Below are 288358 nucleotides of genomic sequence, written 5' to 3' on the forward strand. Positions count from 1 at the left end.
TATACTGTGCTTTATAATGTGCATTGGTGGGGAATGAAGGAATAGCATTTCCGCCTTGAAAATAAAGCCTTGTGTGTTGCTGGACTTGTTCCTGTGTCTGTCTGTTTCGGGTTTGAGGAGCTGGTGCGCCCCCTGGTGACCACACCAGCAAAACTTATTTTTGTTCCATTATTTTCTCCTGCCTTTATTTTTGCAATTCTTTTGAATCATTCAATAAATCTCTAAATGTAAAGGGCATTGGTGACTGTTTCAAAACATTACATGAAGGACATGTACTAAATCCGCATTAGTACAGCAGTGGATACAAGACCTGTAATTATGCTGACATTTTGACATTTACACGTTTCTGTTACATGTCATAACATTTTTTCCTGTTGGAAAAAAATGTAAAATTTTTGGCTATTTTTTTCCAGGGGTCATTTGCGGCCACAGTTACCTGAGAGGTCTATTCAATCACCTTCTGGACACTCGCTATTACTGTGGCATTAGTGAACTTAACTTCTTTTCTTGTTTGGTTAAGTACTGAAGTATTTAGCTCTTATTTTGTTTGTTACATATTGAGCAGAAACAAGAATTTGTTTTCTTGATTTACTTCTTCTTTCATTTATTTATTTATTTATGCTAATAAATCAATTAAACATGAAAGGTAACTTTTTTCTCTTCCGTTTTTTGAGTAACTCATGTCACCAATGGAGTGGCCATACCTGATTTGGAAATAAATTTCAGGGCATTTACCTTGAGAACTGTTTGGTGCTGGCTGGAATCTCCTGAAAGCTCCTCATCCTGGTTTTCAAGTGAGTCTAACCTGATCTGCCTCAGATTTCTCTCACTTCTCCCCTTTACTTCTGTGAATATAAAACAGCAATCCTTTAAATTAGGTCTGGTGAAAAGTAGTAAGGTGGGGTGAGTGCCATGGGATTGGCGTTTTTATATTGTATTAATGTGTTCATGGTTATGTTTGATATACCATAATAATAATAATAATAATTCTTTGCATTTATATAGCATAACTTGTATTTGCAGATTTACAGTATGTAATAAAAACTTTGTAACAAAAAATCATGTCACCAGTTAACCTAATCAATATCAGGAAAAAAATATACCAGTGGAAAACCTATGAGAATGTTGATGAGGACATGCAGATCTAGTGACTGGGCCAGTGTTTGAACCCAGGACTGTGAGGTTGTAAGATATAAGGACTAATCATAATGTTTCCTGAAAGATACTATATACAGTAGTTCACAAAGTTATTGTCAATTGAGATGGACTATCAAAGGGCAGCTTTAATCCATTTCAGTGAAGAAGTTGACTCATCATTGCTCTGAAGTCTTTTTCTTGAAGTGACTCAGTTCACAGATAACATTACATGAATGTTTGTGTAGGAAGATGCTTCTTGTTGGAATGCATCTGTCGATTGCTTCTTGTAAGCAGGGCAGCATAGTGATGAAGGGTAAACAGCAAATGCTGCACTCCTCAGCAGATGTACTGCTACACATCTGTAGGTGTTGAGTCATTTGAGTGGGCAAACAAAATATTTCAGGACCTGTGACATACACATTAACAGAAAATGATAATTCTCAGACTTTACTCCTTACCTAAAAATGAAGAATGACGAGAGACTGGGGTAACTATTGCTCAGCCCAGTGCCAAACTCCCAGATGTCATTCTCAATATGTGGTGTCAACCTATGATTCACCAAGTTCTGAAGCATAACATTTATGGCTACCATAAATGACTTGAGCTCTACAACCAGGGTGTTGCCCTTCTCTGCGTGATAGGCTTGAATGAGTGTGTGTGTACAGTAGGTTGTCATTATGTGAAATCTGGGTGTGACTTATTATTCACATTTGAGCACCTGCCCAAGCAATCTCTGAGTAGACCTGGAGTAGAAACCAATAAAAATAACTACACCAGAGACCATTATATGGGATTTATTTTACATAATAAAATAATTTAACTGTAGATAGGCTGAATTAAAAGGATTTTCTTGGATTTGCTTTAGTTCTTTTGTATCGACATTTCTATTTATTTTTACATTTTAATTATTAACCAATAGATGTCATGCCTATAACCCCCCCCACCAACTCCCTTTTTTACTTTATGGTACATGACCTCTGTAAATATTTTTTGACTAATCTAGTTTTCTCTTTATTTTTTTCTATAACTTTCTCTGAGAGCATTCTGGTACATTTGTTAGAGCTGAGGCCAGATTTTCATATCTCACTGCTTGCATATTCCATCCATGTCCTCATGGATCAGGTACACCAGTTTAAACCAATTCAGTTCAAACAGACTAAAACATTTTCAGTAACTCTTAAAGGTAAGACTCTAATGTTTATGCATCTCACCATTTCCAGATAACATTTATGAATTTTGGTAGTACTGGTGTTGACTAACCAAAGTCAAGAAGAGTGAACAGAGGGTGAGCTTGATGTGACGAGTCTCATAAGATCATACATTGCATTCCTTTACATGTCCTTTGCTTAATTAACTATATATATATATATATATATATATATTATATATATATATATATAATGTATATAATGTATATATATATATATATATATATAAACATATATATATGTATGAACAGTATACACAGTATATATACAGTATATGCACACACACAAACACACATGTACTGTAAATATTCAGTTACAACAGTCTTGACTTACAAGAAACCACACATATAAACAAGCACATAAAATCCAATAATTTTTCTTTTGAAAGGAATTTCAATTAATTTTAAACTAGTGACATACATTTCTTTGCCAATACTAGTTTTGCCATGGATAAATAAGTAGCATCTGTCAATAATGATGAAGCATAGTACAGCAAAATTCATACTTAGTCACCACTTTCAATGATTTTGTGCTTTTCTACAGATTTGTTTCACTATTATCAGTTAGTGCTGTATTTACACACCATTAGTACTGCTGCAAAGTTTGTAATATTGCTTGGCTGTTTTAAATTTTATGTTTTAAACATTTATCAGTAAAAATAAGTAATAAAGCATTACACCTGTTTGCCAGTTTTCCATTAATTAAATTTTTCAATGCAAGGTCTGACTTTAACAAACACCTGAGTCATGTTTGCAATTTCTATGCTTTAATCAGCTGTAGTGTTTTTTTTCATTTGTACATTTAAACAACATATGTTTTCTCTGAAATTTGATTTACTTAGTGTGTACTTCACATATGATTTTTAAATCAGTGGATTAAAACTGTTAAATAAATACATTTTAATATAAATGACAAGTAATTCCTTCCACTATAGTCAGTCAGTCAGTCAGTCATTCATTCCCCAACCCGCTATATCCAAACACAGGTTCACGGGGGTCTGCTGGAGCCAAACCCAGCCAACACAGGGTGTAAGGGAGGAACAAATCCCTGGGCAGGGCGCCAGCCCACCGCAGTCTTCCATTATAGTCTGGTAGCTAATTTATTCATTTATTTATTAAGTATTAGTATGAGTGAAGTCAATATAATTATAGGTTGCAGTTACGGTGTGGCATAGTGGCTAAGGTTTACCAGTCCAGCCGTCACCTATGACTCACCGTGTGACCCTCAGCAAATCTTATAACCAGACTTTGATTCAATTTAAGAAAAAATACGAAATAAAGAACTTTAAAGCATCTTCATTGTGTAAGTCAACGTAGATAGTAATGTTGGCCACAATAATTAGCCTTATACAGGTCTGCTGTTCCAGTATACTTTATTAATTGAAGGCTGCTTCATAGATCCAGACACCTAGAACTGGACAGTTTTACACTCAGTTTCTCATGCTCTGTGTACTGCTGCTCTCCTCTACCTAATTGGAGGTCTTGCTCTTTGTCGCTGTCTTTAGAGTGCCTATCATTGCTTTCTAGGACCTTTTGCAACGTACAACATTAAGATACATGTATTCATCCTCCTGTAGAGCACAGGGCTATTAATAGGGATATGGTTGCACAAAAATGTAGAAGTTGTCATTTAATAAATACAAAATATGTTCAAATCATGTGAACAAGACAAAAGTGAAACAGTAAGAAAAACTTTAGGTTATTTCTGCTAAATCAATATTTATGAAGAAAAAGTGTTATATTCATCTACCATCACAACAGAAAATCCACCAAGTATCTGCATTTTGAAAATCCAAGAGTCAGCATAAAGGTTTAGAATAATTTTGTACTTCTTAACAGCATAATTTAATGATAGGAAATATGTTAATATCCTAAGTTACTTTAATCAATATGTACAGAATAATAACAAAACAACATTCAAGGTTAATTAAAACCAATACAGTAGTACATAGAATTTTCTCTATAATAGAAAATGATTCCTTTACTTTGTAGCCCCATACACAAGAAAGTCAAACTTAAATTGAGACACACAGATTTCAGCCATTGTTTACTTTGTTAGTGGGGCTTCTCACCTTGATTACCAACTCAGAATACTTACTAAAGCCAAATATCATAAGATACGCATGTTGGCCATTGTGTAGAACATTTTCTTCTGGGAGATGAAAACAATTGTTTCTAAGACAAAATAGGCATAACATGTGAGCAGAGATTTATAGGCAATTAACGTAACATTACATTCTAAAAGCCACTTAATCCATTTTTAGGTCATGGGGGCCTGAAGCATATCCCAGAAACCCTGGGTTCAGGGCAGGAACCAACTCATGCTTTAAACTACAGTTTAGAATCCTCTATCAATCTAAGCAGAATGTCTTTGGGGATGCAGGACAAAATCTAGAGTTTCTGAAGTAAAACCCACACAGATAAGAGAAGAATGTACAAACATTAGATCAGCAATGAGTGGGTTTGAGAGCTAAATCCAGGATGTTGGATCAGTGAGACAGCAAAGCTAACCACTGCACCACTGTGCCATGCTCTAGACCCATCAGTGTTTGATTAATGATGAAAGTGAAGGTTCTGTTCAGGGTTCTAGAAGGAGAGTTTAAAAAAAACAAAACTCTCATTCACACTGCCTCTCTATAAATGTCTATGCTCTAGTAAGTTGAGAATTTGGAATCCAGCTGGATTCCAGAAGTGTGGAAATTGTGGGTTGTAACCATGAATGCTGTCACTTCTGACTTGTCCTCTTAGTTCAAGGGGGACAGTTTGTAGTGCTTAAATTATGAAGAAAAGCCAACAAAGCAGGAGTTAAACAACAGCCCTTTGATTCTTCTTTATGTTGTGCTGCACTTTCAGTCTCAATCAAGACTCATCCAACACCCCCCCTGCAAAATCACATTGATACTACTTATTATATTACAGTAGATAGAAGCAGCATGCAGTGTTACTTGGGTAAGTAACATTAAGCTCTGGTTATTTTGTCTGCTAGTCTGGCTTCAGTCTGTTTCAGTTTCTCTAAGCCAGCAGGTGATACTGGTATGCAAACCGTAGCACACTGGGGAAAAAAAAAAACTGAGACTCCTCCTGGGTCAAAATTTGAGGTTCCAAAGGAGTCTATCTTGTCCGTATGATCCTAGAAAGTAATAATGCAAAATTTGATCCAGATTGGTCAAAGGGTGTTGGATTGTATAGGAAACAGACAGACATTTTATATTATATATGTATATAATGATATAAGCACTTCCAGGTGAGACGGAAGCCCAACAAAATAGGGCTCTGCAGTCCCCGCAGCACTCCCTGGCGGCACTCACAGAACCCATTAGAGCTGAGTCTGCAAACCCCAAGTCCCAGTGTGCCCTGTGGGAACCTGAGACTCTGCTGCAATCCGGGGGAGATAATGCACTGTGCACATGCTCTACCCCAGTCCTTCCATTATGAAGGTGTCCTGGCCATCTGCACCACTATATATATATATATATATATATATATATATATATATATATATATATATATATATATATATATATATATATGGAAGAGAAGCTCTGTGATATGGTTTGCATATTTGCAGCTGGAGATCCACAAAGGGAGAAAAAATGAATCACGTATCATAAAGTACTTTTTATTCCTGAGCTTTCAACCCCTGCCCGGGGTCTTCATCAGAGGATAATGCTTAGACTTACAAGAATCAAAGGCAATATATAGCAAAACATTATGTAGAGGAGGTTGGGGGGGGGGGGGGGGTAGCTAAGTCAGTGTGATGGGGGGGGGTATTGGGTGTACAAAAAGAATCGCAACACGTATACAGGAACATCGCAACGCCGTCAGAAGAAAGGACTCACTTTCATTGATCTACACGCATACTAAATCAACAGGACATACATTTAACTGGGACAATGTACAAGTAAAATTTAAGGCCAGTACTAAAAGTGCCAGAGAGCTGGCCGAATCTTGGCTATCAAATGAGAACACCATCAACAGACACTTGGACATAAATCCAGCATATGCAAACTTAAGAAGAATATGTTCATAATAAATAAATTGTACACCCAACCCGATCATTAACTGACTTAGCCATATATATATATATATATAATATATATGTTTGGTAACAGGTGAAATAGTTTTACAACTTCTCCTTTTTTTAAAGGTCAAGTGGTGTCTTAGTGATGGGACAGGGATGTGTCCAACCAGAAGAGATCTGGTGAACTGGTGAAACTGTAAATGTTATTTCGGAATTTTCCAAGGCAGATAAAGTGTTCTCATGTCTTAAGGGTGAAAAGACAGGAAAGCACAAGATGGTAAGTGGAATGAATTACTGACTGGGTTGTGCGAAAGACAGTCTGTCTGTGTTCTGGTTGAAGGAAACAGCTGGGTTGTTTCTGTAAAAGATAGTAATTAGGTGTTCACAATTAAAGGTGCTATATAAAATGAAGATGTTATTTCTTGTTGCTACAAAATCGTGACATGAACTCCTATTACCCACTGTTCTTTTAATTACATGAGGAATTTTACAGCTGTATTAAGTTACAATATTTCTCAACCTATTCATTATTGTTGTTACATTTTGCTCAAAACAGTCCTTACATATTGCCAATAAAGTATTCTGATTTCAATATAAGGCAAAGGAATGTATACAGTAGAAGTTCATGTTAAACAATTAAATATATATTTACAAAATCAAACATTATTTTAGGTTATATTGATACATTATGGCAAGAACATGAATGCAGATAATTATAAAAATAAAATATAACACAATTTCTAAATAAAAAATTAATGTCAATGTCATCTTCTGTCAATTACAGATTAAATAAAAATATAAATAAAGTTACAGATAGTAGTTTAATCTCCCCATTCCACCCAAATAACAACAACAATGATCATAGCGATGATAATAATTTCAAATTAGTGTTAAAAAGGAACTCATCTAAAATTACAAAAATTTGCAATACATATAGTTGAAAATTAAAATTGAACTTTAAGACCCTTATGCAAGAATTTAGAAGTTATATATATAAAAAAAAAAACATTATTTTCAAAAGCAAATGAAAACTTCCCTGTTTCAATGAAGAAAGACTTTCAAGCTGTGTCCTGGAAAAAAAAACTGTACTGGACAAGGCAAAATGTATTTTGTCAAGTGAAAAATCTGTGACACATGGCACGCTTGTTTATTAAAAAATTATCAGGGGGAATAAAGCAGATAATCATTTCTCTTTGGCAGCTGTCTTTTATATAAAGTGTTTATCATAATAGACCATCAGGCCATGGAAAATAGTCTTTAGCTTGATAATTTGTAAACTGAAGATAAAGAAATGATGGAGGAAGATCGATTAAGCTAGACGGCATCTAGCACTTCCTTTTCACTTTCTATGCAGGACTGTAAGGCATCTCACAACAAACACAGAAATGACCGTTTTATATGAAATTTGTACTTGAGATTTTATCTGTTGCATTATTTGAAATTGCTTTGGAATTCTAGCTTTCAATTCTAATCACTTTTATAAAGAACCTTTTCCCAATCAAAAATTTCTTCTACTATATACCACCCTCAACAGCTTTTCTGAAGCCTTTGAAGTGATCCAATAAATTTCACAAAGTGTTTCCTAGTATTTTAATAGATTTGTGGTAACAAAGGCCATCATTTACGCCTTATATGAGTGCAACTTTAAAGCACACATAGGAGCATAAAAAAGAAAGCCTGACATCAGTTATTTTGGTTTAAAGGGGTAAACATGATTGCACACCAGACACTGATAAAACTGTGTAAAATCTCATAGTTTAGGTTTTCTGTTTGCAAAGGGGATGAATGTGGAAAATTGAACATTCTATTTAATATTATTGCACTGTAGTGAACACAATCATTGGCTGACAAGATATGCTTGGCAAAAACATGATCTCTACATTTTGAAAACAGCATTAATCTAACTATCATGAGAGTCTACATCAATGCATGCACTGTTCACAAGCAATCTCATGCACACGTCTCTTAATATAACATTATCAGAAGTTTGCTTAATGCAGCATGAATTGCATCTTGTGCAACAAAATTATTAAATGATGTGTATACAGCATTATTGTGAGAACTTACAAATAGCTGCACATATAACCATACTGTAAATATCAATATTTCAGAATGAATAAAGGCTTATAACATATAAAACCATCTGACCACCCGATGAAATATTTTATGGCATCAGTTGTTCTATGGCTTCTTACGTGACAGTTGCAAACAGGAAGATCTGAAGTAGAGGAATAACCTTCAGAGTTGAAAGGTCAGCAAGTACAGCCTGTTTCAGGGAATAAAATATTATATTACATAGTATAAGCCTTATGGTTACTCCACATAGGAGGAAAGATTACTTTTTATTTTAACAAAATAAACATTTTTGTGTATTCAGTAAGACACATAATGGTTCTATTTGTGTTTTTTTAAGAATGTTCCCCAATTCAAAGTGGCCTAATGTAAATATATTACCAGAGCCTAGTGGCTCTTTATACATTCATTTTATAAATGTACTGTACCCCTTCTTGGCCTTCTGGTTTAGATTAAATTTAGTGACCTATCATGTTTACAGAAAGAGTCTAATATTTCACCCTGCCCAAGCTAAAAATAAAGGTATGTTATGACACCTTTTCCAGTGAACTTGATGGTACATGAGCAAGCAAATAATGTCTGACTAGGGTTTAAAACCAATTAAATCTGACGCCAGCAAGCAAGTCTGGATTAACCAGTACTGAGGGTTCCTCCTACTGTCAATCTTTGTGAAATTTACTTTTATTATAACATCTGAATCTGTTTAATTATGCCTATTATTTCTTCAATCATTTGCCGGATGTACCAAGAGATATCTTTTTTTTTCCCTAAATCTACAAAGATATATGTGATATTATGCTCTTATTTTGCTACCACTTTTGGTAGACTGCACATTATGTTTTAGGCTTTGATATGGTATGTGCAGTTTAACAAATTGACTAAATAACTTCTCTTTGGAATACTTTAGATAAGATATGAAACACATTACTTATACTACTTAGCCAAACATTTTTAAGTTTAGAAAAATGAAGCAGGTTTACCAAAGGAATGTGTTATGGGGTATCCATACCTAAAAATAAACTGTATATCATGATATGTACTCAGAACACTACAAATAATTTAATTACTCCCTTAATTATAAAACGTTGTTTTTTCTTGAATAAAGTATGTATCAATTAGATTAACTTTGAAAGTCTTAAACTTTCAAGACATGCATATGAAGGCATAAGAAGATTAAATTTCTCAGGCTGGCAAATTGACAGACACTATTTCAATCTGCACTTGACTGTAACAAATACTTACTTCAGCTGCAGCCAGTGATGTCACCTCCATCAGATTCTCTGCTCGGAAAGCAAACACGGCAGCTGCTAGTACTGAAAAATACCACACAAAACCTTAACTGCTGACCTACTAACCACAGCTAAGTAGAACCATAGAGCTACAAAATCATGAGTGCAGATTCTTACAAACTATATTAGCATTAAAAAATAAAACAATTTTTACTTCCCAAACTGTTTTCTGAGTCACACTTTATTTAAAGTAAAACTAAACACATACAACAGACTCATTAAAACAGTCTTTGATCCAGCAAATTAAGGCAAAACATTTTGTTTAATAGTCCAGCCTGAGTACAGATTACAAGATGACTTTCTAAAATGGAATATACGTTGTTAATTGAAAAATAAAAATGATATTAGTTCAAAGGTTTTGCATACGCAGTATAATATATAATTTTACATTGCAATTAAGTTGCATATAAACCAATCATTCATAACATTAAAAGAAGTGAAGTGAATAACATTGATTATCTTGTTACAATGGCACCTGTCATTGGGTGGGATATTATTAGGCAGCAAGTGAACAGTCAGTTCTTGAAGGTGATGAATTGGAAGTAGGAAAAATGGGCAAGCGCAAGGATCTGAGCGACTTGACAAGGGCCAAATTATGATGGCTAGACTACTGGGTCAAAGCATCTCCAAAATAGTAGGTCTTGTGGGGCGTTAATATGCCTTGCCAAACCACATATTTTTCAGGAATGGTTTGAGGAATGTGACAAAAGGTTCAGGGTGTTGACTTGACCTACCAGTTCCCTAGATTGCAATCCAATTAAGCAACTATGAGATGTTCTGGAAAAACAAGTCTGATCCATTCAGGTATAACATCACAACTTATAGGACTTAAAGGATCTAATGCAAACGTCTTGGTGCCAGATACCACAGGACATCTTCACAGATCTTATGGAGTCCATGTCTTAAAGGGACAGATCTATTTTGGCAGCATGGGGGTGACCTACACAATATTAGGCAGGTAGATTTAATGTTGTTATATATGTAAGCAAGTTAGCAAAATGTACACATAGAATTCAGGTATGTTCAGGGACTTGGTTAAGAAATTTGGAGAATTTTTGTTTATTTACTTCATTAAAGATGTATATATCACTTTTTATTAAATATTTGAGTAGTTATATTAAAAATATATTGATAATATAAAAATATGATGATAATAAAATGTAATTACATGTATAAGCAGAGTCGGTAAAGTATATGTTTTTTAATATAATTTAACAATATCCTGTAGTTAAAAAAAAAAAGCCTCAATAGGCTTGTGATGGCTGAAACAGCTTTCATAAATACCATACTAAAACTCATCCATCCATTCATTATCCAACCCGCTACATCCCAACCACAGGGTCACGGGGGTCCGCCGGAGTCAAACCCAGCCAACACAGGGCGCAAGGCAGGAAACAAACCCCGGGCAGGGCGCTAGCCCACCGCAGATACTAGAACTCAAGTCATGTAAAAATTGCATAGATTGGCATACTATTGTTAGTTGCTAAGACGATGTCTAACTGTTGTCCTTTCTTAAATATAAACTTTTTTTTAAAGAAGTATCCATGGGACAGCTCAAATTTCCAGCCACCTGCTTACAGGTGACAATGAGCTCCTGGCCGCGCTCACAACTCTGCTGGTTTTTCAGTAACTTCCACAGGAAATTTGTTTTGATGTTGGAAAAGGTTATTGGTCAAGTAAAAGAGGAATCTATACAAGCTGTAATAACTTCACTCAAAGTAAATTTGAAGCAGAAAACATTTTTGATGTCAAATATAGCCTTTCTCTGTTTGAAGATATACTATTTAGAAAATTTGCCAATGCTTTTTAAATGGAGGTACAGCTTGAAAATAAAAATGGAACTCTCCCAACATACTGTATGTCCCTGAAGAATCAGTGAACCAAATTTCAACAAAACTGGTCAACTGAGAGTCAGACAGACAGACTGGAAAACAGATACTGTATAACAATGGCCACGGGTGCTTTAGTATTTTATTTGTTTCACCTAAAAATGGTTGCAGAGGGATTTACCAAAGTATAAGTCCCAGAATCATGCTGCTGGAGGACGGACGTGTAACCAAAGGGTTAAAGAGCCAGGGCAATCAATGTATAAAATAATTATTGCCAACCTCAGCAAGAACACTGCCCAAATGCTGTTTGCATGATTATACGTTTTGGGAGATATACCCAAAACAAAGTTATAACTGGTGTCATGAGGATGCTCTATTGAACAATGAGTTTGTTTCTTTAAGGGTAACCCATGACCTCCAGATATCTGTAAATGTGATAGTTTAACGAACTGAGTAGAAAACTTAAGAGGGAACGATATAAAACACCCAATGTCCAAAGTAATGCCACAGACAGATCTAGACACGTTACCCTGAAAGGGTTTATATGTCATACATACCTGAGAATTACATTTGGTACCTAAGAGAAACTGTAATATCACTAACTGGTAAAATAAATAAAGTACAGCTCCTTCACACCTTGTGGAAGATAGCACTCTTTTGCATCAACAGAACAACTTTTTAAAAACTTGGGGTTGTATAAGACCAAGTTTAAAACTACAAAACTAAAACAAGCTCCCATAAAGACAGGAGGGTGACAGAATATATGTGGTTTTGTTTTACTGGTTCACAGTTAGCTGGTAAAATACATGCCTTTTAGATATGGCCCAACATGAGTATTTCATACTTTAACTATAACCTCTCTATAACCTGCACATCTCTCATCAAATTATAAATCAACGCATCAAAAGTGTTGCTCCTAGATGCTTCCACGTCCCAATAATAGCACTTGCAATTGGCCGGGGCAGATATAGCTGAGCAGAAATTTCACATACTTAATTGTGGCAAAGTTGGTATAATAAGACAAGTCACTGAACTCTTCAGTGTGATCCATTCTACTGCTAATGTTTGTTAAAGGAGATTGCATGGCTATGTGCTTGATTTTATACACCTATTAGCAATGGGTACGACTGAAACACAGGAGCTCAGTAATTTACAGAGGTTTCCACATATAGTGCATTTGACCATATAGTGTATGTTAAAAAAGAGAAAAGGCGTTTCATGAGATATATTTACTTTTTCACATGACTGTATGAATTCGGTGTTTTATGTATTTTTTTTTTTAGAAATAAAACATCTCGTGAAGAACATATGTCATTCTAGTTATGTCCGAAAAACTGACTCGTTTTTTATTTCTTTTTTTAACACCACAACATTTTTTGGAATGGTACATGGGTATAAAGCCAGTGACTGTGTGATTCCTACAACAGTTTTAGAAAAACCAAATGAGGTCCATTATAATTTTCTCATTATGGTGAATTTGTGTTCACCCTTTTAAACAGAGATGCAGGCCTAGGTCAATTAATTTAAAACACTTTTAGAAATAGGCACACAATTTCCCCTTGAATTTAATTTAACTTAATGTGAATTTCCCCTCGGGATTAATAAAGTATCTATCTATCTAATAGAATTTAGTGAGGATTCAGAGATACATTGACCTTTTAAGCCTCCTCACAAAAAAGTCAAATGCTGCTGAGCCTTCTTAACAAGAAAACTGGGGTTGAAACACTGTGAGAAATCCTTGTCATATGGATCCCTAATACCTTAAAGCTAAACACTAGTTCCACAATTGTGGCAATCATCAAAGGACCCTCCAAGACTCCTAAAGCTCACATTCAGCTCCTTAGTCTGTTTCTTAGTTTTCACCTTCTAATCAAGGTAAACTCTAATTAGCAGTGTCCTTCACTAAAATTAACATTAAAAGTTCTTAATCACAGACTTTATTGTTAGTGTGTGGGGAAAAAAAAGTCCAAACTGTAGGTCAAAAGTAATAGCCTCCCATTAATTATGAGATTTTTAAACTGTTGTGGTAAATCATTATACTGTGTATATTTATACTGAATACAGGCACACACCATACATACTGAGGTTTAATCAAGAAATACATATTACCGGCAATAATTTCAAGAGAATTGTATCCAAGTATTCGGTCCCACAGCAGCAAAAGCTGATCAGTAGCTAGATAACCTGAAAACACTCGCACCATCCATTTGAATGCAATACGCAATCTGAAATAAACACAAGAGAATACCAGATTAGGCAATTATTAGAAAATCCAACATTCAACGAAAATACTACACATGCTAGGACTGTGCCAGAATTACCCAGAAATATCACTTGCTTTGTTTTGCATTAAGTGAAGAATGTTGAAAAATACTAGTTTGATACACTTCAAAAGTTTTTTTCCTTCAGTTTTATAATTTCATCATAATAAAATTGAGTTTAAAGACACAATTTACAGGCCAAGTAAGAACTCATACCATTTGAAACTGCTGATGGCCTATATGACAATAGTCCAAACAACATGAAAGTGTTTATTTGATTTTATTTGGGGGTTTTCAGTTAATCTCAATTTATAGTTACAATTGTGATGTCTCTTTCAAATTTGCCTTGGGAAAGGTGGATATACACAGTAAATACACATCAGACAGCTGGAACTTAATATTGTATTCCATATCAATATTTGCCAAATGGTAAACAATGTAATTAACTGAATTTGATGATGTTTGCACAATTGTGCCACAGCAACAAATTAGATGGAATACACCCTTGATTCCAGTAGCTTATAAAATATGAGACCGCTAAAGAGAGGACTGCTGCACTGGAGGATTCAAATTTGAATATCTATGATTTATAATAAATTGTTTTCTTAGAGTGAGAGAAAATATGGGTTATAGCCATAACTGGTTAGGTTCCTAATGTAAATTTCTCATAATCATGTATGCCCATTTCTACTTTTCTCTTTAGCATTGCTAAACTGCCCTCTGTGTTAAGTGTCTGTGTGTTAGATCATACTAACAATGTATGACCTGAATAATTGCTATCCTTCTCAAGATCTTTAATGTCGTATATGCCTGCTATTTTTATTTATTTGTGCATAGTTTTATTTATTTCTGCATACATATTATCCTAATAAGCAAACATTTAGCTAAAACATCTCTTTATAAAAATGCATTTAAGTTTGGCATAATGAGTCTGAGAGAGAGAAACAACTTGACCTTTTAATATGTCGGTCCAATCCCTGGCAGCATAATATATGACAGCAACACTTTTCAAAAATGACAGACAGACAGACAGACAGACAGACAGACAGACAGACAGACAGACAGACAGACAGACAGACAGACAGATAGATAGATAGATAGATAGATAGATAGATAGATAGATAGATAGATAGATAGATAGATAGATAGATAGATAGATAGATAGATAGATAGATAGATAGATAGACAGGCAGGCAGGCAGGCAGGCAGGCAGGCAGGCAAAGCTTTATTTGTTCCAATGGGTAAATTTAGCTTTAGAGAATGTCAATAAATAAATATTATAACAGGCAACAACAACCTCCCTCTAAAACATACCAGAATTCCAAACAGAAAAAAAAATTCTAATTTGACTAAAGGTAAGTGAGGAAGTACAAAGGTGTATTGCTGTTGGTACAAAGGAGCCCTAGTAGAGTTTGCTGAATGGTTAGCTAGCTGAAAATACTCCATGTTGGTGTGTCAGAGAGAGGGCGTGTAGCATTGTTCATAATGGCACTCAGTTTTGTTTTGTTCTGTTCTCTCCTTTGCTACAAGCTCCAGGGGCTCCAGAGTGCTTCCCATAACTGAGCCTGCCCCTTTAATTAGTTTGTCGATTCAGTGGGCTTCTCTTGAAGTGATGTTACCTTCCCATCACACCACATCCCACGGCGGCGGAGCTCCAGAGCTTACCAGTTGTGGTTAAAACACTAAAAGAATTAATAACTAAAACAAACATAAAACAAAAAAAATCTGCAAATAAAGTCTTAACTGTGTTATTCATGAACAGATTATCACCTTTCTAGTTTGGACAGGAACCTCAAATGCTATAGCTATAACTGACATAACAGATAGTGATATGGAAATGCATGAGATTAGACCTTTTTTATGTCCAAATATTAATAGGACAGTTATTGTATCACATTTATGGTACACTGACATGCTATCGCTTGATGATGTCTTATAACTGGTTCTGAGTCCCATTTTGTACACATTTTGCTCAGAAAAATAGCTGGTTAACAGAATTCTTAAAACCATATACAACAGTTGTCTGTCTCTACAGTGCTGAAGTAATGAAAAAGCCATGACTGCAATCAATGGGCTAATCTATTAATAGCCAAACAGAATTCGGTGGTGGTGTTGGGTTTGCTTGGACTTCAGATGAAAATAGCAATAGGCAAGAAAAGTGAAAGGGCCCATAAAAACAGTGCACCATATAGTTGTTCCCAAATGGAGAAGATGCCCCATTTTGCTTCTCTAATGTCCCATTAGAGGTACAAGTGGGGAATGTGTTGAAACACTAGAAGTGACTGAGCCACTGAGGAACAAGCTGACTGTCATTCCTTTAACATATATTTCTTTTCCAATATGCATTTGGTTTACATCATTTGCATTAATTGCAAAATAGTACCACTAGAGCACATCTCTCCATTCCCTGTTCTCTCAACCTATCAGTCAAGGAGAGCATTGTCATTGCTTGTAGACTTACAAATACGTTTTCAAGATGTGATGGATTAAGTTTTACATTTTGTAAAAGGCCTGTGTTTTTTAAGTTTGAGACTTGAGTGGTGATTTTTTTTAAACATTATTGTTGATGACTCAAGATGAATATTATACTTGAAGCAGAACATTGTAGGCTCATCTGTGAAAAGTTGTAGGTTTGGAAATTGATTCAAAACCAACCTTTTTGTTAGTTAATCATTTTGCCTTGTTAAGTTATGAAGAATGAATGCATGTCCAACTAACTGCAAATGTTATCAGTATTTAAATGAAAGAGATGTTTGAATTAAGTTTAGCAAATTCAGTCTTGAATTTAAAGATGTCTATAATAATGATCACCTGTGATGTGGCAAATGCTAATGTGTTGATAAATTTCTATACTTTTAAAAGTACAGTGCTCCCATGAAATTTGTCATTGCAGCTAAGGCACTGGATTGTAAACCACAAGGTCAATGGTTTAATTCCCATCTCCCATTCACTTTGTTATTCTGATAAACTCACTAACCTGTTACCCCATTCAAATAATACCTCATTCATGTGCAATATACATATATTGTCAGACACGCAAGTCTGCAAACTGTTTTTAAGTGTTCTCTTAAAGTAAGAATCCAAGAGAAGGAAAAAAGAGTGAAACAACTGTGGACTAATTTTCCCTCTTTGCTTTTATAGTGGAGGAGGACACCACTGATGGTCACTAACATCATTTTCGTTCAAGCTCACAGGAGTACTACCCCTGGCATTTATACAAAGAACTGAAACACTGGAAGCCAGCGTTCATTTGAGGACCACCTTCAAAGACGGGCAGAATATATATATATATATTGTCTCACACACACTTGATTAGGGGACAACCAACAGGCCTGCTGGTGTGCAAAAGAACAAAAGATGGGGATATGGCATGAAGTACTAATGCCTCTCTCCCTTTCTTACCAGGAAAACAGAGAAATAAGAATCAAGTCTTTCGGAAGTCCACCAGTGCTTCATAGAAGAGTTCGCTTCCCCATTTACACCACTGACTTCACCTCTGGTCCCACTTTGATGACCTCATTTCAGGCCCCTGATGATGACGTCATCTCCGTAGCCTCCTCTGCACGTCAGCCATTTCCTCCGTCAATGTACTTCCTGCCACTACCTCATAAAAAGCCTGTATGAAGATTGTCTTGTTGTCTTTTGTATGCCTATGCACCATTTCACCGCATTATCAGTCGCAATTGATAGCTCAAGAGCCAGAAATATTATATGGGGAATTCCTCCAACCTTAATCTGTTTTTTGTGTCTCTCATTTCTTCACTATACATATACATACTCACACACACACACTCACTGTCCACTTTATTAGGTTCACCTTGATAGAACTGGGTTGGACCCCTTTTGCCTTCAGAACTGCCATTAGTCTTTGTGGCATAGATTCAACAAGATGCTAGAAACATTCCTCAGGGATTTTGGTCCATTTTAACATGATAGCATCACACAGTTGCTGCAGATTTGTCAGCTGCACATCCATGATGCGAATCTCCTGTTCCACCACATCCTAAAGGTGCTCTATTGGATTGAGATCTGGTGACTGTGGAGGCAATTTGTGTACATTGCACTCATTGTCATGTTCAACAAACCAGTTTGTGATGATTTCATCTTTGTGATATGGTACGTTATCCTGCTGGAAGTAGCCATCGGAAGATGGGTACACTGCGGTCATAAAGTGATAGACATGGTCAGCAACAATACTAAGGTAGGCTGTAGCATTTAAACAATGCTCAGTTGGCACTAAGAGGTCCACAGTATGCAAAGAAAATACCCCACACCATTACACCATCACCATCAACCTGAACTGTTTCTACAGTTGCCAGTTTGAATCCTATTACTGCCAGAAGGAACTCTACTCCGTTGGGCCCTTGAGCAACACCCTTAACCTGCAATTGCTCCAGGGGAGCTGTACAATAGCTGACCCTGTGCTCTGACCCCAAGGGGTATGCGATAAATACATTTTGTTGTACCTGTACAATGACGATAACGTTGAATCATTTCATTTTTTATTTGTTTTTATACAAGTCAGGATAGGTCCATGCTTTCATGTTATTGACATCAAATTCTGCCCTACTTTCCGTATGTCGCAGCAGAAATCAAGATTCATAGAGTGGAAGAGGAGCTGTCGCAAGATGACTGACATACTGACATCACTTCTGAGACTACTGCCACAAGTCATATCACTTCCTGTCTCTGGAGTACTTAATCAACACAACACCCGGAAGCCGGTGTTCAATTATGGAATAACTTATTGACAAATGGTTCTTCTACATAAAGTAAAACTAAACATTATGATTGTGAAGCGTCACCTTATGCAGATTGCCCCAACAACCCTTTTTTACCAACTTAGATGGGACCATCATTGAGACTTTTTTCATTGTCCTCTTGTGTCTTCACATTTTTGTGTTCATGCTATATTTGGAGTGATGCAATATATGCATGTTTAACTTTTCACAATACCTATAAGTCAAAGTTTTTTACCACATGGAGGAGCAAATCAAAAGTAATCTCATATTTATCACATAAAATCTGAAATTTATACAAACATGATGGAGTGGTATTGTGAACATCACACGTGGTAATTCTGAAAATTTCCATAGCATATAAATGTAGCATATGTTGTTATCTGTTGATTGTTCCAGCATTACAGCAGTTGTGGGTTGTGTATCTTACTAATGTTTTTAGATAGATAGATAGATAGATAGATAGATAGATAGATAGATAGATAGATAGATAGATAGATAGATAGATAGATAGATAGATAGATAGATAGATAGATAGATAGATAGATAGATACTTTATTAATCCCAATGGGAAATTCACAACTGTTAATTCACAAATGAGAATTAAACTGTAAAAGCAAAATTTCAGAATTCTTATTTGCTATAATAGCATTGGTTTTATTGATGAATAATACAGTATAATCCATCTCCACATCAACAAACTCACTTAACCCAATTTTATGGCCTTGGGAGTGCAAGGCAAGAACCAGCTATAGACAGGACAACTGCCCGTCACAGGACCAAATCACATTGGTCGTGTTCCTGAATAAAAAGAGATCTCCTGTCTTTTAAGTATTCTTATCACTTTATTGTTTCATTCTCTGCCCACAATTTCCACCTTCTTGTCTATCATCCCACTTTTGGTTTCCTCCTCTCGTGATGTCTATATGCTATACTACAACATTTACTAATAAAGGGCAATTAGGAATTGTCAGTTAACTTACAGCATGTACATCTTTGGAATGTGGGATGAAATGCTAAGAATTTTAAGTTCTTTCTTTTCAAGGGATGGGCTCTGTTTACAGAATTTGAAATACTCTCTAAAGCTGGTGAGAAATGCAATGGCCAACTAACTCAGATAAACTCTAATAGCCTTTCCAGGTGCCAAATCTCAACTACAGGTACAATTCCGTTACAACGAAGTGCCAGGGATTTAAAAATTTTTTGTTATAATGAAAATTTTGTTGTAATGAGATTCTGTATTTGTTGCTATAGTACTTTCTTTAACTTGTGTCCAGGAGTTTGCAACCATTTCAATAGCTTATTTCGTGTTAATTTTAATCTCCTCCTGTCTACAAGTTATGCTGACGAAAATTTTTCTCAGCATTTCCTTGTGATAATACATTTTCAGGGTGCGAATGATGCCCAAAATCAATGGCTGAAGCAATTCTGTGCAATTGGGTGGGAGGAATTCAACGCGAACATTATCTAAATGTGGAAGCATGTTGTGGGCAACACAGTTATCAATCAGAAGCTGAATCATCCTTTTGTTCTTCTTCATATCCCCTGCCCTCCGCCCCACAACACCAAATGGGAACATCATGCTGAAGTGCGTCCTAAAACGTAATTGTTGCGTCTGTGAAAGATTGTTTGTCTGGTGCCGAGGCATGGCAACAGCAGGCTCAAATTGCTGCAGTGAAGATCCACAGAAGCGAATCCTAAAAGATCGTGGTCGCATTATAAGTCTCAGTTTTACACCCCAAAACACAAGGCTGAGTCTCAGTACTTTAGCAAAACCAGCTTTATTCCGCTTGAAACAGGAATAGCACGGTTATTTATTGTAGCGGGATGTGCAATTCTCCTATAAACAGACACAGCAATCAAACAGGGTTGTGACCAGGTTAGTGGCCAAGTAATACTGTTCCCTGAATTTACAATGTTCCTTGCATCAACCATCGAGATCTTTTCAGTTTGCTTCAGTGCAGAGCCGCATCAGAGCTGTGAGCCTGCTGTTGCCCTGGCAACAGATAAACAGTCTTCCACAGACGTGGTGATCGTACTTCGGGACGCTCTTCGGTGTGTTGTCCAGTTGGGGAAGGTCCCAAACCTCACATTTTCTTGAATGAGTGCCGCATTAATAGTTTCTTGAACGAGCATCACTGAACCACATAAAAACTGCTTTTTCGGCACCTTCAATTGCAGCAGTTCGCATACATTTGCAACTTGAGATTTTTTTTCTTTTTTTGCTCTGTCTTTCAAGAAAGTTGACAGTTTTAATGGTGAAATTCCGAATTCACTGGCAACATCTTTTTTCTTCTTGTCGCAATTGAGAGTTGCAAAAATTTAAAGTTTTTTTTTTCTAATATGAACTGTTATCGTTTTTTCGTGTCTGCTGTTTCTATAAGAGGGTGACAATGAGATAAATTCCAATGGATGTTTTTCAAATGTTGATGAGCAATAAGCAAAAGGTGTAACTGAAAACCACCAAAAACAAAATAGCAAAAAAACTGTACGAGGAAAGTCAGAAGAAAGTAATTTTTTTTACAATGTTTCTGTTTGGGGATCGTTGTGCTCAAATGAGCTGCGACCACAGAACTAACTGCTCTGTGGATGATTCATTCAAACATTTCAAGGTCACCTTATTGTAATGAAAGCATCTGCTGAATGTACTTCGTAGTAACGAGATTTCTATAGAGTCGTGTCATATGGGGAAAACTGTCGGGACCATAAAAATGCTTTGTTGTAATGAAACTTCGTTGTAAAGATATTCGTTGTAACAGAATTTTACCTGTATTTTGAATGTATTTTGAATGAGGTGGAAATGTATGTTTCACAGGATGAACATGTGGCCAAAAAAATAAAATAAAATTGCAGGAATTGTGTGATGGTAATAAAGTCAGTATGAATCAAAACCTGTAAAGAATGTTTCCAGCACTATGTTGAATCAAGGCTGCTCTGATAGGCAAAGTGGCTCCTATCAGATACTAGGCAGATGTACCTAATAAAGTGGCCATCAAGTGAACTTTAAACAGTTAGAAGATTAGATTAAGACTGAGAGTTTAACACAGCAGTGGAGAAATATTGACTAATTCCTAAATGACCACTTAGTGTCATTTAGTATTACATCAATTTCCCACCATTTTTCTATTCATAATGAAATATGAAACTACATTATAGCATTTAAAAAACTTCTGAAAATTGGTGATGTAGACCTTCAAGAGAGACCAAACAACATATAATTAATAAAACTGCTGATAACCCTTTATATTAGGTACTGCGAAAATGCATCTATTACTTATTTACTCTTATGTAACAAGACCTTAACAAAGTCTTCTTTGGGTCTTCATAACACATACAAAGCATCAGTAAAGTGTTCAATTATCTCTGCAACGTGACCTGGTAACAAAATTTCATTTTGGGGAGGCCTGAGGTGGCTTAACTCAGACACATTTCTCTTGATATTACATACTGTACTTAGTATAAAAAAAACATTGAATCCTTCATATTAAGAAGCAATTTTACCATCATGCCAATATGCCACACTGCACAGAGATGAATAACCTATCTATTGATATTTGAGTGTTACAAAGACCAAAAGAAGCCTTTGTTAAGGTCTTGTTACATTTGAGTAAATGAGTAATAGATGTATTTTTGCAGTACCTAAATTAAAGTCTAACCAAAATGTTTCACTTAAAGAATTAAAATACAGTATATATGGGTGGAGCAATAAACAATGCATCCAAAACTCAATATCGTGTTACATGAAACAGAGAAGCTTTTAGTTGGATTCACTACATTTTTTTCTGCCTCTTCTTATCTAAGTAATACAAGATCCTTTGGGAAAATATGAAGCTGCTTATCATTCACTTAAAGGATTTAAAATCACCCATGGTTTTAATAAGCGCTAAAGAATAATACAGTTTTACAGAGCACATATGAGGCCTCACTTTAGATGGTCATCAGCAAGCAAAGTTATTAAATATACTACAGTTCAAAAGGTTCCAATTCCGGGGAAATTTTTGTGTTTTTGATAGAAATGAATACTTTTTTTATTAAGATACCATTAAATTAATTAAAAAATAGCCTAGGCACTACTAGTGTTTATAATAGCTATTGCTACTTGAATTGACAAATGTATTCATTTATTATTCACATAGACAGCAAAGCCCCATTTTCAGCAGTCAATACTGCAGTGCCCTAATAGTTAACTCTCCTAGCTCTTCCTTAATTAATTATGTTTAAAAGCTAAATGGTTATTAGAGAAGCCTTTATAAGCACAACTGAAACCTGTAATTCTGTTCAAAAAACGAAGTACAATTCTGAGTTTTGAAAATGGCCAAAACAAAACAACTTTCTCAAAATGAGCTTCAGGCTATTATTGTTTTGCAAAGTGAAGATTATTCCATGTGACAGATCTCCAAGAAATGGAAGATTTCACACAAAGGTGTCTACTTCTGCCTTGAGAGAGGAGGACAAACTGGAGCTAACCAGGATAGAAAAAGAAGGTAAAATGAGATCAACATGACAGAGTACATAATTCACCTTTACATTTATATACTGTAAATTTAAAAACAAACAAAACTCAGCAGGCTCATCATAAGTATAGATACAGTATATCTATTGTGAGTGCCATAGCAGATGTACAGGCATTCCAGCTATCATATAGGGCAACTGCATACCCGACCAGGACACCATGAGGAAAGAAAATGGATATTCTAGCCGGGTTGGTTATTAGTACCTTTTCTATCGGGAGATCATAGTGGAAAGACAGAGGTTGTCTGCTTCCTGGGGTCATAAATTCCCTTGATACATGGGGTGGCAGTATTCATTTGGTGAAGCTCCCATTTGTACACCTGCAGAGCATGGTGGAAGTTGTAGCTTGAATGGTCAGCCCTTTTGGGATACTTGGATACCGCCAGGAGGCGGTGCAGGGGAATGTTGTCCATAGTTTGAGGGGCTTCCACCTGGCCCAGATGTACTTCCAAAGTGTAATGTTGTGGCACTAGAAATGCTCCCGGGTCCGGGATAATAGAAGCCACCTTGTCTTTGTCAGGGAGTCAGAGTCAGGAAGAAGAGGACAGCACTCACTGTGGAGGTGGATGGATGCATTTGACTTATTAGATTATACTGTGTGGACTGACCTAAAAGCCTGTCAAGGTACTGTTATAAAATCATTTTAACTTGGAACTGTGTCTTTGGCAGTTGTGTCGGGTGATTGGGGCTTACTGGCTTCACCTAGAGTCCACGCTATATATGAAATAGTGCCATTCATGTCTCTCTCTGTCTCTCTCTCTTCTGGTTATGGTTGTATAAAGTTAATTTACCGTGATGTGCACATAAAAATTATAACCACTAGATGGCAAAAGAGTACATATTATCATTTTATTTAGTGGTATAAGTTGATATTGTTAAAACAGTGTAAAATTGTTATCTTAGTATCTATGTTTAACTTTTTATTTATTGCAGCAGGAAACATATATTTACATGTTATGTTTTCATTTGGATATTTCAACTGAAAAATTAGGTAATTGGATACTCTAAACTCGCCCAGTGTGAGTTAGTTTATGTGCATAAGCCAGTATAGGCACTATTATCGTCACCATCTGGATGGACTGATGAATGAAAGCACTCTTATATCTAATGGGATTATAACAAATAGAGGTCAGAAATTATGTTGTATAAAAGATGTATGCTTTACAATTATAGTTTATCATTTAAAACATTCCATTCCTGGACAAGTGTTTGCTCTCCATAACGTCAAATTTTGAATTAAAATGTCATGTAATGGATGTCTTCAGAATCTCCAGTACAAGGTGTGCTCAATTCTACTACTGAATTCTGAGACTCTTTATGTACTGCAGTGAGCCTGAACTTTAATTATTATCTCTTAGTTTTTCAATACTCATTCTCAGTCATGGAGAGCCAAAGTACAACGCATGTTTTATTTAAAGGTCAATTACTCTTTACAACTGAACTCTTACGCTTAATTAGAGTGCTTGTTTGAAGATGCAGAATGATTGAATTTTATCACAATGTGAACACTTACTGTCTTTTTATTTAGCCTCTGTGCTCATGTATGGCTTTTATCAAAATAATGGGTTAAGAAAATCAGTGGGTGGCTTGTAAGAAGGAAAAACCAGGCAGAGTTGTGACAGATAAGTGACAGACATCGGGGAAATAAAAAAAACGGCTAAATTGAGTCTTTAAATTACTTAACTGTTTTCAGCAACTGTTCAAATGGAATGCAATTCTTAAAGTATTATCAAGAAGATGTCATACATTTTCCAGTTTTTTTTTTATTATTATGGGAAATTGAAACTTAATGCAGGGGCATTTTCAATTCACCTAACAAGTGCAGGAACTACTTAATTCCAGCTGCCATGTAATAAAAGACAGGTAGGATGCTGGCACAGTGGTTGGCCTCATGTATCCGGTTCAGAAGCCAAGCCCTGTCTGCTCATTCTCTCAGTGTGTGTGTGTATGTGAGAGTTTTCCTTCAGACAATCCATTTTTTTTCTTCTATATTCCCAAGAACATGCTGGTTAGATGATTTGCAGACTCTTAACTTGCCCAGTGTGAGTGTATACATGAGTGAGCCCAGCAATGGACTGCTGCCTCATCAAGGACTCTTTTATGCCTAATGTTATTGGGACAGGAACTGGCAGCCTGTGAACCTAAGTTGAACTCAGCAGGACTCAAAATGTTATGCAATAGGAAGCAAAAATCTTTATTTAAAAGGATAGTGAGAATGAAAACCTTTAACTACCTCACCATCGAGGATTATGCGTAAGGAATCTCCTCCTGTACATTTTACATGGTTTCAACATTATGAAAAACATAAAAAAAATGATATATCTGGGATATCACTTACGGTTGTGCTGAAATTTCATGCAGGTGATAGAAGAGCTGGGGAAGATGAGTCTGAAGGAGGGTTTCAAACTGCAGGCACAAAGACACAATTCCCTGAAAAACAGCACAAGAGAATACTTTTTATCTATAATCTCCATAAATTCATGTTTCTACTGGTATACTTTGAGTACATTAATAAATGCTACAATGATAAATGAGCACACAGTAATCACTTTTACTCTGATCACTGAGGCATGGCATCAACATGATGGGTTCATTTCCATTATCATGTTAATGGAATTGGAAATCCAGTTTTATTAATGGTCAATTTCTACAGTGTTTGGCCTTGTGGGAATTTGAGTTTTGGTGTGTCTAGGAAGGGGCCCTCCCAATGCTGCAACAATTGGCTCCATCAAATGACCCTGAATTCGTTTAAGCCGATATGTATAATTAAAAGGAACTGAAAGTGAATTTAGGAAAACCAGGCAGTTAACAAAAATACATCTTTTTGAGTTGCAGTGTGGCCTGTCTGTAAATATTCTTAAGAAAATACAGCTCTTTGACTAATGATATCTTCACAAAATTGAGATATGAGATTTTCTGAACTCATTTATTCTAATGTAGGGTCATTGAAGGATCAAACAGAAGGTAGTGTCCAGCCATGGATAGAATGCCAGTCCATCACACATGCTCACACACATAGCCTCCTCACACATGCTCATTCATATTACCAGGCAAATTTACAGTCATTGCTACACCTAATCAGCATGCTTTTGTGAAATGGGTGGAAATGGGAGTACCTGTAGGTAACTCTCCTAATCTGGGGATACTGTGTGTCAGCTCAACATAAACAGGAACTACCATCAATTGTTTATTGATTTAAAAATATGAAAAACATATTAGTAAAGTATATTACAGAAGAGCAACCAATAGTCACTTACTGAAGACGATGATGAAATGGAGTGTAGCCTGAAGAAGTAACGCATGTACATTTCCCGGAAAACACTATATAATCTGGGAGGTTCATTGTAGAGAAAACATAGTGGAGCAACTGTAATAAAATAAAAAAAAAAGACATTGGTAGAGTGAATTTGCAAAAATAAAAACAAAATATAGCCAAACTTGTTTAATCCATTTCAGTGTCACAGGGTGCTGAAGCCAATCCTGGCAGCAGGAAACAACACTGGATGGGGCACCACTTTATTATACATACAAACTCACACACCAATTCATATTCGCACAGGGACAATTTAGGAATCAACAATAAACCTAAATGTTGAAAGAATTACTTACTGTACTTGACAATTATTAACTTATATTAAAAAGAAAATCATCTTTATTCTTTCCTAATAAAACTGATGAACATGCAAAAAATTACTGAATCCTGCCTTCTGCCCTATACAATCAGGATAAACTCTGCAACACAAACACACTGCATTGGAATAAGTGGGCTTGAAAACGAATTAACCTGCAGCTGTCTGTCATAGGGTCCTGTGAAAGCAGAGTATATCCTGGCACAAGGCAGGGACCCCTTCTGGATAGGATGCCAGTCCATTACAGGTCACACTCATGCACACCAGCATGCACCAATTTGAAAGATAGAACAAATCTAGACTACACAAGCCATGAGACAAAAGCAATGTTGAGAAAGGTCACTTGAACACAAAGCACTGTGCCACCATAAATCATTGTATTATCTATCAAAATAATGCCTGATTTTGCATTCTTTTATAGAAAAGGCATGTCATATTAAACTTAAGATGAAAAATGGGTACTGCAATTATTTTATGTTATTCTATTATAACATGATTTGGAGCAAAATGTAATTCTTTTAGAGGATGGCTGTTACATTACAACATAACCAAAGCATCTAGTTCGTATAAGCAATCAAGAATACTAAAAGAAAGTGATGTCTGCCAAATGAAAAAGAGCAGGAATTATTTTTTTATTTTTGTAGACCCAAGTAACTGTGCATTTCTAAGCTGCTGCAGTTGCATACAGAATAACAGACAAGGTAAAAACTTGAAGAAACTACACAATTTAAATACCCTACCATCAAAAAAGATAAAACAATTTTCCTGTCCTTGTTTGTGTGTCTCCCTCCGTTTAAAAAGTCACATCCAAACTGAAAATCAATAATTCTTTAGTAAATTGAAAAATATGCTAGTACCGGTATTTAATTTCCAGTGATCTCTGGTAGTAGGCCATTTTGTGTTAGTTTACTCAATTTGTACCTAAATACGCGTGGTACTTACTATATCTTTAACTGGTGACCTCGAATTGTATTAAGTGAGTTTGAGAACATATAAATATATGTACTTTTTATGTAGGAGCCACATTAGTGTTAAGTTTATCCCTTGAAAAAATAAGCCAAATGCATTCAATGCTTTTTAACAACAAAAAATGTTATTACGTGTAACAGAAGCATGAAAGTACCAAAATGTCAACATAATCACAGTAGGAAAGGTATGTCTAGTGTTCACTGGTGTAGCGGTGCAGATTTAGTGTATGTGCTTCGTGTTATATGCTTTAAAACAACCACCAACACAAATAGCTGATGTTGAGACATTTTTTTGTAATATTTTTTCTGTTCTTTGTGCATGACCTACATGATCAACAAAAAAGATTCTACCACAGTGCAAGACGTAGTGACTTCCACAATTTCCCTGTTATGAACATTGACAGTTGGTGTATTATGAACATTATTAAGTGGCATATGTGTTTCTTGTCCATTCCACTTGACTGCAGTCATTTTACCTTTCTGCCACACAACTACTGCACTATGCTGCAGCTTGATAAGTTCACATGACCACAGTCACCAAGCATATTATGGTCATACAGTGAGTGCCACATGCATCTGTTTTCCTGAATTAAAATCTCATGCAAATCAAGTGAGATATAGAAACTGTCCTGCGTTATACAGGTCAAGCAAATTGTTTGCCAGTGACAGCAGTGATGATGTATCAACGCCAAAATGACTATACTTGTCATCCCACTTGGTCCCACAACCAGTCTAAAGTATCGAGTTTCAGATTCACCCACAGCTTGCTTCGCATAGCATGTAGAACATGATACCAAGTCATTCCCAATTGGATGGGATGTACTGTACAGCCTTCCCTTTTAACCCATGAGACTTTCATCTGTATTTATGCCACGATCATGAACGTACACGCCATCTGCATTTTTTTGACGATCGCCAGATACCCTTCCCACAGTTGGAACAGTTTCAGTGCTAGGTTTCATCATATTAGCAATTTGTTATTAATGAAGTGCAAGTATTTCATAATGAGTGTAACAGCCATTTCATAGTTACATAAAATTCATAAATATTTTACTAGATGACAATGCATATGGGAGGTTCCTATAACCCCCCATAAGTAGAATTGAATTGGTATATTCTTGCCATTTCTAAAAGCTCTGACTAAACTTTATTCTCAGTTAGTTACCAGCCTTGCCATGTGTAAGGTGTAGAGGGCACAAGGTTTTAAACTGTGCTCGTGCCTATGGGCCTACGGGCCTTCTGAGTGTGTGAAGTAATTCGTAAGATTACGTGCTTATTTAAGTGCAGAACCGTATGCTTAAAGCGTACAGAAGAAGAAGTTAAGGATCTTTAAGTATAGAATAAGAAGTAAATAACTTTTAAGTACAGAAATAATTAAAGTTTCTCAAGAAAAGCCAAGTTTAGAGAAGATACATTTTTCCTTTTTTTTGCCTTTTATTCTACGTGTGTAACTACTTTTTTCTTTATTCTTGTGTGGATTATTTGCTTTTAATTTTCACAAAATATTGTTAAAACAAACTTTTGGACTGAGAGATTTCTTTCAGCATGCATTTTACCCGTGCTTGATCTCACCTTGTACTTCGGCGGCTACAATGAGTACAAAATGACATGCACTGAAAACTTAATTGAAAATGGATGTCTGCAACAAACAGTATGTGGACCAGTACCATCTCTGGACTGGTTTACCCACTATGCCCTGCAGTATCCTGAGACTGAAAAACACTCACATGCTGCCAGCAAATGTGACAAACAAAAGGTTTACTGTGACTTTTGTGGCACTGCTCAGCAAAGTGTTTTGTTTCAACAACTATTTTCTCCACCTGATTTTCCTGTAAAAACTGTATATACTGTAGTCCAGATAATATGACCAACAGACATCTTTAGACAAGGGAGGTAGGCAGAAACTGGAGTGCTGGAGAAAATGTACAATGCCTTCAGAAAGTATTCAGACTCCAAATAGCCTTATGCTAAAATCTTTTAAATTATTATTTTTTTACCACATTAAGCAACACTCAGTACCCGAGAGTGACAAAGCGTAAACAGCACTTTAGTAATGTTTACAAATTTATTAAAAATAAAAAACTGAAATATCTCACTGACGCAAGTATTCTGATCTTTTACTCAGTACTTAGTTGAAGCACCTTTGGCAGCAATTCCAGCCTAGAATTTTCTAGGGCATGACACAACAAGCTTGACATACCTGGATTTGGGGATTCTTCCCTGTAGATCCTTTCAAACTTTCTCACGATGGATGGAGACCATCAGTGGACAGCTGCTTTCAGGTGTCTCTAGAAAAGTTTAAATGGGTTTCATATGTGGGCTATGGGTGGGCCACTCAAGGACATTCACAAAGTTGTCCCTAAGCCACTCCTGTGTTGTCTTTACTTTGTGCTTGTTGGAAGGTCAGCCCTCAGCCTAAAGCACTCTGGAGCAGGTTTCAATTAAGGGTATCTCCGTACTTTGATTCCATTCAGTTTTTTTCCCTCCTGGACTAGTCTCCCAGTCCCTTCTGTTGAAAATCAACCTATTCGCACGATGTTGCTACCACCATGCTTCATCGCTGGAAAGGCACTGAGCAGGTGGTTGACTCCAGACATGATATTTAGACCAGGAAGAGTTGTGGTTATTATAAACTTCTTCCGTTTCAGGATTTTGGAGAGCACTGTGCTCTTGGGAACCTTGAATGCTGCAGAAAGTTTTTAGCAGCCTTTCCCAGATCTGTGCTTCAATACAATCCTGTCTCTAAGCTTTGATTAACATTGCCAACTGTGAGATCTCTTAGACAAGTGTGGGCCTTTCCTAATCTGTCCTATTGATTGAATTGACCACTGGTGGACTCCAGACAAGGCACAGAAACATATCAGTGAAGAGTAATTGATTGGGATGCTCCTGAGCTAGTGTCATAGCAAAGGTCTGAATACTTCAGTAGATGTGAGATTTCAGTTTTTTATTTTTAATAAATTTGCAAAAAATTCTAACATCCTGTTTTCAGATTGTCATTGTGGGGAACTGAGTGTTGCTTAATGAGAGAAAAAATATATTTTAAAGATTTTAACGTAAAGCGGCAACATAGCAAAATGAGACAAAAGTGAAGGGTATGAATATTCTCTAAAGCCACTGTGGTGAGAGACCGTGAGTGCATTTGACCCCAAAAAAGATGTCCTATCCACTGTACCACCAATAAACAAATAACCTCCAAAACATATTTTGAGGCACATTTCATAAGTTTGCATCACAAAATGAGGCCAGTGTAAGATGACATCTCACATCTTGCATTCTCAGTGCATTCTCCCCGATTATAGTTGACTGATAAATAGTATTTTATAATTCATACAAAAAAGTAGCTCCATGAACAGGAAAATGCAATTCCCCCCAGTTTTAGCAATAGTAAATGTAGTCAAGTGAAGCTAGATGGAAGTCTCCATGAAGGTTTTATTTTGTTTTGTTTTGTTCTGTTGTCTGTGTGCATATTGGAGAGAAACCATGCTGCATTCATTGGCATTGTATATTTTGATTGTGGAACATTATGTTCGTACAGCTAGTTCAAGCTGACATTTGAAGGACTCATGAACATTATCCCATTGCATAAAATAGTGCAAAATGTACAACTGAGAAACTGGAAACAAAGTGACTTAATATTAGTTCTGTGAGCAATGCACTGAAACTATGAAACGTTTTCATCCATAACCCAAGGGTTCTTGTCATCCCCGCAGATTATATGGAAAGAATTCCACATAAGTCAACTTAGTGATTAGAAACAGATTAGCAGACAGATGTGTCACAAAGGGTCACATTAGCGTGTATCCTATTATTTGCCAGCTATTTGTCAGGTATCGTTCACTATTTAATTTTTAATGATTACAATGATTGTAACATTGATTATGCTGCTTGTTCTTGCTGCCTAAGGAGGAGGGCTCACTCAGTATTCAGCAGCGATTCTGAACATGCACTAGCTGGCTACAAAAACTGGTATTGTGAATAATAAGATGGTCTTTACTGCCAAGAACAGCTGGATGCTTTTGGACTCCCTGGTTAAAGGAACTTTTATAACTAAACCTGGCAGCAAATTAGGCAACTTCTAGTCAGAGGGGAGGTGAAATGTAACCAGTGCAATTGTTGGATTCCGCTGCCTTGATAATGACAAATTACATGACTCATTGCAGACATTTTAGCAGAGTTTCATATTTCCAAATATCAAAAATTTGCTGCATTTTGACAGCCAATAAACATGCTGCCTGACCAAGCTGGTGCCTGTATGAAGGTTTTCCCAGTATGGTGAGTTAAGTTGCAATCTCGACCCATTTATTTTCCTTTGCCAGTTCTTTAGTGGCACAACAAATATTAGATATCAAACAGATAAGTCTCTCTTCTGTTTGCACACATCGAAACACCCATGTTCCTTCTTTCCCCAGGACCACTTCTGAGTAATTGTCAGCTCACACACACAAACACACATAAAAGCTTTCCCCTTCAACTTAAGACAAAAATCAAACCTGTTTAATTTTCTTAAGGTGAGTTGCAGGCCAAGTCTGACCGAGTCACAAAGGATTTCAAATTACTTGACCCTGGTGGTCATAGGAGTATGCTGCAATTGCCTCGACCCCTTAAGAATTACGTAAGTGAAGAATGCAACTGAAAATCAATGGCAAAGTTGTGTAGTGCGATAGGGGCTTAAGTTTCTGACTCTTCTGGACCTTGCCTGAGATCACTGTTGAAGGATTGCTAAATAATTTAGTATTACTAATTAATGTACTCTTTTTGTATATGTGTTTTTATCTACTTTACTGAGGGCAAGTAAGAAAAACATTTCCATGAATCTGAATTTGTGCCATATGCTATTAAAGTAACTAACTAACTAAACCTACTGAAAAAATATTTTATGCTTAACACAAAGATTTGTAATCCAAAACATTTTTATTTTTGACTTTAAACAGAATAAATGTTCATATTGTAACATAAAAGACTGGGATCAAGTGCCAAGAAAGTGCAAGGCAAATGGTAAACAATATCTGCTGATATACATAGTACATGTAGTGTATATTATATATTAATCAGCTAGATCATCTTACTTACTGAAATGTTTATAGCTGGCCAGACTCCTATTATTCCAGCTTCATGTTAATTATCTTAGATGACATCTTTGTTGCATATTTTGCAAGTTACATCTACACATTTCAAATGCAGGAAAACTACAGTAAGCAACACATAACACAAATCATGATTTTAAACCAAAATAAATTATACAGAGATTCAATATAGCCTTATTTAACATTAAAACAAACACATGCTTCCAAAAATTACAATTCTTCCCCATATAACTTTTATTTTATGGTAAATCGGCATGCCTGTATATGTTAGCTGACCTTCACTCTACCATGATTAGATTGTATGTTTTATTCTAAAGAGTAAGTACCTTCTAAACTGTGACTTTGGACAACCTGTGGCTGAGTGTATGTTTTTATTTAACTAAACTCTTTCTCTTAACTGCATTTTTTTCTTAATTTATTATGCAATAATTTCCCAATTTCTACATTTATTGTACTAGTCATAATTATATTTAATTTTTTTTCTTTCTGTTTATGTACTGTATACATAACTGGGCCCTGAAATTCACTAGCACCATGTCCAAGGGAATGGTTCTTGTGTCACTAAAACTGATCGTAATTTGCATTAAACAAGCTTGAGAACGTTACGTATATACAGTATCTATAGATACAGTAAGGAGGGGGGGGGGGGGGGGGGACTGGACTCTGGTAATTAAAACATGTCAGACTCAATCTTGTTTTTGTTGTATTCTCAGGTCTTTACTTCAACATGAAAATAATCTCAATGGAGTTAAAAATGTCTTTCTTCATCAATTTTATTGATCATGTTGTCAAATACAACTGGCATAACTGCAAGTTTATTCCACAGCAATATCGCTTGAGCAAAAAGAACAGTCAATAGAATTCAAAAAACAGTTTAAAAAGAAGGGGGCTGTCTATTAAAGGTTTTATTTCTTTCATGAAACTGGAAATTTCAACTCAGTAAATATGTGGTTTCCCTTCCCGCTTGAGTAACGCTTCTGTTATATTCTCTTTTGCTTTGCTTGGTGTTAGGAGCTGTAAGTCTGTGTTAGCTAAGCTGTATTAGTTAGATGAGGATCATGTGCTACACTTTTGAACTCCTTCAAGCCAATCAGCCAAAATGTTCACTGTTTTGTTCACATATTAAAAATTCCCATTGATATCAGATCTTTCTTTTCAGAATTCATTTTAATTTATCACCAAATGTTTGCTTTCTCCAACTTTAAGCTGAGATACTTTATATTTAAAGCTTCGTGCATGTATATGTATAAGCTGGATTTCTTACTCTACTGCACTCCTTTCAGGTATTTTAAATTCACTACATCAGTTTTTATTAAGTTCCCTGCCATTTACGTCTGTAACTAACATATTATTCGTATTTTTATTCTCTAAAGTTTCTTCATGCTGGCAAGGCATGCAGAGTCACGGAGACCTTTAGCAAGAAGATTGATTGCCTTGACTTGTGGAGCTTCCAAAGTAAAGCTCTTGGAAAACAAGGCCAGTTTGGCTAACAGTGCTTGGACATTCTAAGATTAATGGGGTCTTCCGGTATCAAACACTTTATATTTTAGCAGTGCAAAAATCTGGAGACGGGTTCCCAATGTTTTATTTTTAACCCTTGTATGTAAAGAATGTATTTTTTCAAACATATAATAATAATAATAATACTAATAATAATAATAATGCATTTAACAGCGCCTTTCTAGACACTCAAGCACATATTACAAGATAATATCTTACATAAAAAATAAAATAAAACACACATATAATAATCAATAAAAAAATAGAATAAAACATATAATCAGAACAATTTAAAAGTATCTATGAAACTGAGAAGGCCGTTTTGAAAAAGTGAGATTTAACGTGTTTTTTAAGTAGAGATAAAGAATAAAGAGTCTGGATATAACGAGGAAGGGAGATCCAGAGCTGGAGAGCAGCATAACTGACCTCCCACGAAAAACAGGCAGCCTGAAGGGATAACAAGAAAGCCAGAAGTAGAAAAGCACAGTGACCGGGTCAGTATATAATCTTTAAGAAGATCTTTAAAATAAGTGGGAGCCAGATCATGGACTACTTACTTTGTAAGTAAGAACAAGAACCTTAAAGTCAATAAGGTACATTTCTGGAAGTTGATGAAGTTTGTAAAGATTAGGTGTAATGTGACTATGAGCCCTAGTTTGGCTCCATAGGCATGCAGCAGAATTTTGAATGAACTGCAGCTTGTTTACAAGTTTAGCTGGAATAAAAGACAATAAAGCATTACAATAGTCTAGCCTTGATGTGACAAACACATGAATCAGCGTCTCCGCTGCATGACTTGGACAATGAGAGACAAAGTTTTGATCTATTATGAAGGTAATAAAATGCAGCATGGGATATAATGTTAAAGTGAGACTGAAAAGAGAGAGTGCTTTCAAAAACAATACCAAGGCTCCTGACTTGAGGGCGTAAAGGAATAGGGGTGTCATTGATACAGATGTTAACATTTAAGAGGTACTTTAAGAGCCCACAAGGTGAATTTCAGACTTGGCACTATTAAGCTCAAGCTGATGATGCACCATCCAAAATTTAATATCAAGGATTGAACTAACAAAAGAGGATACATCATCTGGAACAGAGCCTAAGGAGGATCACAGAAGGATAGTCCAGCAAGACATTAACAGACCACCCACAAGGTATGCTGTCAGCCTAGAAATACATGAACAAAAACAGTTGAAAAGTGTTTATAGCTGGCTGGATGTGGGCTACACACAAAATGGAAGTTAGCAAAAATGGATGGTGCCTCACTGCACATAAAGCTATACTTCAGAGAACAGAGTACTACCTGATCATGAAAGTTTTCTAGTTCACTCATACTTCATTAAACCCATAAACATGTTTACACGCATACTTACAAAGAGATTATAAGTTATGGTTGTTAGTATAGCTAAAATAACAAGATCTACAAACTGCAGAGGGAAATGGTCCATTAACATCAGGATCTCATGGTCAGCCTCCATGCACATGGTGCGGGTGTGTTGCATATTCATCAGACATGGAAGACATGTGATGATAAACCAAATTTGAAGATCAGTTTTACATGGGCAGAGAATATTTATCATTATAGTAAACAGTACTCTTGATAATGTTGTTGTCTAGTGCCTTATTTTTCAATATATAACAATATCACAGTCCAGTATAATGTCATACCTGCCAACTGATATTATACTCTTACTGTCATTATTGTCTGCACAGCCATGACACTTAAAGACAATTTTACCAATCACCAAGCAATCTTAATTTTTTTGCAAATGGCTAAAGGGTTTCACCGTGGAACTCCAGCAGGGCTGGGCCACAATGCAGAAGCCACTCTGCACAATACTCCATCAGACTTGGATCTCAGAATGCCTAAGTAGCTCTATTTTTCAAGAGCTTTGATTATTCCAGGATCAAGCAATCCTCAGAGAATTTATATTCTCTAGGTTTGCTTCTCACTACAGTAGATATTTTTTCTTGCCTTCACTGCAGCTTCATTTGTAAGATATAAGCAGTTAATTTGGATACGCCTGAAAGATAGCATTTCATTGTTGATTAGAATGCGTATTTAAATTAATTATGCCTGTAACACTCCAGTGCTAAAATAATCATGCACAAGCTAAACAATAAAGAATAAGATAAATATGCCTGTTCAAAAATATGCCTTTGCTAATTCCGTACAATTGCAAAAAATAAAATTTCACATTTTTAGATTTATGGTGTAATATTCATCCATTGCACTTTTGTACTTGTCCATATTAAACAGCTCAAATGATAGAAATCATTACTCATTTTGAATATATTGCTTTTTCTGGTAATGGTTTTTTTAATCAGTAAACACATACTGAAATATGACATTTACATGTATTTTCTCATCCTGGAAACTGCACTTTCTTGGCAGTAACAATAGGAAAAACTTGAGATGTGGTAATCATGACATAAATTCTTCATATATCAAAAGTAAAGCCATGTGCTTTGTTTATTTCTATTACTGTTTGTACAGTATTTGAATGCATGGCAACAGAATATTTATAACCCTAGATAAAATGGAAACAAAAAATAATAACAAATAAAGGAAGCATTTTAGATATCGGGTGGCACGGTGGCGCAGTGGTAGCACTGCTGCCTCGCAGTTAGGAGACCTGGGTTCACTTCCCGGGTCCTCCCTGCATGGAGTTTGCATGTTCTCCCTGTCCTTGCGTGGAATTCCTCCGGGTGCTCCGGTTTCCTCCCACAGTCCAAAGGCATGCAGGTTAGGTGCATTGGCAATCCTAAATTATCCCTAGTGTGTGCTTGGCGTGTGTGTTCTGCGGTGGACTGGCACCCTGCCTGGGATTTGTTCCCTGGCACCCTGTGTTGGCTGGGATTGGCTCCAGCAGACCCCCGTGACCCTGTAGTTAGGATATAGTAGGTTGGATAATGGATGGATTTTAGATATCTTTATAGTAACAGTAGAATACTTACCATACATGGAAAAACCATGAAATGGAATAACACCTAAAAAGCGGAGAAGACAATAGTAAAAAAATATATAAATATATATATATATATATATATATAATAAAAAAATATAAATAAATAGTAAAACTTCCTAAAGTATATCAAAAATATTTGCTTTTAGAAACATCACTTAATAAATCTAAAAGCAAGCAAAATACTGAGCAATTTCTTTTCACTAAATGCTTTAACTATAATTTTTATAACCAGCCATACTGTAATGTATCAACAGAGGGTGCACAGGCATCATTTATTACCATTAGGTGGGTAAACAACAGCAAACTCTTCTATTCCAAGGTTACCTGGTAATAAAGTACATAAGGTAAATTCCAAATAAAATCAGAAACATCGTTATATTCAATACCTTCATGTAAGTGCAAAAAACATAAAAGTATAATGAAAAAGCATCAATATGTGAAGACATGACTTACTCAACAATTGAAGTTTGCTTTATCAAGTCTATTTAGGAATGAAACAAGAGACAGGAGATGCCAGGAGATAACACAACAAACCAGATCTGTGGGCCTTAAGGCTTAAGAGTCTCCTTAATTCACAACTAATGAGCAGCCAATAAGGTAAAGACACATTTTGTAAGCAAGGAAGTTTTCCATTTCCCAGGACTTGTATAGTACAGTAGTATATATAGTACTGTTAGTGCTCTGAGACATCCACGTGGAGCCTCCAAGCAGTCTATTTCTTTGGAGCAACAGTTAGCAAGAAGAATAAATTCAATGTGTATTTATGCAGGTGTTATGCATTAGGGATTCCAAGGTGGAGAAATCACAAAAAACACTTCCAAAACTGTCCACTAGAGGCAGATAGACCACCAAACCTAGGCTATATATAAGGCCATACACAAAATCTTTATAAAAAAAAGAGGTTTATTTTCACAAAATGCTCTGTTGCACAATGAAACTACTTAGAACCCAAAATACATAAAGGATCTGACTGAAACACAAGGCAATCTAAGTGAACAAGTCCCACAGCAAAATGCTAAGAGTTATTGAAATACAGAGTGACAGGTCAAAAGATATAATAGATCACAAAACGCACAAGGCAAAGCAAAAACACAGAACTCAACAAAACTCCCAAGCATATTCAAATGAAACCATCAAGAACTATGGAAGACCCTCTGAATTTATAGGATGGAGGGCAGCTCCTGACAGTGATTGGTTGGTGGCTCAACTTCTTGAGGAGCCACCCACAAAACACACGGAACATAACCTAGGCAGCTTACATATATAGGCACAATCAAAAACAAAGAATAATGCAAATAATCAACAAAAGTAACATTAACCTAAATAAAAGAATCAAAAATTAACAAAACAAACCTAAAACATGAATTTGAACACCAGCCATGGGGGAACCTTGGCTGAAACACAACAGCAGGGGCTCCTTGAAAAATGCATACATGCAATACTTAAAACATACTGTTTGCTGCATGGGGTGTACTTACTTTTTCACAAGAATGTATGCTGCTAGCTCTGCATTCATTCTATTTAACGGTGAAAATAATAGCATATTCAATAAAGACTTAATTTTTTTCGTTTTGAGGTAATGCTTAATTGACTATAACAATGCCCTGCGGTGATGTCCAATATTTATAGGGGTCATATTACACTGAATAAGAAGATCTCACTTTGAGTAAGAATGTAAATATTTACAAAAGGAAAATATTTCAAGGTGTGGATAGCATTTCTGCATATTAAAATTTAATCAGACTTTTCACTACCAAAAAAAAATCATAGCCTTTTTTGCATTCCTGGTTCATGTGGCAGAAATCAACACCAGAAGGGATGGCAGTTCACTATAGTAACCCACTCACCCATAAAGAGCCACTTTAGAAATGGTAAACTTAGAAGCAGGAAACAAGAATACCCACACAGACACAGAGCAACATGCAAAGTGGCAGCGAAAGGCAAGTAATAAACCCTGGGTCAATGGGACAATGAGAGAGCGTCCCTAAACTACTGTGCCACCGGAGCAGCACATAATTATAAAATCCAATACGCCATCAATCTGTTAATTATAAAACCCAATTCACCACAAATCAGTAACATAAAATCTAGTTTCTCCAGTAAAATTAAGCAGGGCTATATATTAAAAATTGCAACTATTTTTGTGAGAACACCCCTTCTTTAAAAAATGTGAAATATCCTTAGTATATTGTATGCACCTCTGGCACAAGATGCCTTCACATCAAAAAGAATAATCTGTCAGTGGCCTAGGTTCAAGTGTTCAGAGTCAAAGTGAAAAAAACTGAATGTGTACAATATATAAAGAATTGCAAGGTCAGACCTACAATAGTAGAAGTGTATCTACTACCTAAAAGGTATAAAAAATAAGTTGCATTGCCCAAAGTGCTTTGTTTATATCATCAGTTATACTTTAATGGTCATGACCTGTGTACACCTACACATATGTCCAAAGTAGACAGGTGTCTACTGCTTCACAGTTTGAACATTTTTGATTCTAATTTGTTTGTTTGTGTGTCATTTGCAAAGCATGCACTGTCAATGCAGACATACTGTATCTACAATGGCAGTTCTCCAGGCAAGTGTTTTTCTTTGCATCAGCTTCTGAATGATGTAAGTTTATTGTGCAGAGTGTGGATATACATAGTGTACATTAAAATTATAGTTTGGTCTTTAGAGGATGTATGAGTAGCAATGTGGTGAAGTAGAGAAATAACAGGAAAGGCATGGTAGAATTTAATTAAGTTCAGTCAATTATTAACACCTTGAACTTTCATAAAAGGAAATACTGTGAGACGGGGTATATGGTCTGGAGTGGAGAACTTCTTCTTTGTTAAGTAACCTTTTATAGTTTCTTTTCCTCTACAGGCACTGCATTGCTCATTTTTCTGGCATGTTCTTACAATGAGGTTGTATAACCATTATGATATAATGAATTTATAACAGAGAAAACTTATTTGATCTCAATAGCCATCTTGTTACTAAATGTATGATCTTTCATAAATGCAGATTTAAGAATCAAATGTGTTTAGACCATATTTATATTGAAAAAAAAATCAGTGTTTACCTCTAATGTAGGATTTTGGGGGAGTAGCACTGTTATACTTGAAATGTTCCAATACTGTTGTGTCCCGAGAAAAGCAAAGTAATACCTAAAAAATAAACAAATTTATGAACAAAGAAACACTCTTTAACTTACTATACTTATAATACAGTAGAACTTTAAGCAGAAATTGCTCAGTTAGTCAGGAATATTTTCTGTCATAACCATTTCCTATATCCACTTTCTTCAACTTGCAGTTACATGCAGTCGCAGTCAGCCATGTCCATTGCAAAGCACATTAACATATTTGCCTACCTGCACCTACGCACAGTTAATGTGGCTGATCCACATAATTGCATGTCACAACCACTCGCTGCAACATCAGGCTACTTCTGGCATCCCCCAGAAGGCTAAGGCCAAAAGTTAAGTGTCAAAAATCTGATTTAAAGAGAAACAGTCTTGAGCAAGTTGCAATGGAGATGTAATGGCAGCAGATTGCACTTCTGATCCCAAATTGCAATAACAAACTCTGGTGACAATGCACCACCACCCAGACCAGCTTGGGGGCACAACATCAACAGTATATATACATATATATTACGGTGATTCATTTTCTAAGGCAAAAAATAAAATGTAAAATTTTTGCAGGCTTTGCTTACGCCCCGAGTCTCAGTGATATAAAAGATATATATGCCAAATTTCAAGAAGATTGGATAATATTTAGAGGTTGCACACTTTGATCAGTTTTGTAAAAGTAGGCAAAAATACGATTTTTCAATGTTAATTACTTTTATTGGGAAAACTAGAAATCACAAACTTAAAATAATATTAAAACTAGACACTAAGATTAATAGGTAGTATGCAAAACATATGTTATATTAATCAACTTTGAACGATGCAATCCCTTCTTTTGTTCGCTTGGTGACGACTTTTCTGTGATGCTTGACTACCCTCAACAAGAATTGTTTTTGTTGTTCATGTCTGACCGATTCGTTAAACTTTTTTATCAGAGCAATTCCTCTTTCTGCGGTATCATTGACCACCTTAAGAGCGTTCACATGGCTTCTTAGAGAATCACTGCAGTATTCTGTCACATCGTGGATTCCAAACAATTCAAAAAACGTCTTTGTTTTATTAGTAACGAAATGGCTCAGGTCTTTTCATTCAAAAACTAGGTTTTTACCCTCTAATCGTTTCATTTCCTTTTTCTTTGCAGGTTTGGTTTCTAAATTTTTAGTCATATTTTCCTTTTCAGCCTGAGTAATACGTTCGTCCAAAAAAGCCAATCCTACGTTTGTTTCTGACAGATACCAAAGGTTTCTCTTAGCAACTGTGAGAGCACTTTTTTTGACGTCTGCATCTGGGTAAGTGCTCAGAAGCTGTAGCATATCCAAATCATTCTTTGGAGCCCATCGACTTACAATTGCCTCATGCCAAAAGCGAACATATATGAGGCTGACAAAATGTGCAACCCGTTTCATTCCTTTCAATTCTCGTTGAGGAATATTCAACTGTTTAGTGAAGAAGACAATTTTAAGTGCATATATTGCCTTTGCCATCCACCTTCCTTGATGCAGAGCCCCTGGGATCCTGAAACTGAATATTATAAATTTTACTAGTTTGAAATAAAAGTGATCAATGTGTGCAACCCCTAAATATTATCCAATCTTCTTGAAATCTGGCATATATATCTTTTACATCACTGAGACTCGTGGCGTAAGCAAAGTCATATGAAAATCTCATCTTTGGAAAAATGAAACACCCTAATATATATATATATATATATATATATATATATATATATATATATATATATATATATATATATATATATATATATACTGTGGCAGATGACCGGGGAACTTGCCCCACCAGGACGCCATCCTGTGATGGAAGGACCGGGGGAAGCGATATATTGGGGACAAAACCTCCCCCGGAACACAGGAGGGCAAAGCCCCTGGAGCACATCGGGGCTATGGACTTGGAACTTGGAAGCTCAGCCCTGTTGGGGCTTGTGGTCACCGCCAGGGGGTGCCAGGACAATCCCGTAACCCTGGACGGCAACACTACCACCACAGCAGGAAGTGCTGCCGGAAGAGAATCAAGGCATACCTGGAGTACTTCTGGGTGCCCATGCAGCACTTCCGCCACACCAGGAAGTGCTGCAGGAAGACCATCAACGAGCACCTGGACCACATCTGGGAACAATATAAAATCTATTCAAGGAGTTGGAGTCGAGAGTTAGAGGACAAAGCTTGGGGGAGAGGAGTGAAGGCGGCAGGAAAAGAGCAAGAAGATAGAGAATGAAGAAAGGCATTGTTGAGCACTGTTGAGATTTGTGCACTGTGAGTGTGCTGTAGAAGAGAAAGGAGCAAAATAAATGTGTGTGTTTTGGGACATTGTGAGTCTGTGTCTGTCTGTAGCTGGGCAGATTGTTCACAACACATACACATACACACATATAACATATTACATATAGCCTGAGTAATATGACATCACATAAGGAGAAATATGACATGGAAAAACCATCCTTGCACTTTTTACCTGTTGATTATAATTTAAATTGTGTTGCTAGAGACATTGAGTAGGATTCTGAATAGCACCAATATATAAAACTGAATTTTTGAAAGCAATCCTATAGACAGTAACAATTTTGTATAATAATCATGCACATCAATGATAGTGATATATGGGTGAATAATTTATTTAAATAGCAAAATCAATCTAATAAGTAGGTAAGATAACACCAAAGTAAACATGATATTAAATGCAAAACAATTTGTGCTTCTGTTTAGTGGCATTATCTAAAAACTATATATTAATATTGAACATGCCAAAAGTGGAATCAATAAAAGGTCCAATGCACCCTGCATTGAACATTAAATACAAAAATCACTTAAATACAACTTTAATGTCATGTTATTTATCATGTCGTCACAAATTCTTTACATCAGGTGCTATTTCCTTATATTTAAATGAATGGTATATACTAGCTCAGGAAGATTAAACTAAATACTTAGTGAGTTTGAAAACATGCCACCCTGGGTGTTATCTAATGAAAACACTGATAAGAAAAGAAATACACATCATAACAGATTAGGTTTATTTTTTAATAAGATGTGCATTTGCACTGCTGAAAACCCACTGCCTCAATTAGCAGTGACCAAATATGATGTGAACATTGGGTTTGTATCTATGGGTTTTATACACGACATATACCAGTATCACTATATTTTTTAATGTTTAAAAAAGCTGCTTCAGTTGTCATGGCAGTATAAGAGTCCAAGGCTACAGAGACACTCAGAATCCATGGCTACAGTCAGCTTTAAAACCATGATTACATTTGATCCACAGTAGTCTGAACAGGAAGAATAAATCAGCTATAAATAATGTACTATAAATGACAAAGGGCACTCAATACACAAAGTAATTTCTATACTTATGGCTTTATTATAAACAAATATTTTAAGCATTCATATATAAGCTGTTTTAAGATGGCATTTCATTTTAGAGGATCAAAATGATCAGAGAATTAATGAATGAATGGCAGAGGTGTGGTTAAAGGAAGTTTGGGACACCAAGTAATAATGTATGAAGAAATGCAACTTACTGGTGTATAGACTGTCCTCTTAGATGATGCATATGTGTAAATGGAGGCCACTTTTTGTTATGTGATCACTGAGATTTGAGTGAAAATTATTACAACATATTTCTTAATTAGTTTGGTTTGATCTTTCTGCAAGTTTTTTGTTATTATGTTTGATTGACTTGATATACTTTTCTGTGAGTTAAAGTGCATTACAACCACTAACCTTGGCAAAACAAAGCAGAGACTTTATACTGATATACATATTGGCCTATGGCAACTATGTCAATATTTTATTTGTTCTGTGTAAACCAATGGTGCTTTGCCTCTTGGACAGGGTGCCTTATATCTGTGCAGTCTACAATAAAATCAATAGACTATGAGGGCATTTTGTCAGGAAAGATGGCTCTCAGTTGCAGGTCATGGGTTGTTCAACAGAATAATGACCCCTAAACCTCACAAAAAACACCCAAAAGGAAGGAAAAGTAAACACTAAACTATATTGAATTGGCCTGCAATTAGATACAATCCGATTTCCACTGAATATCTGTGGAAACAACTGATACTTTCAGTTGGGAGAAGGAAGCCATCAAAGAAAACTGGCACAGTTTGGTCAAAAAGAATGGGCATATATACCAGTTGGACAGTGTAGAAATCTCTTTCAAAGGTATGGAAACAAAACAGTGGGGAGGACCCTGTCCGGCTCCCTACTCCTGACGTCACACTTCCCCCTCCCCTCAGCCGGCAGCCTCTCTCTCGGATTAGCACGAATATATCGCTCCTGCAAGCGAACTATGATTCTTAGAGCAATGAGGTAAGTTGCAAAATTAACCGGAATTTTCAAGCAAATTAAAGAAAAAAACCTGATCTAAATCTGTTAAGTAGTTCTCTCGTTCGCTAGCTAAGCAGAGGTAAGGAACGCCCCGAGGCTGGTGCATGAGTGAGGAGGGCCCCACCCTTCTCCCCTCAGCCCACTGTGTATCTCTCAGATTCGCGCAAACAAATTGGTACTGCAAGTGAACTATTATACATAGCGCAATTAGAAGAGTCGTTAAATCAACTGGAATGTTCAAGCAAATTACAGAAAAAAACCTGATCTAAATTTGTTAAGTAGTTCTCTCATGAAAAGCGGACAGACATACAGACAGATAAACATTAGATTTTATATATAGGGAGATATATACAGTACATATATATATTTTTTTTTTCCTGAGATAAAGAAACAACTACATATTTGCCATTGTGACACAGATGATGTCACTGATGAGGTGGTACAGTGGTCTGACTCAGAAGAAGTTTCGTTTTTTTTCTAAGGCCATCCAGAGGTTGGAATATTGGTGGAAGAAGTATGTTCAGCTTCAGGGAGACTACCTTGAAGAATCCTAATATGCCATTGTGTTGTACCACTGCCTTCCCCAGTAGGCTTACTTCCCACCAGACACCAACTGTATATACATATACATATACAATACAAACAGACAATATATATAATGACCTATAGATGGCACTGTCCATTGCCTTGAACCCAAACAAAGATCAGGAAAAGACTAGGGAAGATGAGACCGGGTGCTTTTATTGTAAAGAAAAAGGACACACACTACAGTAGGTAGTAAGAAAATAGAATCCTAAAAGCAACACTAGGTTTCCTAGACAGTTCAGTACTATAACTAATCAGAAGGCATGCCTACCGAAATTTCCAAATATGTATCACTGCACACACTCAATCAAAATACTTTTCATACCTGCTCTTAGCACCTTTGGCCTTCAATCCTCCGACCCTTCAAACTCTTACCAAACAGAACCTCTAAGACTCCAAGCTCTGATCTTATTATAAGTACAGCCATTTAAACCTCAGCCTGTTAGCATTTTCCAGGGGCACCTCTAGACCACTCAGAATTACTTTCAGGTCAAGAAAGTGTTTCCCTTCAGATCAGGGACACTAGGATTGGGTTCATCCTAGACTTAATATAAGACTTAAAGGGCCAGAGCACCCCTTGATGGAGTAAACTTTTACAATGCATTTGTATCTACTGTATATGGTCTGGGTCTATATTATACTGCACTTTTGTGTTTTAGTACAACTATTTTCGATTTTCACTGAATGTTACTTTGGGTTTTATTATAACTACATTTCTATAATATGTATAGTGCTCTGAATTGGAAAAGCATGCAATGTGAAATATTTATTCTGAAATTATAATTATTTTACTTTGTGTGCAGTCTGGATAAGGCCCCATCTTTTTGCCCTTGAAGTAAATAACACATCTATAGTCTAAAATTAACAAAAAGCATTCAACTTGGCTGTTAGTTCTGTTGTCATGCCAATTTTTAGCATTAAGCTGCACCTGGGTCTAATACTAGAAGCTGGCTGCATCCCATTTGCTGATCTTCAAATGATAACCACAACCAGACTAGGCCATTAAGTCCCTGAAAACCTTTCAACCAAGTATATGTATAATTAAGTTCCAGTTTCAGTTCCTCCCCTAATACTAAGCAAGAGTTTTAGCAGCCTACTGTGTCTGTCGGTTTTTAATACAACTTAATCACAGATTAATATTCTTAATTAAAATATTCCTTTGAATTCCATGTACTGTACATCCTTACACCTGTGTATTCTAGCTGTATTAGCAGTTGGAATCAGACCCAATGTGTACATCAGAGACTAAATAGCACAGAGTAGGTTCTGTATTTAATTAGAAGCCTGAGCAAAGTAGAAAACAAATTTGTTATTGAGAACGTTGTGTGAGCAGATTCAAATAAGACGTCATGCCACTGGTTTTCAAATGAGTCATTTCCAAGAAAAGAGTGGTTTGCTCTTTGCAGGTGAAATAAAGCAGCTACCCCAAGTCAAAAAGTTTAAGTACACTGGGGTGTTATTCATGAGTAAATGAAGAGGAGATTGTGATTGACCAACAAATTGGTACAATGGCATCAGTATTGTAGGTATTGCACAAAACAGTGATTGTAGAGTGGGAATCAAATTCTAAGGCTACGTCCACACTATTGACTTTTTAAACAAAAATTATCTCTATCCACACTGGTGGTTTCATGTTGTTTTCAGAAGAATTCCTATTCATACTGAAATGTCCGAAAACACATATGATATAGACTTTCAGCTCAACTGGGTATGCACGCATCGGCAGCAACTCCACAAAGACACTGTGTAGTGAAAAAGTCAGAGGTCCGTGAAAATCAGATTCCCATGTCCTTTATGCTCTTTCAAAATTATCAGTGCACACAGGACTTTGATTGAGCGTTCATAGCATAGAAAAAGAAAAATTCTTTAAGGAGTTGGATCAAACTGCCCCTATGTCACTTTAATGCCCTGATTACAGTTGAAAGTAGCAGTCTTCAGAACTGGCAGCAGATGCCTCGTCATTAAATGAAAACACCACATAAATTAAAGTGACAATTAAACAAAAAAAGTGTTTAGCTCTATGTGCTTGACAGGATTGATTATAAGCAGCCCATAGCAATTGGAGCACATCTTGTACCAAAATTAACTCAGTAAGGAAATATAGATAAGTACATACAGTACATAAAAAAACCATATGGTAATGCGCCTGTGTCTATATCATTACTTTACTGTACTGTACATTTGTGTGTCTCTCTCTGTCCTGTAATTTTGTGAGCTTGGCTGAATTCTACACTCAACCACTTTATTAAATGGTTCGTTATTCATTTTGCTTTGGTATGCACTCCTCCTTACTGAACAGATTAAGATTAAGTAATAAATATTTATTACAGGCAGTCAACTATTTACAATCTGATTTTCACTGGGCTCTGAATTTTACACTACAACAGTAACTCAGACGGCCACAGAATTTACTGCAAAACTGTACCTATCAGTAAATAATTTGCTTTTTATGCATGTATACAGCATTCAAACTCTATCAAATGCTATTTAGATGTACAGTCAGGTCCATAAATATTTGGACAGAGACAACTTTTTTCTAATTTTGGTTCTGCACATTACCACACTGAATTTTAAGTGAAACAACTCAGATGCAGTTGAAGTGCAGACCTTCAGCTTTAATTCAGTGGGGTGAACAAAACAATTGCATAAAAATGTGAGGCAACTAAAGCATTTTTTAACACAATCCCTTCATTTCAGGGGCTCAAAAGTAATTGGACAATTGACTCAAAGGCTATTTCATGGGCAGGTGTGGGCAAGTCCGTCGTTATGTCATTATCAGTTAAGCAGATAAAAGGCCTGGAGTTGATTTGAGGTGTGGTGCTTGCATGTGGAAGATTTTGCTGTGAACAGACAACATGCAGTCAAAGGAGCTCACCATGCAGGTGAAAGATGCCGTCCTTAAGCTGCGAAAACAGAAAAAACCCATCTGAGAAATTGCTACAATATTACGAATGGCAAAATCTACAGTTTGGTACATCCTGAGAAAGAAAGCAAGCACTGGTGAACTCAGCAACGCAAAAAGACCTGGATGTCCATGGAAGACAACAATGGTGGATGATCGCAGAATCATTTCCATGGTGAAGAGAAACCTCTTCACAACAGCCAACCAAGTGAACAACACTCTCCAGGGGGTAGACGTATCGATATCCAAGTCTACCATAAAGAGAAGACTGCAGGAAAGTAAATACAGAGGGTGCACTGCAAGGTGCAAGCCACTCATAAGCCTCAAGAATAGAAAGGCTAGATTGGACTTTGCTAAAGAACATCTAAAAAAGCCAGCACAGTTCTGGAAAAACATTCTTTGGACAGATGAAACCAAGATCAACCTCTACCAGAATGATGGCCAGAAAAAAGTATGGAGAAGGCTTGGAACAGCTCATTATCCAAAGCATACCACATCATCTGTAAAACACGGTGGATGCATTGTGATGGCTTGGGCATGCATGGCTGCCAGTGGCACTGGGACACTAATGTTTATCGATGATGTGACACAGGACAGAAGCAGCCGAATGAATTCTGAGGTGTTCAGAGACACACTGTCTGCTCAAATCCAGCTAAATGCAGTCAAATTGATTGGGCGGCATTTCATGATACAGATGGACAATGACCCAAAACATACAGCCAAAGCAACCCAGGAGTTTATTAAAGCAAAGAAGTGGAAAATTCTTGAATGACCAAGTCAGTCACCTGATCTTAACCCAATTGAGCATGCATTTCACTTGTTGAAGACTAAACTTCAGACAAAAAGGCCCACAAACAAACAGCAACTGAACGCTGCTGAAGTAATAATAATAATAATTCATTACATTTATATAGCGCTTTTCTCAGTACTCAAAGCGCTATCCACAAGGCCTGGCAGAGCATTAAAAAGGAGGACACCCAGCATCTGGTGATGTCCATGAGTTCAAGACTTCAGGCTGTCATTGCCAGCAAAGGGTTTGCAACCAAGTATTAGAAATGAACATTTTATTTCCAGTTATTTAATTTGTCCAATTACTTTTGAGCCCCTGAAATGAAGGGATTGTGTTAAAAAAATGCTTTAGTTGCCTCACATTTTTATGCAATCGTTTTGTTCACCCCACTGTATTAAAGCTGAAAGTCTGCACTTCAACTGCATCTGAGTTGTTTCATTTAAAATTCATTGTGGTAATGTACAGAACCAAAATTAGAAAAAAGTTGTCTCTGTCCAAATATTTATGAACCTAACTGTATATAGGTCAGCAGCACAAAAAGCACCATGGAAAGCAATTCTCTCTTCAATGCCTGCTAATATTGGAAAATGATTTTGTTTTTTTCTATGAAGCGTGACCAATCAGTGAATGAGATGATGTTATGAGTAGAGAATCCAATCAGGGATGAGCCACAAAATAGGCAAGAACCAATCAGAGTATGATTAGAATACCCTTTTTGCTTGTTCACACCAAACCGCTGACACTACGTTTACGAAAGTATTCTGCTTTGATGACCACTTTTAAGTCTTTTTTTTCAGGCATCAAAAACAATGGGGTAGTGAGGATGAAAGGCAAAAATGTAGACAAATGTATGCATTTTTAAAATAAAATGTAGTAGTGTGGCTGGGAACTAAGACAAAGCAAAAGTCACTAATCACGCTAATAACACATCCTTATCGATGGTGTAAGTAGGGTTCATGTAGCATGTCAGGAGTGTGTGAATTAACAGTACCATACGTAAAATACTCATTGAACTTATGTTATGTCAGGATAGTGATCTATCAGAATCAGGCATATTCTTCAATGCCTAATAGACAGATCTAAAATTAGCATTGACAAAATGTGTTTTACCTTACACGGGCAATGTGTGGACAGAGTACGTTCCTGGCCCTGATTTTATTAATATAGGTAAAGGAAAGGATGGGTTCAGGGAAAGCTTTCTTCAATCAATGCTGGAGAAATACCACTATTATTATTTTACTGAATAAAAAAACTTTTAAATATAGGAATCAGCCTGAGATGCATCAACACAGACACTGTGCTGTTGAAAACGACATTTTTAAGTTGTGAAATTCCTAATTAAAGCTGCCTGTACAGTATGTTCCCGTATCTGTTACTATACTGATAAGGAAAGAAGACTTTAAAACCTGAGGAGAGAAATGCTCATGTCCATTCTGCATCATCAGAAGGCAGAAAATATAATTAGCCAATGAACAAGAATTCTGCTGTCAATTACCCTACTAAACCAGATGAATTACATTCATATATGAACTGAACCTTGACCTGATCTTTCCAGTGTTGAACTGCTGCTTTACTCAACTTCTTACTCTCCTCTGGTCTATTTGCGATTGGATCTGTGTATCCATGCTTCTTTTGTTTTGAAGTTTACTGCAACTGCTTTGCTCCCATCTGCTTGCCCACTGAAAGCCCCCTCTCTTTTTATTTTTTGCACCTGCTTGCTCACCCTTAGTGTGCAAGTTTCTACCTCTATGCTAAACTGTTGATAACTAATTGCTTGTTTTCTAAAGTGGCTGGTACCCACTTTATCTCTTAGATTTAATTGTATTTTAATACATTATTTATCATGCCATCAGAAGGTGCCAGAGAATGTTACTTTTAAAAGTAACTTAGTCTCATTACTCAATAAAGTAAAAAAGTAACCAAATATGTTATATAGTTACTTATTATAAAATGTAATGTGTTACAAACTGTATGTTACTTTTGCATTACTTTTTTTACTTTATATGAAAAACTGCATATTTCAATGCCCAGCATTTGTTATTAAATTCTAAGCCCATATATGAACCTTCATGAAGCTGAGCAGAAACAAAGCCACATTTAATAATTTTCTTGTGTTTTACAACTACATTTAGTTCTTCATGTGCTGTGAAGTAAATAACATCCATCCCCATTTTCCATCCACAAGATGAGTTGCTGTGCCACCTGCTCACACTGTACTTGTCAATATCAACAGCAAATATCTGGATCAAAACTAAATAGACAGTTATTTATAAGTTTCTGTTACTGTTGCATACAACGTTTCTGAATGGTTATGTAATTGAGAAATGCAAATGACCAGCATACAATGTTTGGACACTACACACATGCTTAACCTCTCCCTTAATAGCTGTCCTTAAATGTTGTAGCATGCGGTTGGCCACGCTGGAAGGACCGGGGAGCAAGTGTGTCCAGAACATTACCTCCCCCAGAGTTTTAGGTGGCAGCCCCACTGGGTTGTAGCGATGCCTCTGACTCCCTCAGGGCTCTTTGGGAGTTGGAGTTTGGTGCAGCCTTGTTGGGTATCTGTGTGTGCCACCAGGGGGTGCTGCAGCAGGATCTGCTAAGACTTAATGGGCAGTTCTTCCACCACACCTGGAAATACTGCCGGAAACTAGGCCATCAAGCACCTGGGGTACTTCTGGGTGTGTTATGAAAGGAGCCAGCAGCCACTATTCAGAGGACCAGAGTCAGAAGGAGGAAGACAAAGCCTGCCGGGAGGAGTGGAGGAGAAAAAGAAAAGAAGAAGAGCATTGTGTTGATTTGTGCTTGTGTTATTAGACTGTGCTAGGCTTGTGGGAGATGGGGAAGGAGTTTCCCACGAGGAAAAAGAAAAAAAAATCGTTTGCACCTTGAACTTGTGTCTGTCTGTGTCTGGTCTGTGCGGTGGTTTCCCCTCTGAAGGCCACAATGTCCAGAACACACGTGTGAATGATGTCGCACTGACAAGCAGCAGGCAATGTTTTTGTGAAAAAAAGGCCATCCTTCCTTGAAATTATTCAGCAATTTTTTTATATTTTGGAGCGGTGGGAATAAGCTTCCACTGTAATGCAGGTTTTTTTGTAACACAGGTATTTTTACTTCAATAAAATAAGTATTGTGTTAGGCGATTCTTTACTTTATGAAGTAATTTGACTAAGTAATGCATGTTACCCCCAAAACTAGTTATGTTGCATGTTGTTGGACATTCAAGTAAGAATTTCACTGTACTTTGTACACTTGGCAATAAGGCTACTACCACTGCTGCTATTACTACTACTACCACTACAACCTCTGCCATGTGCAAAAGTTCGCTGATGACACTGCTATCGTGGGCTGCATCAGGAATGGGCTGGAGGATGAGTATAGGGACCTAATCAATGACTTTGTTAAATGGTGCGACTCAAACCACCTACAACTGAACACCAGCAAAACCAAGGAGTTGGTGGTGGATTTTAGGAGGCCCAGACCCCTCATAGACCCCGTGATCATCAAAGGTGACTGTGTGCAGATGGTGCAGACCTATAAATATCTGGGAGTGCAGCTGGATGATAAATTAGACTGGACTGCCAATACTGATGCGCTGTGCAAGAAACGACAGAGCCGACTATACTTCCTTAGAAGGCTGGCGTCCTTCAACATCTGCAATAAGATGCTGCAGATGTTCTATCAGACAGTTGTGGCGAGCGCCCTCTTCTACGCAGTGGTGTGCTGGGGAGGCAGCATTAAGAGGAAAGACGCCTCACGCCTGGACAAACTGGTGAGGAAGGCAGGCTCTATTGTTGGCATGGAGCTGGACAGCTTAACATCTGTGGCAGAGCGAAGGGCGCTCAGCAGGCTCCTATCAATTATGGAGAATCCACTGCATCCACTAAATAGTATCATCTCCAGACAGAAGAGCAGCTTCAGCGACAGACTGCTATCAATGTCCTGCTCCACTGACAGATTGAGGAGATCGTTCCTCCCCCAAACTATGCAACTCTTCAATTCCACCCGGGGGTGTAAACGTTAACATTTAACATTATACAAAGTTATTGTCTGTTTTTCACTTGCATTATTATCATTTTTTAATTTAATATTATTTATTGTATCATTATGCTGCTCCTGGAGAATGTGAATTTCCCATTGGGATTAATAAATTATCTATCTATCTATCTATCTATCTATCTATCTATCTATCTATCTATCTATCTATCTATCTATCTATCTATCTATCTATCTATCTATCTATCTATCTATCTATCTATCTATCTATCTATCTATCTATCTATCTATCTATCTACTAAGGGCAAGGTGATGTGTCTAATGATGTTTGCTGAATATATTTTACCTTAAGGTTAGTTGTGTCAGTGAATTTCCAATGAGTCACCGATTTTTACTGGATTTCTATTTTAGATCCATGCTTTTAAGAGATTGTTTTGTCATATTTTGAAATGACTGTGCTCCCCTTTCATTTTATGGTATTCTATTAAATTTCTATATATTGTTATCCTTCCTCTTCTAAAAATTGAACTCTCTGTATCTTTCTGTATAGAAAAATCACTCAGTCCAAGGATCGCATAGAGCTACAAGGAACCCGGACGTGAGCTGGACCCATTCTTTCTTTGGTTAAATTGAAATCTTAATGTTCTCATATTTTTAATTTTGTTTTTGTTATTGCTCAATGATGATGTCATCATTCCACTTACTTGGTTTTGACTACTACAGTATGTGCTGCTAAGAGTCATGGCTTGGCCATGGTGATGCACAAGTAATTGCATGGTGGCCATCTGATTTAAGATCAAGCTGTATGCTCTATCATTGTCCAAACTTTGCTTCAAAGAACAGAACCTTTGTTAGTTTGAGAAAAGTAGTTCTTTATAAATTTATTTAAGAGACTGTTTTTGGTTTTGCCTTATTTTGTTCACAACTTTGAGCTCATCTACTCAAATTTTGGTTGCTAAAATCTTAAACCTCTTGTAAATTAAAGTCTGCTCCTTCTAGAAACTGTACTGACCTTAGTGGTCTACAACTTCTCATCACAATGACAAAGTCACGCTACTAGACTGCTCTTTCTTAATCAATAAAACACTTTTAACTCAGTGACATTAATCAGATAAAAATGAAAATGTTAGACCTTCTTCAGCTTACCTCAACCTGGAAACAATTTAATGATAGCATTCTGTACTGCACATCACAACCTGTGAACACATCATACCTGCAAAGATCCATCTAAACTACATCTCAGTGGTCATAATAATGATTTGGTTGTGGTACGTCATGGTATTTTGATAACATATGATATTTCTTCTAAAATCTCTTAAATATCTGTGTTATCTTTCTGTATAGATGTACATCCTACAACAGCATTCCTGCTGTCACGCACGTGCGAGTAGGAGGGCGTTGTATGGACCAAGCAAAGGTATTTCCATGCCAGGCCAGGGGATGACGGTGTGCACTAAACCTTCTCCTGCTATTTCCACAGACCAGCCACGGGAAAACCTTTCTGACTTATCAATGAAGACATCACTTCAGGTTCTGGTGCCTAGGACGACATCAGAAGAAGGTCACTTCCAGTTCTTCTATGTCACATCCGGTCTTTCCATTTAAAACCAACATCTTCTCCAAACTCAATCAGTTCATATCTGGACTTCATCAAAGACACTTCTGTCTTAAAAACAAAACCCATTGCAGCCAGAGATAATACACGGGTTGCTGCCCCAAACCTTTATAAGTGTGTCAAGTCTGATCTTTTTACACTGCTTAATACACTACTCACATTTCTCTGTTCTAAGTGTCTTCCTTTGTTCCTGTGTTGTCATTTTGTAAGTAATTCCAACAGTATTAATTTTATAATATTTTTAAAATATACACACACAAAATAATTTACTGCTCTATCATCAGACTTGCACACTTAAGTTACCAGTCACTTCTTCAGACAATAGCCATATCATTTAAAGAAAAAATGGTGTTAGTATAAAAAGGAAAGATGAGCATATGTAAAGGAGAAGTGTTTGGCTTGGAAGAAGGTAACCAGTGCCAGAACTATTATCCCTAACTCTTTACCTTAATTTTGATTTTCTTTTTTATGTAGCAAGACAACCCTGTTTTGTGTAATTGTGTATACTTGAGCCTGTGTTTATGATAGCAAACTGTACAGAAATATTGCCATTAGCTTTCACTTGGGTAAAAACGGAACATAAGAACTCTATATTATTTCCATGACCCAAGTCACACTTCTCTGCAGAGGGTGTCACCTCAGCAGGGGGAGAGAACGTAACAAAGACAGAAAGTCTCATGTTACTTCCCTGCAGTTCTGACTATTAGCAGCCATTTGGGCCAAAGTAAAGCTGCTTTCACTTGTTTGCGGAACTACTGTACTTTAATTTGCCTACCTTAGCAGGCTAGATCTGAAAAAAAGCCAAGGATATGCACCCCCTTTTCTATTACTGTACACGTATAAGTCTTAAAAAAGAGTACAATTTTATATAAGCTTTATGATTTAAGAGTGCTTAAGTTATTAATTAGCTATGAAATCCAGATGGTACTTACTAGCATTAGTATTGTCAAATGTGCATAAAATGTTCAGGGATTACCTAAGAGAGAGATTACTCTGTAGGCAATCATTACATATGACTTATTTTTTAACAGTTGTGATTTTGTCTATTGATTTAAAGCTGGAAGTTTACTATCGCATGAGTAACTCTCTAGGAGCACAGACATACCCATTTAGTTCTGGTACACAGCAAGGGGAAAAACACATTTAATGTACTTAATCTTTTCTTATCCTGTCACACCAGACATTCTATATTAAAGCTAAAGATAACAAAACCCTGACATTGTAATCTTTTAATGGATATTTCTGTAGAAGAAAATGATCCTGTTTTAGCTACTGGACATTTTATAATCGTTCTAATATTTGACATTTGTTCAATATTCTATGTTTTTTTAATGCATTTAAACTTGTTTTTTGTACAAAACCTGTATTTGTCATTTACTTCAAAGATTAATTAAATGATTAATTCCAACAGAAGAGAGCACTATGTCATAAAGTTGACAGGAATCAAATATGCACTGAAAGTGAAATAGTGTTACGTTATAAAACTCTAGAAATGTAATGGAGGTTATATGATAAAGAGACAAATGTTTATTAACACACAACACAAGTACAGTACAAATAAAAAAAAACTATCAGATTCATATCAGATTTTGAACAGTTAAACATTAAGGACAAGTGTTAATGAGACCTTTGGTTCTTTGAAAATTGGCAAGTCAGTTTGTATAACATATTTAGCAAATAAAAATCCTATACAATGACAGGTTTCAGGCTAGTGCTTTCAATAATGTTGTTAAAGTGAATAATTACTGAAGGATTTCAAAAAGAAGAAATTGTTTACTTTGTCAATGACATGCATTTGTTTTATATAATTTTTAAATGCACAAAACGTGGGTGTATAACTATTGGAATTACTTCTGTGCAGACATTTACAAATATATTTTCTTCAGCTTACCTTCCTTTTCTTCAGGGGCATTTAACACTTTTTGAAAGGTGATGTACAATAAGGACACAGCTGTAAAGGAATGCACTTATCGTAGGGAAAAGGTAATTGTTTAGTCTAACTTTACATTTATAGTTAGATAAGAGTTTAAAATATCACAGAGGTGCAAGACCATACTTATCAACCACCTTAAACATTTATAAAATTGTTAGTCCTGGTATATGTCATTAGTCGAGCTATTTTTTTAACTTGCTTTCTTCCATGTATTTCATTTCATCGTAACCAAAGAGGTAATGCAGTGCAACAATTATCCCTTCAATTATTCCTCCATTGATCCATTATTTTTTAAAATTCTCTAAATTCATTTCAAAGTTGAGGTGAAGCCTAGTAGATACGTTTAGTGTCTACACAGCAGCACTGGGCACAAGGCAGGCGCCTAGCTGGAACATGACCATTTGGTGCATGACTAGAATCACTGGTGCAATTTACAGTAAATCCAAAATGCAATGGACATGGCCCTTACAAATACTTTTCAAACTCTGCATATTGGAGCTAACCATCAATCCATCTATTTTCTAAACTTGCTCACCCAGAGTAAGGTCAAAGGGAAGCTGGATCCCATACCAGCATGCACTGAAGCACTAATTACTCAAGAAACTCTATTGTTCTAAGCCGCTAATAGCCAGTTTCTGGTTAATAAATTTGACTCAGAAATATTAACAATAATAACAATGTCTGTTGAAAGTAATCACATCTCCACCTTACATCACTTGTCAGTATAAAAAGAAAATGAAACACAGGAAAACAAAAGTCAGAAATGAAAACGTTCAGTGCTCTGAATTTTACCATTAATAGTTAATTAATGTCCCTCATAGACTGGAATAAGTGCTCCTTACGAAATTAACCTGTTGTTGGAACAGGTTCAGGAATGAAAAATTTTTGTTTGAAAAAGTGGTTAAATGTACATTGTTTGTTTTCTCAAAAACAGCTTTTCCATGGATTTTCATGATTTCCTCCATTTTCAATTCTTTGTATAATAATAATTCTTTGCATTTATATAGCGCTTTTCTCACTACTCAAAGTGCTCAGCAATTGCAGGTTAAGGGCCTTGCTCAAGGGCCCAACAGAGCAGAGTCCCTATTGGCATTTTACGGGATTCGAACTGGCAACCTTCCGATTGCCAGTGCAGATCCCTGCCTCAGAGCCACCACTCTGCCTTTTTTTTTTTTTTTTTTTTTTGTATGTTTATCTTAACCGTAAACCTTCATCATTTATTATCCATCCATCCATCCATTTTCCAACCCGCTGAATCTGAACACAGGGTCACGGGGGTCCGCTGGAGCCAATCCCAGCCAACACAGGGCACAAGGCAGGAAACAATCCCGGGCAGGGTGCCAACCCACCGCATTTATTATTCATATTAAACTAAAAATTAGAAAAGAACATTTTTTTCTTTCACATCCCAATGATATGAATGCTAGACTGATCAGCATCTCTAAATTGACCCTGTGTCAGTGAGTTTGGATGTGTGAGTGAATCTTTTACATAATGGTCTTTTGTCGTGTCCAAAGATGGTTCATTTCTTGCTGCTGCAGTAGCCTACGTACTACTCTCTGTGACATTGACATTACTACGTGAGTTACTGGTTTGCAACAGGTCCGCCAGATGTTGCGTCCTATCACATTGAATTGAAAATGGAAATAAAATTTAAGAAAATTTTGGGAACCACTGCCATATATATTTTATCAATTTTCATTTTCTGTGCAGCCTACATGATAAAGGTTAAAAGTAGATGGCAGATATTTAATAATTAATTTTAATGGCAAACAGTTTTTGCAAGAGTGTGTATATAAATCCCATATCTTAAATTATCCTTTCATTTAGAACAACAAAAACTTCATATTTGTGCATATTTCTAAATCTCATTTATTGATTCATTAAACTAGAAACAGAAACCAAAAACAAGCAAGGGTTGATCAATCAGAAAATTTCTTTAATACAAAACAAAAATAATAGCTAGAAAGGCATAATTTAGGAAGCTGAAATTCTTGGGGTATGAGTAAGGGCATAAGTTTTACTTCTTAAACAATAGTCAGTCTTTCCTTCACTTTCATTTAAAGTTCATATCAGAAACTTCTGCAACCACCTGCCCTTAAATAAAATGGCATCTATCACATTTCCAACTGGCACATATGCAGTGCCACAACAGGAAGGCATCCTTTGCAGCCTGTGAGACATTAACAAAGGGCATCATCATAAAGAACACAAAGAAATATGAAGAAAAAGAAAATTTAATGAAAAAAAACATTACAAAATTGTCATACATGTTCCACAATAATCTTAAAAAGGAGATGATCCTGACAACTTTATTACAGCACTTTTTAATATTTCTCAAATATAGCTCATTGTGGTAAATAGTAGCAAATCTACAGAAAATTAATTTTAAAATGTTGCTGTCAACCTGTAGCTTGAAATTAAAACCTCATCATTAACTGAATATGAAACTGATGAACAAAAACACTGAACATCAGTTTCTTCCATGTATCCATTTTGAGTTTCTTATTATTTAAAAAAATAAAATATGCATCAATTAAAGATGTTTTACATTTTTGAATCTGAACAATTTTGTCGCCTCAGAAATGTGCTCAATTAAGTGAAGCATTATTTATAAATTTAAAAAAAATATAAAAACAACACTCTCTCAGTGTGATGCTAAGGTTGCTCACAGCCAGCATACTCCTTCCTAAACCTGGGATATTAATAGTCATGACTGAGGATGGACCAGAGCAAGTGAGCAGAAAAGTGAGACTCTTTAGTCAAAAGAATAGCAGACTTTATTTAGTACAGATACTAAAGTGCTCAGGTTAATAACCTGAAAAAAACAGATTTTTAAGTCAGAAATCTGGTTTCTTAAAAATCCACGTTTACACAGGCAATTGTGCAAACAGTGCAATTCAAATCTCCAATAAATAAGACAATAAATAATTCCATAAAATCATACCATAAAATAAAAAGCGTCTTTGAGTATCCAATAAACAAGGCCAATAAAACTAAATAATTCTTTAAAGTCATCCAACCTGTGGAGTGGTAACCCTATTCTATTCCCTCCCTTTATCCTCGTCAAGACACAAATCCCTGTTCAATCCCATGTTGACCCAAACTGCTGATGGCTTCCGCAATTCCAAGGGTGCCTTTCCATTCATGGATACAGTGCATCTTGCTCATTCCACATGTTCCAGTACACTCCACCCCCCTCCTCTCAAACATGCTTCACAACTCTTCAGAGCTGCCAACAGGTAGCCCTCTCACGGAACTACCATATAGCCCTTGGAGTTGCTCTCTACAGACTGTCAGCACATCGAAGTTGCCCATCCCGTCCTCTTATCCAGTTTCTTCCCCCATAAATGAGCATGATTCTCTCTTTCTCATTTTTCGAACCAAGACTTCTTCCCTCTATCCCTAACCTTCTTTCCCTTTACCCAGGCAAAAAACCCCTGCCAATTACTATGCCACTCAATCAGTGATTATCTAATAAACTAGCACTCCTGCTCATGTGCACATCTTGCCTCATCACGAGTCAGCCAACAGACTGTACTATAACCATTAAATGAACAATTAAAAACAACCCACTGTATTACCACACCTAAGAACTTACAATGGTAGTCCATGTGGCACTACAACAACGGTGTAACAGAAGCCATAAAGATTCCTTTTTAAACAATTAATTTTTACCAAAAATTCTTGCCACTATCTTTCCCAAGGGAAAAATACTCATGTATTTGCTTCATTCTCAGCAACTGTCATTGAAAACAGCAGCCACTGTGATAGACACTAAGGTTCAAAATAGGAGCACTGGAGCTAAACATGACAAAGCATTTTTCTGTAGTTGTTTAGAATGACATTTCTTTCAGTTGATAAGGTTTTAAAATATAAACGTCCAGGATGCAAAGATAAAATGAAAAGTACTAGTGTGTATAGTTTCCATTACAACCCTTACATTATGTTTAGATTTGAAGAAAAGTCGAAACATTGACAGTACTTGTACACTACACACTGTCACTTGGAGCTTTAAGCAATATGCTGGAGCAGCTAACAAAATCAATAAACCTGCTTTAACAAAAGATGGTCATTTGATTACTCTATTTTTAATCACTTCTAGTTTAATTTAGAAAAAATAGAAAAACATCTCTAGAACTCCATGATTGGTCAGGGCTGGAAAATGGTGCCCATCAACAGCACAAATTGCAGCCTTGCTAGACAGGTCTATGTTTGCCAGCTCTTCCCACACTCTGCAGCAAAGAGAGAGTCTTTTAAGTGCTCCAGATGTGTACCACTATTCACCAGTAGTCCAAAGCCCTGCCGTTGTGCCAGGCAGTATGCTTTCTTTTTGTCTCTACACGTCTGCCTTTTCTCTCATATCGAGTCTGTTGCAGCTCCTCATCAGTGTATTTTGACTCATACAGATTAGGTTCAGCTAAAAGACTAAATACTTCCTCTTCTTCATGATAAAACATAAACATTGAGAATAAATGAATGAGAACGTATTTGTGTAAATCCTAGCTTATGTATGTCTGCTGAGAGCTGATTAGTTAACAGCTAAATAAACGTTCTGCTTTTACATACAAATGTTCCTGCTTGAGTTCCCTGTTGGACTAGACCAAATGCAGCACCCACATTCAATTCTAGTTTGAACTGTATACTCTAGGACTGGCCTTAGATTTGCAATAAAAAGTCACTTGAGTTTTTCTCTTGGCCACACTCTAGGGAGCAGAGGGTTTGCTAAATCAAATCAGATAGTGATGACATTGGGTTATAATGCAGCTAGTTCATATGCCCACAAAAAAACAGGAAAAGGTTAATAACCCTGTTAAGGCAGAAATCTGGTTTCTTAAAAATCTGCGTTTACATGGGCAAGAACACTGCTGGAGTTCCTTATTTTCCTTCAACATCATTAAACTGCGTGAAAAAGAATTAAACATCATCATCAGCCGGCCTGAATCTGAAAATCAGCATGAAATCTGTTATAATCTGCTTGTATTTCATAAATTTGTTTACTTCAGTACATTTGCTCCTAGCCTTAAGCTCAGTGCTTCTGAGTTAACAATATTGCAGTTAGTTTTACTTCAATAAAAAACATGTAGTGTTCAGTTACTGGAGAAGGAATGATACACCCACCTGCATATTTGCCTCAGGAAATTTACAGTATCTTGTGGATGCTTCTACTTATGGCTGCTGAAAGCAGGTGTGACACTCACACGTGTACCGATGAACAGAGTGCAATGGACATGTGCAGACTACAAAATCCTTAAATGTATCACAGTTAAGGGTTTACATGGTCAAATAACCGGGTTACTCGCTTGAGAAATCTACATTGGTTAACCTAAGTGGAACAAGGGTTTAAACAGCATTTTAGAAACCAGGTTTCTGTTAATAACTGGGTGTGGTATAGCGGGTCCACGGGTCAGATAAAAAGGCCAGCTTTTAAATAAATAATCACCGCACTCGTGGCTTATAGAGGTGGCATGGTAGTGTGGCCAGAGCAGTTCTCAGATGCTACGTGATGAGGTTGTTTCCTCGCTTAAGTGCACAGGTGGAGAATCATCTGTATCCATAGCTGATGCTGAGAACTGCTAATCACCACACCTGTGCCACGTCCCCATAATAAATAGGAGAAGTGCGAGTGCGGAGAGCGAAAAAAGATCGGAAAGAGAGAACGAAGGTTAAAGAAGGAAGAAAGGGAGGCAGGAATTCGAAGGAGCCGGTGGAGCGAGTGAGCAAGCAAGAGAGAGCAGGCTCACTAAAAGAACAGGCAGCTGGGAAAAGTGAGCCCTAGCGGGGCATTTGGCCAGAACCCCGGGGGCAGTTTGATTGGGTCACTCCTGCTGAGCAGTTGAGAGGAGCAGGAGTGAGTGGAAGGCGGTTGGCTTGCCGCATAAGGCCGAGGAAGGCAGCGGGAGTCAGATTTGGGATCGGAACCCCAGCATGAGTGCCCTGGCCGTTGTTGGAACCCAAGTCTCAATTCAGGTAGTGGTGCCGTACGGAGCCAGAGGACGGAAGGCAACCGGACGTGGAGAAGGTCAGCCAAAGGTAGGGCGACTCCCCTGGTGCATAACCCAGATGGGAGAAATAGGGGAGCCGCCAGTAGAAGAGGCACAAGGTTTTGTTTTTAAAGGACTGCTTCCAGCCATTGTTTTAACCTCGTTTTTAAAGGATTTATTTATTGGATTTTAACCTCCACATTCTTCACTGTTTTAATGGATTATTTATTTATTTGACATATTGAAACACTGCACAATTTATCTGAACACTGTTTGGAATTGTTTTTAATAAAAGCACTTTTGCACCTTTTTGTACCATCCCCTTTCTTCGTTGGTGTCCTCACTGTCCAGCTCATCCAGTTTTCGAGAGGCTCCTTACAGGGAAGAGGGAGCCATGGAGAAGAACCCGCATCGTCACATTGGGTTATTAAAGCACATGTAAATACACTGAAGAAAAGTAAATGTTTCACCATTTTATTCTTGGGTTCAAATAGGCTGGACTTTTTGTTTGATAATTGGTGTGCAGGTTTGTCCATCAATGTTGGCAAGTTAAGTTCTAGCCATTTCAAACACTGACCATGGTGCCTTAAAGTGTTATTGGTTTTGCAAGAGTTTCATTCAGCTGTAATTGATACTGCCTTATCGGAAAGGGAGAAGCAGGCTGAGGTGGGGGATTGATTTCAAATTTCACTCAACAGAATCGGTTATGGGTAATACTTTATAATAAAGTTTAAAACAGTCAATTTCCACAGAACAGTTTTTAAAAAACACAGGTAAAAAAATACTGAACTCAAACTTATCCACTGACCTGATATAAGAAGTCTTCAAAAACAAAATAATAATCATCATTGCTTGCTGTCAGCTTCACATCCTGGAACAAAATAATAAAAGGTAAAATTAAAATAATATATTTTGTGTCATCTTTGAAATGTATTATACACTAGTTACATGTATTGTGTCTCAAATCGGTTCAGTCCAATTCAACAGCATTAAGCACCAAGCAAGTACTAGCCCTGGACAGACACACACCAACACTTGTAATCACAAAGAGATGCCAATTAACCTAACCTGCACGTCTTTAGGGATGATTGAATACAACCAGAGTGCCCACAGCAAAACCCATGTAGACACAGGAAAATGTGCAAACAGTACTTGGACAGCAAATGGGTTTGAGACTCAAGCCTAGCATGTTGGATGTGTGAGGCACCACCACACCCAATGCACTACTGTGCCAACCAAAATGAATATACTGTATATATACACTATGTATATACACACACACACACATGCATACACTGCTCAAAAAAAATTAGTGAACACTTAATCATCACAGTCTCACACCAAGTCAATTAATTAAGGATATCAATCTGTCCAGTTAGGAAGCATAAGCGATTGTGAATCAACAGGCAAAAGAAAGACGACCCCCTAAAAAGGGAATGGTTTTGCAGGCAGTGTTAAATGAATCTATCATTTTTAAATCTTTTTTAACAATATTGCAAATAGGTTGGCATTGTAATTTAATGTTTGCTGTATGACTTCTGTATGGAGTTGTCTGCCCCTGTATTCACACTGCCTTCTACCAGGTATTCTGGTTTCCACAATTCATTGATCTGTCTTGTTCTTGATTAGTAACTTTATCTTAATTCAGTGTGATTGTGTGCCCTTCTTCCCTATTCAATGCTAGATTCTGTCTTATGCCTTATACAATTGGGAGAAGTTGTGCCTCTGTGATCCCACACTAGAAAGACTGAATGGAGTGATCATTTTTAAACAGTAGATCTTATTTTATAAAACAGGAACATTTTGGCCCTGTTTGACACAACAATCTAAAATGATCCAGAAATATAGAAAGCTGTGGAAAAGAAAGAGGCAAGAGGTCATTATCAAATATAGCTAGGTTCTATGGGTAATAAGGCGACCAGGGGAGAGAACATCCATCCATCCATTTTCCAACCCGCGGAATCCGACCACAGGGTCACGGGGGTCTGCTGGAGTCAATCCCAGCCAACACAGGGCACAAGGCAGGAACCAATCCTGGGCAGGGTGCCAACCCACCGCAGGACACACACAAACACACCCAGCACGCACTAGGGCCAATTTAGAATCGCCAATCCACCTAACCTGCATGTCTTTGGACTGTGGGAGGAAACCCACGCAGACACGGGGAGAACATGCAAACTCCACGCAGGGAGGACCCGGGAAGCGAACCCAGGTCCCCAGGTCTCCCAACTGCGAGGCAGCAGCGCTACCCACTGTGCCACCGTGCCGCCCAGGGAGAGAACATCCACAAGGCATTACCTTCCCTGGGATGCTACAGGATAGCCCCCCTGGGTGGCTGTGGCACCACAGATTCCCACATGGTATGCTGGGAATTGGAGTTTGATGCAGCCCTGTTAGATTCTGTGAGGGTCGCTAGGGGGAGCTGCAGAGACAGCTGAGCCCTGCTATGTTGGGCTTTCACCTCACCTGGGAGTGATTCCAGACCTTGCTAACGAGCCACATGGAGCACTCCCAGGTGCAGCATAAAAGGAGCCACCCGCCATCATTTAGGGCCAGAGTTGGGAGGAAGAGGATGAAGCTCGCTAGGGAGGACTGGAGTTGGAAAGAGAGAGAGAGAGAGGGAAGAAGAAAAAAAAGGCAAAGTGCTGCATTGCACACTGTGCTTAATGTTGTACTATGCTGTGTCATGGGGCACCAGCAAAAACCATTTCCGACTGGAATAAACATGCGCTCCCACAGGAACTTGGGGGTCTGCCTGTCTGTGTCGGGTTGGTCCAGTAGTAGCGCCCCACGATGGTTCAAACTCTTTTACCATGATTTTGCAGCTACAAATATTTCAAAACAAAATAAAATCATATATTGACTATTTATTTTATATATTTATTTATCCAGGGATACATTTGAATTTTACTTTTATTCATTTAGCTGATATTTCAAAGTATCATTTCCAACAGTTATAAATTTGTAAAACTGTCAAGCAAAACATTCTCCAAGGCTAGTGCAGACAGCACTGTGGACTGAAATGCAAACCAGGTGGCTTATAAAGGTGTAGATAATTAAATATTGTTTCTTTATCTCCCATGCTCACAAGATGGAGTATTTCATAGTCAAATTTAGTTGAAAGGTTTAATCATTTTTGTTATTTATCATAAGACTGTTGTGTGCAATCAAAAATGTCTCGTACAGAAATGTCAAACAATACCCTACTAGCTTCTACAAAAAATATGATTATAAACCACATTGCTTAAAATATACATTTAATATTGTTATATTAGAATTTGTACATGAATATTATCATGCTCCTCATAAAATATTTTCATATTTATCGAAAGTTTGTATATAAATGTATATTTTCGAACTATAAAAAAAAAAAAAAAGATAAATCAGCCTACCTTATAGAATAGGTTGTCCACCAACAGATCATGTTGAATAACACTAGTTGTTAATTGCTCATAATACATTATGTCCTGTAATAGATATTTTTAAAATTAAAGAGGAAAAATACATTAAAAGCATGTTTTTTCTTTTCTTAATTTGCTCCAAACAGTAAATGCATCTTTTATAATTATGAAAATAGAAAAAGCATGCAAAAGCAAGAACATTTCAGTGGAACAGAAACAGCACAGTTTGAGAAGGCTCTAATCATTTTTGAACAAACATTTCATTAGAGGTGGCACTGTGGCGCAGCTGCCATTCGTCTCCTTTGTAAGACTCAGGAAAAGATGTAAATTTATGGTAGAGGGATCAATCCAGTTTTCAATACTACATATTACTAAGCCGAACATAATACCAATAATATATAATCACAAGAGCAAGCACAAAATGCCATGAGGGATGACCCTTTCAGTTTCTGAATTACATTTTTGATGAAGTATAGTCAACATGCGGTCTACCCTGGGAATTTTTATAGTGGTTTTCTTGACTGCACACCTTTCAGCATTTTGAGATGTGGAGTACAGGCACTGCTACTGAGCAGTGGCCTCTGGACAATACATACAGTAAACTTTCATAGAGAAATTAGATGTGTGATGAATATTAGGAGCTTCTAACAATTACAGTACAGTAAGTAGCTTACAAATCACAGAATAAAATGTATCCATCCTCTTTGTAACCAATTTATGCAGTTCATGATCATGAGGAGACAATGCCTATCCAGCTGCAATGAGCTCAAGAAACCAATCCTGGATCGGGGTACCAGTCCACTGTAGTGAACAATGACACACATATCCACCCACATTCATACCAGACCAATTTAAATTCTCCAGTTGATTTAAATCACATATCTTTGAGATAAGCAAGGAAACCAGTATAACCAAAGAACATCTACATAAAACATGGAGGATGTATCAGTAACCAATGTGCCAAAGTGTCACTCCCAGTTTTTCTTGTTCTGCCAAGATGAAACATAGGGAAGCGACCAAGGCTTTAGTTGAAAAAAGAACAAGGAGATAAGAGAAAAAAAAAGTCAAAGTTAAACAACTAACAGGGGTCAGAGCCAAAAAGACAAGAAAGTGCCAACAGCACTAAAACCAAAAATCATCAGATAAAACGTGTACTGAAAAAATATACAAAGTCATAATTTCCTAAAGAATATTTGCAACAGCTAAATATGCTGTATAATATTTCAAAACAATTTCAAAAACTAGAAAGACAGGACTATTGTGAAATCATAGATCACTAGTAAGGAGACTATGAACGGGGGTCATTTTTCTAAACAACATGGAGGCAACCATGTGATCTGAATTCACAAAATAGCAATGCAGCAGTGTAAATAAATAATGACAAATCATAGCAGCAACGATCCCAAAGATGAAAATAAAGATACACGAGAGGTTAAGCAGTTTTTTTTCTTTTTTAACTGATTTTATATCAATGAATTACAATAAAGCAATCAGATACATTTTTCAAATTAGATCTGAGAACTCCTCCCCATCCATCTATAAAAGAATAAGATTCAATGTGAGGTAATCATTATCATAGAACTATAATTCTTAACTAGCCCAGTACTACCTAAAAGGTCACCTTTGACAAACCTGAGTTCTGGAGCCAGACGTGCAGCAATCAAAGTTTCATCCTTATGATACTTCTTTTAAAACAAGCATGAACCTTACTCAGATCAAAAATACCAAGACCTACCTTATACCTAGCTATACGGAAATCTTGTTCAAAATCCTCTCCGCATGCATTGGTCGTTGCTCCAGTCAACACTAACTCCTGTTCATTTACTAGCAATGCAGTGGTACATAATTTACTAGTGATAAGAAAGGGATCATTCAATTAAAATTTTAGAAAATAAATGGAATTCATCTGTTCACAAAATGCAATCTACTTCAAAATGTGCCAAGCGTGCCATAATTTAACTAAAAAGTGCTCATTATTCAAACACATCTAAAATTGTCTAAAATGTGATTAGAACAGGATCCAGTCTCTAAGTGACTTCAACAACCACTCACAATATTAGTCCACATGTTTTGGGATGTTCTGCACTCCGAAAAGTTTTGAGAAATGTTTCTATATCTCTTGAATAACCCAGGATCTAATATCACTCCTAATGATATAACATTTATTATTTGGAATTATACCAGATGGTATAATGTTGTTCTATGAACAAGCTGTTGTAATATCCTATACCACAGTTCTTGCAAGAAGATTGATTATGCTCAACTCAATCCTAATCCACACTCTAAAACTCTATGGGAAGAAGATGTTCTGTATTATCTTAATTGGAGAAGATCTAATATTCAGTAGTTGTTGTAGTAGCAGCAGCACAGTATTTTCACATGTACTGAGTACTTAGACATTTGAGGATCTGTTCAAATTTTTTTCAGAATTTGACAAAAACTCATGAATGCAATTTTAAATTAAGAACACTAGTTTTGTCCTGAGCCCTTCTATTTTATTTACTCACTAGCTGAAATACCCAGCGTTGCCCTGGAGGAAAATAAAGTGATTTTTTTTTAAATTGTTTGATAAAAATATAATAAAAAAAAACACACTTTAAAAATAAAAATAAATTAACAAACAATGAAGACTCACTAATGTGCTTGTCTTGCGGTCTTGTATGTATGTTATCATCCAGTTGACGCTTGGAACCGGCCAGCTCTATTTAATTTCAAAAGCAACAGGGGCGCGGTGGTGCTCAAACATAAAGAATGCTGGCAGCCACCTCCAGTTCACCCGCTGGTGGTCGTTCCGAGTGTCAACTGGTCGACAACATGCATACAAGACCGCAAGATCACACTCCACCCTACCCGGAAGGGCAAGGGTTAGGGTTGATTTCATCCTACAGCATTTTTAGTCGACCAATGAGAAACATGTGTACCAAGTTTCATGAAAATCGATCCAGCCATTTGGAAGTGATGCTGAAACATACATGCATATACACACACACATACATTGACTTTTATATATATAAATTTACTTTGTATGAAGAACCACTTTAGATGGGGCTCATTGGTCAGCACCAGTTTTCTGTGGGGATGATGTCTCTAAATTCTGATATAACTCCCAGATGCAAGACTGGCCTTGTGCTGTAGGTTGGCTGGAATTTGGTCCAGATTTGAGAGTGATGCCTTAATGCAAATATGTTACTATTATTTCATCTGTGAGTGTCTAGCAACTACAACAAATTCATATACAGTAAATGGTGGTTTCTTTGGTCAACAGGATGTCAGGTAATGATTCTGCAATACTAGTAGGAGATTTTAATGCTTTTGCTGGAAATGACAGAGACACCTGACTTGTTGCGATTGAGATAAATGGTCTTCTATGCTTGTCATACATCCATCCATTATCCAACCCGCTATATCCTAACTACATTTCCATAAAAAATGCATTTCCTATGCATTTCTTTAATTTTCTTCAGTAGGTGACTGACTGTTTAGCTGAAAGAATTCTGCTCAATCAACTTTACTGGTACTTTTGACAATATTGAAGACCTGAAGTATCACCTGCCCATCCTTATTCAAAATTAAACAGGTTTAATATTCTTAGCCTGTCAGAGTGGAACACATCATTTAGTTCAGGGATGCACTTGATTCCTCTTCTCTGCACAGATTCAAGTCTTTTTTGTAATGTGGTGACTAGAACTGCACTCATCACTCCAGTTGTGGTCTCATAAGGGTTTTGTAACTTCCCTTGACTAGACAAGTAAAAGATGAAAGTCTTTCAAACATTGCTTGTTGGTAGACCTCCAGTTCTGAATGAAAGGTGTCGGTTGGCTATAACAGCTGCCTCTATAAAATGTAATGATGGAAACCCCCAGGTTAGGAGGTTGGTAAGGCAATGGAAAATGGCAGGCTACCTCAAAAAGGTCATAGCAAGCCATCTGTAAATTCTAAAGGAGCAGAAGCAACACTGCCAAAGCAATTGTTTGAAAATCTCAACTAAGTAGATGACTGAAAAGTCTAATAATATTGCATAAAGTCTGTGCATTTTTGCTTTTATTACATAGTATGTTTATGATAGCTTTAATTTTTGTTATATACAGTATTTCCAACCATCTGAGCTATTGAAAAGAATGTTTAACAAGGTTTCAAAAGAATTGTACATTTGGCTTAATGTTAACTTTTAATCTCCATCTAATGCCATGCAATTGAAAAACATTTAAATGAATTACATTTTAAGCACCTTCAGGCTAATCATACATTTCAACAAGCCAACATTCAACTTCACTGACTTACTTATTGACTTACTATGTGTCTACAGAAAAGGTTTTGGTTTTTTATATAGATTTTAGCATATGATTGGATACGAAAAAAACAAAAGGAAAGATATAAGGATATTTACCTTTTAGAATTCTGTCTAAGCCGCAGGCACACCCATAATATACATCATGTACTGTATATGAGATGATAAATCTACAAACACTGACATGAAGCAAGAAATGCAGGGATGCCAAAGAAATAAACAAGTAAAGCCATACTGTACTCATCAATAACAAACACATTGTTTAATTCATTATAATTCCTTTCCAATTACTAAGTCACTGAGTCAGTTCAGTAAATAATATTTTAGGTGGTGATGTTTGCATTATTACACAGCTTAGAGTGCAATATTGGTTACCAAATTCTAAAGAATTTTTCATACTTGTAACAAAAAATGGACACAAGTGTAGTGAGCTGCTATATGGAAAATATATTAAATCACAGAAATTGGATTGAGAATGTTTAATTTTTTTTCTTTGGTTTTGAATATACATACATTTTTCAGCACTACAGTGAACTTTTTCTGTAATTAACTTGAAGAAGAAACTCCTTCCATGTACACTGGTATCTTTGTACAATGTATCTTGTTTTTCAGATAAGGTTTTATAGATGTCAGCTGTAAATATGTAATTGTTTATGAACACCATCTATTTTATTTGCATGCAGAAGAGAATGTTTTCCTAAATAGATAATCTCTATTTTCTAGCATGCCATTTTAAGAAGATTGAAAGGTTTTACTTCCTGCTGACCTAATCTGTTTTATTCCTGCCTCAATTTCCAGACAGAATCTGTATTATGTAGATAAACTGTACAGATTTTGGAATATCCATGTGCTTTTGAATGGAATTGTGGAGACTTTATTGACTTTGTTTCTTATGCTTATTTTTTATCTGAATTATTATCTATATACATGTGAGCGATCTATGTATTAACTTTTCAACAAAATTTTTTCCCTACTGTTCTTTTTCCTGTGTATTCCTGGCACAAGTATGACATTTTTATATTTTTAGTTTAATATTTTATGCTTATCTTATGATGCTTTTGTTAAATTATATATGAACTACAAATGAACCATGCGTTGCTTCTTAAGTTTATGCTGTTGTTTGTTAAGGCATTAACACGGTATATTTATGGGGAAAGTCTGCTGCCTTTCAGAGACTAAAGCCCGTAACTATGCCAATATTATCAAATCAACATTAGCTGGTCACTGGTTGTTCACTTGCATATGTAAATAAACTAAACCTTTCTTGAAATTTACTGTTATTTTCAAACAATACCAACCTTCTCAAGGTCAGTTTTTGTATCTGCCCATAGTAAGCACATAACCTTCTGGTAGTTTCAGTGATCTGTATTTTTCAATCACTGTTCATCCATCTGTGATTATTTTAGGAACAAGCCAAAGGAGATACTTAGCTAAGTTGTATAGAAACTGATATGACTAAAAGTCCATTTTTTCCATTTCTAAAATCTTACTTCACTGTGCACACAAGTTTCATCCCAAGAATGAGAATAATACATAATTGAGACTTGCATACAAATGCTGATCTCAATTCACATATAAATCAATAAAGAAAATGATCTGTGACAAATATAAAACATAATGGAAATAGATTAAATAAACCTGACAGCTAAAATGGGGACTATTTGGCAGCATCAGATAAATCACAGGGCAGCACAGTGACTTGATGTAGTGATTGCATGTTCACTCTGTGGCTATTTTTTTTTTTTTTGTGAGGAATCCTGTTTTCATCCCACATCCCTGCTACATGTAGGTTACATTGAATGGCAGTTTTAAATTGATCAGTTATGAGTAAGTGAAAGTACTTCATTGCACTCAGCACTTCAATAGCACCCAATTCAGAGCTGCATTCTGCCTTTGTGCTCTAAGATGCCAATACAACTCCCAGTTCTTTTTGATCCTAAAATCTGACTAAGCAGACTTCATAAATAAATGTGTAGAAAAAAAGTAATTGCAGGAAGACCCAATTAACAATGCTAAATTTACAAGCCAATAAAACTGTTCATACTATTAAAGGTATCTCTCCATTATAATAAAAAAAATCCTAGGACGAGACAAGACTTTTTAGTTTGTGACGAGACGTGACTATTTCAGAGAGACACTTTCATGTCCCGCGAGACAAGACATTGTGCCAAGAGATTTAACCACACCTGGGTTTGGAAATAAAAGACAAAGAGTAGATGACAAAGTAGAACGTCGTAAAGAATTCAAAAATGTTGGCATGATACACATGCAGACCAGGTTAGAGATAATGAAGGTACTAAAATTTGAAAGTCTCAAAAAAATGATAGTAAAGATTGCATTAGCGCAAACGGAAATTATTACTCGGTGAAATAACGGAACAGCGAAAAAGAGATCAAATATATTGTTTGGATTTAAACTTTGAAGTCAGAGACTTGTACATCATCTAATTTGTTTTGCCATCAGGGAAAAGTAGTGTTTCTTCCCGATGAAGAGGCGTATCCACAAGAATTAAAAGATTTGTTGTTTGGTGAAAGTGAAATCCACATAAGTGAGCAGCAGAGATGCAAAGTGGCTGGTGCAAAGCGCAAGCCTGGGGGGTTGGCAAGTGAAGCGAACAGGGGGCAAAGCCCCCAGTACCTTTAAATACCAATTTAAATTTTAAATATAGAAATTTCTAAGGTTGAACGTTTGACACAAAAACTCATGTACCCCTGGCCTGTTGGTCGCAATCAAAACTTATGCTGTGACATATGTAATGTGGCCCAAGAAATGGAAGATTGAGGCACAGAAGAGCTGAAATTGGGCTTTGAGTCGCACTCATGGCTTGTAAAGACATGGCAACGTGCATCTCTGTATGCTGCCTGAGAGGATATGCATTGCGGTGTGCCCCACTGATGTGCAACACAGCCGCATGCACCACTGACAGGCAACTCCTCCAGCATGCAACATGCTAAATGGCTGAGACAATGAGTAAGGCCAATCACTTGCACCCCTAGTCTGACATGAACGCAACCCATGAATTAAAGGAAGAGCAACCTCGGCAACAGAACACCATTACAGTCATGTCAGCAGAATGACTGGGAGTGTTCTGTTTTATGAGAGGTGCATGCTCCACCTGCTCCAATGTGCATTTACAACACATAATTGACAGGAAAAGAAACATGCTATTACTGTAAGTGCTGACAGTGACTTGCATAACACCGGCCAGCTGATCCTCTTCATCGCTCACGTGCATAGACTGCTGAACTGGGTGAATCACCCAGGCTAATTTTAGCCTATAGTGATATGCCACCAATTTCAGTGAAACTGACTCTGCAAGAAAACCTAGAATTTCACTTTGCAAAAAGAATCAATAAATTATGACATTTATTGACCAATCAAATATGCCGAGTCCATCCAGGAGGAAAGGTATTTTATATACAGTATATCACGCCACTCCCCATATAATCATTACATAAGCCATCTTATGGCAACACCGACACAAGGACTACAATTCCCGTCAGGCGCTGTGGTGGATGATTTGATTAGCGCTTACAAACTTTAAATAGCAGTATTATCAAAAGTAGGATTTCATCAAAGATAGCAGCGTCTGCATTTTTTTTATCCTCAAGCACTTTGGGATAACAATTTCATTGCCTTACTGTATTATTTATTGCCTTTACCCCATAGTACATCTTCTTTCATTGTGGATTGTGTTTAGTCATGTTGCATTTACAAAAGACACTTTTCCTCAGAAATGTTTGGGTCCAAAAATGGCTTATGTAGTGTTGCCAAATCTTTACGCTGTTCCTTTCTTTCTACCAAAAAAGAATAAGAAATTTTTAAAAACTCCCAAATAACTGTTTTCAGCGAATTTCACTTTTGCAACATCAGACGTGAAATGTAATATATTTGAAAGAAAATCAGCTGTTTGTCTTATTGTTACCTATTATGATGGTCTACTTGAAATAATCTATGAAGCACGAGTTGGGCTGGTGCAAAGTGATTGGTCAAGTGTGCACTTCATGACAATAAATCTGAAATGAATTGATTACATGTTTTTTTTTATAAATTCACAGACTTGTGTTTTTGAAAAAGCCAACATATATATAAGTTCACAATACCAATCAACAACTAACTTCACATAAACATCACCACTGAGAAATATACTACCAAAAAATTAAATTAAATTTTAAAATTATAAGTTTAAATTTAAAATTTGAACTGTTGCACGCATAATAATGAGTACTGAGAAAAGCGCTATATAAATGTAATGATTTATTTATTTATTTATTTAATAATCAAAAATGGTATATTTTATTAAATATTTGTATTTTTTTTCTGTTCTCAGTTTACAACTATAGATTACTACAGTAGTAAACAAGTCATGTACATATATGTGTATTTGCTATTGTAATTTATATTGGTATCCATTAATATGTCTTTACAGTAACCATCTCTTTTAAATATGTGTAAATTTTATAATACATAATTACAGAATGTGTAACATTCATTTAAAGAATGTTTTTTCAAGATTTTCGATAGTACATCAATATACAGTATATTGCATGTAACAGCAAAATTTAAAATAGACACCATTCTTGGTTAAGTTAAAAAGTTATTTCTCTAAAAATGAATAGTTTCATAAAGTATCTATCTATCTATCTATCTATCTATCTATCTATCTATCTATCTATCTATCTATCTATCTATCTATCTATCTATCTATCTATCTATCTATCTATCTATCTATCTATCTATCTATCTATCTATCTATCTATCTATCTCTTGTCAAGGAAGAACAATCTCTCAAACATTATTATTGAATATATGTATCTACTTTAAAGATGTTATATGAACCACTATCATTTCTTGTTATACTGCATGTTATATAAATTGATCCATGTGTTACCATATGTACGACACATACAGTATTTGCTATTAATGAAGGACACATTTTGAGAAAATTCATAAAAATAAAAATAAATCAAGGGAAGTTACTTTCAACTCTGTTATGATTCCCAGTACTGTAGTTCTGGTGACTGTGTTCCAAAAACAATTAAAAGCTATGCAGAGAAGGGAAGCCAAAACCATCCAGACTCAAGAGTTCCATTCTTACAAGCTGAAAGACTTAAACTTATTTAGTTTTAAACATGGATGGGCAGATGAATACTTCAGATCTTCCATGGTCAAAAGCATCAATAAAGTTGGTCTAAAAAATTCTTCAGTGAACTGCCTATTAAAAAACAGTGGTAATTAAAAAGGTGAAATGGAAATGGAAAGTATTTTTTAAAGCTGAATCTTGAACATCCATGTGGTAAAATAAAATACTATAACAAACATCACAGATACCAGCACTTTACAAAGTTGTTGTTCATATACTGCATTTGTTTTATGGATAACAGCTTTTTAAGAACTCGGTTTCTTGTGATCTTCTTTGTACTTTTTCTTAAAAAAGAATAATATAAGGATTGATGGCATTAAAAAATGAAAATATTATGCTCTTAAACTCGTTGGGTTCATTTGTATTGGTAGTTGTTACTATTAACTGAAATTCATCCGGAAGTAAACAAATATTCTTTGGCCCAAAAAATAGCAGAGTTATTATGTTGCAGATGAATATAACAAAACATTAGGAATCTATTAAGAAAAAAGTCCTAAAAACATGTTGCTAGGTCAAGGTAACTACAGTGTTACTTTTTATGGTAAATGTCTTGTATACCTCTGGATCACTGGTGACATTCAGAATCAGTCCCCATAATTCTGCACGTAATTCTGTTGGAGAGCCTTGTCGAATATACTGTTCTGCAGCAGCGCTGTCTTGATCAGCAAGAACTGCAGAAAAACATATTCATTAATTATAAATATTTCAAAGAATTGGGAATGACTAAATTATTATTTTGATAATAAAAATTAAATAAGTAGCAACAACTTAAATTTGAAGTTGTCCAGATATACAAAACAACATTTATTTACTGTATATTGCACATTTTCATGAAAGTAGTGCAAAGTATTTTACAATAATAATAGCTAAACAGATCTACAAAAGAAAGTTAAAAACTAAAGAACAGTTGTTCAAAATAACAGAGAAAAAAGTAAATGAGAAAAGGTGAAATTAGTCTCTAGAAACAAAGGATAAGTTAACGAAAACAGGTAACAGTTCAATTAGTTCAGATCACTTAAATGTCAAAATTATACTTCAAAAAGGTTTAACAATGGTACATTACAGAGGAGGTGTTTCAGAAAAACTTGCAATTTTAGCACCAAGAAAAGCAGTGCTTCCATTAATAATTGTCATTTTTTTGTCGAACTAACAACTATAATTATCTTGGCCCAAGGCTAAAATCTCAGAATGGAAACTATACAGAATACACGAATCCTCTTAAAGAATGATGTTGTTTTATTCATTAACAGATATACATAATTATTTCAACAATATTTTAAAAATGTAGAATATACTGATTAGAATAAATTACTGATACTGACATCAAAAGACTAAGACTGTTAGCTATGCAACTTCATAGTTTAACAAAATTAAAAATGTGACGCCAGCAGGTTTCTCCAACATGACACCTTCCAGATTACACCAATAAAAATGAAGCAGAGCAGATATGGGTAAATTATGAATTATAGTACAGTAATGTTTTGATAAGCTTTAAAGCAATTCAGATTGCCAATGCATTTTGGAATGAAACCACTGGAATACTACTTGGCGCTTAACAATATTAGAACAGAAAAGCCAAAAGACCATTGCTGAACTCTACATTCATTGGAATGAGGTGCAAATTTTATTTAGTCTGCTAGGCACACAGTGGTTAACACTATTACTTCACAGATACAGTGGGTTCAAATTCCACAATTGGAATTGTCCATTGTCAGTGTAAGGAAGATTCAAAGCTGTGTTTGACTAATGGGGTTTTTCTCCAAACATTCTGATTTTCCTCCAGCATCCCTAAAAAAGTGCAGTTAGGCTAACTGGAAACTCTAAATTGTATTTGTTTCAGCTTTGGGGTATGTGTGAGTGAGAGTGTTGCGCTGCAATGGACTGGTGCTCCATCCAGGATAAGTTTGTATCTTGTGTTTAATGCTGCCAGGATAGGCTATGGTACCTTATGAACCGGAACTGGATTAAACAAGTTTGAGAATGTAATGTTTTAAATAATTAATTATAACACAACAAATATACAAATATTAAATATAGGCATCATGGCTATAATGAGAAGGAAATTAATTCAATTTTTTTTCTAGCACTCTTTAGTAAGTACAGGCTCAGAGCACTTGCATAAGTTTGCATCTACAGTATAAAGCAATGACAAAAGTAATTAAATCATTCATCATTTACATATATGAATATGATTTTATGCCAGACAAATCAGGTTGAACACACAGTAAAATGGAGATAATTTAATTCATATTAATATATTATTATGTCAAAAGAAGTTTATTAACATTGCATTTGAGATATTGTCAGTTGGCAATTGTGAAAAGAAAAACAAAAACTCTAGAATTCTTTGAGAAACTAAACCTTTGGAGCATCCACCAGGGGGCACATAAGCTCCCCAAGACCTGACACAACAGACACAGGCACAACTCCAGCACACACAAGTCTTTTATTTTTAGTGGTAAACACTTTCCTCTTTTGGTTTCCCACCTGTCCAGCACAGTGCACAGTCCAACACAACAATCAACACAATGTGCCAAGCACTTTGTCTTCTCTCTTTTCTTCCTCTGTCTTCCCTTTCGCCTCCACTCCTCCTGGCAAGCTTCATCCTCTTCCTTCCATCTCTCGCTCCCGGAATGAAGGTAGGAGGCTCTTTTAAGCTGCATCTGGGAGTGCGCCAGGTGGCTCATTAGGGAGGTCTGGAATCACTCCCAGATGTGGTGAGAGCCCAAAGTGAGGCACTGTAGCTCCCTCTGACATCTGCTACAGAACCTAACAGGGCTGTGCCAGACTCCAACTCCCATGGTGCCCTGCAGGGATCCAAGGTGCCACTGCAACCCAGGGGGGCTGCCATGTAGCGCTCCGGGAGAGGCAGTGCCCTGTGTATATCTGCTCCCCCAGTCCATTCGTCACTATATACTGTATATATAGTTTTTTTTCTAATATGAACTGTTACCGTTTTTTCGTGTCTGCCGCTTCTAAAGGAGGGTGACAATGAGTTAAATTCCAATGGAAGTTTTTCAAATGTTGATGAGCAATAAGTAAAAGGTATCACTGAAAACCACCGAAAACAAAAACAGCAAAAAAAAAAAAAAAAAACAGGACAGTTTTTTTTTTTGTTTTTTTTTTTACAATGTTTCTATTTGGGGATCATTGTGCAAATGTGCACAACTGAGCTGCGACCACAGAACTAACTGCTCTGTGGATGATTCATTCAAGCATTTCAAGGTCACTTCGTTGTAATGAAAGTATCTGCTGAATGTACTTCGTAGTAATGAGATTTTAATAGACTAGTGTCATATGGGGAGACAATCGGAACCATAAAAATACTTCACTGTAATAAAAATTTTGTTGTAGATTTATTCGTTGTAACGGAATTTTACCTGTAAATATATACACACACACATATATATATATATATATATATATATACACACACACACACACACACACACACACGTACAGTGGTGTGAAAAACTATTTGCCCCCTTCCTGATTTCTTATTCTTTTGCATGTTTATCACACAAAATGTTTCTGATCATCAAACACATTTAACCATTAGTCAAATATAACACAAGTAAACACAAAATGCAGTTTGTAAATGGTGGTTTTTATTATTTAGGGAGAAAAAAAAATTCAAACCTACATGGCCCTGTGTGAAAAAGTAATTGCCCCCTGAACCTAATAACTGGTTGGGCCACCCTTAGCAGCAATAACTGCAATCAAGCGTTTGCGATAACTTGCAATGAGTCTTTTACAGCGCTCTGGAAGAATTTTGGCCCACTCATCTTTGCAAAATTGTTGTAATTCAGCTTTATTTGAGGGTTTTCTAGCATGAACCGCCTTTTTAAGGTCATGCCATAGCATCTCAATTGGATTCAGGTCAGGACTTTGACTAGGCCACTCCAAAGTCTTCATTTTGTTTTTCTTCAGCCATTCAGAGGTGGATTTGCTGGTGTGTTTTGGGTCATTGTCCTGTTGCAGCACCCAAGATCGCTTCAGCTTGAGTTGACGAACAGATGGCCGGACATTCTCCTTCAGGATTTTTTGGTAGACAGTAGAATTCATGGTTCCATCTATCACAGCAAGCCTTCCAGGTCCTGAAGCAGCAAAACAACCCCAGACCATCACACTACCACCACCATATTTTACTGTTGGTATGATGTTCTTTTTCTGAAATGCTGTGTTCCTTTTACGCCAGATGTAACGGGACATTTGCCTTCCAAAATGTTCAACTTTTGTCTCATCAGTCCACAAGGTATTTTCCCAAAAGTCTTGGCAATCATTGAGATGTTTCTTAGCAAAATTGAGACGAGCCCTAATGTTCTTTTTGCTTAACAGTGGTTTGCGTCTTGGACATCTGCCATGCAGGCCGTTTTTGCCCAGTCTCTTTCTTATGGTGGAGTCGTGAACACTGACCTTAATTGAGGCAAGTGAGGCCTGCAGTTCTTTAGACGTTGTCCTGGGGTCTTTTGTGACCTCTCGGATGAGTCGTCTCTGCGCTCTTGGGGTAATTTTGGTCGGCCGGCCACTCCTGGGAAGGTTCACCACTGTTCCATGTTTTTGCCATTTGTGGATAATGGCTCTCACTGTGGTTCGCTGGAGTCCCAAAGCTTTAGAAATGGCTTTATAACCTTTACCAGACTGATAGATCTCAATTACTTCTGTTCTCATTTGTTCCTGAATTTCTTTGGATCTTGGCATGATGTCTAGCTTTTGAGGTGCTTTTGGTCTACTTCTCTGTGTCAGGCAGCTCCTATTTAAGTGATTTCTTGATTGAAACAGGTGTGGCAGTAATCAGGCCTGGGGGTGGCTACGGAAATTGAACTCAGGTGTGATACACCACAGTTAGGTTATTTTTTAACAAGGGGGCAATTACTTTTTCACACAGGGCCATGTAGGTTTGGATTTTTTTTCTCCCTAAATAATAAAAACCATCATTTAAAAACTGCATTTTGTGTTTACTTGTGTTATATTTGACTAATGGTTAAATGTGTTTGATGATCAGAAACATTTTGCGTGACAAACATGCAATAGAATAAGAAATCAGGAAGGGGGCAAATAGTTTTTCACACCACTGTACATATATGCATACAATTAGGTCTGTAAGTATTTGGACAGTAACACAATTTTCATCATTTTGGCTCTATACGCCAGTACAATGGATTTGAAATGAAGAAATAATTACATGATTGAAGTGTAGGCTTTCAGCATTAATTCAGCTGCTGAGCCATTTTTATACATGGCCCCGCCATTTTCAGGGGCTCAAAAGTATTTGGACAATTGACTGACAAGTTTGTTCTATAACCAGGTGTTGGCAGTTCCCTCATTATTTCATTAACTATTAAGCAGACTGAAGGTCTGGAGTTGATTCCAGGTGCGGAATTTGCATTTGGAAGCTGTCGTTGTGAACACTCAATATGTGGTCCAAAGAGCTGTCCATGCAAGTAAACACAGGCCATCATTAGGCTGTGAAAACAAAACATACCCTTTAGAGAGATAGCAGAAACATCAGAAGTGTCAATTGATAACATTCAGCCAAACCAAGAACACTCTCCAGGATGCAGGCCTATCATTGCCAAAGTCTACAATCAAGAGAAGACTTCATGAAAGTAAATACAGAGGGGTTACCACAAGGTGCAAACCATTGGTAATCCTCAAGCATAGGAAAGACAGATTAGACTTTGCCAGAAAATATTTTTAAAAACCAGTCCAGTTTTTGAACAGTTATCTCTGGATATTAAAATCAATATATACCAGAATTATGGATAGAGAAGAGTATAGAGAAGAAAAAGAACGCTTCATGATCTGTAGAATACTACATCATCTGTGAAACATGGTGGAGGCAGTGTTATGGCAAGGGCATATGTGACTGCAATTGTGTGTGGATCAGTGGTGTTTATGGATGATGACATGACTGTTGGCAAAAGTTGAAGGATGATTCCTGAAGTGTACAGGGCTATACTGCCTGCTCAGATTCAGATAAATGCTGCAAAACTGATAGGTCAGCGCTTCACAGTACAGATGGATAATGGGACAAAACATACTGTGAGAGCAAACTAAGTGCTTTTCAAGGCAAAGAAGTGAAATATTCTTCAGTGATCAGGTCGCTCAACTGGCCTCAACCCAACTGGACAATATGGGGACCATGTACAAAAATATCAGTCTTTTCTAAATGGCTTATACAGTGATCCCTCGCTATATCGCGCTTCGTCTTTCGCGGCTTCACTCCATCGCGGATTTTAAATGTAAGCATATGTGAATATATATCGCGGATTTTTCACTGCTTCGCGGATGTCTGCGGTCTACAGTACATGTGCTTCCTCAGTTGATTTGCCCATTTGAATTGAAACAAGGGACGCATTTGAATTGAAACAAGGGACGCTATTGGCGGACGGCTGAGAAGCTACCCAAATCAGAGCACGCGGTTAAGTTCCTGTGTGCTGCTGATTGGCTCAGCGACGGAGTGTTGCATTAACCAGGAAGTCTAATCTCACTCATTCAACATTAACGTGCACAAGCGCCAACAGAGGATGCAAATGATTGCAGAAAAGGTAAAAGTTTTGGATATGTTGAAGGAAGGAAACAGCTACATGATGAGTCCACGATTCTTTTTATTTAAAAAGGAGGAAAAGCATATAAGATCTACGGCCGCAGTGTCTTTTAACCAGGGCGCAAAATGAGTTGCAAGTGGACGTGATAAGGCAGTAGTCTGGATGGAATCTGCTCTAGGGATTTGGATTGAAGAGTGATGGAAGAAGAACAACGGCGGTGCTAAACAGTCGCCTGAAGAGGCTCCTTTAGAAGAGCTGTAACGCTCTCCTTTGTTGTGCAGTAAAATTAAACTCATCGTTATCGGACAAGTCGTCATGTCATTGTTGGTAAGTAACCATAATTAATTATTTACTTACAGTACTTATTACATGTACATAGTTTAGTGTCACTGTACACACATTTTACTGTATACAATTTTTCTTGCGTTGTATGTATTTATTGCTGGTGGCCTGTCTGTCGTAATGGCTGTAACATATGTGATGTCGGAGACGCTTGATATCTTTAAAATAATATTTAGGTTTTACTGTATGTAATTACATACATAATTTCAACGAATCTTACCTAATATCTAAGAGAATACAAAGGGTTTATGCTGTATAATTGTGCGTGAAATGTTTGTAATAGTGTGGGAGAGTTTATAAGGGCTTAAAATATATAAAAATAACCATATAAACATATGGTTTCTACTTCGCGGATATTCTTATTTCGCGGGTGGCTGTGGAACGCAACCCCCACGATGGAGGAGGGATTACTGTACAATGCTTTTGTTAAACGCCTTAAATACTTCAATCACATCTTGACTGCTTCATTTCAAATTGATTGTGGGGGCAAACAGAACCAAAATTATGAAATTTGTATCACTGTCCAAATACTTATGGACCTGTGTATGTATAATGTGATGGAAACCGGGCCATCAGCAAGCCCCAAACCTCCAACACAGACACATGAAGAGTCCCGGGTTCAAATAAAGGTGTGTTTATTGAACACAAGACACAATACCTCCACAAAGTAACAAAAAAGCACAGGTTTCTCTCTCCACAATCTAATTCTTTTCTCAATATTCTCTCACCACCGCACTGCCCTCCTCCAGTTGAGGGTTGCCCTACATCCTCCCAAGCTCCAACTTGCTTGGAAAAGGGAGTGCAGTCACTTTTATTATGGGCCCAGGAGTACTTCTGGTGCCAGGGCAATTGCCTAATGGAAGCACTTCTGGGTCCTGTAACAGGGTGCTTGTTTCCCTCTAGTGCCCTATTGCGGCACCCAGTGACCCCAGCTGGGCTGCTCTGCTGGACTACATCTTCCAGCATGCCCTGCTGGTTTCTCACTTGGCACTGATATCCAGGGCCGCTGCAATCTAGTGTGCTAGGGGAGTAAAAACCCCCCAGTGACACTTCTTTTCAGTGGCTGTCCATCCATCCCTTTTGGTCCTTCCTTCCAGGTCTGATCCCTTCTTTCTCCCCGGCTGGGAAGCGTAAAATACTGTTAGGAACCTCCCGTCTGGGTATGGAACCATCCCCTCTTCTGGCCGGGATGCCCATCCAGCACATGTGCCATCTACAATGTATAATTATACATAATGTACATATATTATATACTGAATGTAGGTATTAATCCACAAGGGGAGAAAATGAATTGCATATCTTAAAATAGTTTTTTTTTTAATTCCTAAATGTTTGACAGCCTATACCAGCTGTACACTTGGAACAAACATCTAAAACACTTGCAACAGGCATACAAGAACATCTCAACACTCTCAGAAGGAAGGACCCACAATCTCTGATATACAAAGTTCAACAGGACACACGTTTAACTGGGACACTGTGCAAGTAAAATTCAGGACTAATACTGAAAGTGCCAGAGAGCTGGCTGAATCATGGTTCTCAAATGAAAATGCCATTAATAATAATAATAATTCATTACATTTATATAGCGCTTTTCTCGTACTCAAAGCGCTATCCACACAGGGAGGAACCAGGAAGCGAACCCACAATCTTCCACACTCTCCTTACTGCAAAGCAGCAGCGCTACCACTGCGCCACCTGTGAGGACATTAATAATTAACATATATTTGGACAGGAACCCAGCATATGCAGGCTTAAAAAGAATGATACTCACACAAAAGACTTTATGACCAACACCCTCTGAACCCTTCCTTATTGATCCACCCCCCCTTGCAACCCCACCCCCTTATTTGTTATATATTGTCTTTGATTCCTGTATGTCTAATCATTTCCCTCTGATGATGACACCTGGTAGGTTGTCGAAAGCTTAGGAATAAAAAACTAATTAAAGATACAAGATTTTCTCCCTTTGTGGATTACCAGCTATAAATATGCAAACAGTATCACAGAGCTTCAGTTCTATATATCTCATCCTGGCCAGGATGGACAATAATCTCTTGCCTGGACTGGATGCCTTAATGGAAGGACCACTGGAATGGAGACAAACCCGGCCAAAACACCTTATAATCTTCATCCGAGCTGGGACTGGTCTAGAATCGATGGACTGGCTAAGTGTGGATTCCGGGAACAGATCATACCCCCAAATGTGAAGTAGCAGTGCTCCTCAAGGCTGATCCCACCTTCACGGTTGCATGGTAATTGGAGTGAGAATGTGCAATCCTGTTGGAGTCCTTGGGTACCTCCAGAAGGTGCCATTGGGGAAAGACAATACCGGTTTCCAAGTGACCCAGAAGGTCCCCCAAACAGCAATATGATGACACCAGAAGTAGTCCTGGGTTTTGATTGAAAAGAAGGCTGCTGCTCAGATTTGGGAGTCAGAGAGTTGGGAGACAGCAGGTGACACTCTTGGAGGAAGGAAGGAAGGAAGGAAGGAAGGAAGGAAGGAAGGAAGGAAGGAAGGGGGAAGAATTTGACTGAATTGTGTATTTCTGGTGATTTGGTTTAATAAGCATCTTTTATTAAACCGAAAATTGTGCTGGGCAATTCTGCTCAGTGGCATCCACTTGTGGGATAGATAGATAGATAGATAGATAGATAGATAGATAGATAGATAGATAGATAGATAGATAGATAGATAGATAGATAGATAGATAGATAGATAGATAGATAGATAGAGTGCATCCAGAAAGTATTCACAGCGCATCACTTTTTCCACATTTTATTATGTTACAGCCTTATTCCAAGATTGATTAAATTCATTTTGTTCTTCAGAATTCTACACACAACACCCCATAATGACAACGTGAAAAATGTTTACTTGAGGTTTTTGCAAATTTATTAAAAATAAAAAAACTGAGAAAGCACATGTACATAAGTATTCACAGCCTTTGCCATGAAGCTCAAAATTGAGCTCAGGTGCATCCTATTTCCCCTGATCATCCTTGAGATGTTTCTGCAGCTTAATTGGAGTCCACCTGTGGTAAATTCAGTTGATTGGACATGATTTGGAAAGGCACACACCTGTCTATATAAGGTCCCACAGTTGACAGTTCATGTCAGAGCACAAACCAAGCATGAAGTCAAAGGAATTGTCTGTAGACCTCCGAGACAGGATTGTCTCAAGGCACAAATCTGAGGAAGGTTACAGAAACATTTCTGCTGCTTTGAAGGTCCCAATGAGCACAGTGGCCTCCATCATCCATAAGTGGAAGAAGTTCGAAACCACCAGGACTCTTCCTAGAGCTGAACGGCCATCTAAACTAAGCAATCGGGGGATAAGGGCCTTAGTCAGGGAGGTGACCAAGAACCCGATGGTCACTCTGTCAGAGCTCCAGAGGTCCTCTGTGGAGAGAGGAGAACTTTCCAGAAGGACAACCATCTCTGCAGCAATCCACCAATCAGGCCTGTATGGTAGAATGGCCAGACGGAAGCCACTCCTTAGTAAAAGGCACATGGCATCCCGCCTGGAGTTTGCCAAAAGGTAAAAAAGAAAATTCTCTGGTCTGATGAGACAAAGATTGAACTCTTTGGTGTGAATGCCAGGCGTCACGTTTGGAGGAATCCAGGCACCGCTCATCACCAGGCCAATACCATCCCTACAGTGAAGCATGGTGGTGGCAGCATCCTGCTGTGGGGATGTTTTTCAGCGGCAGGGACTGGGAGACTAGTCAGAATAAACAGAAAGATGACTGTAGCAATGTACAGAGACATCCTGGATGAAAACCTGCTCCAGAGTGCTCTTGACCTCAGACTGGGGCGACAGTTCATCTTTCAGCAGGACAACGACCCTAAGCACACAGCCAAGATATCAAAGGAGTGGCTTCAGGACAACTCTGTGAATGTCCTTGGGTGGCCCAGCCAGAGCCCAGACTTGAATCCGGTTGAACATCTCTGGAGAGATCTTAAAATGGCTGTGCACTGACGCTTCCCATCCAACCTGATGGAGCTTGAGAGGTACTACAAAGAGGAATGGGCGAAACTGGCCAAGGATAGGTGTGCCAAGCTTGTGGCATCATATTCAAAAAGACTTGAGGCTGTAATTGCTACCAAAGCTGCATCGACAAAGTATTGAGCAAAGGCTGTGAATACTTATGTACATGTGATTTCTCAGTTTTTTTTATTTTTAATAAATTTTCAAAAACCTCAAGTAAACTTTTTTCACGTTGTCATCATGGGGTGTTGTGTGTAGAATTCTGAGGAAAAAAATGAATTTAATCCATTTTGGAATGAGGCTGTAACATAACAAAATGTGGAAAAAGTGATGCGCTGTGAATACTTTCCGGATGCACTGTAGATAGATAGATAGATAGATAGATAGATAGATAGATAGATAGATAGATAGATAGATAGATAGATAGATAGATAGATAGATAGATGCATTTCTGGGTATTCTGGTAAAAGGGAAATCAGTCAAGTCCAGCAAAGTAAAACTTTACAAATCAAGCGTCTAAGTGTTCTTATTGTCGTAATTACATCATGGACACCTAACTCTTTAATTTCCCATGTTGTTTACATTCATTAAATGCATATAGTTAATATTTATTTTTAACACAACTGCCCTTTTGCCACATAAGATTGCTGTCTCAGTTTGCATTGGTTCTTGCTTTGTGCCCAAAGCTACTGAGAGAGGTTCCGGCTACAGACAACAATTTTAATTGAATAAGTGGGCTCAAAAATGAATAAATTGAAGAATATCAGAATATTCCTAATTTTAATTGCCACTTATACAACTGTATTATTTTTTGTAAAATCAGATGGATCTAATTTTCTTTTGTAATCATTCAGTTGTCATGTCAGTCATTCTCTAACCCACTTTATCCTAACACAGGGTCACAGGGGTCTGCTGGAGCCAATCCCAGCCAACACAGGGCGCAAGACAAGGAAACCCATGCAGACACAGGGCGCGGCACGGTGGCGCAGTGGTAGCGCTGCTGCCTCGCAATTAGGAGACCCGGGTTCACTTCCCGGGTCCTCCCTGCGTGGAGTTTGCATGTTCTCCCCATGTCTGCGTGGGTCTCCTCCGGGTGCCCTGGTTTCCTCCCATAGTCCAAAGACATGCAGGTTAGGTGGATTGGCGATTCTACATTGGCCCTAGTGTGTGCTTGGTGTGTGGGTGTGTTTGTGTGTGTCCTGCGGTGGGTTGGCACCCTGCCCGGGATTGGTTCCTGCCTTGTGCCCTGTGTTGGCTGGGATTGGCTCCAGCAGACCCCCGTGACCCTGTGTTCGGATTCAGCGGGTTGGAAAATGGATGGATGGATGCAGACACGGGGAGAACATGCAAACTCCACGCAGGGAGGACCCGGGAAGCAAACCCAGGTCTCCTTAATGCAAGGCAGCAGCGCTACCACTGCGCCACCGTGCCGCCCCTCATTCAGTTGTTATTTACAACTTTAACACTTATTACAAATAATTTACCTAGCGCCCTGGCACATACAGTGGGTGTATATTTTAATATTATGAAAACATAAAAAATAATTCATATGTTTTCTACATTTGGCAATATGTGCACTTCAAAACATTTTTCTTTACTCTAAACCTACCATTCAACAGCTATCTGAATTGTGGACAAAGATGCATGGGGTTAAAAAAAGTATTAAAATAACAGTCATTGAATGAAAAAACAATACCAGTGAAAGCTTGTAGACACAAAGTAAAGGACTGTAAAACATACTAACTGATTTAACTATTTACTGAAGAAATGGTCACAGAATAATCTCAGCTCAATGTTTAAAAGCATAAAAGTATTTACGTATCAGGATAGCTGTAATGATGCATTATGTTTGCATAGCAACATTTACTCAAAAATACCTGGAAATGATCTCAAGTGATCACATAGACTTCTTATTTTTGTATCTTTCTAACAAGGAAACTGCTTGTTCTTCAGATTATGTCGTTCTATCTACAGACAGTTACCTAGTAACAGTCATTAATACTTTTTACTGAGAATTATTGTGACATTACGTTTCATTCTCTGAAAAATGTTTACCTTTCCTTCCAATGCGTGCATGTTCATTTTCAAATATGTCTAAAAATGAAAAGAAAACATTTTAGTCATCTACTCTGTGCAAGCTCTTATATATGAATTGCACAAATAAGCACACTGAAAGTAAACAAATATTTTATTTGTAACAATCTAATATAAAAAGTATAGAAGATTTCCATTCACCTAGGTTTACTAACATGATAAAGTCATTTTTGAACTAATAAATATAATGTATTAAAAACTTAAGTCCCATTATTTTAGAAACTTAAATGCTGTAAAATTAAGATGGGTTGTGTGTCCTTGTAAACTATGGCTCTTGAATCAATCATTCGATTGATCAAGATTTACAGTACAGTGTCTTTTATGATGTCAGTCATCATAGAGTAAAAACAGCAAAGAATAATGTGATGCAGAAAAATGCAATTTAATTCAAAACACAGTAACACAAAACACCTTCACATTTAAAATAGGAATATTAGGCAGACTTCACTAATGCTACAACACAACCAGAGTTAAGTACATTACTTGTAATTCTGAATTAAGAGTGAGCTATGTGAAGCTTATTTTAAATTAAGCAATGTCTGTAAAATATCAATTTTTTTTTTAATTTTAAATATCAAATATTATAAAAGGTAAACTAACACTTTGCAATTGAACTAGTGAGCACAAATGCTTTAAAAGAATTTTCATGGAGAAATAAAAAATAGTTTGAGTATCAAAACAAATTTACTAACCTTGAGGCACTTGAGAAGACTCTTCAATCCCCAACTGTCCATAGCCCAAACTTAATTCTGAAAAAAACTCTCTCTGCAAAACAAAGTAGTACATTTAGTGTGTGTATATTATAAACACAGCAAATCATTACATAATTAGCATTAAAAGTCGCTAACTCCATCATTTAGGAATGATTAATATTCATTAGAAGACTAAGACAAAAATAAATGTTAAGAAAAATAAGGGCAGAGTAAAATCAGGCACGACATCTCAAACATGGAAATCTGGAGAGACCTATACTTAAGTAAATCTTTGAAAGTATATATTTTGTCAACAATTCAACTGTTTTATTTCAATACTAAAAATTATTATTGGATTATTTCCTACAAGGTACAACATTATACTGTAATGGAAATTAATTTAATAAGTGGCTTAGCTGGCATTGAAGAAGGTACTGAAAAATATCTGCATCTCACATTTGGATAATTGTAGATTTGGATATTAAGCATTTCAGGAGATTTAATAATTATACAGTTGTTACTTATCCATCCATCCATCCATCCATTGTCTCCCGCTTATCCGAGGTCGGGTCGCGGGGGCAGTAGCTTGAGCAGAGATGCCCAGACTTCCTTCTCCCCGGCCACATCTTCTAGCTCTTCCGGGAGAATCCCAAGGCGTTCCCAGGCCAGTCGAGAGACATAGTCCCTCCAGCGTGTCCTGGGTCTTCCCCGGGGCCTCCTCCCGGTTGGACGTGCCCGGAACACCTCACCAGGGAGGCGTCCAGGAGGCATCCTGATCAGATGCCCGAGCCACCTCATCTGACTCCTCTCGATGCGGAGGAGCAGCGGCTCTACTCTGAGCCCCTCCCGGATGACTGAGCTTCTCACCCTATCTTTAAGGGAAAGCCCAGACACCCTGCGGAGGAAACTCATTTCAGCCGCTTGTATTCGCGATCTCGTTCTTTCGGTCACTACCCATAGCTCATGACCATAGGTGAGGGTAGGAACATAGATCGACTGGTAAATTGAGAGCTTCGCCTTGCGGCTCAGCTCCTTTTTCACCACGACAGACCGATGCAATGCCCGCATTACTGCGGATGCCGCACCGATCCGCCTGTCGATCTCACGCTCCATTCTTCCCTCACTCGTGAACAAGACCCCGAGATACTTGAACTCCTCCACTTGGGGCAGGATCTCGCTACCAACCCTGAGAGGGCACTCCACCCTTTTCCGGCTGAGGACCATGGTCTCGGATTTGGAGGTGCTGATTCTCATCCCAGCCGCTTCACACTCGGCTGCGAACCGATCCAGAGAGAGCTGAAGATCACGGCCTGATGAAGCAAACAGGACAACATCATCTGCAAAAAGCAGTGACCCAATCCTGAGCCCACCAAACCGGACCCCCTCAACACCCTGGCTGCGCCTAGAAATTCTGTCCATAAAAGTTATGAACAGAATCGGAGACAAAGGGCAGCCCTGGCGGAGTCCAACTCTCACTGGAAACGGGTTCGACTTACTGCCGGCAATGCGGACCAAGCTCTGGCACCGATCGTACAGGGACTGAACAGCCCTTATCAGGGGGGCCGGTACCCCATACTCTCGGAGTACCCCCCACAGGATTCCTCGAGGGACACGGTCGAATGCCTTTTCTAAGTCCACAAAACACATGTAGACTGGTTGGGCAAACTCCCATGCACCCTCCAGGACCCTGCTAAGGGTATAGAGCTGGTCCACTGTTCCGCGACCAGGACGAAAACCACACTGTTCCTCCTGAATCCGAGGCTCGACTATCCGACGGACCCTCCTCTCCAGGACCCCTGAATAGACTTTTCCAGGGAGGCTGAGGAGTGTGATCCCTCTGTAGTTGGAACACACCCTCCGATCCCCCTTCTTAAAGAGGGGGACCACCACCCCGGTCTGCCAATCCAGAGGCACTGTCCCTGATGTCCATGCGATGTTGCAGAGGCGTGTCAGCCAAGACAGTCCTACAACATCCAGAGCCTTGAGGAACTCCGGGCGTATCTCATCCACCCCCGGGGCCCTGCCACCAAGGAGTTTTTTGACCACCTCGGTGACCTCAGTCCCAGAGATGGGGGAGCCCACCTCTGAGTCCCTAGGCTCTGCTTCCTCATTGGAAGGCATGTTAATGGGATTGAGGAGGTCTTCGAAGTATTCCCCCCACCGACCCACAACGTCCCGAGTCGAGGTCAGCAGCGCACCATCCCCACCATATACAGTGTTGACACTGCACTGCTTCCCCTTCCTGAGACGCCGGATGGTGGACCAGAATCTCCTCGAAGCCGTCCGAAAGTCATTCTCCATGGCCTCCCCAAACTCCTCCCACGCCCGAGTTTTTGCCTCAGCAACCACCAAAGCCGCATTCCGCTTGGCCTGCCGGTACCTATCAGCTGCCTCCGGGGTCCCACAGGACAAAAGGGTCCTGTAGGACTCCTTCTTCAGCTTGACGGCATCCTTCACCGCCGGTGTCCACCAGCGGGTTCGGGGATTGCCGCCACGACAGGCACCGACCACCTTACGGCCACAGCTCCGGTCAGCTGCCTCAACAATAGAGGCACGAAACATGGCCCATTCGGACTCAATGTCCCCCACCTCCCTCGGGATGTGGTCGAAGTTCTGCCGGAGGTGGGAGTTGAAGCTACTTCTGACAGGGGGCTCTGCCAGACGTTCCCAGCAGACCCTCACAACACGTTTGGGCCTACCACGCCTGACCGGCATCCTCCCCCACCATCGAAGCCAACTCACCACCAGGTGGTGATCAGTTGACAGCTCCGCCCCTCTCTTCACCCGAGTGTCCAAGACATGTGGCCGCAAGTCCGACGACACGACCACAAAGTCGATCATCGAACTGAGGCCTAGGGTGTCCTGGTGCCAAGTGCACATATGAACACCCCTATGCTTGAACATGGTGTTCATTATGGACAATCCGTGACGAGCACAGAAGTCCAATAACAATTAGGAAAATTTTTTTAAAACAGAAGTTTAGTTTTTTTGTTTGTTTTTTCCTTTTAGTTTACTAGGGGGCCTTTTCCCCCTGCTTGCTTCACTCGGCCACCCTCCTGGGGCGCGCTATGCGCCAGCCACTTCGCGTCTCTGCCGCTCGAGTTGTGAAGGGGGTGCTGAACGCACTCTAAGGAGATGCGGTAAGATCAGCTGCTACTGAGCTGCGTGTTCTGCTTGTCTTGCTGCACATCAATCATTTAAAAGCCTGTACAGCAGCTGTCCGTTTGTCTCACTGCCTTGTCTCGCAGGACGTTAAAGTGTCTCCGAGAAAATCATGTATCATCTCCTTCCAAGCCTTCCAAGATTTTTTTTTTATAATAGAGAGATTTTCTATTAACAAAATTAAATTGGATTTTTATTTTAAATATTACTAATCTTTGAACTAAAAGAAGGGGTAAAGACCTTATAATGTCATCTGGTTTGTTTTTGGCACACACAATAGTTCTTTCTAATTGTCTGTTTGGTTTCTGATTTTTTTCTGCCTTTTGTTTAAAGCCATGTAGAGACAGAGTTCACATTTGTTTTGGTAGTGTTCAGTTTACCATTTTTAAAAATTCGTCAATAACTTTTCTCTCTCTTATATTAAAAATGTTTTCCATTGTGTTCACATTATTCAGCCTTGACCACTACCCTCCACACCGCTCGCCCAATCATTACTCCTGCTGCACACATCCTCTCTCTGTACCACCCCTTGAGATTCTCAGTGCTGCTAACTCGCCCTTCAATGCAGTCGGTTATATATTAGTCTCAAACATCTCACTTTTAAACCTAAAGCACTACATTTTACTGCATAAATGCATATATAGCATATGGAAAATACTCCTTTATCCCCATAGTTTTATGTATTTTAGCAAAATAACACTCATCTATTGCTCACCAAGTGACAAACAACAAATAACACATTTTACTTTGTCATTACATATTTAACATAATTTTCCAGCACACAAATGCCAAGTGTACAAATGTCAGATGTTGTTTTCGTTTAAGATGGTAGTTACATCCCGGCGCTTCTAATGGAGGGTAAAGTGATCAGGAGGTGCTACCATCTTCATTTACAGTACAAGGAGAACTTTTGGAAGTTTCCCTTAGAATATTCTGGTGTTAGCATCATGCCAAATCAAAAGACACCTGCAATGATCTCAGTGGTGCAATTGCTGATGCTGAGTAGTCTGAGAAGGATTATAAGGCCATTTCCAAAATAATTTGAAATCCATTATTTTACAGTGAGAAGAATAATAAAGAAAATTGTTCTCCTCATCTGTGTTGTGCCAGAATTATAGGGTGTACTTACTTTCAACTGCATTCAGAGTAACATTTACAGTATGTTACTTGTTAATTAAATGTACACCATAGTAGTGTATAATATTAGTATACTGCATTTTTAAAAGTGATTAAAGCTAGGGCTCTGTAACAGTTAACAAAATTATAAAACTATAAATGCTTTGAAAAAAAGAAGTATATCACCTTCAAACACTTTCATGATTAACTTGTAAATAATAAGTATCTTCAGGATTTCTATCGTTCTTTTTAATTTTTTTGATGGGGTATTTCTTTTGTCCTGTGTTTACATTGTTTCCAATGAAACATCACCTGGCAGTGCCATACACTTTTAGGTTTATTGCCTTAAAAATCATTAAAGATTAAAAATGAATAAGTACAGTTACAAAATGGATTACTGTGTTTTTCTGTGTTTAATTAACATGTCTACAACTCACTTTCTTATGAGTTACCAATCAGATTGTTTAATCTAAGAATTTAACAATATGCTATGATAGCTAAGTTTGTATATAAAACAGAAATAAAAAACATTTACACATGTTGACAATACTACTTTTTTAAACATGAATTTGACATTTTTGATATATTCGTTGCAAAGAAAGTAAAAACCTGATTATTCAAAAATTAAGAGCCATATCACAGTGTTAACCATTGAAAAACAGTGCCAGAAAAAGTACTGGGGGAAAAATCAATTAGAACTGGAAGAGGAAACAGAAGGAAGTAGTATTCGAAGTATCTCCTAAATCCCAATTGATGTTCCCTCTTCTAATGAGAAAGTCCTGGAAGCACTGGTTGGGATTAGGACCACCTCTGTGGCTGAGGAAACTGAAACAATTAAAATGGCTCTGTGTGTGTTTGCTTTATTTCAATGTTGTGTGGAAGGCAGAGGATTGAATGCCTGGGGTTGTAATCTTTATTTTGAGCTGAAGGATCTCAGTTCTTAGCCTCCCTGGAAAAGCCTGTTCCTGGCAACTTGAAAGGGTAGCTGAACCACAAACCAAAGATCTGTAGATTTTATCCTGGTTATGGAAGAGTGAAGGGATATTGTACAAATATTTCAGGGGTCATGAGTGTTTTCCGATTCTCTATATGAGTTGTTTACTTAGAAAGGGCTTACTGTATGATTATGTACTACATGTTATCCTTGTGGAGGGTGCCTCAAGGATTTGGGCTTCTTGGGCTGCATTTGCAGAGCAGGAGTTGTGTCTGTGTATGTGGTTTTACAGTAAATCATGTCATCTTTTTTGTGGGCATTGGACTGTGCTGATGTATGCCTCAACTCCTCCATGTTCATTATTTTTGTGGACAAGATATTAAGGTGCAGCCATGTTTGGATAAAGCCTAGTTTGGGAATCATAGGTTTACATTTCTGCTGTATGAAGTAAAATTTTTTCTGGGCCTCAACAGACTTTGACCTCTAGTCTGGGCCAGCACATGGGGTGAGGAACTTTGGTAAAAGTGGTATTTTTTGTGTAATGGTATTTTTTACCATTGCAAAATTAAAAAGCCGAGTTAAGTGCAAACCTTAAGAATTACATAAACATCCATTGACTTATTTATATACTACCCATAAAATCTGTGAAATATTTTTATTTTAAAAGTTTCAAATGTTGCAACCCCTCATCTCACTTTGGAGCATTTGGGAATTAAAATAGTGGATGCTTATTCTGAAGTTACATGTCACCAAATGATATTCATTTTCTTAATGGCATTCTTTTTCCTGATTTTCCACTATCACATTGTGTATATTGCTTATATCATTTTGTAAAATTTTGTGAATTTCTGAAATTGGATTAAGATGTCAGTCACATGCACAATGTCTGTTAAAAGTCTCATAAGCTTGCACCATGTGTGTTTAGTTAAAAAGGGCATTTTAGCTTGCAGGACAGTGTTTGAAACTGCCTGGTTAGCTAGAGAAGCAGGCAGCAGAAGCGATATAACCAAGTCTGTTTTGCATTTAGTTTTGTATTGTTTTATTGTTTTAGACATAATCTTTTTTATTGATTCTCAATTTTTCTCAATATGCTATAACGACCCACAAAAAAATCTTTTCATTGTATGTCCTGCTGTAGATTCTAATTCACTGACTCAAATGCTGTCTCCATTCCCACAGTATCTTTGATAATTGTTGCAGCTGCTCTTCTTTTTTAAATTAATTTTAATTACAAGCAAATAACAATTCATACAATCAAATCAGACTTAACAAAACCAAAATTCAACCCCTACCCAAAAGGAAGAGAGGAGAGCAAGCCAACAAAGCAAAGCTTTGAAGGAACAAGGAAGGAAGAGTATCCTTTCCCCCGATATAGAAGAAAGAGAGAGAGAGAGTGGGGTTGGGAGCATGCACTGATAGCACACCCACCACACAATGAGCCATCTCAGGATCCCAAATTAGGATCTGAGTGCAGCTTTTAATAAAATGTTATTGATTAGATCCTGCCATATTTTGAAAAAAGTTTTGAACAGATCCTCTGACTATCAATTTGATTTTTTTCCAATTTCAGATAGTACAGGACATCAGTTACCCACTGACTTAAAAGTGTTGGGTTGGGATTCTTCCAGCTGAGCAAAACAAGTCTACATGCTAGTAGTTAGGTGAAGGCAATTACGATTTGTTTGTCCTTCTCCACTTTAAGCCCATCTGGGAGTGCACCAAACACCGTTGTTAATGGATTAGGTATGATTGTGACACCAAGACTGTCTGATAGGCATTCAAAGATTTTTGTCCAAAACAATGTCAATTTGGTGCACTCCCAAAATATGTGGCCCAGCGAGCTAGACTGCAACGTTCACAGGTTGAATCTTACCCTGGAAACATTTTAGATGGTTTTAATCAAGGTAAATGCACACATCAGAAGATTTTAAGTTGAATAATTGAGTGCTTTGTGCCTATGGAGCTAGAATATATTCTATGTATTGCTGCCTTCAACTCCTTTTGTGAAATGTTAAATGAAAGATCCTTTCCCCATTGTGCACTGGAATCTTTGAAAGGAAGGGACTTTAAAATGTTTTTATAAATTGCGGTGATGCCATCTGAGTCTTCAGGACTGATTATATATTTCTTCTAGAATAGAAATAAGTGGAAGGTGAGGAAAATTGGGCAGGTTCTACCTTGAAAGTAGTGGAAAAATTGTGTTGTTGAGAAGTTAAATTTAAAGCTAAATTGGTCATAGGATGCAAACATTAACAATGTACAAGTCTCTAAGCGTTTTAATCCCAGACATTTTCTAAGTATTAAATTCTGTTTATGTTTGAGAGGGAGGAAAAAAGTGGTTGTCATGTAGAGGTGCAACAGATAAGAGCTTCTCTGTGATAAAGTGCTTGATACATTGGTATTTGATAGCTTTTAAACTCAAAAAAGGATATTCTTTTTCTAGCGATTTCCAAAATTGAGACAATGATTGCATTTTATGTCTGGACACCAGAGTGACATCAGAAGACAACTCAATCAGCTTTTCTTTTTCACGAGGATCAAGTGCACATGACTTTATATCTTCCAAGAATGGATTATTAATCCAGAGGTTACCTTTACGAGGATCCTCATTTTCAGGGAAATAATTATTAAGATTTTCAGCTAATGCTCTTAAATGTTGACTTATTATGTTGAATATGACTTTCTGGTTGACATCAGCAGCAATCAAAAATTCTTCCAAAAGTGGAAACATTTCTATATCTTCCTCTTGTAAGCGACTATTCCAAAGAGGTAGCTTCTTTTTGAACGCATCCATTTTATTTCTTAAAGTAAAAATATTTGTATATGACACCTGAAGAGAAATATTAACTTCATTAGCATGCTTTGCCAGCCATTCTTCATTCAACAAAGGCTCCAGTTCAGATTTTCGCTCTCGCAAAAACTGCTTTACTTTTTCCCTTAGTTCGAAAAGGCGCGAAAGAACCCTTCCTCTCTATAACCACCTCACTTCTGCATGGAGAAGGAGATGTTGGTGGTGTGAGTCCAGGCTCTCACATAGTGTCGTGAAGAGCCTTGAGTTCATAGCTTGACTATGAATTTCATTAATAATCTTCACCGCATCATTCATCACAGTGTTTAGTTCAGTAGAAAGCTTCTTTGCAGCTAGGTGCTCTCAGTGGATCATACAGTGAGTGGACAAAACTTCAGGGTGCGCGACTTCTTTTATTTTCACAACTACTCCTGAGCAACGTCCAGTCATGCTCGCAGCACCGTCAGTACACGCGCTTATAAATACTCATCAAGAGCATTAAATATTTCTGAACCAGTGGTTCGTCCAGGTAAGTTGAGACAACAAAGAAGTTCTTCCCTTATGTCTTCATCTTCACTATACCTCACGAAGCAAAGTAGGATAGCATGATTACTCACATCAGTTGATTCATCAAGTTGAATCGCAAAACATCTCAATTTCTTTTTCCCCTCTTCAACTTGATTTTCAATATCGTTGGCCATCTCAACAATTCTCATAATGGTGGTGTCCGAAAGCGGTATGGCCTCTAGTTTTACAGCAGCTTGAGGACCTCGTACGACATCTAAGATTCTCGTACGACATGTAAGATGCAAGGCTTTACTAACTCCTCACCAATAGTAAATGGTTTTTTCGATTTAGCTATTCGAAGCGCAACTAAATAAGACACTTGAAGCAACGACTTGTCACTAGTAGTCATCATTTTCATTTGACTTTTCTGCATTTTTATCTGGTCACGTAATCTTTCAAAAAAGTCCAGTGGCTTATCAGTAAAATCTCTATGTTTCGAATTCAAATGATGAGCAAGTTTGGAAGGTTTCATAGCTTCATTTGACAGAATTTCGGAACATACTACACACAAAGGCCGTGGTGATAGTTCATTGCCAGGGGCTACAATGAAACCAAGCTTTAAATACTCTTTATCGTAATGCCTAACATAGTTTCCTTTTCTCTTTTTGGTTTGTATTTCACATTCCGAAGTAGCCTATCAACGTATTTATTTTTCTGTGTTTTTCCTAAACTTGAAGCACTAGTACTTGGCATTCTTTCAGCACCATCACTAATTTTATCCTGAATAATGTCCTTGACTCTACTAAAGAACATTAAAAGATTTTGCTGTTTGACTTTTTTTCTCCATTTTTTAGGCCCTACAAATTAAAAATTAAATAAAAATTTTACGAAAGAAATAACCTGTTTTCCAAAATACTACAACAAAATATTAGAAAACAATACGTTCGAGCAATAAAATAAGAATTGTGTGGCGTGTTATCAGCAGACGAGCGGACGCTATACTGACATTCGGCAGCTGTGCACTTCATCCACCGAACAAGCATCTGATGCGGCGCAGTCAACAGCATTTATTGGAGACCAGCGCCTTAGAGAAGTGTCAAATGCACAGCGAAATCTGTAAACACGATCTAAAGTAGTATGAAAAATAGCCGCGAGAGGCGTTGTATTGGGGCTGGTAAATATTTAAATAAATCATGGTTTGGACAAAAGTTAGCTTCTGTGTCGACTAAAAAAATGTGCTATATACTCGTGAACAGAACTGTGCATCTACATGATTCGGTCGAAATTTTTCGCAGACCGGCAGGAGAACGGGTTGAAGAACACTGTTGTATATGTTCATCAGTTTGTGTCAATGTCCAGGTTTTTATGGCCTGTATATTTTCCGCCAGTTTGGATGCGTGGATGTTTGGAATTCCAAAAACATGAGGTTATGATTGAATCTAATTTCTTAAATAATGATTTGTTAAGGTTTAAAATAGAAAAAGAAGCTTGGGAAGGATGTTTATCTTAACAGTGTTGATTCTCCCAGCTAATGTAAGATGGAGGGTGGACCATCTATTCACATCTTGTTTAATTTTTCCCATGCAGATAGCAAATTTTGTTGAAAAGAGCTTTATTTTTCTTGTGATATTTACCCCTAGATATTTAAACTGATCTACTAAGATAAAAGGGAAGGTGTCCAGTCTAGTATTGTGTGCTAGAGAGTTCACTGGAAAAAGCATACTTTTATTAAAGTTAATTTTGACTCCAGATACCTTTTGAAAATCTGCTAGTGCTTTTAGGACTGCTGGCATGTAATTTTGTGGGTCAGATATATACAGTACCATATCATCTGCATATAGTGATATTTTCTGTTCAAATTCTTCTCTGAAAATCCCCTTTATCTCTGATGCATTTCAAAAATAAACAGCCAATGGCTCAATTGCGATTGCAAAACGCAATGGAGATAGGGGACATCCTTGTTGAGTATCGCATTCTAGTGTGAAGCAATCCAAAATAATGTTGTTAATACAAACTGAGGCTTCTGGATTAATACAGAGTAATTTAATATATGCACATATGTTTGGGCCCAACCCATATTTGTGCAATGTGGTGAACAGGTAGTCCCATTCAACCATGTCAAATACTGTTTCTGCATCCAAAGACAGTAAGATCTCTGGGGTGTTAGATTTAATGGGTTAATATATTATATTAAACAAACGTTGAATATTAGAATCCAAGTGTCTGCCTTTAATAAATCCAGTGACATTACAGAAAGAAGCACTTTGTCAATTCTTTTAGCTAGAACTTTGGTGAGTATCTTAACAACATTATTCAGTAGTGAGGTTGGTCTGTATCATGCACATTGCAGTATGTCCTTATTTTTCTTATTAAAGACGGAAATTAATGCTTGACAAAAAGTTTGATATAGAATTTTGTTATCTTTAGCTTCTACAAATGTTGCTAATAATAATGGAGCTAACTTATTTGAATTTTTTTTTTAATTGCACTGGGTAGCCATCAGGGCCGACTGCTTTCCCGCTTTGAAATTAGTTTAGTGTCTAGTAATTCTGAAAGAGTCAGAGGTTTTATCCAGTCCCACAGCACTAATAGTATCTAGCTGTGGTATCTTTAATGAGTCAAATAACTCATTAGATTGTGTCTTATCTTCTTTAGACTGAGTAGAATATAAGTATTTATAGTACTCTCTAAATGTGTGGGTTATATTTTTATGGTCTATGATTTTATCCCCGTCCGTGCTGGTGATTTCTGTTTTTGCATTGTGAACTTCCTGCTTGTGGATTTGTTGAGTTAAAATCTTGTTGGCCTTCTCTCCGTGTTCATATTAATGATGTTGTGATTTAAAGATGAACTGTTCCATTTCTTTAGTAGTCACAAGGTTAAATTCTGACTTGTGTTTTCCTATAAAGTGCCTCATTTGGAGACCTGGCTACATCTATTCTACATCTATTCTTGTAATTTCACTGATTAACTCAGACGCTTTCTTGGTTTCAATTTCTTTTTGTAAAAAAGATATGAAATAAATCTGTCCTCTTAAAAATGCCTTCAGAGTTTCCTAAAGTATTCCTATAGAGACTTCTGGAGATGCATTTGTCTCCAGAAAGTAATCAGTTTGGTTGGATATTAATTCTGTGCAGTGCTTATCAGCTAATGACAGTGGGTTAAGACGCCAGCTATGAGATGAGTGTGCTGGGCATAGTGAGTTAAGCTCCATGGTCAGGGGAGCATGGTCAGAGATAAAAATAGAGTTGTACTTACACAATTTGATAATGGGAAAAAAATTATTGTCTATGAAGAAATACTCAATTCTTGACTAACAATGATGAACTTGTGAGAAGAAGGAATATGCTCTAAGGTTAGGATTTAAAAACCTCCATGGGTCTGATACGTTTTTATTAATTACAAACTGTGTAATTATTTTTGCAGTATTAGATGTTATTGCCACTGTAGCTAAAGACCTATCCAGGTCTGGATTTAAAAAAACACAATTAAACTATCCAGCCATTATAATTTTATGAGTGTTCACATTAGGAATAGATGTGAATACATTTCGGATGAAATCTCTATCATCCACGTTAGGTGCATAAATATTTATCAGAATTACTTTAGTATTAAATAAATTGCCCATTACCATGACATATCGCCCTTCAGGATCACATATTACGTCTGACACTACAAATGGGATAGTTCTGTGTATTAAGATTCCTAAACCCTTAGTTTTCTTTGTATAGCTGGAGGGAAAAATTTGGCCAATCTAGCCCCTTTGCAACCGAAACTGGGCCTTACTTATTAAGTGAGAGTCTCCTGTAAAAATACTACCTTGGCATTTAAACCGGAAAGTGAGTGAATATTTTCTTTGTCTTTAATTCATGATTGAGACCTTTGACATTACCGCTCACAAAGTTCACTGTTTGGTCATAAAAACATTGCTTCTGAACTTTTGTTGACATTTAGTAGTCTTAAGTTAAGGTTGTACATTTTTACATATGATAGCTTTGACCTACATTCATATTATTGCCAGGTGTTATGGCTATGAAGCCTATTGTTGTGCAGCTGCTCTTCAAGGTTGTCTGGTAGTTTGTTGTCCTGGCTTCTTTTTATGTCAGTCATTCACCCTGGCCTTGATCCCCACTCAGCCGCAGTATGGTCTTCATCTTTGTGGTTTCCTCCAAGGGCCTGCATTCATCATTACTTATTTATTGTTTGTTTATTTTTTTTTGTCATCTGTTCAAGGATGCATTATATTGCAAAATGTATTGTGTGGGATTTAGTGTATTGTCTCTCGCTTAGTATAAATATTATAGAGGGTGGATTTAAGGCAATAAAAATGTGCCTTGCCTCAGATGGATTTTTTAAACGGGCTGGCACTGACCAAAAAAAAAAAACATGCAGCAGCACCACTTTTGTGGTAAAGCAGAAGGTAATTCTTTGTACAAAACCTTCAGTTTACTAGTTAGTCTACACCTCCATCCTTATATATGGACAGAAGCATAGAACAAAAGAATGAAATTGCAAATACAAAAGGCCAAGATGAGGTTCCTCTGCTAAACTTGCATTCTGGGACAGAGTGAGGAACTCATTAATTTTGGAGGACTTCCGAATAGAACCTCTGCTTCACCAAATTAAGAGAAGCCAATGGATATGTAGTTAGGATGCCCACACTGGGTTTACCAGACACATCCCACTCAAAAAAGACCCAGAGGCTGACCCACAGTGTGTTGGACAGATTATGTTGCTTGAGTGGCTTGGGTGCACCTATGAGATTTCTAGTAAGAGCAGGAAGAAATTGATGCGGAGAGGGCAGTCTTGTCTTGTCTTGCTCAAACTAGTTAGATCTACTTCAAGTTATTCTCATATGTACATACAGTAACATGATAATGTCTTAAATATGTCTTGAATATTTTTACTAACAATCATTTCATTTGAGGATAGTTTTGAAAAACACAACATGATTTGAACTAGTTGAATGAAAGACTATATACAGTAAACAGCAAACAAATAAACTAAAGACACTAATGCTTTGGGTGAAAATGAAAGCAATATGAACAAAGATAAAAAAAACAACAACTTACAAGTTCAGATAGGTCTTTAACTCTTAATGGGACCTGAATTAATCCCCAGTGACTAGTAGCTGAAGGTTGATCACTGTTGTCAAAATTAGGATTTCTGAGATTTATTAATACCTGAAAATGTTAAATGTTAGAAATATTTAGTGACAATTATCATACCCTGAATGAAGAACACACATTTTTAAATAATTAAGACTTACTCAAGTTTGTATTAAAAAACAAAGCATCAAAATCTACTGGAACCCAATAAAAAGGTAATTTTACATTCATTTTCCAACATCATAACCAGGTCACAGAGTCATAGGGACTCTAAGGCCGGGTTTATACTTCACGCAATGCAACGCATGCTGCAGCGGATGCTCCTGCTACGCAAGCGTTTTGCTGTTTATACTTGCACATGTACTTTACGGAAATATGGAGGAATCCACCAGGTGGCAGTCATCACAGTAAGAACAGGTTTGGCTTCGCTGTGCTATGAATTGCCCGGAACACCCATTAAATTCCGATGACACCTTACCGCAATATCTCTGAAAAGGATGTTTAATGATTAAATCCATCAATCCAGGGATTTGTCCATTCTAACAAGCATTGGGCACGAGGCTGAAACAATCCCTGGATGGGCATCAGCTCATCGCAAGGTGAATACAAGCACTCACATACACTAGCGTCATTTTAGTGTCACCAAATCTGCATATCTTTGGAAGGAAACCGGAGCACACTGTGGAAACCCAGAAGGAAAACATGCAAACTCCAGGCAGAAAATACCAACGACGTGACTCCCTGCGAGACAGCAGTGCTACTGCTCTGCCACCGTGTCACCCCCATGTGTGTAATTATTAACAGTATTCATTATTTAAATGAAATTAACGATTTATCAGTATAATGTAACATACATACTTTGATGCAGTTCATCATGAAAGTGATATCAAGTATAAATTTTAGGATTCTAAAAGTGCAGAGAGTTGGAATATTATACATTTAATGTGTTCTGTGTGATGATCTTTTGTTGTTTGCTGCTGCTGTCAGGTCCGAAGGAAGCCCTAGAAAAAAAAGACGGCACAGAAGAGACTTTTAAAATGTATCGTGTCGTTATGATCGGGAATATACAACGCTTGAATATAAAAGCATCACAAATGTATTTGTATGTCGGCATTTTGATTCACCACATCGAACCATTCATCAAACATCGAAGCGCGCACATCGATCTCGTAGGATCTGCAAAGCAGCTTTTTGTCACATGTAGATAGTAATCAGAGACTCTGACGTCACATTCCAACTTTTAGCACACTGCGCTCCCCCTACTTTTTGCTGGTACTGCAACTCGCTCACATGTCGCGTTAATTTCTGAGGACCTGCTCAGAGGACGTCTCAAATGAACGCTGGGAACGCATGGCAGCCATGATGCGTGCGCGTATGCATTCTGAGCATGAAGTATAAATGAGCCCTAAGTCTGTTCACTTCAGAGTGTTTGAGAAATTTATTTGAAAAACTGACTTACTAGAGCTACTTCAAGCCATCACGAAAATCTGTATGAAATGTTAACAGATGCAGAGATACACTGCCAAATTCCTAAGATTCAGAATGTGTATTACATCCTGGTAAAATGAGTTTAAGTTATAAACAAACAAACAGACTGAAAACAATATAGAATTTAATGTTTGTAGATCCTTAATGCAATTTTCATGATCCCCTTAACTCTACAACAATATAGAACAAAATAGTTAAACCTTAACTCTAGTATGTTTTATTTTTTAATGTGTAGATTCTTCCTTCATATTTAATCAAGCAGACACCCTGGAATTTCGTTTATTTGTTTGTAAAGTCAAGGACCCACAAAGCTACAGCATTCTTTGCATTAACAAACCTTCTGCATTGCAAAAGAATAAAGTTTGACATTGCACAAAAGAAAGGACTAGAAGAATTTTGCTCAAGCGATATGGAGACTGACAGTATAATTCAGAACACCAAGCGAACCTGTAAATAAGGGCTACAGAACCTACAAGGCGTGACCCAAAAGTTTTTAGACAAGTTTTAAAAGAGTACTGTGCGGTACATCTAGCGGACGACACTGTAACTACATAGTGCTATGCTTCATGTAACATTTAATTAATCGAGAGTTTGTCCCTGAAGTGCAGAAAGTAAATGCAGAATTCTACGTGGGCATTTTGGATCAGCTACTGAAGAGAATTCAGAATTCCAGTCCAGTGAGTGGTTTCTTCTTCACGGTATCACTCCATCTCATTACACTGGTGAACTGAAACGTTGCTGTTCTTCACTACCCACCTTACTCACCAGATCTTGCACCTGCCAACTACTTTCTTTTCCCCCAAGTTAAAATTTCCCTTAAAAGGATGGCTTTTTCAAACAGTGGGAGAAATTCAGAGTGCAGTGACAAGGGAGCTTAACCACATTTCAAAAACTGCTTTTCAGGGCATGAAGAAGTTGAAGGAACGTGCAAACAAGTTTATCGATCAAGGAGGAATGTATTTTGAAGAATAAAAATAAATGATGTCCATGTAAGAAGTTATCTGTGTTTTATAACAGTTACCTAAAACTTTTTAGGTCTCACCTTGTATTATATAAAGTGGAAGAGTTCCTTGATGTTTCTTAATATTCTAAGTGACATGTTTTGAAAAGCTAGGTTATTTAAATAACCATCAGCCTTTATTCTTCTGCAAATATAAATAATCCACATGTCAAACGGAGATCTCAGTATCAAGATATACATTAGATTTAATTTAAAGTGTGTTACACACATGTGAATAGGAGGCAGCTAAAGGGCTTAGAGAACAGTACTGACTCACCCAACCAGGGGGCGGCAGGGTGCACTAACTTACTTTCTGAGTTCTCTGCAGACCTTTCCTGGGAAATCCCGCCAGGTTCCAGTGCCTCGACTATGAATACATCACCTCCTGTCCCGGCCCCGAGGACGACGTTACTTCCTGTCCCGGCCCCGAGGACGACGTTACTTCCTGTCCCAGCCCCGAGGACGACGTCACTTCCCCAAGACTCCCTATAAAACTTCACTCCCCTCTGCAGGTTAGCAGTTCTGTTTTGGACTCTGATCTGTGGACACCAGTGCTATCACTTGTTTTTTCTATTTTGCAGCCAGGTTACACAATATACGGATGTCTGCCCTAAACCTTGCTATGGCTCTTGTTCGAGTTTGTGACAAGTGGTACTTAACTGAGCTGGAATGATTTGAATCACAGACTGATCTTGACCGTGAAAACAAAAATGGTGGCAGGATTTGAAGTTGACATGTACACAAATCAGAAGAGCACTTTTAAGATCAAGCAAAAGCTACTTCCTTTTTTAACACAAAGTTTTAAAAAAGACAAAGATCAGTAACTACAATTAGCTCAGGACATGTCTCCTTCTATATTACTGTTATGTGTCTACTTGAAATTACTTGATAGCCAGCTATTGCTTAGCCTGAAAATCAGAGCATGGTGGCAGTGTGGACAACAGAGACTTTTTTCCATTTTACTATTTTTAAATGGAATACAAATCTTGGAACAACTTAGAGCATAGAAATCTTTATAATATGATCCAATGTCAACCCTAAAACTGACAACATATATACCATTATTCAATACCAGTGCTGTTTAATTTCTTACATGTAGCACTTAAATTTCACACAGCATTGTCTTTTCATGCTGAAGTTGTTTTTTTTCAGGATGGCCTAGTTTCCTCCCATATCCAACAAAGACATGCTGTTGAAGTATAAACTGACAATGAGTAAATGCTAGTGTTTGCATGAGTGTGCCATGTGATGGACTAAAGTCAATTCTAGTGTTGGTTTCTGCTTTGCATCTGATGTTATTATGACAGGCTTTGGTCCCTATGAACCTGCAAAGAAAGAAGCAACATTAGCTATATTACATATAATCAAATGTAAAACAGCTTTTACACAACGTACCTCCAAAAAATCCTTAGGGGCATAAACAGGTCTGAAGTGGCTTAAATCTATAAAATACAAAAATATTTATATAGGTATAAATAATGAAAAGTTTCACATGATTGCCATGTCTAATTACACTCAATATACTGTGTCTCATTTTAATGCTAATACACTATATATAATAACTATGTTTAAAATAATTAATGATTACCTGTATGCATCTTCCTAAAATATTAATTCTTTTTGTAAACTGTTTAGCACAAGCTCTAACAAGAATATTTGGTTGCTAGCAATGATCTGTTTTAAATTTATAACAACATTTGTAACTGTGTGTGTTGTGTACTGTATATATACAGTATATCACACTCTTCTAATGCTAAACACAATAGGCTAAAAGAAGTCTGAGATCATAATATATGTTTAAAATGTAGTTTGTGCTTTGTCTGGTTGAAACATACAAAGCCACAACAACTTTGAGCATCACAGTTAAAAACCTGTATCTACTAATTATACTCATCATTGTATATATTACTAAATGTAGTAATTGGTACACTTTACTCACAATGTACTGCTTGTTTGGTAAACAATTATTGTTTGTTCTGTTCTATAAAAAAATTGTATTAACATTACTCGCCACATAAACTTAATACACTACAACAAAAGGACATTACATACATTTCCATAAGTTTTACATTGAATTGGATTGAGTAGAAATTATTATTCGTTCCAAACTTGAGTATATTCATGAAGTAATGTAATATAACATAATCTGATAAACATCATATAGTATAGTTACAAAAATGAGAATAGCATACCAGGCTCATCAGTTCCCATCTCGTTCCACTTAGTTAGAAGCTCTTTTTGTTCATTTATAGGCCTCTGAGAGGAACACAAAAATCAGGTAATTAAGTCTGGAGGCTTTCAAGCGGAAAAATGAAATCATACCATTATGCTCTTTAATGAAAATTTCATTACAATTATCACATTCTGCAAATATTCTCTGAGTAATTGCTCTATATTTATGTCTAATTAGGATAATATTTGTTCATATATCAAAAAAGAAAAGAAAAACATTTACAGATCTCTTAAAAATACATCATGGGCTGCATCAGGAGTATAATCAAGTTAATCTTGTTTTTCCTTACTAAAAGGGTTGCTATACAGGCAAAATTATTATGGATATCTTAGTCTGGTAGCTCATGTTAACAATAATAGTGTGCCCAAAAACTGAAAGGCATGTCCCTTTTCAAATTCATTTTTATTTACTGTATTTTGAATAATGTGCTGACATTTTATGAATAAAGTTAAACAAAATGCAAAATAATATTAAATTAAAACACAACAATAATGTGCACAGAAATTACATATATTCATATAATAGTAATAATAATAAGCAATCCAAAGGAATATCATGACAATAAATGTAGATTATGCAACAAGGCACAAGAACATATAAGTCATAGTGTTGCAGGCTGTACTGTACAACACTTGCACACACAGACATAATAAAGCAGCTAGCTACAGTAGGTTCTCTGGACTGTGTGAAAACATTTAGGGGTTTAGGTGCCAGATAAATATAATGAACGTGAGCCCGTCAATGTCATTAAAATCAATGAAACCATCTTGTGGGAAATTCCAATAATTACTGACAGAACCATTTTAGCTAATTGTCCTGACACCGTACTGCATGATAAAAAAAAAAAACAGAAAACCATTCTACTGACTCACATAGCCGTTCCAGATATTTTGAACATCTTGCTACAAGAACCTAAAAACTCAGTAAATATATCTCCCTGGAAACTGACATCAGCAGGATGTGCAACTATAAAACGAGAGCTGTGCCAGTTATAGTAGGAGCATTAGGTACAGTGAACAAAGGACTTCATTGGAACCTGAAGATGTTCCCGGGCCATCGATCAGCTAATGAGGAGCAGAAGATTGCACTAATGGGCACAAAATTCTTCGTAAAGAGCTTGGGTAAATCACTTTGATCTCTTGTTGAGATCAGGACTTATCACCAAAAGGTGAGAAGAAATAAAAGTTAATAATAATAATACACATAAATAGTACTGTGTTTAAATTTAAAAACATAAAGAGTGAATGCCATAACATTGTTAATCCTCATATTGTGAGGAGACAGAGGCTGTTATGGAATATTAGAATACAAGCTAGTAAAAAGCAAGGACAGGGCACTAGTCTATTGCAGCGCTCACTTGTACACCACACCAGTTAGGGCATATTTGAAAACATTGGGGCAAGTTGAGAATGTGGGAGGAAAACTCATATAGACATGAAGGAAATTTGTTAGCTCCACACACACAACAATCGGGCATGAGATTTGAAGCCAGGTCACTTAACTTATGAGGTAGCAGCACTATCCACTGGGCCACTATACTATCCTAAAATAATGAATGCATTAATCACATTTTTAATATCAGTAATCGTAAACAATTAATAATTTATAAGTTAACTATAACAACATATGTGCTTTTAACATTAACAAAATAAGTAAAACATACCTTTCGGGATAAAGGAATGCTGAGTTCTGTGCACATACTGTTTAGACTTTTAAGAATTCGCTTTTCCCAACTAGCCTAGAAGAATACACAGTAAATACTGTATGTTAAAATATCAGTAATAATTTTAGAAAATAATGTTAGAAATAGGATGATCAAGTAAGATACTACTTTCCTTTTTTAAACTTTGTTCATTCAGTATACGAGGGACATTCTATAATTTATCGACCTCAGTAGGAAAGAAAAGAGTTTTCAAAAAATGTTTCGTTTTATTTTTCTATATAGTCCCCTTATAGCTCCATACACTTCATTCACTTTTCCTGCAATGACTTTAACCCCTTTGAAAAAAAATCTTCTGTTTATCCTTCAAACCAGGATGCCACAGCTGCCTTGATGTCTTCATCACTTGAAAACCGCTGTCCACGGAGAGATTTCTTCAAAACTCAGAACAGGAAAAATCTGAGGGAGAGAGGTCAGAACTGTAGGGTGGATGGTTCAGCTGCTGGAACCCGCAATCTCGGATGGCAGCCTGTGACTGACGTAACATGAACTGGCGCATTGTCGTGAAGAAGCAGCACGGCGGCTGTGAGTTTTCCTCATCTTTTCTCCTTGATTGCGATCATTGTGTTGGTGTAACTCTCCCCAGTTATGGTTGTCTTGTGTGGCATGAACTCCAGAAGCAAACGTCCTTTGATATCCCAGAAAACAGTTGCCATGACTTTGCCTGAAGATTTTTCTGTCTTGAACTTTTTTGGGGTGGAAGATGACTTGTGCTTCTACTGCATTGACTTCATTTTGGACTCGGGATGTCTGTGATAGACCCAAGTCTCATCTCCAGTCACCAATTGGTGAAAAAAATTCACCTGGGGCCTCAAGTATAAACAGTGCGCATGCACAAAAATGTTTTGTACACCCGATTCCTTGTTCACATTGCGATGTATAAAAACTAAGCTTGGTGTAAAGTCATACACATTCTGATTGCAGCTCTCCCCCTTGCATATGTACATTGCTGCTCGGTTTTGCAAACTGCCGGCACCCAGTGTCAAAGCAGTGCTACTGTGTGGTTTCCCATTCTTTTTTAGATTCACATCCATGACTCAGGCTTTATCAAATACACTGAAATTTACAGCATATTGTTTATAAATTTAAGGTGCCTGATTGTAATCAACCTGTAAAAATATATTGCTGCATGGAATGGCCAAGCTACTCTAAATACCTTAGCTGCTTTAGCGTTGTTACTCTTAGTACACCACTCAGACTATTTTAATCCATTGTATCTGAGTGTGGATTCACAGCTTTACAGAAGCTGATTGGAAAGTTCTATGGCGGGTTGTGTCGAAACTATAGAGGATTATCGGGATACAACATCTACCCTGGAGCACATTTATAGTACACACTGCCTCAGGAATGCCACCAGCATCTGCATGGATTCCACTCAGCCATGCCACAGTCTATTTGAACTTCTCCCAACCGGCAAACACTTCAGAGCCTTTCCTGCATGGACCTCGAGGCTCAGAAACAGTTTAATCCAAAGAGCTTTAAATGCACTCAATCAGTCCATCATGTCCTCATGGTAGAACTGTTTGTACTTATAACTACAATTACCTCACCGTAATCTTAAATTTGTAATATTGCACAACCTGAGCCACTTCATTAACCATTTGCACTATCTGCACTATATGTACATTATATTGTATTTATGCTTTCATATTGTATATATTTCATTGTTTTTTTTATCATAACATTATTGTTATTTTATCATTTTATAGGAAGACAAGTTTATGGAGGATTTGCATATTTAATCTCATTATACTATACAACTACAATAAAGGAATTCAATTCAATTCAATAGAAGAGAGTGCGTATTTACAAATGATAATGACTAGCATTTAAGTCGATTTAGATTTCCAAGCACTATCCTCTTGGAGCTGTGAGCTGTTAAAATACAAGGATGTATACTTGATATAATTTTTAAGATGAAATGCATTAAAGTATGTATATTACATTTTACAGATAAATTGTTAACTTCATTTAAATAATGTATACTGTTAATAATTAAACATGTGGGGACACAGTGGCACAGTGGTAGCGATGAGCTGGCACCCCATACAAGGATTGTTCCTGCCTCATGCTATATGCTTGCTGGGACTGGCATGACCCTGGATGGATAGATGGATGTTATAATTAAGCATATATTATGAAGATTTTTCAATGTTCCTCAAAAGTTTTGAAGAATCAATGTTCTAAGTTTACAGCTGGTGTGCCATTTATTACAGAGCTTATTGTGTGGCGATTGGTTATGTGGAGAATGAAAACAGAAGGACAGGAATTGGGGGTTGGTACGTTTGACAGAGACAGTACTGCTGCAATAAATTATTTTATCAAGGGTCGCACACACCCTAGCAAGCATGTTGTGGGATGCAGGAACAATCCCTGCACAGGGAGAGACTGAACACGTGCGGAACTCATCGGTGCACACAAACCGAAAGGGAAACTGGCTTGTTCGTATACCTGGTGTGTGGTTGTGAAGAGATGCAAAAGTTTGGCGAACTTTTTGGTTGTAACCCGATTTGTACATGTTCAGAGACGTTCGTGAACTGAGGTTCCACTGTATTCTAAAATGTTCAGACATCTGTAACATCATGAATGTAATGTAATAGAATATGAAGCATTTAATGTGCTACTTTAGTTATTATGGGATTTGAGAAAGTAGTAAATTAAACATTATAAGATGAAGTTTAAGATATTCTATTTTAATGACAAAATAAACCTTTTGTTTCTTCACTGTGTCCCTATTTTTTTTTCTTTTCTCTGTACCCTAATACGCTTCCATATGACACACAGTTGGTGGGCTACAACTTGCCTTTTCAACGCGACTTTGATATCTGACCACTTCTTTATTATTTTGGGCACTGTGCGACTTTCTGAACTTGAATTTTCTCTGCCACTCTGTATCACTTGATCAACTTGCTTTTGTTGATTATACCACTGCTTCAGGCAACAAATAGTATGTTTTTCCTCCACTTCGCATTTGCTGAAATTCTTTTTTCCCTGTGCTTTTGCCATTGTCTTTTCACAAAACACTGAACGTAAGGGGCTATTCATATTGATTTGCATATTCAAAGAGGCATATTTCTGGGAGGAGTCAGGGTAGGGTGGCAGGTGCATGCACGAATGTTACATTTCACATTGACTGGGATTTATGGGGCGGAAGTGCATGAAAGTTGGCTTTATGCACTGTTTTGTGCATCTGAATTTTTTTGTGCACACGCACATTTCAACTTATGTCTGTACACCATGTTTTAGTATGAATTCTACGCATGGCGTTATACACGAGGCCCTTGACCTTCACAGAGCATGTCAAAGTTCTCCTGACAGCACTGGAGCCTCGTGGCCTTCTGACATGGTGTCAGCATTCTTGAAACACATCTTGCACTGACCTTTGACATGTTCAACTTTTCATGAATTATTTTCCAAACTGTACCTGCCAAGAAGCCCATTTCTTCAGCTATTCAGGAAACTTTAATTCATCTGTCCGACAAAATAAAATCTTCAATTTGTTTGCACAATTCTCTGGAAGTCCCTTTCGCAGGCCATCCAGTATGAGCGTCATCTTCAATGGACTCTCTACACTACTTAACCTGCTTGCTCCAGGATGATGGGGCAGATTCACCATAAACTGTAGTCATGTGTTCATGGATCTCCTTTGGGTTTTCCCCTTCTTTTGTGAGAAATTTTATCACTGAACATTGTCTCAACCTGTCTCTTGGAATGTTAGACTCGCACTGAGCCACAACTGTACATGAGTAACCTTGAGACGTGTCACAAGGTGCCCAAACTTGTTTCAACATGCTTGCTACTTTCTTTCATATTCAGGTAGATAAATTATTGAACACCCCTCACATTCTTCAGAACAAAGAAAACATATCTGCCAGATCCTGATGGATGAAAACATTCCTTGCAAATATCACCAACTCTAACTTAGTTTCTCTGATCCACACAATGAATATAAAAGTGAATCTCTACAAGGAAATAACCACATTTAAAAATGTGATATACATATCAGAGAAAACAAAAGGGTTACAGCTACAGAGAGATGTAATATACTTTATATACATAAATATGAGGTTAAGCAACAAAGAAAATAACTATTAACATTCAATTAGGGTCATGCTTATTCAGTAAGGGAACAGAGAAGGCAATAAAATAATTTGTTTTCAATCCTATTTTTTGTAAACATTGATCTATTTGTATGGAATGATTACAATAAAATCAATAAAATTAAAAAAAAAAGAAATCTCAAAAGTCTAATTTAATTGGAAATAAGGACAATACTCAAAGAAATGAAAACAATTATATGTTGAATACATTCTGTAGCATGAATAAAAAAAGTCTATAATTAAAAACTACAAAGATACTTTGTAACACATAACCTCTCAAAGAATTCAGTGAAAAGGTCAGAATGTTTGATGTTACTGTTGTCTGTTGGTTTACTTGTATTTTTAATGTAAATTAATCAAAGCTTATTTGTGCCACTCAAAAAATGTGTTATGTGTTGTGTTATTTTACATTAATTCTTTATTATTTTGCAATTACTTTTCTTGTGCTAAAAAAATACTTTTTTAAATGACAAGAATACTCTTCTATACTTCATGTTTTGTGAAACCAAAGCATACAAAAGAAACATTTCTTTCACAATTCATCAGACAGCAAACAACTATCATTTATTCATTCACATTATATTCAATGTCAGTCTTTTCAATCGAATACCTTCATCAAATAACTTACATTATTTATGAAAAATTATAACATGAGTTTAACATTTCATGTTAAATGTTACTTGTGCTCCACTTAAGAGAAATTCATATAGTTTAGATAATGTACCGTATTTACTATTAGCACATTTGAACTACTTCTTTCCTCTTATAAAACAAACAGACATTTGAAATGTACAGTAGCTTCATAACTTTTGACACACCTTAGTATAAATAAATGTTTTCTCATGTTTAAAAAGACTAAGCTACATTTTAAGTAAATAAATGCGTAGAAATTGTCATTTTTCTTCACATACTGAAAACTTCTTTTTCTTTTTATTTCCATTAGTATGTGTCGTTAATGTGAGTAATCTGATATTGGTAATATTCTGTATGTATATCTCCATAAATCCACTGTCATAAAGACAGATAAACATCCTGAAGCATCATCAGCTGTACAAACATGGATATGGCACTAGTCCATCACAGGGCACATTCACACATGCATCCTCATTTACTCACACACAACTGGATAGTTAACAATTAATCAAACATCATTTTGTTGTTCTAGCAAAATCAGAGCACAGAGTTAAAAACCCATGCAGACTTGGGGAGAACACAAATAAATTATGAAGGCACTACTCAGTCCAGTATTTAAAATAAAGACTGTGGAGCTGTGAGGCAACACTTCCAGCTATTGTGCCATCCTACTTACATACTCTATATTTGGAATACTCTGTCAGAGTTTATAAAAACAGAGAATGAATGTAAAAACACAAAGTCATTCAAAACTTGCAAGACTATAGATTGTTTTAAAAAATATACACAAGACAACAAAAAAGAAATTGAGGGGACAATTCAACCATTATAATATGGCAACAATGCTCGAATTACATTTTATAGAAACTTAGTTTTTGGGTAAGGGTGGTGCTTCTTGTGTCATTCCAGATTAACAAATGATGTTACTTGTTTTTGTGACATATGCAGTTGACTGTATTCTTATTGGAATTATTTTTTTTCTCTTTAGTTTATAGCAGGGATGTCCAACTCTGGTCCTGATGGGCCACAGTGGCTGCAGGTTTTCATTGTGACCATTTTCTTAATTAGTGAGCTGTTTTTGCTGCTGATTAACTTGTTTTGCCTTAGATTTAATTGACGTGACTCAGAACCCTTAGTTGTTTCTTTTTCCTTAATGAGCAGCCAAACAATAACGAGACACAAAACAAGCCGCCTCATGACCAGCTAACCTGAAAATAATGAACGATGAAAGTCTCGGTCATGTTGGGTCCGCTCAGGTCACCAAAACATTGTGATGGTGGTCTTAGAAAAAACAGAAAATTAACAGTCTGCTGTGGCAGAATGAGAGCAGCAACAAGTCATGATATTCAGTAACGGCTTTAATTAACAGGCTTCTCATTAAGAAAATGGTTGGGGTGAAGTTGGCTGGAGTTTGATGTTCCAATTTAGCTGGTCATCTCTCAGCTCGTTTCATGTCTCATTTCTGTTTGGCTGCCATTTAATGAAGAAACAAATCAATTCAGAGGACTGAATCCTTAAAAACAGGGCTATTAAAGGGAAAAGGAGTTAATTAGCAGTGAAAACTGCTCGTTGATTAGGAAAAGGGTTAGAATGAAAACCTGCAGCCACTGCGACCAACCAGGACCGGAGTTGGACACCCCTGGTCTTTAGCAATGTGTGTTTGTAATGCTGGTTCTTTTGTAATGCATATTTCTGGAAATAAAATGAAAAGGGGAAAAAAATCAGGTCAGATGATCAACATTTTCATTCAGATAACACATGATGTTGGTCTCTCAATTCACATGTCTTGTATACATTTACAGTAGTTGCATTCGTATGAAATGCTCAGTTCATCAATATGCTTTTGTTCAATACAACTATATTTATTTCATACATAATTAACAGTAAAATACATACTTGTGCCTTTCTCATATATGTGAGGGGTTCCTTAATGTGCTCAGGAGGTGCTATTGGGTTCCCTGAAGTGTGAATCCTGATGACAAAAAAAGATACACAGTTAAATAAGAAAATATATGTATTTTCAAAATGTAATCAAACATATACACTGAAAACAGCATCCTAATATGCACATTTATAATATTTATTTTACATACATTCTTTTTAAAAAGTAATGTTAAACAGTATAAGATTTTTTTTCACAGAATAATTGGTTATTCTAAATATTTACAAGGTGTTTCAGCTACTTCAGCTAATTTAACATGTTGTACACAAAAGTTATTTCATTACGTTTTTTTCCTGAAAAAAAAAATATATATCCTGCTGCTAATGCTACAATTGTCTGGTTAAAATATGAAATATGGATCAATAAGACAATTTCCCTTTAGGAATACAGTTTTTCTTGATCGCTTTCACACTATTACCAATCTTACTAACTAAAACTCCTAAATCATATCACCATCTACTAAAATTCAAACTCATTTGCCAAACCTATAAACATTATTCCCCTATTTTGACACATGATTCAGACTCATTTCATTTTTTGCACAAAACTCTACACACAAATGACTTCATGTATCATTGGCTCATTTAGAAAGAACTGGCCTCAATATCATTAACTCAAGTCAGCAAAGCTGGAACACATTCAGCACACAATTCCCCAGGTACAAACACTACCAGTCATAGCCTTAGAATAGATAGATAGATAGATAGATAGATAGATAGATAGATAGATAGATAGATAGATAGATAGATAGATAGATAGATAGATAGATAGATAGATAGATAGATAGATAGATAGATAGATAAAAGGGCCATAGGTTTTCACTTACTGTATTTTGGAACAATGGATCAACAACACATGCAAGAAAGAGGAAGAGGAAGAAGACACAGAAGGGGAGATGGAAGAGAGTGAGGAAGAATACAAGCTAGAACAAGGAGACAAATGGTTTCTAATGAGATTTGAGCCTTATTTACCATGTCCTTGTGCATGGGATGTCGATGGCAGAAGCTGGTCAAAGAGTGCAACCAAATCTGAGCTGCTTCACTGTAGTTTCTATAATACAAACCTTCAGAGAGGAAAATAGGTAGGTCATTTACATGCTGCTCTCTACTGTAACTTTGGAGTACTGTGCATTGTTATGTTCAACACCTATGTGTACTGTCACTGTTTGCTTTATCTGACTTTATACTGTCTGAACTGTATTGAATTACTACACCATTTCACATATTTACTGCATGTTCCAAAAGACAAATGTATGGTTTTAAAGCATACATACTTGCTGTATTTTGTTTTCCAGAACTGAGGGATGACCACCTGGAGGAGGCAGAAGATCCCTACTTTCTGAAGAGCAAGAGAGCGCTATGATCAATATGTTTACAGACAACAGCATGATTCACTTGCGAGTGATACAACAGAGGGTTATTGAAGACCAAGAAATCTTCCGAGGGGTGGATACAGTCAGCATTTCCACAATTGACTGCATTCTTCGAAAGAACAGGTTGACGATGAAACAGGCCTATTTTGTTCCTTTCAAAAGAAACTCTGATGGAGTTAAAAACCAACACCTGGAATATGTACAGGCATGATATTTTCATAGTGTGTGAAGTATCTGAGTTTTAGTTACAGTATGTATTACAGTACTGCACAGCACTATATAGTGTAGAACAAGCTGTATTTATGGGTTCCTTTTTGTGTATTCTAGAAAAGTGTTTCAGAGTAGTCATTTACTGTAGTGTGTGGCATCTTTTGTAGAGGATCTTTGAAACAGAAGCAAGACACACTCCTCATGAGCTCATCTTTGCTGATAAGGCAGGCTTCAACCTCACTAAGAGGAGGAGGAGGGGGAGGAATATAAATGGCCAACGAGCCATCGTGAATGTCCCTGGCCAGCAAGGAGGGAATGTGACAATGTGTGTCGCCATCAGCCACGGACAGGTCCACCACCGACATGCCATTCTTGGTCCATACAACACTATGCTTCTATTGGCTTTCCTCAATGCTTTCTGTGATCATGTATACTAATTCGACAAGAGGGAGCCAGCAGAACCAGAGCAGCCATACTTTGTTGTAATTTGGGACAATGTCAGTTTAAACCAGACTGTTCTGGTTTGTGACTGGTTAACCAACAACTGCAGGTTCAGCAACATCTTTCTGCTTGCATATTCTCCTTTCCTAAACCCTATAGGGGAATTGTTTTAAGCATGGTGATGAAATATTTATGACTTAGACCCCCTACATTCATGTTCACCTCCTTCAGGCCATGGACATCACAGTTGAGGCTTGCCGGGGATAGATAAGGCATGCAAGGGGATTTTTCCCATGTTGCCTGGCCAGGACTCATATCGCATGCAATGTCGATGAGATTCTCTAGCTTGACCCTGACCAGAGAAGGGATGCTGTGGCTGTATAGACTTTTCTTTTTGTTTCCAATTCTTTATGTATTGTGTTGTACATTAAAGGATACCATTTTTCAGAAAATTTCTACATTTGTTGTTTATATAGAATTCATTATGTAAAGAGGTAGTGGGTGGGGGCGACCATAAGTAACATTACTTATCGCAGTAGCAGGTTTTTCCAGAAATGTTTTGAATTGATCTACGCATGGTGTAAGGCTGTGTTGTAGTGTGTGTGTTTTGGGGGGCATTTGTGTGATGTCTGAAGGGAAAGTTTGGCTTTGATACAAGATTACATGGTTTTGAGTAGACAGTTTGGCTTTGACCTGGAAGTTTGGGTAATTGAGTGTGCAGTTAGGAAATTATGTACAGAGTTTTGGGAAATGGAGCTTATTTTCAAGAAATGTGTCCAAGCAATTAAGAAAAACTGTAATAAAGTATATCAAAACAAAAAATCTAAATAATTCTATTTTTGATTCAGTTAAACACCAGGGAACCTGGCACAATTTTACTGAAATGATACTAAATAATATTCCTTTGAGTTTTTTGGTAAACCTTCCTAATCATGTCTACTGTATATCTTTATTTCCAATAGACAAATCAATCTCAAAGTATGTCAAATAAAGAATCATTAGAATGACAAATGCAGCACCAGCATTTGGTTAATGTTACACTGTAGAATCATTTAAACATTCTACTTATAATCTAATATATATCTGTTATTGTAAAAAATAACCAGCTAAACTGTTAGAAAGTCCCAAATTTTAAAAGCTTACTTGTTCCTTTAATTTTTTAAATAACTATACATTTCTTTACTTAACAAAATGTACTTAAATTTTACCAGATTAACTATTTATACCACACAATGTTTCGGACATTTTATGTATTAATAAAACTCAGTTCATTATTTCACTGAAGAACAAGTGTTGAATGGCCCGTATGCTAAATTTCATTGGTTCATTTGTTTTATCTTCTGATATACAGTAGATATGAGTTACATTTGGTAATGATCAAACTAAAAGAAACAAAAACATCTTGATTATAAACATGGAATAACTTTAATTCTGCTTAATTCAGTTTTGCTAAATATTTAATTTCGATTTCCTTAGCAAGTACAACATGGCAGATGAGGATGATCTAAACCATTGAACAACTTCATAAAGGGGGAGAAGTAAGAACAGCTAAAGAGATTGCAAACTGTAGGAAGAAGTACTGAAAAACAGTCACCAAGCGGATTTGCGAAAACAGTTTGAAACAAAAATTGTTTTTGGTGACTGTTTGCACCAAATTTGCAATGTAATATTTTCAATAATCAAATGATATTCATTACTGCGAAACGTGCCAAATGTGTTAACAATCTTTAACATTTCTGGAAAAAAAAGAATAATATTTACATGGCTTGAGTTCAAAAGTAATATTACACATGGTGCACTTTTTCACTTATTTTTAGTTTAATTATATTCCCAAAATCTAAAAACTATTGTAGCTCTGAATTGCACAATGAAAAAAATTATGCACTAGCCCTTATCTTGTATGTACGTGAAAATATCCTGTGCATACATGAAAATATCTTGTACATATGGGATACTTTCACATACATACATGATGTTTTCACATACGTACGGTATACACAAAGCATACTTTGTAATTTAAAAAAAAATTTAAATCTAACTTAATCTTGTACAAACATGAAAGGTATTTTGCATGTACGTGGAATATCTCATACTTACGTGAAAACAACTCATACATACGTGAAAGTATCCCATACATATTATTTTCACGCATGTATGAGATAAGGGCTATCTCTTTGTTTTTTTCCATTGTGAGGTTCAGACCTTACATAAAAAACCCATTGGAAGTTATTGAATGCACCCAGAGATTACTAGTATGGCTGACCTTGTGTTATGAATTGCTCTATACAGCCAGACAAATAAAGCTAACTTGAACGTTTCAGAAGTGAAGCTCCACCAGTTTTCAGAGTCATTTTAGATACATTTTTTACTGACAAGGAGATGTCCCAATGTTATGTAAACTCTTAATCTGGAAACCTAGTTTTTAAATTTGTTGAAGTAATTGCTATAACTAGTCCATACTTGTTAATCAAATTCATTATTATCATAATTTTTTCTGCACTTATGGTGATAGCCACATGCTGACCTGGCCTGAGCAAGCCACCCAAACTTTCAGCTTCTGTTGAGGGTTTCCCAGAAGATCCTGGACCAGTTGAGAGAAACACACTCTCCCACGTGTCCTAAGTGTACTGCTGAGCCTACTACCAGTGGGCCAGGCCTTGTATACGTCATATAGGAAGTACCAAGGTGACATACTAACTACATAACCAAACTACCTTGATCTAAAGAAGTGCGGTTCTACTCCAAGATTTTGTAATCTATTGTACAATTTAAATAAACTTGCCAAGTGAATATAGCAAGTATATGTCTACATTTATCACTACCTCAGATATCTAAGATTAGAATGAAAACACCCCAGATCAGATGCAAACATTTTTAGAGAAAATCGTGTCTGAGCCTGTCCTATTTACACATCAGATATTTAGTTTGGGTTGTTGTTTGTTATTGAACTGTCTGTTATCACCATGTATAGCTCAAAAGTGCTCTCTGGGCTCGTCATAAAAAAGGTTATAGATGCCTTTGAGTTTGGGAAGGGATTTAAAAAAAAATCTCCAAACAGTTAGAAATCAACCATCCCACTGTTTGGAAGATCATCTACAAGATGAGATGATTTCAAACAAGTAAAACTTGTCCAAGCTAGGCCATTCCAGAAAGTTCAGCCCAAGAGCAGAATGCAAGATGCTGAAAGAAACCTCAAAGAACTCAAAAATTTTATCACAGGACTTACAGGTAGCTCTTCCCACTGCTGATGTCAAAGTGCATGAGTCTACCATTAGAAAGAGACTGTACATATTAGATCTTCATGGGAGATGACCTAGGAGAAGAATATCAGAGCAAAACTAGCATTTGCCCGTGAACACTCAGAGATAGACCAGGGGCCTCATGTATAACGCCGTGCGTAGAACTCACACTATAACATGGCGTAAGCACAAAAGCAGGAATGTGCGTACACACTGAAAAATCCAGATGCAGGAATCTGTGCGTACACAAACTTCCACGTTCTTCCGCTACATAAATCCCAATCAGTGTGAAAAGTAACGCACGTGCACGTGCCTTCTGTCCCGCCCCAACTCCTCCCAGAATTACGCCTCTTTGAATATGCAAATCAATATAAATAGCCCTTAAGCTCAGCCTTCTGTGAAAAGATAATGGGAAAAGCACAGGGGAAAATATAAGAATTTCAGCAAATACCAAGTGGAGGCAAAGGAAAAACGTACTATTTGTTGGTTTAAACAGTGGTATAATCAACAAAAGGAAGTTGATCAAGTGACATACAGTAGTGTCGGAGAAACTTGAAAGCACAAGTTCACAAAGTCACATAGTGCACGAAATAAAAAAGAAGTTGTCACATATCAAAGTCGCCGTGAAAAGGCGAGTTGTAGCTCTCCGTCTGAGTGTCATATGAAAGCTTATTAGGGTACAGAGAAAAAAAATAGGCACACAGTGGGAAAAAAAGCACGAAATGTCAACTTTAATCTCGAAATTTCCACTTTAATCACGTAGTTTATTTTGTCATTAAAGTAGAACATCATAAACTTCATCTTAAAATCGTTTATTTTACTAGTTTCTTAAATCCCATCGTAACTAAAGTAGCACGTTAAATGCTTTGTTCTGTGTTTGATCTTCTGTGTGTGTGAATCACTACGTGCTTCCGTTCTTTCTCTTTCTCCGACAGGACACAGAATCCAGTAAATTCGTGATATTACAGCTCTATGAATAATTAAAATACTGAGATGTATACGTGATGTCTTTTTCATGATGATAGGAATGAAAGCATGTTATTAAACATGGGAACACGGTGGCGCAGTGATTGTTCATATCTCACGCAAGAGGCTTGCTGCGCCATGCGCGACCTTCGATGAAATAATTTATTACAGAAGTACTGTCTCTTTCAAACATACTAACCTCCAATTCCTGTCCTTACTTTTCTTTCTCCAAATACCCAATCGCCACACAATCAGCTCTGTAATAGACGTTAAGCCATCTGTAAGCTTCGAATGCCGATTCTTCAAAACTTTTAAGGAACATTGAAATATCTTCGTAGTACATGTTTAATTATTCTATCCGTCAATTCTTCCAGTGTCACGTCAGCACCAGCAAGAATACAGCGCAAGGCAGGAGCAATCCGTGAACTAGCTAGCGCTGCGGCACCGTGTCCTCACATGTTTAATTATTAACAACACAGATTAATTAAATGAAGTTAAAGTTTTATCTGTATACTATAATCAACATATTTTGCTGCATTTCACCTTAACAATGATATCGTCATCATACGCTCTTTATAAAGTGGCACAGGTTGTGCAATATTATAACTGTAGTGCAAGTTTACAGTGGGGGAATTGTACTTATAAGTACAAACAGTTCTACAAGGAGCACTTGATTGAGTGCGTTTATAGTTCTTGGGATGAAACTGTTTCTGAACCGCGAGGGCCGTACAAGAAAGTCTCTGAAGGATTTTGCCGTGGCTGACGCAGCATGTGCTTGATGCTGTATCCCAATAATTCTCTTTCCGATCAGCTGCTGCTGTGATTCCCCAATCAGATACAGTGATATAAATACTCTGTGTGGTGCAGTGAGAGTAATATGGAAAAAGATGATCCGCTGTGGCAACCCGTAATGGGAGCAGCTGAAAGAAGAAGATGCAGGGAGAGTAACAACGCTAAAGCAGTTATGATATTTGGAATACTATGGCTATTCCCTGCACCATTATATTGCTACAGGTTAATTACAATCAGATGCATTACACTAATAAAAAATATGCAGTTACTTTCAGTGTATTTATAAAGCTGCGTCTGGAATGTGGGTCTAAGATAAAAAGGGTAACTACACAGGAACAGTAGCACTGCTTTGACGCTGGGTGCCGCCAGTCTGCAAAACCGAGCGGAGAAATTGCGTACGCCAGGATATGAGGTTCCGTGGAAATGTGCGTGGCTTTATGCCAAGTTTAGGTTTTATACATCGCGATTTGAGCGTGGAAACGTTCGTACGCAATATTTCTGTGCGTACGCACCTTTTATACATGAGGCCCCAGGACTTCTGGAACAATGTGCACAGGACATATGAGGCAAAAGTAGAATTATTTGGCCATAGTACCAGAAGACATACTTGGTGAAAACCTAAGACAACATTTGACCAGAATATCCTGATATCAACTGGAAAGCATAGTGGTAGAAATGTTATGGTTTGGAGCTGCTTTATTGTATCAGGACTGGACAGCTCACCATCACAGAATCCACTATGAATTCTTCATTGTACTAGAATTTGCTTGAAAATATTACAAGACCTCCTTGCAGAAGACTGAAGCACAATCAAAAGTGGACCTTGCAACTTTACAGTGCCCCTAAACATACTATTAAATCTACCAACAAATGGCTAGTTGAAAGAAATGGAGGGATCTGGAATGGTCAAGTCAAAGCCCAGATCTGTAGCCGGTGAAGTTGTTGTGGGGAATTTGAAATGGGCTATGCACATAAGATACTCCTCAAACATTGCCCAGCTGAAAGAATTCTGCATGGAGGAGTGGGAAAAAATTTATCCCAGGTTGATCTTTTCAAAATCATATCTCCAAACTTACATATTATACTTCAGGTCTGCACCATGGCATGTGCCAGGAATGAAGCTCAATGACAATATGAGACTAAAAACAGTAGCTGGGGAGTGGAGCAGGTGCCAGCAATTGTCTGAGAAGATGGCTCATCTCTGGGTTGGTGCAAGGTGGTCAGTTGATCACACGTTGACTTGCCGGCACATGTGCACGGTCCATTTGTTTCATTATCAGCCTGGGGCAGCAATCAGGTGATTGAACCAGCAACCACCCCCCAACACAAAAATAGACTGGAGGTTAAAGGGAATGAAAAAGAAGCAGGCAGGAAGATGGGAGAGAGTCAGTGCAAGTGTGATCAAGAGGGAGAGAGTGCAAACCAGGTGGCAGGCAGCTGTGAGGAGGGCCCTTCCAGTGAGCAGCTGTCATGAAGGATCACTCCAGCTGTGCAACTTTGGGGCTCAAGTGTCCAGGTGGTGCAGGCAACTCGCTGCAGAAGTCCAGGAAGGCAACAGCAGTTGGTGAGGCTCAGACAGGGAGCCCCATTGTGAACGCCATGGCCTTTGGGGATCTGAGTTTTAGAATCCAGAGTGGGTGCCTTGTTGCACCCATACAGTGGCAAGGACCAAGACCAACAGATGGATGGTAGGCGCCTGTTGGATTGCTGTCTCCTTGGCTGCAAGGTCCAAGCAAGATAAGCTGAGGAGACAACCGCTTTAAAGGAGTGCACCCTGCCGTGTTATAACCTTTTTTTAATGGATTATTTATTTTGATTGCTTTTAACCTCCACATAGACACCATCTTTTTATAGATTATTTATTTGTGGAAGATTTTAAGCACTGCACTTTTGAATAATGTTAGGTTTTTGAATGAGTTTTAATAAAAGCACTGAGCACCTTTACACCTTCCCCTTGCTTGAATATGTGAGTGTCCTCATTTGCCAGTTCATCTCAGTCATGACTATCGACGGTGTCGGGTTCAAGAGGCTCCCAAAGGTGAAGTGGGAGCATGGAGCCAGCCTGCACCATCACTGTAGTGTGGGAAACTTAGTTTTGTTTAATCTGAAATATAACAATAACTGTAAAGGAGAATGAGTCTTTCAAGAAGTAGATAAATGTGGATTTACTATAAATAAGATGGATACTATATCTGAATGTTTATTTCTACCTTTTTTTACAGACTGCCTTCTTCTTTCTTATATCATTTATTCTACATTCTTGAATGTAAGTGAGAATTCCTTTCATGTAAAACTAGTGTATTCTCCCAATGCACATGCACAGTGCATCCGGAAAGTATTCACAGCGCATCACTTTTTCCACATTTTGTTATGTTACAGCCTCATTCCAAAATGGATTAAATTAATTTTTTTACTCAGAATTCTACACACAACACCCCATAATGACAACGTGAAAAAAGTTTACTTGAGATTTTTGCAAATTTATTAAAAATAAAAAAACTGAGAAAGCACATGTACATAAGTATTCACAGCCTTTGCCGTAAAGCTCAAAATTGAGCTCAGGTGCATCCTGTTTCCCCTGATCATCCTTGAGATGTTTCTGCAGCTTAACTGGAGTCCACCTGTGATAAATTCTGTTGATTGGACATGATTTGGAAAGGCACACACCTGTCTATATAAGGTCCCACAGTTGACAGTTCATGTCAGAGCACAAACCAAGCATGAAGTCAAAGGAATTGTCTGTAGACCGCCGAGACAGGATTGTCTCAAGGCACAAATCTGGGGAAGGTTACAGAAACATTTCTGCTGCTTTGAAGGTCCCAATGAGCACAGTGGCCTCCATCATCCGTAAGTGGAAGAAGTTCGAAACCACCAGGACTCTTCCTAGGGCTGGCCGGCCATCTAAACTGAGCGATCGGGGGAGAAGGGCATTAGTCAGGGAGATGACCAAGAACCCGATGGTCACACTGTCAGAGCTCCAGAGGTCTTCTGTGGAGAGAGGAGAACCTTCCAGAAGGACAACCATCTCTGCAGCAATCCACCAATCAGACCTGTATGGTAGAGTGGCCAGACGGAAGCCACTCTTTAGTAAAAGGCACATGGCAGCCCACCTGGAGTTTGCCAAAAGGCACCTGAAGGACTCTCAGACCATGAGAAAGAAAATTCTCTGGTCTGATGGGACAAAGATTGAACTCTTTGGTGTGAATGCCAGGCGTCACGTTTGGAGGAAACCAGGCACCGCTCATCACTAGGCCAATACCATCCCTACAGTGAAGCATGGTGGTGGTAGCATGATGCTGTGGGGATGCTTTTCAGTGGCAGGGACTGGGAGACTAGTCAGGATAAAGGGAAAGATGACTGCAGCAATGTACAGAGACATCCTGGATGAAAACCTGCTCCAGAGTGCTCTTGACCTCAGACTGGGGTGACGGTTCATCTTTCAGCAGGACAACGACTCTAATCACACAGCCAAGATATCAAAGGAGTGGCTTCAGGACAACTTTGTGAATGTCCTTGAGTGGCCCAGCCAGAGCCCAGACTTGAATCTGATTGAACATCTCTGGAAAGATCTTAAAATGGCTGTGCACCAACGCTTCCCATCCAACCTGATGGAGCTTGAGAGGTACTGCAAAGAGGAATGGGCGAAACTGGCCAAGGATAGGTGTGCCAAGCTTGTGGCATCATATTCAAAAAGACTTGAGGCTGTAATTGCTGCCAAAGGTGCATCGACAAAGTATTGAGCAAAGGCTGTGAATATTTATGTACATGTGATTTCTCAGTTTTTTTTATTTTTAATAAATTTGAAAAAACCTCAAGTAAACTTTTTTCACGTTGTCATTATGGGGTGTTGTGTGTAGAATTCTGAGTAAAAAAATGAATTTAATCCATTTTGGAATAAGGCTGTAACCAGGGCCGGATTTTCCTATAGGCTAACTAGGCTTCAGCCTAGGACCTCAAGATCAAGAGGGGCATACATTCAAATTGTTAGCAAAATTTTATTATCTCTCATGTAATTTACAAACTTAAAAATGGAAGGTGAAAGGGCCTCATAAGTGGAATAGCCTAGGGCCTCTTTTCATATAAATCCGGCCCTGGCTGTAACATAACAAAATGTGGTAAAAGTGATGCGCTGTGAATACTTTCCGGATGCACTGTACAGTTAGGTCCATAAATATTTGGACAGAGACAACTTTTTTCTAATTTTGGTTCTGTACATTACCACAATGAATTTTAAATGAAACAACTCAGATGCAGTTGAAGTGCAGACTTTCAGCTTTAATTCAGTGGGGTGAACAAAACGATTGCATAAAAATGTGAGGCAACTAAAGCATTTTTTAACACAATCCCTTCATTTCAGGGGCTCAAAAGTAATTGGACAAATTAAATAACTGGAAATAAAATGTTCATTTCTAATACTTGGTTGAAAACCCTTTGCTGGCAATGACAGCCTGAAGTCTTGAACTCATGGACTTCACCAGATGCTGGGTTTCCTCCTTTTTAATGCTCTGCCAGGCCTTTACTGCAGCGGCTTTCAGTTGCTGTTTGTTTGTGGGCCTTTCTGTCTGAAGTTTAGTCTATCTAGCATTCCTATTCTTGAGGCTTATGAGTGGCTTGCACCTTGCAGTGCACCCTCTGTATTTACTTTCATGCAGTCTTCTCTTTATGGTAGACTTCAACAACAAACAGCTGGATGACTGTGTCTCTGAGACACCACCTGTACAATAACAAATGTAGCCTTTAAAACTGCTCTGTATCCATCACTGCATATTATTATGTATAAAACAACAACATAACAATATTCTGCAACCCACTAATCAAATTCAGGGCTCTGATGGCCAGAAAGTATTCCATTATCCCATATACTTGTACATAATGTGTTAATCAAAGAGACAAAGAGAAAGTGCGGCAGGTCGTTGCCCTACTTACAATACCCCCCGTATCGGTGATTGGTCCCTGGCCAACGTACACTCTGCGCAGACAGATGTGACTGAACTTGTTGTCGTGGTGATGAGTTTTCTATGGGCAACGGACGTTCTACTGTGTGGCGGCCCCTCGAAGGTGTTTTTGAAACAGGACACATAGCGAGGTGGGTCTGCGTACATGTGACAATAACAATAAATGTCTACGTGTGTGTGTGTGTGTCTGTCCAGCCCGGAAGTGAGAGGTGGAGTCAGGGTGTTGTGATGTGAGATTTTGCATATAACTTGATAAATATTTTGTATGTCTTTATTTGTAACCTAGGCAAAGCAATGTAATATTAGTGTTACATTATTGATAATAACAGCAATGGTTTAAGAACCCCTTCTTCCTACCAGGACTGAGTCTCTTTGAATTTTATGACAGGATTTGGGGGATGTGCCTCAAACCAGTTTGGCAAGTGTTTCTCTGCTAAAGTCTCTCAGTCAACCCCCCATAGGAAAGCCAGGCTGCCTAACTGTCAAGCTTTACCTTAACATATGGTTTTGGGGTCAGGTGTGAGGGTGTTCTATCCCCCCATTGGTCTGAAGTATGGCAGTTTGGGAATGGTTTGTATCAGAAGCCTTTAAGTACCATGACGTCCTATTGGCTCTAGGGGTTGGACAGAAAACCTATAAATTTGCTTGCTTTACCTCACACTCTCTCTCTTACCAAACTGATGCATGAACTGAAAAGCTCAACAAAATGAAGAGCACAGCTCGGTAGCCATATTGAGACAGGCATGCGGCCAGTTCTAAAGAAAGCTGACCACCAATGATGCCTTAACTAGAGACATTTTTAAGTAACTAATAAGTCTGTGTGCCGCCTGAAACTACACATCAACATTTAATCAGGTTGTATGGTTGCCAATATTCAAATGTACCTTAAATATTGTTATTATTTATGAATATTATCAATAATACATTTTTTAAATTGTAACTTAACTCCTGCTCGTCTTTTACTACACTTAATTGCCTGATGTTATAGATGTAGAAGGGAAGGTGGGGAGAAGTTATATACTATAATACCTTATAAACAGTGGTAAGTCTGTGAGATTTGTGGCATTCTGACAAAGGTACTTATTAATAATACAAAAGGGGAAAGTAGAGTAAAATATTGCTCTATCAAGACAAACACAGGGTAAGGGCTCCACCTCTGAGGAAACAGAAAACTAAACGTCTAAACATGGAAGTGTGTGTGTCTGTCTGTACAGTCTGGAAGTGCAAGGTTACTACAGCATGAAGCTTACAGAGTCGGCAAGGCAGCCCCAAGTTAACAAGTCGGAAGAAGAAAGCAACTCTGTTGCCAAAGTAAAACCACTAAGAAAAGAGAGAAATTCTTACGCAAGAGAGACAAGCATGTCGGCAAAATGGTATCCCTTTTACTTTTCCTCCCGCTGCTAATACACAAGCAATGAGAGCACATCAACAAAACGAATCCTCCTAGGAGAGAGATACTCAGAGTAGTTACTTTCAACCACCTGACATCTGTACATTTAAATTTTTTTTCTGACGATTTCAATAGTTTTTAGGACTCTGGCTTTTTACAGGACGGGCTTATACAGCTAATTTATATATATATATATATATATACTGTATATATACACAGTATACAGGTATCTCAGAGTTTCTTTATACACACATATATACACACCCATACAAGCAATATAAATATTATTCACATAAATGGCTATTTTAAAGGCATAGTCCTAGTGGCCTGCTGAAACTGCAGATTCACCAAGTTCTTGCTTTTAACTCAACTCATGTCATTATTAAACAGATTACACCTATATTGTGTCAATCCATATGCTCTCCGGCAACAATTTTGTTTGTAGCAAGTCAGCATTTTTGTCCTGTACTCCCTTAATTGTTACTATCAGAATAAAAGATAAAGGACCAAATCCCACTCAAAATAATGAATTAAAATAGAGAAAAGAAAAAAAGTAGGGAAGCAAATGCCACAGAAACAAACAGGGAACAAAAGAGAGTTAAGGGCTTTAAACTATGGTAAATATACAAATACTTCTACATTTCTTGCAAGTATAAATGTTACACTACCACTCTTTCCTAAATACAGAATTAAAGAAGAAAAAGACACACTAATTAAACAATGAGGTCACTACAGAATAAGAGCAGAAAGTGTGCCAGTAATTAAAAAAAAGTAATTAGTTAAAAGTGATCATGAAAATGGTTGAAATGAAAAACATTGGTCATTAATATTAAGCATGAAAACCACTGGAGCAATTTATATTTTCATTTAAGTGCTCTGTGTCCTAAAGAGAATCAAAGTCCAGTACAACATAGTGGAGGTTATGCACATACAGTAATATAGAATACTCTATTGTAATACTTAACAGAGTATAATAATAATAATAATAATAATTCATTACATTTATATAGCGCTTTTCTCAGTACTCAAAGCGCTATCCACACAGGGAGGAACCTAATACATTAAACTTTACCAAAAGAAACACGTGTGCAAGAACTGAAGTCCATTGAGACATACTGGGACTGACAAAAATAAAGAATGAGGTAAATATACAAAGGACACCTTTAGTGTGTTTTTACTTCAGCCTCAATAAGTACAGAAATGAGTTTTGCCTTTGAGTCTACTGTACACTGAAAAAAGTATAACATTGATGTTGTTCATTCAACATAAATTTTCTCTTTCAAGCAACTTAAGATTAGTCATTTAGTGTTGTAACTTGAAATATTTGGTTTCAGATCTCAATCAAAGTAAAAAAAATTGTTTGTACCAATGTAAATTATGGTGGAGGGATTAAACATAAAAATCCTATTTCAGTTAACCTAATATTTTAGGTTGTTCGTGTGTGCTGGCTTTCCAACTACCAAAAAAGAAGAACACTTTCCCGAATAGAGTGGACATGGCTATACAGGTCTGGTCATTTTCAGCAGCAGAATATTATAACGGAGGATTTCTGGTAAGTAACCCCGTTTCTCAACTGTTAATTGTAAGTATAAGAACTTGTCATAAAACATACTTTCAAGAAAGTTGTACAGACGTTTAATAATTTTTTATTGTATATTTAAGATTTACACTACAAAATGCTTGTGCATTTGCACTAGATTTTTAAATAAATGTAAAATGTACAGCATTGGAATGTGTTATGTTCATAATATTTCTAATACCATAAAAACAGGTTATGACCAATAAACCATTTTAAATTGTAACAACTTAAAAAAACAGATTTACTTCAGTATAAAACAAGTGAATTGCACCCAATCACTCTAAATGATTTACCTCAATTTAAAAATTGTGGGTTCAATAAGATAAAAAGGATTATATTGGTTCAGATTGAAAATATTAAGTGTGAATCATTGACTTAATTATTTTAAGTTGAATGGAGGTTATACTTTTTTCAGTGTACAGAATAGGTACAAATAATAAATGTAACACTGGACAATGTTTTATTTTTAATAAACCTTTTCATAAATCTATAATAAATAAATACAATTCTGCATGTAGTTTTCTTTGGTGAGGTGGTGTACAGCTTACAACAGGTTGCCAGAGCAAGAGTACCAAAGGACTTCCAGACAAGACAGTGTATCACATTGGCAAGAGAAGAGGTCAGAGTTTTAAAGGAGACTGTTTCGTTGTACTTTTAAGGTGGGCAGGCCAACAAATAAACAAGGTTCAAGACACTTTCAAGGTTAGTCTACAGATGCAACAGGCTTTGGTTTATCTGTCTCTTTCAGAAGATTTTGTACATTTCATATACTCACTGCTGTCTTGTGGTTGTTTTGTTAAATAAATACGTTTTTTGAATAGGTTTGGCCTCCTTAAATCTACTCTGGGTTTAGACGGCTGCCATAAGAGATCCCATCTATCACACTTGTAAGAGTACACAGTTACCTCAGGATGATTCAGAAGGGTCAAGCTAAATGTTTGAGCATTCCTGGATTTTAGCTAATCAGTTATTATCTGTGTTAATATTACATAAGGTAGAAGTACTAAAAATACAGTTACAAAATAAATTCATAAAAATACAGTGCTGATGAGAAAGAAGGTTTAACTAGGTGATCAGGTCTTGAATAAGACATAAGCCCATTTTCTACAAGGAATACCATAAAGTAACAATTGGAATTAATTTATATTGTAATATATATGATGATGTCAGTCAGTCATTTTCTAACCCACTTAGCCCTGAACAGGGTCACAGGGATCTGCTGCAGCCAATCCCAGATAACATAGGGAACAAGGCAGGAACAAACCCTGGACAGGGCACCAGTCCATCGAAGGACAAACCCACAAACATCAGCCCCAACAACAAACTAGGGACAATTTAACAATGTACATGCTTCTAACCTTCATGTCTTTGGACTGTGGGAGAAAACCAACACAGACATGGGGAGAATATGCAAACTCAATGCAGGGAGTACCCTGGCCTCCTTACTGAGAGAGAGAGATATACAGTGGATGCATTATGTATATAGCTAAATAAAGTTGCCTGACTGACTTACTCAATTACTCACTCATGAAAAACGCAGCAAGCACAGAACACAGAACACAGAAACACAGAAGCAATTGAAGGGTACGCGAGCAGCAGCACTAGCCAATAGGGTGGATGGGTGACTGAAGAAGGGGAGGAGTCCTGGACAGAAAAAAAGAGATGTAACACATTTGGCATCTACAGTCAGTTATGAAATGGAAGGAGAAAGTTCAGTTAAGCTCTTGGAAGATGAAAAGCTCAGTGGTTAGCAAGCACGCTATAAACATTCAGTGAAGTTGCCAGACACTGTGGCTATGAATGTTGGTGCTGCATCACTAGAAGCAAAATGGGAGGGAGAGAGAAATAAAGATCCAACACAAACTGTGACCGATGGTGCAAGTTTAAACTTAACTGGTCCCCCAAAAGCTACTTCAAATCAATATTCATTTTCTTCAATGGACTTTGAAAGGGGATTCTGCCCTCCTCCAAAATTTTTTACATATACATTTAAATCTGCAGACTTTAAAGGGGGAACCTGCAAAACACTGTAACAGCAACTGTTCTCTTCCACTTCAAGAATTAGAGAAAACAATCCTAAAAGTAGAAACATTTAATTCATTGCATAGGCCACCTTAATGTACAGCCAGTAAATGTCATTTCTGTTTGTAATTAATTAAAGTAAAATTTGAGTCACTGTTCAAACTTTATTGGCTGCTTATGCCTATGGCAAAAAAATACAAGCTTGAACATACAACTGATGAAAAAGAGAAAAAAAATACTTGAATGAAAACTGTAAACAAATGAAAATCATAAACATCTAATAATGATGATAATAATAAAATATACTCCAATTTCACATTATTTCTACTGATTACCCATTTCATTCTCAAACATTTCATTGATTTTATTAAAATCAAATAACATTCCATACAAGCAAGTCAAGTGTAACAAAACTAGATTCGAAACAAATCAACTCCCACCCATGACAAAGAGAGCTAGACCAACAGAGTAAAAAACTAATAAAAGTAAGAAAATTGATAAATTAATAAATGAATAAAAATAAACAGAATAAAAAAGAGGGGAGAGAAACCACTTCCTCAATTTAAATGCTTATTCTATAATGTTATTGATTAGATCCTGCCAGGTTTTGAAAAAGTTTTGTACAGATCGTCTAAGTGAGAATATCATTTTTTCCAATTTCAGATAATATATAACATCAGTTACCCACTGACTTAAAAGAGGAGAGTAAGGATTCTTATAGTTGAGCAAGATAAGTCTGCGTGCCAATAGTGTAGTAAAGGCAATTACAGTTTGTTTGTCCTTCTCCGCTTTAAGCCCATTTGGAAGAACACCAAACACAGCTGTTAGTGGATTAGGAGGGATTGTGACACCAAGGCTGTCTGAAAGGCATTTAAAGATTTTGGTCCAGAATGATGTTAATTTGGTGCAGGCCCAATGAGGCTGGAGCTTGATTGCAATATTCACAGGTTGGATCTTGCCCTGTAAACATCTTGGACAATTTTAAATGAGACAGATGTGTTTGATATATAATTTTAAGTTGAATAATTGTATGTTTTGCGCATATGGAGTTCAAGTGAATTCTGTGCATTGCTACCTTCCACTCCTTATCTGAGAAGTTGAATGAGAGATCCTTTTCTCACTGTACTCTGAGATCTTTTAAGGGGAGGGACTTTAAAATGTTTTATATATTACAGAAATGCTGCCGTAGTCCTCAAGACTGATCAATATTTTTTCAGGAATAGAGTTAGGTGGGAGCTGAGGAAAATTGGGCAGATTTTGTTTAACAATGTTTCTAATTTGAAGGCAGTGAAAGAATTGTGTTCCTGGAAAGTTAAATTTGGAGTGTAGTTGTTTGTAGGATGCAAAGACATGGTCTATGTATAGATCTCTAAGTGATTTAATCCCAAATGTTTTCCAGACATTAAAAACTGCGTACGTTTGAGAGAGCTGTCAACTGATCACCACCTAGTGGTGAGTTGGCTTCAATGGTGGGGGAGGATGCCGGTCAGGCCTGGTAGGCCCAAACGTGTTGTGAGGGTCTGCTGGGAACGTCTGGCAGAGTCCCCTGTCAGAATTAGCTTCAACTCCCACCTCCAGCAGAACTTTGACCATGTCCCGTGGGAGGTGGGGGACACTGAGTCAGAATGGGCCATGTTCCGCGCCTCTATTGTTGAGTCGGCTGACCGGAGCTGTGGGCATATTGTGGTCGGTGCCTGTCGTGGCAGCAATCCCCGAACCCGTTGGTGGACACCGGCAGTGAGGGAGGCTGTCAAGCTGAAGAAGGAGTCCTACCGGACCCTTTTGTCCTGTGGGACTCTGGAGGCAGCTAATAGGTACCGGCAGGCCAAGCGGAATGCGGCTTCAGTGGTTGCTGAGGCAAAAACTCGGGCATGGGAGGAGTTTGGGGAGGCCATGGAGAACGACTTTCGGACAGCTTCGAGGAGATTCTGGTCTACCGTCCGACGTCTCAGGAGGGGGAAGAAGTGCAGTGTCAACACTGTATATGGTGGGGATGGTGCGCTGCTGACTTCGACTCGGGACGTTGTGGGTCGGTGGGGGAAGTACTTCGAAGTACGAAGTACTAACATGCCTTCCAATGAGGAAGCAGAGCCTGGGGACTCTGAGGTGGGCTCCCCCATCTCTGGGACTGAGGTCACCAAGGTGGTCAAAAAACTCCTTGGTGGCAGGCCCCCTTGGGTGGATGAGATACACCCAGAGTTCCTGAAGGCTCTGGATGTTATAGGACTGTCTTGGTTGACACGTCTCAGCAACATCGCATGGACATCGGGGACAGTGCCTCTGGATTGGCACACCGGAGTGGTGGTCCAAGGGGGACCAGAGGGTGTGTTCCAACTACAGAGGGATCACACTCCTCAGCCTCCCTGGAAAAGTCTGTTCGGGGGTTCTGGAGAGGAGGGTCCGTCGGATAGTCGAACCTCGGATTCAGGAGGAACAGTGTGGTTTTTTTCCTGGTCGCGGAACAGTGAACCAGCTCTACACCCTTAGCAGAGTCCTGGAGTTTGCCCAACCAGTCTACATGTGTTTTGTGGACTTGGAAAAGGCATTCGACTGTGTCCCTCGGGGAATCCTGTGGGGGGTGCTCCAGGAGTATGGGGTACCGGACCCCCTGATAAGGGCTGTTCGGTCCCTGTACAACCGGTGTCACAGCTTGGTCCGCATTGCCGGCAGTAAGTTGAACCCGTTTCCAGTGAGAGTTGGACTCCGCCAAGGCTGCCCTTTGTCACCAATTCTGTTCATAACTTTTATGGACAGAATTTCTAGGTGCAGTCAGGGTGTTGAGGGGGTCTGGTTTGGTGGACTCAGGATTGGGTCACTGCTTTTTGCAGATGATGTTGTCCTGTTTGCTTCAACAGGCCGTGATCTTCAGCTCTCTCTGGATTGGTTCGCAGCTGAGTGTGAAGCGGCTGGGATGGGAATCATCACCTCCAAATCCGAGACCATGGTCCTCAGCCGGAAAAGGGTGGAGTGCCCTCTCAGGGTGGGAGGCAAGATCCTGCCCCAAGTGGAGGAGTTCAAGTATCTCGGGGTCTTGTTCACGAGTGAGGGAAGAATGGAGCGTGAGATCAACAGACGGATTGGTGCGGCATCCGCAGTAATGCGGGCTCTGCATCGGTCTGTCGTGGTGAAAAAGGAGCTGAGCCGTAAGGCAAAGCTCTCAATTTACCAGTCGATCTATGTTCCCACCCTCACCTATGGTCATGAGCTATGGGTAGTGACCGAAAGAATGAGATCGCGAACACAAGCGGCTGAAATGAGTTTCCTCCGCAGGGTGTCTGGGCTTTCCCTTAAAGACAGGGTGAGAAGCTCAGTCATCCGGGAGGGGCTCAAAGTAGAGCTGCTTCTCCTCCGCATCGAGAGGAGTCAGATGAGGTGGCTTGGGCATCTGATCAGGATGCCTCCTAGACGCCTCCCTGGTGAGGTGTTCCAGGAATGTCCAACCGGGAGGAGGCCCCGAGGAAGACCCCGGGGAAGACCCAGGACACGCTGGAGGGACTATATCCCCCGGCTGGCCTAGGAACGCCTTGGGATTCTCCCGGAAGAGCTAGAAGAAGTGGCCGGGGAAATGGAAGTCTGGGCATCTCTGCTCAAGCTGCTGCCCCCGTGACCCGACCTCGGATAAGCGGAAGAGGATGAATGGATGGATGGATACGTTTGAAAGGGTGGAAAAAGGTGGTTCTCGTGCAGAGGTGTCACAGATAAAAGCTTCTCTATGTTAAAATATTTCCTACATTGGTTCCATATTCTGAGTGAGAGAAGCACAATTGGGTTGTTAGTATATTGGCGATGACTTGTACTTATTGGCGTACACAGCAAGGATTTTATTTCTATTGCGGACAAAGTATGTGTCTGTTCATCTATTTGTGTCAATGTCCAGGTTTATATACCTTGTATATTCACCGCCCAGTAATAAAATTGGAAGTTAGTTAGAGCCATGCCACCTTCTGCCTTAGGTCTTTGTAGGGTAGCCCTTTGGATATGTGGATGTTTTGAATTCCAAATAAATTAGGTTATGATTGAATCTAATTTCTTAAAAAAATATTTATTGATATATACTGGAATGTTTTGAAATAGAAAAAGAAGCTTAGGAAGGATATTCATCTTGACAATGTTAATTCTTCCAGCTAAAGAACACAATCCAACCTCTGCTCCTTAGGGACAAGCTGACAGAGATGGGATTAGATTCATACCTAGTGGCATGGATCGTGGACTATCTTAAAGACAGACCTCAGTATGTGCGTCTTGGGAATGGCACGTCTGACATTGTGGTCAGCAACACAGGAGCGCCACAGGGGACTGTACTTTCTCCGGTCCTGTTCAGCCTATATACATCGGACTTCCAATACAACTCGGAGTCCTGCCATGTGCAAAAGTTCGCTGATGACACTGCTATCGTGGGCTGCATCAGGAATGGGCTGGAGGAGGAGTATAGGGACCTAATCAATGACTTTGTTAAATGGTGCGACTCAAACCACCTACACCTGAACACCAGCAAAACCAAAGAGCTGGTGGTGGATTTTAGGAGGCCCAGACCCCTCATAGACCCAGTGATCATCAAAGGTGACTGTATGCAGATGGTGCAGACCTATACATATCTGGGAGTGCAGCTGGATGATAAATTAGACTGGACTGCCAATACTGATGCGCTGTGCAAGAAAGGACAGAGCCGGTTATACTACCTTAGAAGGCTGGCGTCCTTCAACATCTGCAATAAGATGCTGCAGATGTTCTATCAGACAGTTGTGGCGAGCGCCCTCTTCTACGCAGTGGTGTGCTGGGGAGGCAGCATTAAGAGGAAAGACGCCTCACGTCTGGACAAACTGGTGAGGAAGGCAAGCTCTATTGTTGGCATGGAGCTGGACAGTTTAACATCTGTGGCAGAGCGAAGGGCGCTCAGCAGGCTCCTATCAATTATGGAGAATCCACTGCATCCACTTAATAGTATCATCTCCAGACAGAAGAGCAGCTTCAGCGACAGACTGCTGTCACTGTCCTGCTCCACTGACAGATTGAGGAGATCGTTTCTCCCCCAAACTATGCAACTCTTTAATTCCACCCAGAGGGGTAAACGTTAACATTCAACATTATGCATAGTTATTGTCTGTTTTTCACCTGCATTGTTATCATTTTTTAATTTAATATTATTTATTGTATCAGTATGCTGCTGCTGAAGAATGTGAATTTCCCATTGGGATTAATAAAGTATCTATCTATCTATCTATCTATCTATCTATCTATCTATCTATCTATCTATCTATCTATCTATCTATCTATCTATCTATCTATCTATCTATCTATCTATCTATCTATCTATCTATCTAAAGTGAGATGAAGAGTAGACCATCTATGCAAGTATTGCTTAATTTTTTTCCATGCAAACAGCACAATTTGGTTGATAAAGAGCTTTATATTTACTTGTGATGTTTACCCCTAGGTATTTAAACTCATCTGCAATGATAAAAGGTAAGGTGTCTAATCTAATATTGTGAGCTTGAGAATTCACTGGAAAGAGCACACCTTTATTCAAATTAATTCTGAGACCAGAAATCTTTTGAAATTCTGTTAGAACTGTTTGGACTGCAGGCACAGTATTTTGTGGATCTGATATATACAGTACCATATCATCTGCATATAGAGAAACTTTCTGTTCCAGTCCTTCTCTGATAATCCCCTTTATCTCATAAGCATTTTGATAGTGAACTGCCAGTGGCTTAATGGCGATTGCAAAAAGCAGTGGTGACAAGGGCCTTGTCTAGTACCACATTCTAGTTTGAAGTAGTCTCAATTAATGCTGGTAATACAAACTGAAGCTTCAGGATTGGTATACAGTAATTTGATCCATCCACAAATGTTTGGGCCAAACCCAAATTTCTCCAATGTATTGAGAATGTAGTTCCGTTCCAACATATCAATTGATTGATGCATCCAATGATGATAATATCTCCGGGGTTTTAGACTTTGTGGGTGAATATATTACATTAAACAGGCATTGAAGATTGGAAGCGAAGTGTCTGCCTTTAATAAATCCAGTTTGGTCTTGTATTATTACCAAAGGAAGCATTTTTCTCAGTCCTTCTAGCTAGGACTTTGAAGAGTATCTTAACATCATTATTCAGAAGTGAAATTGGTCTGTATGATGCACATAGTAAGTCCTTATTTTGCTTAGGAAAGATGGTAATTAATGCTTGGCAAAATGTTTGAGGTAGAATTTTAGTGTCTATGGCTTCTGTAAATGTTGCTAATAAAAGGGAGCTAGCTGAATTGAGAATATTTTATAAAATTTGGCAGGGCAGCCATCTGGACCTGCTGTATTCCCACTCTGAAGTTAGTTTATAACATATAGAAATTCTGAAAGTGCCAGAGGTTTATCCAATTCCTCTGCACTAAGAGTATCTAGTTGTGGTATCTGTAATGCATCCAGAAATGCAATAGGTTGTGTCTTGTCTTCTTTAAACTCAGTAGAATACAAGGACTTATAGTAGTCTCTAAATGTGCGCAATATATTTGATTACCCATTTCAATTCAAAAGTATACATTTTCCTTTAAAACTGTGTTTTGTAATTGACTACCAACAAAAGTCAAATCACTGCAATAAACCCAAAAAACTCAAAAAACCCAAAGGCAAGTAGTTATTTTATTCAAACAGTGACTAAGGGGGCATCCATAAGGGCGTGGTCTCAAGCATACAGAAAATCAAAAACACAGTACTAGGTACACCATTCAGCGCAAAGGAAGATTACAAAATAAAACAAAATTAACAAAAAAAAAAAAAATAATGTAGACTCAAGAATGAGTCTTCTGGCACTTAGCCTACCACTGTATGCAGCTAACAAGGCTACTCAGATAATGCTGCTGCTGGCTTCATTTTTGGCAATTAAAACTCATCACCTTATACAAAATAAAACATCACCAAGGCTTGTGCATGATGCTGCTATGTTATAACACACAAATAAATAGGCAATTGTTAAACCATTGAACTTACCATTAGAAGAGCTGAATCTTACGAAAAAAAAAAAACAATCTCTGTAAAAGCTATAGTATCAATACCACTACATGACAACAAATTTGTGTGGGACTAAAGCACACTGGAAAATGCCCTAAGAAATATTTTAAACGTTTTAGTATAAGGTAAACTCCCCTTGAGGACACATATAAATTCAATTATGATATATACTGTAAGCCTCTCATGATTGTAATTTTACTACTGAATTACTTATTGAATAGATGTTACTTTAAAGACTAATAAAAATTAAGAATATGTGGCAAAACAAACCATAAAACACAGGAAAAAACACTATACACCAGATTATGTGCAATCCCTTTCAAGAATTCTATGGGTATTAACTATTGTAGGTAGCAACTAATTTGGACATTCCTTGTTTTGAACGTCTCTAACTCTGGATTGGAAGAATAAACAAGCTTTTTAAAAGAAGCAAACACATAACAAGGCACAAAGCCTAAAGGTAATCACATTTTATCATGGAAATATAAGCTTATTTTTGTATTGTAATTAAAAAATATATAATTCTTAATCTCTTCTCCACAAAGGCTGTTTGAAATGGAAAAACAACCACATATCCGTGCCATTGGAATGACAGTGGGGCACAAATTCTGGCATACATGAAATATGAATGTCTGACAGAAAACATGAGATGATGCCTTGAATTTGACCTTATTCACCATTATGTTTATTTCACCTGCTGCACATCGGTCACCGCACACGGTTTCAGTATGTTTTTTGTTCCAAATACTTTAATCATGCCACCAAAATTATACTACACTGATGTCCAAGAAAACTGTCACATTTTACATTTTCTTTACCAAAAAGTAATTTTTATTCAGTTCATTTATATTCTGTAAAATACAAATATAAAAATAATATATGCAAATATTATTTTTAATAAAATTTGGGGTTGGGGGCCAGAAAGTCTAAATGGGGAGGCGTTAGGCTCACACAGACCTCCCTGTGGTGTCAACTGTAAGTATCATCTTCAAACTAACTCAACAAGGTATAAATGAGATTCTTGCCTTGTCATTATGCAAGTCTTTGCTTGAAAATAGTAAAATGAATTCTTGCATGCACTGGATGATTTACAGTACATGCAGGGAGGTTTAAGGAGGGATGTTGTTAACTAAAAACAAATCTGTGATGTCATTATAGGTTGCTATTAACAGAAGGCATATGATTCAGAAATACGCTTGGTTATCTTCTATATTAATTGTATACTACACATTGTTCCCACAAATAAGACAGCCAAATTTATATTTAGAGATCACTTCAAGATGTATTTGAAAGTGACTAAAATGAATTGAACGTAATATGGATATTTAAAGACAGAGTTACCTTAAAATACATTTTCATACTGCGTATCTCACATTAACTCCAGGGTATATTAAAAAGATAATCTAGTTATTTTAAGGTATCTTAAATACATTTTAAGGTTTCATATGCATTTCAAGATTTCTTGAAGCATTTTGAGATTTCACAAATATACTGTGTCATACACGTGCGTATGGGAGATCTACTGGTAATTGCACTGTAATCCAGAAGGTGATGCTGTTGCTTAATTCCTTTTATTTTCCTCCCTCTGCATAATGGATGACTAATGGATTTTCCACCTCTGACATCATTTCCGACTTCCAGCCTCCAGACCTGCCTCTTTCGCATCATTATCTGGAAAACGGGCTGTGTTGCCGTTTTACAGTCAGTTGGAAAAAGACTCCAGTCTGAAGAAGACATATCTGCATTTTTCCCACATCCTATGTTAACTATTGAGTCTCTATTAGGCCAATATGAGTGGGTGTGTTCTGTACTGGATTGGTTGGTTACTGTGCTGCACACAAAGTAGATTAACAATATGCATAACCCTATAAATAGGGTAAGTGGAAAATGGATATATTAACAAATTTTAAACTGAGAATTACCCAGACTTTGTTCTTCTGTTTTTGGTCTTGGCTAAAAATTAAATTAAACAGCTACATCACTCAAATATGGCCTAGTAGCGTCTCCATACATGTACTGTGGGGCTGATGGATGTTTGAGATAAAAACAAAACAGCCTGAAGGTCTCTAAGAAAATAACACAAAATTCACAGTACTCAGGAGTGACTAATGGAGGTGCTTTTTTTTACCGTTGGACTTGGTAATATGAATGGAGAGATGGTGATAGATTAACTGGTAACATTACCTCCTTTGTAAACACTAGATATTAACTGATAACTCATGAAACAGTTTCAAGATTTTTCCCTAGTTAGTGTTCTAACCTGTCAAATGAAAAATTCTGTACCCTAAAAAAAAATAAAATAAAAAAAAAAAGCTCATAGCTATAGCAAAGAGTAGCTCTTTTCATTTAAAATATAGTTATCATTTTAGAAGAAAAACAAATATTTTACAACAGTCTTCATGAAGAGTAACCTTACTCTATTTCTTCTTTACGTTAATCTTTCAAAAAGAAGTAGATGATGATGATGATATAAACAGCACCTACAGCAAGATTTGGTCTAAGAAATTTGCCAAGATGCCCTAAATGGACAACCTGTATGCATTCAACATTTACCAAGGACAAGAAGATAAAATCTTATAAAGAAGTATGTTCTTCCTCGCTGCAAGGCAGCTTACAATTTTTGGTCTTAATTTCCTTCTCTCTCCCTCTCTCTCTGATCTTAGCTTCTTTGTTCCATTCTCATTCTTAGTATCTTTCTGATTCTTGTTCTGTTTCTCCTTTTATTCACATTAAGCACTCTCCTAAGTAAAAAAAAAAATTAAAGTCTATTTTAATCTCAGTAATTTAAAATACATTCATAATTTAATTTAAATGCTGAAAACACAAGAGAAACATCAGCAGCTTTGCATTCAGTGTCTTCCCTTTAATTTCATTTTCTATCTGGTATGAGAAGTTGCCGAGTGCAGAGATTGCTGAAAGATACCCAATGTTGATCCGAGACACAATTTCAATGTTCTTTCCTGGCACAGTTATATGAGTTTTGTCATTCTTTATTATAATTACATATTACATTCTTTATTTTAATTATACATAAAGTTTAAAGCTATTGCAAATAATATTTACATATATAAACAGCTAATATAATGCAAGGCTGGTGCTGGTGACTGTGCCTCGACATATATAATATACAGTAAGATGTCATTTACCATCATTTTGTCAACATAAACATACCAGATGGCAGATAAATGTTTTTAAAGTAAAAGTACAACAAAATAGTTTTACTTCAAACTTACAAAAACACACTACCATTTTGAGACCACATAATCCCTCAACCATGCACACCATGGAATACTGCAACTGCTGATGTGCACAACCATGGAACTTTTAAATTGCAGTCCTTTGTAATCTTCCACTCCTCCAAACATCTGCAGGAGGCCTGCAAGACCCTTAGCTAATTGCTGCTTTGATCTTTGTCGACTTTATTCTCTTGGGTCTCACAGCAGTGCCCGAGTGTGGATTTGTATGCTGAAAGATTCTTTAATACTGTATAAGCAAAGTACAGTACACAATTATTATTTGTGTCATGATTGATTTGTATCTGTTTTGCCGCTATCACGGAAGTGAGGCAGCATAGTCAGCTGGACAATCTTTCCCAGTGCAGTTCCCATTCCTGGTTCACCCATGGAGCTGATGCCTTCTGCAGGATATAATATTACAGCATTGTGATTGTTGCATTGGCCCACTGCTCCTTGCAGGACAACTATAATAGCAAACATCATTTTTCTACCTCATCATAAAAAGAAGGAAGTTTGAAAATGACAATACAAAAGATGCAGCTATACCACAGCCATGATAATCCCTTTATAGTGCAGCTTCTCAGAGAAACATGCCCAAGAGATAAGTTGGAATACAGCCTGCTTGTAAAGGAAAAGTCCTCTGACTCACTTCTTAACATCAAGACATAACAGGGCTAGTAAGAACTAGCAGTCAAGCAGAAGGAGGAAATTAACATTTTAATAGTGTGAAATGCATTTGTCTTAAATGAAAAGGTACAACTTTCTGGATCATTGCAAATGGTGAATTTACCCTATTTTAGCTTTAGAAGAAAAGAATGTAGCTAGTCCTCATAAAAGCAAAACTTCAAAAACAAACACTTTTTTGCATTCCCCTCTCTTTCCAGAGAAGCTGGAAATATCACAACAAGAGGAACCTGCAAGCAAATAGAAAGGTAAATTACATAGAGCTTATCTGTTATTTATGAGATTCCAAATGAAATAGTGTGTAAATGTAAAGTTTTTTGTCAAGAGTCATCAATAACTGGAATTGGCAATGGAAATAGCACCAAGAATGTTCTAATTGAATTTACTTCAAAAGGAGAGGCAAAAGAGGTCAACTCATGATGGGATTCCTGGCAATTTTAAAAATGAACAGAAGTACAATGTATATGAATGCTTTGTGATCTAAAAATCAAACTTTTCACAAAATCCTGCTCCCTCACAGCAACCTTTATACTTTGACCATATTTGAGTGGAAAAAAATCCAAAAGGGGTTCATGCCCCAGTAAAAATGGTTGGCTTTTTATCCCAACTAAGAAATGAAAACGTAAACATTTGTTATAAGGCAGATACACTGTCACACATTACAAACCCACCACGGTTACATTAATTTAAGCATTTAGAATGATACTTTATTACAAAAATAAACAAGACAAAATTTCAAGGTCAAATGCATGGTGGGATCTCAGATGCCCTTCTTGCTATTATCACTGGCATTTACAAGTATCTAGGGTGTAGAGGGTGTAGTAACACAGTCTGTTCCAACTCAGTTTTAAGACAGACTGAGGGTTTTTAAGTAATCAACAGAAGTTGGGACACCTGTGCAAATTGCTTGCTTCAACTTACAAGGCTTAATTTATTCTAACTGCTGCAGAACATCTGTAGGTTGTAAGCTGTTAGTTGTTCTCTGAAGAAGGCCCATTTGTAATATTCTGATTTTTCTTGTTTTTTTAAGTTTCTGTTAACCTAAACCCAAATTTAAACCTCTGGCAGTTTACTGCTTACCTTTTCAGCTTTTTAGGTCATTGATTGCATTTCAACTGATTAAATTAGAAGAAAAACTGGAAAAATTGAGGTGCCGTAAAACTTTTGACTGGTAGTGTAAATTAACCCAGTTAAAGGGGAATTAATTTCAACTGACTGAAAACATCCAAAACTGATTACACCTATAACTGTTTCAAATAAACCTCTCTATTTTGTCCCTAACGATTAGAGGCAAATTCCCAATCTGAAACAGATCTGAACAGACCAAAAAAAAAGATCTTGAAAGTGTGGCAAATACATTTTTAAGGGCCTGGGTCTCTAGTGAACCACAGTGAGAATCAATCTTCAGATGGAAAACACTGCAGCAATTATATCCAGAAATTCAACAAGGGCAAAGCATAAAATAATTCAGGAAGTCACAATCACTCCTAAAAACATCCAGTCTTCTTGTGTCTCTGCAAAAGTGGGTATTCATAACACAACAATCAGAACGGCACTGGGCAAAAATGGGTTTCATTGAAGAGCAGCACAGCAGAAACCACTGCTAATCAAGAAAAACATAAATTTTCATCTCCCTCTTACCAAGAAGTGCCTCACTGATCCCCAAGCCTTTTGGAAGAACCTTCTATGGTCAGCTGAGATAAAAGTAAAACTTTCTGGATCACACAAGTCCCACTATGTCTAATGAAAAGCAAGCAGCATGCCACACTAAGAAAATCATACTAAAATTATGGTTTTGAAAGTGTAATGGTGTGAGGATACTTTGCTGCTTCAGGTCCTTCTTCATATTGCCACAATTGAAGGAACTATGAACAGACAATTACTAAGAAGAATGTCTAGCCATATGTCCTTGACATGTAGGTGGGCAGAAATGTAGTTGGGTCAGCAAGACACCGATCCAAAATTCAAAGACAAGTATACATCAGAATAGCTAAAGATAAGCAAAACTCAAGTTTGTGACTAACCTAATCACTTCCACAGCTAAACCCAATACATCAATGTCATGACATGATCTGAAATGAACAGTTCATGCTTAAAAACTACTAATTTTTCTGAATTAAATCAATTTTTCCTCAACAATGTTTTAAAGACTGATATTGAATACTAAGAAACATCTGGTTGCAGTCAATGCAGCTAAACTTGGCACAACCAGTTAGTAGATGAAGGGAGGTCAATTACATTTTCATACAGCACCAGTGTGTACTGACTAACTTATATAATTTATTGTTCATTTAATAAAGGCGTAAGTTGAAAAAAGTGTTATTTGTTTATACAGTTACCCTTTATCTAATATTACATTTTGATCAAGGTCACATGATTGGCCATTTTAAAATTTTAGCAAAACAGGTGTACCTAATAAAGTAGCCCCTGAGTGAGCTGGTTAAATGCAATGGAAAATGTTTACATTTTTTCCAGCAAATCACATGTATTTTTTTCAGATTGTAATTCATTATTGTAATTTTTCCAATTGTAATCTGCAAGCCATGTCAATAGATAGGAAGCAAGCCATTTACTGTACATGTTTTCTGAAGCCATGGGGAGCCATAGGGAGTGTATTCTGGCACATCAAGCACAAGGCAGAATTCAACTGCAGATTAAACACCAGTTCATCAATAAAGAGCATATTCATGCGCAATGACAATGATTTATATTTTAGATTACCCAAAAATAAATGTCTTTGAGATATGGATGGAAGATTGAATACCCAAAGGAAAACACAAACACAAGGGTAGAATTAAAACCACTCACACAAACTCTGGTTCCTAGATTATACCACAGTAACACTAACTCTTGCACCATTCATACGAGATTGTACAATTACTGAATACAATTAAATGTTTAATAGTAACTGTACATCTGTTGTTATATACTGACTTAGTAAAACATTTTTTTCTAAAACTGAATTTACAGCTCTTATTTACTTTAGTTTTGTTTTACACACACTACCTTGAACATGTCTATTTACAATTTTCCTTTATCCTACAAATGTAAGTTAAAACTAAAGATTAATCTTTTTTCTGTTGTCTTACAATTGTATTGTACATTGCCATTCTAAATCTAGTTTTAAGGTAGTCTTTCACTATATCACTCCTTCCTATTTAATGGATTACTTTGTCACATACTTCATACTCACGGTTTACTTTTGAGTCATTTAAAGTAGGTGGTATTTATTATATTATACAAAAACTTACATGTTGAGTTCTTGGTAAACAGCATTCTGCAGCTTTTTTTCCCAACCTGATAAAACACAGTACAAAAATAATAATAAGATATCATCTTAAACTGTGTTTTATTTCAGACTTTCTTTCAATCCATACTAAATAAAGAAATGAATGCTAAACTTTTTTAAAGTCATCAAATTACTGCAAATATCCATACTTACAGTATTTACATATATGTATCGCTGCATAACATGATATGGTAGTTCTGTGTGGAATCAATGATTTATCCATATTGTTAAGTCTGAAGAATCAGGTTATTAAAATCCGTACATTCTAAAAGGCTATGAGACTACAACAGTTTAAGAATGAATGATCAAATGGCAAGTATACAGTATACTGTAACTTTTAGAACTAGTGCACAATACGAAAAAAAGACCAAAACAATTAACATGATTGTTAAGCAGTAAATGTCCAAGCACAGAGCATCCATTCATTTTCAAAATCCCAGTATTTTTATTAACTTGCTTATTGAAATATAGGGTTGCATGAAGCAATCCTGGCAGATCTTTTATTTAGGCCACAAGGCAGGAATCCAACCTGCATGGAATAGTAGAATATTGCAGGTAATAATCCCTAACTAACTCACATACACATTCACATACACACACACCATACTAGAACAATTTAGAAAGGGCACATTGATTAGTAGGCATCTTGCAAATTTTAATGGGAAACTGGAGTACCCTGAGAAAATAAACACAGAGATAAAGAGAATGCGACAACTCCACCAAGACAGTGGTCACAGTTATGAGGCATTAGTGCCAGCAAAGGAAGGGTTACGGATGTTTGATTATGTATTATGTCATTATGCCAACTCTGTATATGGGTGAATGAACAAGAAAGCAAAAAATGCTGCGAAGCAAGTTAAACAAACAGGATTGTGTCCACACCTGAATATAGGTGAATAAAGATTACTGTATATGATTCTATATTTTACATTAATAATGGAATCACTTATATTATAATTTACACTGTTAGATGCCCTGTATGCAAACTGGAATATTACTAGACATTCTGCCAACATTTTAGAATAGGGGCTTAAGGTTGTGCCACATGTAAAACAAAAAATCCTTTGTTAGGCCTTGTTATGTAGCATTAAGTGTCTAATAGATACATTATCTATAGTGCTTTATAATCCTTAAAATGACCAAAAAAAACTAATAATGGAAGTAAATAATAGACATCCCTGTCCCAGGCTGGGGTGTAAGTGCAGGGCTAATATTGCTGTCTGTCTTTCTCTTTCTTTCTTTCTTTCTTTCTTTCTTTCTTTCTTTCTTTCTTTCTTTCTTTCTTTCTTTCTTTCTTTCTTTCTTTCTTTCTTTCTTTCTTTCTTGATTGTCTCTTGCTCTTGTCTTGTGCCTGCTGATACCAATGTAGGCTGTGTACAACTGAAGCCATTTATTACCTCGTTATCAACTTTCAATTAAGAGAGAGAAAATTTCGTCTTTTAAATGTTTTGCTTAAATGATCAGAAGTTGAAATGTACTTTATTATTTTGAAATGTACAGTTTAGCAAATTACACGAACATTTAACTAGTGTGGATCAAAACTGAAAACTTAGCATCAATATTAATCACAAGTTAATTCTGTATATATGCTGTATAAATAATATAAAATTTCTAAGGTATGGGTTGTCGCTGGAGGCTGGGGGCCAGACCCAGCCGGGATGCCTGGAAGGACTAGGAGGCAGTGTATACGTCTCCCGGGCCACGAGGGGGCAACCGCCCTGGATAAGGAGCAGGCCACGGGGACCAGGATGTGGAGTAATTATTTATTTAGTTTTTAAATCATTTAATAAATTCAATACAGTGTCACAAACAGCTAAAGCCCACCACAGGTAGGCAGCCAATCAGAGGTCCACATTCTCAGATACACACACACACACACACACACAAACATTAAGAGTCACTCATACCACACCAATTCAGAGACATCAAGCATGCTTATCTTCAGAATGTGAAAGTAGGGTATTTCCCCGAATATGTCCTCTCCCCCGGTCCTTCCATCACATGGGCATCCTGGCCGGGCAAGGGTGCTGGCCGTCCACCACAACATGTATAAACTTTTTGTAAAATAAGGTGGCAGTAATTAGCAGTATTCAGAATATATGATATTATCTCATGCTTAAAGTTATTACATAATTTCTGGATTAAATAGATTAGAGTAAAATAAAAATGAACGTTATTATTTCAACCTTTGTATGTATTGATTTTGTGTGAATAACAAATCAAAAGTATAGGTAACGTGCATATTTACATACACTATATTTTCTGAACCTGCTTTCTCAGGTCAGAGACACAGGGAGCCAAAGCCCATTGTGGCAGCAACAAGTATAAAGAGTATAGTCTAGCCCAGAAAAAGTACTGGGAAATACATTTTTTTCATTATACAGTATGAGAAACCAATTAAGTGCACAAAATGAGTTAAGCAATTAAAATGTTACCATCCATCCATCCATTTTCCAACCCGCTGAATCCGAACACAGGGTCACGGGGGTCTGCTGGAGCCAATCCCAGCCAACACAGGGCACAAGGCAGGAAACAATCCTGGGCAGGGTGCCAACCCACCGCAGGACACACACAAACACACCCACACACCAAGCACACACTAGGGCCAATTTAGAAACGCCAATCCACCTAACCAACATGTCTTTGGACCGTGGGAGGAAACCGGAGCGCCCGGAGGAAACCCACGCAGACACGGGGAGAACATGCAAACTCCACGCAGGGAGGACCCGGGAATCGAACCCAGGTCCCCAGATCTCCCAACTGCGAGGCAGCAGCGCTACCCACTGCGCCACCGTGCCGCCCTAAAATGTTACCACTGTTTTTAAATATTTACCACATTTAGGAAATGTTGTTTCCATTTCTGGTTCAATGAATATAAAGCAGCAATGGTAATGTAAAATACCACACAAGACAATACCTGATTTCCTGAGATATTGCTTTACATCTTCTTTGAGAGTTTCCAGCTGAACACTTGGATGGTTTAAACATTCCTGGTTGTTAAAAAAAAAAGAAAGAAAAAACAAAACGGGTATATCAGGAAATAAACTTTAATGTCAAAACATTCTTTGCAAAGGAAGATTTGACGTTTAATAAGTTACAAAAGCAAAACCACTTTACCTGAATTTACTATTTAAATCACACTTTTATCATAGAATTCACTGTATTCAGTGTATCATTTTCTACTACTGTCAGAGATTAGTAGTTACTAACATAGTATTTTTTAGAGAATGCAGAATCATAAAGGTACTATGTACTCGTATTAAACAAGGTGTATATTTTAAAATCATACCTTTCTGTTATATTTTTAATTACTTAATATCCAAATTAAAAAGTAAAAATGTGCTCCTCAGATTTTCCTCTGCAAAATTATTTTATTGCCATTCTTGAAATAAAAATATAGAAGCAGGTAAATCCTTTTTATTGATTTTATTTTTTGGTCACAAGTTTGGAGCTGCCACTAAGTAAAAATGTGGTTTTCATAGGAGAATAAACATTGCCACTGTAATAACAATGTAGCGCAACAAAAATCACACCAGTTTAGGGGGGTTGGTGGGGAGTTTGACATTTTGCTCACTGCACTACGTCCACACAACTTCCAAAATCCTAAGATGATACAAAATACATAGTCTATACATAGGATGAAGAGTTAATTAGAAAGCTTACTAGTTCTGATAAACATTCATTGACTTTAGAGTATTTCATGAAGACTTAAACTGTTCAGGCTAAACTATTCTCAATTTGAAAACACATCACAAAAATATATATTTTTTGCAAAAACTGACTATGATCTCTCTAAAACGAATTTCAACATTTTTCTCAATACCAAAGAGGGCACACAGAACCTACCTTTGAGCTAATAGGTTATTTGGTATAAGAGTACAGTATCATACACTATAAGGACTTTGTACAAGTTTAAATAGAGCTAAGACTTTGTATCATTTTATAAAGCAGGACAAAAACTCACAGAAACCCTTCAGAAGACATGGAGAAACCAGCACTGCATGTCCATGTGAAAAGAAGGTACATCTTGGGGTAAAAAGAGCCTGTCATGCGTGGCCTACTAGAAATAAATCCAGCTTCTAGGGGTACCATAGGAAGAATGAGTGGCACCCTAGGAGAAAGTTGGCAATGCTTGGCAGAGACACTAAACAGCAATTGGGCATTCACCCTCCAACTAAGACAGGTAAGCTACTGAGGACAGGCAGTGGATCAGTGCAAATATTTGAGTGTGGTACTTGGAACAGCCAGTTCACAGTTGGGGCAGCTGGAACTCACTCAGTAATATTCCAATCCCCCAAGAAGAACAGGCCAACATAATAGCTACAGCCAACAGCTTTGTGTCTTCAGAGTTCAGCACTCAATTGCTTCTGGACGAACTATACCCTGTTATATCAAATCACCAGAAATGAACTAGAACCATACTCTTATCTAAACTCAACATGCTAAACACAATTACTATATATTTAACACATAACATCTAACATATGTCAGCATGGTACAAAATAATGATAGAGTTTTCCCCACTAGTCCATATATAGCCATTTACCAGTCCTTTAATTAGGTAAACAGATGGTTTTGTGGAATATAAGTAAACACTTTGACCATACCTGCATAATGCATTTGCCCTTTAAAGAACAATGATGACAATTTCATTTGTACAGAAGATTATGCAGTGCTTTGAGATAAAGGGAAAATGTCAGCCACTAGACAAAGTTCTACTCTAGCCTACTGTCCCTATAGCCAAAAGGGGCTGTCTTGACCCAGAAGATGGGTGGGGGAGGGAGAGAGAGAGAGAGAGAGAGAGAGAGAGAGAGAGAGAGAGAGAGAGAGAGAGAGAGAGAGAGAGAGAGAGAGAGAGAGAGAGAGAGAGAGAGAGAGAGAGAGAGAGAGAGAGAGTGTAGGGCTTGGAAGTCAGTGAACAGGGTAAATCCCTCCACCCATTAGACAAAGAGAAAGCCTTTGTAGAAAGAGCCCGAAGGGCAGCAAATTATTTTCTTAATTTCCTATTCCTTTGTGCTCTGTTTGTTCTTTTGTGTAACCGAATTTTCTTGAGAAATAGTTTACATACAGTACCTTTTTTGGAACTGAAACTGTCAAAGCTTTCCAAAAGATGCTGTACAGACCAAAAAAACGTATGGTAAAATAGGTTATGGAAATATGCTAGTGACATTGAGAACTACTTTATGCAATTCCCTTTCTCATTGATGATAACCGTGACTTTGAAGTAACTATACAATTTATGCCTTTGCATCACAATGTTTCTGTTCTGCTTCCCAAACACAAAATCTTCAAAAAGATGGTGGGAACATCAGTAATTTTTAACCTTTCTTAAAAATGTAATGCTTTCCATGTAAAGTGTTTAGCATTTGCAACTATAGAAGCAATGCTGTTACTAGAAATCTTACCCATCCATTTATTGATAAATAAAGTGTTGAAATCTTACCCATATTTTTCAAAGACTTGAGACATCCCTATTGTAAAGGGAAACTTAGCGGTAAAAAATATAACAATGCACACTCAAATAAGGCACCGAAAAAGATATTATTGTGTGAAATGCAAAATCCCATTGAAATGGAAATGAGGTGAAAGGGGCACAGATCAAAATGATTTCAGCAACATAGGCATGTATATATTTAGCCAGCTTTGAAGCTTTAAAGGAATTTTTCTGCCAAAAATTATATTTTTTATATGTTACTTTCTCAATTTAGCTTTCAAGTGATGGGAGGGAAGTACTTTAATTTTGTGTTAAATATTATCTCATGTCTTCAGTTTAAACCCTCAATCTTGTTTGAGCACATTCTGTTTTAATTTATGAGAGGTTCACCTGGAAGACGTTTATGTAACAATATTTAGTAAACGCAAATGGGTTTTGAATGTTGTGAGTATATGACTGGACGAACTGACGTGTGGATTATGAGACACGAGTATTGTGGGATTTTTTTATGGATGTTTTTAATATTGTTGTATATGCTGATAAATGCTGGTCAATAACCCCCCATTCTATCAGAAACTTTGTTATCTCCATTCTGTACGAGAAGATGAAATTCAAATTTTTTTCTCAGCCATTACCACAAGCTACATGGGTTGGGACCATATAAAAATATAACATTTTTGGGTGGAGTATCCTCTTAAAATAATGGGAAAAGCTGAAAATATAACATAATTATACAAGTACATTGAGAAGGCCTTTGGAGGTTGACAGTTTGCTAGTGGAATGACTTGTTCTATGAAGAACATGAAGAAACAACAAAGTCCCAAAAATCACCTATTTCACATCTTCTTATAAGCATATACACACTAGTTAGTTTATCTGAGCTTAAACACAGATAATACTCTTTCCTAATGTTTTCTTTATATTTGCACATCCTTCTCATAATGCTTGCCTCATTTGCATATTCCAGAAGTCAACACAATGACTTCTGAAACTTTTGCTAGCTCTCTTGCTAGTCTTATAAAAACTTGCCTTCACTGACATTTAAGCTTTTGCATCTGCTACCTCCTCCTCCAGCAGTCCCTAACAGTAAGAAACAATCATTGAGCTAATTGCCAGCATGTCAGGAATTCTTGTCCTGCGTCTTCAGTTACTTTCTCCAAATGCCATTTCCTTAAATTCTTTTTCTAAATGCACAAAACTAAAAGCAATGCTAGTTTTCCCTTACGAGCTCTATAATATAGCCTTGGTCACACAGTTTATTCACTTAAAAGATACCATCCATCCATCCATTATCCAACCCGCTGAATCCAAACACAGGGTCACGGGGGTCTGCTGGAGCCAATCCCAGCCAACACAGGGCACAAGGCAGGAAACAATCCTGGGCAGGGTGCAAACCCACCGCAGGACACACACAAACACACCCACACACCAAGCACACACTAGGGCCAATTTAGAATCGCCAATCCACCTAACCTGCATGTCTTTGGACTGTGGGAGGAAACCAGAGCGCCCGGAGGAAACCCACGTAGACACGGGGAGAACATGCAAACTCCACGCAGGGAGGACCCAGGAAGCGAACCCAGGTCCCCAGATCTCCCAACTGCGAGGCAGCAGTGCTACCCACTGCGCCACCGTGCCGCCCACTTAAAAGATACAACTTTTTAAAAATAAAACCAACGTTCTACAGATCCATACTAAATAAAGAAATGAATGCTAAACTTTGGTAAGGCATGAAACTACTGCAAATATCCATAATTATTTACACAGAAGTATTGCTGGATAACATTATATGGTAGTTTGGTGTGCCAAATGCATAAAGCTTAATGAAAATGTCACATTATTTTCTCTTTGATATTAATCACGCAAAAGGCTATGGGACAGCAGCAGTTTAAGAATAAACGTAGGCAGGTATTGCAGGTATACAGTATACTGTAACATGTAGAACAAGTGCACAATAAGAAAAATGAGCAAAACAATTAACATGATTGTTAAGCAGTAAATGTTTAAGCACAGGGCAACCATTCATTTTCAAAATCACAGTATTTTTATTAACTTCTTTATTTAAATATAAGGTTGCATGAAGCCTGAGCCTATCCTGGCAGATTTAGGCCACAAGGCAGGAATCCAGAGTTTGTGGAATAGGAGAATATTGCAGGTAATAATTAAATACTCACTCACATAGATATTCACATACACACACATACACCATACTAGGTCAATTTAGAAAGGGCAAATTGCCTGATAGGCATCTTGCAAATTTTGACGGGGAACTGAGAAAATGCACACAGAGATAAAGAGAATGCGACAACTCCATCAAGACAGTGGTCACATCTATGAGGCATTAGTGCCAGCAAAGAAAGGGTTACGGATGTTTGATTATACATTATGTCATTATGCTAACTCTGTATATGGGTGTATAAACAAGAAAACAAAGAATGCTGTGAAACAAGCTAAACAAACAGGATTGCACCCACACCTGAATATAGATTAACAAAGTGTACTATATATGATTTCATATTGTACACTAATATTAGAAACACTGATATTGCAATTTAAACTGCTGCGTAATCTGCATTTAAACTGGAATATTACTAGATATTCTGTCAACATTATAGAATGTTAAGGTTGTGCTGCATATAAAACAAAAAAGCCTTTGTTAAGCATTGTTATGTAGCATTAAGAGTCTAATAGATGCATTATAGGTTATCTTTAATCTAGCATCAGCGCTTTATAAGCCTTAAAATGATAAAAAAAAAAAAAAAAAACTAATAATGGAAGTAACTAATAAATGTGCCTATCCCAGGCTGCAGATAATTCTTCCTAATGTTTGCCTTATATTTGCATATCCTTCTTATAATAATTGCCTCATTTGCATATCCCAGAAGGCAACACAATGTCTTCTGAAACTTTTACCATCTCTTGCTAGCCCTATAAACACTTGCCTTCATTCACATTTCAGCCTTTGCATCTGCTTCCCTTTCCTCCAGCAGTCCCTAACAGTAAGAAGCAATCATTGAGCTAATTGCCAGCTTGTTAGGATTTCTTGTCTTGTGCTTGTGTTTACTTTCTCCAAACCCTTTATTCATAAACTCTTTTTTAAATACACAAAACTAAAAGCAATACTAGTTTCCCCTTATGAGCTTTGTAAGGGCGGAGTGGTGGCTCTGAGGCTAAGGATCTGTGCTGGTATCCAGAAGGTTGCCGGCTCGAATCCCCGTCACTGCCAAAAGAGATCCTACTCTGCTGGGCCCTTGAGTAAGACCCTTAACCTGTAATTGCTCCAGGGGCGCTGTACAATGGCTGACCCTGCGCTCTGACCCCAAGGGGTATGCGAAAACTAACAAATTCCTAATACAAGAAATTGTATAAGACGAAATAAAGAACAAAAAAAATATATTTATAGCCATGGTCACACAGTTTATTCACTTAAAAGCTACAACTTTTTTTAAATATAAAATAGTTAAATATTACAGTTAAATATTACAAATCTTATGTAATAAACTAAAAAAGCCATTTGATTTCATCCTCATTACAACCAAATTTTAACTAAATGAGACCACTAGGAGCCAGGTTGTTTTGGGAGGACAGACAGCTAGACAGAGAGACATAAATAACAACAGTATGTACATTTTGCATTGAATGCAACTGAACCTAATTAGCAGGTTGCTACTACAACCCATAACTTTGGTTGAAATGGCTAAAACACTAAATGTCTATTGTTTTGAACAGTAGTGACTGATAAGGCATTTAGTAGGAAATCCAGTGATAAAATCAATTTGTCTAACTGATGTTTTACAAGGAACTGTGTCCAAATTGATATTGGCTCAAATATCAGTCCTACAAACTATGGTTAAAAGGGTGTATTTCATGATTATGAAAGCCATTAAGCAGTTTCAACTGCAGGACTAAATAAACAAATAAAGCAAAATTATTTTAATGTAAATGTTAAACTTGGGTGAGAATAGGCTGTATTATTCACAGCTGTCCAAGTGCCCTTCACTGCAATTTCCGGAACTCAGCTTGGCTAAACATAAGTCAAGTTAAATATTTCACTCTACCCATAATCCTCAGGTGTCATACCCCATTCTGCATGATGGTAGTGGCAGTTGCCAGGCTACAGGGACTGTAAGGGGGATATGCCTGGTTACACTATGGTTAAATTAGGGTCGTGGAAGGGTTACCTGGATCAAACACTAACAACTGTTGAATAAACCAAGTTGCATTAAAATTTTCTGTCCACTATAGTGTTTAGTATGACCCAAAAATGTGACATCTGTGAATTAAAGGAGAATTTAAATGTTTACCCCTGCCCACATTTAGGCAAACCCCATTCTGTATGTTGCAGTGAGGACCTTCTCCAACTGGCAATTGCAGTTTGTTTGGTCTTCTCCACTTTAAGCCCATCTGGGAGTATACAAAACTGTTCAATTAATTTTTATTAGTTTTGCATTTTCAGGATAGATACCCATATATAATCATATCAGATTTGAATTGCTTGCAATATTAATTTGAATAATCAAACAAAAAGAAAAGGAAATCAGACAGGAAGGAAAAATTGGATCTGAGCCACTTTTAACTGCAGTCTGAACGTAGCCTTAGTAGCCTGCAGCAACAAATACATCTAAATACAACCAATAATGACTTTTCAACTCATTTTTAATATTGTGAGTTTTTCTAGCACTTGCTGTGGGACTGGAGAGGCTTTTGCCCCTTTGTCCCCCATAGACGGTAGCCATGTGCATGTTGAATAACACATGCAAGTAAGAATTTTAATCTACCCTGTATACGTGATAATAATTACCCTCTAAACTTAATGTGAATATTTTCACAAGGTTTTGAAGAAAAGCACTGCCGCTGATGTGAGAAACACTCTACAATATAGATTACAAACAATATTAATCATGACTTACAACATCCACGCAGAATGAGTAAAAATGCCAGAGATCCATAGTTACCATAGACACTGCCAAAATTAAATAAACTTCTACAACTAAAAAAGATACCAACACCTAATGTGATTTTAATACAAATACGTTCACGCATTTGATTATTTTATTAACACAAAAATTCAAAATAAAATCATAGCAGATCAGCAAGTGTTTTAATCCTGCAATTAACAAATTAGAAAGCTGCTGGTTCTTAATTACATTCCTGGATGAACTAAGCATCTCTGAGGGCTTCATTGAATCCAGACTCTAAATCTGAAGCTAATCATATTCATCCACTGCAGGGAGCCATTGTCAAATTTGGCAGGAACAGAATCAGAGCAAGAACCTTTTCTGGAATAAATGTAATACAGTTACAAGTACTTAGTGGTTCCAAAAAGCCTGGAGCTGACTAAGTAGATGAAGTTACAGACCACACCCCAATATGAAAAACTTTATTTGAAAACTCTTTCTTGTAGTATTTATTAAAGTGTGATTTACAGTGGCACTCAGTGAACCAGTAGTTTATCTTGAACTGACAAAAAGGCCCTGATGTCAGTGCTAAGAATTCAACAGCAGAACAAGAGTAACAAGAGAAACCATTCTATTAGACAAAGGGAAGAAAAGGAAAACTTTACAATGTCCAGGGCCTGAGCCAGCTGGTGTTGTATACTATAATACATCTAAATGTTTTAGAAAGTTTCCAGAAACCATTATAGCATCTCGCATGTCATAAAAGGCAACTAAAGAAGGACATCTCCCTGTAAAAACTTATACTCCAAAAATGGGGAGGCGGGGGGAAGGGGTTGGCACGGAGGCAGCTATGAAACAAGGGTGCCCAGAAATTTGCTAGTAAACTAGAAGAGATGGAGAGAAATTCTTTAAAAAAATTTTACTCAACTTTTGTCTCCTTAGTCTCTCCTCAGAAAAATAAGGCACATATTTTAATCTGAACTCCAGTTGCATTCATTTTCTAATCTGCTTATCCTGTTCATAGTCATAGAGATCCAGGCAGTGTTAGGCATATGGCAATAACCAACTTGAGAGGGTGCAAGTCCATTTCAGAGCACACTGGCATATGCACTCACACCAAGCCAATTAACAAAGAGTACATTTTTGAGATGTAGGGGAAAACTACACACAAGACATGGATAGATTCCACATGATCAATACTACTTCATAACAATGACTTTGCTTCTTGAACAATACTGAGTGTATCTTACAGATTTTGGCCTGAAAAAAAAGTGTGACACATAAGTCACATGTCAACACAATAAAAAAAAATATATAGTGTTTAATATTTTAAAATTATGCAAGTATAAACAGGTCTGTTACCAAGCACAACAGATACAATAAACCTAATAAATATATATGCCCTGCTTCAGTACAGTATACAGTGTTTTTCCACAAGTTCCAGATGCCAAAAGTGTAGATAAAACAATAACCCCTAACACTGCCCTACGGGGTAAAAGGGTTACACTTCTTTGTTGGAGTCCATTAGGGGAAAAAAAGAGAGAAACACCACCCACTCCATTTTTCAATGATTACTAAACTTGTTAATCCTTTCTGCAGAAAGTTCAAGATAAGCCAAATTAAGAACGACAACTTTCCAATAAGTAAAGGATGCCGCATCAGTACTCTTAGGCTGGGGATATAATTTAACGCTGCGCAACCTGTGAGCTTGAGGACTATACTTGCACGCTGTCGCAGATGGCCAGGGTTATTACCTGGCCGGGACGCCTAAAAGGACCGGAAGGTGGTGGGAATAGCTTCCGGGCCACGAGGGCACAACTGTCACGGAGCAGGAAAGGACCAAGGGAAAAGAGAGCAAAGATTCAAACTCATTGGGACCCGTGGCCACCGCCAGAGGGCGCGTTAAACCTCGTGGGACTCAGATATTGTTACTTCCGCCACACTCGGCAAGATGGCGGAGGAACCTGCCAGGGACGCCCGGAGTGCTTCCGGGGCAAAGGGCAGCACTTCCGCCACACCAGGAAGTGCTGCCGGATGGACGTCATCAATCACCTGGAGCACATCCGGGCAGGAATAAAAGGGGCCGCCTTCTTACAATCAGGGAGCCAGAGTCGGGAGTGGGAGTATGACGAAGCTCCCAGGAGGAGAGTAGAGGCAGCCAAGGACTGAGAACACTGCTTTGTGCATTGTGTGCTGTGTGAAACTGTGTTTATTAGTGGAAAATAAACGTGTGCTTTTTATAAAGATGTGGTCTCCGGGCAACTATCACAACGTGTACTTTAAGTGAATCTGGAGGATTCCATCAGGTGGCAGTGCAAGAAATCATCACAGTGAGAAAACAATGTCCGATTTCGCTATGTTGTGAATTGGGGGAAGAAAGATTTTAAAAATAAAAATTCTTTACATTCTGATGCTACTGTGAAGGTGAAAAAAAAAAAAAAAAAGACAGCAACAGCAACTCAGTAGATGGTATGTGATACCTTCAAATGTATTGCGTCATTATGATGGGGAATATGTAACACTTGTATTGCTTATGTGAGAAATGGATGAAGAAAAGCACCACAAAGACATTTGCAAGTCAGCATTTAAATTTGATGCTTGCTTCACCGCATCGAACCATTCATCAAATATCAATGTACACCCATCGATCCTGTTCGAGCTGCAAGTCTGCCATCACATGTTGATAGTAAACAATGAACACACCACCCATATTTTTGCTGGTACTGCAACTTGTGCATGCCTTGAGTTAATTTCTGACAACGTGCTCGGAGGACGTGTCAAAACAATGCCAGGAACACGTGGCAGTCATAATGCGTGCGTGTATGTGTTTTGAGCCTGAAGTATAAACCGGATCTTACACAAGGATATTAGTGCTAGCTGAGCTGCAGTTATGCCAAATAAAAAGAGCCTTTTCTGGTTTAGGTTAAGTAATAATTAGGAAAGATCTATGTGTAGAAATATGTAAGGAGAAACAAGTATCTTGATGGATAATATAGAGGCTATAAAATTTGAAATGGTTTATTAGGAATTAAAAACTGCTGGACAATCCCAGAAAGTATGAATAAAAGTACCTGGTACTTCACCACAACAGAATGGACAAAAATGATCCATAGACAATCCCATTATGTAATAATAATAATAATAATAATATTTAATAAATTTATATAGTGGTTTTCTCATTCATTGAAAGCACTTTACATAGAGAGTGGGAAGCCACCTCAATAACCACCAATGTGTAGCACCACCTGGATGATGCAACAGCAGCTTATATGTTTGCTATTAGGTGGTGCCGTGGTGAAAGAGATTACCAATTAGAGACAGGGAATGATTGGGGGGCCAGAATGGACAAGGTTGTGATGGGCTTTAGCCAGGACATCAGGAAAAACCCTACTCTTTTTGAAAGATGCACAGGGATCTCTAAAGACCACAGAGAGTCAGAACTTTAGTTTTACATCTCATCCAAAGGACAGTGCCATGTTTACAGCATAGGGACCCTGTCACTGTACTGGGGCCTTAAGATCCACAAATAGCCCACAGAGTAAGCTCTCCCTGCTTGCTTCACTAACACCTCTTTCAGCAGCAACCCTAGCTTTTCTTAGATGGTCTCCCATACAAGTACTGGCCGGGCCTGAACATGCATGGATGACCAGTTCTGAAGTGCAGGTAATAAGGCTGCTGATGTATAAAGCGCCTTCAAAGGGAAATACATAATTGGTGCACACATTTAAAATGTATTTGCTGGTGATTTGGGTTTCTTGAATCTAGGTGAATATTTTTGAACAAAGAGTTCCAGGAGATAGAAGATATAGAATAGAATTAATATCAAAAATAGCATCATTTGGAAAGGGCTGTAAGAGGCCTTTTGCAGTAATAATAAAATAATAATAATAGGTTACATTTATTGAGTGCCTTTCACAAACCCAAGGTCGCTTTACATACAGAGTAAAAAAAAAATTACACAGATGACAAAAGTTTGTAGAAGAGGAAAGTTTTCAGTTGCGATTTAAAAGTGCAGAAACAGGAGCAATCTCGGACAGACTGAGGAAGACAGTTCCAGAGTTGAGGTGCTATAGCACTGAAGGACCTGCCTCCTAAGGTGGAGAGTCTGGTGCATGGGACAGTAAGGAGATTACTGTTTGAGGACCTGAGAGAGCGACAAGGAGTGTAAGGAGTTAGTAGCTGAGTGAGGTAGAGGGGGGCAAGGTTATGTAGGGCTTTGAAGGTGAGAAGCAGATTGTTGAATTTAATCCTTGATAGAACCAGTAACCAGTGAAGCTGGGAGAGAACAGGGAGAGATGTGAGCAAAACGCTTTGTGTGGGTGAGGACTCTAGCTGCAGGGTTCTGAATATACTGTAGCTTCTGTATAGATGTTGAAGGGAAGCCAATGAAGAGGGAATTACAGTAATCAATACGAGACATTATGAAACAACGAACCACAGTTTGACCATCAGACAAGGACAGAAACGGACGAAGGCAGACAATGTTACGGAGATGATAGAATGAAATTTATGAAAGAGACCTAATGTGTAACTCAAAGTTAAGTGATGAATCAAACAAAACACCAAGATTTCTGACAACAGGAGCAGGTTTGACAAGTGTACCATCAACAGAAATAGAGAAATTGAATGCCTCAGAAAGTTGGGTTTTTGGACCTACCAGTAACACTTCAGTTTTATTGGCATTAAGTTTGAGAAAGTTATTTTCCATCCATAGCTTAAGATCAGTGATGCATTCCGTGAGTGTGCTGGGAGGTGAATCTGTAGGGGAGTCTGTACTAAGATATAAGTGTATATCATCTGCATAACAGTGGAAGTTAAGGCCATGTCTGCGAATAATCTGACCCAAAGGATGGATATAAAGTAGAAAAAGTAATGGCCCAAGGACTGAACCCTGAGGGACACCATGCGACAGAGGTGAGGTGGAGGATTTATTTTGGCCGAGTGTGACAAACTGTTGCCTATTAGAAAGATATGATGTGAGCCATTGAAGGGCTAAGCCAGAGATGCCTGCAGCAGAGAGATGTGACAGGAGGATTTCATGGTTAACAGTGTCAAATGCTGCACTTAAGTCAAAAAGGAGGAGAATAGTAAGGGAACTGCAATCTGAAGACCGGAGAAGATCATTGACTACACGGAGAAGAGCTGTCTCAGTGCAGTGCTGTATACGAAAGTCAGACTGAAAAGGCTCATAGAGTGCATTATCTAGAAGCAAAGCATGGAGTTGTGTTGCAACCACGCGTTCCATCATCTTAGCCAAGAAAGGGAGATTAGAGATAGGCCTGTAACTGGAGAGAAAGGAAGGATCCAGGTCAGGTTTTTTAAAGATTGGGGTAACTGCAGCAGTTTTGAGGGCAGTAGGGACAGAACCTGAAATGAAACATTCACTTACCAATGAGGCAATAGGAATACTAATTATGGATGAGCATATCTTAAGCAGAGAAGTGGGGGCAGGATCAAGCAGACAGGTGGAGGCATTAGACTTATTAATAAGTTCAGAGATGGCAAGAGAGTCAACAGGCAAGAAACAAGCAAGTCTTGATGATGGAGATGGCAGATCAGAATGAGTGAGTGAGTGACTGTGGTGTGGAGGGGAAACTGTGATAGATTTGATCAATTTTGGTATGAAAGAAATGCAAGAAAGCCTGACACTGTTCAGCTGTATTGGGGCATGCTAGAGGAGGGGGTTAGAGGAGTTTATTAACAGTTCTAAAAAGAGTTCTAGGCCTAGCTTAGCACCATTTATCCATCTATCCATTATCCAACCCGCTATAACCTAACTACAGAGTCACGGGGGTCTGCTGGAGCCAATCCCAGCCAACACAGGGCGCAAGGCAGGAAACAAACCCCTGGCAGGGTGCCAGTCCCCCGCAGGGCATGCGCACACACACACACCAAGCATGCACTAGGGACAATTTAGAATCGCCAATGCACCTGACCTGCATGTCTTTGGACTGTGGGAGGAAACCGGAGAACCCGGAGGAAACCCACGCAAACATGGGGAGAACATGCAAACTCCATGCAGGGAGAACCCGGCAAGTGAACCCGGGTCTCCTAACTGCGAGGCAGCAGTGCTACCCACTGCACCACCGTGCCGCCCTTAGCACCATTTATGACAGAGGAATAATAGCTGGAGCGAGCAGTGTTAAGGGCATCCCTATATTTAAGTACATGTTTAGTGTAAAGCTGTGAATGAACTATGAGGCCCGTTTTCTTATAAAGCCGTTCAAGACACTGGCTAGTGGCTTTCATAGCTCTGAGCTCACCGGTGTACCAGGGACAAGAGCGGAAGGCTGGAACATGCCTAAATTTACATGCAGTAAATTATGCAAAACAGCTATCAGTCTTGACTCGCTGCCTTGGGAACAGAAGATGAGAGGGAAGTGATGAAAATATATGGACATGGCTGACATTAACTATAGATAGAAGAGAAAACAGGAGGAATAATTCTAAAGATAGAGACTGGAGCCTATTCTCCATTAAATATCCATCTAAATGTCATACTATGGTTGCTCCATAGAGGAAAAAAGACACATATACTGTACCAACAATATGAAGGCTGTAGTTAAAGAAAATTTGAATGTGAGAATGCCATTCTGGGCACGAGTGCAAATGTTTCTCCATGCAATGGCAAATTTCTACTGCATATGAAGATTACTGGGCCCAATTTTAAAGAGTGAGATGTAAGTTTAAAACTACAATACTGGAGGGTTGACAGTAATTTAGGAAATGCCAGATTTGCCTTGATAGTAAGTAAGGGAGAAGGAGAGTCAGGAGGAGATAGCCAATTTCATAACTGACAGAGTACAAAAGCCCAGTGATAGAGCTCCATATCAGGCAAAGAGACTCCTCCCTCCTGTTTTTTTTTGTGTATTAGGATAGAGTGTTTTAAAAAGGACATTTATTATCCATTGGTTCCTCCCTGTGTGGATAGCGGTTTGAGTACTGAGAAAAGCGCTATATAAATGTGATGAATTATTATTATTATTATCCATCCATTATCCAACCTGCTAACTACAGGGTCACGGGGGTCTGCTGGAGCCAATCCCAGCCAACACAGGGCACAAGGCAGGAAACAAACCCTGGGCAGGGCACCGGCCCACCGCAGGGCGCACACACACACACTCACACACCAAGCACACACTAGGGACAATTTAGAATCGCCAATGCACCTAACCTGCATGTCTTTGGACTGTGGGAGGAAACCAGAGCACCCGGAGGAAACCCACGCAGACACGGGGAGGACATGCAAACTCCACGCAGGGAGGACCCGGGAAGCAAACCCGGGTCTCCTAACTGCGAGGCAGCAGAGCTACCCACTGCGCCACTGTGCCGCCCGGACATTTATTACTCCAAAGAAATAAAGAAATTAAAGAATTACTTCCAATAATTGAGAAGAGGGGGCAGAGGTGAAAGCCAAATTGACCGCATAGAAGGAATCAGGTAGACTTAGAGATGTGGCAAATTTGTGTAATGAGCGGTTTGAATCAGAAATATGGTGCTGAGAAAAAACAGGAAATTTATCAAGTAATGGGTTTATGAACACATTTGTGTCCAATCCCAGTATACTCTCATAATCTTTACATTGTAATATTTGATTTATTATATAAGGTAGGAAAGTATTGTTGTATGGAGTTGTCCTACATCAATCAGTGCAAAAAAAAATCTTACAGATTTATCATTTTAGATTATCTCTGCCTGAAGCCTAGGGCAAATAAGAATTACCACCCCGTGTTTCTTGGATTGGGCTAAAGCAAAGGCAATGGTGTTTATACCTCTTATTATAGAGCCCATGTGTGTTTAACAATAACGGTTCTGTTTCTTGTAAGAAGGCCACATTTCTTTCATTTATACATAGATAGTCAAGAACAGCGACATAGTTTTCATTTGATCCTAGGTCCTACACTGCAAAAAATGAAACCTAAGCAAGTAATATGTACTTATATCATGACATTAAATCTTGTTTTCCTTATTGTAAAAATTATTGACTTATCAAAAAATTTATATTTACAATTATTTAGCTTACTTTAAGAAATCTTGTCAAGTAAATTTTGCTTACCCCATTGGCAGATTTTGTTGCTAAATAAAAGCAAAACAACTCCCATTTCAAGTTTTTTTTGTCTAGTTATTGCAGATGCATTTTATTCAGTGTACACATTCCAATAAACATTGTTAATTTAATGTACCGGTAATAGGGGAAAAAAAAGTAGAACATGTGCCAAGGCAAGATTACAGGACCCATACCCCTGACTTAATAGACAAGATGAAAGAAAACTAAGGCAGTGCACCCACGCCCCTCACAACTGCCCCTTCAAATTTCCAACCTAATATAGATGTTATTAATAATAATAAAAAAATATTTGTTTTCATGACCTTAAACTTTGCAAATAAGTTTCCTCAAATTCTTTGGATATTTTTTTTCAGTTCTTCCTTTACCTCAACTGAATGAAGATCTCTTTGAAAGCTTTGGCGTCTTGAGTGTTACTAGCGTTGATGTTTCCTCAGTGCAGTAACCTATGAAACATTAAGGACACCACATGCCCCAGTGTGACTTTATTAATTGAGCTCCTTTACACACAGCTGATTACACTTTAAGCAATCCAACACATGAACACCTAACCGTTTAATGCAGCCTGGTAATTCCCACTATTAATGGCGTGCAGAGACTCAATCGTTTAATCAGGCAGGGGCTAAAGTGCTCTTTGATGATTTCAGTCCACAGATACTAGATTGTTTCAGCCTGAAACACTGCACAAAAAGTTTATAGACAGTCATTTGGGTGTCACCCCGTCTTATGATGTCACACAGTGTGGTCCGCATGCACCTAGTAACACCACTGTTTGGCAGAGCATAGCATTTTGTTTAAACATAAACCTTTTCAACTTGGTACAGACTGCTTCTAATTTGATGTCCATAGTTTCTTCAGAATATGACTCTTAACAAGGAGTTTTTTTTTCACATGGCTGAATAATCTCCATTCAGCTGCCAGGTTTTCAACCTTATGTGTAAATAAATTATTCCAAGTAGCTTTGCAGTTCTGGGAATGTTTAGCATTGTAAACAAAATGGGGGAAAAGTAGGTGTCCAACAGGAGTTACTGTAATTTCACTTCTTTGAGCAACAAGAGCCAAGTAATCCCTCAACCCAAGAAAGATATTCTTGCCTCCACTTTATATATAACTTGGACTGATGAGTCCACTTCAAATGCATCTGAGTTGTTTCATTTCAAATTCATTGTAGTAATGTACAGTACCAAAATTAGAAAAAAGTTGTCTCTGTCCAAATATTTATGGACCTAACTGTATGTCCAGCTGGCTGACAACATACTTCAGGCATAGGAAACCATGAAGTGCAACATTAATTTTTTGGTTTCACAATTGGAACTTCTTCCCTGCTAATCTTGTTGCAGCCAATGATGACAATGGTGAACGGCTTCACCAGGACATGGCAAAGATGGAAAAGTGGTATCAATGCAAATGGAATCCATCAATGCTGGCCAACTAGTGTTGGACACTAAAACAAGAAGCACCTGATGCTTAGTACAAACAAAAATCAGCAGCAAAAAACATACATGTCTTAGAGACATAAGAGGAATATTGTACTTGCTAGAACAGGGATAATGAGTAAACTTCCCAAAGACAATGAACAGATTCAAATGCAGACCTCTGGTACTGTAGGGGAAGATCAATAACCAAGGGTACCACTCAAATAATTGAATTTAGTCCCTCCTTAAGTGAAGATTTCTGAATTGGGCAAATCAGACAGTGTTCACTGGAAGCAACTCAATGTGGAAGAACTACCTTTATATCCCCCCAACACTAGAGGTTTTGCTTTGTAATCTTTTTATTACCTCCTTTAATGTGTATGCCCAGTGCCCAGTTTAATAGGATCTTTACTTACCTAAGCTGCTTACAGAAACTGAAAGATTAAAAATAATCTGATTGGCCTGGTTTTAACATTAAGCATTTTCAATATAGCAAACTGCTTCTTAATCAGATTATAATGGGGGTCCACAAACAGGAAGCCACAGGACGGCTCAATACACCCAGGCACACTGGGACAATTTCGATATCTCCAGCTGAGGTAAGTTAAGAAATCCTGCAGATTTTACAAGAAAAGGGCCCCACCTATACTAATTACTTTGTTCTGGAATAAACTGTTCAGACATGTCAGTTAAGCAACAAAACTTGCTTTATTTTAAAAAGTATCAGTACGAGATATTTATAACTGGGCTAACCTAATCTTAGACTGATATTTATAATATTTTGGGGACACCTAGGTGCAATTATTAGTTGTGATTCTGTAATAAGGACTTAAGTGCTTTGTTTACTCTTGGTAAGACTTCCAAAGCAACAGTAAAAATAACAATGTAGAATAGGATTTAAATATCAAGTGTCTATAAGTCAACGCATTTACCACTTTGTTACAAGTGAATGACATATTCATAAGGGATGGGCACAGAGGGCTGGCTACTGTGGCTCAAGTCCCTGTCCTTTCGCCTTAATAGTGCCCTTTTCTCCTATTGGGTCCAAAGGTCTGTGCCTCCTTGTAATGCTTTTAAAAAATTGTGCTTTTACAGTACACTGAAAATGATAGTGTGTTTATTTTTTTTTTTAACTTTTGGGCTCAGAGCTGATATGGGAAAGCTGACATTCTGAAATCAAAATGTTCTGTAATTGAACTAACAGGCAGGTACAAATGACCACAATACAGTCATGGCTGAAATTATTGGCACCCCTGGAATATTCCTTGAAAATGCACCATTTCTCCCAGAAAATTTTTACAATTACAAATGTTTTGGTATACACGTTTATTTCCTTTATGTGCATTGGAACAACACAAAAAAACAGAGAAAAAAAGCCAAATCTGACATCATTTCACACAAAACTCAAAAACCGGGCTGGACAAAATTATTGGCACCCTCCACTTAATATTTGGTTGCACGCCCTTTGGAAAAAATAACTGAAATCAAGAGCTTCCTATAACCATCAACAAGCTTGTTACACTTCTCAACTGGAATTTCCGACCACTCTTCTTTTGCAAACTGCTCAAGGTTTCTCAGATTTGAAGGGCGCCTTCTCCCAACAGCAATTTTGAAATCTCTCCATAAGTGTTCAATCGGATTTAGATCCAGACTCATTGCTGGCCACTTCGGAACTCTCCAGCGCTTTGTCTTCAACCATTTCTGAGTGCTTTTAGAGATATGTTTGGGGTCATTGTCCTGCTGGAACACCCATGACCTCTGACGCAGACCCAGCTTTCTGACACTGGGTCCTACATTGCACCCCAGTATCTTTTGGTAGTCTTCAGATTTCATGATGCTTTGCACACAGTCAAGGCATCCAGTGCCAGAGGCAGCAAAACATCCCCAAAACATCTTAGAACCTCCACCATGTTTGACTGTAGGTACTCTGTTCTTTTCTTCGTAGGCCTCATTCCGTTTTCTGTAAACAGTAGAATGATGAGCTTTACCAAAAAGCTCTACCTTGGTCTCATCTGTCCACAAGACGTTCGCCCAGAAGGATTTTGGCTTCCTCAAGTACATTTTTGCAAACTCCAGTCTGGCTTTTTTATGTTTCTGTGTCAGCAGTGGGGTCCTCCTGGCTCTCCTGCCATAGCGTTTCATTTTGTTCAGATGTCGACGGATAGTTTCGAGCTGACACTGTTGCACCCTGAGTCTGTAGAACAGCTTGAATATGTTTTGAAGTAGATTGGGGTTGTTTATCCACCATTCGGACTATCCTTCGTTGCAGTCTTTTATCAAATTTTCTCTTCCGTCCACGTCCAGGGAGATTAGCTACAGTGCCATGTGTTGTGAACTTCTTGATTATGTTGCAGACAGTGGACAAAGGAACATGAAGATCTCTGGAGATGGACTTGTAGCCTTGAGATTGTTGATATTTTTCCACAATTTTTGTTCTCAAGTCCTCAGACAATTCTCTGCTCTTCTTTCTGTTCTCCGTGCTTAGTGTGGCACACTCAGACACACAACAGAAAGGTTGAGTCTACTTTTCTCCATTTTAACTGGCTTCAGGTGTGATAGCTATATTGCCAGAACCTGTTTCTTGCCACAGGTGAGTTCAAACGAGCATCATATGCTTGAAATAAAAAGATGTTCCCACAATTTTGAAAAGGTGCCAATAATTTTGTCCGGCCCATTTTTGAAGTTCTGTGTGACATGATGTCAGATCTGGCTTTTTTTCTCTGTTTTTTTGTGTTGTTCCAATGCACATAAAGGAAATAAACATTCATATACAAAAACATTTGTAATTGCAATAATTTTCTGGGAGAAATGGTGCATTTTCTGGGAAAATTCCAGGGGTGCCGATAATTTCGGCCATGACTGTAGATCATTAATATTTATAAAGTACTTTTCCAAAAGTACTGAATATGGGACTAAATAAAATTCTGGGGTGTAAGCAAAACAGGCACAGGAATTCTGGGAAAATAAGCATAACATTTTTAGACGAGTATCATTGTTCATTAGAATTTATATGTTTAAACTTTGACATAGTAACCAGTACTGTATGTGTATGCTTTTTTGAATATGTGAAATGGAGGCTTTGGAATTTTAAATTGAACATGTTTCAAAAGTGACTTAATTAACAATAAACCAGACCGTGGGAGTTTATAGGTTATCCCAAATTTTTGACCGATGCAATATTTTACATAAGGTAGTCAGCAAGACAAAGTATTTTAAAGGCATTATTAGTGAGACATCATAACTGCCAGACAAAGAGAAGACATTTTGGTCCCATTTTGCCACCTACACATTGCCACTCTGCTCCCTAGCATCACACTTGGTACAACAACCAAAGCTACAACCATCTGATAAGAAATTTGCTGTGTGAGCCTGATTCAAATCGTTCAGTTTGTGTGTTTTTATATCCAAAATTTATACCTGGCCTTCAAATAAACATAAGTAATGATTTAAATAGTTTTGAGTGTTACTTTGTTGAATTTGTCCTGTGTTTACTGACATTTAACAAAGACCAATGATTGTTAATGAAACGAACTGTGTCCATTTAAGTTACATACTGCCAGGGGTAGCAATTAGCCCTTCGCTTGTGTTACATTGTGGAGCAAATTCAAAGGTAGTCTTTGGAATATAAAAAACACAACAGGAGTAGCGGTTCCTGGTTCTTGCTAAAGTATTCTGAATTGTGCCCTTTCACAGGAAGCAATCTGAAGATGGATCGACACGTAAGTGAATCCCAGCAAGGGTGCCTCATGAGCAGAGTGGCTTCTAGCCCTTGGTAAGGTATCAAAAGTTGAGGCAGCTAGCCTCGGCCATTGTTGAGATATTCTTGCTTTGTATTTGAGCTTACCTATCCTGAGTGAATGTTGAATAGATACAGTACGTTCTGCAGTATGTATGTGCGAACCTAGGCTAATGCATTTTAAGCATTTCCAGTATTAACTTGTCCACCAATATTAAAGAACCTCAGAGGTTAAAGTGCCTTTTGTGGACACTTTTACACCATACAACCCTTCTTTTCAGAAGAAACATTAAACAAACGTGCCTTCTTTTAGGCTGGTAGGCCACTGGTCTATAATAGTTACTGTACATTTTTTGCTGCAATAATTATGTGCTGCTCATATTGATTTGTATTAGTTTCTGCCTCTACACAATTAAGTTCACAATGCACACCATTTTTAGCTTTATCAACTCAACCACATTACAACCAAGCAAAGCACATCTCCATGTCTACATGTTTGCATGCTCATTCCAAGAGGAGACAAGAGGCACAGGTTTTGGCAGCAACCTCGACTGTGTCAGACTACCTAAGAGTATTTCATTCTGCATTCAACTATCCAAAGAATAGTGCTCAAGCATTTGTGGGTATATCCGAAAGGTTTCATTCCAAATTAGAGTTTCCAAATCCATTAATTTGTTGAAAGTTGATTCCACGTTGCCTGCATCAATAGCTGCTGAGCAAAGCTGTTCCAAACTTAGTTTCTTTAAGTGGAAACTTAGAAAATTGTGTGGACAAGAATGTCTCTCTGACCAATTCTGTCCATTGACAAAGATATCACTGTTAACAAAGACAAAAATGTGGAATCCAAAAGGAATAAAACCGAAAATCAAACAACATTTTAATTTTTGTTATTGAGAGATCTTAATATAGTATATAATATGAATAGACTACAGTATGTTCAGAACTGCAAAGGTTCTTACCCATACTAAATCATGGAACCATAGTATTTCCATTCTTCAACATCTGCATTGGCTCCCTGTGCAATGCCATATACAGTATAAGGTACTTTTATTGGAAGTTCAAGCTCTTCATGATTAGGCTATTCTGTACCTCCATAACCTTTTCTGTGCCTACATTCATTCTGAATCACTGTGGTCCTCTGGAGCACAACACCTCTATGAACCCACATCCAGGTTACAATCTAAAGGTGACGGGGCATTTGGTTTAGCTCATATAAGACTATGAAATGATGTGCTTCTATCATCACGAACTTGCACTTCACTTCCAACCTTTAAGAAATTGCTAAAAATTCATCTTTTTTAGAATTGCATTCTCAGTTTTATAAGTATATTGTTTAAATTTATATTTTATCAATTGCATTTGTGAACTGTTCTTTTAAATTGTTGATTTTTTGATTGTACAGCAACGTTGGTTGTCTTTAGAATATTTTAGAGATATCTTTAGAGTAATCTAGATGAGAATGGGCCATTCAGCCCAACAAAGCATGCCAGTCCTATCCATTTAATTCTTCCAAAGACAACCTCAAGTCGAGTTTTGAAAGTCCCTAAAGTCTTCCTATCTACCACACTACTTGGTAGCTTATTCCATGTGTCTTTGGTTCTCTGTGTGAAGAAAACCTTGGTAAAGTTTGTGTGAAATTCACCCTTAACAAGTTTCCAACTGTGTCCACGAGTTCTTGATAAACTCATTTTAAAATACAAGTCTTGATCCACTGTACTAATTCCCTTCATAATTTTAAACACTTCAATCATGTCACCTCTTAATCTTCTTTAGCTTACACTGTAAAGGCTCAGCTCTTTTAATCTTTCCTCATAACTCATCCCCTGCAATTCAGGAATCGGCCTAGTTGCTCTTCTCTGGACCTTTTCTAGTGCTGATATATCCTTTTTGTAGCCTGGAGACCAAAACTGTACACAGTACTCCAGATGAGGCCTCATCAGTGCATTATAAAGCTTGAGCATAACCTCCTTGGACTCGTACTCCACACATCTCTCTATTATATAAAAAAAAAAAGCTTGGGAGGGAGACGAGACGTGATCTTCTCAGAAGACACTTTGAAGTCCCAAGACTACTTGAATGACATGCCCTACTTACAAACAAATTCTTGGAGACACTTTAACATCCCACGAGACAAAGAAGTGAGATAAAAGGACAGCTGCTGTACGGGCTTTTAAATGATCGTCGCGCAGCGGAACATGCAGATCACGCAGCATGTCACAAGCAGCAGCAGCTGCTGTATGGGCTTTTAAATATTCGACGCGCAACACGACATGCAGATCATACAGCACGGCACTAGCAGCCCCCCTTTGGGGAATAACTCATTTACTACAGCTTTATTACTGACAAATATCAAGAAATAAAAAATGAATGAAATGAAAATAACAATCTATTTAAATTGTATACCCGGATAACCAAACCCAGGGGTTGGCAAGCAAAGCGAGCAGGGGGCACAGCCCCCTAGTACTATATAACGTAATATTCTATTAGCCTTCTTAATTGCTTCTGAGCACAATCTGGCAGTCTTAAAAGGAGTTTATTAATGAAATGCATAAATAAATAAACAATATATATAAAATTCTTGAGGGTTTGCAACCAAAATAATTATAATCTCTAATACAAGATGATCAGTTGTTGAATATTTGAACCAAAACATGCATTTTACGAAGGAAAAAAAACGTTGATGTGTTGTGATGTGAACCCTTGGTATTAAGGACCATTCGACAACTCAAATAATTAGATGGGAATTCTTAATTTGTTCTTTTATCTTGTGTTAAGAAAATAAAGTAAATGCATGACAGATGGGGTGTGGTGTAACATTATGAGCATTCATGGACAAACATTTTTACCAAAGTTGTAATAATGCCCCAGAGGTTACATTAAAAAATCCTGTAAAATTCCAGTACCATGAAACAAACAGACAGGAAAAATCCCTCACATTCCCTTTGAACTTCTCCCATCCGTCAGGTGTTATAGACTATACTATGCCAGAACAAGCAGATAGAACAGTAGTTTCTTTCCATAGGCCATCAAGCTCATAAATGGTTAAAGCAGCTGTCCCTCCCCGGGCTGGGCTCCCAAATACCTTCCAATATGGCTACATATGCAATAATTAGTGCTTCACTCAGTATTTCTTAAGCTGCCTTGCATTATGTGGGTATATGTTTACACACCTTGTTTTGTATTTTCTTCAAGTATGTATATGTTTGTCATGTAGCTATATGGGTAACTCCATGTCAAATCATCACACTTTTGGACTTCATTGTCACAGAAATGATAATAATAAAACTGCTGATTTGGTCATATGAGTAACCCATGGAACTGAAATTGCATGTGTCTTGGATCAATATTAAGGGAGATTTATGCTAACAAAGTTTGAACTTATTGGGAGTGGGGTTATGACTTACTAGCTATATCTCTCTAAATATAAGTTGCACAAAAATGGTTCCAATATTGTTTTAAAACTCTTTTCCAACTTCAGACTTTGTGAAAATACTATGCTATCCCCAAAATGAAAAACTGCCATATTATGAGTGATAATATTAAAAACTGAATAGCAAAACACCCTCTATTTTAAAACTGGTCAAGTTTTTTACCAAGGCTATATTATAATGTCATGAACATCTCCAGAAAATGTGGTCTTTGGTGGAATCATGGAATTAGTCATATGTGGAAAGTCAAAAACAAAAAAAAAAATAAGTCAAATTCCTGCATGCATACAAACTTGGCCAAAAAATGTGATTCTGAAATAAAAAATACAAAAAAAGGCACTAATTTGTAACAATTCCTGCCCCAGAATAGTGTCCCTTTTCCCACTGCCCATAAAAAGGTCTGCATACATGACTGAAAGGCACTTTACTAAGCTCTGATTCTGTGAGTGTTAAGATTTTCGTAGATCTTAATTCCTTGATGATCATAAAATCTGTGTCCTTACCTTTACACTGTGAGTAGTGGGATGTTCAGAATTACAAATGTTAAAGCACTTACGTACAGCAGGTATGCTTATAGAGATGCTTTCTTTTTCCTTCTGTCTGTATAATGACGTATTTTAATTTAATCATTTTTTATAGGGTGCAGGTGCTTTTTCCAGCAGCAACCACACAGATGGAACGCTCACCGGACAGGAGTGCAATGGCATCACGACAAATTACGAAACATCTGGTTTTAGCCTGGTAATGAATTTCCCATTCATTGTTTATCCTCATATAACGTGATATGTGAGTAGAGGTGTGGGTCTTAAATCTGCGTGGTGCTGACGCCTCGTCCAACATTAGTTATGCCTGATGTGTCCGCGAAAAGATTCAGCCTCTGTGACCCTGATCTGGACAATTAAAGGATGGGTGGATACATAATTAAATCCATCAATCTTCCAGAGCTGCTTTATCCTACATAAAATAAATAAAAATAATCATGCAAACAATGGTGTACTAAAAATGAAAAATTGATCGCGTTCCGTTTTGCTGACGGCAAGCACCTCCGCTTTATTTCTGCTGCGCACCGTATGTTGCACCAAGAGCCCGCAACACCACCTCCCTGCTATAAAGTAAATCTAAATGATGCACGTTTACTTTTGTGTTGGTATTTTGTACTCACTTTGGCTTGTCGCTCCATCTGAAAATGCAACTGAGAGCCACTAAGTTTGTGGACAATTTGCGCAATTGTTGAAGACAGCTCCGTTCCTTCGTCCATTATTACCAGTTACGAATACTGCATATATATGATTTATGATTTTAAGGCATTAAATGTAGAAACCTAATTGACAGAAAGTCCAAGCCTACCGCAACAGTAACCAGGCAACTAATTGCCTCATATAACAAATGCCGCTGGAAACAAGCACCGCCGCTACATGGTTCCGTGAATCAATCCGACCGCAGTGGAAGCTTACATACAGGATCTCCGCAAGGTAATTTGAGCTAGGAAATTTGTCAGATTGATAAACAGTATCAGTTTGCTAATGTTAAGTGAGCATTCGCGAAGTGTATTATGATGGAGAAAGCGGGAATTACGATCAGAGCTTCAAAAATTAAAAGAAGGAAAATAGGAGAAGAAAATTCCACTTGCTATACTACAAAATTAATTGCTATGCAGATGAACTAGTAGTCCCGTGCACTTACACTCATTATGAAATATAGGACACAAGCTCTGGAGAGATAGGGTAGGACTGATCAAACACATACATCCAGGGGGTTTGGTGATTCTAAAGTGACTTAGTTAACTATAGAATGTCTTTAATATTTGTGCCCAGACACTGCTCAGGATTGATTGTGCTTAGAATATGGAATGGAATGGTATGCAAAGGAATTTAACTTTAATTTTGCTTATTCCTTGTTTACGTTATTATAAGCACTTTTAGATGAACGTTTAAAAAATGCATAAAATTAAGTTGGGTGGCACAGTAGTAGCACTGCTGCCTCACAGTAAAGAGACCTGGGTTCGCTTCCCAAGTCCTATCTGCGTGGAGTTTGCATGTTCTCCCGTGTCTGCGTGGGTTTCCTCCGGGTGCTCCGGTTTCCTCCCACAGTCCAAAGACATGCAGGTTAGGTGCATTGGCGATTCTAAATTGTCCCTAGTGTGTGCTTGGTGTGTGGGTGGGTGTGCCCTGCGGTGGGCTGGCACCCTGCCCGAGGTTTGTTCCTGCCTTGCGCCCTGTGTTGGCTGGGATTGGCTCCAGCAGACCCCCATGACCCTGTGTTAGGATATAGAGGGTTGCACAATGGATGGATGGATAAATAAAATTAAGTTGTTATTATCCATGCATTCATTATCATACCCAGTTACCCCATGGTCATTGGGACTCAATTAAAATTATCATCTACTCGTCCATCCATCCATCCATTTTCTCTTCCATTTATTCCTATTTAAGATCACAGAAACACAAACGTTTTAGGGAATAGAGGTGAATATATAGTGCATATATATAATATGCACACTCTGCAAAGACAGGCCAAGATTCAAACATGGAGCCTTACACATAGCACCATCATGCTTCCCCATTATTACTATAGTAACTTATTAGGTGGCACATTATCCTTAAAAAGACTGCTCGCGTTTGCCACACTAGATGGAATTCTGATTGTGACTTTTGAAGGGTTGCCATTTTTATAGGCACACCTTTTTTTATAACTGAATTAATTGTCATTCATTGTATAAGTAGCAAAATTGTCACATATGCAGAGTACAGTGAAATCTTTACATGCATGACCAATCAATAAGCAACACGTCACAACTCTCCAGCACTCTGATAAGTATAAATATATTTAAAAACATAATAAGTTCACTGTCTTGTGCAATCCTTTAGAAAACATAAATTAGCTTTCCTTATGTAATCATTACTTCTGTTTCCTACCATCCAATTATGGTTCATTGCGGAGTACATTCAGCCAGATCAGGCTCACAATTAGCAGACTCCTTTACTCAAGTCAATATACAATCACTCTGCAGATTATTAGGAACACAATACTAATACTCGGGAGGGCCAGTTCTCAAGATTCCTTTGAGATTCTGGTCCATGCTGAGATGATTATATCATGCAACTTCTGCAGATTTATCAGCTGCAGATTCATCCTGTGAACCTCCCATTCTACCGCATCCCAAAGGTGTTTTATGGGATTCACATCCAGTGACTGGGAAGGCCACTGAAGAACATTGAACTCATTGTCACATTCATGTAACCAGTCTGAGACGACTTCTGCTGTGTGACATTATGCATTATCATGCTGGAAATAGCCATCAGAAGATAGGTAAATTGTGGCCATGAAGGGATGCTCATGGTCAGCAAAAATACTCAAATAGGCCGTGGCATTCAAGTGATGGTTAATTGGTATTACCAGGCCCAAAGTATGCCAAAAATTATTCCGTACACTGTTACACCATCACCCACAGCATGGACTGTTGACACAAGGCAAGTTAGGTGCATGTATTCATGTTGTTGGCACCAAATTCAAATTCTGCCGCCTCTGTATCTTAAGAGAAATTGAGATTCATTAGACCAGACTGCATTTTTTCAGTCTTTAATTGTGCAGTTTTGGAGACCTTGTGCCCACTACAGCCTCAGCTTTCTATTCTTGGCTGACAAGAGTGGAACATGATGTGGTCTTTTGTTGTTGTAAACCATCTGCCTCAAGGTTTGACGGGTTGCACATTCTGAAATACTTTTCTGCTCACCACAGTTGTACAGAGTGGTTATCTGAATTACTGTAGCCATTCTGCCAGCTTGAACTTATCAGGTTGTTAACTCTTCTGAGCTTTCTCATCTACAACACATTTCTGTCCATTCAACTTGCACTCATTGGATGTTTCTTAGTTTTTTGCACCTTTCTGGGTAACCTCTAGAGACTGCTGTGCATGAAAATCCCAGGAGTTACAGAAATTCTCAAATCAACTCATCTGGCACCAAAAATCATGCCAAAGTGAAAATCACTGGGATCATGTTTTTCCCCATCTTGGTGTTTGATATGAAGCTCCTGACCTGAATCTTGCATAATTGGCTAATTAGATTCTGGCATGGATAAGCAGGTGCACAGATGTTCCTAATAATTTGCTCAGTGAGTGTATATATAGTATGCCTAAAACATTTTTTTTCTGTAGTCAATTTACATAGAAGCCTGAAAACAATTAAAATTAGGAATTTTTGCAAGATTTCAATTGTGGTTCTCATCCAGCAGTAACTTTTATTTCTCAAGTGTTTTTTCCTTCAAAAATAACAAATAACAAAGTAGTTATTTTAACAGAAAATGTGACCAATGCTGCAGTGGGTTGGCACCCTGCCCGGGATTGGTTCCTGCCTTGTGCCCTGTGTTGGCTGGGATTGGCTCCAGCAGACCCCCGTGACCCTGTGTTCGGATTCAGCGGGTTGGATAATGGATGGATGGATGGATGGATGTGACCAATGCTTTCTTTCTAAAAACATTCTTTAATACAGCACATGACATATCAGTACCAATTCTTATCTTATGCAATTTTTTTTCTTTTATTTTAAGATATATACTTTTATATGATTATAAGCAGAGCAAGTTCATTGAAGTATTAAAATTGCTGAAATTTCCCACAAATAGTTCATACTTGTTGGCTACTAATTACAGCTTCAGAGAGAGCCCATACACACTAAACATATGTAATATAAATATAACATCATGATTATTTAATCAGTCATTAAAGGATAATAATCTAATTAATCTAATATCTTACTGTATGCTGAAGACAGTTAGGAATGATACACTTTCTGTTCCAGATTGTCTCTCATCATATTCATTCAAAAGTAAAAATCTTTTTACTTAAGGAGTGAGAAAATAAAACAAATGAAAGCAAACTATTTAGCTATTCAGTTGCCCTTAATTCTTTTAATAACAAAATCACAGTTTACTGAACTAATGATCCCATGTCACCTGAATCGCACACACATTAGGAACAAGAATACATGTCATTGAAGGGGTGCAATATGAGCAGAATAACTAATGTATAAAATGAGCAGATAGACAGAGATGAGTGATATGTTTACCTTGTTTAATAAACTAAATGGGAAGAAGCACACCATTTTCTGCTGATAACTTTCTTTTCCTTCATCAAAACCCCACCTCTCAAATGACTGCCAAAAAGTAATAATAGTGCTAGTCAACAACAGTATATTTGCAACCATTTACTTAATACCCTCCCAAGTTTAACTGTCTTCAAAGCATTTTGACCCTCCAATAGTTTCATAAGGTCTGCGGGGAACCACAAGTATTAGTGTATTGTACAGATGTTTACCATTTTCTTGGCCTGCGAATACCACAGTATCACTACTTCTGGTTGATTCATGGGGATCTTTTGGGTTACATGATGGCTGCACAACAGTGCCTGAAGACTTCCAATTGACTCTGCCTCTGTCATCCCATCCATATTGCCAGTTTTAATTTTCAGATGAAGATATATATACATATTTTTAACATCTTTCTTTTTTTAAACTTCCATTGCCTTTGACAAAGCACAATCCCCTTGGCTCACTGCTGAAAATTACAACAGGAATGTAATTCATTTGCGGGGATGATAAATTCATCAATAGACACACAACATAATGAAAAAGTAAAAACTGAGCATATACAATACAATACAATTTATTTCTGTATAGCTCAAAATCACACAAGGAGTGTCACAATGGGCTTTAACAGGCCCTGCCTTTTGATAGCTCCCCAGACTTGACACTCTGAGAAGACAAGGTGTCATTTTGCTTGACTTCTCACTAAGAAGACAAAGAAAACCCCCCAAAAAAACCCTAGTGGGGAAAAAAATGGAAGAAACCTTGGGAAAGGCAGTTCAAAGAGAGACCCTTTTCCAGGTATGGTGGGCATGCAGTTTGTGTCAAAAAAGCAGGTAAATATAATACAATACACAAAACAGTAATCCTCAGTACAATTTAATAGTGCATTAGAAATATTACAAGTACGGAGCAGAATTCAACATTAGATGATATTACATCATGCGATTTGGATTTGTTCAGAATCCTGGAGACTTCGGCAATTAAGCTGCCTCACCCTATTGGCCATTCCATAGCTGAGTTAGCATTGAGCCACCCATTCTGATGAAAGGAACCCTCTACCCGACAATTCTTGTGATCCTCCATCAAAGAGGACTTTACCTTAGGCAGCAAAACAGCTTGGCAGTAGGGCAGTGGCACCAAGTACCACATTTGAGTACTGAGAAGAAAGAGAGAGCATATGCATTTGGTGGCCACATTTTTAGGTATACATGCTCATTTAGGCATATACCGTAGCTTTCCCCTCCAAAGAACAGTTCATGTGGGTGAAGTTCAATATATAAGTACGCAGACATAGTATTGTGAACTGTATTTCCAAAGCATGTAGTCTCAAACACTTCCAATCATGCCCACTAGAGGGGGATATCACCACCAAACCCCAGCTAGTGATAAGGGCAAGCACTGATATGCAAGATTATTGCATCAAGAGCTGTGTAAAACCCCTCCTTGAACCGTCACCTTATCGTGGTGGAGGGGTTTGTGTGTCCTAATGATCCTAGGAGTTCTGTTGTCGGGGGTTTTATGCCCCTGGTAGGGTCACCCAAGGCAAATTGGTCCTAGGTGAGGGACATGACAAAGAGCAGTTCAGAAAACCTTCTATGAAGAATGTAAACCTTGGATGGTGTTTTCCCTCGCCCTGACGCGGGTCACCGGGGCCCCCCTCTGGAGCCAGGCCTGGAGGTCGGGCTTGATGGTGAGCGCCTGGTGGCCGGGCCTGCACCCATGGGGCTCGACCGGGCACAGCCCGAAGAGCCAATGTGAGTCCCCCTTCCCATGGGCTCACCACCTGTAGGAGAGGCCAAGGAGGTTGGGTGCAGTGTGAGTCGGGTGGTGGCCGAAGTTGGGGACCTAGGCGGTCCAATCCTCGGCTACAGAAGCTGGCTCTTGGGACGTGGAATGTCACCTCTCTGAAGGGGAAGGAACCTGAGCTAGTGCGAGAGGTTGAGAGGTTCCGGCTAGATATAGTCGGGCTCATCTCGACACACTGCGTGGACTCTGGAACCAGTCTCTTTGAGAGGGGCTGGACTCTCTACCACTCTGGAGTTTCCCCTGGTGAGAGGCACTGAGCGGGTGTGGGCATACTTATTGCCCCCCGACTTGGAGCCTGTTAATTGGGGTTCACCCCGTAGACGAGAAGGTAGCCTCCCTCCACCTTTGAGTGGGGGAACGGGTCCTAACTGTTGTTTGCGCATATGCACCAAACAGCAGTCTGGAGTACGCACACTTTTTTGGAGTCCCTGGAGGGGGTGCTAGAGGGCGCACCTGCCGGGGACTTCTTTGTTCTGCTGGGAGACTTCAATGGTCACGTGGGCAATGACAGTGAGACCTGGAAGGGTATGATTGGGAGGAATGGCCCCCCCAATCTGAACCTGAGTGGTGTTTTGTTATTGGACTTCTGTGCTCGTCACGGATTGTCCATAACGAACACCAAGTTCAGGCATAGAGGTGTCTATATGTGCACCTGGCACCAGGACACCCTAGGCCTCAGTTCGATGATCGACTTCGTGCTCGTGTCATCAGACTTGCGGCCACATGTCCTGGACACTCGGGCGAAGAGAGGGGCGGAGCTGTCAACTGATCACCACCTGGTGGTAAGTTGGCTTCGTTGGTGGGGGAGGATGCTGGTCAGGTCTGGTAGGCCCAAACGTATTGTGAGTGTCTGCTGGGAATATCTGGCAGAGTCCCCTGTCAGAAGTAGCTTCAGCTCCCACCTCCGGCAGAACTTTGTCCACCATCCAGCGTCTCAGGAGGGGGAAGCAGTGCGGCGTCAACACTGTATATGGTGGGGATGGTGCACTGCTGACCTCGACTCGGGATGTTGTGGGTCGATGGAGGGAGTACTTCGAAGACCTCCTCAATCCCACTATCATGTCTTCCAATGAGGAAGCATAGCCTGGGGACTCGGAGGTGGGCTCTCCCATCTTTGGGACTGAGGTCACCAGGGTGGTCAAAAAACTCCTTGGTGGCAGAGCCCCGGGGGTGGATGAGATATGCCCGGAGTTCCTCAAGGCTCTGGATGTTGTAGGACTGTCTTGGTTGACACGCCTCTGCAACATTGCATGGACATTGGGGACAATGCCTCTGTACTGGCACATCAGGGTGGTGGTCCCCCTCTTTAAGATGGGGGACCAGAGAGTGTGTTCCAACTACAGAGGGATCACATTCCTCAGCCTCCCTGGAAAAGTCTATTTGGGGGTCCTGGAGAGGAGGGTCCGTCAGATAGCCAAATCTTGGATTCAGGAGGAACAGTGTGGTTTTCATCCTAGTCGTGGAACAGTGGACCAGCTCCACACCCTTGGCAGAGTCCTTGAGGGTGCATGGGAGTTTGCCCAACCAGTCTGCATGTGTTTTGTGGACTTGGAAAAGGCATTCAAACGTGTCCCTCGGGAAATCCTGTGGGGGGTGCTCCGGGAGTATGGGGTACCGGACTCCCTGATAAGGGCTGGGCTGTTCGGTCCCTGTACAACCGGTGTCAGAGCTTGGTCCACATTGCTGGCAGTAAATCGAACCAGTTTCTGGTGAGAGTTGGACTCAGCCAGGGCTACCCTTTGTCATCGATTCTGTTCATAACTTTTATGGACAGAATTTCTAGGCGCAGCCAGGGCATTGATGAGGTCCAGTTTGGTGGGCTCAGGATTGGGTCACTGCATTTTTGCAGATGATGTTGTCCTGTTTGCTTCATCAGGCCATGATCTTCAGCTCTCTCTGAATCGGTTCACAGCCGAGTGTGAAGCGGCTGGGATAGGAATCAGCACCTCCAAATCCGAGACCATAGTTCTCAGCTGGAAAAGGGTGGAGTGCCCTCTCAGGATTGGGAGCGAGATCCTGCCCCCAAGTGGAGGAGTTCAAGTATCTCGGGGTCTTGTTTTCGAGTGAGGGAAGAATACAGCGGGAGATCGACAGGCAGATCGGTGCGGCATGCTGGCTCTGCATCTGTCTGTCATGGTGAAAAAGGAGCTGAGCCGAAAGGCAAAGTTCTCAATTTACCAGTCGATCTACGTTCCTGCTCTCACCTATGGTCATGAGCTATGGGTAGTGACCGAAAGAACGAGATCACGAATATAAGCGGCTGAAATGAGTTTCCTCCGCAGGGTGTCTGGGCTTTCCCTTAAAGATAGGGTGAGAAGCTTGGTCATTCGGGAGGAGCTCAGTGTAGAACCACTGCTCCTTCGCATCAAGAGGAGTCAGATGAGGTGGCTCGGGCATCTGATCAGGATGCCTCCTGGAAGCCTCCCTGGTGAGGTGTTCTGGGCACGTCTAACTGGGAGGAGGCCCCGGGGAAGACCCAAGACATGCTGGAGGGACTATGTCTCTTGGCTGGCCTGGGAATGCCTCGAATTCCCCCGGAAGAGCTAGTAGAAGTGGCCAGAGAGAGGTAAGTCTGGGCATCTCTGCTCAAGCTGCTGCCCCTGTAGCCCGATCTCGGAAAAGTGGAAGAGAAAGGATGGATGGATGGATGGATGGATGGATGGATGGATGGATGGATGGATGGATGGATGGATGGATGGATGGATGGATGGATGGATGGATGGATGGATGGAGGGAGGGAGCTGTGTAAATTCATTAAGCTCCATGGGGAACACTAAGCAAAGAGGAGTTGCCAACAAGGGCAATCTAAGGCAAACATATCCCAAAACAGAAATCCAAGGCAACATAAACAACATCAACAAAAGTGCAAACAATTCAAAAATCCAGAAATTCACAAAAAGCACAGAAAAAGGCACAAGGACTCACCAACACCAGAGCACATTCACAGCTGCCAGTGGAAGACCACCTGGATTTATAGGGCAGAGCACAGTTCCTGGAGGTGATTGTCAGGTAGCACTGCCTCTAAAATATCATCTGAATGAGAGGGGTCACAGGAGAACATCCATAATTGTTCAAGCTAACCACAAATATTCAAACAGTAGATCTTTGCTACAGTGGTTTGAAGAAGGGACATTTCTGTAAGCACAGTCCATCAGACTTTGAATCAGAAGGGCTATAGCTGCAGAAAACATTCCTTTCACTCCTGTCCACTAGGAATAGGAAGATGAAGACCACAGTGGACATATGATCATCAAAAATGCGTAAAGAAAGATTTTTGTTTTTTACATTTCACCTGGTCTAACAAATCTTAGTTTCATCTATTGACGGTAGATGCTGTGGTCAGAATTTGGTGTAAGCACCATTAATCCATGGATTCATTCTGACTTATGTCAACATTACTCTGTGGTGATGGTTGTGTAAGTGTGTGGAGAATGATTTTTTGGCTCACATTAGACTTCTTAATATGAATTAAATGTCACAGTATACCTAAGCATTGTTGCTGATCATGTGCAATTGTTTATGGTAAAAGTCTACCTTTTTCAAATAAATAATGACCAATGTTACAAAGCATGGATAATCTCAGGGTGCTTCCATGAACATGAGGGACTTCCATTGTCATCCAGAACACTTTTTGAAAAAAGATGGAATAGCAGACTACAGTATTACCATGAATGTGTTGCAGAAAAACTGCGGTAAATGTGTGATGATATTCTGGGGTTTATTACATCAAGTTATTTTGGACAAGAATACCTGGTTGAATCTGTGTCTGCTGTTCGGGGGGCAAAAAGAAGTCATACCTGGTATTACAGAGGTGTATAGTAAAGTGAACACTTAGTAAACATATTGATTTTATAGAAGTGTGGATATAGAAGCTCTCGCAGGTAAGTAAAAGATCTGCAAGGCCAAACTTTATTTGTAGTTATAGAGTGTCTTTTGATAAAATGGAGCCCAATTCTGTTACTTGCAGGCAATAAAGTACAAAATCCTTCATCACTAACCACATGACTACAACCATCTCATCTAAAAGAGGTCTTACAAGTGTAATATTTTTGATAGTTAGTTTGCAGTGCCTTGTAATAATTAGACAAGATTGTCCATTATTTTCTATAGTGTGAGAAATTATTCACAAAGCACAAGAGCAATGTGATTAGTGAAAATGGTGTACAAAAACCTACGTTTATTTAGTGGTAAACTAGGGTATCACTATACAACCTGAAAGGGTACCTGATTAAGAAACTTAAAAAGAATTGGAGGGAGAAAGAGAAATCATTAAATGTGTCAAACTGTCATTGAGGGAAAATACCATGGTAGAAAATCTATGAAGCAATATCTAGTCAATAGAGTGGAGACTATGCAGCATGGTGGTGCAGTGGTTTGTATGGCTACCTCACAAATCCAGTGATTTGGTCAGATTTTAAACGATATTCTCTTCACGTATGCATGGATTTTCTCTCACATCCCCTAAGGCATGTAATGGATTGGTGCATAATTCAGGACTAGCTTGTGCCTTGCTCCAGATACTGTTGGGTTCATCTCTGACTTTCCATGACCCTAAATTAGGTTAAGTTAATCTGAGAATATTGTGCAATGTAAAGCATCTAAATCTGTTCCAATAGGCTGTACTTTCTGGTTTACAAGATACTATCTTACAAAATATAAGGAAGAGTTTGACAAACTATGTTGGTGTTTTTCATAAACATTTTGTAGCAAACCTGGAAATGAAAAGTATGTAGGAAAACAAAATTAGTAAAGTTTAAACCGCAGACACTATCCCCTCATTTTATCACCATGCTCCAGTCTGCAAAACAGTTTTTAAGGTAAACAGTAGCTTTGAAGAGCAATAGCAGTACCGTCAAAAGTATCTGAAGTGGACTGGTGAGAGTGCACTCTTAACACTTTTCACTTTCATGACAATACATGGAACAAGGCAAAACAATTTCCACTAAAAATCTTACAGTTGATCATCAAGATAAAATACAGTTCTTTCAATGTACTGTAGATCATCTTCTCACACCACTGTGAGGTGAAAGAATGTTGTGGAAAATGATCTGCTTTTTAGAATTAGTAGAATTGTAAGCAGGAGATGCTGCCAAAACAAAAAATTCAAGCAAAGGGTTAGAACCAGAAAGACAGAAGGTTAAGCAAATAGTGCTTAGAACATGTATCAGGAATCATAGCCAGGAAACGGTGTGGATGAGATAGAAAACCAACAATAAAAAGAAACAAGTAACAGAAAAAGAAAAACTTAAATTATAAATTTTACTTTAAAAGCAGGGAAAAATTATTCATAACCAGGAATTCATTAACAACAAAGGGTGATTCTTTCAGAAGAATCCAGTCTTAGACAACCAGGAAGTGCACAGCTTAACCTTTATACCTTTGACCTGGTGACGTCACGTACTGCAAACTTCCGGCTGACCTATAGTGAACATGAACAACTCTTAATGGCGGCTTTCTTTAAAAAAAAAGTTTTTAAATGTTGTCATTGGAGAATGGGATCTATTTTTAAGATTATTACAAACTCATCAAGTAGAATAACAAATGTGACTATGCGATTCCTTAAACCACTAAAACAAGGTCTAACAATTTTTTTGAGGCCAAGAAGGAATTATTAAAAAAATCAAAACTAAAAGTCTGATCATGACAGATCTATTTAATTTTCTTTGTCCAATATTTATACTGCAGCATTAGTGTTTTTTTCTGACTTCATTATTAATTTTATTTCACCAATTATGTTAAGGACTCTCTTATTAACCAGCTCAACAGCCCTGTCTCTGTATCTCTTGTAGCCTATAGATGTAACAGTTTGACATGATAAAATGCTCTTTCTTGTGTTTATTCAACAATGCCTTGTGTTCCTTAAATCTCATATGTCAGTTTTTTTATAATGGTAATAGTTCAGACTCTGAGAGGTAAAAAAATAAATTTATCCCTCATGTCCCGGATGGAATTCACTGATTGCCCCATTGCCCTTAAATAAGCCATTCCATCTTAGGCCAGGTAACCTTCAGCTATTATTCTACAAGAGATCATACTTACTCAAAGGAAGTAAAAATATTTGGTTTGAATACCCAATGGAAGGTCTGCAAATTGATAGTACACCTTATGACAAGGATTTTGGAGTCGTAGTAGATTCTTCACCATATACAACCAGACAGTGTTCAGAAGCCATTACGAAGGCTAACTGAATGTTAGGTTACATAGCATGATGTGTAGAGTACAAGTCAAAGGAGGTCATACTTCAGCTTCATAACACTCTGGTGAGGCCTCATATGGAATTCTCCCTGGCTGCTGACTCAGCACCAAAACTGTATTTTCTTCAAATATGAGTGCATAATCTAATACTGTAACAATCATAGTGATTAGGCAGATCATCATCAGCAATGAAACTGCAAATAGGAATGAGCTGTCATATCGGAAAAAATGGCAGAGAAAAAAAGAACCTAGTGTTGAGCACAACCATGGCAAATTAACTCACTCTGTGTTTCACATGACACAGTGACAGTGATACAGCACTATTATAGCAATATTAGAAACTGTGAGCTACACAAGATTCCAGGTTTCTGGCATCAATTACCCTGAAGTGATAATGAAAAAATACACAATAAGGGAATCCTCCCCCTTGTTGTTTAGATGATTCTCCAGCAGTTCTTTGTTTTTTGATATATTTTATGGTAATTTATTACTTAATTGTCTTCAGATAATAAAACGTAGATGAACATTTCCAGATTTTGTGACACCAGCAGAAAATAAAAGGATATTGAATTTTAATGTTGCACTATAGAGGGTGTAATGATTGCTTTCATCAGTGTGAGGAGAGGTGAAGCAATATTATCTCTGAGGATATTTTTCAGATGACTGCCATGGCTGTAGAAAAGGTTTAGGTTGTGAATTCTCATGATTTTGCTGTCCAGTTGCTGTCAAAATAAAGGTTAGAAAGAACAGCAGGAAGCCCTTAGCACACCATCTTCTCACCTGTATGGTTATATAAAGGGTAACATAGCAGTGAAACCCAGACTAGCGGGTTCAAAAAAAGTTTTTAGCCCAGACATTATGTAGCATAAATAGCTGCAATGTCCTGATTAACTGAATGCTAATTTTTAACACCATACCTCACAAATACCATGTTTGTTTTGCACTAAATATTTTTTAATTTGTTTTTTTAATTAAATTGTTACAACTTTCCTTAGGAAGATTGGAAAATGCCAGTTTTGCTGAGAACACTGGATTTGACTACTTTGAGTCTATTTACATAATGTACTTTACAATTTGTGTTTTGGTGTGAAAAACAGAAAAAAAAGACAACTATTGTAGTAATATATGTTTTTAAAATATTTAAAATAACTTCTTACCCAATTTCTTGAACATAAATTCATGTTTTGATTGTTGGTGAGAACTTTTAATTACCAACTTCAGGCAGCAGCAATGCAGGGAAACATCTGTTAAAACAAGTTGGTCTGGTTTTGTCAATTTCTCGGTATTTGTACCGGATACATATTTCTGCCACTAATTCAGGGTCTTACGTTATCTAATTCATCGTTCGCAGCCCAGCTCTACAACTACTTGTGTACTTGCATGTGACTTTGAACATATAGAGTCACTCCACAGTCATCTTCATTTTAACTGAAACATCTGTAGTGAATTGACACTTTTAAACTGAGTAGTTAATAAATTAATGAGAATATTCGTTACATTAGCCTGTGTCAATGAGGCTCATGCTCTTCATTCATACAAAAAAGAGAATTGTGGTTTAGAAGGACAACTGCAACAGCACAAATGTATTTTTACTGTTCCTGAGACACAGATTTAGTATAACATAAATGGATTACAGAGGAACTGAGATAGCCGGTTACTATAAGATACTGTTGGAAAAGACATATGGGACCGTACGGAATATTTATGCATTTTTTTAACTTGTCTGTTATTTTCTTGTTGCTTCTGATGCCGTTAAGGTGCCATTTTGTGTTTATCTTTCTACTGGGTGCTACAGCTGTTATCTGGCTTAGTTTTTGGGGTTGTTGTGATTTACAGTTTATAGACTAGAAAGGAGAACTTTGAGTCCCAAAAAGGACAAGGTAGGTTTAACTAGTTTATTTAATATTTAAACAAACAAATAAATGAATTAAAGACAATTTAAAAAATGCCAAAAAGGCAAAAATGCAATGGATTAAAAGCAAGTAGCTTATACAATGAACATGAAGGAATATTAAATTTGCCTGAGTGACTGCTATAGCTCAAACATTTATTGGGAAGTAAAATATCAAAATCTTGCACTAACTTTAAGTTTTTTATGTGCTACATACCAGCTCAAGAACATTCAAGTCTCATAAAACAACAGTGACTACTTCATAACTGTCTTTTACATCTCCAACCTGTGTGACAGCAGAAAAATTTTAAAATGTTGAATCAGATATCCTCATCTTAGTAACTTATTCAAGACAAAGCTGTCTCCCTAACAGGTAGTTTTCACAAATTTCTTACATTCTCCAAAATGTTCATTTAAATGAGTCTGTGCTGAAAGACAGATACTATCCTCTGATGACTCAGTTACATAATGTACTGTATGCTATCCTCCCAACAATAAAGAGCCACGTTTGCTGAGACCAGTAATAATTAATGGCAAGCCATCAGCCTACAGTTTTGGAGATGGAGCACTAGGAAGCTACTGAGAGTTCCTCAAACACATCGCAGAGAGACTGCAGAATGATGTGAAGGTTGCCTTCTCAGTTGCGTCATTGTTGTTAGCTAGTAAGTAGCATACTGCTGCATCCCTCATGCTTTATATACATCATTTTATGTGAAAAGGAAACCTTATCAGCTATAATTTGCCATTCTGAATTGTGATAATGTGAGAGAATAATACATTTAATCCATTGTTGTTTTAATCATTATTTTGACTACTTAATTTGCTATGGGTTCAGTGTGACAGCAGAGGTTATGGCCCTCTGATTTCCTTATGTCCTTTTAGGAAGTGTTGCACATAAGATGCAGACAGATACTTGCATGTTCAACTGTGTTTTCTGTCTTTAATTTGCCCGGTTTCTTCAATTTTATTTTGACAGCTTGAATATCACACCTTGAAAACTGGATTTACTGTAGTTGCTATTAAACAAATTATGTGTTTTAATTCATTCTTCTTTATCATGTGTAAAATGACACAAAAAACACAGAGAAAGATTTGGGGTACCAACTTGATAACCCGTTTAATCTAACAGTTGTGAAGAATAAACTCGCAATTACTTGCAGTGATGTCTTTACAGACACGAGTCCATATAGAACAAATGTAGGCAACTGGTTTGCTGGTTTATGAAAGAAGATGGTAGGAAGGAGCAGATCAAGGACAGACACAAGAGATGATGTCAGCGATAGCAGGGTCAACAGTCACCTGGGGCCTCATGTATAAAAGGTGCATACGCACAAAAATGTTGCATACTCCCTTTTCCACACACAAATTGCGATGTATAAAACCTAAACTTGGCGTATAGCCACGCACATTTCCACGGTAGCTCATATCCTGGCGTATGCAAGTTCTCCGCTCTGTTTTGCAGACTGGCGGCACCCAGCATCAAAGCAGTGCTACTGTTCCAGTGTGGTTTCCCTTTCTTTTTTAGATCCACATCCCTGACGCAGCTTTATAAATACACTGAAATTAACCGCATATTTTTTATTAGTTTAATCTGATTGTAATTAACCTGTAACAATATAATGGTCCACAGAATGGTCAAACTATTCTAAATACCATAGCTGCTTTAGCGTTGTTACTCTCACTGCACCTTCTTATTCTTCTTTCAGCTGCTTCTGTTAGGAGTTGCCACAGCGGATCATCTGTATCCATATTACTCTCACTGCACCACTTGGAGTATTTATACCACTGTATCTGAGTGTGGAATCACAGCTGTACAGCAGCTGATTGGAAAGAGAATTATTAGTATACAGCATCAAGCACACACTGCCTCAGCCATGCTGTCTATTGAACTTCTCTCATATGGCAAACGCTTCAGAGACTTTCCTCGTGGTTCAGAAACTGTTTCATCCCAAGAACTATAAACGCACTCAATCAGTCCATCAAGTGCTCCTTGTAGAACTGTTTGTACAATTACCTCACTGTAAACTTGCTATACAGTTATAATATTGCACAACCTGAGCCACTTTATAAAACGCGTATTTACATATTATGACTATATCATTTTTAACATGAAATGCAGCAAAATATGTTTATTATATTATACAGATAAAATTTTAACTTCATTTAAATAATCTATATTGTTATTAAATAAACATGTGAGGAAACAGTGTTGGGCGGCATGGTGGCGCAGTGGGTAGTGCTGCTGCCTTGCAGTTGGGAGACCTGGGGACCTGGGTTCGCTTCCCGGGTCCTCCCTGCGTGGAGATTGCATGTTCTCTCTGTGTCTGCATGGGTTTCCTCCGGGCGCTCCGGTTTCCTCCCACAGTCCAAATACATATAGGTTAGGTGGATTGGCAATTCTAAATTGGCCCTTGTGTGTGCTTGGTGTTTGTGTGTGTCCTGCGATGGGTTGGCACCCTGCCCGGGATTGGTTCCTGCCTTGTGCCCTGTGTTGGCTGGGATTGGCTCCAGCAGACCCCCGTGACCCTGTGTTCGGATTCAGCGGGTTGGATAATGGATGGATGGATGGAAACAGTTTTTGCAGTGCTAACAAGGAGCTGGCGTTCTGTTCATGGATTGTTCCTGCCTCGCGCTGTATTCTTGCTGGGACTGGCGCGACACTGGATGGAAAGAATAATTTAACATGTACTATGAAGATATTTCAATGTTTCTTAAAAGATTTGAAGAATCGGCATTCTAAGCTTACAGATGGCTTAACGTCTATTACAGAGCTGGGTATTGGGTATTTGGAGAAAGAAAAGTAAAGACAGGAATTGGGGGTTAGTATGTTTGAAAGAGACAGTTTGAAAGGTCGCGCAGCAAGCATCCTGCGTGAGGCAGGAACAATCACTGCACCACCGTGTTCCCATGCTTTAACTCCTATCATCATGAAAATGATATCAAGTATACATCTCAGAATTTTAATTATTCAGAGAGCTGTAATATCACAAATGTAATGGATTCTGTGTCCTGTCGGAGGAAGAGAAAGCCCATTTAAGAAGCATGTAGTGATTCACACACATAGAGTACATAGAAGATCAAATACAAAACAAAGCATTTAACATGCTACTTTAGTTACGATGGGATTTGAGAAACTAGTAAATTAAACGATTTTAAGATGAAGTTTATGATGTTCTACTTTAATGACAAAATAAAGTACATGATTAAAGTGGAAATTTCAAGATTAAAGTTAACATTTCGTGCTTTTTTTCCCACTGTGTGCCTATTTTTTTTTCTCTGTACCCTAATAAGGTTTAATATGACAATCAGATGGTGGGCTACGACTACGACTGATATCTGACAACTTCTTTTTTATTTCGGGCACTGTGCGACTTTGTGAACTTGAGCTTTCGAGTTTCTCTGATACTCTATGTCACTCAATCAACTTCCTTTTGTTGTTTATACCACTGTTTAAAGCAACAAATAGTACGTTTATCCTTGCCTCCACTTGGTATTCGACTGAAATTCTTCTATTTCCCCCTGTGCTTCTGCCATTGCCTTTTCACAGAACGCTGTGCTTAAGGGCTATTTATATTGATTTGCATATTCAAAGAGGCGTAATTCTGGGAGGAGTTGGGGAGGGACAGCAGGCGCGTGCACGTGCATTACTTTTCACACTGACCGGGATTTATGTAGTGGAAGAACGTGGAAGTAGCCGTTCGCACAGATTTATGCATCTGGATTTTTTTGTGCGTAGGCACATTTCCGCTTTTGTCCGTACGCCATGTTATAGTGTGAATTCTTTGCACAGCGTTATGCATGAGGCCCCTGGTCTTCAGATGGAGAAAGAGAGAAAGGATCACAGAACAATGCCAACCCCTAGCACTAACTGTACAGTAGTGTTGAGCTTCTTCAGTTCTAATGAGGCATATCTTCTGATGCCAAGTGTACCAAGTGAAATCCTCCAAAGATGACACACGATGTGATTATGGATCATGTGATGATAAATCATCTTGTGATTAAAACAAAATGGCAACCTCTGTTATAGCCAAAATGACAATCAAACAAGGCATTAAAAAGGTTCAATTACTATAGAATAAAAACAAAATCTAATTCACCATAATTATTTAAAAAGCATAAAAGACAGAAAAAACAGAGAACTATAACAGTAGCAATATGTTGCATTTTGGTCAAACATGCAAGTAAGAATTTGATCCTACTCTGTACACACAACAGAACTACCGTGTCTGTGGCTTCTACTGTACTACTAAATGGGTGGAAATAAACCAACTAACAACCCTTCTGTTTCATAAATAATATGTGTCTATAGAACAGGATTATAAGATTGTTGTATTACTAATGGCTTTATTCCAAATTATTTCCTCAGCTCCAATTTAGGCCTTCATATAGAATGTAAAATGCCCTATTTATGCTTTTGTTTGCCTCATTTCTGTATTGAGGCATTAGCTGTCCTTGCCTGTGTTGTTTGGCTCATTTTGGATCTCTAATTTTGTCAGTGCTATTGTTTTTTTATTTTGTATTTTTTTAACTTTGTTGACATTACTTATTTTAAATTCTTGGATTTTTGAACTTGCTTTGTTCTTTATGAGTTGTCTTTTCCCTTTTGAATCATTTTTGTTAATCAACTCTTTAATAATTAAGGAACTGTGTTTTGTTATTTGTACCAGGGATTTTATATGGTTGCCCCGTTCCTAATAGAGTTTGTAAGATTGGCCTACTTTGAGGGTGTAGGCCATACCCAGCGTAGGAGTTTCGGGGCCAGGCTTACTTTACGTTCCTATGCCTTTTGTAAGGCCTAGTTTTTGTTATTGAAGTCTATTTTGTCTTTCTTGGAGCATGTATTTCATAATAAGGATGACCATAATGTTTAAACATATCAACATTTTGGTTGCTTTAATAGTTACAATTTTCACCAATGCATTTACTTCTTATTTGGCCTGGTCAGATTCCTTATAGGTTTGGTAGAAGAATTAAGCAAAGGCCTTTGTAGTGTACATACTGTATTAAGACCATGATGAATGTACTGACACCAGTGTAATTTTAAAAATATCTGATGCACACAAGCAGAAACACCAACAAGAGGAAAAACAGCCCAAAATTAAACCCAGAGACCATGTTTGGCCAGGTAACAATGTTAATTACTATATTACGGCACTGTCCTGTGCCTATGTCTTGTAAGTGGCTTGATTAGTATGTGGGCACTTACCTGAGAATGATATTCCAATATTCTAGTCAACCATCATTTATTTAGAATTCTCCTGTAAAATGTCACTGATTATAAATTTCTCTGAACAAGCAAATAATCATATAGTACAAGCAATAGAATCAATGGTACAGTATATATGATGGTTGACTCTGGCAGAAGAAATTAACCTGTGCAACGAACTGGCTTAAGGCTCTCAAATCAGCCTTACATTATGAATGAGTTAACAAATTCCACATAATAGGTTTTGATTTGGTTATTATGGCTTCACAATGTTGTTTCCAGTGGTATATGATAACTCAATCATTATACTGCTAGTTCAAAGTTCTCCAGTTGCTATATCTGCCATTAATTCAAATTTAAAAAAACAGACAGTAATGTCCTCTACTTGACAACACCTTGACAACACTTTGACACTCTCCTCCACTTACAATTACATCTGCTATTGTTTAGAAGCGCACTATAATCATTAGTCTATTAAGTCATTTTTTGTTAGCAGGCTCCTGTCATTCTAGCTGCTTGTTCACTGAGTCATTTCCACTGACTGTCATATTTCATATAGTTTTGTGTACTGAATTTCTGTTGCTTTTGACCTTTTTTGCTTGTGCTTTTTGACTTGGGTTTTGCCACACCCAATATCTTTGTACTTTAACTGTTTGGCCCAACTAAAATATGTCTCCAGCTTAGCCTTATCCATATCTTAGTCATATCTTTTAAATGTTTGTCTTGCTGATACAGATTCAGTTTTCAAAAATATTGCCCCCACATTTCATGTTCTCAAGATTTAAAATCTTTCTGTACTCATAAACAACCTAAGTCAACCAACTGTTAGCAGTAGATATGCAGAACTACAGTATTTTGGGCAAATTCTTTTATGCCAAAAAGAAGATGCAGAAGTCTTTTGTTTACTGTGCTTACAGATCAGATTAAATTGACCCCTTGATCAAAGTCTCTGCTTTCCTAGTAGAGGATTACTCAGACATTCCTATATTTAAACAAAGTGAATGTGTTCCTTTATAAGTTGTGGAAACATTAAAACTGTACAAGTCTACCTGTTTTAGAAAAGACCTATAATTAAGGTCAACATTAAAAACCCATCTTTTAAAATTAGTCCTGCTTCAGGTTGATGTTGTAAGATAATGGGTACTACACTGGTGATTGTGTTTTCATTTTGCTTTTGTGTTTATTGCATTTTAAAAATAAATATTTTGCCTTTGTTTAAACAGCTTTGGAAATATTCTCTTAACAGCCTCGTAGTCCTGTGCTTCCTCACATCTACTTCACCATGGCTTCTTCAACATTAGAAAGACATTGTCATATCTTGCAAATTTTTGCCACTCTGCCATTGGTAAACCCTATCTCCTTCTACTGTCCTATACCTCTCTCTTTGCCTGAAGGTGAGCTGTTCAGGACTAGTTCTTGTCTTTGACAAAAGCTGCCAAGACAGGCAGTGTTTCTGTGTGATCCTGTAATTAAAAAACAGGTTTGGAAAATTGGACAGATTGAGTACATACAGTATAATAACAAACATACAGCCACTGGCCTCCTTTTTACTCCAATGAGACAAAATCAGAACTTTTGTAGGAGGGTACCTAGGAACCTAAAGCAACAATGGGAACACATGAGGTCAGCTGACAAACCCATAGCAAAACATCTACAGAGCATTAAATATAAGCTGTGTATACATTTAAATTAAGTATTGTCAGAGAAGGTTTTTACTGGTAAATATGATTTTTAACATTTGAACATTAGAACAATCTAGACGAGAACATGTCATTTAGCTCAACAAAGCCCACCAGTGCTATCCACTTAATTCTTCCAAAATAACATCAAGTCGAGTTTTGAAGTCCAAAAAGTCCTACTGTCTACCTCACTACTTGGTGACTTATTCCTTCTGTCACAAGTTCTCTGTGTGAAAAAAACTTCCTAATGTTTGTGCGAAATTTACCCTTAACAAGTTTCCAACTGTGTCCGAGTTTTCTTGCTGAACTCATTTTAAAATAACAGTCTCAATCCACTGTACAAATTCTCTTCATCATTTTAATATTAATATTATTCATATTAAATATTAATATTAAACTATTAATATTCTTTTGCACTTATATTTCTTATAAAACATTTTAATTAAAACCTCTTGATCTGTAACTCAGTTCTGCTGCTACTCCATGTTCAAGGTTAAGAATCATTAAGAAGCCAGTGTACACCAGAGTAACAGATGTTCTGACTTTGAGAGTCTGTTTATCAGTAACTTGCAAGGAGATGAGAAATGCTCACTAATCACATGCTGCTGTAATTAAATGTGTATTTAAGAAGTGTAATAAACATCCGTAATTCAGTAATCTCCTTCATGGTAATGCAGTGACTCCATGTGCGTGTCAATAAAGCTATTCTTACAATCCTGAATTAGCTTTGTGAATTTGACTTTGACAGTATGTTGGTAATTAGAGTTCATATTTGCTAAAGTACTACATGATCAAAATTCATTTATTGGGCTCCAACTATATTGAACTCACTCCTTTGATATATTCATGAATCTCTGTCAGTGACTGCATTCAGGTCTTTCTTGAAATCACCCTTTTCCTTTAGAATTACAACCTGCTATACCTGTGACTGTTTTCTTGTTAATCTAATCCAGATTCTGCTGTCAACTCCAAGAACTATCATAGGTATTATAACTCCTCTGGGTTTGGACTGTTCAGTGGAACATGCTCCTCAGGTGGCGAAAAACTGTCCGCAAGGGGAGGAATAACCTGGAGAACTGTCTATAAAGCAGCCCCGTGAACAGCAGAAGAGCATGCCACAAATGCAGCACTTAAGCAGACTTTCGATCGGACACGTAGCCCAATTGTCAAAGTCCTTCAGCTTGGATGCTTGGGTGTTGGTAAGCTTCAGATTGGACTCTCGTTTGGGTCAGCCAGGAGGATTGTGTGACAAACGAGTTGCCTCTGACCCCTGATGAGGTGGAGCCGGTTCAGTGTGTATGATGAACACCAGAAGGCACAAAGCAGCTGGGAGTGTGTGTTATCATTAAACATCCAAGCGGCAGGCAGAAACAGAACTGAAGAAGCCACTGGTCCTTCTGAGGGTCACTTACCAGCAGTCAGCATTAAGAGACTAATACAGTATTTACTTATTCTACACTCAAATTGATTTCCTTGTGGGTTATCATGAATTGAATTCATGAACTGAAATCTATATTGGTATGTGCTTTTTGAAGTGCTATATTATCATTTCATATGTGAAGGCCTTTTAACAAAAAAAAAAAGAATTGGTATATTGTTATTTAAATCATAACCAATAGATGGCCAATTGTAAACACCTCATTATGAAACCTAATAGAAGATCTATTTTGCACTATTATCTACATTGTCATATTTGAGGCTTTTTTATGTTTTGCTGTGTTTGGAACTTGGATCAATTTCAACCAAATCTATCACTAAATAAAGAAGAAGCAATGAATAAAGAACACAACCCTATGGTCCTCTTGAATCACACAGGAAGGCCCTGCAGACTACAATGCAATGCAGAAGATCTTAAAGTGAGTTGCAGTTTCCTGTTCCACAAACTAAAATGATTGCTGCATATGGCTTTGGAATTCAAGGAATTGTTCTATCACTATTGTGCATTTTCATCATATAGCCTACACCTATCAGAAGCACACTTTAACAGCTCACATGTCTAGACAGCAGAACATTTACCTGTGTTAAAGTCTAGAAATAGGAGAAGGTAAATTAAGACAGCAAGAGCTGACAGAACCTTCAAAAACCCTTTAAAAATGACATGTTAGAAAGACATACTATGGAAGGAAAGAGAGAAAATGCAATATGGAGGCAGTATGACAAAATAGATAAGGTTTTGATTAAATTTTATGTCACAAAGTTAACGATTCAATTCACCACAAGTCCATGAAAGATTGATTTTACCTGCCAAAGCTTTTCTTATTCAATTTTTACTCTGGCTTATCTACATCTTGTTATTATATTTAGGTACAACGATGTATTTACAAAGAATAATTTTAAAATTTGGATTTGTAATATGACACAGTATTCAAAAACTACAAATAATAATTGTTTTGTTTTAATATCAGAAAAACAGATTAATAAATAAAATCCAGTTATTAATATTGACATTACAGAACATTAAAATCTTTATCAAATTTAGACTCACCGGGTTCCACAACTATCCTGGCAGTTTTTCTTTCACAAGACAAGGCACCATAGGGCTCTGTTACAAAAAACAAAGTTAGAATCACCAGTCAGTCTAACACACATATGCTTGTTGAAGTGGGAGGAAAACCAGATACTGATATGGCAGAAGGGGTAAACTCCATATGGAGAATGACTGAAGACAGAATTTGAACTCAAAGCATTCCACTTGTGAGGTGGCAAGGTTAATCACTCTGCCACATCTTACTGCTGCTAGCAAAATGCTAATGCAAATATTTAATTAGCACTGCAAATGTCTCTTACTACACAAGGGTAAATATGATTGTTACACTTCTATTTACAAATATACTTAAAATGGACTAGCGTCCCATTGCTGCTTGAATAGAAATCAGCTACCTACAAAAATGAACTGCATAGGCGAGTTAGAAAATGAATGCCTGAATGGACAGATATATCTATAATGTCTAATCAAAGCACAAAATCTGAGGATTACATCCGTTAATTTCCTCTGTATTCAGACATATTAAATGTAAATAATTTTTAAAAATTATACATTTACAACATTTAAAATATAATGATAAATAATAAAGCCATACCTGATTTTTCTGGGTCTAACAAAATAGTATTTCTAAGTACATTAAGTGGACCGACACTGCCTGGCCACTGACAGTCTACAAATGAATGGAAGGGAAAATTGTTACCTCAGATGCTTTTACTTTATGTTTTGCCTTTTTAGTTGAGTCTTTTCACTTGACATGCTTAAAGACTGCCTGTCCGTACTTCTCTTCGTCATTGTTTTTAAATATTTATGCATAAATGAGAGGAAATAAAGTTTCACACAGGCATCCTATGCATCTTCTTTATCCAACCAATTACTTATTTTCTGAATTTATTTAGTCCATTACAGGATTAGTGCAGAGTTAGATCCATTTCCAGGGCACAATTGTACCAAACTGAGCTACTTTCTCCTGGTAGCCAATTGTTATTCACAAAGGGGATTGACAAGGTTGTCTCTAGTACTTATATAAATAATTATTTGAGTTCTGTATTCAACATTTCCTTTTTGAAATTCCATCTGTCAAGTGTTTTGAGAAATAATGGACTAGCACACAAATCCTACGTAAAAGTGTGTTTTAGAGTGTAGGCAGAACTCTGCTTGGTTTATTTTCCACGAGAACATACAAATTTTTTTTAAAAGAGATTCCATATGTAAAGCTTGTGGTACAACCAAATATATTGAAACAAGAGTATCTTGAAATGTAAAAATTCCATTGCCAGAAAAATATCTGTTAGTATATAAAACGTCTGGAGAAATATTAGATTAATGGAGTCAGGAAGACCACCTACAGCTGATTACAAGAAATGTTTAAAAATCTAAGACAGAGAATTTGATTAGAAAATGGTACGTCATTTCAGCTGGGGATCCCCATTCCTTTTCACGTGAACATTTTTAATCTCTCTTTCTTTTGAATGTTTTGTTCATATCAGTCATCCCCTAATATTTTGATAGACTTTAAAAAATGAGGACCTGTTTGTACTTGAAGGCCTACATTTTATTAAATTTACACTACATTCTGGTCTGTATTTCCTCATTCAACTATAAACATGGCATCTTAAGAAAACTATTGCTGCCCCTGCACTTTTACGCATTATGTCTTAGATTTTTAACACGAAAAGCATACTTTTTCAGTGACCTATACACTTTGTGCATCCAATTAAATTAAATTAAAAATATCATAATGTTTCTAGGGTGGCATGGTGGTGCAGTGGTAGTGCTGCTGCCTTGCAGTTAGGAGACCCGGGTTCGCTTCCCGGGTCCTCCCTGTGTGGAGTTTACATGTTCTCCCCGTGTCTGTGTGGGTTTCCTCCCACAGTCCAAAGACATGGAGGTTAGGTGTGTTGGCAATTCTAATTGTCCCTGGTGTGTGTGTGCCCTGTGGTGGGCTGGCGCCCTGCCTGGTGTTTGTTTCCTGCCTTGTGCCCAGCAGATTGGCTCCAGCAGACCCCCATGACCCTGTAGTTAGGATGATGGATGGATGGATAATGTTTCTAAAAGTTAAACAAAATAAAAAGATTTTATTATATTAAAAAGGTTTTCATCACATTTGCAATTTCAAGTCTAGATTTGATTAAATAAGATATATTACTTTAAAATGTCTCATGAGAAATTTGTAGTGCTCTTGCTTTTAATTAATGTGTAAGAATTATGTCTCCCCCTCTCTCTCTCTTTCACTGTAAGATCCAACAGTATGATTAATACAGACTTTCAAATGAAAATTCCAAAATGATCACAAGGGAGCATACTAATGACTCAGAAGTTTACGAAGCATGAATCTGAACCAGGGTACAAAACTGCTTAAAGACACTAAGAGGCCTCCAGAGCCACCAGAAGTCAGAAGTGGAAAAATTACAATGTTGCCACCACATTGTCCTTATCTAGGTGTACCTCTATTTATTAGAAAACAAGGAAACCTTTTAAAACTTTTTCCTAGCTCAACTTTCTTTTTCTATCTACAATTCAAATCAGTACTCAGAAAATGTGGGGTTCTGCTAAGTATCCCTTTAGCAAACCACCTACTGTACTCTCTATCTTGAGTTCTCTCTACAAAGAAAAATCTTTGTTTCTACCTTACTCTGTAAAACATCCTACATCAAACCTCTCTCCTTGATTTCTCTTTGATCCAGAAAATTGTCACACCTTTATTCCCTATGTCATGAGACACAATATTTTCCAATAATAGGTATTGCCTCAGAAATCCCAACTACCAAGTCACCCAGTTCAGAATTCTGCATAGACCTTATCCTGCTCCCCTTGAATGTCATCTGATGTGCCTCACTCACCCTTAACATGTCCCCTTTGTATACCTGGCCTTGTCTTTACATATTATGGCTCTGCCTGCCTGTCTTTTTCCTTTTGGGTCACGTATGCCACTTGTTATCTTCTTTTATTTTTTTAAATATTCCACTGTTACCTCAAATAATCCTTTTTATAGATGTCTCTGTGTTTTCACATAATTTTCCTTCAACATAAATTACTTTGCCTTGGTACTCTTCTAGCCAGATTAATTCTTACCTCCTGCTGGAAAGCTCCTGAGTGTGCTAGTGTTAACAAATGGTAGTCATTCCTTTATAATTTAATCCTCCTGAAATGATCTGCATCACGGATTAATGGTGCTTCCAACAATTCAGTTCAAAGTTGGAATACTGCTGTTCAATTGTTTAAAACCAAGTTTGCTGCACTGTCTGAGGTTGTTTTCTGTTATTGATGTCTTTCTTCTTTGCTGGAGCAGTCTATCTGTGATCCATTTTCCTTTCTCTTCTCTGGTGTCTAGGGTATCCTATAATATTTACCCCTTGGCTCAAACTGGGATAAGAGTGGGCTGGGCTATTTTAATTTAAGGTTGCTTCTTCCAATTTCTTCTTTTGTAATTTTGTTTTCTATTTAATAGAAAATTGATCATGATTGAGAATATGTGGTAAAATATTCGAAATTGATATCCATTACTGGTTTCCCAATTAACACATTTTGAAAGAAGAACACAAAAATATTAAGCCTAGGTCAGCGTTTCTCAACCTTTAAGTATTTGCGACCAGAGTTTTCATAACAGTTTTAATTGCGCCCCCCTAACGTTTTTTTGAAACCCTAATAAAATTTATTCCTATATGTTTTGCTGCTGATACACCGCTACAAGTTTAAAATTTCCCTACGAATAACAAAATTACGCCACATATGGTAACATCTGCTCCCCCTTTTTTGTTACTTCTTAGTTTGAGAACCGCTGGCCTAGGTAATGTATATAGTTAATACACACTTTTCCCAAAAAACTACTGGCTTCTAAAGCTGCTGAAAGTGCTTGACAAAGTCTGGTCAACCCACAAAATTGAGAATGTTTTCAGTTCTTTGAATTTTTATTTATATTTATTTTTTTTTTGTGTTCACTCTTTTATAGGAGAAGGTCCATGAAAAAATAATTTTGCCTTTGGGGATGGAGCCTATCCTAGCAGTGCTGGGTGCAAGGCAGGAAACACCTGTGGACAGGATGCTGGTCTGCCACAAGGCCAACTTACACATGTATGCTCACAGGGGCCAGTTTGAAATTTCCAGTTAACCTAACCTACTCGTCTCTGGAGATTTGGGTGGAAAATGGAAGTACCTGAATGAAAACCCAGGCAGACAGAGAGAATCTGAAAATGCCACACAGACAACATTTGGATAAGGACACCATGCCACTCAAAGAATAAAGTCTGATTCACAAATTAAGTTTTCCTTCATTTCCACCCTATGGAACTCTTAAATATGGAAAAGGGGATATGAAAAAAGGATGAATACATTTTTAAGCCATTGTACAATGTTGTACATTAAAACATGTAGAGAAGTTGTTCTATATTGTCCAAATGTGCAAATGAATCCTAGTTAGTGTCTTCTTCTTCTTGTGGCTGCTCCCGTTAGGGTTTGCCACAGCGGATCATCTTCTTCCATATCTTTCTGTCCTCTGCATCTTGTTCTGTATGGTGTTCATAATAATTTGCTCAGAGAGTGCATATTCTAATATAGAATCAGGTTCATAAGGATATGGACAGTGACCCAGTTTTCATAATTCTGCCTCTATATGCCACCACAATGGATCTGAAGTAAAGCAATCATTCTTCTTCTTCTTTCGGCTGCTCCCATTAGCTGCTCTCTTGTTCTGTTACACCCATCACCTGCATGTCCTCTCTCACCACATCCATAAACCATCGCTTAGGCCTTCCTCTTTTCCGCTTCCCTGGCAGCTCTATCCTTAGCATCCTTCTCCCAATATACCCAGCATCTCTCCTCTGCACATGTCCAAACCAACGCAATCTCACCTCTCTGACTTTGTCTCCGAACTGTCCAACTTGAGCTGACCCTCTAATGTACTCATTTCCAATTCCTATCCATCCTACTCACACCCAGTGCAAATCTTAGCATCTTTAACTCTGCTACCTCCAGCTCTGTCTCCTGCTTTCTAGTCAGTGCCACTGTCTCCAACCCATATAACATAGCTGGTCTCACTACCGTCCTGTAGACCTTCCCTTTCACTCTTGCTGATACCCGTCTGTCACAAATTACTCCTGACCCTCTTCTCCACCCATTCCACCCTGCCTGCACTCTCTTTTTCACAATCCTCATTACTCTGTACTGTTGATACCAAGTATTTAAACTCGTCCACTTTTGCCAACTCTACTCCCTGCATCCTCACCATTCCACTGACCTCCCTCTCATTTACACACTTGTATTCTGTCTTGTTCCTACTGACCTTCATTCCTCTCCTCTATAGAGCATATCTCCACCTCTTCAGGGTTACAGATCACAATGTCATCAGCAACCATCATAGTCCGTGGGTTCTCCTGTCTAATCTCGTCTGTCAACCTGTCCATCACCATTGCAAATAAGAAAGAGCTCAGTGCCGATCCCTTGGAACGCCTCGGGATTCTCCCGGAAGAGCTAGAAGAAGTGGCCGGGGAGAGGGAAGTCTGGGCATCTCTGCTCAAGCTGCTGCCCCCGCGACCCGACCTCGGATAAGCGGAAGAGGATGGATGAATGGATGGATCAGTGCAGATCCCTGATGTAATCCCACTTCCAACTTGAATGCATCCATCACTCCTACCACAGACCTCACCACTGTCACACTTACCTCGTACATATCCTGTACAAGTCTTACGTACTTCTCTGCCACTCCCGACTTCCTCATACAATACCACAGCTCCTCTCGAGGCACCCTGTCATATGCTTTCTCCAGGTCCACAAAGACGCAATGCAACTCCTTCCGGCCTTCTCTAAACTTCTCAACTGTTCATCACTTCATCCAACTCACTCCAAAAATCTTCTCACCCATTTCACACCCAACTTGCGGTGCATATGCACTAACAACATTCATCATCACACCTTCAATTTCCAGCTTCATAATCATTACTCTGCCTGACACTCTTTTCACCTCCAAAACACTCTTGACATACTGTTCCTTCAGAATAACTCCTACCCCATTTCTCCTCCCATCGACATCTTGTGCTAAATAAAAACACATACAAATAAACAAATAAAAATAATTAAAAAGAGTATTAAAAGCAAAACATCACAAGTAACATTTTACTTTATGGTTTCACCTGTTTTTGCTACGCTAACTCCGTGTTTATTAATAGGGAAATTGGATACAATTAAATATATTTAAAGTGTGCCAGCTTTACCTTGAAATTAAATTTGTGTGGATTTTCTTTCACAAAGCATAGAATTATCCACTCATCCATCTGTTTCATAGCCCCAACAGTTTTAGAAACAAGGCAGAAACAACTGCAGGGCTATAGACTTATGGCCAAATTAAACACTATCGCTATGTGCTCAGACCTCCCATTTTGGATCAATCTCTGCATATATTGCTAAAGCAGCACCATGACTTGGCATAGATAAGCTGTTCAGTAAAAAAATGAATGAATACAAAGTGTAGCTTTTGTCTTCTAAATAAGATTACTAATATGCAATTTTAAATTGGTCTGTGCTTTTTGAAGTGCTATATTATCATTTCATATGTGAAGGCCTTTTAACAAAAAAAATGAATTGATGAGCTCATTGTAATGTGCTTTAAAATCTCCTGATCCTTCTAGCTACTTGTGTTTTATCTTTTATATTTCATAGTTTATATTTACAAATAAAAACAGTGCAGACAGTTCTGATTGTACAATATCAATCCTGAAATAGCTCCCTATCTAATAAATCCTATTAAAATGATCAGCAAACTGTGTATTATATTCTTAACAGGAAACTACTAAGTACAATATCATGTATTCAATAATTACACAAACAGACTTTGCTAGTCTCTATAGTATTAGCACAACAGATTTTAAACTGAAAATCTTTTAACATCTGGATATTGTTAAAGTGCGATTATAATAACAGAGTTATAATGGAATTTACATTCTCTGTACACTAAAAAGAATTTAAACAATTCCTGTTTTTTACAATGTTGCTGGTATCTTAGGGTCTTAGTGTAAACACCTTACCTTAGTGTCGAAAAACCCTCAAACCAAACACCAACATACCTAATTTAAATTTTTTTAATATGCAATATGTAACTAACCTGACACCAGAGCTATCAAAGGCTATGGCCTTACAAATGTTTTTATTTTTCTTTCAAGTCCCTTTATATCTGTCATTCCTGGGAATCTCCCACAGTGTTGTTTTTTGCTATACTGTCTCAGAATTTCTTTCTCACTTCATTTTTTTCTCTCTGTATCTCTTTTTCTTCTTCCCAACCTTTGAGAGATAAAACTGAGCTACATCAAGGAAACACACGTGGACACTGGGAGAGCATGCAGACACCACATAGACCACAGACCAATCCAGATCCCAGGAGCTATAAGATGGCAGCCCTACCACAATGCCACCCATCTCCAAAACCCGTAACCATGTGCATGCATAATAATAGTTTAAAGATAATGATTAATGTCTAAGTCATTTACAGTTTAGTTGGCGGCTGTAAAGCAGGTAAGTGGCCATGCTTAGGTCATTTTGTTTGGGTTTGTTTGATAGAGGGCTGAGCTTGATTTATGGCCTGACAGTGAGGCTTTTAATGTCAATGAATCTTCATTTTTTGGTGAGTTGCCACAACATTTCAAACAGGTATGCTTTTAGGGTGGATTTTACAGTGAATGCTTACCAAATAAAGCAACGCTTTGTCAGTGAGTGAAATTGTAAAAACCTTTTAGCACTCATAAAGGTTAGGATTCTGTAAGTCAGGTTGCCACTTTCAAATTCCAAATGACAGCTTGGAACAAAATTTTTTTTTAAAGATTTAATGTGAAATAAGAAAATGGGCCTTGCATCCATTAGTTTAAAAGGAAAAGAAGATTTATAAAATAAGTAACATTATCTCTCAAGTAGAAACAGAACAGAGAATGAGATGTATTAATAATTTTTGTGACATGGCTACTCTAGGTTGAAGGATTTCATTTGCTGTGAACTACTTTGATTATGTTTAAAACATTATGCTGTACTCACAACTACAAATGTTTATGTTGAGTTCAGTTTAGCAAGTTTTTTCTTTTCACTCCAGCTTCTCACCATGAGTGAAGATCCACATGTTAGAGTCATTTTCACTCTGATTAGGCCTGGTAAGAGTGAATGTGGATCTGGGTTACCAGTATCTCATGTCAGACAGGTACTTGAAAATATATATGTCTTAGGTTAATCACTGACTTAGGTTAATAAGGTTGGCTGGTATGAGTGAATGTGGATGTGACTGGCATCACATCCAGGACCAGTACCAGACTATTATACTGGATTTACCTTATTGCAATTGTAAATTTTGTTCACCCAGTTGACAGATACACAGATATAATGAATTCTAAAATAAACTGTGACACTAGGGGGTGTTGCAGCACCCCAAACCTCAAACACAACCACAGTGACACAAGTTCCGGGTTCAAATAAAAAATATATTAAACTCAAATACCTCAACAAAGCATCTTTTTCATTCATAATACAAAAGCACCATAAGTTTTCTTCCTTCTCTCTTTGTCACTTTTCTCCTCCACTCCTCCCAGGTGAGCTTTGTCCATCCTTCACTCTCGACTCCAGCTTGCTTGGATGAAGCAGAGTGGCTCCTTTTATCTCGACCTGAGAAGTACTTCTAGTGCTGTGACATGGTCTGGTGCAGGGGTCTGCAACCTTCACTATCAAAAGAGCCATTTTGCTCCCTCTTCCTCCAAAGAAAAATAGTCTGGAGCCGCAAAACATAACACAGCTGATAAACTTTTAAAAGTTTTAATCTTTTTTTAGATTTTACATGTTACAACCATGGAATACAACAAACAGAAGTGCAGTGTGCATGTGTAGGCCTACTTTGAAATAAATTTAACTGAACTCTGCAGGCCTATTTGAGTCCTTCCTATACCTGTATAAAATTAAAATAAAAACTAGCCCACTTTAATATAAATAAAACATTTAGCTGTAGCTTAGCAGCTTTAAAAAAGTAAACATAAAATTCCATTTCAGTGTGCTCTCATCCTCTTCAGGTTTCCCTCTCAGGCAGCAATCAACTGAAGCACCTGAACATACAAAAAAACCAACATCAGCTCCGGGTCTGAAATAAATGTGGTTTTTTTTTTTTTTTTTTAAATATTAGCCTATTAAATGCTATTGTTCTCACCTGTTTAATGTGACTTCTGTTTCTGAAGTTCGCTGCAGATCATCTCTAGCACTTTGAGCTACTTTTTGTATGAAAATGTGCTATATAAATAAATGTTGTTGTTGTTCTATGTCGGGGCTATACGATGTGACTTTGACCTTCACACAGGACTGCAGGCTCATGTGTGAGGTGGGAGAGATATTTGGACTTTATGAAGTTCATTCTTGAGAAAACTTGCTCACATAAGTATGTTGAGCCAAAGATGGACAGGACTCCAAATGCATATTTTTTCATGTTCATATATGTTTCGGGAATGGCACTCCATGTATTGAAAACAAGTTTGTCGGGTTTGGGGAGGTTTTCAATATCAGTCCATTTGTGCTCTTTAGCGAGAGTAGCCTTCTGACGGGCGACTTCTTCAAGATCCGCTGTCAGGCATTTGAACTTGGACACCCATAAATCTTTATCCGCTATGCGGCCAGTTCAATTTCTAGATCGGGCTTACTTACTCCTGTGAATGCGGATGTGTTCAGCAGGGATGGGTCGATGTCCAGGGAAGGAGAGAGTGTTTTTTTTCTTTCTGAACTCACTGAATCTTTCTCTAAATGCAGCTTGCATTGCAATAATTGTACGGTGGAAATAATCACAATTTATGTGAATGTTCACTGCTTTGAACTCTCTCAGGGAGGGGAAGTGAGAGAGTGTACCTTTCTGTACATCTCTGGCAAACACTGTCATCATGCGCTCAAACACCAAAACATCCTACGCCAAAACATTTAAAGTCAGAGAATAGATGCTCTGATATTTTTATGAACGATTCTTTCATGTATTCTCCGTCTGTGAACGGCTTACCCCTCCTTACGATCTCTTGAGCTGCCACAAAACTAGCAGCTGTAGTTGACTGTGTAGAAGTGATCCACTTTTTGAAAGTATGTTTGCTCTGTTCAGCTTTCCGTTGCAGTTCCGAAATTGCTCTCTTTCGCTCATCTTCACTTGGGTATTTTTCAGTGAATGCTGAGTGCTTGTTTCGAAAATGTCTTTCAACGTTACATTTTTTGTTGTTCGATAATTTATCGCCACATATTAAGCACACCGGTAAGCCAGCGTCGTTGGCGGTGAAGGCAAATTCTTCTGTCCACGCAGAATTAAACTCTCTGTTCACTTCTGGGATTTTTCATTTTTGGGATTTATTCATGGTTAGTGCAGGGGTCGCACACTCCAGAAGCCACCTGCAGGTAAAGGCTAGGGCTATAGACGTAGATGTGATGCATATTTTAGTTGACAAATTATAAATAAAAAATAAAAATTAGATGTTAAAGTGTATAACAGTAGTAGTAGTAAATAAACATTATATATATTACATATATTATATACAAATTAAATTAAGAAATTGCCGTTATTCATTTTCATGTTTTTTTTTTTTTTTGTCAAGGCCAAAAGGAGCCATTACAAGGAGGCTGAAGAGCCGCATGCGGCTCCAGAGCCGCGGGTTGCCGACCCCTGGTCTGGTGGAAGCACTTCTGGGTCAGACACAGGTCTCCTAAAATAGGGATTATAAATCCTCACAGCACCCCCGATGGCACCCACAGAACCCAACAGGGCAGCACTTTGAGACTCCCATTCCCAACATGCAAGTACTCTGAAGTTGTTGTTTCCCCCAGGTCCTTCCATTGAACTTGTCTCCCAGCAGGGTAAAAGTTCCCATTCTTTTTTGACCAGGGTGCCAGCTGATACATGCCATCGGTCACAACATACAGCACTTAAAAATTGTATTTTTTGAAAGAAAATCTGTTAGTCATTCAATTATTCATTTCTTTTCCAGAAATATTTTGTGTGAGATAAAAAAATGTGTGCATGATACCTATCTAGTGAGTAATAAGTTATTGTTGTGTGTGCATAGTATAATTAAGTTTCTTTAAGCTTAAAGATCACATTACAGTATGCAAAACACATTTCAATTAAAAATACAATCAATGCAATATTTCCAAAAAGGGAGTTAAGCCACTGCTCCACTTCCTCAAGATGTTCCATGGAATAATGGAGCAAAACATCAGTGAAGGGTGATTCCCAGCTGACAACCCTGCAAATGGCCCCTTGGCACCATCGGAGGTCCATCAGACAGCAATGTCCAGCAAGGAGCCAATATCTTTATTTATATTAAAATTCATTACATCATAATCAACAATTAAAGCCCCAATATACAAGAATACAATTTGCATACTCTTTTTCTGCCACAATGTTTGACCACCAGGCACTTCCAATAACATAGACTGGACTCAAGATACTAATCCAGACAGATTTTTCAGATTTAGTACCCTTAAAAATCTGACATAAGAAAACACACTCTCATTCAACTCAACGAAAGATGGGATGGACATGTATTATCTCACAATTGTATAAAGAAAGTGAAGATTGCTGTTGATCCTATAAAAATTTCCAGCACTTTTCTCAACAGTGGCACATTAAATCAGGGTATAGTACCACTCCCTGATGGTGTTTCCAAATTTTCCCCTGGTTTTCAACTAGGCACTGTACTTTCCTTCTACATTCCTAAAGACATGCTGGTTAGTTTGACTGGTGAATCCTGACTGGCTCTATGTGACTCAGGGAGTTAACTGGAGTTTGCAACAGACACCATGTCCAGAGCTGATACCCGACTTATGCCTACTGCATTTTGGATAGGCACTGCCCTCCCAAAACCCTGAATTAGATTCTACCAATAAGTCCCTCTCCTCATTATTGAAATTTATTCATTCAGTTCAGTGTTACGCGACCCAGAATTACAACAAGGCAGGATCTAGCACTAGATGGGGTACCAGTCCATCACAGAGCACACTGAAACATGCACACAGAAACAGTGCCATAGTGCCCTCCACTCCCTACTTTTCAATTGAATTAGGTAATTTGTAGGCTGTATTAATCTTCTATGACTTCTGGCATAAATAAAGTCTGTAAGTTTAGTTAATTTCCTTTGCAATTTTTGAAAATGTAATTCTCAGTGCCTTAAAAGAGCAAAGCAAAAACAAAAAACAGTAGTTACAAAAAGATAGATAGATAGATAGATAGATAGATAGATAGATAGATAGATAGATAGATAGATAGATAGATAGATAGATAGATACTTTTGAATGCTTTGCAGTAAACTTGAAAACAGTACCCCGATCAGTACAATGCAAAGCCTAGTCCTGTGATCTGTCACTGTGGATGATCCGCCGCCGTTCGCGTCTCCCTGTCGCTTAGCGCCTCCGCAATCTCAGAGTGGGCGGGGTTTCCTCGCAGTTTTGCCATGGCTCTCAGTGCCGCGCCAGAGGTCAGCAGAGCTTAAGTTGTGGAAACAGGCGAGCAGCGCATCAGCTGGACGCGCTCCGTTATTACTAATTATACGACTCACTGTCATTTTTACAGGATACCCGGGTTTTTACTAAGTAAAGATTGACTACAAAAGTGACTGAAGATGTCACCTTACATTTTGAGGAAAGAAGTTTGCTCGTAGGCTGCTCTTTGACTCGACTGCACGCACAACCGCTTTTTCCTCTTTTGTTTCCAAGAAGGCAACCTATATGTATATACTTTTCATTGTAATTTTACACAATGGAACATTTGGACGAAAGCTTCTTATTCATGAACTACTCGTTGTGTGACTTCGGAATACAGAATGAGACCATTATCTGCATTCAAGAAAACGACACTCAACCTCCAGCAGCACTGCAATCGCCTCAAGGTACAGAAAAAAAAGTTGGCTAGGTGCGAGACGCTTCATTCACTAATGTGCTTTTAACGTAATGGTAACCATATAACGTAAGTCGGGTTTCAGCTTGCAGAATAAATGTGAAAAGGTGCGTACATTTTTGTGAAGTGTCGCTCCCATTCTTTTCTGAGTTCAGCCGGAAGAGCGAAACGCAGGTTAAACTACACACCTGAATTGCTCAACCGCGCCTTGTTGCCCCGCGGGAGCAAAGCAAACTGATTAAATAAAGCAATGTTTATATTATTAAAATAATAACAGCTGCAGCAATTCTCGAAAATTCACGAAATTATTTGTATAGCATTCCAGAATACAGTGCCTTTTAAAAGAACGGGCATATGTCACAAAGTTGTGCGCGGCATCTCACGATTGGCTTTCATTAAACTTCTTTTATTTTGCTTTTGCATTTCAGGCTTTTATTGGACAGTGAGGATCGTTTTATACAGCTTGATATTTCTGCTCAGTATAGTTGGAAATTCACTCATCATTGCTGTGCTGGTAAGAAACCGGCGCATGAGGACAGTAACAAATATATTCCTGCTGTCTTTAGCTGTGAGCGACTTGATGCTCTGTCTCTTCTGTATGCCCCTCAACTTGATCCCCAATCTGATGCAAGATTTCCGATTTGGTAGCAGCGTCTGCAAACTTGCCACCTACTTCATGGGTGAGTCTGCCGAATGTTTTTGAGATGTATTGTATATCATGTACCAGTACATAAGGAAATGGTTTTGATAACATAAGATGATTAAAGTATCACTTTAGGCACACTTTAAGACCACAAGAAATTAGATCTTGTTTGTAATTTATGTAGCTGTAAGTTACCTTCAGATATTACTCAATTAAAATAAAAAAATGTATTTTAAATTAATAATTTTATTGACAATGTATAGCTAGTAACTTGCAGGAAAATCTAAGATAACTGCTGCCATGTGTCTTGCATGTGTCCTAAAGAACTTTTGATATTTTTTTCCTGATGTCTGCACATTTACACCTCTTCAGTATACAACACCTGAAGTAACTGATTTTATTTTGTACTACTGTATGCTGTTCTATACTCTGATACAACATGCATTCTTTAAATCAGTGGCCTCAAACTCAGACCAGGGACTGCAGGTTTTTGCTCCAACCAGCTGCAGTTTTTATTTGTACCCCTAGCCTAATGAAGGAAGTTGTGATTTCATGGACTCGTTGTTTATGAGGTCAATGTAGGAATCACAAACCTAATTTTGTTTAATTTTTGTTAGAATGTGTATAACATTTATATATGTTACATAGGTTTTTTTTTTTTTTTTACTTGTTTTCTAAGATTTTCATCATCATTTTTATTATGCTTTGCAAGTTGTTTTGATTATTTTGTGCATCATTTACTGGTGAGGACATTAGTGGGTCTGACGCTAAGGTAATTGCAACCTTTCAGCATTCAGTGTCATTTGTCCAGGTCTTTGCTCAGCTTGTTGTTAAATGTCATCATTAGGATACAATTAACTAAGGGAGCAAACTACACAGAAAAAAGGGGACTCAATAGGAAAACAACAAAAGAGAATTGAGCATATAAAGCTATTATCAAAAATACAAATACACCTAAATGTCTTATAATGCAAAACGTGCACTGCTGTACTTTTCCGAATGCAGAGTAAGACAAGAGAAAAAGAGCAAAATGACCCCCTCATTGTTGGAACAGTTGGAACCAGAACATGCAGCAAAAGGGGGGTCAAAGTTTAGGAATAACTTCTTTACAATTCAATTGTACGTTATGTTTCACTGGTTAAAGTAACAGCTAAATTGAGACTAGATTTTTACACAGCAAATTAATTAGTATTAAATGAACAAATCCTGTAGGCCTAAAATGTCACACTTTTCAAGTGTTTATATACGGTATCTCCATACTGGAAAGTGTAAAATCAACACCTTTGAAAAAGTTAAATTTTTCACAATACTAAAATATTATTTATTCAGCACTCAGTAATGTAGATATAGTGATGTAAAACAACCCACTTAATTCATAGTTGGGTCATGAGGGGCTGTGGGTTCAAGGTAGGAAACAACCCTGGACAGGGGACAAGCCCATTGCAGGGCCCACTCATGCACAAACTCACTGTACCGATTTAAAAATTCCATTTCACATAACACCTCTAGAAATGTGGGAGGAAAAACTAGGGTACCCTGGTGGAACCCCTGGCTGGCACAAGGAGAACATTGTTACATCTGTCTGCACCTGCACTCATTCAAAATCATTAAATAAAAATAAACTTAACTGAACTAAATCAAATCAACCCAACCTTAAATATTTGTTGAATGTGGGAGGAAAACTAGTATACTTTGATAAAAATCTAGGTAGGAAAAGGGCCAATGGGCAAACTCCATACAGACAACATCCAGACACAGGATTCAAACCCAGGACACTGGATCTGTTAACGAGCAGGGCTATCCACTGACTGTGTCATATTTAGTGTATAGTGTGACAGTAATGTTGTAGAAGCAGAATATTGCACTGTCTGGTGTACAAAAGCATTTCTTAGAAGTTACCCTAACTCTACTTTTAAATCTGATTAAGGTAGTTTTTAAACTATGTGGCCATTAGAACAAACAGTTTACAGAGTGACATTACACTTGTATGAAAATATCTCAGCTTAATTTGAACATCATACAACTGTCTTGGGGGAAAATAATTAAGATAATAATTTAATTAGCTTAAAATGTCTAAAGTAACCCAAATGATATCAATACATTAAACCTCCAACATGTCACGTAATAGAAAGTGTAATTTCAGTGAGCAACCAAAGTAATACTGCTGTAGTTCCTGGAAATGGAAATTACACTAGAAAGTTTATTCACTCACTTTCAAATAAAATATCTAGTGTAAAGTGTGACAAATCAGTTCTCAGAAGTCAAATCTGTACTTCAACACTAAGGTTTTAACTCTTGGAAATTTGCTGTGTAGCTTTTTTAGTATCACTGCACCTGCACTAATATCTATATGCAATGTAGATATGCAATGTAGTATTTGGTGATAAGGCACCTGCTGAACATTTCCTGAGCTTTTTAAAAATGTTTGACATTACAGTGGAGTCACTGTACTATGCACTTTGTCTCAGGTTGCATTGCAAGCCCCATCCAGGCAATGATGAAATGTTCATGTCTGTTTCTTTAATCACGCATTCTGGCACAGAAGTGTACATATAGCTTGGACTTAGTTTGGGTAAGGCTGCTGAGAACTGTTAGGGTCCACTGTCAAGACAGGGTGGTTTTAGCCACTCTTCTAACTCTAAAATTGTGTTCTTTTTTTGTGACTTCTCCACAGTCTCCAAATTTAATGGTCATGTGTGTTTTCTCAAACATGGATATTGTACATTTACAGTTGATATAATATAACATACTATTTTATGCTTATACAGTATTTAGTTCAATTCAGTCTGTTTTTGTGTGGCACTACTTACCAACTACAGACTAGGAGTTCTTACATAAATGTACAATTGTAATATGATAACAGATACTGTAATAAGTAACACCTCCCAATGAATAATGAACCAAGCAATTGTGACAATGTACTGTATAAAGAAAAACATACATTTTGAGTTTTGTAAAGAAAAAAAAATTAAGATTTAACTTGAAAGCAATATAGGCATAAGACCTTATGAGCTCAAAATAAAAAATATTTCTCTACCATCTGTTTCTACATTCTCTTATATTTTTGAGACACTCTGTAGCATTCATGACTGAATTTTGAACAATTGAATATCATTTGCAAAAGTTATACATGTATCCCTGTATTTGGCAACTATATGAATTAAATCAAGTATACAGTGCTTCTTTTCAACGATGCTCACTTGCACAATGTCTACTATACTCCCATCTCTGCTCAAGAGGAATTTTCACCTCCTCATCTGCCGACAGTCTTCATAGTCATCTAGACATGTTCTTTGTTTTTTTTTTACCATGCCATTTTTGCAATCATTCATAGAACTCCCGGAGTCAACCTTTGCACTTTTCCTGTGGCCACAGATATCTTCTACAGTCCTCCGCTTTTGTTCAAGGGTGAGACAAGACCCAGAATCACTGGCACACTATAATGGGTAATTGGGAGCCTTTTAAAGCATAATAGGTCTCTCTGCTGACATCTATAAGACTGGGACACAACTAGCATGTTACAATCTATTCCCCCCATCCTTCCTCTAGATTACCATCCAAGGTGTATTTAACTCTGGGGCTTCATCTACCATCCCCTAGCAACCTCCTTCAGTCAACACTTTTAACCTCTGCCTTGTAGTGTCCTGAAAGCACATACCACTTCTCCCATCTTACTTGTGTTCTTATTATTACTTTTTTCAGAGTTATAATTTTATATTGTGTTGGTAGCCCAGTTCACCAGGGCCACTGCAGTGAATAATTTTGCAGTTAGTGTAAAAGTGTAGCTCTGGTCCATTCCGTGTTCTCATTTACTTTACATATGTAAAAAATAATTTTACAGAAATGTCTACACATTTTTAATACTTCATTTCTTAAAGCAACAAATAACAACGGAGAAGAGAAAAACAAAATTCTATTCCCAGATTTCACCTCTCTTTATTTGAATGATGTCTTAGCTCCACTGGGTGCTCTGCAATGCACTATAGTTCAAGAATCTTTGACAATTCCAGCAGGATTCTGTGAAGGTCTCACAATGAGTCTATTGTTGCCAACAACATAGCCCTGCCAAGATCCTGTTCCTCAGTGAGGAGAGGTACCTTTATCAAAATGGTTTTAGCAATAAGTAACATTATATACTGTATGTTTCAAAGTCCTGGCACACACACAAGTGTGGGAATGGGACAGTATCGACCTGGTGGTACACACACAGAAGTGCCATGTAGAAGTTTAGAACTCTGCTCATCTGCGCAGCAAAGGCAGAGATCTTACATTAACCTCTAGATGATACTTCTACTTTGTAATCTGAGGGTGCCTGAGCAGAGACAATGAGTGTGATAATGAAACTGATTTGCTCTTTTACTCTGTCTTGGTAATAATTACTAAAAAAATGTAGGTGTTTGGTCATAGGTACCAAATGATTTAATCAGCTGTTACTTTTATGTATTGTTTTATATTTGTTGCTCCAGAGTCCTGGGTTAATAATCTTACAGTCTATTTTGGTTTGGAGTTTACATGCTCTTCTCATGTCTAAGTGGCTTTTAGTGTAATTTCTACATAAGCAAAAAACTATTAATAAATAAACCATACGCCACAGTTTGGACTAGTACTAAAAGTCTCTGTCCAACTCAGACTATAACCCACAAATAAATAGTGTCACAATAATTAGTTAATGCCATTATTACAGATTTATGAGCACACTGTACAGACTACAGCAGGTGTGTAAACATGCAAGTATAGGTTAATTTCTTATCAGTTGTGACAAAACATAAAAAATTAAATATAGACAAAGCTATCAGTGATATTTATTTGTATGTATTTTAATCAATTTTGTTGTGTTTTTGGTGTTAAGGATTAGCTATTTACAATCATAAAATTTAAAAAAGAAATATACTGAAGTATACACACTTGGCTGTTGGTTATACAATAATTGCCAAGTGATTCAATCAGGTATGATGTTTGTGTTATGTTTTATATTCACTTTTTTAAAGCATTTTTGGTTCAAGGTGGCATGGTGGCTTAGTGGTCAGTGCTCGGTCTGAATAAGTAGCAGGGTTACACACCATTACATTAAATGAGCAAGATTCCTACAGTATGAAACAGCACTGCTTTGTTCTGCTGCTCTTGTAGCCATTTGTCTTCTGCTGGCTGCCTGAAGATCATTTGGTTGTAAGTGCAGTGCGGTGCTTGCAATAAATATGTGCTGTATGCATTCTTAGATGTTCACCTCTACATTATATTTTCAGTAGTTGTGAAGCCAGTCTACTGAGACTTCAATAAATGATGAAATAAAAAATAATCTTTTTATCTGTCCTTGGTGGTGAAACTATACCTTGCTCCCAGCAGTTTGATTTTGTCTCAGTGAATTTTCTTTTTTGCACATTTTTCTGAAGTCCATTGTAAACATATATTACATGATGTCAGTAGACTATAACTGTAGACAGACATCACTCTTTGAATTTAATGCTGATGCTCCGGAGTTGGCAGTCCATTCCTATTCTATCCTGAAACTGAACTCTGTTACTTCTTTACTCTGAACATTGTATTTAGAGGTTCATTTAGGTTAAAAAAGAAATAATGAATGCCCATAGTCAGACAAAACACTTTCTGCTTCTTAGATGTTTTTCTTTTTTGCCTTTGGAAACCAAGATCACACAATAAATTGGTGAAAGAAAGCTGTTTATAACAAGCAGAGATCAATATAAGTAAATGTGGAACATTTTTCACAGCGACTAAACCTGTCATTATTAAACACACATCCAGGTCATTAACACTAAAAGAGAGGGAGAATGTAAGAGTAAAAAGTGTAACAATTGAATTAAACACAGTGTTTGTGGGTGCATTTAAATTGCAAGCTAAGCAAGAAGTATTCTTACTCTGATTAAAAACTGATACTGATAAAAAGAGCATTGAAATCTGCAGATCTAATGACATAAAAAGTTCAAGTATCAAATTGCCCAATATAATACTGAACAGTCAAGTCAAAACAGAGGTAATTGCATCTAGGTAAAGAATAGTGATAGCACAAGTACAAGCTGACTGATAAAATTTAGTACTGCATTTTATAAAGATACTCTTGTCTTGCTGCTCCATAAAAAAGAAGAAAAAGCCTTTGAAAACATTTGAACAATATAAATGGATGACATAAAAATGAGTAATATTACTAAAGTAAACAGTCACATTCAAGCAATAATAAACAATCAGAAAAAACACAATAACATAAAAAATGGAAAGGGGGAAATATGTTGTGAGGATATGTTTAATAACTGTAGATAGTTAAAACAAGCATAAAAAATAAAATAAGCAGGATAATAAATGAAAATTATTTATCTTGATACACTAAAAGGCAAATGCACATGATTGACAAAGAAATCAAGGGTATAATAACTAACCTTTTTTGATAAAGATGGTTGTTTCTTATACCCTCTGCTTTTATCTCCCTGTTTCTGCTACAGTTATATTAGTAAATAAAGTTCTGATTTTCTGCTGTATTAAAATGTTCGTGCTACATAAGGCATACTATACTATACCACTGTATGTAAGGGACATATCTTCTTGTACCCTAAACTTATTGTAAGTAGATGTCACAGAATCAGCAAGGTCAGTTCTAAGTGATAATGTACATAACTTGCTTTATCTGATCTACTATACCAGCATATCTTTCTCAATAGTATCATTCTATGGGCTTAAGGAGAGTAACAGAACTAACCAAGGTATTAATTTGTTTGACCCATGTCAGCTAGATTGCGATGTTGAATGGTACATTAAGTTTAATGTGCCTTCAAAATCTTCATAGATTCAAACTTTAAAATGCACATTTAATGGGCCATACCTAAATAAACAACCCCTTTGAATGATTTTCACATTACATTGTTGACACTGGGTTATACTTCTCTTAATATAACCTACTAAGCTAATGTGCAAACAAAAAAATGAACACAGATAAACACATTAAAATGGAAATGTTTTAATTGTGTAAGTATTCAACCCCATACTCTTTTAACTCTGTGTTAATTCAGGTGAAACTAAGTACTGTACCTTGTCTGTTTACTTGTGCCATTAATATGTCATAATGTGTAGATTAATTAACTAATTTTGTCATAACAATCTAAAACTCCACCTTTGGTCACATGAATTAGTTGAAATGTCAGTATAAGAAAAACATGGGTTCTTGTTAGGCTTCATCTTAGAAGATTCAATGCAGTGATTCTTGTGACAAGTTGGGGTATCTGCTTTCATTCTATCACCCCAGATGGCTGCACAGGACTCTGATCAGGGGGTGGTGGCAAGTCCGGTCACTATTCAAAGAATGGGTGTAAAGGTGGTTCACTCTTCCAACTACTTGGGGGTCTATATCAATGAGGGGTTGGACTGGTCTTGGAACATAGAGGAACTATATAAGAAAGGGCAGAGGAGACTCTTTTTCTTCTTTTTCCTTAGGAGTTTTCCTGTCTGCTGCTGTACGTCCAGCATACCATTTTGAGACACAGTATGCTAAAATACTCTTGGTGGTTGAGTGGTAGAAAGTCAACAGCAGCTTCTCCTTTATTTCCACTTTCTAGAGAAGTCTAAAGAAATGCAGTTGTTGCTGGGAGAGGTGGAAGTCTTTTCCAGCATTAAAAAGAAATTCTGGCTGTGGAAGTTGCAGGTGAAGAAAAAGTCAGTGATTTATAGAGTTAAAGAACACAGTTTGGGAGGGTATGAAAGTCCATCTAACATTGCATACAATCAGGTCAAATTTATAAAACAAATGACTTCAAGTCAAACTAGAAAGAAACAAACATCAGCAAGTTAAAAAAGAAAGCAGGAACAAAAAAGAGACAAAACAGAATTTAACTCCCACCTAAGAGAAAGAGAGGAGAGTCAAGATCATGGGCAAAAATATAAAAAAAGAAGGAAAAAATGGGAAAATTTCCTTTTTCCTAATGTGAATGCTTATTTTAAAATTCTGTTAATTAAATCTTGCCATATTTAAAAAAGTTTTGAACAGATCCTCTTAAGGAGAATTACATTTTATACAATTTCAAATAGTATAGAACATCAGTTATCCTCTGACTAAAAAAAAAGATGGGTTGGGATTTTTCCAGTTAAGCAGGATTAGTCTACGTGCTAGTAGTGTGATGTTGGCTATTACAATCAATCTGTCCTTCTGCACTTTAAACCCATGTGGGAGTACATGCCACACAGCTCTTAACAGGTTAGGTATGTTTGTTTAATAAGCATTCAAAGATTTTTTATTCAAAATGATGATTTGGTGCACTCCCAAAAACTTGTGGCCTAGTGAGGTTGAAGCTAGACTGCATTGATAATGCTTGCAGGCTGGATCTTACCTGGATACATTTTGGACAATTTTAAATGAGTAAATGTGATTGATGAAAGATTTTAAGTTGAGTTATTAAATGTTTTCCACATATAGAGCTAGAATGTATTCTATGCATGACTGACTTTCAGAAAAGGACCTTATCTGAGACATTAATTGAAATATCCTTTTCCCACTGTACCGTAGGATCCTTGAAGGGAAAATTGTTTGAGATATTTTTATATATTGTTGAGATGCTGCCATAAACTTAGTTAAAACTGTCAAGAATGTGTTCCCCTTTAAAACAATGAGTTCTAGTTATTATTCTTGTGTTTGGCATGCTTTTGGTGCATGTAATAATTAGGTTAACAATTTATTTACAATTATTTAATAGCAATGACAACCATTGTCAGTCACATGGACATAGCCTGTGTCTTGTAATGGCTTGTATTGAAATGTGTTAAAATATTTTTATTAATTTAAAAATCAGAAGTAACTTAGTAATAAAGAAATGAAGCATAGGACTTTATTTTGTTACTTTGACTCATATTTTTGGCTCCTTCTGCTGACTTCTCTCGGTGATTTTTGGAGTTAGCTCTTTAGCCTAGTATTTTGCTGTGTTTACAGTTAAGTCATCTGAAAGTCCTTTATCTTGTGATCGCTATGAAAACCTATGAGTGGAACAGTAGCCTAATAACTTGAGAAATAGTTTTCAGCTATCCTCTCCACCATGTGTAATTTAAATCTGCATTTTTTGTGGATTTTTTTACTTTGTTGAATTTTTTAAAATATTTTTTCAAAATGTTTTTTATCCATAATAATAAACAGGTGCTCGATTCTGTGGATAACCCATAACCATAAACTTAGATCAAGTAGGTTCACTAAATAGATGAAATGTAAGCCTTGAAATCCATAAAATTAGTATAGGTAAAAAAAAAAGTATAGAGTAAACAACTGAAGAATCTTACAATTAAATTTAGTAATTACATGTAAAATATTTTAAGAATGACATGATTTGAATTTCATTAAACATTTACTGATTCTTTTACAAACACATTTAGAAAACATACTTTATTAAATATGCAGTTCAAATCATATGCTATGATTTATCTATAGATCTCATCTTATCTTTATGCATATATACATGTATGTACAACACAAATTTGTTAATAATTATAAAATAAGTATACTGGTTTACTGACATGTTTTAACACAATGTCATCAGATTAAATTTGTTTTTGAAATCACAGCAGTAAAGAAAAAAGACAAAAAGGCAAAAGAGTTTCCATTTTCACATTGTTGTACAGATGCTACACATTTTGTATCCTGCCATTTCTTTGGGTTAATTTTGACCTACCATATGCTATAGTGGATTTTACTCTCCACTTAGGGTAGTTTGTTCACAATCCATAAAAACAACCTCAATGTAATAGTTTCAACTTGGAAATGCAAAGGCTTTTAGCAAAATGCCTTATGTTTATAAAATGCAAAAAAGTTTTCAGATGTCACATTTTTGTACATTTGTTACATATTTTGAATTTTGATCCTTCAGATCAGTTTTGACACACAATATACTTTGATTGGGTTTTATTCTCCATTTTGGGTTTATTATTTACAACTGATAAAAATATCCTAAATGTAATCTCTTCTAAAACTTAGGATCATGTGTACTACAGTTTAAGATTGTTAACCAATATGAAACTGGTTCAGGGTGAAAGATCTGACACCCAGGGTGCCTAAAAAGGGGTGGCAGAATCGGGTTAAAGATTAGCCGCAAGTCACAGTATTGAATAAGAATCTGAAGGCATAGTAAGGTTTAATAAGCAGGATAAAGTCACTGAAACCCTGGATCATTACAATATTAAATATATAAGGTACTGGGAGATTTTGTTTAAGCAGTTTATAGTTTGAGGAATGCAGTAAGCTTGGCTTTTGAATAATATATATGTTGCTTGTAACAATTACAATACCTGGAAGGATTTAGAAAAACAAATAGAATTAAATAAGCATTTTTTTACTCCTGATGTTCATATCAATTTGTAGTATTGCAATACAAACATGAATTTGCAAAATGTTATATCATCTAATAAAATTTCTGTCCCATACTTTAAAAAAACTGCCGTCAGCATTTAGAATAAAGATCCATAGTTAGCCCATAAAGCAGGTAAATGTTAAGGGCCTATACATATATATACACTCTTACAAGAGTGTGAAATGTTGAGTTTTAATGGTAAATTAAATGCTGCCAATAATAACTAACAATAAATAGTGAGATAAAAATCATACAACAGAAGTAGACACTGTGATTATGTGGAAACCTAACAGACTATTGGCAAAGCCTAGACATTTACAATGTATCTACATTATCTATTAAGTGGTTTACATACTAATTGAAAACTTTCATTTGTAGCAGTCAATCAAAGATTTCAAGGTAGGATTGCTAATATAAAGTATTTTATTTGCTCTCCGTTTTTGCTCCAACATTACAGGTAATTTTTTTAAAAAACAATTTCTTGTTTATTTTTGGTAAACCAAAGTTAATCTGAAATTCATCATGAAAAGATCTTCATGCAGCATCCAGACAAGAAGACTACTTATGGAGATGTTTTTGCACAAACATCTTGAACATATTTTGGCAATAAGATCCAAGTAAATAATGTTGTTGATTATGTAAATGTTTAAATTTATGTAGGCTGTAAGAATGTGTTTTTTCACAAAAGAAAAGTGGAAACGTTCAACTATAAAATCTACAAATTAAAAAAAGTAAAGAGTAAATGTCAGTGACATTTTTGTATGAATTTATTTATTAAACAGTATATAAGACTGGATTGGTGCCTGTTTTGGATAAAGAAAGCACTTGTTTTTTTCATAATAGAGTGGAATTTATTTTCTTGAAACATCCTGAAACCAATGACACTTTCTTTGTTATTATCACTGATGCTTTAAGAAACTATTTTAAATTGTGGACTAAAGGTTAGGTTTACAGTTTATATTTTGTATTTAAGAACTGTTGTTTATTATTGAAATAGCTACTCTAGCTTTGTATGAAAACTGGCGAGCATGTGTTCAGAGCTGGCTAATTCTCTGGATCCAGTTCTTTAACTTGAACTTTAAATGTTTGTATGGGAGTTGTTGATGGAGACAGAGAGAGAGAGAGAGAGAGAGATGTGCAGCTACAGTATAAAGGGAAGGTTGTAGGAATAGGCAGGGCTCGTGACGGGTTAATGAGTTTTCATTAAATTGGAAAAAGTCCTTGGTCTCAGGAGTATGATTGTCCTCATTTAAGTCCCACACTCCTCCATAAAACCTTGTTAATATGTATTGACAGTAGACACCTATTTCAATTCACTTTCAATGTTCATCTGATATATTCTGACGTGTAGTTGCTGCTAATTAATGGATTTAGAATATAATAATACAGTGATGCAGAACTAAAGAGAGATATTTACACAAAGCAATAGCAATGAACTAATGTTTAACAGTTTTAGAATTAAAAATTACATAACTCTACTGAGTCCTAAGCATCTGGCTATCCCTTTTTCAACAGAGAGTGTGAGGAGAAATGGATGGGATCAGACAGAAAAGATTGCTATGATCCAGCCTCCATAGCATACGCAAGTGGATCACTTGCACTAGTTTGCACTCCCGCTTTATGTGTCTTACCTTATTGTGATTGCATTAGAAAAATTTACAAATGAGGTCTTGTAAGATCTGCAGACTATTTATTTGTTTGGATTACCTCCTTCTGCCTCATTCCTTGGTTTGGCAACAAAATAAATTTCAAATATAAAAATAAATAATTTATGCAAGTAACAAACAGACATTACAAGTAACTAAGTCAGAGATTGATCAGCAACAAGGAACTGGTATTGGTAGGTGCCAATATAACAGAGTTTATTGACAAGTCAAGCAGATTATTGTACTACACTGTATATGAGTTAATAGTTTAATGACTCTGAGATAAAAACTACTTGCAACTCTACTGATTCAACCTTGAATGCTAAAATATTACTTGTTTATTGTGCCCAGATACATCTGCTACTGTTGCTCTGTGTCTTGCAATAAATGCTCACATATTCGCTATGATTGTTAGCAAATATGCAGTGTGACCAGAACAACAGGGCTGTGTTTTTACATGTTTTGAATTACTTATATGAAACATTGATAGAACCTTCATTCTCTGATTTTGATTTATCTTAATACATCTTTGTATAGGAGAATAAAATTGAACTCATATTTCCTTTTTTTTTGAGCAAGTATTTATTAACTTAAATAATAATGAGCAAAATAAACAGGATTCTCATAAATATATTAAAAATTGTTATAAGAAACAATAACAACACCTAACAATAACAATAAACCCACTTCCTTTAACATCCCACCCACAAAATTTCCCAAGTAAACCTGTGGAGTGAAACAAAACCTGGATGTCAGGCCACATTAGGATAAACATTTCGTGGTAAGAAAGAGAGAGTGACAGCCATCACCTGCCTCAGGCTTCTCAGAAGGTTCACCAGAACACAAGATTCTGTAAAAAAAATTATCCATTTTTCACCACCATTGAGAGTTTTAGAAAAGCAGAATGAAGAATGATATTTGTCAGAACATAAATGAAAGAGTGACACCAGGTTTCCAGCAAGATCCTTAGAGACACCTTTGCAGTTATTGTGCCTAGAATGTCACCAAATGCCTGCCTTGACAGGCCCAGGGAGGAAATGAAATCGGTGACCACTTGAAGCAGGATTACTGAGTTTGTGCGTATGTAGGTGCCATTTCGGGCAGCAATCTAGTTTTTTTCAACTCTGTACCATAAGGTCAACATGTAAGAGATTAATAGCTCCAAGTTGGTAGGAAGAGATTTTAGTTTTAGTGCTTTGAAGGGAAGGAGAAAAGAGAAGGATCTAGGAGTGGCAATATTGGATTTGAGGGCAATCTGATAAGGGGGATTAAGAGGAGGGGTCAACCAGGTCCAAAACAGGCACAAGACAAAAGCCCAAAATTGCAATTGAAAATCTGGAAAGGGAAGTCATCCTTCTGCTCTATCACAAATCAGGGATTTAACCTCCAATTAGCATTTATTGGTGGGGGTAGCATACACTTCTGAACTTAAACCATGAGAGTATTTTAATTTTAACATCGGCCAGCTAAGGGAGGAAAGACAGTAGAACAGGCGATTATAAAGGGTGTCCCAACATTCATGCAAGAAGTAATTTTGATAGAGAACACAGGTTTTTAATTAAAAATTATAAATTTTTAATTGGTTCATAAAGTAAACAGTATAGGGATATGTATGGAATAGAATATCGGGTAAATGGCCTCCACGGCTTTGCTGGCACATATGCAATCTTTTGTCGAAATTTTCCATGACCGTTTTGCATAAATGTGGCTGAATTTCGTTGATGCAGCACTCAATTTCCTCCTTCAAGGCGTGGGTGGTTGTGGGCTTGATGGCATAAACCTTAGACTTCAAAAAACCCCAAAGAAAAAAGTCAGACGGCGTTAAATCGCATGATCTGGGCGGCCAATTCTGATCACCAAAACGGGAAATTACACGACCAGGAAATGACTCATGCAGTAATTGAATTGTTTCTCGGGCTGTATGGCATGTGGCACCATCTTGTTGAAACCACATGTCGTCCACATCCATATCTTGCAATTTAGGCACAAAAAGCTGGATTATCATGTTGCGATAGCGAGCACCATTAACTGTCATTGCCTGACCAGCCGCATTTTTGAAGAAGAATGGTCCGATGATGCCTCCAGCCCAGAATCTGCACCAAACAGTGACACGTTGTGGATGCATTTGTTTCTCAACAATGCGTTGTTCTTTCGTGTAGCGCTCCATTTTTAATAACCCTGAACTGTGAGCTGTCACGCTGTCTTTTTTTTTCGTTGGCAACACTTTACCGCACAAATGGCGCCAAATTCAAATCTTGTGTGAATTTTGGGACACCCTCTATAATAAGTGAATCTTCTGATAGTTAGAGATAATGCTATTTTAAATGATATAAAGTTGTCAAGAAAAATATTTAGGGCAGCCTGCCACAGATATTATTGCAGAGAATGTGCATTGACTGCAGGGCAGATTTTTTCCATTTGATTTTATATCCCAACAGACATTCAAAAGATTTAAATAACTTAACCATGTGGGAAAGGTTGGAGGGAGCATTACCTAAATAAAAACAGTATAAAATTTCCTTCATTTTATGGCTTTTTTGGGGTAACTGTAATTGGGGTGATCAGTTTGTATTTATAATTGGGGTGATTAGTTTGTGGGAAGGAACAGTAATGGCCAAAAGCTAAAGAGTCAGGTTAAAAAGAAGAGGAAGAAGAAGGGGAGAGAGAAAGCAGGAAAGGGAGGGAGGGAGGAAGGGAGGAAAAGATCATATTGCCTGTTGATGGTCTGTTACATCTTACTCATTATTGCTGAATCCCCTAGAAAGAAATACCTTTTTTTGGTACCCTAGAACCAGAAGTGGGTTTAATTTTAAAATAACTTTTTGAAAAACATATTGGAGTAAAGTTATGATATTCCACCCAGTTATTACATTTACTTAACCTAAACAAGAAATAAAGTAATGTATTGCATATTTCTACAAAATAGCAGAATGAAATTTGGATGAATCAAAAGAGTTTTGCTGTTTGCTTCACTGTGTTTTAGTATATTTTGATGCATGTTACTTAAGACATGGAATTAAGGATTGTTTGCCTGACCTGCCTATATTTTGAAAAATGTTTAGCATTTTGGAAGCTTTTGTGCTCAAGTTAAATAATATTATTAGTCTTTGTGCTTAAGTAAAGAAAAATGTTTTTCAAGTGGAGGTTGGGTGTTTATGAACCTGAAGTACTTAATGTGAACAAAAATTTTGATAAATGAGTTTAGTTTGTGTCTGTATATGATTATAGCTAGTTTGGTATTATTTGGTGGGTTTTTGATTAAATGATTATTCTGTCTTTGATTGTCTCCATCGTTTTTGAAGATAAACACAAAAGAGTCATATGTATAAGCCATTAGTATATGTTTTTATATACTCTTTTGTGATTTTTGGGTGTTCACTTAATTTAAAATATTGTACTACACTCTTCAGGGAAGGGACATTTCTCTCCTAAAGACTGTTAGGTGCAATATACTTCATTTTTCTGATCAATGTAATCTACAGGTCAGGCAAGCTACCAGACATAATTCTAGGGTGTATCAATAAAATAAATAAAACCACAGAATTTCTTTGCCTAGCACTAATGAACTTAAAACTTCATTGTCAGGCAGAATAGTTGCTAAGAATGTGTCTTGGTGTTACATCAGTAAACATAACAAGGTAAATACAAATAACAACACAGTAGACAATACATGACACCATCACAATATTATATACAGCAGTAGTGAAAAATATAACTATATTGTACATTTCTCCAGTGCCTTCAGTACTATCTAGCCATCTCTATAAAGGGGTAAACTCAGAGATATGCAGGTGGATGAACCTTTGGTGTCCTGTTTGATGGATTATCTGTTGGGCAGACCTCAGTTTATGAGGCTCAAAGACAATGCTTTTGATACAGATGTGAGCAACACTGGAGCACCACAATAAACAGTCCTGTCTCCTTTATTCTTTATTCTGTACAACTCAGACTATAAATATAACACCAGGTCATGTCACTTGCAGAAATTCTCAAGTGATTTTGCACTTGTGGGGTGCATTGATAAAGAGGATAAGACAAATTATAGTGGTCAGGTGGAGAACTTTGTTTCTTGGTAGAGAAAGAATTTTCTGCAACTTAACATTAGCAAATCTAAGGAACTGGTTATTGACTTTCTCTGCACCAAACAGCATCTGTATCTGGCCACTATACAGGGAGTGTATGTAGAGATTGTGAACTCCTCTAAGTACTTGGAGTCCACAGAGGAGCTATATAAGAAAGGGCAGAGCAAGCTCTTTTTCCTTAGGAGACTGCGTTCCTTTAATGTGGAAAGTGACATCCTTTACATCTTCTACAACTCTGTGATGGCCAGTACAATTTCCTAGGCTGTGGTGTGCTGGACTGGTAATATCACTTCTAGAGAGGCCCACATAATCAACAAACTAATTAAAAGTGCAGGCACAGTTATTGGATGCACTGTGTACCACCTGGAGGTTGTAGCAAAGAGAGAGAATTAAAACAAAACTGACTACCATTACGAACAATGCTGCACATCCTCTCTCTGACACATTAACACTGAGGACTTTCAGCCAATTAATTATTTAGCATAAGTGTGTCAGGAAATGTTAAGGTGGCTCTTTTATACGAACTGCAATATGCCTGCATAATGCCTTACTTTGACTGAGACAGACAATTCAGAAGTTTTCTTTTTTTTAAATTTTGTTTCTTTTTAGTCATTTTGGTGTTCACACCATAGTGCATGTGTGAATATAAATATATATATTTATCTTTTTATTAATTTATTTAATGTGCTTCTCTAAAAAGATAAATTTTCCCTAGGGAAATCTATCTATCTGTCGCCTGGTTCTGATATTCCTCATGTATCAATACCCTTGTAAATCATTCAGGGTCTTGATCAAAATCTGCCCTTGTCCAATTAAAAGCACTTCATATAAAAGTTGTGCACTCTCCCCATCTACCCCTTTGATGAGTTCCTTTAAATATTTGGGCACTGATATTTTTTTTCTCCTTCCAACAACATTATATCCTATAATTAGTTTTGCATTTTTAAAAGTATTAAGATATCCTTTTTCTTTTGGAACTCCCTTCCCTTGACATTTTGTGGTAGATTTGCCATAAATGTATTTTCTTGCCTTCACTTTTTAAGTGCCATGCTTTCTTTATTATCCCCCCATTTAATATGTGTCTAATGTCAAGTCTCTAAATTTCAAGGTTCTTTTATAGCAATAATAACTTGGGAGTTATAACGTTGGTCTTATGTCTTGTACCAGATCTAAAGATAGTTTATCTGTTCTATGAATCCCCAATTAATGATTTATTACTAAATCTAATACTATGGTCTCTTGGGCTCTGTGATCTCTGCCTTTTACTACATTGAAGCTAAAATCCTTCATGTCTAGTCTCAGCGTTTTAATCTTGCATGTCCTGAATATTTGACACAAAATTGAAAAACTCTTTGGTACTTGTCTGTTATACACTCTCATAGTCCATTATTTAAAAATCATGCCTTTTCTCATTGGTCTGTTGAGACAACACAACTCTTTGGGATATTTTTGATGATGTGGGCCACAGTCCAGTTGTATTATTCCTGCCATACCTTTCTCTTCTGTCTTCAACGCTGATATTTTCATAAGACTTGTAATGTTCCTTTATTCTCTCAACTTTCTGCTCATCCTCCGTAAAACTTTGCCATTTCAGCATCTCTCTCATCGAAGCTAGTTGCTTTATTGTACATCCTTTTGTGCAAGGTATCTTACAAACGTTTACCCATTCAGTCTATTTGGCATCATGACATCCACCCTGCAACCCCATTTTCATGCAGCCCTAATTTTTTGTGCCTCCTACAGAAAAACCCAACTTTCAAAATGTTTAAATTCATCCATTGCCTTTATCTCACCTGTCACAAGTGATTTGACATAGGCCTGGCTTCAAATTAAACTGTCATTTTTGTTGAGCTGATGTCCATTTGTATAAAGTATGGTAAGGGAATGTTCATTGGTTTCTGTATTCTGTTTCCAGTTTTCTCTCGGTTGCCTTTTCACCAGTTATGTTTTACATAATTTTTACATCTTAAAAGAAAGTTCCATTGCCAAATTATATTACATCTAAATGGCTTTGCATCTGTCTTTTATCCTTGTCTTGTGGTTTGAGAGTCAGCACAGTGGATTTGTATAAATATTTTGAGCTGAAATAACCTAAATACGTGATTCATCTTGATGTTAAATGCTTGTCAGACCTGGATCCAGGCGTGGGTCCTCTTTGTGAGGAGAATTAATAAGAATCATCAGGGGAGTTAAATTTTGAGTTGGTCTTTATTTGCTTTCTCCCTTGTATTCTAGCTAACCTTGTTTATGGGCACAGAGCTCTCAACAAATTACTGTGACTCAAAGGATCACTGCAACACAGACTCTTTCCATGACTTTCTAGTAGCAGCCAAAATAATCACCTTTACAACATTAATGACAATATTTGCATTGTTAGTATTATCTTGGGCGGCACGGTGGCGCAGTGGTAGCGCTGCTGCCTCGCAGTTAGGAGACCTGGGTTTGCTTTCTGGGTCCTCCCGGCATAGAGTTTGCATGTTCTCCCCGTGTCTGCGTGGGTTTCCTCTGGGTACTCCGGTTTCCTCCCACAGTCCAAAGACATGCAGGTTAGGTGCATTGGCGATTCTAAATTGTCCCTAGTGTGCGCTTCGTGTGTGGGTGTGTGTGTGCGCACACACCCTGCAGTGGGCTGGAGCCCTACCTGGGGTTTGTTTCCTGCCTTATGCACTGTGTTGGCTGGGATTGGCTCCAGCAGACCCCCCCGAGACCCTGTAGTTAGGATATAGCAGTTTGGATAATGGATGGATGGATAGTATCATATTAAATTTAGATAAATATAGTTGTTTATTCTTAAATTCTTTAATGGTGTCAATAAATGGTTTGAAAAAATTGTAAGAGGTTTTTGTTTTACTTATTAAACTCTACAATAAATTTTTATCAGCCATTTGGTAGGTGTTTTCATGTTTGGCAAATAAAATTTATTTTCCAATTTTTTTCTTTGCCTGCCCTTGTTATATTCGAAGTGTTCACAGCTAACCGGTCTGGACTTGATTACGATGGAGTCATGGGCTAAGAAGAACTTAAAGTGTTACTTACATGTGCACAATTCAGTATTTTCCTTTTCAATAGTTATGTAACTGAATATATGTGAAATTTCAAATCAGATATGTGTTTGTCTTTTCCTACTTGGCTCACAGACGTTAATTGTTCCTTTCTTTCTTTACTTCCTTCTGATCTTGAACCATCTAGGCAGCTTCTGGATGCCTCCTTGGTTTGTGCATGACCTTGAAATTTGCAGCCCACAATAATAATGTTGCACACCTTGACAAGCTGCAGTAGCACATCACCATCTGACATGACATTTGAGGAGAGGAAAACAAACTCCAATCAGAACCACATGGCCACAGTCAGTAATAACAGACAAAATCACAGATTAATTCCGGCACAGTCGCATTTATGGCAACCTAGGACAATAGGAAGAGAGGAGGATCAGTTATTATTAATGATTGTCATTAATGATTGCATTACTTGCATTGTTTTTAGGATAGAGACTAATAAACAAAGAGACAAAATACTGTATGCAGCTCTAGTCAGGGTGTGCTAGAATAAACTAATGAGTCTTCAGGCTCAATATAAAAGCTGAGATATTTCCTATTTATTAGGTAATAGTGTTTATTCCATCTGAGTGTCTAGAAGAGGGGGTACCCCTGTCACTGTTTTAGTCACATAACTATTTCTGTTATATTTTGATGTTAATCCACATTTTTGTGGGTTAATTCATACATATATTTAAATCAATTGGTTAATGATGTAGGGAGACACTGTAAGGATATTAGGTGCCAGTATGGTTCCCTCATTTAATAAGATGCACTTCCTTGCAACAAATGAATGAACAAAGAAAAAAATTATTATTCTACAGAGATATTTTATCTGGGTAATTAAGAAAAATTGAAAAAAATCAAACTTTACTAATTATTTTTATTAATAACAAAATATCCCATGGAAATGTATTGTGTTGCTTATTTTTATACAGCTTAGAAATTAAATCTGAAATTGTTGAAGATTTTTTCATGACTAATTTAATTTTATCTGGCACTAAGCACTTTAAAACTGTAGGTGCAATGATGTACAAAAAACTTAGTAACAAAGTAGTTGCATATTCAAAATATACTAATTTTTTGCAGGTGAGGAGGTTTTCAAAATCAAGTTTTATGTTGTAACCTTGTAGTTTTATTTAATCCATGGTGCCTGTGCAGTGTGAATGTGAGGCTTCTGTTCTTTTTTTTACCTTTGCTAAATTGCTTCACTTCAAATGTATGTTGTTGCAACTGTTAAAGTTTTTTCTGAAAACGTGATTGGTGATATTTTTCTTTGTTTTTTTACTTGTAAGACCTCCAATTCTGCCACCAGCAACGCCAATGAATGTTGGTAACCCAGGAGTGAATTTCTGTCTGTTTCCTCTGGCTTACACTTGACATGCAATTTCATGTCCTTTTTACTTTGGCATATCCTGTCCTGCTGCTGTTATTGGCATTTCTGAGCATTATTTACCAGATGAGAATAGCTATCTATCTTCAGCAGACAACTGTAAGATAATCAACAAAAGTATAGTACACATACAGTCACATTGTTTCACTATGTGTGATGAGGAAGAAAGAAAATCTGGAAACCGTCAATGCTCCAGTTATTTCAGTTAGGTAAAACATGACTATAAGTCACAATTGAAATGGCACAATTTGTGTAGAACTGCATCATGAACTATAAGTAAGCACAGACATACTCATAAACATGAGCGGCAGGAAGGGGGCTCACAAAGAAATGGAAAAGAAAGCTAAAGCTTCATCCAAGCCTAGACAGGCATCAAGTCCAAGTTCAAGGTATGGCCTTTCAGGGACTGACCTGGAACAGACAGGCAAAAGCACAGATTTCCTGGGACCTGGTGCTGCTACATTGTTTCCAGCCGAAAGCAAAAGTGGGAGCAAATGTGCTAGTGATTCAGATCACAATAGCTCGTCGAATCCAGAAGATTCACTGAAACTGTAAATGGCCTTGCCTTCTGCATCGTCATCTACTCCTCGAAACCGGGAACATCGACTTTAACTGGGCTTGCCACTTCACCTGGGGCCTCATGTATAAACGGTGCGTATGCACAGAAATGTTGCGTACGAACGTTTCCACGCTCAAATCGCGATGTATAAAACCTAAACTTGGCGTAAAGCCACGCACATTTCCACGGTACCTCATACCCTGGCGTACGCAATTTCTCCGCTTGGTTTTGCAGACTGGCGGCACCCAGCGTCAAAGCAGTGCTACTGTTCCTGTGTGGTCACCCTTTCTTTCTTAGACCCACATTCCTGACGCGGCTTTATAAATACACTGAAATTTACTGCATATTGTTTATTAGTGTAATGCATTTGATTATAATTAACCTGTAGCAATATAATGGTCTAGGGAATAGCCATAGTATTCCAAATACCATAACTGCTTTAGCGTTGTTACGCTCACTGCATCTTCTTCTTCTTTCAGCTGCTCCCGTTAAGGGTTGCCACAGCGGATCATCTTTTTCCATATCACTCTCACTGCACCACTCAGAGTATTTATATCACTGTATCTGAGTGGGGAATCACAGCAGCAGCTGATCGGAAAGAGAATTATCGGTATACAGTTTCAAGCACACACTACCTCAACCACGGCAAAATGCGTCAAAGCCATTCCTGTACGGACCTCGCGTTTCAGAAACAGTTTCATCCCAAGAACTATAAACGCACTCAATCAGTCCATCAAGTGCTCCTTGTAGAACTGTTTGTACTTATAAGTACAATTACCTGTACCCCACTGTAAACTTGCACTACAGTTATAATATTGCACAACCTGCGCCACTTTATAAAGCGCGTATGATGACGATATAATTTTAAAGATGAAATGCAGCAAAATATGTTGCTTATAGTATACAGATAAAACTTTAACTTTATTTAAATAATCTGTATTGTTAATAATTAAACATGTGAGGACACGGTGCCGCAGCGCTAGCTAGTTCACGGATAGCTCCTGCCTTGCACTGTATTATTGCTGGTGCTGACGTGACACTAGAAGGATAGACGGATAGAATAATTAAACATGTACTACGAAGATATTTCAATGTTCCTGAAAAGTTTTGAAGAATCGGCGTTCTAAGCTTACAGATGGCTTAACGTCTATTACAGATCTGATTGTGTGGCGCTTGGGTATTTGGAGAAAGAAAAGTAAGGACAGGAATTGGAGGTTAGTACGTTTGAAAGAGACAGTACTTCTGTAATAAATTATTTCATCGAAGGTCGCACATGGCGCTGCAAGCCTCTTGCGTGAGATATGAACAATCACTGTGCCACTGTGTTCCCATGTCAAATAACATGCTTTCATTCCTATCATCATGAAAAAGATATCACATATACATCTTAGTAGTTTAAGTATTCAGAGAGCTGTAATATCACGAATGCAATGGATTCTGTGTCCTGTCAGAGAAAGAGAAAGCCCGTTTAAGAAGCAGGTAGTGATTCACACACAGAGCACATAGAAGATCGAATACAGAACAAAGCATTTAACGTGGTACTTGAGAAACTAGTAAAATAAACGATTTTAAGATGAAGTTTATGATGTACTACTTCAATGACAAAATAAACTACGTGATTAAAGTGGAAATTTCGAGATTAAAGTTGACATTTCGTGCTTTTTTCCCACTGTGTGCCTATTTTTTTTTCTCCGTACCCTAATAAGCTTTCATATGACACTCAGATGGTGGGCTACGAGTCGCCTTTTCACGCCGACTTTGATATGTGACTTCTTTTTTATTTCGGGCACTGTGCGACTTTGTGAACTTGAGCTTTCGAGTTTCTCCGACACTCTGTCACTCGATCAGCTTCCTTTTGTTGATTATACCACTGTTTAAACCAACAAATAGTACGTTTTTCCTTTGCCTCCACTTGGTATTCGCTGAAATTCTTGTATTTTCCCCCGTGCTTTTCCCATTGTCTTTTCTCAGAAGGCTATTTATATCGATTTGCATATTCAAAGAAGTGAAATTCTGGGAGGAGTTGGGGCGGGACAGAAGGCGCATGCACGTGCGTTACTTTTCACGCTGATCGGGATTTATGTAGTGGAAGAACGTGAAAGTTTGCGTACGTACAGATTCCTGCATCTGGATTTTTCTGTGCATACGCACATTCCCGCTTTTGTGCTTACGCCATGTTATAGTGTGAGTTCTACGCACGGCCTTATACATGAGGCCCCTGCAGAGCACGAAGACCGAAATGATTTGTCTGAACTGAAGGTAATGATCGCCGCAATGGCCACTGACATAAAGGAGCTCATCCATCCATCCATCCATTATCCAACCCACTATATCCTAACTACAGGGTCACGGGAGTCTGCTGGAGCCAATCCCAGCCAACACAGGGTGCAAGGCAGGAAACAAACCCCGGGCAGGGCGCCGGCCCATCGCAGATAAAGGAGCTCAAGAAAGATATAAAGAAAGAAATAAATGATATAAGCAAACGTTCACGACTTGAATTGAAATAGCCGAAAAACTGGCATCTACCACTGACAGAAAAGCAACAGCTGCAAATTCTGAATGTAAAATACTTGGAGACAGACTTGTATGATTTATTTTTTACGTCAAGGCTGTTATTTCATGTTTAGTTATAAAGTTGAAATAACCGAGTTCTGTGTTCGTGAGAGGAGAGGCTGTTTGAAACTGTAGTAATAAGTAGATAGATAGAAATGTATTTTTCCCTGGACGTAATTGTCTTTTTACAGAAGATCTTCAAATAAATAAATATTTAGATCATTAAGTAAGTAAATAAATAAATATTCACACAAACTGAACAAAGAAGAAAATTAAAAAGAAAGAAAATATCTGACTTGACTGTCACAGTCGCAGCGAGGCATTATGCAGATGCATTGCTGTTGGTATAAAGGAGCCCCAGTAGTGTTTCTTGATACGTCTGCTGAATAATTTGTTGGCTGAAAGTCCTCAGTGTTAGTGTGTCAGAGAGAGGATGTGCAGAATTGTTCATAATGGCACTTAGTTCTCTTTTAATTCTCTCCTTTGCTACCACCTCCAGGTGGTTCAGAGTGTGTCCCATAACTAAACTTGTTCTTTTAATTAGCTTGTTGATGCAGTGGGCCTCTCTTGAAGTGATGTCAGCCTTCCCTTCCCTCACCTCTTTCTGGACCAGATGGAACCATTCTCTGCCTTGGGTCTTTTCAAAGTGTGGAGTGTTAACACTGTCCAGCCTTGCCCTTCCTCTTGCCACATTTTCTGTCACTGGTTTATAGCTCATTTGTGCTTTCACCTTCTGCTGCCGCCATCCAGTTCCTCCTGGTCTTTACTTCAATGTCAGCCTGAGAGATCTTTGTATCATTTTACTTTTTGTATTGCAGTGCCTGTCTTGCGTATTGTTAATAATTAAACATGTGAAGACACGGTGCCGCAGCGCTAGCTAGTTCACGGATAGCTCCTGCCTTGCACTGTATTATTGCTGGTGCTGACATGACACTAGAAGGATAGACGGATAGAATAATTAAACATGTACTATGAAGATATTTCAATGTTCCTTAAAAGTTTTGAAGAATCGGCGTTCTAAGCTTACAGATGGCTTAACGTCTATTACAGATCTGATTGTGTGGCGCTTGGGTATTTGGAGAAAGAAAAGTAAGGACAGGAATTGGAGGTTAGTATGTTTGAAAGAGACAGTACTTCTGTAATAAATTATTTCATCGAAGGTCGCACATGGCGCAACAAGCCTCTTGCGTGAGATATGAACAATCACTGCGCCACTGTGTTCCCATGTCAAATAACATGCTTTCATTCCTATCATCATGAAAAAGATATCACGTATACATCTCAGTAGTTTAAGTATTCAGAGAGCTGTAATATCACGAATGCAATGGATTCTGTGTCCTCTCAGAGAAAGAGAAAGCCTGTTTAAGAAGCAGGTAGTGATTCACACACAAACTGAACAAAGAAGAAAATTAAAAAGAAAGAAAATATCTGACTTGGCTGTCACAGTCGCAGCGAGGCATTATGCAGATGCATTGCTGTTGGTCTAAAGGAGCCCCAGTAGTGTTTCTTGATACGTCTGCTGAATAATTTGTTGGCTGAAAGTCCTCAGTGTTAGTGTGTCAGAGAGAGGATGTGCAGAATTGTTCATAATGGCACTTAGTTCTCTTTTAATTCTCTCCTTTGCTACCACCTCCAGGTGGTCCAGAGTGTGTCCCATAACTAAACTTGTTCTTTTAATTAGCTTGTTGATGCAGTGGGCCTCTCTTGAAGTGATGTCAGCCTTCCCTTCCCTCACCTCTTTCTGGACCAGATGGAACCATTCTCTGCCTTGGGTCTTTTCAAAGTGTGGAGTGTTAACACTGTTCAGCCTTGCCCTTCCTCTTGCCACATTTTCTATCACTGCTTTATAGCTCATTTGTGCTTTCACCTACTGCTGCCGCCATCCAGTTCCTCCTGGTCTTTACTTCAATGTCAGCCTGAGAGATCTTTGTATCATTTTACTTTTTGTATTGCAGTGCCTGTCTTGCGTAAGTAACCATGAATTTCTTATTCATACTGCCGATTTACAACTTGACTTGGTTCTTTTTCTCATGCTAAGTGATACTGCCCTTCATCTCCAAAATTCTTGAAAAATAGTAGCTATCCAACTTCACTCCCATTTATCTCATAGTAATTATATGAAGAGTTCCACTCTGGTTTTCGCCCCCTACATAGTACAGAAACGACACTTATTAAAATTACCAACAACCTTCTTATGGCTGCTGACTCTGTTTTTTTTACTATTCTCATCCTCCTTGATCCGAGTGTGGCCTTTGATACTATTTGTCATACCATTCTCCTTAATAGATTATCTTTGATTGGAATTACCCACATGCCACTAAATTGGTCCAGATCCTACCTCTCAGGCTTCTCTCAGTTCATTCAGCTTAAAACTTTCACATCCCAACCCAAAGCTGTTGCTTCAGGGCTCTGTCCTGGGGCCTCTTCTTTTTATTATTTACCTTCTTCCCCTTGGCAATATCTTTCATAAATATAACATAAATTTTCACTTTTATGCTGATGACACCCAGCTCTACCTTGCTAGTAAACCCACCTCTTCTTTTCCACCATCTTCGCTTCTTGACTGAAATGCTGAAATTAAATACGGGTTTTCTTCAAATTTTTTTAAATTAAACGGTGACAAAACTGAGGTTCTCCTCATCGGTACAAAATCATCATTATCCAAAGCTGATAATCTTTCACTTGCTATTGATAATTCCTTTGTTTCCCCTTCACCTCAGGTCAAGAGTCTTGATGTCATCCTTGATAGTACTCTATCTTTCCAATCTCACATTAATAACATCACCCGGTCTGCTTACTTCCACCTACAGTATGTAATATTAATCGTATCCACCCCTCCCTCACTTCCCATACCACTGCCATTCTTGTTCACAGTCTTGTTACTTCTCGTCTGGACTATTACAATTCGCTTCTCTTTGTTTTCTCTAATAAATCTCTCCAGCTAGTCCAGAATTCTGCTGCTCACATCATTACTCGAACCCCTTCTATTCACCATATTACTCCAGTCTTGAAGCAGCTTCATTGGCTCCCGATTAAGTTTCGAATTGATTTTAAAATTCAGCTGTTAACATGTAAGGCCATTCATTTCCTCACCCCTCCATATCTGTCCGACCTTCTTCATGTTGCCATTCCTTCCCATAACCTTAGATCCTCTTCCTCCATCCATCTGACCGTCCCTCTTGCCCATCTATCTACCATGGGGAACAGAGCATTCAGCTGTTCTGCTCCCAAGGTCTGGAACTCACTACCTACTGAGCTTAGAAATATTGAATCATTTTCAACTTTCAAATGTAAACTTAAAACCTATCTGTTTAAAATGGCTTTTTCTTTATGATTACATTGGCTTTGTTTGGTTTTAATTTTTATATTTTCTGATGTTTTAAGTTTTGTTTATAGAGTTTTTTTTTTATTTATTGTTTGTTCGGTGTCCTTGAGTGCTTAGAAAGGTACCGTATGTAAATAAAATGTATTATTATTATAATTAGTGCTTAAGCCATGAGGGAGGCCCAAATATCTGTGAAGGTGTTGGCTGATCTTCATCTCAAAAGTCTTGTCCATCATGTGAGTGACTTTATAAATCAGAAGGAACCACAGGGTATATGGTATATTCAGACCTTGTCTACTGCCTTTAGCTATTCATCCAGTTTTCACCATACTTCCTGAATAGATTCTGTATTTTTCAGAATACAAGAAAAGTTTTTTCCAATGGTTTTCAAAGGCTTTTCTGAGTGCTTTGGAATTAAGGTGATTTCAATGGTGAAACTAATGGTCAGCCACCTTCCTATCCTAAGCAATAAAGATCTTGATTTGTCTGGTCTAAAAATGCATCCGTGCCTAGACAGTAAGCCTCTCTAAAATCTGGAAGATCCTTCTACATCCTCGCATGGCTGTATTTGTTACTGTCAAATCAACCTTGAATGCTCAGATTTTGTGACCATTGCAGTCCACCTCAGGTGATATGCCCAGCATGTTCATGGCTAGTATAAAGAAGGGTCACTGACACAGTGCATCCAGTAATAGTTCCCCTTTCCAGCTGATGCCACTCTGAATTACTGTCCCCTGAGGTAATTCCATCCATCCATCCATTTTCCAACCCGCTGAATCCGAACACAGGGTCACGGGGGTCTGCTGGAGCCAATCCCAGCCAACACAGGGCACAATGCAGGAAACAATCCTGGGCAGGGTGCCAACCCACCGCAGGAAGTAATTCTCATTATGAAATTTTAAAGGCAACCTCCATTAGCCTGTGCAGTAATGAGCCATATCCACTGGCTCCCCTTATTGTACTTCTCCGATCAGCTTTGTGACCACTCTTGTATGCTCACCTTGAAACCTTTGCAGTGTCTCCATTCTGCACTGTGGTATCAATGTATCAATTCTTCAGGAGATACTCTGCCATACATCTGGCAAGTATCCTGAGGAAAAGTTTGCTTTTGACGCTTAATAGAGACATGATCCTAAACTGCTGTATTCCTCTACAGGAACTTTCAGAATATCTCCATTGTTGGGCTACTCTGCCCCTCTGTCACTACACCCTCAGTATTGCCCACAATCTATTTTATCAAAGGTATTCATAAATTTGATATTAAAAGTTAGAAGTAAAAATAATTAATTACACTTCAATACCTTCTGCTCAAGTTTATAAAATGCCTTTCTTAAAACTTCAGGCAACATTTTTCAGCATGGTGAGGCCAGAAATGATACTGTATAGAAGTAATCAGGGTCAGAAAGGAATATGTTTTGCAGTGAGTGTCAGTTTTACATTGAGATTAACCCGGTGGATGTTTTTTTCTTCACTGTTACCCTTCCTCGGATACACCTTATAGAGCGGAGATGTCCCTACCATGGACTTAGTTGCAGTGTGACAGAGTCATGTGCTGGTAGACACTTTCAGACCCTTCCCCATACTCTGTCAAAGTTCCCAAAACAGGAACAAGACTGAAACATTTATAACAGTGTGTGTCTTCATCAATTCATGTCTTAGTTTAATTAGCCTCTTTCTTTTTTCATTGTACACAAAAAAGCAGAATTCATGGTGTTATAAAAAATTAAGAGTACTGAGTGTTCATTTTTCAGTGTCCTGACTAGAATTAGCAAGAAAATAAATGAAGCAATGTTGGGTTGTCATAGATTGTAATACAAAATGTTTTTTTACTCATTTTATTTTTAAGAATTCACTTGATTGAAAAAGTTGCCTCAATTATTAGTACATTGTTAATTTTAAAAGTTGCCCCCAAAACTTTATTCTACCTGATCTGGCCTTCTGTAAGTAAAGTCTGAAAATGTATGGTTCTTGCAGATGGAAGAGGTAATAAAGAAAAAGTAAATGTAAAGGCACTATTTATGGTGTGCAGTAAACTTTGTATATGCATATTCTTAAACAGTATTTATGCATATTAGAGTTATGTCTTAGCTACATTCAAGTTATCTGGAAAGACTCAGTCTTTGGCAGTTTTTTGGAAAGCACAAAGTGACATATATACTGTAGTTGCATTAACAATTAAATTCTGATGGGAAAGGAAAATGAATAATCCCAATAAATCAAAGGGATTTTTAAAATCGCAATTAAATCCTTATGTGAAATAAAATCCTAATAAAACAAAGAATTTTTATATTGCTTAACTATGTATGGCACATAAAACCATGCACTTTCAAAGACACAATAATCACATTGAAACACATTAGTCAAGTTCAGACAATCGAAGCAGTGAATAGTACAGGTATAATTAATAAAAAGTGGAAAATAAATGCTCCATCAATAGTTTAGTTTTAAAAATTAACAAAAGAGGACCAAAGGCCAGTCAGGTCAAGTTGTATATAAAATTAAATTAGGTTTACAATCAATGAAACATTATGTGGCACATATTATAGTGCTTGTACTATCATCAAAAACTGTGTTAATGATACAAAATATAAAAAGTAGAGAAATACTAGAGTGGATATTTTATATCTGTTTAGCACTCAATCAAACATAACAAAGTATGAAAGCATGCATAACAAACATTGATTTTCTTACCTGTACTGTATTTAAGCATTTAATGTATTTTGAAGGTAGAAGCTCATCAACAACATTGGGCTCAGCTCCACCAGGCAAACTCTCCATTGGCTCTGGCATATTTGTGATGTTTTCATGTGACAAAGTTGTAAATATCCATAACAGAAGAGAGCTGAGCCTCCTCCCAAAACAGGCTTCATAACAACAAGTTATGTTCAGTTCAAGCAAAAATTATACAAAGTAATGCAACATTATTTTGAAATCACAGACTATTTTATTGGTATTCAGTGTCATGAATAGATATCATGGTTGGAGGAAAAACGAAGAGTGATTTGGTGGAGAAACACTGAAAGTGGGCATTTACTCAACAATTAGAAAAAAAATGCAAATGGTGAATTGTACTCCATTTGTAATCAGAAATAAATGGTAAACCAAAGAAATTATTAAAATGATTTACACCTACCAATAACCCTAATAAACTAAAATATTAAACATAACCAGTTGAAACATTTTGACAAAGTTAATGTTTAAAGATGGTGGAAATAAAAATTAAAGTAGTTACAAAAGTGATGGAATGTTTAAGCCTTTAGAACTAATATAGACTGACTCCTAATAACGTGCTTTTTTTGAGCAAGTTAGAAACACCTTTAGTAAGAATGATGTCAAAAGAACAACTGAGAAAGAACAGTTGTTTAAAGCATAGGTGTACTTGTACATCTCACTGTTTTGGAGTAGTTGTCATCCTTCTTGTGAATCACGTCAATTACTTAGGTAAAATATGAACTAGCACTTCGCCCACCAAGCAAAATCTGAAATATATGAATATTTATGTGTGTTTTCTACTTTCTGTTATGAATACTTAATATTGAGATATCTGTTAATACTGTCCTTTGGTAGTTGTAATGTATGACAATATGTTAATAGATCTTTTGTGTGTGTTTTTTTTTTTATGGCATTATTTGGGTGACATTTTCTCAACATTGGTGTTGGTATCCTAATACATTGTGAAAAGCTGAGTCTGCCCCTTGCTTCTTAACATGACTAAACCTCCATGGATTAGTCTCTGCAGCTCCAATGATGTTTTTTCTATTGGGTCCCCAGCCATCACATTCTTGCTTCTGGCTCTGCCTCACAACCCTCCCTAAGGTTCAGAGGCAACACCATCTGCACTCATTTTCCAGCAACTTCGTGAGTTGAGTTGATCCAAGCCAGTAGCTACTTACCAAGTCTAATGGATTTATGAACTGAAAGGGGTCTCGTAAATTCTGCTCTTTAATTACTTGATCATCTCTCTGTGTCAGTCTCACTTGCACATAACATCTTAGAATGGCTCTACTCTTTCTGACAGTGTTTCTCTCCCAGGTCTGCAAGGCCCCACAAGAATTTAAATACCAAAAAACACCACTGATGACAATTATTATACAGAAGTACTACTGTGAGACTCTGGCAAAAGACTTTGAGTGACTCAGGTCCATAATTATTATTTCAGTCTCAGCTGTAAAAAGTTGATATTTGCTTAAGCATGATGTGTTGGCATCTTTGTAATGTTTACATTGTCCAGTATTTTTCTTGTTTGGAGTATGTTCTTTGGAATGTGTGTTGGTGCAGGACAGAAACTCAAATGAACTGGGGCCTCATTTACTGTAAAAACTTTGTGTAAATTTGAGCCAAAAAATATATGTACACCAAAACAAAATCTGATTTATAAAACCTGGTGTTTTCACATTTCTACACAGTTTATCCTTTATAAATTACAATCATCTTGTAAATGTACTGTATGTACATGAACATGCCTTGAACAACTCACTGAAACATCTATATATGTAGCATGCTAATCAATTTCATACATATGCAGTCTCGATGCTGCAGAACTTCATTGGCTGTTAGAGCAACTTCGGTCTTTACGTGTAGAGACCCACCACCTACATTTAGGAGTATCTGGCTGTTATCAGCAACTGATAGTGCAAGATCATGCATGGCATTATAGCACCTCTCCTCTGTGATCAGGGGTTCCAGGAAAGGTGTAAGTAGCCTCTATCACCTGACACATTTAATGACGTGATTGCTGTTACAATGAACAGTGCTGGCCATACTGAGGGCTCAGCCAGTGACCTTAAAAACAAGCCAGCCTTCACATACAGCACCATCACTTTTGTCTAAGCTACTTTGCCTCAAAATAAATGAATCATGGGCTGACCCAGACCACTGAGACACGGTGTTTGCCAGTCACATCTTGGATGACTTGTGGATTAATAGAATGTAACTATTTATTAAGAAAAGCAGCTTTGTTCTTTCTAGGTTCCCTTATTGCAATTTGAGTGCAGTAAATTGCTCCCGATTACGTTAGAAGAACCTGACAAGGCTGCATATTAATCTTTTATGCTGGCAAAAACATGTTATGCTTTATGTATATGTACCCACACCATATGAAAACTGGATGTAGTGCCTTGCTGGTTAGTTAATGGTATGGATGCTTCAATCAGGTTTTTTTAAGGCCAATACTGATCACTAATTTCAAGTTACTTGATCAGCTTATTCTGATACCAGTTCCAATTTTTTTTTCTTTATCCCTTTAAAAAACTTTTTACATTAGCCTCCTGAATAACCAGACCCATAGAAGCCTTATGTTTAATATTAAAGTGTTATCTTTGGTATTTTTATAATTTAATTATACTACGACAGGTGTTAACTGTTTTATTAACAAAATTAAATTCTGTAGGCTTATTGTTCAGAGACCATAAAAATACTAAAATAAATAAAATTTCCTTAAAATACATTAACTAATAACATATGTACAAAAATATGTATCCATAATACATATGGCATAAAAGAAAACGAAATCCTTTTCATAATTACAAGCTGTTCTCACACAATTAATTAATATTGGCAATTAAAAGCTGCTTAAATGTAAATATATACATCTTATATAAGTTTTAACCATTTTTAATCAGTAATGCACTCCAGCTTTTTTCCTGTTAAAATATACATGTACTATATTTATACAGGTGTGTGTTTTTTCTTCAGTGTATCAGTTAGACATTCGTAATTCTTCTTTATTATAAAATGTGGATTACCATTTTAATTATGTAGTACTTGTTTCTTAACAAAACATATACTGTATGACACAGAGAAGTAAATAATAAGCACAGTACAAATTTTTAAAAAAGCTGAAAATGTATCAAATGTTTGTAAGTTGTTTATCAAGAAGACACAAGACTGACATGCTTAACAGGTTTATAAGTAAAAGATACATTTTACTATTAAGCTAACATGCCTATTACTAAGCAGCAATTTCAAATTATTTTTTCTTTTTCCAATTAGAAATATAAGCTGTTGCACTTAAAACAATCTTGCTGTCCTAACTGAAATGGTGTCCATTTTAATTTAAAGGACAAAATAAAAAGGTCTGAATTCATTAAAGTAGTTTTTCTTGCCATTTGTCCAAAGGGACAGGATAACTTCTCTGATTCCATTTTCTCCATTATTACTCCACTTTCTTTAACATAAAGGCTAAACTGTCTGAAAAAAACAAGCATTGGCTGCTCTTTGCTTACTCTGCAGGAGGTTTAATACAAAAAAAAAAAAAAATGACCTGTGCTGGCTCAACTAACGTAATATCTTGTGTAAAGGACCACTCAACTAAATTGCTGTAAAGATTAAAAAAGCAGGGGCTGAAAAAGATTAGATTATGTGATCGGCCAATTTACCAGGACTTATGTACAGTACATACATTTTGAGCCTCATTTTATGTGTATGCAAGCTTTATAAATAAAGCTTCTGGACATTTACAATTATTTGCTTAGCAGATGCTTTTTTTCCAGAGCAATTTACAAAACAGGTAAACATAATTGAGTAAACGTAAGTCCAGCAGAACCCCCCTTGTAGTTAGGATATAGCGGATTAGATAATGGAAGGATGGATGGATGGATGGAAGTCTGTACCTCAGACGTTTTACATTGGGAGTTTCATGCTTCAGCATATAGTATGCTGTTATTTATGTGTACTATTAATAAGGCACATTTCATGGACTTTAATCTACACATACTAGCTGTGTCAATGTCCAAACTCCCTCTACATTCCCTGCAGATTGGATTATTATTTTTTTTCTAAACAGAGTAAATTATTTTTCTAGCTTAATCGGTTTCTCATGCAATTCCTGTGACCTGGTGTAAGACTAAATTACCATCCTTTTTGCATGTTGTAAAAGGTGAGTAAAAGAATTTGGCATCAGGAAGGGCATCCGGCTATAGAAACCTTCTGTTCAAATACAGTATCTCAAGATTATGGGGCAACCTGTCAACCTGGCTGCATCCAAAAAATGAATGTTTATTCCTATTCCAGTAGAGAAAATCAGGCTCTCCTGTCTTTCAGTTGCTATTCATAATCCCAAAAATATCCTGGGTATGGTGGGTGCCTATGGGAGGATGCCCCTTGTGCTACTTGTAAAAGTAGTTCTGTAGAATTTTGAATTGCTTTTCTAAATTATCTACAAGCTAGGACAATAAGAACCACTATTTTTTATATTTCATGTGTATTTATCTATTCTTCTGTTCATTTTTTTAACTCAATAACCAAGTTCTGGATTTCTGGACCAAGTGGATGCCTTGGCATCATTGAGCACAAAACAATAACAAGCCCTGGACATGGTGCTAGTGACCTACTGTATTTATTGTGTTTCAATTTTTTAAAAAATGTCCAGGGTCCAAATATTTAGTGAAGATATTGAGACAAGGGGCGACTTGAAAGCTGTTTAGATCAGTTAGCCGTTAGCCATCAAGTATGTCAGCTCACGTTAAAAAAAGAAGTATCAATAAAGAATGTAGAGTTTTTAAAAAGACATGGACTTCTAAGTATTTATGTACTAAAGTCAAAGATAAAGCTGTGTGCGTAGTTTGTGGAGAACAGATCACTGTGTTTAAGGATTACAGTTTGAATCGCCATTAAAAGACTAAATATGCAGAGAAATATAAGAACTTGACTGATGCAGATCTGGCACAGATATCTGAAGCTTTGCTAGCTAAGCTCTAAAAGCAACAAGGACTTATTACCAAGCTTTACATGTAAAGAGATGGAGTAGTTGAGACCAGCTTTGTGATATCCCACAAAATCACAAAAAACAGTAAGCTGTTCTTTGATAGGGAGTTTCTCAAAAGTGTTTGGGGGATTCTGTAGTGCTAATATGCCCTGAGAAATAAAAAGCATTTGAGAATGTGCCTTTCTCCAAGTGAACCGTAATGGGAAGGATTGGGGACATAGCAGGAAATCTGGAGCTTCAGCTGCAAAACAAAGCAGACAATTTTGACTTTTTCTCCTTGACTGTGGACGAGAGTTGTGATGTCTGTGTCACATCCCAGTTATCCATCTTTGTATATGGGATAAGGAAAGACTTTGAGATTGTGAAGCAGCTGATAGCAATGTGGTCAATGAAAAGGACAACAAAAGGGAGTGATTTGTTCATGGAAGTAAATGCATATTTTGACAAGCTGGGACTGAAAAAAGGCAGGTGTTAACAATTGATGTTTGTTCAAATCTGACGGGGAAAAATGTCGGACTTTTGAAGCGGATGCAAGACAAATGAATGAAATGAACCCAGAATAGATCAGAAGGTGTTGTGTAAGTCATTGGTAAAAATGAACCATATTATTGAGGTTGTAAGTAAAATAGTTAACTTCATCAGGGCAAAAGCATCGAATCAGAGACAGTTTACTGCACTTTTGGAGGAGCATGAAACCGAACATGGTGGCATAGGCTACCACACAGTTGTCAGATGGCTCAGCCTGGGCAAAATGCTTAAAAGAGTATGGGACCTGAGAGCAGAGATTCAAGAGTTTTGTGAGAAGAAAGGCAAGGACATCCAAGAGCTCTCAGATGCCAACTGGTTGGCAGATCTTGCATTTGCTATTAATGTGACTGCATTAGTGAATAAACTTAATAATAAACTGCAAGGCAAGCACTTCTTTGCACATGAAATGTATAGCCTGATGAAGGCTGCATTTTCTTTCAAGCCATTTGTAGGGCAACATTCTCACCTACATGCCAATGCTGAAAAAGGGCACACCATCAGCTGATCAGCTCCACAGGGAAGTCATCTATGTTAGATGCACTGCATGGTGAGTTTTCGAGGACATTTGAAAACTTCGGAACAGTTAAGAGTGAAATGCACATGATTTCTTCTCCCTTCACTTGCATTGTGGATAATGCACCCAGTGATGTTCAACTCAAACTCATTGACCTGCAGTCTGATACACTACTGGCACAGCACTTTAAGTCAGTATCACTTTTGGATTTTTAGTCTTCTCTCACAGATGAGAACTTTCCAAACATGGGGAGGCATGCTCAGAAGATGTTTTATCTCTTTGGATCTACCTGCATATGTGAACAAATATTCTCAGTGATTCAATTTAACAAATACAGATACAGATCCTCTCTCACTGATGATCACCTGTCAGCTTTCCTTCACATATCCACCTCAGACATTCAGCCTGACTTCAGTGCACTTATGCAAGCCAAGACAGACTAGATTTCTTTCACTGAACAAAGAAATAACTGAAAAACAGCACATGAGGAAATTAGACTACAAAAAATTGTAATAGCACTTACTAGTTTTTTCTATAAAGTTAATTTAATGCTGGTCTTTGAAATACTGCAAAAACATGGACAATTTCAAAATTGTTTTTGAGAATGTTGATAAAATAGTGATATAATGTTGGTGTTTTTACTATAACTGTTCCACATTTTCATAGTGTAATCATAACATCTACTCTTAACAGTAGCAGCTAATCAAAAGCATACAATTTACTGCTTTTTATAAAGAGATCAAATTAATTTGGAGCAGAATTGATTTTAGCCTATTGGTCTGGCACTCCAAAACAGTCCCAGTTTCTCATGTGCACCCTTGGGAAAATTAATTGCACACCCCTGGTTTAGATCCACTATGCTTATGTAGCTATCTTAATGTAGAAATGTCAACATCTTAACAAGACCCAAAACAATACATTCACAGTAGGGACAAAAATATGTACAACTACAAGTCAGTCAGTCAATCATTGTCCAACCTGCTATATCCTAACACAGGTTCACGGGGGGTTCTGCTGGAGCCAATCCCAGCCAACACAGGGCGTAAGCCAGGAACAAACCCCAGGCAGGGTGCCAGCCCACAGCAGGGCACACACACACCAAGCACACACTAGGGACAATTGAGGATCACCAATCCACCTAACCCTGCATGTCTTTGGACTGTGGGAGGAAACCCATGCAGACACGGGAGGGACATGCAAACTCCATGCAGGGAGGACCCAGGAAGTGAACTCGGGTCTCCTTATTGCGAGGCAGCAGCGCTACCACTGTGCCACCATGCTGCCCAACTACAAGTCTAATAAATGTTTTGTTATAAAATTAGTTTATGAAAAAACTGTTTGTTTGACTAATGGATATGTAAGGCAGTATATGCAACATTTCTAAAAATAAATAAATAACACAATGTGTATTAGAGAAAAAGGCACACTTCACATGTATTCAGTATAGTTTTAGTGATGAGAATTCTGAAACAGTCTGATGATACTTACAACACGAAAAAACAGTGTAGTGTGGACTTCAGGGGACCTGAAGGGGTCATATACCTACTGTATTTACATTAAAGGAACTGCTGTAAAAAGAAAAAATAGCTTTACATACTTAAGAGTCTACTTCACTGATAATCTCTTCTGGTTCATCAATGCCACTTACCCTATCGAGAAGGCTCAGCAGTACCTTCACTTTTAAACAAGTCTTAGAAAGTTCAGTCTGCTCCTCTAATACTCACTAGCATCTGTACATACTGGCCAGTTGCATCACAGTCAAGTATTGTAACTTCACTGTTACTGACTGCAAAACCCTACAGCATCATCACAGAGTACATACTCCTATTCATACAAGGCATTTATGGCAGGAATTGTCTGAACAAAGCACATTCCATCTTCACAGACCCCACACACCCAAACAACAAACTGTTTGCCCACTTGCCATTCAGTAAGCTATGTTGTAGCAGTCAATGACAAAACTTGCAAACAGTTTTTATAAATAAGCATTAAACGGCAGAGTTATCTGCTTGACCCATGACCAAGACTTCATTTTGTGCACAACCACACAACCGATCATTTAGCACTACTGATTCTATGAATGAATTATCCAGATGTTACTTGTACTGTTTGGTACATGTTGAATATTTATAATGTGACATTTATATTTTTATTTGATACTATTACTTATTTAGCCATATTTATTGCTTCTTTGTATTGACATTACTTTAATCTGCATCTTATGCACTGTGTTCTTTAATCATGTATAGTAATGTCACGAAGCACCTACAACAAAAACCCTTCATTGTACTCAAATGTTTAGCGGCAGTGCTCTAAAGACATGAAACTCGCAAGTTCCTCAGCATTGCCAAATACATCTTCAGTGCATTTTGTGCCTTACCGATCTTAACAGTTTTACAATCTTTATATTTATGCTTATCTGCATAACAGTTTTACAGTCATTTTATTTATGCTTATCTGCAAATGCTGCATGGTGGCTGCCTTTTTAAGTACATGCAAAAAGTAACTCTGTAGTATGCCTTTACATTCTTCAGTGGTTCTGCCATGACCTGAACTTACCAACTATATATCCTACTGAATGTATTGAGGACTGGAAGGGATCTGCCACACAGAAATGCAGGTTTAAAAAAAATACCAGCATAAAATGAGTTTTTTTTTCTAGAAATAAGGCTGAAAGGAAGCATGAATGAATTCCAGGTCAGTTGCTTTCCCTAACATAAAAAATGAATTAACAAGTATTGTCCAAGAATTATTACTCCTTTTCTTAACAAGACATCCCAGGGTAACATGTGGGATTATACTACTAAAAACACATATATAAGTTTACAAGATAAACTTAGCTTGAATAAACTTGACTGGCAGCATAATTTATCATGGACTTTTTAGAGTCTTTCATTTATAATCCAACCACATTTAAATTATTTTACTTAATAAAATGTATTGCAATCAGTCTTCATTAGGAACACTTTTAAAAATAACCTTTTCAACAACTGTAATGGAGTGGCACCAAGGGTTGGTCCTGCCATTTTCCTGTTAGTACCAAGGTAGACTCTGGTGCCCTTTGACCATGGAGTGAACAAAGCAGCCTCAGGAAGTCAATACATGAATGTAAAATTTTGTTTACTTGCTTTATTGCTGTTGTGGCTGATGGCCGTGGCACTTCCCTGGCGGGTGCCTTCATACTGGAAGGACCGGAGGAGAGAACGTTCACATGGCATTATTTTCCCCCAGAGCGATAGGTGGTAGGTAGGAGAGCTTCATTGGAATTGGAGTTCAGTGACTCAGCCCTTTAGGGTGTCGTGGGTGCCACCAGGCGGTGCTGTGGGGACTGGAGGCAGAAGGACAAGAAGGAAGAGAAGACATGCTGTATACTTCTGTTATTGACTATGCTTGATACTGCGACTGTGCTGTGAAGGTGAGAAACAATAGGAAAGTGTTTCCTACAGTTAAATAAGATGTGTGTGTTGCAAAGACTTGTCCCTAGTGTCTGTCTGTGTTGGGTTTGGGGAGCTGGTGGCCACACTGTGTAGTGGTAATCGGTGAAATTCGCCAGTTTTTTTACAGAGAATATGCTGTGTTTGCCAGTGACCTTGTTAATGAAACATTTCCCTGCAAATTCACTATGTGTCCATCTTAGGCTAACGTTTTTTTTCCTAAGTGCCCCATGATGGTTTGCAAGGCCAGTGTGACATCACAGAGCTGTAGTAGTTATGTGCACAATTTTCACACATGCTTACTATAAGATTGTGGCAGTCGTTGGGCTGCAAGTACACAAGGAAGAAACAAATGTTCTATTGTGCTTGATAGTACTGCATGATATTTTTCCCCAGTCTCTAATCACACTCATTTTACTGATCTGTGCTTGCAGCGGCAGCATTGCATGGCTAATTATGCATGCAAATTATCCATTTTTCCTAGCTACAATACCAAAGCAAGCATTAAAGGAGCCATTGTCTTTTCTCTACCCTCATCAGAAAACACAAGACATTTTATGAAATAATAAAAACAAAATATGTATTACTATTTACAAGGTGTTTTGTTTCTTTTTGATAAAAGTATCTGCACAGATAAATCAGAAACAAAACAGACATTATGTACATCAAACAAATGAATGAGTTAGTCCCATGCCGTCACTAAGTGGCATGGCCAATGTTTGCCGTAAGAATGGAACTCTGAGAGCGCAATGATGTATAATTCATTTATTTATTGCTAGTTTGTGGCAGTTTGTTGTATTTTGTTTGTGGTATTAGTTCCATCTGTGCCTTTTGTTATTTGAGGTATGGTGGCGCAGAGGTTAACATATATACTGTATACATATATATTAATTAATACTGGCAATTTAAATGCTGCTTAAATGTAAATATACATGCACGTGTATTTTTAAATCATTTAAAATCATTAATTGCACTACAGCTTTTTGCTGTTAAAATATACATTTACTATATTTATACAGTTGTGTTTTTTTTGTTCAGTGTATCAACTAGACATTCGTAATTGTTGAGGTGTAATTATAAAATATGGATTATCATTTTAATTATATAGTACTTGTTTCTTACCAAAACTTATGCTGTATGACACATAGCAACAAATAATAAACACAGTACAAATCTTTAACACTACAATTACCAGAACCAATCCGTCAGATCAGGTATGAATTTATACTGGCGCTGTTAGTTAGAGTCAGAACAGAAGGGGTGGAGGGGGGAGGGGAGGGAGAGCGTGAATGTGACTGAGAGAATAAAACAGAAAAAAAGCTAACTTTTAGAAATGCCATACATTTACAGCTGATCTGACGCTGTTCGTTTTCAAATAACATTGCATTAGTGTGACTATGTTTTCTGATTGGTACTATTCAGGTCATAAAATTATTTCTTCAAAATGTCACATATATTTGTCTCTTTCTTTTTTTGCCCGTTGCTGCGTTGACATCATGCACCAGAAGGCGTGAGCTTATTCAGTGCAAGCAGGAACACGCAGGTGGCCGGTTGCTTGTGCTATAACAAGCTTGACCTGGTGGCGATGAACGCACATGCTCTGTGAAAGGCATGCATGGGGGCCACTGAGAAAAGAAGAATGTTCTTTGCTCACCTTGCAGAGGAACTTAGTTGTCGCTTCTTACTAGAAGCCCCTTCAGTGTAATAGTAACCACAGCACAGAGTGTGTACATTGCAACAGGTACACATGTCGTAAACGTAGAAACGTAGAAAGGACAGTCCTTGGATGTGTGGGATCTGTTATCATTTGAATCTGATGATTGCATATAGCGTGGAACTGACCTCTCTGTACTGTTTTTTCCTCTGCATGTTCTGGAGTACAAAAGAAACAGCACTATACAGCAACGTGGAGACTAGCAAGATTGGGGGAAAAAAAAACACGGTCACTGATTACAAGCGCAAGAAGGCATGTGAATGAATATGAATAATATGAATAATGTTGCATCAGTGCCACAATGTTTTCTGAAATGTACTATAAAGGTCATAAAATGAGTTATTCCAAATATCATATATACACCTATGTCTCTGTTTTTTTGTCATTGCGGCTTTGACATCATGGACCATAAGGCGCATACTAATTCAGCGTGAGCAGGAACACTCCATGAAACTGAATAAAAAAAAAAATCAAGTGACAGTGAGATACGAAGAAAGCAGATTCATCAGCGTTTGTGTGTCAGCTTTTATCCCACAAGATCAGAGAATTTCCAGTTCCATTGTCTCAAAACACCACTGACATCTACAGTTATTCCTAGTTTCAGATAAAAAGTAACCGCATCAGATGTGAGGCGGGGGTGGGTGTTCTATCGTGATTGTGACTGAGAGAATAAAAGTGAAAGTGTTTATTTGATATTTGGCCATCAGCCTTTACACATTATACAGTTCGTGTCTACATTTTGTTATTTATTACTAAAAAAAGTTTCTGGTTTAACGATGTGTTTACATAGACTGCTGTAAACACAAAACACACATCAAATTATTTCCCCTTACAATTCTGGGTAGCTCACTCCCAGATATTCAATCAAGGCAGGAACTGGGAGAACTTTTTGCCCATTCTGAGGCGGTAGGGGGGATGGTATACCAGGCTACTTGGGCTTATCAACACATTTAGATGACAAAAGACGCTAACGGAGAGGTGCAAAGGGATTTAAGATGGGCCAGATTTATGAGTTTTTTCGTAAGCTCTGGTAATTCTAATGTTAAAAAAAAGCCTATTGTTTTTCTAAGCAGCAATTTCAAATTCGTCATCTTTTATTTTTACAATTCAAAGTGTAAGCTGCTGCATTTTAAACAAGCTTGCTCTCCAAACTCAAGCGGGGTCCATTCTAATTTAAAAGACAAAATAAAAAGGTCTGAATTCCTGAACTCTTTTATGGCTTGTTACTTTTTTTCCTTTTTGTACCAGGGCTGAATATTTTTCCACAAAACCCAGTTTTCCGAAAAATACACAAAGCAATGGTTTCACACATAAATTAATATAAAATACTTATTTATGACAAATGTCACTCTATTTTATGTTCCATGAGCCCCTACAGTATGTAAATTCACATCCTTATTACATACCTGTTTGTCTTATCACTCATAAGCTGAAAGATTGCCTCCCACAAATCTATGTCTATGTAATCCTCCCAGGGCAGTCATTGTCGAAGGCACGATCTAACTGTAGCTTTGATTCCATGAGTACAGATGTGTGTGGGAAAGATGTGCAGCCATGAAGTGCTTAATGGAGGAATTGTCTAATTGCTTGTTCTTGTGCAGGAGAGCAGTCGGCACAGCTGTCTGTCACTGGTGCTCTGCAGATCATTCAGTGTACCTACACTCACAGGAATATAGAAGATATGAGTTAGGACAGGAAAGAGCAGATCGAGGTCAAGATCAAGCATGAATGGAAGAAAAACCAAGTGAGATAAGAGAGAGAGATAGGGGACATAATTGGGCAGTTCAGCCAGTGCTGAGGAGACGATGCTGTAGGTGGTCAGGATGCCCCTTTGTGCAATGAGGGAAACGGCTCTCCAGGAACCTCCTCTGCTATGCTTAATCCCCAAGTTTTTACAGAGGTTCTCATATTTTCAATGTGGCATTGTCTCTAATATTCCCACGTTAACATATGAACATTTTTTTCAGAATTTAAAGCTAATAACATTTAAGAATACAGTATATACTATAGCATACTAAGTATATACTGAATTAAACTACTGCACTTTTCTCCACAGCAACTACCCAAAGTGGAAAGAGCAACCTATTAGCTGAGTGCATTTATTACTGTGTATTTTGTAGATGCACCACTGCAATTACTTGCCTTCCTTTCTCCTGTGAATAAGCCTTCCCCCAAATCATCTCCTGACTCTAATGTCCATTAGCTTGAGGGAGCTTTAGACCCCCTCCCATGGTCACCTTTGATGAGTCTCGAAACTACTTCCAGTATCAGTGACAAATCTGTAGATAATTTAGGCCGCCAAGGCAGGTTAATGTCTGGTGGCCACTGAGACCACTACATGTTTGAGCCTTCTGAAGACCTCAAAGTTAAAACGTTTTAGATTGCGTCTGTGTTGCTTCACTTAAAAAGTCAACATGTTCTCCAGCAGGAAAACAAATAACTGGCCTCTTGCTGATCTTAAAAGGCTGACATAAGTTCAGTTTTTCACATCTTGATACCATAAAATGCTCTTTATTAGCAATAAGGCCTTTTGTCAACGTGCTACCCCTTCATGGCCTCTTTGTCTTGTTTCTTGTTCTGATAGTCAGGCATCCCTTGAAATTTCCGGATCACAGACCATCTAATGCAGCATATCTCTGCCACTGGAGTTTCAGCGATTTACTTGCTCACAGTATAACACCCCTCCAAACTCCCACATACCATTCATTCCACCTAAGGGATAGGACAGCCCCTTACTGTTTGATTTCTGCATGTGGGAAACCCCAATGGGACTGTCAGTGAACAATAATTGGTAAAATGGGGTATTGAAGTCATGAGGGTTGATTATTCCCAGCCAGGTCTCACTTCTGTCTGTCCCTTTTTCATGGGGGCTCCAATTTATTACTCATTTGGGCCTAATAGTATACAGGTGCTGGTCATAAAATTAGAATATCATGACAAAGTTGATTTATTTCAGTAATTCCATTCAAAAAGCGAAACTTGTATATTAGATTCATTCATTACACACAGACTGATGTATTTCAAATGTTTATTTCTTTTAATGTTGATGATTATAACTGACAACTAATGAAAGTCCCAAATTCAGTATCTCGGAAAATTAGAATATCAATTAAGACCAATGCAAAAAAAGGATTTTTAGAAATGTTGGCCAACTGAAAGGTATGAACATGAAAAGTATGAGCATGTACAGCACTCAATATTTAGTTGGGGCTCCTTTGGCCTGGATTACTGCAGCAATGCAGCGTGGCATGGAGTCGATCAGTCTGTGGCACTGCTCAGGTGTTATGAGAGCCCATGTTGCTCTGATAGTGGCCTTCAGCTCTTCTGAATTGTTGGGTCAGGCATATTGCATCTTCCTCTTCACAATACCCCAAAGGTCAGGCGAGTTTGCTGGCCAATCAAGAACAGGGATACCATGGTCCTTAAACCAGGTACTGGTAGCTTTGGCACTGTGTGCAGGTGCCAGGTTCTGTTGGAAAATGAAATCTGCATCTCCATGAAGTTTGTCAGCAGCAGGAAGCATGAAGTGCTCTAAAACTTCCTGGTAGATGGCTGCGTTGACCTTGGACCTCAGAAAACACAATGAACCAACACCAGCAGATGACATGGCACCCCAAATCATCACTGACTGTGGAAACTTTACACTGGATCTCGCGCAACATGGATTCTGTGCCTCTCCTCTCTTCCTCCAGACTCTGGGACCTTGATTTCCAAAGGAAATGCAAAATTTACTTTCATCAGAAAGCAGCAGTCCAGTCCTTTTTGTCTTTAGCCCAGGCGAGACGCTTCTGACGCTGTCTCTTGTTCAAGAGTGGCTTGACACAAGGAATGCGGCAGCTGAAACCCATGTCTTGCATACGTCTGTGCGTGGTGGTTCTTGAAGCACTGACTCCAGCTGCAGTCCACTCTTTGTGAATCTCCCCCACATTTTTGAATGGGTTTTGTTTCACAATCCTCTCCAGGGTGTGGTTATCCCTATTGCTTATACACTTTTTTCTACCACATCTTGTCCTTCCCTTCTCTATTAATATGCTTGGGCACAGAGTTCTGTGAATAGCCAGCCTCTTTAGCAATGACCTTTTGTGTCTTGCCCTCCTTGTGCAAGGTGTCAATGGTCGTCTTTTGGACAACTGTCAAGTCAGCAGTCTTCCCCATGATTGTGTAGCCTACAGAACTAGACTGAGACCATTTAACCCTTTAACCGCCAACTCCCTAAATATTCCCCAAGCCAGACGAAATCTGAACAATTTTCGTTTTTTTACTTTTTTACATTTTTTTTACATTTTTTACATTTATTCAAGCAGTATTGACCACTAAATGTTGTGCAAGTTGCCAGTGTATACACGAAATCTATAAATGTAACCTGAATTCTCAGCTAAGAAAAACATCTTGATACCAAACCGTGCCCTTTTCAATGGTAGATACTGTCGAAACTGTAAGCGGCCCTTCCACGACAATAAACTTTCATCAACTGCAACTGACAGTCCTGGCATGTAGGGCAACTGAAATGCTTCAAATAAATGATCAATCAAAGGACGTAGCTTGAACAAGTGGTCGCGGTTTGGATCTTTCTTATCTGGCTCGTTTCTGTTGTCATTCAAATGAAAGAATTTCAGCAGCAAAGAGAATCGGTTACGTGTCATGACAGCTGCAAAAATAGGTGTTGCATACATAGGATCTGTAGACCAGTACATCTCAATATCTGGTTTTCTGATTATTCCCATCAACATCAAAATCCCAATGAATTTTTTCATTTCGTTTTCATCAGTGTCAAACCAAGCACGAACACGGGAATGTGGAGGTAAATTGGGATTTTTCTCAATAAACTGTGCTGCATACAGATTTGTCTGATGAACAAAATGTCTGATCAAATCAGGTGATACAAACAGCTCATAAAACTGCTCAGCAGTGTAATTGTTTACATCAACAATAAAGCCACACGTTCCCTCAAACGAATGCAGAAAAGGTAGTTCACCACGGGCAGCAGCCCAGCTGAGATACTGGGGATACACCCACTCGGCGCCGTCATCCGATGCGTCTTCATTCACAGTATCATGCAGCGCACGTTGCTGCTCATCACTGTCGCTAAAATCTTCTTCAGAACTGCTACAATCATGATCAGAACTGTCCAAAATCGCCTGCAAAGCCTCACTTGAAGTCAGTTTACGTTTCGCCATATTCACAGCTGTTACATGCGAATCACGTCACATGACCGGCCAAAACAACCACAGACTTGTCGAAATACAACGTAGTAATAATACCCACGCCAAACCGTCAGTTATACTACTTGCCAGGCATTCATATAACCACAGGCAAATGTGCCGGATAATTCCGGCAGTATGGCGTTAGCAATAAAACAACGGTGCCGGATATATCCGGCAGAGGGCGGTTAAGGGGTTAAAGGCTTTTGCAGGTGTTTTGAGTTAATTAGCTGATTAGAGTGTGGCACCAGGTGTCTTCAATATTGAACCTTTTCACAATATTCTAATTTTCCGAGATACTGAATTTGGGACTTTCATTAGTTGTCAGTTATAATCATCAACATTAAAAGAAATAAACATTTGAAATACATCAGTCTGTGTGTAATGAATGAATCGAATATACAAGTTTCACTTTTTGAATGGAATTACTGAAATAAATCAACTTTGTCATGATATTCTAATTTTATGACCAGCACCTGTACATATAAAACAGGACATACTATCCCAGACAAGCACTTATTTTTCATATCAGAGGATATTTGGCAATTCTTGTTTGGCCTTGTGTGACTAGTTCCTGTGATGGATTAGAATCCAATCTAGAATGGGTTCATGCGTTGTGCCCAGTGCTGTCCAGATAGGCTCCAGATTCTTATCAACTTGAATTGTATTATATGGGTTTGAGAATGTTATGTTATAAATTCTGCACTTATTTTTCTAGGAACTCACATTTAACATCTTGTAATTTTAGAAAAGGATCTTCATGTGTTAACTGTCAGGTTTTAAAGCCACTGTTTTCTTTCATTAGACTAAACGTTTTTCTTTTTTTCTCCTTTGGCACTGGTAATTAGCCACTCATGCAACTCTTCCTCAGTTGCAGGATTTTCTCAGCACCCATTGCTGTGCACAACTTTAGTTTTCTCTCAGGGCCTACAAGTACTGGCATGTGGAGTGACATGGGGCATATAAATGAACAGGAGTTAAATACAAAGTAAGCTGTAAAGAGTTTTTGTCCCAGTAGATTTGTTCCAGGACTTGTATTTGTTGTATTTTTTTGTCCTACTTTTACCCTTATTGCAATCTGCATTTTAGTGTCTAAAGGTGTTCCTTTCTGTTATACTGATTTACTGAGCAGATTATATTTCGAACTTTATGAGAAATATATTAATATAACTACAGTACAGGTGAAAAAATTAAGCACTCAAGTATAATAACTTCCTGTTCAACAATACACATGATATCAACAAGATAATAATTTTCTGCAAAAGTTAGTTGCACAGTAAGTACCGAAGCGCTGTGGTGGACTGGTACTTGAATTTGCATATGTACCATAATGGATTTTGTTATAAAGGTTTTTCATTTTCAAAAGTTTCATTAATCAAGGTAATTACAGTAATTGTTAAAAATATAGACTCTAGAGCGGCTCTTGGTTGTTCACTGTGGTATTCAGACATAGTGAGCCAGTGTGGTTTGGATTTCTGCTCATGCCATGTATGTACTTGTGTACAGTGGGGTTGTGGTGTTTATTTTGGAGGCTGATGCCTATTCTCTTCTGCTGTAAGGCTGTCTAGGTGAAGCAAGCCCTTGTGAGGTCTTTAATAATCCTGCAAATTAGGTTCCTGTCTTCTGGTTTGAAGTCAGTAGGGTTTTATAATGAATGACACCACCAGTTCACCATTTTTTTTTTCCTCTAGTAAGTTAATTTGGCATTTTCTGCCACTCGCCTCCAAAAAATCCTAACACCGTCATATATTGCATAGGGGCCTGACATTAACCTGTTTTGTTCTCATAACTATACTTTAGTGCCCTTTCTATTCACTGTACTGTAGTTCTGTCTAAACCCATGCTAGTTATACTTTAACAAATATGCTGTCACTGTCTACATTTTTAACTTTCCTTATATAGATATTTCCAAAAGTTTGCATAAAATACAAATTAAATTTGCATACCTGAAGTTATACCTGGGTCCACAACACATTTGTTTTATAGACTATAATGACACAAAGGTTAGCTTCTAGTTCTTTTAAATTGTGCTAGTTTGTAAATATCAATACTTGTATAAACAGAATAACAATTATCTTATTTCAGTACTTCTGGGTATTTTTCTTTTGGCTGTGGTCATTTATTTGCTTTTAGACATTTTAACCTGTGCAAACATATAACTTTGTTCCATTTGCTGTTATTTATTTACTTGCAAATATTCATAGGTATAATGCTTACCAAGCAGTTATATATACGTAAATAAACACATGCTGACATACAGTATATATATATTTCAAGTTTTTTTTTTCCCGAAGTAGGAATGTATTGAGTTAACTTAATACATAACTTGTATATCTGTCTTTTTATTTTAAGTAATGATTCTGTCTTTCTCACCAGGTATCTCAGTAAGCGTGTCCACATTCAGCCTAGTTGCTATTTCTTTGGAGAGATATAGTGCTATCTGCAATCCTTTGAAGTCCAGAGCCTGGCAGACCAAGTCTCACGCTTTAAAAGTAATATCTGCTACTTGGGTTGTTTCTTTCATTATTATGCTACCATACCCTATCTCCAGTTCCTTGGTCCCCTTTAACAGAAGTAATAACAGCACTGGAAACATGTGTCGCCTGACCTGGCCAAGCGATGTAATTCACCAGTCTTGGTAAGTCACATAACTTACGCCTGTAAAATGAAGGGTGTTTGTTAAACAACTGCTAAGTTTTATGTACTGTATATAAAGACATCAAGCTGAGAGATCTGCAAAGCCTGTGAAAAGCACAAATTCCTTGACATAGAGCATGTTGAGTTGTCATGGGATGCATAATGGACTTGGCAAGTCCTGTTGATATTTTTCAATAGTTCATCTGGAATTCCTTGATGTTGGCACTGGGTGGTGCTTGTCACAGGTTCGGGAAGACCTTAAATTGTAATTTAAACAAAGGTTTGTGTGGTCAAATGTGCATTTTGAGTGAAACCCATAAGCAGGTTGTAGCTTAAGAGCTTTAACTTATTCCATGTCCTTGTTATTATAATGTATAATGCTATAGTAATTTAATCCCAATGACAGTCCATGAGGGAGAAGACTTATTATTAATAGACCAGGCCAGGAATATCCAGTACACTCTGTATGGGTGCTCTGCTGTATGTTGCTATAGAATATTTTGCTGACTGTCCCATGTGATTTTCTCAATGGTAGGTGCAAACATGATGTTGTGATGAAATGGTCAACCAGTTAACATAAGAAGATGGAATACAAGGCCTTTATTGTGAAAATGTTCAGTGTACTGCATTGAAGCTGTCCTTCTACCTGTGGCACTGTGTTTAGTTAAGCCCTGCATTGATCAAAAAATAATTTCCTCCCCACTATTGGGAAATCAAAAATTATTTATCTAATAATTAATAATTAATTATAATAAATAATTATTAATTAAAAAAATTGGAAAATAATTAATTTTTCAAATAGGTAAATTAAAGTAAAAGGTGAACATACAAAATGTCCCCTCTAAGGACTAGTATGACATAAGCAAAAGATTATGGTAACATCAGCCTGTGAGCACTACATGATAGTATACATTCAACATACCCATCCATTCATATGTAATAATTTTTATGCTCTTGAAAATATATTTGTTATATTGTTATGTAAACTATTCAAATGCATAAAATTCCTTCATTTATTCATGAAACTGAACAGATATGCAGCATAATGCTCATAACTGGAAGTTTAAAAAGTTGTGTTAGCAACTTGTCCTTGTGGCTTTTTTAAATAGTGGATTACATACAATATAAATATATTATCAGGCAGAAATATGGTAGCACTGTTGTCTCACAATAATTAGAATGGAGTTCATGTTCTGGGTGGTCCCTGTGTGGAGTTTGCATGTTCTTCTCATGTGTGGGTGCTCTGGTTTCCTCCCACAGTCCAAAGACACGCAGGGTGGGTTAACTGGCATTGCTAAATTGGCTGTAGTGTTTGCATGGGGGGGTGGGGTTTGGGGGTGCAGCCTGTGATGGCATAAAATATTTCTAATCTTTTTTTCGTTATTATGATGGCTTTGAAATCACTAATTTAATGAGCCCTTTCAGTGTTAACAAGTTAATGTTACCTCAGTCTTAAAAATCACAATTTGTGTTTTATGTAGCTCCCGACTTGACACACAATACCTGCAACAATAAGGCATAAAGAAAAATAAATGCAGTGGTATTAGGTTTTTGTTCTTTAATGGGGAAAAATAAAAATATGAGTTTAGTTTATCACTATATTTAATTCATTGACTGTGTTCTCCTGACCATAGCACTGGCATCCTGTGCTGCAAAGTAAAAAGTTGGTTTCAGTATGCCTAATCCATTATTCATTGTTCACTAATTGCATTTTTAAAAATGCTGTAAAAAAGAATTAAATTCATGACTAAGTTTAACACGTTTCAGCAATCACCAGAAATTTTATCTAAATTTTTCACGTTACAGTCTAACCTGTAGCCCAATTCTCATTCTTTCCCATTGTGTCTTTCCAGAGAGTTCTGCTTTCACAAAGCACTACTTTTCGCATTTGTCATATTGGTTTGAAGGCTGCAGTTGAATTTCACTTTCTTCTTTTGGATTTTCCAAGTGAAAATATTAATAAAAAATAATATTTTAATAGCATATAAGGGATAAACATATTGCATAATAGTATCTATAATATTTGGCCTACCTTCAAATATATACTGATTTTTAATATGAATATTTCTAGCTAATTTGACAGTTTTACCTTTAAGTGAATTACTCTCTTGAGGAGTGAGCATAAGACAATCTATCTATTTCCTTTAATGTAAATTTTCAAAGAATTCTCCTATGAATGTTCCAGACACACAGAGATTAAATAACTGAGCTCTAGATGGAGGACCAATGTGCATACATCTGACAGCTGACAGTGAAGCGAACTTCTTGACTTGCTTCTTTGTAAGCTAACTATAAAATGTGCTAAAGCATAAAGCGTTGGGTGCACCTTAGAAGGAACCCTGCACAAAGACTACACATCCAATTAAGGAAAGATCAACGGGAGCAGCTGAAAGAAGAAGAAGATTGGGCAGTGTTCCAGTTAATTCACCTATAAGCAGTTCAAAATGTAATCACTGTTCTGACTTTCTCCTGATTTGTCTCATCAAATATTGCCACTCTACCTGCCTATTTGTTTTTCTTATGACATCATTTACTATGGTCAGTTTTCTTAGGCCCTTTTTAATTTCTCCAAATAAGGTGTGATATGGATGCTGTATTGCGCCCGACCCGACACAGACTCACACTGAGGCAAGTGTAACACACAAAGGACTTTTATTTTTCTTCACCTGTGGGGCACGTCTTCCCCGTGAACCCCACAGGCAATACACAGTCCCAAAAGCACCTAACTCCACACAACACAATCCTTCCTCTGGCACCACTACTCCTCCTAGGGCAACTTCATTCTCTTCCTCCCGATTCTGGCCCCGAGTGGTGGATGCCTGTCCTTTTTATAGCCCACCCGGAAGTGCTCCAGGTGCTTGATCACCTGTTCCTGATTGCACTTCCAGGCGGGGCTGTAGTGTTGTCCAGGCTGGCTCCGGGATCCATGCAGCACCCCCGGCGGCCACCCCAGATCCCCACAGTGTTGTGGAGAACTCCGTCTCCCATGGAACCCTGCGGGAAACTGAGGCACCATCGTCAGCCAGGGAGGCTGCCACCAAGCATCCCAGGGGAGGTACTGAAGAGCCCATGGCTGCTCCCCCGGAGCATAAATAGAAGGGGTGTCCCGGCCAGGCATGGGACCCGGTCGCCTGCCACATTGGTCATGGACTGTCCATGAGTTTGTGCCACTCCAGCATGTTCATCAAGAGTAAATAAAGCTAGGAGATAGTCACAACAGAAATAATATTTAAAGGAAGAGTGCTTTGGAAAGTGGAAGAATTACAAACTAAGTTGTTAAACAGCTTCATATCGTCAGAGATGTTTCCTCCAATTTTTGGAATTAAGCTTGAAATTTTTAAAGATTTGCATTTGGTTTAAATGTTCTTTCAGCATATCAGCCTCATATTCAGTTGTTTACATTAAAGACTCATGGAACTGACTGTGTTACTTGTTTGGTTATGTACTTGGTTTCCATCTCAGTTCAGTTTTATTTTAATGGTTTTGTTTGCAACAAAAAAGTAGGTTAAAATTTAAAGGTACTTTTCCAGCCCCCATATTTAAAAACTATAAGAAAATATACTTTCCATCTGGTTCGTTATATTCTCCACCTTGTTTGGAATAGCTTAAATGTCAACATCTTTTAATTCTGCCCTCTAATGATGATGTAGATTTGTGTCATTTTATCTTCTCCTAAGCTTTGCTGTTAATTTCTGATCTTTCATTGCTATTGTAAAGAATGACAAAAGGTACTTAGATTTGAATTCTGCCTCATATACAGTACTAAACATGCTGATATTTAACCCGCTAACCAATGCAGGTTATCTGTTCCTCCTGTAAAAGCAGAGCTCCTTGATTTGCTTCATAGATTTGAAACATTGGACAGTCTAAATGTGCCAATGTTTTTAAGGACATATAAAAATGCACTATGGTCCGAACACATACCAGAATGACCAAAAAAGGAAGTTAAATTAAAAAGAAAGAAATATTATTACTTGGCAGTCGCAGTCAGAGTGAGGCATTATGTTAGCATATTGCTGTTGGTATAAAGGAACTCCAGTAGAGTTTTTTGACACACTTCTGCTGAATAATTCATTGGCTGAGTGTCAGTGAAACATTGTTTATAATGGCACTAAATTTTGTTTTAATTCTCTCCTTTGCTATGACCTCTGGGGGTCCAGTGGGTGTCCCATAGCTGAGTCTGCCCTTACAATTAGTTAATTTGGTTGCCTCTTTTGAAGTGATGTTCTCAGCCCAGCACACCACATTGTAGAAAGTCACTCCGGCCATCATTAAGTTGAAGAAGATATGAAGGATGTAGTCGCCTGAGAAAAAAGGAGCCTGCTCTGCCTTTTCTTATATAGTTGCTCTGTGTTCTGGGACTAGTACATCCCGTCATCGATGTGGACCCCGAGTACTTCTAGGAGTTCCCCACCTTCAAATCCACTCCCTGAATAGCGACCAGACATTTTCAATGCGGCTCTTTAATGCAACAAAAGTCAATAGTTCCTTGTTTTTGCTGATGTTGAGTTACACACAATTCTTTCTTCACCAAGAAACAAAGTTCTCCACCTGACTGCTATGTTCAGTTTCATCCCCCATAAGTATAGAATCATCTTAGAATTAATAAGTGACATGAGTGTAATCAGAATATAAGTTTAATATGTCACTGTGCTCTGTGCAAATATTTTAAATCTACTTTTCCTTTCTAATCACATGTACAGCTAACACATAGCCAGATTTAGCACATAGGAATTCACCATATAAGAACTGCTAGGCAAGCTTTTTAAGACAAGACAAGTTAAGGATAAACAGTGAAATGGGCATTATACTATTTCTGTGTGTCAGAGTCAGCATGACATTGGATCTTCTTTTCCTTGTTTGGAATGGCATGATTTACCTAAGTGTGGGCCTGCAGATGGAGAAAGAGTATAAAGCCTTGGAACATTGCCCGGCCCACCCTTGAAGCCGACGGACAGATGGGCGATACCGTCATCCAAGCCAGAAAATACTTCCAGTGCAGCAACGAAAATGGTAGACTGTATACATTGGGCTCCACTTCGCTGACAGTCTTGTCGTGGCTTCCTTGTCTGTTATGCCGCGTAAAACTGTCATTAAAGAAAGCTAAACTATTTCTCCTATGTGATTTCTTACCACCGTGTCACAAAGGAAGGGGTATCGCCTTTTTATATTATATCTATATAGTTTTGGGTTATGTAACATGCCGCAATTACAAAATAACTTATTCCTACAAGAGAGCTAGCACCCTCTGCTGGATACAATGACCTAGTGTTATATTTACAGTCAGAGGTATACAAAGTAAAGAGAAAAGGAGACTGGATTGTTCCTTCTGGTGCTCCAGTTTTTCTCACATCCATATCAGGCACACAGTCCTTGATTCTCACAAACTGAGGTCTGCCCAGCGGATGCTCCATTATCCACGACACCAAAAGCTCATCCACCTACATACTGTATCTCTGAGCTTACCCCTTAGCAGGGATACTTGGATAGCATTGAAAGCATTGGAGAAATTCCAAAGTGCATTATCCTAACAGGGCTGCCAGCTTTGTCCAGGTGAGAATAAGCCTTGTGGAGCAGACAGATAATTGCAGTCTTCATTCAATAGACAAACTGCAGTGGGTCCAGGTGGTCTATCACAGAAGAACTCAAATACTCAAGGACCAGCCTCTCAAAGGTCTTCAGGATGTTAGACACATGTATCACTGTTCTGTAATCATTATGGGAAGAAGCGCCTGCCTTCTTCGGAACAGGAATAATGCAGGATGTTTTCCATAGCAGCAACACTTTCTGGAGTCTTAATTATAGACTGAACAGGTGACAGAGGAAGCCACAAAGTTGGTCAGCGCAAACCATAAGAATTTGAGGACTGACTTCATCTGGTCCTGTGGCTTTTCTTGTGTGTGGCCTTCTCATTTGTCTCCTTACTTGGTCTTCAATTATTTGCAGTACATACTGCTGGTCAGAGGTGGACTCATCAATCGCCCTATCAGTTGACATGGTAGAAGATTTAGTAGGGATGGTGTGGGGAGATTTGTCAGTGCTGTTTGTAATAGGTTAAAGTAAAATGTGGTAAGTTAGAACTTTATTGTATGCCCATGGCTGTGCTAAAAAATACAATCATGAACATACAACTGATGACTGATGAAAAACACAAAAAGAGAAATACTTGAGTAAATGAGGTAAACAGGTGAAAATCATAAACATCTATTGATGACATATACTCAAATTTCACATTATTCTTACTGATTACTCATTTCAGTTCAAAAGAATACACTTTCCTGTAAAACTGTTTTGCAGAGACTATCAACAAAAGCCAAGTCACTGGGAAAAGAAGGAAATTGAATTGATGCCAGAATGTTATATTCATTTGTTAATGTATATAGCATGTCTAAGAGTAAGCTTCTATAGTGACCTAATAATGTTATTACTTAGTACAGTATGTGACTGGCATCTTTATTCAAGGCAACTTATAAAATTTGAGATACAAGTGGTTACATTTCATTTTTCCAGTTTGAGCACAGGCAGGTGAGCTGACGTGATCATGGTCACACAGTGTCAGAAGTAGGATGTAAGTCTACAACCGCAGAGTTTAATGTTTTCTGTCCAAAGTCTTAAGCATTAGGCCACACTTCCTACCAGTAACATTAGCCCTTGATTTAAAAAAAAAAAATAACCAAAAAAAACCAAAACAAATATTGTACAGAACAATACTTTGTTAGTTAAATAGTACTTCAGATGCATCCAGTAGTATAACTGAGCCCCATTGTCTTATGAAATTTCCTGAGCGATTCCGGGTAACTCGGCTAGTTCATTACTAGACCGTTACAAATCTTTACAGTGGATGGATAGCTTCAACTCTATATTAGGTACTTAAAAAAATCTACAAACACATGGTTTAAGAACATTTCAAGTGTAAAAGCCTACATAATTCTCTTAAATATCACAAAGCAAGTAGTAATAATTTAGACTATACAACTCAAGAACAATAATCTTGTATATGATAAACAAAATGGGAGTTTTTTTAAAGGCATTTGTCATTAATCAACTGAAAATTAATTATTTATTCCTCAACATTAATAATGTGTTAGTGGGTGGTAAAATGCTTTATTAGCAATTTGTTAAATCATTTATACATGTTTAAAAATAACATCAACTGATGAGATTTAGAACTGTTTGAATTTAAATGAAGTAGTAATCGGTTATATTTATTTTTTAATTGTTTCTTCATGACTTGTTAACTATCAAGTATTACTGTATTATGAAATAAAAGGGTCATTAAAGGGCTCATTAAAGACTAGTAAACCCTCAGAACTTGATAGTTTTGAAAGATGTTTAGGAAGTTATTTTTTAACATTTAGCAAACTTATTCCAACAATACCTTCAGATGGAAGAAAAACCTGATGGCTGTAAAAATATAAATGTTAACTCCAAATCGAAAGAAGTGAGACAAAAATGGATTTTAGAAATTACCTCTTTCCAAACTGCATAGACAGAATGGTTTAAAGAAGGTGAAACTCTTGACAAATAAATTTGTTTGCTGGTTTTATGTAGACAAAACAAAATATGACATAGTCTAGCTTCATTTTCCAAAAGCCTTTGATATGGTTATTGAGCACCAAATATTAATTCAACTATGAAATTAAAAATCATTGATATCAGCCATAATGTACATGATAGAACTGCAAGTGTGTTAAGGGACAGGAAATGAAGAGCACAGATAATTCTCCATGTGAAATGTGAGTGTCTGTGACGTCCCTCAGTGATCTGTGCTAGGAATGTTATTTTTCTAAATTTTACCTTAATAGCATGGATTCAATTACTGTAAGTAGACTTGCAGCCAAGTGATGCCAATACCAAAGGAATTGCAAATACTGAGGCAGATGAAACCAACCAAAAAAAGTAGGGCAGTCACAAGCAACTGGGTAAAATATGAAAAATGTGGCTTCAATTAGACACGGGTAAATATTACATGCAAATAACAAGAGTATTAATGATATAGGCACAATGGGTGTACTTACCTACAGGAAGACATTCAGAAAAAAATGTAATGTCTTATGTTGCAGCAATATACTCATTTCCCAGTGCTTGGAAACATAAATGAAAGATTGTCATGTTCAAACTCCAAAAGGGTTAGTGACACCACTTATGGAGGACTGTGTGCAGTTCTGGCAAACCATGTTAGAAAAAAAGGCAGCACCTGATGTTTTTTAAAGAAGAGCAGCAAAAGGGCATTCCTAAGTTAAAGGGCACATTCACTTCCAGTCGAATAAGGAAACCGAACATCTTTAGTCTCCAGGTGGCCTAAAGCCTGCCCTTCAGATTTCTCAAGCAATTGATCAGGTGAATGCAGCAGAAGTGTTTTACTTTATTTGAACCTAGTTTTGTTAAACTTCACTTGCTTGAATGGAATGTTATTTGATTTTAATAAAATCAATGACATGTTAAAAAATAAATAAATAAATGTTTGACTTTATTAGTATATTGTACAACAAAGGGCATGTGTAGCTATTAAAATGAAGTAATGTTGAACAAAGCAGACCACTGAATCATTCATAAACAGGTGAAGTTCCAAACCAGACTCCTTCTGAGCCATCGATCAATTGGTCATTATTTTATACAGCTACATAAAAAGCTTTTTTTTGCAAGGCTGAAAGTAATTAAATATAGCTTCTGTTCCAAACTGCTTGGAATGTGTTATATGTTGTGAGGTTTCTGAACTCTTTTGGGACACCCCCCAAAGGGGACAACATGCTGAAGTGCGATTGCCACATCTATGGAAGGCTGCTTGTTCGTTGCAGAGGCAACCGCAGGTTCACGGAAACAACTACAAGCTGGTCAAGGTCAGGCTATAAGTTCCTGTCACTGATGGGTGATGCAAGGAACTTTATAAATGCAGGGAACAGTATAACTTGGCCACTGACCTGGCCCCGACCTTGCCCATTTGCAGTGTCTGCGTATAGGAGAGTGGTAGATCCCGCTACAATAAATAACAGTGCTGTTCCTGTTTCAAGTTGAATAAAGCTGGTTTTGCTAAAGTACTGAGACTCAGCCTCCTTTTTGGGGTTCAAGACAGTGAATCACACGTCACAATGTTTTTGTCTTACTGTATTAGCTCACATTTTGTATGATATTAATGATTACTTGTACTCTTGCAGGACAGCTTGATGGCTTCATGGGAATTTGGATATAAATAATGTAGATTTATAATAATCTGCAGTCATGTAACGGCAAAGTTCATTAACTAGTATAAAGTCTACTAGCAAACAAAGTCTAATGTGACTACTTAGAATAAAATTCTTTAACTTACTAAGTTTATTTTTCTATATGTATTACTTTTATTATTAACACTTGCATACATTTTTATGTGTGACTATTGATTAAATATGAGAAGAGACTTATCAAGTCATTTTACAATTCCATGGAGTAGTTTTATAATTATAGTTAATTTATTTCATTATTTAATTTTTGTTATGTGCTTCTTGTATAGAATGACTCTATTTGTAATATTCATATATACTGTATAAATGCATTGTGCCTTATTTTTTCTTTAAGGTCCATCTTTTTGCTACTGATTCTATTCCTTATCCCTGGCTTTGTAATGATGACTGCTTATGGACTAATTTCTTTAGAACTCTACAGAGGAATTAAGTTTGAAATGAGCCTAAGGAGATCATCCAGAGGTAATAACATCATAATTTTTTTAATATGTACTTAAATAGTAGTTTGATCCATGTGTGACACTAAATGCCAGGTTCTTGTTGTTTCTCCAGCAGCAAAGACTCAACAGTCTACCACTTCTAGACAATATTTGTTCTTACAAACAGCTCACATTATTTATCATAGCAGTTCTCTTACTGAAGAGCATTAGGCAGTTTTTAGAAAAGTATCATAATAGTGAATTATGTCATGGGCTGCTCGTGCAAAAGACTTTAGAAACTCTCCATACATTTGTTTAGTTTTTGAAACTTGCTCTTTATATTACAGGCACATTTTGGTAAGAACCTATCCTGGCAGTATCAGTTTTAAGGAAGGAACCAGCCTTGGTCAAAATAACAATCCATTGCTGGACATGGCCATACATACAAACCATGGTTTATAATACAGCAGCAATTTAAAGCTTCCGTATCATGCACATTTTTGGAAATTAGAAGAATACAAGGCAACCCCTGTACAACACAGTGACAAAATCTAAATAACAGAGTGACAGTGAGCAAATCAGGATTTGAACCAATATCTCTGGAGCTATGAGACACCAATGCAGTCATACTAATACTCTCAACAACTATCAGTACAGACATGTTTAACAAAAAATGTGTTCTTTCGTATGCTATTTCAGCCATATGTTATGCTTAATTCTTGTAATTGTACCTGTAACCAGTTTCTCTTGTCATTTTCTGCCTTCCTGTCATCTTTTACTAAAACAGCCTTTAGCTCCTCCTGTTGAATTCCCTGATACTTCCTAGTCATCTAGCAAAATGTCTTCTGTGTGTTCTTGGTCTACGACTGGGTCTTCTCCCTCCTAAGACATAAGCACATGTCCGAACCACTTCATCTGCCTCCTATTGGTCTAGACAAGTGGTAGTTCTGCTGTGCAGACCTCCTGTACTCCTATGAGCTCCAACCCTATCATGAAAAGTCAAAATAGCAACCCAATGCAAAATTAAAATTTAATATTGGCCACTTAAACTGGGTTCAGAAAGTATTTTGGTGCCTTAACTTTTTGCACACTTTATTGTGCTATAGATCTATGCTTCAGCTACATTTGATTGGGATGGTCTATGGACAGTTCCCTGGACTTCATGACTAGGTTTTTGTCCTATCATGCAGTGTGAATTGTGGGATTTTATATACACAGGTGTATGGCTTCACAGGTGGACTCCAATCATGTTCCAGACAAATCTCATTAAAACAAACAGCGTGCATCTGACCACAATTTGGAGTTCTACAACAGAGGGTCTGAATACTTACATAAATGAGAGAGTTCTGTTTTTGATTTTCAATAAATTTATAAACCTTTCTGAAAACATTTTTTCACTTTGTCATTAGGGATTATTGAGTGTAGATTGAAGAGCAAAAATGGGACGTGTATCAATTTTAAATTAGATCTACAACATGATAAAAAGTGTGCAGAAAGTGAAGAGACCTGAATTCTTTCTTAATCCACTATATACACTGTACTTAGAATATAATTTCTTTGGTCACTATCCAGAGCACATTACCATACATGTTCATGCTAAAGAAATTTAACTAAAATAAAGCATGTCAAAACCATTTTTACAAAAGATATTCAAGGAGATTATGCCAGTGGCTCAAGAAACTAGTAATCTTTGCACCTGTAAAATATGTTATCTTATTTTTGCCCCAAATTCACATTGTTCTTCCTAGTTGTGTAGTTCAACTATGTGAATTTCAGGGCCTTGGCATAGACCTTCCAAGAGAGGCTGAGATGTGGTAATTGGAATACTCCTTTTTCTTCCTCTTTCTCTGCTAAAAATTTATGAAGCAGTGTAAATGAAGAGTGCTCCATTATTTATACATAGTTAGTGAAAGCAAATTTCCCTCTGGGATAATAAAGTCTGCCTACCCTAACATAAACTAACACACACTTCAGTCAATGCTGGAGTCTGAATAGGTTTCATCATCTAAGGAAATAAATTCAAAATTTGATGCATATTCATCTCTCTAAGCCATAATAGATAATCGAGGCACATTTTGGTAGGATATGCAGTCAGAGACTAGCATCTTGTGGCCATATATTTTAGCCATGGATGCTATTTGAAGTCTAATTTAGTTTGTTTTTGAACTCACATCAGTCTCATAATAGACATTTGTTCACACATTTCCCACTTTAAAATTATGCTGGGTAGAACTCTTTATTGTTTACTTTAACATAATTTAATTCACTCATTTAGTCATTACCTGTACCACCTTTGTCATTTTTTGGGAATCTGCATTCTATCCAGGCACCCTCAAATGCAAGGCAGAAACCAACAATAGAACCCTTTATTGTAGGGCACACTCAAACAGGCCCCTCTACATTTACTTACATCCATTTGGATAATTTAAAGTCACCAGTTAATGCAAAAAACATGTCTTTGGGACTGAAAAGATGAGTACTAAGATAAACACTTATGCTGACCCAGGAAGAATATACAAACTACACAAAGAGTGATCTGGGCCTAGAAATTGCTCCTACCGTTTCGGAGCTGTAAGGCATTAGCACTAACACTGCACGTCTAACATTATTACCTTTATCAGATTGCTAGTCCACTGCCTAATTACACAACATGAATTATACTAGACCTACCTTCATTTTGCAGGAATTAAGGTCGTTATATTATCTGAAATTTGAAAAATGTTTGTTTTTTATTAATAATAATAATAAATTTTATTTATTATTTCAGCCCAACTACTCTACAAAATATAAAAAATAAGAACATGAAAAACTTGACAGTCCTGAGGTGACCATTCAAGCTCATTCGTTTAGCTAGTAGCTAAGCTGTCCCTATATCCCATTCAGATATTGCAGTCTTTCTTTGGTCAAGCTCTTCACTGCCAGTCTCAAGAAAGGGCTTGGAGACAATGATTAAAGAGTAAGTGGTATAAGAAAAAGGGGGATAATTATAAATTACATCATTACATTGCACTAAAATAAGCAATATATTCATATGCAAAGTACCTGAACACTGGTTGAGGGTCAGAGGGTGCTGTCTATAAAGTATCTATCTATCTATCTATCTATCTATCTATCTATCTATCTATCTATCTATCTATCTATCTATCTATCTATCTATCTATCTATCTATCTATCTATGTTGACTTTGCACATGCTTCCGGCATTCATGTGGTTTTTACCCACATTCAAAAGACATTCCTATAAGTCAGCTGAGCAAAAATGAGACTGAATCTTGGATTGTGCACTCCTATGGACTGATGTCTTCTATATATTGTGTGTCTGGCTTGCTTTTTACTACCAAGATATGTTCCAGCTACCTGTACTGAATGGATGAGTTCCGAATATGAATGGACAGATACAAGGAAGAAAGAAAAATGTCAAATATGGGTGTCTAGAAAGTTTGCTACAGAAAATAAACGAGTAAATAAACTGGAAATAGTAATCACACTTTGGCACAAGTGATTTATAACAGGAAGGCAAATTATTCTGCTAAAGTGTAAAGGTCTCCAGAGAGGGTAAAATAGAAGAAACAAAGGAAAATGGAAACAACAAAAAGCACAATCATGTCTGGGCTCCTCTGACTCCTACCAAACAAAGGTAGGCTATCTAGCCCCTTGATACAAATTCCTCCTTACATTGCATTGTACAGGGTGAGCCAAAAAGAAGTACCACATTTCAAACGTTTATTCTATAAAAATGCTACAAGATAAAATAAATTTCATTACAACACAAGAAAGGGTATACAAAATAGATTTTTTTCACACTGTTTTAAAAATGATGTCTTCAAGATGGTGGCCATCATTAGCGATACACTCTTTGAGATTATTTCTGAATGCTCGCATGACTCATTTGGCCATTTCAAGGGGAATAGTGGCGATTTCGTGGCGAATAGCGTCTTTGAAGGCTTCACAGTTTTGAGGTTGGTGTGTGTATACCTGCGACTTGAGATAGCCCCACAAGAAGAAATCGCACGGAGCGAGATCAGGTGAATGTGAAGGCAACCTGATATCACGTTGCAGAGAGATCAGCTTCCACGGAAACTTCTTCCGTAAAACTGGTATGGATCACTGCACTGTATGAGTTGTTGCTCCATCCTGTTGAAACCAGGCATCCACCACATCCATCTCTAGCATTTCAATGTAATGTTCTAAAGTGACGGTGACCGTTGCTCCCCCCTACAATGCCAAATTCTGCAACGGCACACTGAACTGTAACATGCTCACTGTGCAGGTTTCTCTAATGAAGTTCACGAGGGTTGGTTCCAGCCCAATAGCAAAAGTTTTGCTTATTTCGCAACCATTCAAATGGAAATGTGCCTCATCACTGCACATGACGATAGCATCTCAATGAACTGTTTGCAGAATGTTCGCGCACAACTCTCTATGGCTCTCCAAGTGAGTTCCTGCACTACCATCATTTTTTATGGATGGAAATTAAGGTCCTCATGCAAACTCCTCCTCAAAGACGTGTCGGAAATGCCTAAGGCAGAAGCATGTTTGCGTGCTGAACATCTAGGAGACTACAAAATTGATGCCCTTACAATTTGGATGTTTTCAGACGTTCATACAGTCTGAGGGCGGCCTGCAGATTTTATTTTCAATGTTGTATCTATCTGTCTAAATTTAGCCACCCACTGAAGAATTGTTTTCCGATTTTGGACGTCAACATTAGGAGGAATGCTGAAGTGAGTTCAGAAGGCACGTTGCGTAGTGATGATGGATTTGTTGTTTTTGAAGAATGCTTCGACAGCAAAAACGCTGTGTGCACCAGACCAAGGCATGTTGCAGACTGAAAAATACAAGGGATCGCCTATCAAAGGACTTCCACTCCAACCCACTCGGCTGCCTCTACCTTACGCAATGACCTTGAGAAATGTGGTACTTCATTTTGGCTCATATTAAAACAAGGAGTCCACACCATAATATATGTGGACTTGGATGTGGCGATACATATGTTAGTTAAATTATGGTGAATTTTGAATGAGTGCAGTGCTGTGAAAAAGTTTTTTTTTTTTTTTTTTTAAGAGCAATGATATTTTATTCCACATCTTCCAAATACCGATAGTAACTGCTCATAACTAATCAAGTATTTCTTCTTAAATGTCATTTCATGCTTATGCATATGTTAAGACGTTACTATGCAGACACACTTCAAATAAAATGTTACTGAAATTTTTCACATTATTTTAATGTTTTCTATGCATGGTTACATAATCTCTAAAAAGACCACCACAAATATATCAGTGGATGCTAACTTATTCAAGATAAAATCAATACTCAATTGTGAATCGGAATGAAATGGGGATATCAGTGCCAATACCCAGCCCTAATAAGCATATAAATGTATAAAAACTGGTCATATAAAACCATTTTAAAATATAGTCAGCAAAATTATGAATATAACAAAAGAGTGAGAAAGTAAAAAATAAAAAAGTAATTTAAATAAGGTTTAAAAGAAGTAAGGGAGAAAAGACCAGACAGTTCAGTATTCCTTAAGTGTCTGGACCAATCGGTAGGTCCTAAAAAATGTATATATGTCTTTGCCTCTAAAGCAGTTTCTTAAACTATGGGTGGGTGCGGATTGCTGCTGGTGTCACGAATCACTGCTGCTGCCAGTGGGTTGCTTTTATGATTGACGGAGATTCTCAAAGGGGAAAGTTCTGATAATAATGACCTGTGGGGGTTGTCCAAGGGGGACACCCCCCACTCTGACGACCAGCAATTCTCCATTGTAAATCCCTAGTTCTGAAGATCAAGATTGGGTCATGACAAAAAAAAAAAGTTTAAGAAACCCTGCTCTAAAAAGATAAAGAAAATGTGTTGCATCACATTAGTAGCCCATGGTGTAAAAGTAAGTGCTGTTTGTTATTTCTGCTGGATTAAAATCAAATGCCATCCTAGTAAGATAAAGAAACCTCAGTGTGCCTGACTGGATGTGGTGTTTGAAAGAGGACCAAAACACCTTAAAAAATACGGATTAAATTGGTATATATTTAAAATTTTAAGATAGTGACTCAAATATTACATTTCATATAGAAGCCTTTAGGAACAGTACACGTGAAAGTGAGTTGCAGGTCTAGGGTGACATCTATCACACATGGGACCCAAGTTTGAAACAATTCTAGCCAGTTTTGCCTAGGAATAGTGCATACAGTGAAATATTACATATCAAATGCTTGTAAAATCAACACAGATCCTAAACTGAATTTTAACTTTCAGAGACCACATAACCAGAGGATTACTACTAAATTGTAATACTGGGAGGGAAGAGACTAAGGGACCAAGAACATGCTTGTGTATGCAGACTGGACAGCAAATATCATTTGGTGTAATAGTGAATCCAATAAGAGAAGAGGAAATATGTGATAAGGGTTTGTAAAGAATGACATGTTAATAACCACTGTGATGCATTTAAATAAGTTGAAATATTTCCTTTTGATTTAAAAGGAAAAATCCATATTAGAACGCAGATACCTATTCTTAAACTCTAAAGGGAGACTGGTAACAATAATACGTTTGGATTGCTGAGTTTATTCAATATTTCAAGACAGAAACAGCTAAAGGAATGGAAGAGGCTGGGATGGTTAAGAAACAGCTAGAGGCCATCAACATTAAGAGAAAATCTAGCATAGAAAGCAAAGCCAAGAAACAGCCAAGTGCACCAACACATTTGGGAAGCAGGACAGGGTTGCCCAATACTTTAGACCAATGACAAATATTGAAAAAACAAGCCACTTGTACATTAGAAAGCTGTGTGAAAATAGCACAGCAGTTTAAACCAAGAAATAAAATGTAGCCCTCAGCCAGATGTTTTAACAGTAAGCAAAAAAATATATTCCTAATCAATCCTTTCAATCTCTAGCAAACTCAAAACTTCTGGAACAGAAGAGCCAAGTTTTGTATAGATAATATTACATAATCTTCTGATAGTGAAGAAAACAATGTTTTTGTCAAATGAGATAACTGGGAGTAAAACTGTCTCAAGAAAGTGAGCCAAATACTCACTTTCCAAGATTTTTCATAGTTTTCAGAAGGGAGATTACAGTATAGTTTATATAGACCAAAGGATTGTTATCATCTTTGAACGGTTAGCAAATGTATGGTTGGTTTAAAATTATAGGCAAAACTAGAACAACATGAATGTTGACAAATCAGTATTTTTTATAAAATTATACAGGAGACCCACAAGGCCTGTACACATTCCTCTTCACATTAGAAAAATTCTTTTAGAATTTCATCAAAGGTTGCTCTAAATCAACTGTTAAATAAGAATCTATACAAAATATTTAAGCCACCAAAATGAAATTAAGTATAATTGATTTCCTGTTGGTCTAAAGTAGTGGATGCAGATTAAGTCCTAATCCTTGTGATCAAATTGATGCAACCCCCTACTTAAAATGACACAGCAAGATTTTTAAATTAGTTGGTAAATTTGTGTAGCAGATATGCTAAACTCAGTCTATGAGCATAACTGCTCTCTCTTCATAAATCTAGTGTGGAAGTTCATAGGAGATTGCAAGATCAATTCAGCCATTGCCAATTAGCCTTCAGAGATTCCCATAGAAAGAAACTTAAAATGCATGGAGTGGAATTTATGTTAAGAGTGGGAAAGAGCTTCAAGACAGAGTTTTTTCCACACAAAATGTCATAGAAATCTGAAACAAACTGCCAAGTCATGCACTTGACGTATCTGGATGAGATATTGGGAGAAACTCAACTATTAGCTAATCAAGCATACTTAGTGGGCTAGAGCTTTGGTTCTCAAACTCAGGCCTGGGGACCCAGCGTGGCTGCAGAGTTTTGTTCCACCCAACTTCTGCTTTTATTGGACTCCTAGCCTAATTAAGTGAGCTGTTATTTCCTAGTTTCTGTGTTTGGGGTCAATATAAAAGTTAAAAAAAACTAAGTGGCACTTTTTATTATAATGTACTAAGCAGTTATATAGGGATAATCACCCTGATTTTTATTCTGCTTTTCCAGTTGTTCTGCTTATTTAATCTATTATTTACTAATTATTGGGTTTGATGCTGAAGTAGTTGCAGCCTTTCAGCATTCATTGTTGTTTGCCTGGGTATCTATTCTGCTTGTTTTTAATAATCATTATTAAGATACAATGAAGGAAGAAAACTACACAGAAAAATGGCATAATAAGTGGAAAACAGCAAAAGAGAGTTATGCATTTAAAGCTATAGCTAAAACAAATATTTCTAAATGTCTTATAAATGTAAACGTATAAATGTAAAAATCATACTGCTGTGATGTTCTGAATGCAGAATAATAAAGACCAGCTAATTAAATGAGATTAATTATTATCACCGATTATTAATCTGGCTGGAACAAAAACCTGCATCTACAGGACTGAGTCTGGGAACCGGTGGGCTTGAAGATCTACTTCTCTCATTTGTCAGATTGTTATCTTCAAATGGTATCTGGGCATAACAAACCCACTGAATTGCAGAGCGATTAAAAGAATGTTTTGTGACTCACACTTTGAAATGAAAGAAAATAACTTAAAATGTTTTTTTATCTGGTACACAGTTGTGAACTTTCTTGGCAACTACAAGAGCACCCAACTATGTCCAGCTGGTTGACAACATATTTGAGTCATACAAAAGAAGTGCAAAATGTCAAAAAGAATAATTTTCTGCATTCACACTTGGACTTTTCCCCTGCTAAAATCTGTGTAGTCGGTTGACATGTTGAAAAGTTTCACCAGGACATTGCAATGTTCAAAAAGCAGTATTAAGGCAAATGGAATTTATCAATGTTGACCAACTGTTTGTTGGGACGCTGTACACTGAAACAAGAAGCATCTGATTTTTAACTCAATTGAACTAATGCAATGTGTCAAAGTCATTAAGCAATTAAACATGCTAAATTCAACAAGGTTTTCACATTTATTTTATGTGAAACAGTCAATCTGAAATTACATTTGTGTTCAGCTTGAAGCGGTCTATCGTAGTCACCAAAACCTTTTCAGAAGGTAAAACTTTTGAAACAAAATTGTTGTCCAGTGTAAATTGGCATAATAATGATGAATACTATTCAGAAATAGTGAAATTTACAAGTTCATACACACTTTAAAATGTGTTACTAAAAATAAACCAGTGGGTCACTTAAAGAATAAGTTCTGTGTTTATCAAGTCAAAGTAATTTCTTCACAAACATCCATATTACTAACCGAGAATATATAACCGGATATGGACGCAGGTACACGGCAATGGGACCATGAGACATAGTGAGCAGGCGCCCACAGCGCGCGTCTCATAAACCGCAAGCGAAGTCTGATCCACCGCGAATGAAGGAGTCATGGCCCAAAAACGAAAGAGCTCAACTAACGTAAATAAGACATGAAGCAACAACGTGCCCATAGCTAACGACTAACGACACAGCCACACAAAAAAGAGGATTATGCGCTGCACCCCAGAGTCAAACGGAGGAGGCTACGGAGGCCCCACAGGTCCACAAAGATAGTACAGAAGGCGCGGGAAAGTACGAAAGGCGCAGGCGCCTACGACGCGCTTCTGAACTAAACATCCACACTACACAGCATGGTCCACGTGCTTCTAACACACCGCAAGCATAAACACGAGATAGTACAGAAACCACACAGATCCAGACTCCACAACATATGTGAATCACATTACAGTAATACAATATTAACAGTACAACCACAGAAAACACAGGCTCGACACCAGATGGGTAATAAGAATAAACGAACGCTCTGTATTAAACATACAGCATCCTCACACGTCCAAACCACACAGCATATGTGAATCACATTACAGTGATGCATTACTAACAGTACAACCACAGAAAACGCTCCGTATTAACAGTGAGTGCAAATATCCATATTACTAACGGTAAACAACGTATAACTAATGGAGACACGGTCACGGCTCCAGAACGATACAGCTCGACTAACGGAGCTACCTGGATAAAATCAATGAACGCAAGCGCCTACAACGCGCGTCTCAAATGCCGCAAGCAAAGCAGGCACGATTCCAAAAAGAAGGAGCTCGACTGACGGAGATACAAAAAGAGAGTACAGAACCCTACACGTCCACACTACACAGCATAGTCAAACCCGACATAGTACGGAAGGAATCACATTACAGTAATACAATACTATATGTACTCACGGAAAACACAAACAGAAGAGGCTTCGGCATCCCGCCCCACAGTCAAACCAGACAAAGTACGGAGTCCCCAAACGTCCACAAGGCACAGGATAGTCACACCCGAGATAGTACGGAGGGCACATGCGCCTATACACCGCAAGCGAAGTAGCCACGGCTCAGAAACGAAAGAGCTCAACTAACGTAAATAAGTGATTTTAACAAAGTGCAACACAACATATGTGAATCGCATTACAGTAATACAATATTAACAGTACAACCACAGAAAGCACAGGCTCGACACCAGATGGGTAATAAGAATACACAAACACTCCGTATTAAACATACGGCATCCTCACACGTCCAAACTACACAGCATATGTCAATCACATTACAGTGATGCATTACTAACAGTACAACGACAGAAAACGCTCCGTGTTAACAGTGAGTGCAAATATCCATATTACTAATGGTAAACAACATATAACTAATGGAAACACGGTCACGGCTCCAAAACGATACAGCTCGACTAACGGAGCTACCTGGATAACATCAATGAACGCAAGCGCCTACAACGCGCATCTCAAATGCCGCAAGCAAAGCAGGCACGGTTCCAAAAAGAATGAGCTCCACTGATGGAGATACAAAAGGAGAGTACAGAACCCTACACGTCCACACTACACAGCATAGTCAAACCCGACATATTACGGAAGGTGCAGGCGCCTACAACACGCTTCTAAAGCACCACAAGCAATAACCCGAGATAGTACAGAAGCCCCAAAGATCCGGACTCCACAGCATATATGAATCACATTACAGTAATACAATACTATATGTACTCACGGAAAGCACAAACAGAAGAGGCTTCGGCGTCCCGCCCCACAGTCAAACCAGAGACAGTACGGAGTCCCCAAACGTCCACAAAACACAGCATAGTCACACCCGAGATAGTACGGAGGGGACATGCACCTATACACCACAAGCGAAGGAGCCACGGCTCAGAAACGAAACAGCTCAACTAACGTAAATAAGTGATTTTAAGATTATAATAACTCCATACCAAGGAATACTCATTCAAGGACAACACGCCATCTTTACTACAAATGTTGTGTATACAGATATCCTATGTACATCATCTACACCTTTACACTCCAATTTATCTCATACATAGATCTGCGCAAACTCAAAGACATTCTATACTTGCATAACATAACACTTACACTGCTATTCTCATTTACATAAATTACATAGACCTACAGATATCGTGACAGTGGACATGATACATATGTAACAATTACCGAGACAGACAGTAATCTCTTTCAAATGTATTTCGGGTTACCCAAGACCAGGGGTTGGAGAGCGAAGCGAGCAGGGAGCGGAGCCCCCTAGTGGTATAAATAAATTTGCTCAGTAAGTGGCAGTGTCAGCAGCATCTCCGAGGGCTGGTTGAGGGGGTGAAGGTGCAAACTGCAGAAACAGCACTTGCTCAGCCCGTAAACTATCACCTTGTTTAGAGTCTCTGTTGGCCATACCTCACATGACAGATTACAAGGACATTTTGTATGCTTTGTAGAAATATGCAGAATAAAATAGTGTCCCTGATGCATAGCTGCTGATGAGAAGCTGGGGAAAGAGTGGCATACAGTTTGCCAATGAACCTGAGTGAGTGGAATGAGGTGGGAGCACGTGTCACGCGGCATGGTGGCAGCAGCCTTTGGAATAATGAAGTAAACTTCCTTATAGTGAGAGTGATTGTAAGTGTGCCTTTTTCAGTTATTATTGTCTACTTCTCCACAGCAATTCAGATCAGGGCATCAACATGCAGTCTCAGTTGTAGTGCTTAGTGATGACTATCTGAGGTCGTTCCACACCCATGGCCCTGAAAGATGCTGTTGAAGAAGACGATCAGTGGAGTAAAATGGCCAGTCTATTTTTAATGCCTAAATTTCACAACAGTGTTTTGCCTTGTGTTTATTTTTCCTTCTTAAAATGATACTGATACTCTGTTTTGCAATAGGTGTATAATCTCAAGGCATGGATCAGTACATTTTTGGCTTGAAAGATGGATGTATTCTGTAAATTTTAAGTTTTTTTTTAATTTACCTATGAACCTGTGTGTCCATTATCACCATTGTAAGCTGCAAGAACAGACAAGGAATTTTGAAAAATTGTTTTAAAAAGCTTCACTTTAGGGCATAACTTAATGTGTCAAATTAATGTATAACATAACTGTAAACATAAAAAAAAACCAAACCTATCCTTTGAAGGGTTAAGTTTATAGTTAGTCCCATGGTGCAACTGAAAAGTTCAGGTTCCACGTGCACACATGAGAGAGGGCATACCTAAAACTCTGCAAGATTTAAGGGCCTGCCCAAGCAACCCAAAAACAGGCTAGCAGTGTTGAGCACAAAGAAAACCTCATATATTCCAAAGAAGTACATATTTTACTAGATGAGAAATTGCATCAAGAATATGGAAAATTGGAGAAAAAATGAAGACAACTAAGCTGATTGTAGTAGAAATATTTCAGCAATACAATCAAATCAAAAAAATTAATTATTGAGCTGTGTTTACTACTTATTTTATTATTGCACAACAGCACCATCTGCTGGGAGATGAGGAGGCAGTGCCCCACATCCTCTTAATACAGAGACACCACTAGAAAGCAATATGAATTACATCATCAACAGCCTTAAAAAAAGTAAATAATGCTAATACAATGAGTCTTTTATACCGGGTGTCTAAAAAGTCCCTGTGCAGTTTAAAATAGTTGTAAAAGTATGTGTGATAAAAAGAGAATCTTTAAAAAGGATTAGAAAAACTTTTGTATTGTTCTTGTTAATTTTCAACATGTCCACCATCATTTCTAATACAAAGGGTAATACGATTCTGTAGTTCTTCGAAAACATTTTTAAGCTGATTTTCAGTAATACCAGCAATCACATCAGTTATCCTAGCGTGCAAGTCTTCTATAGATCGAGGTTTGGTTGAATAAACATTAGTTTTCACATGTCCCCATAAAAAGAAATCCAGTGGAATCAAATCTGGCGAACGTGGAGACCAAGAAAATGGTCCACCTCTTCCAGTCCATCTGTTAGGGAATTTCTCATGTAGAAACTGTCGTAACATGCAAAGCAAAGTGAAAAGGGGGCGGAGTGGTGGCTCTGAGGCTAAGGATCTGCGCTGGTATCCAGAAGGTTGCCGGTTCGAATCCCCGTCACTGCCAAAAGAGATCCTACTCTGCTGGGCCCTTGAGCAAGACCCTTAACCTGTAATTGCTCCAGGGGCGCTGTACAATGGCTGACCCTGCGCTCTGACCCCAAGGGGTATGCGAAAACTAACAAATTTCTAATACGAGAAATCGTATAAGACGAAATAAAGAACAAAAAAAAAAATCTTGTTGAAACACTGTATTCTTTATCAGTCGTAATTGTTCAAGTTGAGGAATAAAGTAATTTTGCAGCATTTCTAAATAGCTATCACTATTAACAACACGCCCTTCAAAAAAGAATGGCCCTATGACTCAATTTTTTCCCAAAGCACACCACACATTAACTTTGGGGGAATGTCTTTCATTTTCAACAGACTCATGTGGATTATCAGTTCCCCAAATACAGCAAAAGATAATAAAAAAAAAACATACATCAAGCTTTCTAATCCTTTTTACGAATTTCTATCTTTCTATCACATATACTTACAAAGTTACAACAATTTTAAATTGCACACAGACTTTATGGACACCCTTTACAATGGCTGAAATGAATGGAGCTTCATTAAAAAACAAGTAGACAGGGAAGTCTAGAGTTTGGGTTTCTTGTAGTACAGTACACCCCCAAAATTCACAGGGGTTACATTCCTAGAGCACCCGCGAATTGTGAAAAACTGCAAATTGTGTATGTGGTTAAAAAAATGCCTATTTTTATAGTTTAAACCCTAAATATGCCCTCAAAACACTTTAATTTAATTTCAAACTCAGCTTAATACATTACCTAAAAAAAAGAATGTAACGGTAAACCTGTATACTGCACAGTACTGTACTGATGTGTCACCCGCAGTGCTAGAATGTAAAATACCGATGTTCCCGCTATATGTACTGTAATTCATGCAAGCACGTTTTCATTGCCAGAAGCCTTAGATGGTGCAGGGTGTTGTGGTGGCATCTTGGGGCTTTAACTCTTAAACTGCCACATACTTGGGGGTTAATGCATCCCTGGACGCCAAATACTTTTTTGCTACACTTTAAGTAAACGTCACAATTCACAAAGAAAAAGTTAAATTTTAATGGAACACATTTTTTTTCATGCAAAGAGCATCACAATTATTGCAACACTGATCATTTTACACACTGCTAATGAACTGTAAAAACTATTTAAAAAAACTACTGGAACAATATGTACAAGATGCAACTGATGCTATGGGTGAAATTCAGTAAATCACCGAGCCAAATGAGCTTCAACTGGCTGCACTCAAGCACACAGACGTAAGCGCTGATGCTTGCAGGCTAATCTAGTGCAGTGGCTTAATCACCAGGGACAGTGAGGCTGCAATTCTGCAGGGTGTCACGTTTGGGTCACAGAATTGCACAGAAACACAGGAGATTGTAGAGACGGGAACTTTATTCAAACACTTTAAACAAACATGTTTCTTTCAGAAGTAAAACAAGCTCAGTATGCAGTTAGTTCTCGATTAAAAGAATAGGCAAACATCATAGGGGAGCACAACAGGAGCGGGACCCCCAACAGGAGCAGAGGATGTCTGGGGGAGGAGAGAGAAACAAAGCAATCAGCCAAAAAGGACTGGTGCTGTTCAGGCTTTTAAGTGTGCATAGTGTTGCGCGAGAAGCATATCACGTGACATAGCATCCGCAAGTAAGTCCAGCAAGTAAAGGAGCAATGTGAAGGTAGTCTATCAGTGTTTTTTAAGAGGGGTTTTTTTGAGGAGCGTCTGTGTCTTCTAGCACCCTGCTCACAAAGGGCTGGCAGTGGCCCTCCAGGACTCCAGACCACTGCCCTAGCCTATGTGCCTTGATGCTAGAGAGAAATGTACAGTATATTCCATGAGCAGTATAGTCATCTACCTCGCTATCAGCACTTCAGTGTTGAATTAAAAAAAAGTTAATGCTTTTGTTCATGATGTGTCCACCTGTAACTATTGTCTCAGCCTGTCATGGTTTAGCATACATTTTGCTTTAGCTGACTGGTATGTAATTACTGTATATTGCTTAATATGTAACAGCTTATTGATGGCTTGTCTATTGTTTATTTGTAATGGGCAAATTGTCTTCCTTACCTCCTTTTTTATATATAAAATCATTTCTTGGTTGTATTAATTGTCAGCCTATCATATGCTTACAGAGAGAAACTTCAGCACCAGCAGCTTCAAACAGCATGATGGAGATGGATGCTATCTTCAAAAACCCAAGAAAAAAAAAATGGAAATGCAGACAGTGACGACCAGCAGCAGCAGCAGCCTCAAGATCAACAGGGTGAGAAGCAACAGTTCAACAGCCAACCTGATGGCCAAAAAGAGAGTAATCCGGATGTTAATTGTCATTGTGATCCTGTTCTTCATTTGCTGGACACCTTTATTCAGCGCCAATGCCTGGAAAGCCTTTGATCGGGATTCTGCTGGCAGACTGCTCTCAGGAGCACCCATTTCATTCATCCAGCTGCTCTCTTACACTTCAGCCTGTGTGAACCCCATTATTTACTGCTTTATGAACAAGCGCTTTCGAATGGGCTTCTTGGCTACATTCACCTGTTGCAAGAAAGGCCATGCCCTTTCACGGGACACCGATGACGAGGGAGGAAATACAAGTGCCAGTCTTTCCAGGTACAGATATGATAACATAAGTGTGTCAGGCCCGGCCTGAAGAGTCGCTGTTAAGTGCTGTGCTTGAATCACGGTTTCATGTGTAAGGTTTTATATTGCATGAGTGAGAATTCTCTATATTTAATGAGTTTGCATTTATTTTCTAGTTAAATCACATTATGTTGAATCTGAGTGATTGAGATCCCCAGTTACTACTCCATCTTTATTTTTTATAGTGAAGTAACAAACTTGCAAACAAGCGAGCAAGATACCGGTAAAAAATTAAATAAAAATGATTCAGTACAATAAAACACAGCAAATACAAAAACACATTGCTGAAAGATACCAGGGCAAGCTTGGAAGTATCCTTGAAAACATGATGAACAGAAGCTGCCAAAATGTGGTTTTGTGGCTCACTTTCTGCTTTAGGGTGAGAAGGACTGCTCTGCTGGAACGGGAGCAACCAGATGAGGTGTTTTGCAATGTAGTTGTGATGCCACAGGGTGCTTCCCACACTTGGCCTGTCCCACTTAGAGAATACCCGGAACATGCTGAAGGGATTAAATCTTTCATTTGGCCAGGGAGGAGCTGGAAACCATTACCAAGGATAGGTTTCAGCTCAAACCTCTTGAGAACAAATGGATTAAAAGTAAAAAGTGAAATATCAAAAGGAGCTGTGCAGGTTCCAGCCAAAAATTAACTAAAATGTGGCACTTCAGCAGCTCAGTTCATTTTTATGTAATGCTTATCAGGATAGATTAGCTCAAAACATTTGAGTGGCATTCAGCATATAGTGCATTGAAGACACATAAATTAGCAAAGGACACAGACATTAGTACCATTAGTGAGATATCTTACTGCAGAGTTCAGATTCTTTCCTTAACGGTTTCTCTTTGGACCAATACAGTGAGGAAGTTAAAATCCAAAACATGGCATTCTAAATTAAACAGTTTGTATATCTGTCCAAATCTTGAATCTACTGAAAAGAAAAATCATAATTTCGTACCAGGCTGACATCTGACTCAAACAGAGTCTTAAGGTTATGGTAAGTGAGCTGTCTGCTTCTGGTTGGGAGGTCCAGTTTATTATAAACCAAGTTCTCTTGACTCTGGTTGTACTGGCTTTGTGGTCCAGATTTTTCATTCCCAGTAGTAGATTTTTCTGATATTGCTTTCAGGCCAGGTAGTCAAGACTTCAGTTTGGAGGGCTTCCTATTAAACAGAGAAGAAACAGTTTCATTTGCATTCATCACCCACCACTCACTAGGGGGACACATGATGCTCAAAGTGACTCCCCATTGTCAAATATACCACAGTATCTTAGCTTCAACATCATTAAGAGTTTGATTAGAAGTTAAAGGACAACAAATGTTTTATTACACTTTGGAATTATTGTGTTACTAAAGAGTGCTTCTGACCATTGTTAAAGGCTCTGCTGAAAATGGCCTCCACCACTAGCAATGCGCCATAACATGCTCATGAAAACAGACCTTAGCTCGTGTGTTTTGATCATCACCTTGTTGACTTATGATGTCTTCTTTCCTGAATGGTGCAGATGGACCCAGTAGTTCAGCACCTTTTCACCAACTGTGCTTTTCTCAGGAGCACCCACAGTGGGATGTTGTTCTGAGAATCTCTAATGTGTAAACTTGATAGATAGATAGATAGATAGATAGATAGATAGATAGATAGATAGATAGATAGATAGATAGATAGATAGATACTTTGGAGCCTGTAAAAACAGCTCAACAATAAAATATGCTCTTCCAATGAATACAATGTTTTCTCTAAAGATACTGTAAAAGAAATGATAAAAGTAAACCACTGGCAGACACATGGCTACATTTGTTGCTGCTAAAACCAGGGCTGGACGTCTTACCATGTGCAAAGCTATTTTTTTGAGTTGGATCTAACTGTAGCTCGCGGTACCTATGACATAGGTCATGTACAGTAATCCCTCCTCCATCGCGGGGGTTGCGCTCCAGAGCCACCCGCGAAATAAGAAAATCCGCGAAGTAGAAACCATATGTTTATATAGTTATTTTTATATTGTCATGCTTGGGTCACAGATTTGCGCAGAAACACAGGAGGTTGTAGAGAGACAGGAACGTTATTCAAACACTGCAAACAAACATTTGTCTCTTTTTCAAAAGTTTAAACTGTGCTCCATGACAAGACAGAGATGACAGTTCTGTCTCACAATTAAAAGAATGCAAACATATCTTCCTCTTCAAAGGAGTGTGTGTCAGGAGCACAGGCTGTCACAGAGATAGAGAAAAGCAAACAAATCAATAGGGCTGCTTTTAAGTATGCAAAGCACCGCACAAAGCTGTTGAAGGCGGCAGCTCACACCCCCTCCATCAGGAG

At 37.7% G+C, this 288358-nt stretch overlaps 2 protein-coding genes across 3 annotated transcripts in view; one reads left to right on the forward strand and one right to left on the reverse strand.

Moving 5' to 3' along the window:
• Positions 1–6817: 6817 nt before the first annotated feature.
• Positions 6818–175244, reverse strand: tbc1d19 (TBC1 domain family, member 19). The gene is made up of 21 exons (XM_028802001.2): positions 175037–175244; positions 149816–149888; positions 146861–146906; positions 115675–115750; positions 108989–109063; positions 107285–107348; positions 106488–106534; positions 102569–102679; positions 88990–89062; positions 88259–88297; positions 75878–75990; positions 65880–65954; positions 63296–63358; positions 40286–40370; positions 37501–37545; positions 37211–37243; positions 26326–26435; positions 25407–25498; positions 13666–13781; positions 9681–9751; positions 6818–8631 (listed from the first exon to the last, which is right to left on the reverse strand). Exons 1-21 carry the CDS (start codon positions 175130–175132, stop codon positions 8557–8559), a joined length of 1578 nt encoding a protein of 525 aa, XP_028657834.1. The 5' UTR covers positions 175133–175244; the 3' UTR covers positions 6818–8556.
• A 35416-nt stretch (positions 175245–210660) lies between these two features.
• cckar (cholecystokinin A receptor) overlaps positions 210661–288358 on the forward strand; it is a 94702-nt gene continuing 17004 nt past the window's right edge. For both annotated transcript variants that reach the window (XR_007935186.1, XM_028802008.2), the window contains exons 1-5: positions 210661–211083; positions 211520–211771; positions 260128–260389; positions 269941–270068; positions 285536–286013. Coding sequence is in view for 1 of the 2 variants with exons in the window: in XM_028802008.2 (XP_028657841.1) it covers positions 210954–211083; positions 211520–211771; positions 260128–260389; positions 269941–270068; positions 285536–286013 (1250 nt within the window). In the remaining variant the exon portion in view is untranslated. The remainder of the gene's footprint in view (positions 211084–211519; positions 211772–260127; positions 260390–269940; positions 270069–285535; positions 286014–288358) is intronic.

This window comes from Erpetoichthys calabaricus, chromosome 5 (genome assembly GCF_900747795.2).
Source record: "Erpetoichthys calabaricus chromosome 5, fErpCal1.3, whole genome shotgun sequence".
Taxonomy (NCBI): domain Eukaryota; kingdom Metazoa; phylum Chordata; class Cladistia; order Polypteriformes; family Polypteridae; genus Erpetoichthys; species Erpetoichthys calabaricus.

Coding starts and splice junctions, on each gene's coding strand:
- tbc1d19 (XM_028802001.2), bottom strand. CDS start 175,132: ATGGACGAAGGAACGGAGCTGTCTTCAACAATTGCGCAAATTGTCCAC. Junction 146,907..149,815: donor GCAATATCTCAGGAAATCAG/GTATTGTCTTGT, acceptor GTGTTTTATCAG/GTTGGGAAAAAAAGCTGCAG. Junction 109,064..115,674: donor CATATATGAGAAAGGCACAA/GTATGTATTTTA, acceptor GTATTCTTCTAG/GCTAGTTGGGAAAAGCGAAT.